The sequence below is a fragment of the Capricornis sumatraensis genome, chromosome 14 (assembly GCF_032405125.1).
Source record: "Capricornis sumatraensis isolate serow.1 chromosome 14, serow.2, whole genome shotgun sequence".
NCBI classification, from domain to species: Eukaryota; Metazoa; Chordata; class Mammalia; order Artiodactyla; family Bovidae; genus Capricornis; species Capricornis sumatraensis.
Genome location: NC_091082.1, coordinates 78279506 through 78567863, shown reverse-complemented (window position 1 = coordinate 78567863; position 288358 = coordinate 78279506). Strand labels below are relative to the sequence as shown.

The window sequence follows — 288358 nt, the reverse complement described above, 5'->3', positions numbered from 1 at the left end:
CACACTCGTCAGAATGACCTTCATAAAAAACTCTACACATAATAAAAGCTGGAGAGGGTGTAGAGAAAGGGGAACCCTCCTACACTGTCGGTGGGAAGGTAAATTGGTGCAGCCACTATGGAGAACATTATGGAAGTTCCTTAAAATACTAAGAGCTGCCATATGATCCAGTAATCCCACTCCTGGAAATTTATTTGGAGAAAACTCTAATTCTAAAAGATGCATGCTCCCCAGTGTTCATAGCAGCACTATTTATAATAAAATATGATACAAATTAACTTACTTAGAAAACAGAGACTCACAGACACAGAAAACAACTTTATGGTTACCAAAGGGGAAAGGGACTTCTCTGATGGCTCAACGGGTAAAGAATCTGCAGGAGACACAGGAGACACTGGTTTGATCCCCGGGTTGGGAAGATCCCCTGAAGGAGGAAATGATGACCCACTCCAGTGTTCTTGACTGAAAAACCCCATGGACAGAGGAACCTGGCGGGCTACAGTCTATGGGGTCGCAAAGAGTCAGATACAATTGAGCGACTAAGCGCACACAGCACACAACGTGGAAAGGGGTTAAGTGAAGGCTGCTCAGTCCTTTCCAACTCTTTACGACCCATGGACTATACAGTCCGTGGAATTCTCTAGGCCAGGATACTGGAGTGGGTAGCCTTTCCCTTCTCCAGGGAATCTTCCCAACCCAGGGATTGAACCCAGGTCTCCCTCATTGCACGCAGATTCTTTACCAGCTGAGCCACAAGGGAAGCCCAAGAATACTGGAGTGGGTAGCCTATCCCTTCTCCAGCCAATCTTCCCAACCCAGGAATCGAACCTGGGTCTCCTGCATTGCAGGCGGATTCTTTACCAACTGAGCTACCAGGGAAGCAGGGGAGGGATAAATTAGGAGTTTGGGATTGGCAGATGTAAGCTACTGCATATAAAGCAGATAAACAACAAGGACTTACTGTATAGCACAGGGAACTACATTCAATCTCTTATAATAAGCCACGGGAAAGAATATACATGTATTTATATATCAATCACTTTGCTATATACCAGAAACTAACACAACATTATGAATCAACTATACTTCCGTTAAAAATATTGAAATGTTCATTTATATTAAACAGGAGATTTCACATAAAATCCAAAGTTCCAACATCCCTTGAAATGTTAGAAGAGTTGGAAACACTGGCAGTAATTGGCAAGAGCAAAGTTGGGCTGCTCGTCTAAGTGGAGCAAGTGTTTTCTTGTTTTGCCACAGTCCCCACCACACTCTGTCACCTGACACCCTGCTCATATTCCTCATTCACTTCATATTCCAGCCTTCTGTAGGCATTTGAACTCGGCCACCCCAGCTACAGTTGCCAGACAGAAAAACAGAACTTCAGTTAAATTTGAACTTCAGACAATCAACAAATAAGATTTTAGTATTTGTCCCAAATAATGCTGGACATCTTGAATTTTTATTTGTTAAATCTATCAGCTCTAACCCCAGGTCCCTAGCACTTCATAACCTGGCCTCTTGATTCCAACTTTATCTCTCATTAATCTCTGCAGAGTACATCATGAGAAACACTGGACTGGAAGAGGCACAAGCTGGAATCAAGATTGCCGGGAGAAATATCAATAACCTCAGATATGCAGGTGACACCACCCTTATGGCAGAAAGTGAAGAGCCTTTTGATGAAAGTGAAAGTGGAGAGTGAAAAAGTTGGCTTAAAGCTCAACATTCAGAAAACGAAGATCATGGCATCTGGTCCCATCACTTCATAGAAAAAAAGATGGGGAAACAGTGGAAACAGTGTCAGACTTTATTTTTTTGGGCTCCAAAATCACTGCAGATGGTGATTGCAGCCATGAAATTAAAAGATGCTTACTCCTTGGAACGAAAGTTATGACCAACCTAGATAGCATATTCAAAAGCAGAGATATTACTTTGCCAACAAAGGTCCATCTAGTCAAGGCTATGGTTTTTCCAGTGGTCATGTATGGATTTGAGAGTTGGACTGTGGTTTTTCCAGCGGTCATGTATGGAAGTGAAAGTCGGACTGTGAAGAAAGTTGAGCGCAGAAGAATTGATGCTTTTGAACTGTGATGTTGGAGAAGACTCTTGAGAGTCCCTTGGACTGCAAGGAGATCCAACCAGTCCGTCCTAAAGGAGATCAGCCCTGGGTGTTCATTGGAAGGACTGATGCTAAAGCTGAAACTCCAATACTTTGGCCACCCCATGCAAAGAGTTGACTCACTGGAAGAGACTCTGATGCTAGGAGGGATTGGGGGCAGGAGGAGAAGGGGACGACAGAGGATGAGATGGCTGGATGGCATCACTGACTCAATGGACATGAGTTTGAGTGAACTCCGGGATTTGGTGATGGACAGGGAGGCCTGGTGTGCTGTGATTCATGGGGTCGCACAGAGTCGGACACGACTGAAGTGACTCAACAGCAAAGAGTTGGACATGACTGAGCGACTGAACTGAGCTGAACCTCCTTTACAGGCTTTAACTTCTGCCCACACCTGACTGCTCACCAGTTTCCTGAACATGTTATTTGCAATCTTCTCCTGTCTTGGAGATTCTACTTCCATTACTCTACAGTCATATAAGATTAAATGAACAGCCTTCTATATCAAGTGCATGTTTCCACCCCTGCAGAAAGTTTCTCTGCCTTGGGGATCACTTCTTTCTGCCAATGCTTGTAGAAGTATTGGTAGAACTCCCTCAGCATTTATCATTTTGAACTTCAGTGATACTTATTTTTTCTAGGTAGAACAGTTCTCCAACTACATGATAATCTTTGAGTTTTACTCATTATTGTATCCCCAAGGGCCTAACAAATCTTTGGAATTAGGGGGGAGTTGGTATAAGTGCATACATGTAAGACATAAGGATGATATATCACTTAGCTTTTCGTAACAAACTACCTCTAAACTTCATGACTTAAAATAACAAGTATTTATTGTAGCTCATGATTCTGTGGGTTGGTTGGATGGTTCCTCTGATCTGGGCTGGTTTGTTTGCGACTGGGTGGTCTGGCATGGCCTCACTTGTAGATCTGGAGCCTCAAGTGACTTTCAGGAGAACAGTGGGTATGGTCAGAGCCTCTTTGTTTGGTACCTGTCATCCCCGAGGGGACGTGGTCATGTGGTGGCAAAGGGTTCCCACCAGAGAGAGCCTCCACTGTGTCAAATTTGCTATCATCCACTTGCCAAAGGCTTCCCTGGTGGCTCAGACAGTGAAGAATCCACCTGCAGCACAGGAGACCCAGGCTTGGTCCCTGGGTTGGGAAGATCCCCTGGAGGACATCACAACCCACTCCAGGATATTCTTGCCTGGAGAACTCCATGGACAGAGGAACCTGGCAGACTACAGTCCGTGGGGCTGCAAAGAGTCAGACACGTCTAAGCTACTGACACACACATACTTGCAAGAGAAGGTTGTACAGATTCAACAGAAGCCCAGATTCATCAAATAGAGAAACAGACTGCTGCTTTTGGGGGAGAGGGACAAAATCACACGACAAGAATAAACTGGAGGCAATTACTGCAAAAGTCTACCTGAGATGATAACAAGAACCCAGCTTTCATCTCAGTTAAAGAGCTATGCTTCAATCTTGGTCTCCACGTATCAGTTAAAATGGACTTCTTGTGATATGCCACACTCCTTTCCCCAAGGATCTTTCCCTTACTGTTTGCTCTGCCTGGAATGTTCCTCCCCACCTCCTTGGCAGGATAATTGCATTTCCTTCGAGTCCTTTTCTGAAGTGACTTCATGTGGGGAGCCTTTCCCCACTCTGCAGACCACATCCAGTCTCCTGCTCTGCACACTCAGAGAATCGCGGGCGCTGCTTTTACAGGACTCGCAAACACTGTTATGAATTTCTTTGCTGTGCAGTTTTTTTTTCTTAATATATATTTTTAATTGAAGTATAGTTGACTTACAGTGTTTCAGGTGCACAGCAAGGCGACTCAGTTGTACATACACACATATATTATTTTTGAGATTATTTTCCATTATAGGTTATTACAAGATATTGACTATATTTACTTGCGCTAGAGAGTAAACCTTTGTTGCTTGTTGCATATCTATTTTTTTAAATTACAAATCTAGCATTCTGTTCACACTAAGTCAAACGAGTGGAATGAAAATGTCATAAATTTTTTAGTTAGGCAGAAATTTGTTTTCTAATGTGTACGTTTTGTGTTTAGTGTCACCTCTCCCTCTCAGCAGAAAGAGCTCTAGGACAGAGATTGGGTCTATCTTGTTTGAGGCTGAATCCTCAGCATCATGTCCGGCACGTTGTAGGTGCTCAGATTTGGAGGAATAAACATATGAACGAATGGCTGACATTATGCTCAGCCATTCTGTGCTCAGAATGGAATAAGACTGTTAAGAGTACTCTGACTCTGTCGGGGGGGGGAAGGCCATGGAAAACTGCAGTCTGTCGGGGACACAAGAATGGGTTGTACAAAATTAATCAAGAACTACCTAGGTGCGAATAGAAAACTAAACATAGATCAGTTCAGTTCAGTCACTCAGTCGTGTCCGACTCTGGGACTCCATGGACCGCAGCACACCAGGCTTCCCTGTCCATCACCAACTCCGGAGCTTGCTCACACTCAGGTCCATCAGGTCATCCTCCGTCTTACTCTTCTTCCAAGAAGGCACCCCCTTCTTCTCCTGCCTTCAGTCTTTCCCAGCGATTACACTCCAGCATCTGGTGCTTCATACCGAGAAACCCATGGACAGTATGAAGCACCAGATGCTGGACTGTAATTGCTGTGGGAGATGAGGGAGAATTCTGGATATGCCAAGTGGTCACCAGAGGCGTCACCTAGGAGGCAGCACTGAACTAGTCCAGAGAGGAAACAGGATTCCGATGCGATGAAATTAGGGAAGGAAGCTGATAAGTGGAGATTATGAGTTTGATCCGCTATAACACGTATTATACCGGTGTCCTCATAAGCGGCTGATCACACGAGGAACCAGGCAGGAGAGTAAGTGGAGCCATTCCCGAGACCACTGAAGCAGCTCAAGATTGCCTCAGGGGATACTGCCAAGTCCAGTCCCATCCACGTAAATAAATAACAGTTCACTCAGAGACCAGGCTCCTCCACCCCGTTAAAAGAGAGCAGCGTAAGCATCTGCTTCTACTCTTCTGGAAACCGTGTAGATCTAATGCTCTGTGTCTCCCACTCTGTTTGTCCCCTCTTTTGTGTTTATCTATTATGAAAACTTCCAAACATACACAAAGAAGAGTACAAGAAACCCCACATTAAGTTCAACAAGCATCAACATTTTGCCATACTTATTTCATCTCTCTCCCTCTCTATTTTCCCCCCAAAACATTTAAATTTTTATTTGATGTTACACTTTTGGCCGTGCTGGGTGGGTCTTCGTCGCTGCGCAGGCTTTTCTCTTGTTGTGCGGAGCGAGGGCTGCTCCTCGTTGACGTGTGTGGGCTTTTCCTTGCGGCGGCTTCTCTTGTTGCAGATCACAGGCTCTTGGGCGCACGAGCTTCAGTAGCTACAGCACATGGGCTTAACTGCCCAGCAGCATGAGGGATCTTCCTGGATCAGGGATCGAACTGGTGCCTCCTGCATTGCAAGGTGGATTCTTTCCCACTGAGCCACCGGGGAAGTCCCCTGCAAAGCATTTTAAAGCAAATCCTAGATACCATGTCCTAACATTCCAAACCACGTCAGTATGCATCTCTAAAGGAAATAAGATCATTTTCTTACATAGCCACAATACCTTTTTTCAATACCCAACAAAATGAAGCATTATTCCTCAATGTCACTTAATATCCAGTCCATATTTAACATTGCCAGAATATTTAAAACATCTTTTTGCAGTGGGTTTATTTGAATCAGGATCTAAACAAGATTCACGGATAGAGTTGACACATTTCTTGTACCTCTTTTAATCTAGACAACTGTTAAATTAATTCAACAGGGAAGTCATTAGGCAGAGGTGGCTCTAATTCTGTGGCAGACTATAAAAGCAAACCAAAATCTAAGCCTGTAAATGCCTCACGATTATGAAATAAAAACACTGAGGAGAACGAATGACGAGCAGCCAACGAGGCTTTAAACCAAAGCCAATCAAATAATTTCCTTTCTCTGCTTCCTCATTTTCTCTATATAATTCCTTCCCCTGACTCCTCTTGCAGAGTAGAGTGCTCCTAATCACTTCATTTGGCGCCACCCAGTCGGGAATTGATTTTTGCTCAAATAAACTTTTTAAATGTTTACTACGTCTCAGTTTATCTTTTAACACTGTGGATGTTCTCTTCTAGTTGGGGCTTCTCTTGGCCGCCAACCACCTCAGCCTCACAGGCTTGATCTGTTCCCTGAATGAGCAGGGAGTTGAGAGGTTAGAAGATTTCAATATGGGAAGAGGACAGGTGGATGGAGTGAGTATCAGAGTCCTCAGATCTTACAGAAAAAAAAAAAAAAAATCCTAATGGGCTTCAGGGCAAACGTTCAAATAAGAGACTCTTAAAACTAGAATTGACCTGCATAATCTTCTAGCACTTGAGAATGACAAGAATTTATTGAATTATAAGAGTCTGATTCCTACAAACAAGAGAGGGACGCTGAGAGAAAGGTAATCTGGATGAACTGATAGACAGTATACAAGCTCAGGCAGGACCAGTTACACAATTTGCACAGGCCCAATGCAAAAAAAAAAAATCCCAGAGCCCTGGTTAAAAAATTATTAGGAATATCAAGATACTATAAAGATAGATAACTAATGAGAAGATACTGTAAAGCACAGAGAACTCTGCTTAAGGCACTGTGATGACCTGAATGGGAGGAAGCCCAAAAGGGAGGGGATATATGTGTACATGTACAGGTATGGCTGATTCGTTTTGCTGTATAGTAGAAACTAACACATTATAACGGAGAAGGAAACGGCAACCCACTCCAGTATTCTTGCCTGTGGGTAGAGGAGCCTGGTGGGCTGCTGTCCACAGGGCCGCACAGAGTTGGACACGACTGAAGTGACTTAGCAGCAGCAGCAACACATTATAAAGGAACGATACTCCCCAAACATTAATTTTTAAAAGATGACAACAGAAGAGCATTAGAACAAAATGCAGGGCACTTCTGAGCACAGGAACCTAAGTGCCAGCACAATTTGCATGCCCACCCATGCTGATCCTTGCACCAGTGGCAGAGTTTAGAGGCCCCAAGGAGTTGTTTTACAAGACAAAGCTTTCTCGTCTGTCTCTCTCTTGGATTTCAGAGACATAGAAACACAGCGGGAACTGATTCCATGTTGGGTGGTCACTACCAGCGCCTCAGGGTGGTGAACGGCTTTAGGAGCATCACAGTGACGGGCATGAGATGGTTCTCAGATCACAAACAGCGCTGGTTCTGGCTACCCTAGCCTTTACACAAGTCTGTGTGAGCACGGGCCCTACAGCCAGAACGCCTGGCTTCGCGTGCAAGCTCTATCACTTCCTGGGTCAAGTTACTTGACCTGTCTGTGCTTATTTCCTCATCTATAATAAGGAGCTAATAAAAATACCTGCCTCATAGGGTTGTTTAAAGATTAAATTCGTTAGAATTTGCTGGCACATGGCAAGCACTATATGTGTTTATTAAATTCAGAGGCCAGAACCGGAAGGGCCCACACAGACCTCTGGTAACGTGGTTAACAGGACGAAGACCAACTCTGCTCTTCTAGTGGAAGGAGGCTGTGCCTGGCGTGTTTATTCTGCTCCCCAGCAACTTACACAATGGCCATTCACTCCGCAGGTGTTTATTGAGCATCTGCTATGTGGCAGACACTTACTGAGCAGAGAGTGTTCCAGGCATGGTCCTTGTCTTTCTGGGGCTGATTGTCCAGCAAAGAGAGAACTCTGCTGCAAAGTCAGCCCTGCCCATGTGTGGGACCAGGCCTGATGCCTGGAAGGAGGAAGTGGAGACGCCCTGGCCTGTTTCCCACCAAGCTCTGCAGCTAGTAACTTGGTTTGATTTCAGTATCCTGATTCCCTGTTATCAATCCTCTTTGTAAAGTTCTATTTTTACCCAGCCCCTGACTGATATTTCATCACCCTCCCCCCCCAAGATTCAACATTATTTCCTGCCCTGGAACCTAGACACTCCAATAACTGCTGTTAAACCCCGAGGTGCTATCAGCTGCCTGGCTGACCCCCTTGGAGAGGCTCCAAGGAACTTGGGCTAGGTGGAGTCCACCTTGATTAACAACAACTATGTCACACTAGCCTTTCCAGGGTGACCTGAACACATGTGTGTCCATCTCTCCATTAATTAGTCCCCACCCTTGCCCTCCTGTCCTTAACTCCTGGCCATCCCTGCCTCTGAGCAGCTGTGTAGATCTGAATCTCTATCCTACCAACAGTCAGGCCCAGCATCCAAAGGATACAGGCAGGAGGGGCTGTGGGAGCCCACTGGGGGAAGGCTCCTCCCCTTCAACTAACAAATTCTTGGCCCCCTGCCTTTGAGGGAAGTTTGTGGCAGGATGACGTGGGAGGGTAAGGTCGGGTCATAAAGGTAAAGAATGAGTGGTGCGGCAAGATGCCAGCTGATTTCCTTGGGACCATTTTAAGGCTGTTCTTGAGCATCCTACCGACACTGTCTAGTTCACCACCATCCTGGCTCAAGGCCTCGGGGCAGCTGGACTCTTCAGTAGCTGGTGATAAAAAGTGGCAGGTGGGAGCCAAAGATGAGATTTTCTGCATATCGTCCTCCTCCCCCAGATTTGCCTTTTAGAATTTCTGAAATGGTGAGGCTGAAAAAAGTTTCTCCAAAGTCACAAGGAAGCAGCGGCTGTGAATTTCCTCCCTTAGGGCCACAGAAACAAAGTAACTTAGAGAATTGCAGGGCCTGTCGGAGAAGTATAATCAGAACAGCAGAGAACCATGCCCCACAAGGGTAACCCTGAGAAAGTCGGAGGGGGACTTCAGTGTGTAAATCTAGGGTCGCCTCAGAACACTTTGGCCCTGGGAAGAGAGCACAGCGCCCAGCCTTCAGGAAGCCAGGCGGCAAGACAGACAGAAGGGACAGTGCCAGGGCCCGGGGCCAGGACCTTTCCCCCCCTACTAGCCCTTCACTTTCCTGCAGCTTCCAAATTCACAGCCTCCATCCTGCAGAAACCCTCGGATTCTGAATGGAGAACAGAGTCAGTCTTTAGGCTAAACTTTGTAAACTAAAAGATTTGAAAACAATTGATGTTGATGTCTTAAAGGACAAGCCAACAAAGCAATCAACAGTCTCTCCTAAACAAAACCGGAGGCTGGTTGGGGAAGGGAAGGAGTAAACAGTGTGACTTTCCTAAAGCCTATTCTAGTTGAGCAGAAGAAACTTTTTAAATTCTAGAAAATAGTAGCAAAATATTCAGGAAGAGAGAAGTAACAATTTACAGACCATATAGGACACAGAGTTCTGGGGGGGGTAGAAATCTTGCCTGTCAGGTGTCTGGGAAGACATGGAATTCAAGCCCTGGCCTCGCTGGAAAGAATCTGCCTGCAATGCAGGAGACCCGGGTTCGATCCTGGATCAGGAAGATCTCCTGAAGAAGGGCATGGCAACCCACTCCAGTATTCTTGCCTGGAGAATTCCACGGACAGAGGAACCTGGTGGGCTACAGTCCATGGGGTTGCAGAGTTGGACACGACTGAGCGACTAACACACTTAGCACACTGGCTGGCTGGGGAGAATCTAGATTCCTTCCACAGTATGAAAGACCTACTGGGTGCCAGGCACTGAAGAAAAAAGCCAGGAGCGTGAAGATGAGTGCTGGCTGGGCTCTGTCCTGATGTTAGTGCTTCCACCCCATGTAGGCAGCAGGTATGCGAACAGAGGGCAGGGCAGGGCCCTGGGAAGAGGTGTGATGGTTGAACAGCCAGGGAGATAAGCTGGGAGCCCGGGTGTGTGTGTGTGTGTGTCTGTGTGTGGTCTCTGGTGTGTAGAGGGAGAGAGAGTTTTCTGGAGGAGCTCAATGGGGATATGAGCTGAGTCTTAAAGCCTCAGTTTCGTCTGTGGACCCAGAGGAAGAAAGAAGAGCATCCTAGGAGGGAAACAGCTAGTGAGAAGGTATTGTGAGGAGCCACAGATTGGAGACAGGGAGAGAATTCAGAGAAATCTGTGTGACAGGGACAAAGTTTGCTTGGGAGCACACCCCTATCCCATCATATCAGGGGAAAGGAGGCTGAAGGAGTCTTGAAGTCCTAGGTGTCAGGTAAATAATGTGCATGTTTATCATGTAAGGCATCGGGAGCTAGCCACAACTTTTAAGCAGGAGAGGGTGGCTTCATGCTGACCTTTGCAAAAGTCATTGGGAGGAGAGAGTGATGGGGCTCAGAGAAGCCAGGGGAAGGGGACCAGTTCTGGCGATGAGCAGGTGAGGTTTGTGCAGCAGCTAATCAGATGCTTACAGCCATGGGGTGTTCAGGATGGATTAAGGACAGGAGTACTGTTTGAGGGGGAAATGTCCCGTAAAAGCTGTTTATTTTGACAAACGTTCTCCTATTGCCGCTTCCCTCCCTGGTGCACGTTTCACTCTGGGATTTTTAAAAGAACTGTCATTTCTGTAGCTTTCTGAAGTTTGGGTGATGGTTTCCTTTCCCACTGAGTTGAAATTCCTGCTTCTCAGGAATCATGAGAGTTGACTTCAACATTTTGATTTCTGAGGGCTGCTTGAGAGTCTATTGCCCCTGGTCTGGCTGAAGAAGGGTCTGTAACTGTCACAATGGAGTGAATTTTCTAGAAATATCTACTGAGGTCAGCTGGCATGATTGTGCTCCTTATGTACACCCGTGGCGGATTCATGTTGATGTATGGCACAACCAATACAGTATTGTAAAGTAAAAAAAATTAAAAATTTTAAAAATAAATAAATAAACAAACAAACTTGCCAGGGTGGTCCCTAGAGTCTGCACAAGGCAACCCTTTGCATCCCTGCACAAGTGGTGAATCCCGTTAATCAGCACATCCCACTAGATGGAGGTTTTATAAAGTAGTTCTGCCCTCACAGGGAAAGCTGGGCTATAAGAAAAGGGCACTGAAGGAAGCGACTTTTGTTCTAATGCCAAACCCCTGGGAGACTGGTGTCTGGAGTGTTTACATACTCCTGACTTTTTACATGATTTCCCCAACTCTTACATTTCATACACCGAGAGCAAAATAGAACTTGACCCTGGTTTATTACACAGTAGGTCTGCCAGGCTGGCTCTGGAACAGTGGCTTTGCCATGTGCATGGGCTGGTTAGTCATGAGACAGGAGCAGAGGGCGAATAAGTTGAAGTCGGGGTTGAAATTCCTATAGATGCAATTGCCCGGGCACACCCTGCCCTTAGCGTGCTCTGGCCCGGGTCACCAGGGGTTACAGGGTGGGGAATGGCAGCCCAGCCCCGCTCTCGTAAATCGTATTGTGTGTCCTGAATGGTGGGTCAGTGAATAGGAATTTCAGGCATAATGGGATCTTGATTAAGAAAGCCTTTGGGAAGAAGACACCATGATAGGTCTCAGCTGTGATTTCCAACCCGCCCCCGCCAAGCTTTCATTAGTGATGTGGAGCAGTGTTGATTGTAGCAAATTCTCTACTAAACAGAAACTACTTTGCTGCTCCAAAGAGAAATACCTGCCTTACAGCTTCCATTTGTCCCCAAATCGTTGTGGGTACACAAGGTAAGGCCACGTTTCCTTCCCAGCTTCCTCCTTCTCTGCCCTTCCCCGCTCACTGGTGGCCTCTCCTCCCCTGCAGCCCCTGGAGGCCTTTCTTCTCCTTATTAAAGCAGGACAAGCTCTTGTTTGGGCTCGCAGGCTGACAGATTGACCTTCTTGGAAATGATTTCTGTCACCCTCTCTTCAACTAAATGTTGCATTTCAAAGTGTTTCCTGAGGATTGTGGCTAGGAGCTCATGGACTAGAACCACATCAAAGCCAGACTGGGATCTGGTCCTGAGGGTTACCAGTGGTGGGAGGTGGGCTGAGGGCTTCCCCTGGCCGAGCCTCAGTGTCCTCTCTCTGTGAAGGAAAGCCCACACTGATGCAGGGCTGTTTTGAGGACTAAAGGAGAGAAAGCATGCTGGCTCTCAGAATTTCCCGGCACCTGGCAAGTCTCAGCTATGATTACTGGTTGGTGAACTGCTCCGTAAATGGCCTTATTCTGCTGGGAACTTAGTGTAACAGCTAGCAAGAGGAGAGAATGTTTTCAACTGATTGTATCAGGAAAAGTTTCAGACGGGTGGAAAAGCTGAAGGAATAGTACAATTGACACTGGAGTCCCTCTCCTTGATTCTACAATTGCTTACATTTTGCTGTATATAGACATTTTTTTTTTTTTCTGAACCATTTCAAAGTGAAATGTAGACGTGACCCTAAACACCTAAACACACACCTCTTGAGCAATAAGGACATTTTCCTACATATTCACAATAATCTTTATTACATTTAAGAACATTTATAATGATTACCTGAATTACCTAATTCCTAATCTATATAAAGGGGGCTTCCCTTGTGGCTCAGCTGGTAAAGAATCTACCTGCAGTGTGGGAGATCTAGGTTCGACCCCTGGATTGGGAAGGTCCCCTGGAGAAGGGAAAGGCTACCCACTCCAGTATTCTGGCCTGGAGAATTCCATGGACTGTATAGTCCATGGGGTTGCAAAGAGTCAGATGCGACTGAGCGACTTTCAATCTATATAAAGAGTTTCAAAATGTCCCCCATTAAGCCTTCTAATAGATTAAAAAATTTTTTTTCTCAAGGCCTTGCAGAGTTTAACCTTTATTATTTATTAATGGCTATGTGGTATGCAGGATCTTTAGTGCCCTGACCAGGGATCAGATCGTTCTCCCTTCAGTGGAAGCTCCGAATCTTAAACAATGGACCTTTAGGAAAGTTCTAATCAGTTGAGTCACTCAATCGTGTCCCACTCTTTGTGACCCCATGAATCGCAGCACGCCAGGCCTCCCTGTCCATCACCAACTCCCGGAGTTCACTCAAACTCACGTCCGTCGAGTCAGTGATGCCATCCAGCCATCTCATCCTGGGTCGTCCCCTTCTCCTCCTGCTCCTAATCCCTCCCAGCATCAGAGTCTTTTCCAATGACTCAACTCTTCGCATGAGGTGGCCAAAGTATTGGAGTTTCAGCTTTAGCATCAGTCCTTCCAATGAACACCCAGGACTGATCTCCTTTAGAATGGACTGATTGGATCTCCTTGCAGTCCAAGAAACTCTCAAGAGTCTTCTCCAACACCACAGTTCAAAAGCATCAATGCTTCTGCACTCAGCTTTCTTCACAGTCCAACTCTCACATCCATACATGACCACTGGAAAAATTATAGGCTTGACTAGACAAGACCTTTGTTGGCAAAGTAATGTCTCTGCTTTTGAATATGCTATCTAGGTTGGTCATAACTTTCCTTCCAAGGAGGAAGCGTCTTTTAATTTCATGGCTGCAGTCACCATCTGCAGTGATTTTGGAGCCCAAAAATATAAAGTCTGACACTGTTTCTACTGTTTCCCCATCTATTTCCCATGAAGTGATGGGACCAGATGCCATGATCTTCATTTTCTGAATGTTGAGCTTTAAGCCAACTTTTTCACTCTCCACTTTCACTTTCATCACGAGGCTTTTTAGTTCCTCTTCACTTTCTGCCATAAGGGTGGTGTCATCTGCATATCTGAGGTTATTGATATTTCTCCAGGCAATCTTGATTCCAGACTTCTTCCAGCCCAGCATTTCTCATGATGTACTCTGCATATAAGGTAAATAAGCAGGGTGACACTATACAGCCTTGACATACTCCTTTTCCTATTTGGAACCAGTCTGTTGTTCCATGTCCAGTTCTAACTGTTGCTTCCTGACCTGCATATAGGTTTCTCAAGAGGCAGGTCAGGTGGTCTGGTATTCCCATCTCTTTCAGAATTTTCCACAGTTTGTTGTGATCCACACAGTTAAAGGCTTTGGCATAGTCAATAAAACAGAAGTAGATGTTTTTCTGGAACTCTCTTGCTTTTTCCATGATCCAGCGGATATTGGCAATTTGGTCTCTGTTTCCTCTGCCTTTTCTAAAACCAGCTTGAACATCTGGAAGTTCACAGATCACGTATTGCTGAAGGGTGGCTTGGAGAATTTTGAGCATTACTTTGCTAGCGTGTGAGATGAGTGCAATTGTGCGGTGGTTTGAGCATTCTTTGGCATTGCCCAAATTCTAATAGATATTTTATTTTTTCCAAACAAAATCCAATCAAGAGTCTGACATTGAATTTAATTGTCTAATCTCTTTGTTCTTTTATATTTGGAGCAGTGGAGAAACACCGAGAATGACCTTGCTCCTGAAAGGCTGCAGGTAAAAATGGCCACGGTTCCCACTGAGGTCCCCTGGGTCTGGCACCTTTTCTCACACGGGCCCTACGATATACCTGCATTGTTTGCTTTGTGGAACACATTCACTACTGGTTTTACGGCTCGATAACTTGAGGTTAGGAACTCTTTTATTGACTTCATATTCCCACCACCCACACGGGACCGACACACAGAGGGTCAACAGAAACCAACGGAAGGAAAGCAGGCGGGGAGGGAAGGAGGAAGAAGCGGAGGGGACTGGGAAGGAGGCCGGCCTGGCCTTGTACCTGCTTCTTGGCCCGGTAGGTGCCTTGGGGGAGAGGGGACCTTCTGCTGTCCCGGAGGCGCTGCCCTCCTTGGATTTGGGGAGGACAACTCCCCTCTGTGGCCTGCGCCTTCTTCCTTCTCAGGCTCCTTTCCCCACTTCCGCCTGCCTGAGCACTAGCTGGGCTCCCCTTGGACCCTTTGTTAACTTTCATCTCTTCCTCTCCGGAGACACGATAAACATTTGACAGTATTTTTAGAAAGTAGTCTATCATAGATTATCTCTTCCTACCACCACATTCATTTATCCAGTACCCTGGGGAGTAACTGCCACATGATTTCCACCTTCAGGAAGGAAATTCCTGACACAAAGGGAATCCTGGGGAGTATGCACTCTTTGTCAGGAAGGTGTCAGGAGAGCAGGATCTGCTGAAGGGAAAGGACACATATGGATGGATGAGCCCCCAAGGCCAAGAGGAGCTGTCTCCAAACACAACTGAAACAGCTGGGCTCAGGCTTCAGGGTCAAAGTGTTACTCCCATTCAGTGTAGAGAGAACAAAGACTGAATTGGCTGGAACAGACCAAAGTTTGTAGACTGAACTTTCTCATGTATGCATGCATGCTAAGTCTCTTCAGTCGTGTCCAACTCTGTGCGACCCCATGGACTGTAGCCCACCAGGCTCCTCTGTCCATGGGCTTCTCCAGGCAAGAATACTGGAGTGGGTCGCCATGCCCTCCTCCAGGGGATCTTTATACCTAATCCCTCTGTAAAATGCTGAGCTGAACAAAGGCAGAGAAGATATAGGGGATGAAGGTAGGAAACTAGATTATCTGCATGGTGGGTTGGCTAATTTCCATTCCAGGCTCACCTCGTGGATATGGTTCTCCATCACCTCTCCTTGCTGAGAAGTTGGCTTCCAGTCAAAGTACATAGGCCATTTAATTATTAATCTGAGCAAAACATTGTTAGGAAAGTTAAACTGTTGAGTGTGTGCGTCTGTGTGTACACACGTGGATGCTTTCTGGGTTATCTGGCTGTTTTGTTTTTCCTGCTTACTTTTCTGGGCCCCTGCTCCTCACCACTGGTGGAGACACCTATAAGGTGATCATGACCAACAGTGAATCCCTACGAGCTGTTCCGTCCCCAGCTCCTTGGATGTGTGTGGAAATGTTTGTCAGCTGTAGAGGGCTCTGTACACCAAAAGTGACTGACCTTGACCTTTGATTGGACGGTGTATCTGTGACCAGGAAAAAGTTCAGTGTTCCTGTTTGATGATGGTTTTATGCCCTCCTGTCAGTAGAAAGTATTTTATAAAGCTTGCTGATGGCCCAGGGCTCCAGGAACTATCATCATTATTTAGCCAATGATTTTAATGAGTCTATATAAACTCATTCTATTTTTACATTAATAACAGGGAGAGAGAAGTTGGAAGATTAAACAGAGGGGAGGATGGGTTTTAGCTTCACTGCTCAGGGCCACTGGGAAGACTTTTACAGAATTAGATTTAGTCTGTTCTCATTATTTCCTTCTTCCTATGGCTGTTCTTTATTTTTCTGTCTTCTTTCCTCCTTCCCTTCTTTCTTTTCCTCTTTGTTTCTTTCTTCAATATTTACTGCATGCTTACAATGTGTTACACACAGTGCTAAGTGCTGGGTATACAGAGACGAACAACACATGGCCCCAGCCCTCCTGGAACGTGGTTTAGTGAGGAGGCGGAGACACAGTTCATTCCAACACAGTGGGAAAGGGTGGAGGTAAGCTTGGTGGAGAGGCCCTAAATCCAGCTTGGCTTGAGAGAGAAGGCAGAAAGCTTCCTAGAAGACATAACTGGATGATTGATTAGGAGTGGGCATTGGGGATAAAGGCACAGAGCCTTTACCTGGGAAACCAAGTCATTCATGTGGTTCAAGAGTGCTGGAGAAAGGAATTGGGATGAACTCTGGGGCTGTGAGTTTTCCACGGATGAATGACCACAGACTTTGATGTCACTTGGTGTAGTTAGGACCACATGGACAGGTGGAAATGAGGCCTCCTTCTACTCTGGGAAAGTACAGGTGACCTACCCAGGAAGTACTGAATATGATCCAAGGTGCCTGCTCAGATAGCTGACCCCAGGGAATCCTGGCAGACATGAGAGAGAAAGTGAGGAGAAGCTCACCATTGAAAACCAGTGCTCAGGGCTGAAGAGTTATGTTAAGGATAAGCAGGCAAGGTAACGAGGTATGGATAAAGATCAGTACGTACCAAGGTGGGGCAATGCGGGTTGGAGAGTCAGGAGAACTCCTGGCCTCCTACCAAACAAGGTCTAACTTGTGCTGCAAGTTTTATTGGGAGCTCAAGATCTCAGGAGTTCTTTGGTCAGTAGTCAGGCAAGTGGCCACAGTAGTTCTTCTGTTCCCCAAGAACAGAGCCCGCCATGAGCTGCTCCATGAGCTACAGGAAGCAGGAGAGCTTAGATAATCTCAAGAACATGAGAAGGAGTCAGTTACGGGAAATTGGATTCCTGCTTCTGGGAGGTCTCAGTCTGAGTAGAAAGTGCATATGAGCCAGGAAGATATACGGATCATGTTCTGTAATATCAACTGCAGCAATATTAATACCACCGTTGTAGTCAATGTCTCCTCTGTGGCAGAATGTTTCATGTATATTTCATTCAACCTTCACACAACTAAAGCATGATATATAATAGTAGAAGTCATTATGACTCACTCATTTCATAGGTGGGGAAATTAAAGTTTAGGTGGGTCATAGGTATGGAATCATAGAATCACTTTTTAACCCAAAACATTCTAATTCTTAAGCCTCTGATCTCCTTACTGTGAATATTCAGCGCCACCCGTCTTTGAGGACAACCGTCCAACAAAAATGGAGCAGTGGGGAGACCCTCGACACAGGTGAACTGCTTTTCTGTAGCACAACTGGCTGTTATGAAGATGTGTACATTTTTAAATTTCCATTGCTTTAATTACTGTAGCCTTAGTACAATAAAATATTAGCATTAGCCACAAATATAGGATTTATCGAGAAAAATATAGATCAGAGAATGGGCTCTCTGAAGTCAATTACCGTGATAGTTATATTGTGTCCCCACAGAATTCATCTCTTGAGGTCTGATCCCTGGTGTGATAGTATTTGAAGATGGGCCCTTGAAGAGATAATTAGATTTAGAGGAGGTCATGAGGGCGGGGCTTCCATAATGGGATTATCACCCTTAAAAGAAGAGTAAAGAGAGGCCAGAGTGCTTTCTTTGCCTTCTCTCTTTCCTAGCCCGGCATATCATGTGCGGGCACAGTGAGAAGGCGGCCGGCTATGTATAAGCTAGGAAGACTCACCGAGAACTGGATATACTTACACCTTGATCTTGAACTTTCCTCCCTCCAGAACTTTGGGAGAATAAACCTCTCTTAAATCACCCAATCTATAGTATTTTGCTAGAGCAGCCCCCAAAGACCAAATTAGTAGTTGATACCAGCAGCTGGGTAGACACATGTGTGTATGGCTGTGAGCTAGATCCCCTTGGTTGTTGCCCATATCTTGAGACTCTCTCACTCTCCACGTGACTTTGGATGTTCTTTGTCTCATTGATATTTATGAATAATTCTTAGCGCAATAGGCAGTGTGTCAGTCTCATAATCTGAAGGTCCTGAGTTCGGGCCTCAAAAAGGGCAGTTTGTTTGGTTTCCCTGATAGCTCATTTGGTAAAGAATCCGCCTGCAATGTGAGAGACCTGGGTTCGATCCCTGGGTTGGGAAGATCCCCTGGAGAAAAGAAAGACTACCCATTCCAGTATTCTGGCCTGAAGAATTCCGTGGACTATATAGTTCATGGGGTCACAAAGAGTCGGACACGACTGAGCGACTTTCACTTTCGTGCAGTAATGACATTTACAAAGCTTTCTAGGGAAAGTATGTGAGTTGCCTTGTGACTCTTCAGCAGACGAGATGTTGACCTTTGCCCGCCATCTGTGGGGCCCAGTGAATGAATGGTAGCTCATGCCGTAGTTCTCACCACTGAGGGGAGAGCTAGGGTCTGCACAAGCCGCTGGACTGCCTGCCGGGCTCCTCGCTCTGGGTGCCCGGCACACTTCAAGCGTCAAGTGTATTGCAGCTGCAGTCCTCTTGAACACCCACTGGACTCCCAAGCTATGTGTTCTCCCAGGAATTTGCCACAGGGAGTCTGGTGTGTGTTTAGAGGGACTGCAGCTGCGGGCCCCGTAAGGAGAAATGTGTCCTCTAAAAGCAGATGAGCAGAGAACTGTGGCTTGGGACGGGGAAAACAGCATGCCTCAGGCTTCCTTAGCAGCCTGGTACCCCGCGCAGAGGGACCACACTGCTTTTCAACATGGGCGGCCTATCAACTCCCTGACTATGCTGCTGCTAAGTCACGTCAGTCGTGTCCGACTCTGTGCAACACCATGAACAGCAGCCTACCAGGCTCCCGTCCCTGGGATTCTCCAGGCAAGAATACCAGAGTGGGTCGCCATTTCCCTCTCCAGTGCATGAAAGTGAAAAGTGAAAGTGAAGTCGCTCAGTCGTGTCCGACTCTTTGTGACCCCACGGACTGCAGCCTTCCAGGCTCCTCCGTCCATGGGACTTCCCAGGCAAGAGCACTGGAGTGGGATGCCATTGCCTTCTCCCCCTGACTGTGAGGAACCTGCAAAGGTCATTCAGCCCAGTGCTTCTCAGCCTCTTAGGTATGAGAGTTTCATCTGGAAATTTTGTCAAAGGGGAGATCCTTACTCAGTAGGTGGAAAGTGGGGCCTTGGTTTCCTGTATCCTTAACAACCTCCCAGGTGAGGCTGATGCTGCTGGTTTGCAGACTACTCTTGGAATAGTGAAGATATACTTGCTGTTTTTACTTTATGTCAATATAGGCTGAACTTTCGCAACCATCTCAGTCCAATAAGAATCTGTCCTGCTGTAAAGAAGGAAGTTCTCTTGTTCAGTTTTCTTACCTTGTGGGAGTTCTTACTTAGGAAGACCAAATCCCTTTAGTCAAGTCCACTGAGGCCCTTTGGCCAAGTTTTCCTCTCAGTGGAGATGGAGCTCTAAAGTAGCCCTCTCTCATATCATAATACTTGATTATTTAAAGGCTACTCAGATCTATTTTTTTAATATAATTGTATTTATTTATTTGGTAGTGCTGGGTCCTCATTCCTGTGCAGGCTTTCTCTAGTTGCAGCAAGCCAGGGCTACTGTCTAGATACAGTACAAGGGCTCCTCGTGGCAGCTTCTCTGGTTGGGGAGTACAGTTTCTAGGGTGCATGCACTCAGTAGTTGTGGCTCCCAGGGTCTAGGTTCAACAGTTGTAGTACATGGGTTTAGTTGCCCCTTGGCATGTGGGATCTTCCCGGACCAGGAATCGAACCTGAGTCTCCTGCATTGGCAGGCAGATTCTTTACCACTGAGCTACCAGGGAAACCTAACCTATTTTATTCATTTTTAAAAATATTTATTTATTTGGCTGCGTTGGGATCTTCCCTGCAGTGCTCAGGATCTTTAGTTATGACATTCAGGATCTATTAATGTTCCCTGATCAGGGACTGAACCTCACCCCCCTGCCTTGTGTTAGGGACCAAACGACGGTCTCTAGGACCTGAGTCATGTTTACCAGAAGGAGACAGGATATGCGCTCATCCTGCCTGGCCAATCATGTAACGCCAGCTACTCCTGTAACTGAGACAAAGAACTGCCTGTATATAAGCCGCCATACTTCTTTGTTCGCGGCTCTTGTCGGATTCCCTTGTGTGGGATGAGACTTGAGCCCTAGTGTGCTAGAGATAAACTCCCTTCTTGTTTTTGCATTACTGTGGTGGACTTGCTCTCTTGGTCTGTTCGGAGATACGGGCTTGGAGCATAACACCTTGGGAGTGCAGAGTTTTAGCCACTGGACCAGCAGGGCCCAGACCTATGTTTAAAAGCACTGGTTCTCTTTATGTTCTTACCCCTGCATTATCCAGTTTGGTCAAGAGGAATGAAATTATTGGGCTGCTTTTGGTGAAGGAATTAGCATTTGGAACGTTCATGTAGCAGCTCATCCAACTGGAACATCCTCATGCTCCATCCACTCTGTTTTCCCTAATAAAGGGGGTGGCAGATGTTATAAAAGTCAAAACCTGAAGGGAGAAGGAACATCTCCACTGAACATTTAGCATCATCACTATACTTATCAGAACCTGATCACAGCATTGATCTCAGGTGACAAGCACCTACTTTAGGTTTTCTCTTTTCTCCCTGACTTTATATTTCTCCCAGTTGAGAGACTTGGAAACAAGGATTCAGCCATCTACCTTGGCTGAGCAAAGGAATGTGAATTACCCACAATGTGAACAAAAGTCAGTAAATTGTATTTTAAGTACCCAGTCATCTGTGATGGGTGCCTCGTCACTTTCATCTCTGCTGTAAACTGTGTTTTCTTTCCGCCCCAGAAAGGTCTGGCATCTACTTTTTGCACCTTTGTGTGTTATTCTCTCAGTCGTGTCTGACTCTTTGGAACCCCAAGGACTATAGCCAGGCTCCTCTGTCCATGGAATTCTCCAGGCAAGTATCCTGGAGTGGGTAGCCTTTCCCTTCTCCAGGGGATCTTCCCGACCAGGGATCCAAACCCTGGTCTCCCACTTTGCAGGCAGATTCTTTACTGTTTGAACCAACAGGGAAGCCCAAGTTATATACAGCACTCTAAAGAGTGCCTGACACTTAACAGGCATTTAACTAAGGTAAACTGGTAGCTTCTGCCAAGAAACAACTGGTGTGGGACTAAGATTACTGATATGCTGATATGCCTGTTGTTGCCACAGTCAAATCTTCCCCTGCCCCCGGTGGGTTTAGGACCTCAGCAATGCCACAGCTGGGAACTTGGCCCCAGTGGGGATGGGAGCCACAGATGCTGAGCTCGGCATAAGCCTCCACCCCACTGGACAAACCTCATCCTCACTCATTTGATTCTAAATGGAGCTAGGTAATCAGTTAGTGCTTGATGGTCAAGATAACGATGATGATAAAGAATCTGTGTAAAGTATAACTTAGATATGTAGCCATTCATTTTATGAACTCAATTTTATAGTCATCATTCATTCCCACGTTAGTATGGGGAGTCACCCAGTCAGACAGCTGCACCATGAAGTAAAGTCTGGGAATGCCAAGGTGTGTCACTTGTCATAATCCCACTCTGGAAAGGGGAAAGTCAAATTGGAAAGTCAGTGATGCCTGCCTTCAGCTGATAAACTCTGCTGCCTCTAGGCCTGCAGTTTCTCTGGGCCGCAGATTCTTCTGTGGGTCTCTTCCTTAGTGAAGCTTGTGGACACCTGCAGGTCCTGGTAGTTTATGGTTGGAGAGCTCACATAAAACTCCTTACAGACATCTGTTACGACAGTCTCACAGTGTTATCATTACATGTAGGTGAGTTTCTCCATGGATCCTACTTCTTTCTATATTCCTAGTGACCCTTCTAAGGGCTCCTTCTGTTTAGAAAAAGGCAGAGTAGGTCCCCTGCCTTCCCCAGTGAGGACCTGGCTGCTGGTGGTATTAGGAGATTGACAGTGCCAGCATCGGCCTCCATCGTATGATTCCAGGTAAGTCCCTGAAATAGCTTCACCGCTAGTCAGTCACTGAGCCCCATTAATAAGGGGCAAGTCTTCTTCCTCGGGTCAAGGGGCAAAGCTTTAAACATACAATGAGAGGTAGAAGTTGCTTTAATTAGCCTTGACAAGGGACATTAGATAATCTCTAAGGTTCCTTCCAGTTCTGGGATTCTAGAATCAGAACAATCTTGAGCTGAAGAATAGTTTGAAGCTGGGCTGGAAAAATCCCAGTGGAAAGAAGGGAGAAGAAAAACTCCAAGATGGTTTAGAAAGAGAGTGAGAAATGCTTTGAGATTTTTCCATTTGGTGAGCTGGCTGCATTTAGAGTCATTTTTTCAGCTCTATTGGGTTCACCTTTCTAAAAGGCCTGCCACTCTGAGACTTAAATCAGCTCACCCGTGTCGCTAATTGGCGCAGCTTGAAAGTAGCCAAAGGGCAGGTAATTCAAGGTCTGGCTCCTTTGCGGTGCTTGTGCAACCTCCAGCAGACCCAGTTTGCACATCCCCGATCCTTGTGGTCCTGCAGTGGCCTCCTTCCTCTTACAAGGTCTTCTCTCTGTATCAAGATGGAGTCAGATAGGCCTGGCATGAACCCCACTGATCACTGTGGACTTGAACATATTTAAGCTCTCTAAGCTTCAGTTTTCTTATCCATAAGGTGGGATCACACTAACCTATAAGCTATTATGGAGTTACTATGAGAATCAAAAGTGGACATCCATACATGATCATACTTAGACATTAACTGAAAAGCTTTGGAGACTTCCCTGGTGGTTCACTGCCACCAAGTTAAGTATCTGCCTTCCAGTGTAGGGGTGGATTCAATCCCTGGTCCGGGAACTAAGATTCCAAGTGCTGGGCTAGGGGGCGGGCAACTAAGCCTGCATGCTGCAATTAGAGAGCCCACAAAAAGCTTGCACTCCACAATGAAGACCCAGTGCAATCAAAAAAGGGAAAGCTTTTGATATATGTCCAGGTGTGCCATTTAGTAGCTGTGGGACCTTAAGTGAGTTAGTTACTCAATGTCTCTATGGCTCGGTTTCCTCATTTGTAAGATGGAGATAATAACACTACCTACTCCATCGGTTTGGGGTAGTGATTAAGTGAATTGATATGCATAAAATGCTTGGAATCGTCATTTGCAGGTGGCAAGTGCTATGTGATGTTAATATTATTGTTATTATTATGCAGCATACCCAGCGTAATATCTGGCACAGGCTAACACTAAAAAAGTAATTTCTTGTTCCCCAATAACTTTAGTACTAAACCTGCTGCCAGGCCTCTGGGATGCCTTCCTCTCTGGTTGCCCTGCTCAGCCAAGCTTCTCTCCAGCTAACAGGAAGCTGGGGCTCAGGAGCCGCTTAGCAATCAGGCATTTGAGGCATGTGTTTGGTGCCGCAGATAAGTCAGCAGGTGTGTCCAGAGGAGACCGAAGGGGTGGTGGTGTTCAGTTGCTCAGTCATGTCTGATGCTTTGTGACCTCCACGGGCTGCAGCACGCCAGGCTTCCCTGTCCATCACCAACTCCCAGACTTACTCAAACTCATGTCCATCAAGTCGATGATGCCATCCAGCCATCTCATCCTCTGTCATCCCCTTCTCCTCCTGCCCTCAATCTTTCCCAACAAGGGTTGAGAAGGACAAACAAATTTCACTGTCTTTATTCCATTATTTGTCTGAGGCTCTAGCCTCAGTGGGGTTCGATCCTTGGGTTGGGAAGATCCCCTGGAAGAGGGCATGGCAACTCACTGCAGTATTCTTGCCTGGAGAATCCCATGGACAGAGGAGCCTGGCAGGCTACAGTCCAGGGGGTCGCAAAGAGTCGGACATGACTGAAGCAACTTAGCATGCACTCTAACCTCAGAGACAGAGGTTTTCCCCAGAAGGGGAAATCAGAGTGTGTGACTTGGAGCATCTTTCAGGAAGCAGGCAGATGTACTGTCTTCCTGCGGGGAGGAGTCCCCAAAACAGATTGTACCCCTACAATTTGACAGCTCTTGGCACAAGCCAAAGGAGGATCTCGGGGAGCCTTGGCGGGGATGTTTTTCTAAGCCTGCAGACTAGGATACAAGATTCTAGTCCCAAAATTTCAGCTCTGCACGCAGCACTAGGCTTCCACATGCCGGGAAAGGTTCCTGGCCCTGGGCCATCCAGGGAGAACAGCTTCAGGAAGGCTGTGGTGGGGGAGGGCAGCAGACCGCCGTCCACTGCACTGGTCCAAACTGGCTGTGCTGAGGCTGCGCAGAAAGTACTCTCTCACTGGAGAGCAGAATCAGTCATGAAATCAGATACTTACCTGGCAGGCCTAACCCATGCCCTCAAGGAGGTCACAAATCCAGTGGAAGAAACCGAAGTACTTAAAAAGTAAACGAGTAATAGCAAGATATCTGAAGTCATCTGCTTGTCCTTGCAGGTATCAGTGACCTGTAGGGCTCTTTAAATTCCTGAGATTCTAGGTAGTGCAAACCCTGCTAGCAGAGGCAGAATAGTAATATCTGCTAAATACTGGGTGCTCTTCCCAAGGCTTTTCTGTATTACTTCTTTTAGTTTTCACAGTAGCCTTTTGTCGTAGGCCTTGTTGTCCTTATTTTCACATGAGGAAACTCAGGAACAGGGAGGCTAAAAGACTAGCCTAAAGTCATACAGGAAGGAGCCAGGATCCAAACCGAGGCTCTCTGGCTCCAGAAAACACACTTCCACCCTCCCAATTAAACTACCTAGAGCTAGGGAGGGTGAACCCGGAGCCTCACACAGGAAGGGATCCTTTTCTCTGTCAGGTCATAGGGAACCCTCTGGTTACAGTTAATACTGTTAAAGGGAGTTAACACCCTGCCTGCCCCTTGTACAGAAGCTGCTTTCTCACTAAGTCCCTCAGTCGTGTCCAACTCTTTGTAACCCCGTGGTCTGTAGCCCACCAGGCTTCTCTGTCCATGGGCTTCTCTAGGCAAGAATACTAGAGCAGGTTGCAATTTCCTTCTCCAGGGGATCTTCCTGACCCAGAGATCAAACTTGAGTCTCCGGCCTTGGCAGGTGGATTCTTTACCACTGTGCCACCTGGCAACAGAGGTCACTAATTCAGTCACCATCCAGGAAAGGAATCCCTCTAAGGGCAGAGGTCTCCTGCCAGGCCCCACACAGCCCTTTGGCCAGCCTCCAGATGACTGCCTTCGTGGGGGAGAGGATACCAGTCCAACCAGCTGTGACCAGGATGGTGGGAGGTCATGTGGTACAGAGGAATCAGATGGTTCCCTGCAGCCTCAAAGAGCCTGACTCACACGTGTGGATGGGCTGCATCCCTAACTGCACTGAATTGCTACTGGCTGCTCACTTACAAGTCTTAAAATATATGTATATATATATATATACGTATATGTATATGTATATGTATGGGCTTCCCTCGTGGCTCAGACAGTAAAGAATCTGCCTGCAATCTGGGAGACTGGGTTCGATCCCTGGGTCAGGAAGATACCCTGCAGGAATGCATGGCAACCCACTCCAGGATTCTTGCCTGGAGAATCTGATGGACAGAGGAGTATGGCAGGCTACTATATATATATATAAAATGTATATATATATATATGTATATATATGCTCTGTGTGTGGGCTTAGTCACTCAGTCATGTCCGACTCTTTGCAACCCCATGGACTGTAGCCCACCAGTCCCCACTGTCCATGGGATTCTCCAGGCAAGAATACTGGAGTGGGGTCCAGAGGATTTTCCTGACCCAGGAAGTGTATTTACAAGATTGTTTATAATAATGAAAAATAATACTCTCCAGCTATCCAGCCATAGGAGATTGAGTAAATAAATTAAGGTGCACCCAAACAACTGATTCTTGCCTGGAGAATCCCCATGGACAGAGGATCCTGGAAGGTTACAGTCCATAGCATTGCATAGAGTCAGACATGACTGAGTGACTAAGCAGATAGAAACAACAGATTAACAATTAGCTGTTAAAATCAATGCTATACAAACATACTTATTAACATAGATGATTTTAGCATGCTGCTAAATGTGGCAACCCACCTGAGAAACAAAACGGATATTCTGATCCAGTTTTCATAGGAAAAAAAAGTACATATGTATATAGAAAAATATCTCATTTGTATACACAAAATATTAATAGATGCTATCTTTGATAGGAAGGATGACAGATTGTTTAATTTCTTTCCTGTTTGCTTATTTGTATGTATATTTTTATAGTGGACATTTATTTTTTCACTAGTAATTTCCATTTTTGAGAATTTATTCTGTGCCAGGCAGCACCAAGCTAAGTTATTGACCCTATTTCACAGATAAAGAGATAGGCTCAGAGAGTGGGAAGAATTTGCCCAAGATTAAGAGCTAGCAATATGGGGAGCTGGGGTTTGGACTCAGGCAAACTTTGGAGCTAATAGATTTGCATGACAGAATATTAGAAAAGGTACACAAGGGTATTCAATGGAAATCCACCCTTTGGCCCAAGTTCCCCAGCCTCACATTTCCCTCATCAGAGACATCCGCTTTTGCCATGCTGTGGACCCCTCCAGGGAAATATTTATATCCCAACATGTATCTATCACAGTTTACTGACTAATCTGTCCCACTGATTTGAAATGTAACTTTTATGGTATTAGTATAATACATTCTTATATGTATTTATATTACTACTTTCTGAGCAGATAGTAGACATTTTAAAGTATATATTTATTTATTTAGGCTACACAGGTCTTAGCTGAGGCACATGGGATCGTTCATCTCTGTTGCAGCACATGGGGTCTCTTTAGTTGCAGCATACAGACTCTTAGTTGCAGTTTGTAAAATCTAGTTCCCTAACCAGGGATCAATCCCGGGGCCCTTGCATTGGGAGTACACTGCCTGAGCCACTGGACCGCCAGGAAAGCCCCTAGACATTTATTTTTATGCAGTAAACTTATTTTTAAAATCTAATAGTATATTAGAAATAACCCTAATTTTATAAAAAGAATCATCTCACCTTAAATATGAGAAAGCAAAATGTTTGAACTTCTTCTCTCTTCCACTTTTGGTGGAAAGCAAATAGTATTCACTGTGAAGAATGATACTAGGCCAGTAACTTACCTTTGAGTTACAGAATATAAGAGCTGGAAGGGATCTTAGAGGTCATCTAGCCCAAACAGAGGAGCCTGGCGTGCAGTCCATGGGGTTACAGAGTCAGACATGACTTAGCGACTGAACAGCAACAACAGCTAGCCCAATTCCTTGTTCAGCAGATGAGGAAACTGGTCTTCTAAGTGCTTGGTAGCAAAACCTTGACTGAAATCCCAGTTCGGGGCATTTTCCACACCATCATGCCATGCCAGTCCACTTGCCCCATTGACACACAAAGAGGACTGGAGTCATTTAGTGTGGAGGCGACAACTCGAAGCAGAGGACAGGCTTTCTTCTGATGACGGTCTGTTGCGTTTTTCAAGTCTACTGAGAAGCAGACATGGAAACTGGGTTTCATTTACTGTAGATCTGATAGTGAGAGTTGATACCTTAATGGGAATCTCCAACTTCTTTGTGATTCCACGTGAAGGCAGGGGCCAGACCATGAGTCTTCTCCCCGTATTCCTTCGTCTTCTTCAGTCGTTGAGTTACCACTGCTGCTTGGGGTATTTTCAGTCATCTTCCCGCCATTTATCTCTCTGGGAAGTAGGGTAGTGACAGCAATTCAGTCAGCAAACTATAAATATTGCTCTTAACCCTTTGTGAAACTAACTTTGAGAAGCTGCATTGATAACATTTCTTTGTCAACTTCCCTAGAGAATTCTTGGCATCTAGCCATATTAGTCAAGGCTTTTCAGTTGCACACACCAGAAGCCTCACAGGAACAAGTTTAGACAAAAAAGGGAATATATTAGTTCATGGGATTCAGGGGAAGTTGAGTAACTAAGCAAAGCTTCAGTCAGTTCAGTCACTCAGTCGTGTCCGACTCTTTGCGACCCTATGGACTGCAGCACACCAGGCTTCCCTGCTGCTGCTGCTAAGTTACTTCAGTCGTGTCTGACTCTGTGTGACCCCATGGACGGCAGCCCACCAGGCTCCGCCATCCCTGGGATTCTCCAGGCAAGAACACTGGAGTGGGTTGACATTTCCTTCTCCAATGCATGAGAGTGAAAAGTGAAAGTGAAGTCCCTCAGTCGTGTCTGACTCTTCACGACCCCATGGACTGCAGCCCACCAGGCTCCTCCATCCATGGGATTTTCCAGGCAAGAGTACTGGAGTGGGGTGCCATCACCTTCTCCATGACCAACTTCCAGAGCTTGCTCAAATTCATGTCTGTCAAGACGGTGATGCCATCCAACCATCTCATCCTCTTCAAAGCTTAGGGATACATGGATTCAAGAACTGCTAGAACTAAGGACTTCAGGGCCAGGCCTTTGTCTCTGCCTCTTGTCTCTGGTTCTCTCTCCTGGTTGCTTCGTTCTCTTTCATGGCACAGGCTGGCTCCACTTTCCATGTCCATATTTCCTTGTGATAGCCTCTTTCACCAGAGATGAACTTTCCTGATAATTTTTCCTCGTCCCAGGTTAAGAAATCCCATAGGAGGGCCAGTGTAGGTGAGCCATGACCAGGGTGCTGGGTCATGTAAGAACATGATAGTGCCAGCAGGAACACATTGTTGTCTAGAAGGAAAAGCAGACGTCCAATAGTTAAGACTCCACTCTTCCATCGCAAGGGGGGCATGAGTTCGATTCCTGGGTCAGGGAACTAAAATCCTACATGCTGCATGATGGGGCCAAAAAGTAAAAACAAAACAAAACAAAAATAATAAAAGGAAAAGCAGGTCCCAGAAGACTGGGAGGTATTTAATGAGACAAGGATAACCTCCACCCTCTCCTTTGAGATAATGAGTTTGAAAAGAGACTGAAAAACTAGAAAGTGAGTGAGAATCTTAAAAACATCAAAATAAAAATCTGGAAAATGGTATGTGCCTCATCAGGGACATTCCTTTTTATAATGACTGACATCCAGTGGAAAAAAAGACTGTGGTGAATCTTCCTTGACAAGGCCCCCAAAGAGACACACCTGAGTATTTTAGGACTTAAGTTTCAAGAGCTGTGCCCTCTCCCTCTTCCCAACCTGCCTTTCAGAGACCTAAACCGTGGGGGTAACAATCCTGTAATTTTAACTGTATTTATAAATCCCGGATCCTTTGTGTAGTGCCTTTTTCTACTCGGCACTTAGTCTGAATGTTGCTATTTTCACAGAGGAAATCAGAGGAAAGAGGCTGTAATTACAGGTCCAACAACAGCTCCGGAAGCAGCAAAGGCAACAGAGAGCCAGTGGCTCCATGCCCTCTTCCGGGTTGCAGCCTGGACGTCTCCCCCCTCTTTTCCTTGGGCCTCGGTCAGCTCTTCACAGCTTTATCTCATATCTTTCTCCCTTTTGTTTGCCTGTCCAGCGTGTCACGAGACAAAAAGAGAAAGTTAGAACTAAAAGCCAAGGAATTAAAACTGCACGATATTGGGGCAGACCTGTCTCTTGGAGATGATTCAAATGGAAAAGAAAAGGGGGGAAAAACCCCCAAAAAACCATTTCAGGTCACTAGCCTTTTAAACAGACCGCCAGCAATATTTATTCCTCCTGAAATAGCACAGTCACATGAAATAAAACCGTGTTCTGTAAAGCCTGCAAAACAAAAGGACAATTTACAGGCTGGCATGCTCACTGAGTGCCCTCTGTTTGCCAGCGGATCTGGGCCTTTGCTTCCTGACTCTCCTGGCTACCTTCTGCCCAAGGCCTGCAGGAGGTCTGTGGGGGGTCAAGGTCAGATTGCCTTAGAGACCCTCCCAAACATTTTTTCCTCCTCAAAAAATTTGGAAAGGTAGCCAGAGAGTTGAGAGAAGGGTTGGGCGTGGCAAATGGGGCCTCCACGGCAGCCCCAGTGCCTGGGGAGCCCAGGACGTGGGATGTGGTCGTTACAGGAGCAGCTGCCAATGGGGCCCATCACCCTCCTGCACGATCCACTCAGTCCCCTCTCTTTCCTTTATCCCTACTTCTTCATCTGTTCCCTACCCACCTGTCCTCTCCCATCCACTTTCCCCCATTTTCCCCTCTCCTTTTTTTCTATTCCTCTTTTGCCTTCTCTCCCTATTCTTAATTCTGCTGGGGCTCCTCATGGACCTCTATATTTTTTCTTTCTTTTTTATTTTTTTTAATTATTAAAGAATGATAGCACATTTACAGGAGGCTTGGGAAATGCAGAACAAAGTTATGTATAGTTCCACTACATATTACAAATTAATTTTTAAGTAGATAAACTAAGATTTTTAGTTGGAGTTTCAATATCAAACTCTCAAAAACTAATAGAATGAATAGACAGAAAAGTAGAAGGCTATAGTAGATGTGAAAAACACTATGAACCAATTCAACGTAATTAAGATTTATACAATTTTCACCCAGTAGCAGGATATAAATTCTACTCAAGTTCCCATAGACTATAAACCAGGAGACACTAGGACATATCCAGGGACATAAAAGAAGGTGCAAAAATGTCATGGTCTAAATGTATTGAAATCACACAATCTGTTCTCTTTCCACTGTGGAATTATGTTAGAAATCAATATCAAAAGATATTTGAAAATAACCCACATATTTCCAAGTATAATTGGACATTTATCAAGAGAGATCTTTGACTTGGCCATTGAAAGCCTCAATAAAGTTAAAAAACTGATCGTAGAGAAGAAAGCATTTAAATGCAAAATTAATATCAAAATGATAAATTAACATGAAAGATACTTTAAAAACCCTATGTATTTGAAAATTGAATGTCCACTTTTAAATGACGGGTATATCTAAGAAACCATAATATGGAAAATTAGAAAATATCTGTAAGAATAAAAATTAAAAGAGAATTTGTCAGAATTGTTGCATGCAGCTGAAGCTGCTCAATACAATTTAAATGCAAAGGGGAATTGAGTAAGGAATGAAAACACATAATGGACATTAGCATAAAATTTTGTGAAATTTGAATAAAGTCTGTACTTTAGTTAATAATACTGTAACACATGTTAATTTCTCATGGAAATTTATGGATTAGCCCTGCTGGAAGGTATAAACAGGCTTCTGGTGGTGGGTTAATGAATGCATGGTCACGTGCCAGCTCTGGGGTCATGGTAAGATGCAGACCCCACTGAGGACTCAAGGGGACATTCTTGGCCTCATTCTTTGAGACATCCCCTCTTAGTTGCCCAAGATTCCCTTTTTTAAAAAAGTCAAAAGCTATTTTTTAAAATAATTTTTTATATTTGTGAGTATATTTCTTCAAAATCTTCTATATCCATTGATTTAGTCTTTATACCTTGGAAAAAAGGTAAGTGTTAGCTGCTCAGTTGTGTCTGACTCTCTGCAACGCCATGAACTATAGCCCTCCAGGCTCCTCTGTCCATGGGATTCTCCGGACAAGAATACTAGAGCGGGCTGCCATTCCTTCCTCCAGGGGATCCTCGGGATGTGAGCAAAGTAGCTGAGAAAATGGAAAAATAAAGATGTCTGGACTTGACATGCCCAAGTCAGTCAGAGAACTCTGTCTCTGTGGCCCGCCCCTGTTGGTTCCTGGTCGAGGACCGCTCCCCAGGTGTGTAGACTGCAGGCCCTTCAGCCTGCAGAGAGCCCAGGCCAAGGCCACCCTGAGGCCTGAGAGCAGCCCTTTGACATAGCAACGCAGGTGCTGACTCCTGGGAGTGAAAAAACACACAGGTTCTGCTATCTTCTCTTCTTTTTTATCCTCTTTTTCCACAAACATGTGTGTGTCCATGCTCAGTCAATATCTGACTCTTTGCAACCCCATGAGCTGTAGCCCACCAGGCTACTACGTCAATGGGATTCTCCAGGCAAGAATATTGGAATGGGATCCCATGCCCTCCTCCAGGGGATCTTCCCGACCCAGGGATTGAGCCTGCGTCTCCTACACTGCAAGTGGATTCTTTACCACTGAGCTACCGGGAAAGCTCTTCCACAAATGTATCAGAAGCTAGTACATATTATCACGCAGCATGGTGCTAAGACCCAGTATTTGTTGATAGAGAAATCACATATTGATTGACTGATTAATCGATCAATAGACAGACTTCACTGGAGTCCTAAAAGTAATTGTCTTTACAGCTACTCAGTTCCCTGTTTCTTTGGGTTCTGTGCTTCAAAAAAGATGAAAGAAGACCCATTGCAGTTGCCAGAGAGAGGCCCTTCCAGAATCCAGGGTGAAAAATGCGTTAGCCTGAACCCCTGGCTTATCAAACTTGGACACTGTGTTGATCATCAACTTTGTCACCTGGAACTTCATGAAATCAATTTCCCTAAGTGTATACATTTCTTTCCTTCACACCAACAATCCAGCAGGTACCACCTTCATTTTCTTTTGTACATACAGTAAGTGGGAAAGAGCCAGAGACGTGTATACAGGGTTCCATTTCCCCAAGTCTGAACAGGATATGGCTCCAGTTCTAAGAGGGCAGGACTGATGGGAACTGAATGCTATTTGATGTTTTAGGGGTTTCCAGTTCAAAGAACTGGAAGACAGACCCGAGGCATGGGAAACAGCATCCACACAGAGGGCAGAGGTAGCCGCTGCGAGGCCCATCTCCTAAGTGGCTGCTGGAGAGCAGGTGTTCGTGAGCACACAGGCACCACCGTCCAGCATGCCCAGAAGAGACTTAGAAAAGGAACAGGTACTGACGCGTGCTACAGCACGGATGAACCTCGACCGTGTGCTAAGTAGAGACACTGGACACAAAAGGCTACATACTGCATGACTACTTGACTTAAAATATCCAGGAGAGGCAAATCCATAGAGATGGAGAGAGTAGATTAGTGATTGACAGGAGCTGGGAGGAGACGGGAATGAAGAGTGACTACTTACTGGGTACGGGCTTCCCTGGCAGCTCAGTGATAAATAGTCCACCTGCAATGCAGGAGCTGCGGGAGATAAGGGTTCGATCCCTGGCCCAGGAAGATTCTCTGGAGGAGGGCATGGCAACCCACTCCAGTATTCTTGCTTGGAGAATGCCATGGACAGAGGAGCCTGGCAAGCTATAGTCCTCAGGGTCGCAAAGAGTCAGACATGACTGACATGACTCAACATGTGCTTACTGGGTACAGGGTTTCTTTTTCAGCAATGACAATTTTCTGGAATTAGATAGCGGTGATGGTTGCAAAACCTTGTGAATGTATTAAAAACCACCGAATTGTGTACTTTAAAGTGGTAGATTTTTGTGGTATGTAAATTATATCTCAATTTTTTTAAATGGAAGGAAAGAATTGGGAAACTTTGGGGTGATAGATGGATGGCCCAAGATCGTAATCCACCAGAGTTACAAACTAATAAAATTTTGGTTATTTATGTTAATACACCTTCTTCTGTTATCAGAATTGTTCCTCATTAGGCTGGTGATGATTGGGATCATGGCTTTCCATCAGCATTGAAGGAGGTGTGGTCTTGCAAACTATACAGAGGTTATGACCTCTGTGGTTGTCCTTGGTGGCCCCATATCTCTGTGAACCTCTTCAACACTTAGGATCTCCACTGCCCACGATGGAGGGATGGAGATTTTTTTCTAATTGTTTCCCGAGTGTCCACTTTATTTTCCTAGCTGCAGTGTAAACTTTTTGAGGGTAGAAACTGTGTCTTTTTAGAAAATTAGGAATTCTCTCTTCTTCTCTGCCTTACGCAGAGCACCCAGAGGTGGTCTTCGATCACGTGACCTTCTCACGCTGACTCTGAACTGGATCTAGGCCTGGAGTCTGGCTGCAGGGCCCACGCTGTGTGAGCCTTCGACTCTGGACAGGGCTGTATTCTATTTGCTGCTAATCTCTTCAGATTCTTCTCTGAAGGTCGGGGATAGTTCACGGAACCAGAGATTTTTCCTCATTTCTGCCCTAATGCTTGGCATCCTTTGTTCCCTTCAATGGGAAAGCTAGAATGATCTCCGCAGGTCTTGTGTCGCCTGCTTCTTCTGGGTCACAATGTACTCCGACATGGAGCAGGCTGATTACATTAATAGGTTTGATATTATTAATAAACTGCATCAAAACTGAGGCCTAAGCAACAAAGCCAGTTCAAAAGTCACTACAAGTTTTCACTTTTTTTATTATTGATATTTTTTTCACTGAAATAGAGTGGATCGTAAAATGTGCTAATTTCTGCTGTGCAGCAAAGTGATTCAGTTATATATATGTATATATTTGTTTAATATTATTTTCCATTATGGTTTATCATAGGCTATTGGATACAGTTCTCTGTGCTATACAGTAGGACCTTTTTGTTTATCCATCCTATATATAAAAACATGCATCTGCACATGCCCATTGCCCACTCCATCAAGTTTTCTCTTTCAGTGGAAGAAAAAGGAACTTCCAATTAATGTGTTGGCATTTATCTCCCTCCATACAGTTCCTCCTACGTTTCCTAAACTTTCGGGAATAAAAACAAATCATTTCTGACAGCGGTGAGTTCCCCTCTGCTCCAGGAAGCCCAGTCGGGAAGGTCGTCACGTCCCAGCCGTCCTTTGTGTGCTGTGCAGCCCCCTGCCTCTCTCTCCGCCAGCAGAGAAACAGACCAGCACAGCCGGGCCTCCCCTTCAGGGCCTGCACTTCAGAGTCTCCGGACACGCAGGTTGGATGTTGACTGGAAGGCTTGGATGAATAGGAATGTCACTTCCCTGCTGCAGAGCTGGCAGACTGCCCGCCGTTCCTGCTGGCTGAGAGCCAGAGATGGCCCGAGGTCCACCCATCCTCTCTGCAGCCACATTCTCAGCCTCCCTGTGGCTGGGGCACGTCTGAACTCAGCATTTCTTCCTCCCAAGGGGATACGCGTGCTTGTGTGCGTTATGTGGATGTTTGTGGAGTTTGTATATATTATGGGCTGGCGAGTTGGTGTGCATGGATGGGTGTGTGTATTTTGGGAGGTGAAGTTCTACATATATGTAAAACTCAGTATTTATTGCAGAACAGTCTAATAATAAGGAAAAAATATAAGTGAAATACTACTCATATAGTAGTTTTATAATATATTATATTATAGTTTTATATATTTATATATATACTCATATATATAAACTACTATATATATATATATTGTTGTTCAGTTGCTCCATTGTCTTTGACCCTTTGCAACCCCATGGACTGCAGCACACCAGGCTTCCCTATCCTTCTCAATCTCCTGGAGTTTGCTCAGACTCATGTTCATTGAGTTGATGATGCCACCCAACCATTTCAACCTCTGTTGTCCGCTTCTCCTTCCATCTTCAATCTTTCCCAGCATCAGGGTCTTTTCAAATGAGTCATTTTTGGCATCAGGTAGCCAAAGTATTGGAGCTTCAGCTTCAACATCAGTCCTTCCAATGAATATTCAGGGTTGATTTCCTTTAGGATGGACTAGTTGGATCTCCTTGCAGTCCAAAGGACTCTCAAGAGTCTTCTCCAGCACCACAGTTTGAAAGCATCAATTCTTTGGTGCATATATATATATATGAAGCCATTCTCTGAGGTAGGTACTATCAGTACCCCTCTTTTACAGATGAGGAGACTAAGTCATAGAGGTCAGCACTGTTAGCCTCCAGTCAATGGCCTCACAACTAGTAAGGGTGCAGAACCTGGACTTGGACTCAACTGATTCAGGAACTTGTTCTGCACCATAGGGCCCAGCAGCCATGGATTACAAAGCCAGCAAGGGAGTTCATTCATTCAACATTTACTGAGTGCCTAACATGGGTTATGTCATGAGGGTAAAAATATGAACAAGACCCAGATCTTTTTGAGACTCAAAGTCTTTTGAGGGAGAAAGATTTGTAAATAAATCATTGCAACTCAGAGTAATAAGACAGATTACAGATAGAACAAAAGGGAAGCCATTAATACTAGCTGGAGAATTTATGGAGGTGACATTTTAATTGTCTCAAAAGAAAGAACAAAGAGAAACTATTTACAAGAGAGTTAGAGTGGGGGACCTTAAAGGGTAAGGCCATTTCAGGCTGGGCAAATAGCATGTGCAAAGATACCGGAATCTCAAGTCCGTGGTATGACTGAAGGGAGAGTAGGCAAGCCAGAGCAGGTGTGTGTGTAGGGGGCAGGTTACAGATGGGAATGCAAGACTGTTGAGGGTCTGGATGCTCCACTGAGGAGTTTGGCCTTCATTATATAGGCAGGGGGGAGCTACAAGGGTGTTTGATCATGGTGATGCTTTAAAAGAACAGCTAGGTGGTGGCTCAGATGGTAAAGTGTCTGCCTACAATGCACAATACTTGCAGGAGTTGTGGGTTCAATCCCTGGGTCAGGAAGATCCCCTGGAGAAGGAAATGGCAACCCACTCCAGTATTTTTGCCTGGAGAATCCTGTGGACGGAGGAGCCTGGTGGGTTACAGTCCATGGGGTTGCAAAGAGTCGGACACGACTGAGCGACTAATACTTAGACAGTGTCCTGCAGGAAGGTTCAGGGTGGAGTGGGATAGGGAGCAGAAATGGTATTAATAGTTACATGTGAGGCAGAAAAGCAATGGTTCTCAGTCCTGACCGTCCAGGAGCACACCTGAGGAAGGAGCCTAGAACTCAAAAGAAAGATCTGGGCTGGAAAGATCTGGGGAGCTATGAACATATGGGTGCAAAGTTGGAAGTTGTAGAAGTAGATAATGAGGTGAACTCAGATGAGTGAAATTGCTCAGTGGTGTCTGACTGTTTGCAATCCCACGGACTGTAGCCCGCCAGGCTCCTCTATCCATGAAATTCTCCAGGCAAGAATACTGGAGTGGGTTGTGATTCCCTTCTCCAGGGATCTTCCCAACCCAGGAATTGAACCCAGGTCTCCTGCGTTGCAGGTGGATTCTTTACCTCTGAGCCACCAGGGAAGTAGATAATGTTTTGATGCAATTAGCCTAGGGTGGAGCTGAGATAACAGGAGGCTTTAAAAACTTCTCAGATGATTCTGCTATGCCCACAAGGTTGGAAGCATGTTAGCACAGGGTACTGGTTATGGCTACAGGCTCTTAGCTCCAAGGCTTACCAGCAAGCAAGGGATCTTGCACAAATTCCTTAATATCTTTAAGCTTTCAGAAGTCTTCTCATCTATAAAATGGAGATGGTAAGAACTACCTCATTAGCTTGAAATTGAATCAGGTAAGGTATCTAGGAATTTGAGCACTGTTCCTGGCACATAGTAAGCATTCAATACCTAGCAGTTATTTTCATATTGCTGTGATTCTTACAATTACAAGAGGATTGAAACTAAGTCAAAGGCAGGGAAGATAGCAAGAAGAATATGAATTATAAAGACATTTCAGGGGTGGAAAGATGGGGCTCAGTGAGCAGTTAGATAGACGGTGGGTGAGGAAAAGAGAAGTGAAGAGAATTCCTGATTTCAAGCTTGAACAACTCGAGTGGTGCTGATGCTATCACTGAATTTGGGAATGCAGGAGGAATAGGGTAGAAGGCAAGAGGAAAGAGAAGAGAAGTTTTGGGATGGAGGAAACAAGTCAGACTAGATATATTGAGCAGGGTACTTGAGGGCCATGCAGTAGAGGCATCTAGCAAGAAGTGGAGTTATGGTCTGGAGTCAAAAGAGAGGTCTAGGCTAGGTTTTTTTGGGAGCCATGAACATATAGGTGGAAGGTTGAAACTAAAGAAGTAGATGTATCTCTAGGGGAAATTATACGTAGTGAGAAGTGATGAGAAGCCAAGTCTAGAAATTCTAATGCCCACAGGTAAGGGGCAGGGGGTAGGGAGTCTGTCCCCCAAGAATGAGGTAGAGAGTAGAAGGAATAAAGTGACAGGAATTAACATAAGGAAAACCCTCAGAAATAACTGGCTGCAGGGAAAGAAACAAGCCCAGGATGGAACAAGGTCTGGTTAAGACTGTGAAGAAGGCTGAGCACCGAAGAATTGATGCTTTGGAACTGTGGTGTTGGAGAAGACTCTTGAGAGTCCTTTGGACTGCAAGGAGATCCAACTAGTCCATTCTGAAGGAGATCAACCCTGGGATTTCTTTGGAAGGAATGATGCCAAAGCTGAAGCTCCAGTACTTTGGCCACCTCATGCGAAGAGTTGACTCATTGGAAAAGACTCTGATGCTGGAAGGTATTGGGGGCAGGAGGAGAAGGGGACGACCCAGGATGAGATGGCTGGATGGCATCACGGACTCGATGGCCGTGAGTCTGAGTGAACTCCGGGAGCTGGTGATGGACAGGGAGGCCTGGCGTGCTGGATTCATGGGGTCGCAAAGAGTCGGACATGACTGAGCGACTGAACTGAACTGAACTAAGAGTGTTGAGCAAAATAACAGATTTTTAAAATTTGGTCCCTTTGATTCAAGGGTGCTCTTAAAAGACTTTCCAGTTCCCTCATTTTGCCCACTCCTTTCAAAGGGCATCTTTTCCTTCCAAATCTGGATGGCAGACCTGGGGGCAGGAGCTGTGGCACAAAGCCTCAGCCACACCCAGCCTGGCTGCTGTGAATCACTCTACAGAGCGTCACCGCGCCGCGTATGCGGAGAAGTGCCTGAAGCTCTCAGGAACCAGCCTGGGGAAAGCCCCTGCTGCCCAGCACTCCTCTCCAGCTTTCTGTGACTCACAGAACCTACCTGACCCCTTCCTCCTCATCTCTACCCTCCAGTCAGGCATCCTCACCTCCCCATTCTCCATCTGGAGGAGTGTTTTCAAAGTAGCTCCTCCCCAGGAAAGATTTAGAGGAACCAGCTCGCTCACTGAGCCCAGAGAGAGAGACCTCAGAAGTGGGCAGTGTTGGGAACTGGGTCTGTGCAAAGAGCCTGGCCACTGAGAACTGGTGGAAAACTTTCTGAAGCTCATGTCTGACTTTAGTGGTTCTCAAAGTTTGGACCAGCAGCATCACCTAGGGGCTTGTTAAAACTGCAGATTCTCTAGGCGGGTCCCAGACCTACGGCTTCAATAGCTCTGGACGTGGAATCCTGCAAGCCCCTCTGGGTGGTTCTGACCCATGTTCAAATTCCAGAGCTGCTGTCCTGCATCTTTAACAGAACCGGAAACACCAAGGTTGAGAATCTTTTCTGTCTCTCTCACCCTAGTACAAAATTCTGCAGACAGAAGAGTATAATAAATGCTAATCAGCAAGTATTTATTGAGAATCTTGGTATGTGAAAAAGTCTTCACAACACTGAAGCTAAACACACACACATTCACACACAGAATTTTATCTTTGAGAGCTCACAGCACATGCAAAAATTAGGTTGACGACTGGGTAACGCAAGGTGTAAGTGTTGAAATGAGTGGATTTAGACAATACTACAAGGAAATAATTGGCCAAATCCAGAATGCAGGACACTACAGGACCTTGCTTGATTTATTTATGGAGGTGATGGCATGGGGAGGGGTGGAAAACTGGACCACTCTAGTTTAGTCATGTCTGACTCTTAGTGACCCCATGGACTATAGCCCACCAGGCTCCTCTGTCCATGGGATTATCCAGGCAAGAATACTGGAGTGGGTTGCCATGCCCTCCTCCAGGGGATCTTCCCAACCCAGGGATCGAACCCAGGTCTCCTGCATTGCAGGCAGATTCTTTACCATCTGAGCCACCAGGAAAGATATTCTGCTTTAAAAGGAGTTAAAAGAGATCTCACAGAAAAAACCAATTATGATATTATTTATCATGACCTTGGATCCTGATTAAAAAACACAGCCAACTCTAAAAACAATTTTTTTTAAGAACAACTTGGGAAACTTGAATATAGACTGAATAATAGGTATTAAGAAGGAATTATGATCAGTTTTATTAGGTGTGATCGTGGCTTTGTGGCTATGTATAAAAACGTCCTTTGGGGGGATGCATGCTGAAGTGTTTGTGCATAAATTTGCACAATGTCTACAAAACATTGATTTAAAATGTTCTACCTCCTCCCCACACACACCCCCAAAAATGTGGAGACAGGATAGATGCAATAAATACGGCAAAATGTGATGGCTGGTGAGCTCATGAGGGTTTTATATGAGTTTGGAAATCTTCATACTCCAAGTTTTTGCTTGTATGTCAGTGAGTGATGTAGACCTGAGTGGTGGAGCAGTTCCGAGCTGGGTGCTAGAGGAAGGACTGGAGCCCCCAGAGAAAGATTTGTGAAGGGGATGTTGCCAAGTACTTCCTTCCTCCTTGCCTGCCTCTCTCCCTCCCTAGGAGTTAGCACCTCCCACATACCAAGCAGAGTACAGTATAGTCAATGCAGCCCAATGGGAGCAGCGGGTGTCCTCTGGGGAGAGGGGAGGTGGTTGCAGAAGTCAGCTGCCAGACTGCAGAGGAGTGTGGGAAACGCCAGGCTGCCTGTCTGGCTGGACTTTGTGTTGTAGGCAGTGATGAGGCTTCTGTGCAGAAAATGCAGTGATGAGATCTATGTTCTGAGTGGATTCATTTTGACACATTAGGCAGGATGGAATGAGCTGGAGAGATCTGGAAGGGGGCGGTTACCAAGGTACAGGCATGAAGACGTGATAAGGGCTTGGGCTTTACAGAGTGGCAGTGACGAGGGGCCAGTCGAGTGACATTTCAAGAAGCACCCAGAACTGCTGGTGACGATTTAGGAAGGTGGCAGGGGTGAGTCAAAGATTCGCTTGAAGGACTGGGTACATGGTCGCACGGCTTAATAGAAATGACGAAACTGGGCTGAAGGTGCAAATTTTGGAAGGTGCAAAATCTAAGGGAAGGATAGAACTGGGCTGAGCTATATCAAACGATGCATGCATGCTTAGTTGCTCAGTCGTGCCCAACTCTTTGGGACTCCATAGACTGTAGCCCGCCAGGCTCCTCTGTCCACAGGATTTTTCAGGCAAGAACACTGGAGTGGGTTGCATTTCCTTCTTTGGGATATCTTCCCAATCTAGGGATCGAATCCGCATCTCTGGTGTCTCCTGCATTGCAGGCAGATTCTTTACCCTCTGAGCCATCGGGGAATAGACTGATTTGAGGGGAAGTGACGAAACTCAGAGTCAAATAAATCGACTGGTTACATAAACAAAGCCTGATGAAAGTTTGGAGACTAGAGTCTGAAAAAGAATACGGAAAAGCAAGTAGCTGAGCAGAGATAAGAAGTGAAACTCTGGGGACAGTGGGAGAGGCAAGTGGGTGTTTCCAAGATGCTGAAGAAACCCTGATTTTGAAACCCTGCTCTCCTGTGGCGTTTGCTTCCCGTTTGAGATAGGAGAAGCTTCCTAAGCTTCCATCCATCGGGCATGGCTCTAGGGGGCATCAGTCTGCACCACACTGCATCTCGGTTGGATACTGATAGCTGAAGGACACAGGGCACCAGGCTAGAAGCTCCAGAGGGCGGGGATCACTCATTTCTCCAGAATGCAACGTGCTTTCTGGAGATGCCCTGGTAGCTGCTGCTGAGCTCCCAGCTTTGAGCCTCACAGAACTAGGTGACTAGTTCTTGCCCTGAGAACCCCATGAACAGTAGGAAAAGGCAAAAAGATAGGACACTGAAAGATGAACTCCCCAGTCGGTAGGTGCCCAATATGCTACTGGAGATCAGTGGAGAAATAACTCCAGAAAGAATGAAGAGACAGAGCCAAAGCAACAGCAACACCCAGGTGTGGAAGTGGCTGGTGATGGAAGCAAAATCTGATGCTGTAAAGAGCAATACTGAATAGGAACCTGGAATGTTAGGTCCATGAGTCAAGGCAAATTGGAAGTGGTCAAACAGGAGATGGCAAGAGTGAACATCGACATTTCAGGAATCAGCAAACTAAAATGGACTGGAATGGGTGAATTTAACTCAGATGACCATTATATCTACTACTGTGGGCAAGAATCCCTTAGAAGAAATGGAGTAGCCATCATAGTCAACAAAAGAGTCCAAAATGCCTTTCTTGGGTGCAATCTCAAAAACGACAGAATGATTTCTGTTTGTTTCCAAGGCAAACCATTCAATATTACAGTAATCCAAGTCTATGCCCCGACCAGGAATGCTGAAGAAGGTGAAATGGAATGGTTCTATGAAGACCTACAAAACCTTCTAGAACTAACACCCAAAAAAGATGTCCTTTTCATTATAGGGAACTGGAATGCAAAAGTAGGAAGTCAAGAAATACCTGGAGTAACAGGCAAATTTGGCCTTGGAGTACAGAATGAGGCAGGGCAAAAGCTAACAAACTTTTGCCAAGAGAATGCACTGGTCATAGCAAACACCCTCTTCTAACAACACAAGAGAAGACTCTACACATGGACATCACTAGATTGTCAATATCAAAATCAGATTGATTAAAATGTTTGTGGAAAAAGATGGATAAGCTCTATACAGTGAGCAAAAACAAGACCAGGAGCTGGCTGTTGCTCAGATCATGAACTCCTTATTGCTAAATTCAGACTTAAATTGAAGAAAGAAGGGAAAACCACTACACCATTCAGGTATGACCTAAATCAAATCCCTTATGATTATACAGTGGAAGTGACAAAAGATTCAAGGGATTAGGTTTGATAGACAGAGTGCCTGAAGAACTATGGATGGAGGTTCATGATATTGTACCAGAGGCAGGGATCAAGACCGTCCCCAAGGAAAAGAAAGGCAAAAAGGCAAAATAATTGTCTGAGGAGGCCTTACAAATAGCTGTGAAAAGAAGAGAAGCAAAAGGCACAGGAGAAAAGGAAAGATATAAGCATCTGAATGCAGAGCTCCAAAGAATAGCAAGAAGAGATAAGAAAGCCTTCCTCAGCGATCAATGCATAGAGAGGAAAACAACAGAATGGGAAGACTAGAGATCTCTTCAAGAAAATTAGAGATACCAAGGGTACACTTCATGCAAAGATGGGCACAATAAAGGACAGAAATTGTATCGACCTAACAGAAGCAGAAGATATTAAGAAGAGGTGGCAAAAATACACAGAAGAATGATACAAAAAAGATCTTCATGACCCAGATAATCACGATGGTGTGATCACTCACCTAGAGCCAGACATCCTGGAATGTAAAGTCAAGTGGGCCTTAGGAAGCATCACTATGAACAAAGCTACTGGAGGTGATGGATTTTCAGTTGAGCTATTTCAAATCCTAAAAGATGATGCTGTGAAAATGTTGCACTCAATATGCCAGCAAATTTTGAAAACTCAGCAGTGGCCACAGGACTAGAAAAGATCCGTTTTCATTCCACTCCTAAAGAAAGACAATGCCAAGAATGCTCAAACTACCACATAGTTGCACTCATCTCACATGCTAGCAAAGTAATGCTCAAAATTCTCCAAGCCAGCCTTCAACAGTATGTGAACCGTGAACTTCCAGATGTTTAAGGTGGGTTTAGAAAGGCAGACAAACCAAAGATCAAATTGTCAACATCCGTTAGATCATCAAAAAAACAAGAGAATTCCAGAGAAACATCTACTTCTGCTTTACTGACTATGCCAAAGCCTTGGACTGTGTGGATCACAATAAACTGTGGAAAATTCTGAAAGAGATGGGAATACCAGACCACCTGACCTGCCTCCTGAGAAATCTGTATACAGGTCAGAAAGCAACAGTTAGAACTGGACATGGAACAACAGTCTGGTTCCAAATGAGAAAAGGAGTATGTCAAGGCTGTATATTGTCACCCTGCTTATTTAACTTATATGCAGAGTAGGTCATGAGAATCGCTGGACTAGAAGAAACACAAGCTGGAATCAAGATTGCCAGGAGAAATATCAATAACCTCAGATAGGCAGATGACACCACCCTTATAGCAGAAAGGGAAGGAGAACTAAAGTTTTTTCAGCAGTCATGTATGGTTGTGAGAATTGGACTATAAATAAAGCTGAGCACCGAAGAATTGATGGTTTTGATCACTGGTGTTGGAGAAGACTCTTGAGAGTCCCTTGGACTGCAAGGAGATCCAACCAGTTCATCCTAAAGGAAATCAGTCCTGAATATTCATTGGAAGGACTGATGCTGAAGCTAAAACTCCAATACGCTGGCCTCCTGATGCAAAGAGCTGACTCATTGAATAAGACCCTGATGCTAGGAAAGATTGAAGACAGGAGGAGAAGGGGATGACAGAGGATGAGATGATTGGATGGCATCACCAACTCGATGGACATGAGTTTGAGTAAACTCCGGCAGTTGGGAGGGATAGGGAGGCCTGGCATGCTGCAGTCCATGGGGTTGCAAAGAGTCGGACCTGACTGAGCGACTGAACTGAGCTGAACTAGGGTACTGTTTGTCAATAATTACTGGGCTAACAAACAAGGGGAAAAAAATGTCACACGGGGCAAGATTTCAAGAGCAGAATTACTTCAGCTGCCTGTGGAAATAACACCAAGTTGTGCAACAAGGCTTTTGGGGTGAAAAGCACACATTTGATCTCAGTCGGGCAGTCTGACCATTTGTAAAGCACAGCCCATTTTTCGTTTTTTGGAGCTGCAGACAGGACAGTGGTGAGTTGCCCACCCATATATATCAAAGAGAGAAATGCCTGATATTTAGTAACACTCTAGAAGCTTTGTGTTGGGTTCTCTTTCTGATTCTTTGTTTCCGGAAAAGGACACCAAGAAGCCAGTAAGACACAAGGTGGGTCATTTTTTTCTCAACTGCTTTCCTTCCTGTGGAAAACCTCTCTAGCCCTGCCTATCCCCTCTTCTTTACCCCACCCTCACCCCACGGCAAAGCCACTTCCTCCCCAGAGTCTTGCTCGCCCACTGACACCCCATTTCTCCTCTGCTCCACACTCCTCCTTTCACAGCTGCCAGCCCAGGGCTCACGCCCAGGCAGCTCGATCCTGGCCGACATTCCACCCTCACTCAGCACCTGGACAGAGCTGTCATGGCCAACCGGGGTCACCTTGGGAGAAGGCAGGCAGCGGTGACTGGGGTGGTGGCCTGAGAGCACGGCCCATCTGGGCCCTGTCTTGCTGGAATCATTTTAAATATGACTTCCTATTATTACCACTCGTAATATTCTTTATATATGAAGAGAAGCTACCACTGAGTGAGTACCTGATGACATGCCAAGCGCCTTGCAAGACTTCTCATTTAATCTTCCAGGAAACTCATAAAGTGTGTGCTGTCACCGTCCCCTTTGTATCCATTCACCTGTTGATGGACACTTATGTCTCTTCCATGTCTTGACTTTGGTAAACAGTGCTGCTGTGAACACAGAGGTGCGTGTATTGGGTTGACCAAAGAGTTTGTTTGAGTTTTTCCGTAACATCTTATGGAAAAATCCAAACAGACATTTTGGCCAACCCAATATCTTTTTGAATGACAGTTTTTGTCTTTTCTAGATATTTGCCCAGAAGTGGGATTATTGGATCATATGCCAACTCTAATACCATCCCCTTCTAAAACATAAGGACATAGGGTCAGAGAGGTCAAGCAACCTGCCCAAGAGCAGACAGCAGCCAAGTGGCCACGCTGGGGTACAGACTCAAATATGCCTCATTCCTGATCTCCTGCTCTTAACCATCATGTTACACTGCTTAAAAGGCATTTAGTTCAACTTATTCCCACCCACTGAAGTAGGGAATACCATTTCAAACAAGAAGCTCTTTGGAAAATGAAGCTGGTCACCAGACGTCTGGGGTTATACTTAGCCCCAGAATCCACAGGGACCTGTAACTGGTCATCTGCAGGGAACCCTGCTCTTTCTCAAGCTTGTAGTCACCAAGCTCCTGCTTTGCCAGGCCTCTCGGACCACATCCTACTTGGGCAAGTGGTAATAGGGCCAAGGTCACAAATCTGATTCCTTCATGGTCCTGTTCACATCCATCTAACCTGCGGTCACAGACGGTACTCCTAACCTGGGCCAGTATTTCTCAAGTGTAGACCCCTGGATGGCAATGAAAGTGGCTTAATATGGTCCTCTATTTAAAAAGAAATAAACGATAAACTATGAAACTAGAGATCAGTTGTCAAAAGTTACAACTTTATATAAAGATAGTTTTCTATTTGCAATAGAGACCTGGCATCTCACTGAATCTTAATCCCTGGGATTAGGAAAGGCCAAGATCCCCAATTTACTGCTTTTTCCTTAAAAATATACTGAGAAATTTTAGAGATGTTCTAACACAGGTGAGGTGTCAAGTTTTGTTTAATTGTTCTGAGCTTGTTGAGGTCCTGGCATACCACCTCCTGACATCCCTGAGACAGCAGTGAAGCATCTATTGTGCAGTAACTCGGCACAGATCCGGTCTTGGCCCAGGTGTACAGCAGAAATGAACAGCTCCAGAGAAAATCATACAAGGTGGCCTCCTGCAACCATGGTTGAAGACTGTGGGGATTACGAATTGTCCAAAACAGGCTCAAGGCCAATGAGGGAGGTGAGCTCCTCTGTGTACACAGCACTGCAGAGGGCCTGGTGGAGAGCCAGGGCCATGTGCAGAATCTCAGCCTGAGTGAAGGTGGCAGGGAACACACTCACGCAGGTGAAAACAGGCATGGAAACACACACCCGAAAGCACGGAGCATACCGTGACGAGGGGGCAGAGACACGGAGGGAAAAGAGCCCAGTGGCTTCAGAAAGGGAGTAGATGTCCAAAAGAGGGAGAGCACGGAGCTCAGAGCTGAACAGTTTAAGCCTAGGTGGGGAGAATGTGTCCCTGTGTGTGGACACGGGGCCCGGGTCAGAGAGGGCTTGTGGAGCTCAAGGCTTATGCCCAGGAGAACACTGGAGATGAAACCAGCTGTTTTCTGTGGCACCATGCCATGCCAGATGGTTGAGATGGTTTTACCCCCAATCTATAGCCTAACTGATTAATTCATCAACGTTTATTGAGCTTCAGTAAAGTGACTAACATTGTGCAAGACAGCAGGAATATGATGACGGTTAAAAGATGGTCTTACCTTCCAAGAGCTTATGGTCCATAAGTCTGGTTAGGGAGATATTAAAGCAAAGAGATGATCACAGCATATGGTAATAGAGACAATGACAGAGACACGCTATCAGGAGCTCAGGGCTTCCGTGGTGGCACAGAGGTTAAAGTGTCTGCCTGCAATGTGGGAGACCTGGGTTCGATCCCTGGGTCGGGAAGATCCCCTGGAGAAGGAAATGGCAACCCACTCCAGTATTCTTGCCTGGAGAATCCCATGGACAGAGGAGCCTGGTAGGCTGCAGTCCATGGGGTCACAAAGACTGGGACACAACTGAGTGACTTCACTGACTTACTTACTTATCAGGAGCTCAGAGATAACCTAGGAGGGAGACCAAGCTCAGGCGGGGGGTATCAGGGATGGTGGCAAACGAGGCATCTTAAAGAACAAATAGAAAATGGAAGTGGTCCTGGTGGGAAAATGCATTCTCAGCGTTCAACATGGGCAATGGTATTGAAAGGAGAGAGCACATGGGGAATTAGAAGTATTTAGGTGTGGCAGGGAGTGTTAAGGAAGAAGCGACAGGCAGGACTAAATGTCAAACCAAGGTTGCAAAGGCAGGCATCTTGGGATTAAAGATCTTAAGGAGGGAAATAATGGTGTTAGATTTAATCCTTGATAGTCATGGGTGTAGAGTGAGAAGAGAGAATAGTTTTATGGAGAATAACCACAGCGCCTCTCCTGAATGCCCATCATCTCTCCCAGTATCTTCGCTCCCCTCCCTTAACTTTTCTGTCTTCTTTTTTCGCTCTGTACTATTCAGTGCCCACACCAAGAATGCTGTGAGGATATCTTGATTCTACTCCACTAAGGGACATGAGCAGGCCTGGGGTCAAGTTCAGAGGCCGTCATGTGAATTTCTAGATTTCATTCCAAGGTACCCTTTGAAAGTACCCAGGAGACTGCGAAGTAGTTTGGTAGGAAGATGCCTTGAAAAGTCTAGCAGATATCTCTTGCCTCTGCTCCAAAATCCCAGGGTAAAGGCAGGCTCTAGGGGATGTGAACATGAACACATGTTCATGATATTTCTGATATTAGTTCAGAACAATCTGAGAATAGATAGGGTAGATAGATGAATAGATAGATAAACAGATGGGCAAATACTAGTATTGGTATCAGAATCATATTCTGCTACCCAAGTTTCTTTTTTCGATAGCTACCTTCTCTGTTGTAAGAACTTTAACCTATTTACATATAATTATTTTCCCTTCTAAAATGGTTTAAAATGCCCATTTGATTTCTAAGACACAGTGCGTATTGGGGACACGGACTAGCTTTTTAAATGGGCTGGTTTCTTTCAAAACAGGAAGCAGTACCAGCCAAGTTCATTAAAAATCAGCATCAGAGAATACTTACTAAGTACTTAATTATGTAATCAGATTTTGGCTTGGGGGCTGGGTACAAAGTTAGAAAGAAAGAGAGAGAGAGAGAGACTGGTTGTACCTGGCTGGGTGAAAAGAGAGCAAGGGACTGAGACAACATCCCTCTCCAGGCATGCTGGCCTCTGGTGGCCCACGTCTCTGAGCCTGTAGGCCGAAGCCCCAGACCCGAGATGTCCTGCTTCTTCAAGACCAGTTAGTAGGGACCCTTTTCCGTGGGGAGGATCCACCCCCTTCTGGGAATGATTGTCATTGGTGCACTGTGCCTAATGACACAGTCTAACTTTAGAATAGCAGAATGTTTTTAAAGATGTAGATGTCCATTTAACTAGGAAGATATTCCAGGGGAAAACCCTGCCTTTTCCCGGCCCTTGCTCTGTACTCCTTTGGCTCTCCTTTGTAGGTTGATTTACCTCTCTGTCTCATTGTAGCAGTCAGCCTTTTAGAAAACATCTTCGTTATACTTTTCAGATATCATAGCATTATATCATTATACAGAATCATAGAATTTTGAGGAGGGAAGTCACCTCCTCAAACCCACGTGAGCTGCTACCCAAACTCACACTGAAAGTAGTGATAAAGCCTGAATCCTGTCTCTCTTGTCCCTACCGTGTTGCCTCCCTTTCTCCTTGCCAAGTCACCATCACCTTAGAGCCACAAAAATGCAAAACAAACCTGAACCTTGTGTTGAGAGCTAAGCCTATGAGTCATGGTTGAACAACAGCTTCTTTCTCTCCACATTAGCTGTGTTTCTTCCACTGTAGCCCAAACAAGAATCAACCATGCTACCATGAATGTCATTAAAACGACGTTGGTTCACTTAGTGGCAATGGAGTGGCATTCAGGGGCTTCTGTCGTGGAGCAGGCACTGTTTGGATCCTGCAGAATCCGGGTAGTAAGCTGTCTTATCCTGACGGAGTGAGCAGGGGGATTCCCGAGTGCAGAAGGCACCTGACCTCGTTCACTTTCAGATGGTCAGCAAAGCCTCTGGTGGAGAGGAGGATTTCCAAACATCTTAAATACCTGAGGGTAGGGAAGGCTCCCAGGGCAAGAGGAAGGAATTTCTGGGAATAAGCTGTCTGAAATCGGCAAAAGAACTGATTGGAATGAGACCTTGTGTCACTTTCTAAAATTGGACATGGCTAAAAATAGCTGTTGGAGGGACTTGGGAAAGAAGGAGCTTTGCCTTGAGTTCTAGGAATGTCCCGCAGGGTGGGTGTCCACTCTGCTTCCTGACCTCTGCTCTGTCCTTCGCCACCACCTCTGCCCCTCTCACTTCCCACATCAGCTCTGTTCTGCCTGTTCACGCTTATCTCAAACTTCTGCTAAAAACCCTCTCTCCAGTGATGCTCTTTGTTCTTCGTAGAGGATACTTGATTCTCCCGAGTCCAAACTCAAAAAAAGACCTTCCCTCTAATGTTTTCGAATGTTCCCCACTTGTGGACCAAATATTTTTTGAGCAATTATCGCGTGCTGTTGGAAAATTCACAATTTATAAAACATTCACCCTACATGATTACTTTAAAACAATACAAAGTAATATATGGTTAAATATCAAGGAAATGGCAACCCATTCCAGTATTCTTGCCTGGAAAATCCCACGAATAGAGGAGCCTGGTGGGCTACAGTCCATGGGGTCACCAAGGAGTTGGACACGACTTAGGGACAAGAACAGCAACATACACAATGGGTAGGAGGTGTTTCAGGAATTTAGAAGAGACAGAGAGATCATGCTGGGGCTGGAGTCCACACTGAAGGCACCACAGAAAAGCAAGCCTTCAGACTAGATGGTAAGAAGGTGAAACCAGGGCGATTCGAAATAAAGCCAAGCTTAGCGAACAAATATTTGCAGGAGGAATTTCATGGTAGAGAATAATAAAAATAATGTTTAACAGCTAAAGAGGACCTTATGGTTTGCAACTGCTTTCTCACACACACACACACACACACTATTTGAGGGGTACCTCACCATGCAGCTTGTGGGATCTCAGTTCCCTGACCGGGGTTTGAACCTGGGCAGTAAAAGAGCCAAGTTCTAACCACTGGACTGTCAGAGAAGTGCTTCCCCACCTCTACTATCCCTACACTATTGAATTTAAGAGCAGTGAGCTGAAACAAGGTCCTGCTGTACAGAGGGGAAATCATATCCAATCTCCTTAGGATACACCATAATGGAAAGGAATTTAAAAAAAAGAATGTATATATGTGTTAAAAAAAGAATCTGAAAGAGTGGATATGTATGTATGTTGTATATGTGTAACCAATTCACTTTGCTATACACCTGAAACTAATGAACACTGTAAACCAACTATTCTCCATTAAACAAACAAACAAAAAAAAGAGTCATGAGCTGAGCCAGATTACAGACACTTCTGAACACCAGGTAATATATGGAAGATTCAGCAAGTTTGTGGTGGGCACCTACCTCCTATCAAACAATTCTGCATCCCTTTATCTCATTAAACTTGTGAGAAACATGTTTTTATCACTGTTTTACAAATGAGTAAATTAACGGTTAAGAAATTTCTCAAGGCCACATAGTTAATAATAATAATAAAACAACAGCAATGGCTATTACACATAGTAATTCCAATGTGTTAGATACTATTTAAGAATTCTTATAACAACTCTTATAGTGAGGTAGGAACTATTGTTACTCCCCACGTATTAGATGGGGAAAACTGAAGCATGGAGATGTTTAGCAACTTGCCCAAGATATACAATTAAGAAGTATCAGAGTCTAGACTTGAACTTAAGCTATTTGAAGCCTAAATCTTAGTCTCTGAGGTCTCTACCCTAGAGTAGAGTTGCCAATAGAAATACAGTGCAAGATACAGATGTGAGCCACATATGTAAGTTTAAGTGTTCCGGTGAAAGTGAAAGTCGCTCAGTTGTGTCCGAGTCTTTGGGACCCCACTGACTATACAGTCCATGGAATTCTCCAGGCCAGAATACTGGAGTGGGTAACCTTTCCCTTCTCCAGGGCATCTTCCCAACCCAGGGATCAAATCCAGGTCTCCCGCATTGCAGGCAGACTCTTTACCAGCTGAGCCATAAGGGAAGCCCAAGAATCCTGAAGTGGGTAGCCTATCCTTTCTCCAGTGGATTTCCCAACCCAGGAATCAAACCAGGGTCTCCCGCATTACAGGCAGATTCTTTACCAACTGAGATATCAGGGAAAATAAAAAGAGGGAACTCCCTGGTGGCCCAGTGGTTAAAATTCCATCCTTCCACTGAAGGGGACACGGCCTCAAACCTTGCCCAGGAAACTTCCTGGAAGCCAGGTGGTACTGGCAAAAAAAAGTTTTTCTAATGCATAAAAAGTAAAAAAGGTAAAAATTAATTTTAATAACATATTTAATACCAAATATCTTCAAAATATTATCATCTCAATATATGATTATTATATGTTGCATTATTTATATGTTTGTATATTCAGTTCAGTTCAGTCGCTCAGTTGTGTCCAACTCTTTGCGACCACATGCACTGCCTCACGCCAGGCTTCCTTGTCCTCCACTGTCTCCCAGAGATTACTCAAACTCATGTTCTTTGAGTCAGTGATGCCATCCAACCATCTCATCCTCTGTCGTCCCCTTTTGCTGCCTTCAATCTTTCCCGGCATCAGCGTCTTTTCCACTGAGTCAGTTCTTCACATCAAGTGGCCATAGTTTTGGATGTCACATTTTTATTCTAAGTCCAGTGTGTATTTTTAGGCTTAGACCACATTTCAGTGCAAATGCTAAATTTTCATCAGAAATATTTATCTTCTATTTCATACAATTTATAGTTTAAAAAAGTAGAGTTTTTTCGAATTACTTCAAGCATACTGAAAAGTTTTCCAATGACTGAGTTGAGTTCCAAACATCACTCTTTCAATGTGGGCATCTGTATTGTCAAACTTGGTGTTTTTAATTTTAGAAGAAATGACCTGACTTTGAAGCAAATTGAAATCAGTGTCAATTCTATCTAAGTTAAGTAATTCACTAACTTTTCTGTAAACTCAGTATTATTAACGTTCAATTCAAAGAAGTATTGCACAAATTGAAAAGCAACTGTGAATTCATCGATATTCATATTTGTATAAAATATTCATATTTTTATTTTAGTTTTTGCAGCTGACTTACATAATGCTCTTGGTTACAATGAAAATCTATATATTAATTCATGTTTTAAAATATGAAAATGAATTGTTATTATTATTGTTATGAAAAATTTCAATTTCAATATAAATTCTTATACCTTCTTGATAGTACTGGTGCCTGTTGGGGATCCATGCTATAGAGTCTCTTCTAAAAGCCACAGGAGTTCAACAAGTTCTCTCCACTCTGCCTGGTTGGAACTTGAGTATTTCCCAGCTCTGCTAAGGAGCTCGGTTAACTTTTAGCAATCTGAGTTCTCTTTCCTGAGTGCCATAGAGTTAGTTGTACCTTATAAGTTTAGCATTCAGCTTAAGATTCAGGGCGACTCAGGATTTCTTTCTCCATATACCTCCCTGTTCTCTGCTATTCTGCCTCAAAAAATACAGCTACCTCAGTTCAGTTCAGTTCAGTTCAGTCGCTCAGTTGTGTCCAACTCTGCGACCCCATGAATCACAGCACGCCAGGCCTCCCTGTCCATCACCAACTCCCAGAGTTCACTCAGATTCACGTCCATCGAGTCAGTGATGCCATCCAGCCATCTCATCCTCTGTCGTCCCCTTCTTCTCCTGCCCCCAATCCCTCCCAGCATCAGAGTCTTTTTCAGTGAGTCAACCCTTCGCATGAGGTGGCCAAAATACTGGAGCTTCAGCTTTAGCATCATTCCTTCCAAAGAAATCCCAGGGCTGATCTCCTTCAGAATGGACTGGTTGGATCTCCTTGCAGTCCAAATCCTGCCCAAACTCTGATCTTTTTGCCCTCGTTTTAGCAAGACTGTTTTGTCTGCTTGGATCCCTCTTCTTTGTCATCTGGAAAGTGCCTCCAGGCAGAAAGCTAGTCTTATTGTTTCTCTACTCCCAGGAATCGCAGTCCTGCACTGTGTTTTGTACAACGAAAACAGTTATTTCAAGCATTTTTGCCTAAATTTCTTGTGTCCTGTGAGAGGGTTAATCCAGTTTCTGTTAATTTTCATGTCTGGAAGTGCAAGTTTTTTCATCGTGATTTCTTTTTTCACTACTAAAATAGCTCTTGCTTAAGTCAATAAAAATATTTTTCTGTACACGTCAAACACTGTCTTCTAACTTTCCTCCTTGATGTCACTGACAGGCTATTACTTCCTTTCTCCCCAGGAATCTAAATCAATGCATTTCCTTTGTTTTTGTTTTTGCAACCCATCTGTTCTGGCTTTTACTCTGCTGGTGCTACTCCGGTGTCACTTTTCCTGTAGGTGGACACTCTCTAAAGCGGTGCTCAAGCCTTCCTTTATTTAGCTCGCTTTGCGGAATCCTTACTCTGCTACCTGGAGGTTGGCAGTCTGTCTGCTGGCTGGATCTAATGCACATAGCAGAGAATTCTCTCCATGTCTGGATTTCCCCTTTCATAAATGCCCAAGTATCACCAGGAGGAGAAGGGGACGACAGAGGATGGGATGGTTGGTTGGCATTGCCGACTCGATGGGCATGAGTTTGAGCAAACTCTGGGAGCTGGTGATGGACAGGGAAGCCTGGTGTGCTGCAGTCCATGGGGTTACAAAGAGTCAGACATGACTGAGCGGCTGGACTGAACTGATCAGCTCAATGTCACCATTTTTAAAATACAGTGACCCCGACCAGGGAGTTAGCTGGTGCCACCCTGCATTGGAAGCACAGAGTCTTAACCACTGGACCACCTGGAAAGTCCCCGCTGAGCCCTATTTGTGAGCGGCGAGGGCCGCTTTGTTCTTCATCCCTGACTCTCCGCCACAGCGGCTGAGCCCTGCTTCTCCTACTGCAGCCCTTCTTCGTGTTTAGCCCTGGAGATCCCCGAGGCACACGGCAGACTGCACATCTTTTGCCCATTTGTTTCTGTCATTCTTTTTTTTTCCTTAAAGAAGAAAGAGAGGTTTGTGTTGTTGGTGTAATTTCCCTCTTTGCTCTGGCCTACTCCAGGCGGCCAGCCCAGTCTAGCCTTCATCTTTCCCTCTGTTAATATCTAGCATGTCATCGCCTCTTTTAAAAAATAAAGATCCAGCTCTCCGCCTCAATGACCTTAAGAAACTCTGTTAACTCGACTTGCCTAGCCTCAGATTCATCTTTGCGTCCCCTTTCCTTCCTTCCTCTGACACTCCTTTCGTTCCCCTGCCACAAGAGAAAACTGACTTAGCTTTTGAACATTTGGTTAAAGGCCTCCAGTTCACATGGTCCACCAATTCAAATTCTTGGCACTATTTGTAATTCTTCCCTCTGAGTTGCCACCCTCACATCCATCCAGTCTCTCTGGTATTTCCTTGTAATGTCTTTCGTACCTGTTCTCAGGGCCATTTTTAGTTAAAGCCTGTGGTCATCAAGGAAGGGGAAATGAGGCCAGGTGGGGGGCAGGGAGTCTGGATTGTCATTTGGGATTTTTTTTCAAAATACTGTAGAGCTTAAAAAAATCTCCACAGGGGGCTGATACACTCTGCTTAGCACCCCTCAGCCAAGTCATTATCCTGGATACCTATCCTCGCTTTCACCTAATCTCATTGGCTTCCAGTTTCCCCATCCACCGCTCTTAAAACACCTTCAGTTCAGTTCAGTCTCTCAGTCATGTCCGACTCTTTACAACTCCATGAATTGCAGCACATCAGGCCTCCCTGTCTATCACCAACTCCCGGAGTTTGCTCAAACTCATGTCCATTGAGTTGGTGATGCCATACAGCCATCTCATCCTCTGTTGTCCCCTTCTCCTCTTGCCCCCAATCCCTCCCAGCATCAGAGTCTTTTCCAATGAGTCAGCTCTTCGCATGAAGTACTGGAGTTTCAGCTTTAGCATCATTCCTTCCAAAGAACACCCAGGACTGATCTCCTTTAGGATGGACAGGTTGGATCTCCTTGCAGTCCAAGGGACTCTCAAGAGTCTTCTCCAACACCACAGTTCAAAAGCATTGGCTCTCATCAAATACTGTCCTGAGAGAGAAGTCATTAATATCTTTTCCTGGGCATATGCCTCATCTCTTCCCCTTGAGTTGGTGCTCCCTTAGGGTTGGGACCACAATATTTACCCACAGGCTGTGTTCATAACAGGCCTCATAAATCTGTGATGGTGCTTGTTTGGTCCATAGGATGACCAGCCCCCCTGGTTTGCCCAACTGTGTGTGCAATTATACCATCTTTCCTTTGGTGCATATTCCCTGCTTTGTTCTCTTAGTTGAATTTTTTTTTTTAATATTTGTTCATTTATTTATTTATTTGGCTGTGCTGTGTCTTAGTTGCAGCATGCAGGACCTTCCATCTTTGTTGGGGCATGTGGGATCTAGCTCCTTGACCATAGATCGAACCCCAGCTCCCTGCAATGCGAACTTGGAATCAGCCGCTGGATCACCAGGGAAGTCCTCATAACTGTAATTGATGTGAGCTCTCCCCACTGATGGTGAACTCCATGAAGTCATTCTTGTGTCACTCATAGCTATCCTCCGAGCACCTGGAATAAAGCAGGGACATTACAGATTAAGGGATATTTTTTGAGTGAATGAATAGGAAACATTGGAAAACATTATATCTCTTGATGAGCTCATTTTCCCTCTAGGTAACAGTACCTCAGAGCGCCACATTTACAAATAGTGCTAGGCATCTTATAGCAGTGAGATTTCAATCCAGTCAATTAAATTTCTTTGTGAATGTCTCTATACAGACTGAATAAACGAACTTGAATTTCCACCGATTTCTTTTTTTTTTTTTAACTTTTGGGTGTCACTGTGTACAAGTTTTGAAGCTTGAAATTCTTTAGATCATCTTACAGCTACAAGGAAGTAAGTAAGTGTTAGTCACTCAGTCTTGTCTGACTCTGTGTGACCCCATGGACTGTAGCCTGGCAGGCTCCTCTATCCATGGGATTCTCTAGACAAGAATACTGCAGTGAGTTTGCCATTCCCTTCTCCAGGCTCCACTGATTTCTACAAGAGAAGAATAGAGAACCCCAGAGATGCTAGAATATAAAAAAATTGTTCCTGGACATGACAGAAGTCACTGGAAACAAGGAGAATAGGAGAATCCTAGGACAGTAGAGATGAGTGTCACACAGATGAGAGAGAGACCTTAATAATCTTGTTTGATCTCTTTCTGCCATATTTGTTGTATGAATAATGCCTGGTATATGGTAGGTGTTAAATTTATGAAGGTGATTATATGTGCCTGCCCAGACACATACACAGTTTAAAAAGAAAAAAAATCAACTGTGTCCTTTGGCACAGAAGTCAAATCTTAGGATCTGGAAACACTGGAGAATTTCCAGTTCAATAATTCCTGAAAATCCTGTAATATTACTAATACTGCTTCTTCAAAGCATAGACATCACCTGATACTGAGGATATAAGGTTAATTTCTTAGATTTTCAGATTGACCATTTTTTGGAAGTTTGAGCCAAAGTAGCAAGCCAGTAAGAGAGAACACATTGCTGGCATGCAGCCACTAGGTATTTTAAGATAGGCATTGCTTCAAAACTTACTATTTGCTTCCTCCAGGCAGATGAAAGAAGATCAGTTACAGGTTTGCATAAAATCTGCATATGAGTGGAACAGTAAGTAGCCATATAGTGTTTTTATGGGCTTCCCAGGTAGTGCGGTAGTAAAAAAAAAAAAAAAAAAAAAATCCACCTGCCAATGCAGGAGACACTGGAGATAGAGACATGAGTTTCATCCCTGGGTCAGGAAGATCCCCTGGAGAAGGAAACTGCTACCCACTCCAGTATTCTTGCCTGGAAAATTCCATGGACAGAGCAGCCTGGAGGGCTACAGTCCATGGGGTCACAAAGACCCCATGAGGGGGTCACAAAGACAGGACTGAGCAAGAAAGATAACAGTACTTTTATAATGACTGTGCTGCAAAATATAGCCAGAGAGCAGTCCTGTTATGAATTTAATCTGCTTTTTTTTTTTTTTTCTTTTTGCCCATTCACCTCCAGGTCAAATTCTGACTCAAGGTGTGGTATAATATATTCTTCTGCTGAAATGGAATTTTTTTTTTTTTTTTTTGGTAAAATGTTGTGTGAAATAAGTAAATTCATTGACTGAAATATTGAAATCTTTTTTCACAGTTCCCTGACCAGGAATTGAACCCAGGCCCGTGGCAGTGAAAACTCAGAATCCTAAACCACCAGGGAACTCCCTGGAAATCTTTTTAGTAATGAAGAAAGGTGGGTAAATTAGTTTCTTGAACGGCAAGTATCCTTCTCTGTTGTTTTTGTCCTTATCCCTATAAAATTTTTGTTTTGTTTCAAGAATCACTTCAAACATTACTCTTTCTGTTACATTTTCTCTGACCCTCTTTGCAAACCAAATTTGCTCTTTTTTCCACTGTGTTTACACAGTGCTATAAGGAACACTTAGGATATACTCTTTGATCATTTGTTTGTGCTATCCCTCCACACTAAATTGAAAGATCCATGCTTCATTTATCTTTTCATTCCTAGTGTCTGGCATATTGCCTGGTACATGGATGGTGCTTGAAAAATACTTGCAGGGTTGATTTAAAGAGTAGAGAGTTCACCAATATCAATCTTTTAAACCCCACTCTGCTAGGACGAAAGGATATGGCATGAGCTGAGCTCCTTCAGCCTATTCTAGTTCCTCATCTAGTAAACAGGTAAAGCATTGCCCACATCAGGAGTTATCCAATATTTTCAACTCAGCCCACGTAGATGGGGCAAAAGACCTCACAGCTATGAGAAAAGGATTCAGAGATAATCACAGAGTGTAAGTGTGCCAGTAAATGCTTTGGGGGAATTAGTAATACCTCTGCTGTACCAACAGCTCACATTCACTCCTTCTGCAAGTCCTATGTAATCCTCCACTAAGATAAATCTCCAGTCTAACCATCTCTACAGCCACTGACCTTGTCTGAGTTCTTGGTTCACCAGCACAATAGCCTGTACAATAGCCCACAACAAACTTATTTAATAATGACAAGCTTAACTGAAAGCAATTTATAATTGAAAGCAAAAATGGCATCAACTGAAAACCATGACTACCAATCTTCCCCTGTTGACAAAGGATCCTTCCTGAAAATTGCCAAAATTCCAATTGTCTCAATGAGCACTTGTATTTGAACAGTGGCCAGAAAGACAACACAGAATCAGAGTTCTTGGAAAAAGTCTAAAAACTGCTGAATTTAGTTTATGAAAACCAAGTGCCAAAAATCTTTGACCACTTGGAGAGTAAGTTATTAGTCAGATCTCACTGTATACAGAAACAAAAGTCTCCTGTAAGTCCTGGGAAAAAAAAAGGACTTTCCAGTTTGGATCAGTTTGAGGTCTGTGAGGAGGACCTTCTTGGTCTACCTGAGGTCAGGTAACAACTTGACCTGATTAGCATTTAAGGTCTCTTCAAATTTCATATTTTGTTGATTCACAGCATGCATATATAATATCTGCAACATGAGTGAATTAATAAAGTAATGAAAGAATGAATGCATAGGTGTGAATAAGTCTGTAAGAGCTTTGGAAGTTTCACTGAAGTATAGAGCAGTGGTTTTCAAACTTCTTCAGTGATGCGTGCTCAGTTGCTCAGTCGTGTCCAGCTCTGCAAGTCCATGAACTATAGCCCACAGGGCTCCGCTGTCCATGGAATTTTCCTGGGAAGAATATTGGAGTAGATTGCCATTTCCTACTCCATCTTCAGTGATGAAATACCTATAAATCATGTAGCTTTTGGTGGAGCCTCTAAAAATGTTAATTTATTAAATCTTAAGAGAGTAAACTGATTCTATCTCTGCTGCGGCTGCTAAGTCACTTCAGTCGTGTCCGACTCTGTGCGACCCCACAGACGGCAGCCCACCAGGTTCCCCCGTCCCTGGGATTCTCCAGGCAAGAACACTGGAGTGGGTTGCCATTTCCTTCTCCAGATTCTATCTCTAGAAGCACATAAAAGAATCTGATAGCTTCGATTGCCTCCCAGGGAGGGAATTTTACCTAATTTAAATGTACTTAAATAAGAAGGAATGACATATTAAAAATTAATGTTTTACGATACTATCTTGATTTAGATTCAAGTTCAGTAGTGCAGTTGTAAGAATCAAAATTCTAAGAAAGATACAAGGAAAAAATCTTATTTTGTTTCTGTAAATTGGGAAAAGATCACTACTATTTGATTTTCAGATAAAGCATATTTGTTTGGTGTTCTATAGGAGTAGTACCGTTTGGGTATCATGGTTCTTATGGAAAGAGAAATGTTGGCAGCCAAAATTTTGCTTGGACATGCTTTAGAGAATTTCACAGTGATGTGGACATAATACTGTCTCTGATGCACTCTTTAAAAAAATTTCTTCTAGTATTCTTGAAATTTAAAGCACACATAATATGCTTAGCCATCAGAGTTGCTAGAATGTTTTTTCCTCTGATGCACACTATAAACCATTAAAAGACCTTGATTTTGCTATTGTAAGTATTGTCATCTCACTCAGTTCAGTCGCTCAGTCATGTCCGACTCTTTGCGACCCCATGAACCGCAGCACTCCAGGCTTTCCTGTCCATCATCAACTCCCAGAGCTTGCTCAAACTCATGTCCATCGAGTCAGTGATGCCAACCAACCATCTCATCCTCTGTCATCCCCTTCTCCTCCTGCCTTCAATCTTTTCCATCATCAAGGTCTTGTCCAGTGAGTCATTTCTTTGCATCAGGTGACCGAAGTATTGGAGCTTCAGCTTCAGCATCAGTCCTTCCAATGAATATTCAGGACTGATTTCCTTTAGGATGGACTGGTTTGATCTCCTTGCTTATTTTCTCCTGCAAGATAGTCATTGTGATTAAAACAATGAAATCAGTAAACAAATCAAGTCATGTGAGGATAAAGTAAAGCAAAGAATTTGCCAGTGATGAAGTCTTGGCCTCTGACTTATATATGGGTGTTCACATATGGAAAAAAACAGGAGTTCTACAGCATGGAATCGTCACTGACACTATTCCTTGTCAGGGGTACAAACAGGTCAGCACTGAGACTGTGGTTTTCTGTTAGATGATTCTTAGTGACCTAATCTGTTTATGACTCAGATACTTTATTTACTTAAGACCGTGCATGGAAAAGAAATGATTAATATCATGCACATGATAATTTTATGGACAAACATATGTGCATAAAATTATCAAGTGCATGATATTCACTTTTCCAAGTGTTTATGTATCATATTTAAAACTCATGCCAATATTGTAAATACTTTTTTTTCTGATATACAAATGTGGAAACCAAGCCTCTGAGAGGGTAAGTGACTTGATGGGACCATGCTATAATTAATGAAGTCAGGACTTTTGAGCCTTTGGCTATAGTTCTTTCCATCCCACCCAAAATGTTTGGTAACTTGAATCTAGAATGCCATCTTGCTCTCTTCTTTGGTTTTGACTCACATTTTCTTTAAAATTTTTCTCAAAATTCTTCTCCAAGAGGCTATTTCAGAAAACTCAGACAGTTTTGCTTGTTCCAAACCTCCCAAGAATTTGTTTCCAGTATCTATTTTCTACCTGTTCTATTCAGTCTCTTTTTTCCATTATTTATTATGTCATATTCCAGTAAGAATTTTACCTTTGTTGGTGTGCTTTCTGCTATTTATTTTCCCTTCTTAGCCTATGCAAATTCTCTTTATTACAAATTCTGGACATTTAAGATCTATTTTAAATAACATCCAGGTGACTAGAGTTTCAAACATTCATGTGCATAAGAATGACCTAGGAAACTTATTAAAAACAGATTTCTCAGGGGACTTCCTTGGCAGTCCAGTGGTTAAGACTCTGCTTCCAATGCAGGGCACGCAGGTTCAATCTCTGCTTGGGGAACTAAGATCCTACATGCTATGCCATTCGGCAAAAAAAAAAAAAAAAAAGATATCTTAGTGCTTTTCCCATTGGTTCTGATTCTGTGTGTGAGGGAGAATTCTGTGTGTCAGGCCCAGCAATCTGCATTTTAAATAAGCTCCCCAGAGGATTCTTATGCAGGTAATCCAATGACTATACTTTCAGAAACCCTGTTCTTGAGAATTAAAAATTAGATTGGTACATACTGCATATTTATACTTTGTTCAGTAAGAGATACAAAGGTATAAAATAACTGAGTCCTTACTCTTTTTTTTAATTAATTTCATTTATTAATTTCATTTCGGCTGTGCTGGGTCTTCATTGCTGCATGCAGTCTTGAGCTAGCTGCAGAAAGTGGGGGCTACTCTCTAGTTGCAGTGCTTGGATTTCTTATTGAGGTGGCTTCTCTTGTGGCAAAGCACAGGCTCTAGGCTCATGGGCTCAGTTATAGTGCTATCCAGGCTTAGTTGCTCTGTGGCATGTAGGATCTTCCTGGACCAGGGGTCAAACCTATGTCCCCTGCACTGGCAGGCAGATTGTTTACCAGTGGACCACCAGGAGGTCCCTTACTCTTTCGATGGTTACAAACAGCCGGGGAAGAAAGAGCATAGCACCTGCAATCTCTGACCTTATATGAAGACAGACTCTGTGAGTGGTGTAGGTGATAAATGCTCTGTGCTTAGTTGCTCAGTCACGTCGGACTCTTTGCGACCCCATGGACTGTAGCCCGCCAGGCTCCTCTGTTCTACGAGGAACAGAGGAGGAATCCTCTGCTTCTAGGCTATCAGTATGTGGAATGATGCGTCTAAACTGAAAAAAGAATTTGTGTAGAGACATGGCACAATTTATGCCTGGAAAGACATCCACGAGTTAGAATGAGAAGAACCTGGAATTGGGACTTTATTCCATAGGTACTGGATGGTTCTTCACACATGCCAATAAAATTAATGTAGCAGTAGTAAAAAGACTTATCTGGCAGAGAGTTTGAAAGCTCTGAACTATATTTGGGGATCGGTTAAGCAAATTGTAAGGAAAGCTTGGTTTGACCGTTTGTTAAGGTAGATTCAAGAGAGTCTGGAGCTTGATTGGATGAGAAAGAGAAAGATGTCTAAGACACTGCTGAAGTTTGAACCTCCTTGACTAGAACGCTTGTGTACAATTTCACTACTCAGTGAATATACTGCTACTGCTAAGTCACTTCACTTGTGTCCGACTCTGTGCGACCCCACGGCAGCCCACCAGGTTCCGCCGTTCCTGGGATTCTCCAGGCAAGAACACTGGAGTGGGTGGTTGCCATTTCCTTCTCCAGTGCGTGAAAGTGAAAAGTGAAAGTGAAGTCGCTCAGTTGTGTCTGACTCTTGGCGACCCCATGGACTGCAGCCTACCAGGCTCCTCCGTCCATGGGATTTTCCAGGCAAGAGTACTGGCGTGGGGTGCCATTGCCTTCTCCCGGTGAATATAAGGAAGGAAATATTTTAAGGTAGCATTCGATTCTAGATCTAGAATTCAACTTCCTACCACCTTCTTTACCTGTGCATCAGGTAGTGTTGCTTAAATATATGGCAGTATTTTTAGCACGTCGAAAAGAAAAGATCTGGGGCTCGTTGAAGAGAAATGGAGATTGGGGTCCACTAAGCCAAAGACAAGACAAGCTGTGCAGTTCACTTATTTTTATTAGGCATCATTATACAGAAAGCACCGGACAAAAAACTAAGATGACCAACATTTCTGGTCTTTAAGAAGTGGAAAATGTGGATGGAACCTGTAAGAGATCCTAGTAAGAGTAAACTGCCAGTCCTCAAATCTACAAACTTCTGATCAGCGAATTCATAGTCGTCCTGTTGAAGCAGTTCAAGGTCTCCGGCTGAAAAAGTGAAAATTAGTAAGATGTTAAATCGGGAATGAGAAACCTTTTCTTGGAGGATGTGGATTTGGGAAAGGCTTTCAAGTAGTAGGCACCGGACAGTCCGAACTCGCGCTAAAACAGCTCCCAGGAACTGTGTTGCCAGAACCTTGAGAGAGCTGTAAATTTATCCGGTAACTTCCAAGTGCGCGGCTTAGAGCCAGAGAGGCTCCAAGGCCCGCCCAAGAGTCCAGCATCTCGCTCCCATAGGACAAGTTCATTTCCTCGCCTTCCTCCGCGGGGCGACTTCAGCCATCAATCACACGGGTTGTTGCTCCACCCCTTTCCAGTGACGTAACACTTGGCACGCCTTCTCGCTCCAGCCCTCAAGCTCCCCACCAGTCGCTTCAGCTTCTTATTGGCTAGCAGAAAGGGGAGGGAAAGGTACGGGCCTTCTCTTTTGCTCTCTAAACTCCCTCCTCTAGTTTCCCGGTCTCCTCATAGGCTGTCTACGAAACCATAGCCTTGAGCGGTCGCGCAGGCGTGCACAGACCCTCGTTGCTGGAGCCGCCCCTCCCCTCAAGCCTTCGAGAGTTACGCGGTTGTGACGTGAGAGGGGCACTCCGCTAAGCCGTCTTCACTTACGATTGGCTGTGGTCGAGGTCCGTCACGTAACCACGCCCCTTCTCTCCGCCCAACCTCCCAGTTTGATAAGACCTTGAAAAAGGCCACGCCTCAGCCCGTTGGGCCGCTTCACCCTGCGATTGGCTGAGGGAGCTGGCATGCTTTCCCACCCCCCCACCCCGCAACTCTTTCCCGAGCTTCCGAGAGGCTGGCCGGACCCCGCGGAAGTTGTCAGTCAATCTCCTCCCTCCCCATCCCCCGCGAGGCCCCGCCCCCGGGCCGCGCGCCTCCAACGCGCGCGCGCACACGCGCTCGCACTTTCCCTGCCGCCGCCCGCCCCTCGCCTCTCCCAGCACCTTCTCAAGTTGTAGCGGCCGCTCGCCAGGGGTTCTCTGTCGGCGGCGGAAGGGCGCGTGGGGGAGGGGGTCCGGACCGCTGGGCGCTTCGAGGAGCGAGTGTGTGTGTGTGTGTGTGTGTGTGTGTGTGTGTGTGTGTGTGTGTGTGTACGCGCGCGCGCGCGCGCCCAGGGCCGGGGCGGCGGGTCACCGCCCCGGGAGATGAGGGGTCGGCGCTGACAGGGAAGAGCGCCGGCGGTGGAGACAGCGGCTCGGAGGGCCCCCGCGATGGCAGCGCCTCGGGAGGAGGCTCGAGACAGGGCAGGCTGCCCTGGCAGCGGCCACTGAGGTGCTGGCGGGCCGGCCGCCCGGGGACCCGGGCCGCCAGGGACGAGAGGCGCATTCGACGTCCGCGTCCTCGCCTCAGTTGTCTGAACTTAGGGCTCCCGTCCACCCGCCCTCGGAACTCGGGAGTCAACAACTTCTTCACACACCACCCCCCCTCGGCCCCCGCCAGCTCCGGGGAGCTCGCCGAGCGGCGGGGACCGGGAACCTCCGGCCCTGAGATGCGGCCGTGAGGCGTCGGCGGGCGGCGAGGAGAGAGCTTGGCGGGCGCCCGGGAGCGGGAGGGCGGTGCGGCTGGGGGGCACGGGGCGGAGGGGCGCGAGCTCCTCGGCGCCTCTCCCCCGCCTCCTCCTCCTCCTGCCGCTGCCCGTTCCGTGCTAGCCGCAGCCGGAGCTGCCAAGCGCCAGGGCCGCGGAGATGTCGTCGTCGTCGCCGGCGGCGGCGGCGGCGGCGGCGGGGGCTGCCAGCGCCGCCATCTCGGCCGCCGAAAAAGTGGACGGCTTCACCCGGAAATCGGTGCGCAAGGCGCAGAGGCAGAAGCGCTCGCAGGGCTCGTCGCAGTTCCGCAGCCAGTGCAGCCAGCCGGAGCTGCACCCCTTGCCCCAACTCAAAGGTAGGTAACCTCCGAGGGCGCAGCCCGGGGAGGAACGCGCGGGTTCTTCTCGGCGCTGCCGGAGCCTTTGCTTTCTCGGGCGCGGGGGTGGGGGGTTCCTTCTGCCCACCTGGGGCTTGCGTTCCCCAACCTTCCTTGGCGTCCTCCCACCGTCTTTATGATTCAGACAGGTTTGATGTTAAAAGAGTCTTGCTGTTTCTCCCCCCTCACTTATCTGGGTTCACTTTAACTCTTCCCTTCTTGGAGGAGGCCAGCACCCCTCCCTCCCCACCTGCGCGCTCGGGTTCCTGCCCTTGGGCTTGCAACTCTCCTCCTGAGTCTGGAGGGGTAGACTTTTTCTTATTTCAGTCTTCTTCCTCGAGTCTTGCCCTTCCCCATCTTGTTGTAACAACCTGTCTTACGTTCTCGACCTTCACTTTTCTGAGACCTGCCTCCTCTTTTCGGCCTCTCAGTTAATCTGTTGCTTTTCCAGTTATAAAGCGTCTTTGCGCACACTGTAACTTTTACTTTCCTCAAAGAGTCTTAGGACTAGGAATCCTAATGCGTACACCCGTTAAGAGTTACCTGCCTTTAGATTGATTTATAAAGAAAAAGCCTAAAAATCTAACCAGGGTAGTGTCTTACTGGGTCATTAGATTTAAATGTTACTCTTTAGCCCAAAGAATGGAAAGATTTAAAATATTGTCTGAGAAGATACACACGGTAGAGTTGGAAAAGTATTAAGGAGTAGGTCGTGGTGCTTTGCAATGAAATGGGAACTTAGTTCGCCAAGCAGTGATTCCAGGGATTCTGTAGATTTGTACAGTAATTCAAATTGGTGTCCATGCCTAACGCCTTACAGAACTTGGCACTCCTTCTGGCTCACTTACTTTTCCCACTAGGTTTAGAGGATTAAAAAAAAAAGAAATTGGTTCCTGACGTTCTAGTTTATTTTTTTTGTGGATTACTACCCTTTAATTTTATAATTTTAAGGTCTTTGCTTTTTATGAGATAGACATTGTCTTGGAACAAGATGATAATGGTCCTAAACATTTGAATTTTTTTTTTCTACAAAAGAAACCTGATAGAAATCTAGATCATCTGTTTTGCAAGACCAGGAAATGAAAGTTTCTGTACCGAAATAGATAATGTTCAGGAGGTTTTCGATCAGTTTCAAAGAGCTCCTGCATCCGGTTCAAGGCCAGCCTGGTTCTGATTTTTCTTTAGGCCTAGGAATCCAGTCTTAGTTTGGCCAGGAGTCTAAAGAAAACCCCAGATCAAATCACAGTTGACCTGCAGTAACTTTGGAGCCCCATTCACATCCTACACTACCCTGCTTCTTGGGGTGCTTCTAAGCATCCCACTGCCACAATCAAACTGGCTTTTGAAAGAAAGTTTTATTTAAGATGAGTAGCCTGTGGTACTGCATTTATCATTTGCTCTTTAGTATACAAAAATTGTTCAGACATTGGTATCATAGCCTACAGTAGACCACGAATGGTAGATGTTGCCAAGACTTTAATTCTTGAGTGATGTCATAGCTATAAAACAATATTCTATCTTGTTAGGACATTGAACTGCTATTCATGAATTTAAAATTTTAAACTTAACTAAAACATCATAGTTATTTTTACATTTTTGGTTTTTTTCCCCATTAAATTGGCAAATTATTTTTGCAGTTTGAAGGTTTGGTGCCAGGCTAGTGTTAGTGTTTTTCTTTCATATGTGTTTACTTTGCTTTTCAGTAAGATATTGTGGTTCTTTATATTGTCTTTTTCATTTTTTATCAATTTTTATTAGAGTGTAGTTGCTTTACAATATTGTTTCTACTGTACAACAAAGTGAATCAGTTCTACATATATGGTCTATTTTTTAGATTTCCTTCCCATTTAGATCACCACAAAGTACTGAGTAGAATTCCCTGTGGGTTCTCATTATCTATTTATTTTATACACAGTAGTGTATATATGTCATTTTCAATCTCCCAGTTCATCCCACCACCCTCTTCCCTGCTTGGTGTCCATGTTTTTTCTCTACATCTGTATCTCTGTTTCTGCTTTGCAAATAAGTTTATCTTATATTGTCCTTTTAAATATAATACTTATTTGTATTTAATAAAAATAATTGAATATTAAACATATATTGATAGTTACTTCAAGCCAAGAGATGCAACTTTATTTTGCTTTTAAAAGCCTAGCAAAAATATACAGTCAGTAATCATCTAAGTTATATGGTGTATAGTTCAACAAGTTGAAGGTGCTATTAAGTGTTTTATTTATAGTATTTTGCTCACTAGTAGAGAAAATTAAAATTTTAGATTTAATCTATGTGTTTCACATGAAAATATAGTATCTTTATAAGGAAATTTATGTATTCAGGATAAATTTATGTAAATTTAATTGAGGAATAAGATTCTTACTTAGATTACCCACCATTAGGAAAAATGACTTTTACTCCAGATGCCAAAATGCTTGAAAAGTGGTTTTTTAAAAATTCAGTTGCTCCACTTAGAACTTTGGCAGTGTCCTTGATACCACATGTTGTGTGCTTTTTCTGTCAGTAGTAGTTTTTTCCATTTGTGGCCTTACAAAAACCAGTGGAAAGCCCTGTAATATGTGTATGAAAGAGAATTTTTCTTCCTGCTCTGAAATACCATCTTACAGTGGAGTGATTCAGATATCTGTGGGCATCCAAGATCTTTCAGTGTTTATACCAACCTGCTTATGTTACACTTTGTCCACATGGATCTGAGCTGGAAAGGTGCCAGCTATTTTCCTCAAAGCATATTGTGGGTAATAAAAATAGTCCCACTTTTTCATCCAAAGAAGTTTATTTGTGCAAAATAACTTAGTAAGTGGGTTGCAAAATTTTAATGGTAAAAATGTTCAGAGAAAATTATGTAAAGTATTTTAAAAACAAGCCTTGTTAAAAGGAGTTTTTAAAAATGAGAAACTGTTACATAGGCCCTCAATCTGCCTTGTATAGCTTAAAAACAATTTTTTTTCCAAAACACTTGAAATTTGTTATGTTAGTTCTGTAAGTTCCTCTGAAAACTAAGTATGAGAAAATAAAAGTAGGGACAGTCTATCAATCATCTCTCTGTATTTATATTTACATTAGTATTGTACTTAATTTTTCTACCTTAAACTTTTCCTCTAGTAACCAACAGTTAGGAAACTTTTAACTTAAAAAAAAAAACCCTGTTAATGGGAAGTTTTTGTGTCTGTTTAACCTGTTTTGTGTCTCTGAAAGAATTGGTTTGGTAGAATAATAGATGTTACACAATTATATAACAACATTTATAAATTATTTTATACTTTTCTTTACATTTTAAAATTATAAGAACAGTATCGATCATAATAAGTGAAACAGTCCAAAAAGTTGTGTAATACCTAATCCCGGGTATCTGTTTCTTTTTCACACCTCCTGAGGTAATGTTGTGTGAGAATCCACTACCCTGTATTTTTACAAAAATTGCATATCATTGTGTTATCCCAGCAACTCTGTGCAAGACCAATATTATTCCCAGATGTGACGTTGAGACTTAAAGAGCTTAGTTTCAGGCCTGTGATTATTTCTCTGGATGGCAGTTGACACTGGTACGCAGGTTAAATGATTTCAGTATTTTTGCTGTTAACCTGCTTTATGAACATTTGAGCAGGATGATAATCGAGTTGGGTCATTGGGGTCAGCCCTGGGTCAAAGGTAAAAGTTTAATCTTTCTGAGTTGCTTTCCTTATCTGTAAAATGGGGATAAAACCTTCTATCTCCCTAGGATTGTAGGGCTTATGTGAAATAATGTAATTGGTTCCTAAAAATAGGCAAAGAATATTAGTTCCCATTCTCTTTGATATTTGAAAATCCAAATTAAAAGTATTTTTTAAATGAAGGGTTCACATAAATAGTAAAGCTTTGCTAGTGTAAAGTATAAATTATTTATAATCAGATCTCAGATATGATCTATGTGCACTGAGGTGAAGCCATACATCAGCATAAGTGTGGATATGGAAATAGGGTAAATGACTTTTTAAATGTTGAATGCTATAGTTAGAAGTTTTTTTTTAATCAAGCAAAGAAATTGAATTAACCAGTAGAATTATATAGGTGTGAGTCTCTCATAGGAGACAGACCGTAAATGGCAAGAACAGAAACTGGCGTTGAGATTAAAGTCCGCTTCAGATGAGGTAAAGAATTTCCCAAATTTCCTCAGTTTCTTGGTTGTTATATTCTTAGAAGTTGGGTCCTCCTGGAGGTATTGAGGCTTGTAGTAGTGGTGTTCATTTGAAGAGTTCCCTTATCTTTATGGAACACTTTTTGTTTGTTTGTTTTTCTTGATGTATGTGGTTGCAGAGTCGGACATGACTGAGCAACTGAACTGATGTGGTCTTTAAGGTATCTGGTACAAGAGCACTGACATGATTTGAAATTTCCTAACTAATGACTTTTTTTGTGCTGGTGAGGATCACTACTCACTCAACTTTTAAGGTTTATAGATTTTTTTCCCCAAAGTTAATTTCATTCATCTAAACCCAGAACCCATTTTAGTAATTGGGATAGCATTAAAGGAGAGTTGAAATTCACCTGAATATGTTAAAAGTGTGTTTACAAAGGAATATATAACATTTTAGTCATTTTACAGCTATCTTCTGGAAGTATTAATAATACCATATTTCTTCTAGTCAGCTTACATTTTAATTTTTAAAAACTTTTAGGATATACCTCTAGAGAAATTAATATAGTGTCATTGTTGGCCTTCACATGAAGGAAAAACTTTTCCATTTAAGTCTTAATTTAACATTTTCAGAATTCCTGTTTAGGGTCAGATTTCTTTTTCCCCCAGTTTTATTACCTCCTCTGATTCTCAGTTGAACTTTGCATCCTTTTATGAAGTGCCTGTAAAGTAAGACTCCAGTTAAATGTGTTTAAGTAAAATAGTGTGATCACTGGGACAGAGTACCATCCGGTAAATAGACTGAAGTTGTCTTCCTGCATTATTGATGAGTCACAATCACTTTGGGCTGGTTGGTTAACCCTTCTGAACTTCAGTTAATCATTTTTACTTGTAAGAATAGTATTTTCCCTTGATAGTCTTGAAGATGAGTTGGTCTTTAGTGAGTTAAAGACTTTGGATGACAAAGACAGGTTTATCAACAAAAATAATACATTTGGGAAATAATAGATTTTTGATAATCTTTGAATTTTAACTTTTTTAAAATTGTAAAAAGACAGGGATGAAGACTAGCTTATTTTTTTTTATATGTGTTTAGCAGGGTTGTCAACCCTGGCTGTGCTCTTAGTTTTAAAAAACATCAGTGCCTGGGTCTTACCCTCAAGTGACTCTAAATAAATTGGTCTAACTAGGTTGCAGGCATTTGTATTTTTGAAAGCTCTCAGAATGATTCTAATGTGCAGCCAGGGTTGAGAATCACTGGTTTGACATTATCTGTCTATTGATTTAATTCATTAATTGAGACTTTATGCTTTTCTCTAGATATTCATGGCTCATTACCCAGCCTGTTAACATTTCCTGCCCTCACTTCACCTGCTGCTATTTACTTTTCACTCTCTTAACTTTGCTGCCCCCTATGGCTAATCAGCTGCTTTCCTGAAGGGGGAGAATGCTGTTGGATTCTGGAGTTTTAGGCGTGATCTTTTGTAGTTTGTTGTAGTTAGCGTAATTAAAACTCCGCTGTTATCCTTTGATACAAGGTGATCAGGTTTGTTTTTTTCTGTGATTTTTGGAGCTGTGGCTGAGCTGTCAAGCAGAAGTGAGAACATAAGAAAGCAGTTTGCCTAGTTTTAATCCCGTCATCCAGGGTAACATAATCCCAACCAATCTGGAATGTAAAACTGTTTGCTGGATGTTCACAGCAGTGTTCCACCTCTTGAAGATTTAGGACTAATATAACTATTGTATAAATTGACTATTAGGTGTTGAACAAATGAGATATTGTTGATCATAACTGTGTTTTTGATAATGCCTTATATTTATTTAGCATCAAGAAATGTTTTTCTTGTGGTTGCCTTGGCAGCACATATACTAAAATTGGAACTATAGAAGATGAGCATGGCTTCTGCACAAGGATGACACACATTTGTGAAGCATTTCAGAATTTTGCAGAATAAACAGCATTTTGAGGCGGGGGGAGAGAGAGAGAAAGAAATTTTTTCTTCAGAGGGTTTTCACATCTGTCCTCTAAATCTTGACCATAGTCTTTAACTGAAGGTAGGGCAGCAGTGACCTGGGGCTGTTTACATTTTATAACCGTATCTTGTCTTTGGCCTTTCTGCCAGCCAGTTTGAATAATACCCGTGTTTTCTGATTTGCTGTTTTGAGTCAGTTTCAGTCATTACCTAGTGAAGTCCTCTCTCCAGAATGAGATGGTAAGATTTTTGTGAAAGCAGAAGTCACCTGTGTTTTCGTATCCTGTTATAGTACCAAAGTACAGTGTTCTGTGCATAACAAGTATGATCATGTAGGCCGTCACTGTTTTGATTAAGAAATTACCTGTTAGCCCTCCCTTTACACCTTTATTCAGGGTTTTTTTAAGTAAATTAATTTTGGGTTTTTAATACCATGATAAATAGTAGATATAGTTTTGGAACAGATGATTGTTTGCTCCTGTATTTGGGGCTTTGCCTGGAGAAGGAAATGGCAACCCACTCTAGTATTCTTGCCTGGAGAATCCCATGGACGGAGGAGCTTGGTGGGCTACAGTACACGGGTCACAAAGAGTCGGACAGGACAGAGCAACTTCACTTTTACTTTCACTTTGACTTCTGGGGCTTTGCCAGTGACGGGTGTGACATGTAACATTATTGCTGGGGAAGGTACTGTGTAAGATCTGTGTGGAAAAGTAATACTGGGTTGACTTCCAGATGTGGACAGCTGTATATAAATACCAGATAAACTGAAATAACTAATTTCCAGTAGTTTCTAAATTTAAGGTTCAGTATGTATTTATAAGGATGTCCTTGAAGGAGATGAAAGGAACAGATTTTAAATATATAATTACTTTTAGTGCAGTATTATGTAACAGGTAACCCTCGTGATGTGCCAAAAGAGTTTTACTGGACAGACTACATTTATATGAAATAAGTTGTACTTGTCTGAGCAGAATAAGCAGTTTCAGACCACTTTTTATGTATATATTTTTGAACTCTTCCCTGAAGAAATTTATTCATGTGGGTTTTCGTGTGAGTAATGGTGGATTTTAGAAATTGTGCAGTTTTGATCATATTTCTTAAAGAAACCTATTAGGGTTTTCTGGTAGTTTGCTGAGTATCATAGGTTCACATAAAATCCAGAGAACCTATTTCTAACTCGGATACTGAAGGCAAGGGATTTCTTGGGAACTCACTCCTCCTACTGGAATGGTGCTGCTAATTGCATTTACGGTTCCCTTACTGTGCTGTTGTGTCTAGTTGAGCCTCCCAGTGCTGAACGGGACCTCAGGAGTCATTCTGGTTTAGCTTTCATTGGGAAAGAGTTTCATTGTTCTTCAGCAAAAGAGACATAGATGTATAGAACAGTCTTTCGGACTCTGGGAGAGGGAGAGGGTGGGATGATTTGGGAGAATGGCATTGAAACGTGTAATATCATATAAGAAACGAATCGCCAGTCCAGGTTTGATGCAGGATACAGGATGCATGGGGCTGGTGTACTGGGATGACCCAAAGGGATGGTACGGGGAGGGAGGAGGGAGGAGGGTTCAGGATGGGGAACACATGTACACCCGTGGCGGATTCATGTTGATGTATGGCAAAACCAATACAATATTATGAAGTAACTAAGCTCCAATTAAAATAAATAAATTTATATTTTAAAAAAATCTGTGCAGGAGACCTGGGTTCGATCCCTGGGTTGGGAAGATCTCCTGGAGGAGGGCATGGCAACCCCCTCCAGTTTTCTTGCCTGGAGAATTCCCCATGGACAGAGGAGCCTGGCAAGCGACAGTTCACGGGGTCGCAAGAGTTGGACACGACTGAGTGACTAAGCACACACGCACACACATAAAATAAACATCTTATTTTCTCACCACAAGAGCCTTCTTTAAGGTAGGGAGAAAAAGTATAGGGTTTTTAAGCTCTTAGATGCTCCCTCAGAATCTGCTTAGTTAGTGAGTAAACTGCACAGACAATAACTAAAAAAATGTTAGCTCTATGAAACCAGAATTTTTTAAAGACTGGACTTAACTTGTAGTAAAGGAGTGTAAAATATTAACTCTAGCTTCAGAAATGATACATTTTCTCTGTTTGATTGGTCTTTGCCTTTGATTCACACTCACTGATAAAGGATGTTCTAGAATTATAATTATTATCAGAAGGTGATAATTATTTGAACTTATGGTTAATCCTATGCCTTTAAATTTATAAAGTAAAAATGATGAGACAGTTTTTGTCATAAGCTCTGAATTTTGATTTAGCAAAGAGGGGTGTCTTTAAAACAATTTTCTAAACAAACTTTTCTAAAGATAAACATTTGTTGAAGTCATAAGTAAAATAAAATATAACTTCTATAGGGATATATGTTTTTTTTTCACTTGCAGTACCATTCTTCTTTTAATTAGCCAGAGGAAAAATATTTTGTTTGCCTGCTGTGAAACTGGAAATATGCTTTGCTTTCAAAATCTAATACATGGATTCATGTCAATGTATGGCAAAACCAATACAGTATTGTAAAGTAAAATAAAGTAAAAATTTAAATTTAATAAAGAAAAAATCTAATACAGAAATATTTTCCTCTTTGATGTTCATAGTGCTTAAATTTTAGGTGAACCATTGTAGAGGTTAAAATTTTACTCAGTAAAGTTAATAAAATGATGAATGCTTTTTCTTTTGAAATGTCTTTAGGAGCCTGTGGTCTGGTGGGGTACATCTAGACATGTAAACTGGTGGTTTCAATTAGCGACAAGTGTTGTGATAAGAGTAAGCAGTAAAAGCCTAGGGGAGTGTGTAAGGGACTCAAGTCAATTTTGTGTAAGAGGAGAAAGATCAGGGAAGTCTCCCTGGAGAAAGTGACAGGTAAGCTGAGACCTGCAAGGCTAGACGTGTTAGACCAAGATAGGTGGGTTCTAAGAAGCCTGCCAAGGACAACGTGGGCATCCTTAGAGGTAAGTAAGTGGCTGTGATGTGCTTCGTCTCTTTGCATGCCCATGGGCTGTAGCCATGGGATTCTCCAGGCAAGAATACTGAAGGGGGGTTGCCATGCCCTCCTCCAGGGGATCTTCCTGACCCAGGGATTGAACCCTGGTCTCCTGAATTGCAGGGTTCTTTACCATCTGAGCCACCAGGGAAGCCTGTAAATGCTGGCACAGTAACACAAGCAAGAGCTAATGGTCTCCTTGTCTAAGTAGGAGTGAGTGATATCACAGCAGGGACTTGGAAAGAGGGAAAAATCAATGATGATACATTCCTGACTTGGGCAACTAGATGTATAGCAGCAGTTTACTGAAAGGGAAAAAGAGTAGAAGATCAGATGTGGGAAAAGATAGTGGTTCTACATGTGGGACGGGTTGAACTACCTGTGGAAATAGAAGTGAAGAGTCAAGTAGGAAATTAGATATTTGGGTCTGGAGCTAAGTAGAAAGAGCTGTGCTAGGAATCAGCATTTAGAAACTTTAGATTAAAGATGATTTTTGAAGAGATGCAAGTAGAAGCAGCTGCTTACTGGAAATGTACAGTACAAAAAAAGGGCAAAGAATATCATCATTTAGATGATGATCAGAGGAAAAGGAGCAACAGCTTGAGTGGAAGATAGGAGAGAGTAGGGACAGGAGAGGGTAGGGACAAGGTGGTCAAAGGAAGAAAATGTGTTTTTAAATAGGGATGAGGTGGGGCTAGTAGCAGTCAGAAGAGTGGCTGACAGGTCAAATATTTAAGAACTGAAAAGCTTCCATGGGTTTGGTAGTCTTCAGGCAACACTGGTGACTCGAGATGCATTTCAGAGGGTTGATGATCTTGAAACCAGAGTTCTCTAAGGTGGGGAGTGAATGGAAATGGAGAGCCAAGTCATTAAGTATGGACATCTCTTTCAAGAAGTTTGACAAAAAAAGTATCACTCGAGCTGCTGGGTGGAGAATGGATTGTAGCAGAACTAGGTTTTTAGAAGGAGGACCAGTCAAGAGTTTGTTTTAATAGGCTAGATGAGATATGATATGGCTAGGGCTGGGTGGTAGCAATAAAGATGGAGAAAAGAAATGTGTTCAAAGTACAGCTAAGCTGGGACCTGTCGACGAGTTATATGGAGGAGATGGACAGACAAAGGTAGGAATCAGAGATATTTCTCAGGTGTTTTAGCTTGGACAGCTGCTGCTGCTAAGTCGCTTCAGTCGTGTCCGACTCTGTGCGACCCCATAGACAGCAGCCCATCAGGCTGCCCTGTCCCTGGGATTCTCCAGGCAAGAACACTGGAGTGGCTTGCCATTTCCTTCTCCAGTGCATGAAAGTGAAAGGTGAAAGTGAAGTTGCTCAGTTGTGTCTGACTCTTCGCGACCCCATGGACTGCAGCCTACCAGGCTTCTCCGTCCATGGGATTTTCCAGGCAAGAGTACTGGAGTGGGGTGCCATCGCCTTCTCCAGCTAGCTGAGTGCTTAGATCTACCACCACTGAGAAGGAATACATTAGGAAAAGAACCAATAAAGAGGAAAAATTCAGAGTTATAATTTAGACATTCTAAGTTTGAGATGTCTTTCAGAAACCTGGGTATAAATATCAAATAGACTTTTGGATGTGTGAATCAGAGAGTGCCCATTGGTAATTTCTGTAACTTCTAAACATGAATTAAAAGATGTTGAGATTGTTTATTAGAAAATGTTAGTAGTTTGAGATGCTGACCACTATATCTTTTGGCCAAAATGGGATTATCTAGCCCCATTGAGTGCAGTGTCTGTACAAGACATCATATAGTGGTAAGATATCCTTGATATATGTGTGAGGTGATCACAAAATATGTTGGGACAGATGCGTGAATATGGTAAGTTATTTAATTGACTGTTTTCTGCCTTTAGACTAGAAGTTAAATACTTCAGGACCTAAGAGCCATAACTTCCTTCCCAGTATTTAGGCATTCAGTGCTTGGTTTTAATATTTATTGAGTGAAATAATGAAGCCAATGCTATTAAATTGATTTAAAGAAAAACACCATTTTGTGCCATGCAGTAATTTACAATTTTATAATGATTTATAATTGAGTGATAGTTTACGTACAGCTCCAAATTGAGCATTTTGTTGATGAAGAAACCAAAACATATAGGTTATATTCTTGTGCAAGTCATTTATAACTTCATCTTCTCAGTTAATTCCTCCTCTTTAATGTGAAACTGAAGATATGTATTGTCTGCAGTAAAGCAAAATTAGCACTTTATTTTTTATTTTTAGCTCTTTATGTTCTAAACAGTGCAAAGGAGAAATAATTGAGAGCCTTACAAGAAAGATACTGATTTCTTACAGGACCTGGGCAGGTAGGCCAGTACTGAACATAGGTTTTTCCAAGACCCTGTAAAGCAAAAGATCTTTACGTCTCAAATTCTCCTGGAATAAAAATGCTTTGTTGATCTTCTTTGCAGGTCTTCCTTTCAGCACAGTTCTTCCATTTTTTAAGTAACATAAAGTTTTTCTGTAGAAGAAATTGGAGAGTATCTGTTTTGTGAATGAGTACTGAGAAGCAAGATGAAGTGAACTTTTATCAGTTAGCACATTTGTGTCAGCTAGATTTATAATTTGGTGTCTCTACTCAGTTAAAAGTTATAATCTGTAATTAGCAGCTTTGAGGAATTATGGAATTATTATGGGATATCACAAACTGATTAAATTCTGTCCACTTATTTTTTTCCTCTCTGTTCCCCGCTACACGTGCTATGTACAAATAGTTTTGAAAAAAAATTTTTTAACTGTGACCACGTTAACATTGTACTTTCTAATCATTATTTCCCAATTCAAGGAAGGAAAATAAATTGCAGTCAGATAATTGAGACTTGAGTATAATAAAAGTCAACTGGGCCAATTCATCTTATCACTTGACTGCTAAATTCCACCCCCAAAACTGAAGTTAGACAATATGTCATCTCCTTAAGTAGTTATCTACATACATTTGTGCTCCCAGACTAAATTTGAATCCGAAGTGGAAATAAAGTAGCAAATGTGAGAATGAAATATTTTAAAGGTGCATTTAATTTTCACAGTATTCTCTTCACAGGAAATTTCTATGATTCATGTAAGAGAGGTTAAAAAAATAACCCAGCTTTTACATACCTACCAGATACCTAGGCACTGATTTTGGTACTTCATATAGTTTGATAATTCTGTTTTTAATTTGTACCACCTGGGTAAGCTTACACATAATATATTTTAATATTTTGAGAACTGCTTTAAAAAAAATCTAGAAAAGTAGTTTCTTCTGTGGAATAAGAATGACTATTTTAGGATACAATACTTGCAATGAGTCATGAGTAATCTCAGTTTTCATGGTTTTCTAAAATAAACTCATTTAAAGACTATGCAGTAAGAAATGTCATATTCTTAACTTCCCTATTTCTTGTATAATGGCTTTATTATTTTTGTATAAACTTACAGACTCACTCTTAAAAAACAAGCCAAAAGAGAATCTTAAAAGATAGAAAGTAAAAATCCCCAGCCAGAAGAAACTTCTAAAAATTTGAGCATCATCTTAGATTTTCCATTAGTGAGATCATATAATAATGTATGCTGTTTTATAATTCATTACTTTGACTTTAATAAAATATTATAAATAGCACATTTCTGAAACAAAAAATGAAATCTATTTAGAATTGTTTCTGACTATATTTTATTATTTTTGGAAATGCTGAGTCAAATAATTCTAAATCTTGATTATGAAAATTCCTTATATTATCCATAAAAGGAGATAAAATAATTTCTAAGAGTAGTGGTTCTTTATTTTAGGGAGATTATACATGGATCTTTTAGAAAATCTAATTGAATCCATCATCTTCTCAGAAAATATATACAGTATTTTATATATAATTCCAGGGTCCTTGAATTGCACCACCACCACCACCCTAAAGCCCATCTCTGGTCAGATAGAGGAGGGGAGTAGGTAGGGTATTTTGTGGACTATCATAGGACTTGCTCTAGAAACTTCAACAACCTTGTTAAAGTAAGTAATCCTTTTTCTTAACACAATAGCAGGTGTTTCTTATGGGATGCAGGTAGAGTTAGCTAAAAGACGAAACTCATCACAGCTATCAGAACCATCTATAAAAACACTTCATACTTCTTGTTCCCCAGAGGCCCCAAATGAAACAGTTTAGTTCAATTCAGTTCAGTCACTCAGTCTTGTCCGATTCTTTGCGACCCCATGGACTGCAGCACACCAGGCCTCCCAGTCCATCACCAACTCCCGGAGTTAACCCAAACCCATGTCCATTGAGTCGGTGATGCCATCCAACCATCTCATCCTCTGTTGTCCTCTTCTCCTCCTGCCCTCAATCTTTCCCAGCATCAGGGTCTTTTCCAGTGAGTCAGCTCTTCGCATCAGGTGGCCAAAGTATTGGAGTTTCAGCTTCAGCATGAGTCCTTCCAATGAGCACCCAGGGCTGATCTCCTTTAGGATGGACTGGTTGGATCTCCTTGCCATCCAAGGGACTCTCAAGAGTCTTCTCCAACACCACAGTTCAAAAGCATCAATTCTTTGGCACTCAGCTTTCTTTATGGTCCAACTCTCACATCCATACATGACCACTGGAAAAACCATAGCCTTGACTAGATGGACCTTTGTTGACAAAGTAATGTCTCTGCTTTTTAATATGTTGTCTAGGTTGGTCATAACTTTCCTTCCAAGGAGTAAGCATCTTCTAATTTCATGGCTGCAATCACCATCTGCAGTGATTTTGGAGCCCAGAAAAATAAAGTCAGCCACTGTTTCCTTTGTTTCCCCATCTATTTGCCATGAAGTGATGGGACCAGATGCCATGATCTTAGTTTTCTGAATGTTGAGCTTTAAGCCAACTTTTTCACTCTCCTCTTTCACTTTTATCAACAAGAGTGCTTCTAAAACCTTTACTGTATTTAACGAATAGTAGGCTTTATAATCAAATTAAGCAGATTGATAGAGATATTCCATTTATTCTCCTAGGAGCCTCTTTTCAGTATTCTGCTTCTCAAGGTTCTACATTCCGAGAGATCCATGTAACATGCTTATCTTCATTTAAGCTTATCTTCACTAGCTTATCTTCATTTCTTGTTCTTATCTACTTTAAAGTGGTTTTTTTAATTGGAAAAAAAAAGTAACATAGTGAACTTTTTGAGATAAAGATTGAGCAGTTACTTAAACCCTTCTGTAGTGTAGTAGTTCTGGACATACTCATATTTGAATGGTAGTTGAGTAAGACATGTTAATATTTATGTTTTAATATCTGTGTCTTTAAAGTTTTAGATGGTGTTCTAGGGGTTTTCTTAAAATGGTATATACAGTTGTATATTAGAATGTATTATCAGACTGGTAGGGTGCATATATTCAGATTTCTAAAATGTGATATCTACAATTTTTCCAGCATTTTCAATTTTAAGGAATTCATAGACCCTTAACTAAGTCATATTTAGTTACAATGCTATGAATCATTTGTTAATAAACATTTCCGTTGTTACTTTGTAATAGCTTGATCCTCTAAAGTTTCAAATAAAAGCTGATTTTAGACTCCTAGTTATTAATGTTCTAGGGGTATTGCCAAAAAAAGCTACATGTCCTATATTCTGTGCCAGTTTCTTAAATTAGAATCTTGGATTGCATCCTCAGCGTGTCACTGTAGTGGTATTGCTGGGTTGCTATGATACGGTGCTTGTTCTATAATTTGTAGCATGAATCTTATATGAGCGCCTACTTTAGATTTCAAATATGTGAGCAGCAGTATTTGGAAATATGTTACCTTTTTTCTTTTAAGAAAAATTATACCTATAAAACTGTTATTTCTGTTATGACTTCTGATACCTAGACCTTCAAACTGTTCTTAAATGTAAAATAATGAACAACTTGAAATAATTTAGTTATCTCTTTGAAGTTTAGTATATCATATTAACTTTTATGACAGTGGACAAGAAGAGGAAGATTTTTTGATAATGAATATTTTAAGATTTCAATGTTCTCGGTATTTGAGGTCTTGAAAGAAATGAATGTAGACTAGATTTTCTGATAATATTCATTTAAGACAGTACCAGTAAAACCATATGACAAGGGAAAACTCCAGGTTATATTGCTGTTCTGAATGTAATTATTTTATTCAGTGTACTGTTCTTAAAACCAGCCTTACATGGCCATATTAATAAGCTATTATTATCATCTCTTTTAAAAAAATGTTATTGAAGTATAATTTATTTGCAGTGTGTTAATTTCTGTTGTTTGGCAAAGTGATTTAGTTATACATGTATATATGTATATATTAACTTTAATATTAAGGACAGTATTATATATTATCATTAATATTATGGGCTGTGATCAACCTAGACAGCATATTAAAAAGCAGAGATATTGCTTTGCCAACAATGGTCCATCTAGTCAAAGCTATGGTTTTTCCAGTAGTCATGTATAGATGTGAGAGTTGGACTATAAAGAAAGCTGAGCACCAAAGAATTGATGCTTTTGAACTGTGATGTTGTAGAAGACCCTTGAGAGTCCGTTGGACGGCAAGGAGATCCAACCAGTCTATCCTAAAGGAAATTAGTCCTGAATATTCATTGGAAGGACTGATGCTAAAGCTGAAACTCCAATACTTTGGCCACCTGATGCAAAGAACTGACTCACTAGAAAAGACCCTGATGCTGGGAAAGATTGAAGGCGGGAGAAGAAGGGAATGACAGAGGATGAGAAGATTGTATGGCATCATTGACTCGATGGACATGAGTTTGAGTAAGCTCCAGGAGTTGGTGAAGGACAGGGAAGCTTGACATGCTGCATTCCATGAGGTCGCAAAGAGTCAGACTTGATTGAGCGACTGAACTGAAACTGTTCATAGTTTATCAGAATATTGATTATAGTTCTCTGTGCTATAAAATATGACCTTGTAGTTTATCCATCCTATATATAATAGTTTGCATCTGCTAATCTCAAGCTCTCAATCCTTCCCCTCTGCACTCTCCTCTTCCCCTTGGCAACTACAAGTCTGTTCTCTATATCTGTAGCCTGTTGGATTTAATATGTTTATTTGTGTTATATTCTAGATTCCACATGTGAGTGGTATCATATGATACTTGTCTTTCTCTTTCTAATATACTTCACTTATTATAATAATCTCTAGGTACATCCATGTTGCTTCAAATGACATTATTTCATTCTTTTTTATGGCTGAATAATAGTTCATTGTTTGTGTGTTTGTGTGTGCATGCATGTGTGTGTATATATAAAATACTACAGCTTCTTTACCCATTCATCTGTTGATGGGCATTTTGATTGTTTCTCTGTCTTGGCTATTGTAAATAATGCTGCTATGAACATAGGTGTGCACGTATCTTTTCAAATTATAGTTTTGTCTGGGTGTATACCCAGCAGGGAGATTGCTGGATCATTTGGCAATTCTAGTTTTTTGAGGAAACTCCAGACTGTTTTCCATAGCAGTCGCACAATTTACATTCCCATTAACAGTGTAAAAGTGAAAAGAGAAGTCGCTCGGTCTTGTCCGACTCTTTGCGACCCCATAGACTGTCGCCTTCCAGGCTCAGTCCATGGGATTTTCCAGGCAACAGTACTGGAGTATATTGCCATTTCCTTCTCCAGGGGATCTTCCCAACCCAGGGCTTGAACCCGGGTCTCCCACATTGTAGGCAGATGCTTTACCGTCTGAGCCACCAGGGAAGTACTTGTAGACTTTTTGATGGTGGCCATTCTGGCCTGTGTGAGGTGGTACCTCATTGTAGTTTTGATTTGCATTTCTCCAATAATTAGTGATGAGGAGCATCTTTGCATGTGCCTTTAGGCCATCTGTATGTCTTTGGGGAAAAGTCTGTTTAGGTCTTCTGCCCATTTTCCAGTTGGGTTGTTTGTTTGTTACTGAATTGTGGAAGCTGTTGGTTTAATATTTGTTTATTTTGGAAATTAAGCCCTTGTTGGTTGCATCATTTGCATATATTTTCTCCCACTCCATGGGCTGTCTTTTCATTTTGTTTATGGTTTCCTTTGCTGTGCAAAAGCTTATAAGCTTGACTAGGTCCTATTTGTTTTTGCTTTTATTTCGGTTGCTTTGGGAGACTGACCAATCACTGATATTATTTCTGTCAGAAAAGAAAAGAAAATTAGTCTCTCAGTCGTGTCCAACTCTTTGCCATCCTGTAGACTGTAGCCTGCTAGGCTCCTCTGTCCATGGAATTTTCCAGGCAAGAATACTGGAGTGGATTGCCATTTCTTTGTCCAGGGGATCTTCCCAACCCAGGGATCAAACCCCGGTCTCCTGCATTACAGGTAGATTCTTTACAGTTTGAGCCACCAGGGAAGCCCCAGTAAAATTTCTGTCAGAGAATTTTTTTAAACTTTTTATTTTGTATTGTGGTATAGCTGGTTAACAAAGAGTGTTGTGATAGTTTCAAGTGAACAAGGAAGGAACTCAGCCATACTTATGTATGTATCCATTCTCCCCCAAACTCCCCTCCCATCCAGGCTGCCACATAACTTTGAGCAGAGTTCCATGCACTGCACATAAGGTAGGTCCTTGTTGATTATCCGTTTTAAATGTAGCCGTATGTACTTGTCCTTCCCAAACTCCCTTACTATCCCATCCCTCCAGCAACCATAAGTTCATTCTCCAAGTCTGTAGGTCTCTCTTTCTGTTCTGTAAATTCAACTGTATCATTTTTTTTTAGATTCTACATATAAGGAATGTCATACAGTATTTCTCTTTGTCTGTGTCAGAGAATGTTTTGCCTGTGTTCTTATTATTAACTCTTACATGATGGTTTTTAATTTTCATTTACATGTTCCATGAAATATAAAGGCAATATAAAGACAAAGCAAGAATATTCTAAGCATCTGTTGTAAACATGTACATTTATGGTGGAATGAAGTTTGTGTGATTATTATGTGTATATGATCTTTAAACTGTAATTTATCCTTAAACTTTTACTCTCTTTGAATAATATCTTAGGTATTTGACATAAAAGTATTTTAGGGACTGGATTAAATTTTTTAAACATCTTTATTTAGATATGATTTATGTACTATAAAGTTCATCTTTTAAAGTATATAATTCAGTGGCTTTCGGTATATTCACAGATAAGTGCTACTGTCACTGTAGTCAATTTAGAACATTTTCATTATCTCAAAAAAAATGTTATACTCTTTAACTATTACCTCCATTATCCCTTCATCCCTGCCATCCCTACACTAAGCAGTCACTTATCTATGTTCTGTTTCTATAGATTTCCCTATTCTAAACATTTTGCATGAATGGAAGCATACAATTATGGCCTCCCTTTTTTTTTTTTTTTGGCGTGCTCAATTGTGTCCGACTCTTTGTGATCCCATGGACCATAGTCTGCCAGGCTCCTCTGTTCATGAGATTTCCCAAACAAGAATACTGGAGTGGGTTGCCATTTCCTTCTCCAGGGAAATGGCAGTAGTTGTGACAAGAAAAGAAAGTGAAAGTGAATGTCGCTCAGTCTGTCAGACTGTTTGCAACCCCATGGACTATACATGAATTCTCCAGGCCAGAATGCTGGAGTAGGGAACCTTTCCTTTCTCCAGGGGATCTTCCCAACCCAGGGATCCAACCCAGGTCTCCCGCATTGCAGGCAGATTCTTTGCCAGCTGAGCCATAAGGGAAGGTCAAGAATACTGGAGTGGGTAGTCTATCCCCCAGCAGATCTTCCCGACCCAAGAATTGAACTGGGTCTCCTGCATTGCAGGCAGATTCTTGACCAACTGACTAGGACTTTTTGTCTTTTCCTGACCACAGCCTCAACTTTAAATTCCAGTGACTTTCCACTAACTGCTATCTTGTTTTCAACAATGCAGTGGAGCATCATTGTTCAGCAATCCAATCAAATTCAGGCTCCTTTGAAGGGATAGTTCTTGATATTAGTGTTCGATATTTGTTCTGACACCAGGAGGGCTCCTCTAAGCTGCTCCTTTATCTGATATTATCTTGCAAACTCTCCAGTCTAGAGTTTAGCCTTATATCCTCATTGAATCTACAGATCTGTTACCTTTTACCACAACTGCCATTGTCTTGAGAGATTCAGCTTAAATTTAAGCTTGAACTTTTCATGCTCTGTTGAAAATGAAGCCAATTCCTTTGGGAAGAGACAAAACAGCCGATTTATGGCTTGTTTCTCCCTCTTCCCCAGGCAAAATCTTGTGAGCCAGAGCTCTGGAGCTAGGAGTGGGGAAAATGGCATGCTTCTCTCTGAGGAACAACCCATTTCAGGAGCTGAATGTGAGGTGGAGAGGGGGCAGGCGTCTGAGATTCTGTTGGCTTTCCTCTTCCAGTATGGAACTACAACCTTATAGTCCAAGACTAAGGTAATTGGAACCCCAGTGTTCTCAGTGGTTCTGCACCAAGAGTAGAGTCTTTGTCCCATGGATCGAGGTTGGGTAGAAGATCGGACTTCTACCCAGGTAGGAGAAGCACGTCTACCGTTCTTGACAACACTGGCCTGGGAGTTGACCTCAGCAACAGGTAGCTGTGGGCAGAATGAGAACTGCCAGCATTCTGCTCCATACCTAAAGAAAGCTGTCTGGGAGCTGGAGGTAGAGGTATCCTTGGGTGTACCTCTCTGGAGTGGAATTTCTGCCTAGCTGAGCTGACAGGAGAAAGGGAGAAAACTATCTTGGTTCAGATACTAAGATTGGCTTTTCGCTTCAGATATTCATAGATACTCTTGGATAGATGATTCCTCATTTACTTTTCGCCTTAGGATTATTTCCAGAGGCTTTAAAAAGTTATTTTTTAAATGATTTTCATCAGTTTCACTGGAGAGCAGGTCTGGAGCTCTTAAGCTTGTTTTGCTAAAAGTTGATCTCCCTGTGGACTAAAAGATTTAGCTTCTTTTATAGTAATAATTTGTACCTTACAATTATCTAGAAATTCATAGCTTGCAGGTATATAATAATGCCAATAAATTTGAAAACTTAGAGGAGAGGAGTGGGGAAAATCCCTTGAAATAAACAAACAGCTTTCTCAAACTGACACAGGAAGAAACAAAAGTCTGAGTAAGTCTTACATCTATTTAACTGAGTCCTAATTAAAAACCCTGGCAAGGACAGTACAAGGAAAAGTGATTACAGACCAAAATCCCTTATGAACATAGATGGAAAAATCTTATACACAAGATTAGTAAATTGAATTTAGCAGCACATAGATAATACCTCATGATTATTGGGATTTATGCCAGGAAGCTAAGGTTGGTTTACATTCAAAATGATTTGCTGAATATTGATAGAATAAAAATGTCCTACTGTTACTTCAGTACAAATAGAAAAGTAGAAAATTCCTTTTCTGTATAGTTAGCTTCTTTCTAGTACTTTTCCATGCAAATTCCAGCCATTCAGGAGCCTTGATCTGCAGTGTCTGTTTAGCTCAGTCTATTTGGCGTTTGCTATTTTGAACCTGTATTGTTTCTTCCTGTACTGCAGTTACAAATAGAGCTGTTGCAGTTGTGGAACTCACTCTCTTTTCCTTCTCTCAGAAATAGCAGTCCTGTACTACCTGTTTTCCAGCATCTGAAGACAATTACCTCATGTATTTTGTCCAGTTTTTAGTAGTTTACTATAGGAAGATTGGTCTGCCAGAAACAGAAGTCTTGCCCACAGTTTTTGTCAACCTTATGCAATAAGTATGAAATGATATATGGCATTTCATACATAAACTCATATATACAGTTTATATATATTTACATTTTTCTCCTTAACTAGTGTGGTTAAATGTCTTGTCTTTATTGGTGCTTTGTGTTTCACATGCCTTTCTGTAGGTTTATTTTCTTTATCTTACTGATTTATAAATTTTGTGTGTGTGTGTGTGCTGGATGCCATTCAGAGTTGTTTAGAAAACTCTAAATACTTCATAATTTTCCTATTCACATTTAATTTTTTAGTTCTCTTGGAATTAAATGTATAAATAAGTGAGGGAATCTAACTTTTTAATATGAATAGCAAGTAGTCTTTGCATAATTTATTTTGAAATTCCCCATTGACTTTTTTTTTAAAAAACACACCAATTCTGTTGTATATCTTCTATGTATGGCACGTATTTGTAGGTGCCTTATTTCCCTAGCCTGTGGTCTTTTTGTCTATTCCTGCACAATACCGTTTAGTTTTAATTACCTTGTGTAATAAGATCACTGTTCCCTTCTTTGTCTTGAAAATCATCTTGGCTATTCTTGGTTGTTTGGTTTCCCAGATGAATTGTGAGAGCAACTCTTCAAGTTCTAGCAAAATACCCTGTTGTAATCCAAAATGTATCTCTGTTAGTTATGTCTTTGATATATTTCTTCAGAGTTTTATAATTTTCCTCATAAAAGTCATGTTTTGTTCTTTGTTAGATCTTTCAAATCACTTGCCCCTGGAACCAAGTCACCATATGATGAGGAAGCTGAAGCCATATGGAGAGGTCACATATGGGGGTTCTGGCACTAGCCCTAACTAGTCGTTCAGCCAGAGGCCAGAATCAACTATAAGACATATGAGTGATTGAGCCTTCATATGTTTGCAGTCCCTAGTTTTCTAGTTTTTTTAGCTTGAGGACTTAGATACCATGAAGCAAAGATAAGTTGTCTGAATCTCTGACCCAATGAAATTGTGATAGATAATAATTCTTGTTTTAAGCCTCTAAAGTTTGGGATAATTTGTTATTAAGCAGTAGAAAATTGGGCTTCCCTGGTGGCTCAGAGGTTAAAGCATCTGCCTGTAATGTGGGAGACCTGGGTTTGATCCCTGGTTGTGAAGATCCCCTGGAGAAGGAAATGACAACCCACTCCAGTATTCTTGCCTGGAGAATCCCACGGACGGAGGAGTCTGGTGGGGTCCATGGGGTCTTAAAGAGTCGGACATGACTGAGCGACTTCACTTCTTTCACTTTCAGTAGAAAATACACTGGATACCATTCTGGTTATGATTTGGCTTCTCCTATAAGCAAGAGAGTTCCAGAAAAAGCATCTACTTCTGCTTTGTTTGACTATGCCAAAGCCTTTGACTGTGTGGCTCACAACAAACTGGAAAATTCTTCAAGAGGTGGGAATACCAGACCACCTGACCTGCCTCCTGAGAAATCTATATGCAGGTCAAGAAGCAACAGTTACAACTGGACATGAAACAACAGACTGGTTCAAAATTGGGAAAGGAGTCCATCAAGGCTGTATACTGTCACCCTGCTGATTTAACTTATATGCAGAGTACATCATGTGAAATGCCAGGCTGGATGAAGCACAAGCTGGAATCAGGATTGCTGGGAGAAATATCAGTAACCTCAGATATGCAGATGACACCACCCTTATGGCAGAAAGCAAAGAGGAACTAAAGAGCCTCTTAATGAAGGTGAAAGAGGAAAGTTAAAAAGCTGGCTTAAAATTCATTCAAAAAACTAAGATTAGTCCCATCACTTCATGGCAAATAGATGGGGAAACAATGGAAACAGTGACAGACTTTATTTTCTTGGGCTCCAAAATCACTGCAGATGGTGACTGCAGCCATGAAATTTGACACTTGCTTCTTAGAAGAAAAGTTATGACCAACCTAGACAGCATATTAAAAAGAAGAGACATTACTTTGCCAACAAAGGTCCACATAGTCAAAACTATTGTTTTTCCAGTACAGATGTGAGAGTTGGACCGTAAAGAAAGCTGAGCACTGAAGAATTGATGCTTTTGAAGTGTGGTCTTGAAGAAGACTCTTGAGAGTCCCTTGGACTGCAAGGAGATCCCACCAGTCCATCCAAAAGGAAATCAGTCCTGAATATTCATTGGAGGGACTGATGCTGAAGCTGAAGCTCCAATCCTTTAGCTACCTGATGCGAAGAACTGACTCATTAGAAAAAACCCTGATGCTGGGAAAGATTGAAGGCAGGAGGAGAAGGGCATGACAGAGGATGAGATGGTTGGATGGCATCCCGACTCTATGGACATGAGTTTGAGCAAGCTCTAGGAGTTGGTGATAGGGAATCCTGGTGTGCTGCAGTCCATGGGGTCACAAATAGACATAACTGAATGACTGAACTGATAGGTCTGCTTAAAGTTTAACTGGGCTTCCCTGGTGGCTCAGTGGTAAAGAATCTGCCTGCCAATGCAGGAGACGTGGGTTCAATCCCTGAGTTGGGAAGACCCCCTGGAGGAAGAAATTGCTACCCACTCCAGTATTCTTGCCTGGGAAATCCCATGGACAGATATAGTACTTGGAATAATTTATCATCCTAAATTAATAAACTAGCATTTGTGACTATGTCACGAGCTTGGCTAATTTATATTTGTATTTTATATGATAAGAAATCATGTATCTGCATGTATAAGACCGAGAAATAAACTCATTGAAAATTCACCATGAACATCATGTTTCTTGAGAAACTGACCTTCCTCTCTTGAGAATGAATTAACATACCAATGTGGTTGAGACTGAAAGTTTTCATGTATTCCATGATACTTATATAGTCAGATACAATTTGTACTGTTAAAAAACCTGAACTTGTCTTAAATACCTGTTAATTTGGTGGTACAGTCTTTCTAAATAGGTTTCATAAACTGACACCAAAGAGTACAGTGTAAAACTTCCTTACATTTTTCTAAAGACTCTAATTTACTTCAAAAACTTCTTACAAAGTTCGCTAATATCAAATGAGTCAGGGGATAAGCTAGGTTCTGTACTCAACTATATAGGTGTTACTTTTTTCTCAAATAGTTTATTCTGTGAACCTTGAGATCTCTTGTGACTCCAGCAGAAATCCACCTTGGAAGTCATGTTGCATCACTTCCGCAGTATTCACTCTGTTCCCTGGAAGCAAGTCACTTTAGTCCAGCCCACATTGACGGCAGAAGTAGACTCCACTTTCTGAAGAAAGGAGTATCAAATAATTTGTGGACAAATTTTAGAACTACTGCGCTTGCTAGTTTGCAGTAGCTCTGGGCTTCCCTGGTGGCTCAGACGGTAAAGAATCTGCCTGCACTGCAGGAGACTTGAATTCTATCCTGGGTCAGAAAGATCCCCTGGAGAAGGAAATGGCATCCCACTCCAGTATTCTTGCCTGGAGAATCCCATGGACAGAGGAGCCTGGTGGGCTATAGTCTGTGGGGTTGTAAGAGTCTAACACAACTCAGAGACTAACACTTAACACTGCACTTGATAAGCTTGAAATTAGTACAGAGGAAGTTTTATAAATTAATGATATTAGGCTTAACATATCCTGATTCTCTGTCTCACAGTACAAGGTATAGTTGTGTTTAGGTCCTGGTAGACTTCAAATCCTTTGACTAAAGTTTTCTCCTGCAAGAGGAGAGAGTGGGATGAATTGAGAAAGTAGTACTGACGTATATAAGTAACATGTTTAAAGTAGATAACTAGTAGGAAGCTACTGTTTAGCACAGGGAGCTCAGCTCAGTGCTCTGTGATGACCTAGAGGGGTGGGAGAGAGGCTCAAGACGGAGGGGATATATGTATACATAGAGCTGGTTCACGCTGTTTGTACAGCAGAAACTAACACAGCCTTGTAAAGCAGTTATCCTCCAATTAAAAATTTTAAAAAATAGTTTTTTACTCATTGAGTAGTGTTTGCATGGGCACTGTCTTTATTTGCTTCTAAAGAAAATGAAGAAATAATGATGGGAAAGTGCATTCCAGCCAGTACATGTGCAAACAGGCCACCTGGGGAACTTGGAACTGTCAGCATGAATGGAACTTAGGATGTAAAGGGGGAATGATGGGAAGTGAAGTTGGAAAGGTAGTGCCCCTCAGTTTCTCCTTCTCTCCTTTCACCCTCAGCTTTTGTCATCTTTACATTTTTAAGGTTAATATTTTCTATGGCCATAATTAAGTTTTATATAAATTGTTAAGTTAATTCTAAAAGTTGAAAGCCAGTGGGCAGGGTTTATGTGTGACTGCATAGGCTCCAGAGCTAAATAATATATATCCTTTCTTATTTAGTTTTTTTAAAGTATTTCCTGGAATTTCTAATTATCTGTTTTTTCCCACCTTTAACATACTCTCAGTTTTTTCCTCCCAATCTCCATGTGATAAGATACCCTAATGATTCTGCTTTAGATACCAGTTTCTTAGGGCCTTTCCTCCTGCTCTAAACTGATCCAGTTTTTCTCTAGGTCTGCTTCTCTTGAATTTCTGTAATTCCAGGATTCCATTCCTTTCCCTTTCTCCCTATTGCTGCATCATGTCCTCAGAATTTCCTATAAAAGGTTGTTAGAGGGTGCTAAGTTTTCCAAGTAGTTGCATGTCTGAAAGTACCTTTTTTGAACCTGTATCCTATTTCTGCTTTATTGATTATGCCAAAGCCTTTGACTGTGTGGATCACAACAAACTGTGGAAAATTCTGAAAGAGATGGGAATACCAGACCACCTGACCTGCCTTTTGAGAAACCTATATGCAGGTCAGGAAGCAACAGTTAGAACTGGACATGGAACAACAGACTAGTTCCAAATAGGAAAAGGAGTTCGTCAAGGCTGTATATTGTCACCTGCTTATTTAACTTAACATCACAAGAAATGCTGGGCTGGAAGAAGCACAATCTGGAATCAGGATTGCCGGGAGAAATATCAATAACCTCAGATATGCAGATGACACCACCCTTATGGCAGAAAGTGAAGAACTAAAAAGCCTCTTGATGAAAGTGAAGGAGGAGAGGGAAAAAGTTGGCTTAAAGCTCAACATTCAGAAAATGAAGATCATGGCATTTGGTCCCATCACTTCATGGGAAATAGATGGGGAAACAGTGTCAGACTTTATTTTTTTGGGCTCCAAAATCACTGCAGATGGTGATTGCAGCCATGAAATTAAAAGATGCTTACTCCTTGGAAGGAAAGTTATGACCAAACTAGATAGCATATTCAAAAGCAGAGACATTATTTTGCCAACAGAGGTTCGTCTAGTCATATGGTTTTTCCAGTGGTCATGTATGGATGTGAGAGTTGGACTGTGAAGAAAGCTGAGCGCAGAAGAATTGATGCTTTTGAACTGTGGTGTTGGAGAAGACTCTTGAAAGTCCCTTGGACTGTAAGGAGATCCAGCCGGTCCATCCTAAAGGAGATTAATCCTGGGTGTTCATTGGAAGGACTGATGCTAAAGCTGAAACTCCAATACTTTTGCCACCTCATGCAAAGAGTTGACTCATTTGAAAAGACCCTGATGGTGGGAGGGATTGGGGGCAGGAGGATAAGGGGATAACAGAGGATGAGATGGTTGGATGGCATGACTGACTCGATGGAGATGAGTTTGAGTGAAGTCCAGGACTTGGTGATGGACAGGGAGGCCTGGCGTGCTGAGATTCATGGGGTTGCAGAGTCAGACATGACTGAGAGACTGAACTGACTGAACCTTGTTATCAATATCAGAGGTATTTTGAAGCAATGATAATAAGTATGAATATAGTGGTATTTCAAGTCTATTATATTGGCCTAGTAAAAATAGCCAAGTGAAAACAATATGTGACCTTACCACCTGAAAGTGCTAAATTGCCATATTGAAACACCACTGAGTATACTTCATTTGCAAGCATGCTTGTAATGGGGAAACTGAAGTATAAAGTCATCAGTGTAGACACTGTCAGTACTTTTTACATTTAGTAAACAAAATTATTACACATTCTTTTTCTCACAAATTGCTTTTTATTCATATTTATGAAATACAGCCAAGCTATAGTCTTATTTTTTCAGGTAATTGAAATATATTTTTTGTCTGTTTTTCTTATGAGGAAATTCTGAAAATTGATGTTTCAGAAAGATCCTTAAGAGTTAGGCTATATTAAACATCTGTTTTATAATTTTTTAATGGTGAAACCATTGATCTTTTTTTACTAGGATAACCATTATAAAAATTGGACTGATATAAAAATGTTATGTGTCTTGAACCTAGAAGTAAGCCAACCAATAGTAGACGATAGGAGCATCCTCTCTTCTCTCATTTAACCTTTTCCAATCTGATCAACTCTTCCACCATTGTTTTACCTTAGCTTCCAAGAGACTCAATGCAGAGTGCTTAAAACAGTCAAATACCTTGTATAGCTTTCCTGCTTTTAATTAATCCTGATTTTATTTATAATTGTTCTGTTTATATTTAATCTTATAAGCACTCTCAAATTCTTTTTGACTCCAGGTTATATTTTTTAAGGTTTTGTATCTTGCCTTTTCAACTTGCTTCTAAGCCCTTGAAGACAGGAAATCATCTCTAACTTTCAAAACTAGCCTCAAAGAACTGTGTTAAAGTTAAATAAATAGACATAGGAAACACTTAGAATTGTATTTGGCATGAAGGAAATGCTAATGTTGCCAGTGTTATATTTTATTATGTTCAGATTACTCTATAGAACATGTACTTATAGGAGGTGTTTAGGTAAGAAAAGATTTTTCTGTTTCTCAATACTTAACAGAAATTTCAGGACTGGACATTTGTATTTTAACTCAGTGCCAAATGAGTTGAAATGTTAACTGCTTTCTAAATATATCTAATGTTTGGTAAAATCCGAAGATGACCTCTTGCATCCAAATATTAGGTAATGCTGAGACATAATTCTGGAGGAGAAAGCAACTTGAAAGAAGTCTTTAGGCTAAGTAGCACATTACTGAATTGAGAAGCTATGAAAAACATGAATTTATTCTCAAAGGAGGCTGAAGAGATAGGTGCCCAGAAAAAGAAACTTACTTTTTATATGTAACATGTTCCTGAATCTACTGTTTGCTAGTCTTGAAGATCATATTGTGTCTTCGAACATGTTAGCTGTAGGCTACTAGCCTGTCATGTAAGAGAACCCCATGGACTTTAGCTCACTAGGCTCCTCTGTCCATGGGACTTCCCAGACAAGAATACTGGAGTGTGTTGCTATTTCCTTCTCTAGGGGATCTTCCTGACCCAGGGATTCAACTTGCAACTCCTGCATTGGCCAGTGGATTCTTTAGCACTGGGAAAAAAATAACCTGGGAAACCCCCTGTATATCCCATGTTAGTAGTAAAAGAGATGAAAAGGAAAGCCTGCTCAGTGAATGATCCTTGCCCTTGAGGAACTGTCCCTGAGTTGGGAAGATCCCTTGGAGGAGGGCACTGGTAGGTGGTGGTGGTGGTGGTGGTGGTGGTTGTGTAGTCTCTAAATCATGTCTGACTCTCTTGCGACCCCATGGACTGTAGCCCGCCAGGCTCTTCTGTCCATGAAATTCTCCAGGCAAGAATACTGGAATGGGTTGCCATTTCCTACTCCAGGAGATCTTCCCAACCAGGGATTGAACCCATGTCTCTTGAGTCTCCTGTGTTAGCTGGCAGATTCTTTACCACCACGTCATGTGGGAAGCCCTAGGACGTCACGGCTGTAGTCTAAATGACGAATGTGTGAGTCATGAAAGCGGCAGAGGGGTGACAAGAAGAGGATAGATTCCAGATAAAAAGAATTGGATCAGTAATGCTTAATGATTGATTATGGGTAGTGAGAGAGGAGGAATGTAAAATTTCATTCCTGGCATGAATAATGGGATTATGTGGTAAATTTCACACTAGGCTTTTGAGAGAAATTTTACTTTATGTATGTGAATAGCTTCTACAAAATAGTAAACATATGAAGGTAACTTCTGAGTAGGTCATTTCTAAGTTTCTCTCTATTTTTATTTATAGATGCCACCTCAAATGAACAGCAAGAGCTTTTCTGTCAGAAGTTGCAGCAGTGTTGCATACTGTTTGATTTCATGGACTCTGTTTCAGACTTGAAGAGCAAAGAAATTAAGAGAGCAACATTGAATGAACTGGTTGAGTATGTTTCAACTAATCGTGGTGTAATTGTTGAATCAGCGTATTCTGATATAGTAAAAATGGTAAGCTTCTAGACTTAAGTTCCTCAGATTTATATAAATTCAAGTAAGATCTGAGGTGTAATTACAATTTAATGAGATTGGTTTTTAGTAAATGTACAATAGTTGATGTACTCAAGAGAATGTTTTTTAAAATAGTCCGTTTGAAAGATTATCCATTCCAGTGATGCTGTCATTGCTTTATGATCGTTTGGTACTTCAGTAGCCACAATGACTGATGGCTACCACATTGGAGAGTGTGGACCTAGAACTTAGGAGAAAGATGTAAACTCAAGATGATATGGGTTGGTAGGTAATTAATGTTGTGCAGCTGAATGGAGAAAGAATAGCTAAAGGGGGAAGGAAAGACTAATGAAAAAATATGGGGCTCTCCACATCTCAGAAGTAGGTAAGGGAGTCAAATATAGACCATTCTTATTTAGGACATTTTGATATCATATATGTAGCTTCTATAGCACTGAATTTTAATCAAAACTCAGGACCCTTAAATGATATGAACAAACATTTGAAATATCTGATGCGAAAAAAAAAAAAACTATTGAAGAAATGTTGTTCAGGGTACTGTTTATTAATTATTTAACCATATTCTTCAAACTGTAGAAATTTGTTTAGGATGTATGATTTTTGTATTTTAGTGCATAACAAAATATTTAAAAATTCATTTGGAATTATTAGAGTCACCAGGCACACAGTTTAAACTTGTGTTGGTTATGGAAGGTTTCACAGAGTCAGACATGACTGAGCTATTAACACATGGAACGTTATAGCAAGTATGATCTAAACTAAGTTATACTCTTTGCATTGGTCACTTAAGAAGGCTTTCTTATCTCTGCTTGCTATTCTCTGGAACTCTGCATTCAGTTGGGTATATCTTTCCCTTTCTCCTTTGCCTTTTGCTTCTCTTTTCTCAGCTATTTATTAGGCCTCCTCAGACAGCCACTTTGTCTTCTGGCATTTCTTTTTCTTGGGGATGGTTTTGGTCATCACCTCCTATACAACGTTACGAACTTTCATCCATAGTTCTTCGTGCAGTCTGTCTACGAGATTTAGTCCCTTGCATCTATTTGTTATCTCCACTGTATAATCACAAGGGATTTGATTTAGGTCATACCTGAATGGCCTAGTGGTTTTCCCTACTTTCTTCAATTTGAGCCTAAATTTTGCAATAAGGAGCTGAAGATCTGAGCCACAGTCAGCTCCAAGTCTTGCTTTTGCTGACCATATAGAACTTCTCTGTCTTTGGCTGCAAAGAATACAATCAGTCTGATTTTGATACTGGCTATCAGGTGATGTCCATGTGTAGTCATCTCTTATGTTGTTGGAAGAGGGTGTTTTGCCAACATATGCTGGGTCATAGAAAAAGTAAGGGAATTCCAAAAAAAAAAACACATCTACTTCTGCTTCATTGACTATGCTGAAGCCTTTGACTAGGTAGATCACAACAAACTGTGGAATATTTGTAATGAGATGGGAATCCCAGACCATATTACTTGTCTCCAGAGAAACCTGTATGCAGGTCAAGAAGCAGCAGTTAGAACTGGACATGGAACAACGAACTGGTTCAAAATCGAGAAAGGCTGTATGTTGTCACCCTGCTTATTTAACTTACGTGGAGGTACTTCATGTGAAATGCTGGGCTGGATGAATCACAAGCTGGAATCAACATTGCAGAGAGAAATATCAACAGCTTCAGATATGCAGATAATACCACTTTAATGGCAGAAAGTGAAGAGCAACTAATGAACCTCTTGATGAAGGTGAAAGAAGAAAGTGAAAAGGCTGGCTTAAAACTCAACATTCTGAAAACTAAGATTATGGCATCTGCTCCTATCACTTCATGGCAAATAGATGGGGAAACAATGCAAACAGTGACAGACTTTATTTCCTTGGGTTCCAAAATCACTGCAGATGGTGACTGCAGCCTGAAATTAAAGGACGCTTGCTCCTTGGAAGAAAAACTATGACAAACCTAGACAGCATATTGAAAAGCAGAGACATTACTTTGCCAACAAAGGTCCATCTAGTCAAAGCTATGGTTTTTCCAGTAGTCATGTATGGATGTGAGAGTTGGACCATAAAGAAGGCTGAGTTTTGAAGAATTGACACTTTTGAACTGTGGTGTTGGAGGAGACTCTTGAGAGTCCCTTGGACAGCAAGGAGATCAAACCAGTCAATGCTATAGGAAATCAGCCCTGAATCTTCATTGGAAGGACTGATGCTGAAGTTCCAATACTTTGGCCACCTGATGCAAAGAGCTGACTCACTGGAAAAGACCCTGATCCTGGGAAAGATTAAGGACAAGAGAAGAAGGGGGTGACAGAGGATGCGATGGTTGGATGGCATCACTAATGGACATGAGTTTGCGCAAGCTCCAGGAGATGCTGAAGGACAGAGAAGCCTGGCGTGCTGCAGTCCATGGGGTTGCAGAGAGTCAGACATGACTTAGCTACTGGGCAACAACAAAATAAGCTCTATGTACATATTTAAGTCAAATTATTCTGTAATTTGCCATATGTTAATAAATTTGGGGGTTTAATTCGTTTTCCCAAGCAAAAGGTGTGTTTTTTGTCTTAAAAAAAAATTTTTTTTTTAACTTTTGGGTACTTCATTTCTAGTTAAGAAGCCTACTCACTTAGTTCTTTAAAGCTTTTTGGTGTATTTGGGACCAACAATAATAAGTATGATTTCAAAGGCAAATTATGCCCTTCTGTGGGTTATATTCCCTTTTTGAGTTCTAGCTATGACTTTTGGCCACTTGTTGTGAAAATGATATCTGTTAAACTATCTATTGGTTCTTCCCCATTTATAGGTTTTGAGTTTTAGCAAATCAAATTTTAGATTTTTACTTTCTAAGTCTTAGGGTTGTGCGTGTGTGCATGCTAAGTCAGTTTAGTTGTGTCCAACTCTTTGCAACCCAGTGGACTGTAGCCTGCCAAGCTTCTCTATCCATGGGATTCTCCAGGCAAGAATACTGGAATGGTTTCCATGCCCCTCTCCAGGGTATCTTCCCAACACAGAGAGAGAACCCACATCCTCTGTGTCTACTGAATTGCAGGCATATTCTTTACTGCTGAGCCACTGGGGACAGTTAACAGTTATTTGGCATACCATAGATGCCACTTCATAAGAATGGTTGCGAATTTGCTTATACCACCAAACAACCATAGTTCATCAGATCTGGTCCCTTAAATCAAGACAGTCCCCATGGAAAAGAAATGCAAAAAAGCAAAATGGCTGTCTGAGGAGGCCTTACAAATAGCTGTGAAAAGAAGAGAAGCAAAAGGCACAGGAGAAAAGGAAAGATATAAGCATCTGAATGCAGAGCTCCAAAGAATAGCAGAGAGATAAGAAAGCCTTCCTCAGTGATCAGTGCAAAGAAATAGAGGAAAACAACAGAATGGGAAAGACTAGAGATCTCTTCAAGAAAATTAGAGATACCAAGGGAACATTTCATGCAAAGATGGGCACAATGAAGGACAGAAATGGTATGGACCTAACAGAAGCAGAAGGTATTGAGAAGAGGTGGCAAGAATACACAGAAGAACTGTACAAAAAACATCTTCATGACCAAGATAATCACGATGGTGTGATCACTCACCTAGAGCCAGAAATCCTGGAATGTAAAGTCAAGTGGGCCTTAGGAAGCATCACTATGAACAAAGCTAGTGGAGGTGATGGATTTTCAGTTGAGCTATTTCAAATCCTAAAAGATGATGCTGTGAAAATGTTGCACTCAGTATGCCAGCAAATTTGGAAAACTCAGCAGTGGCCACAGGACTAGAAAAGATCCGTTTTCATTCCACTCCTAAAGAAAGACAATGCCAAGAATGCTCAAACTACCACATAGTTGCACTCATCTCACATGCTAGCAAAGTAATGCTCAAAATTCTCCAAGCCAGCCTTCAACAGTATGTGAACCGTGAACTTCCAGATGTTTAAGGTGGGTTTAGAAAGGCAGACAAACCAAAGATCAAATTGTCAACATCCGTTAGATCATCAAAAAAACAAGAGAATTCCAGAGAAACATCTACTTCTGCTTTACTGACTATGCCAAAGCCTTGGACTGTGTGGATCACAATAAACTGTGGAAAATTCTGAAAGAGATGGGAATACCAGACCACCTGGCCTGCCTCTTGAGGAATCTGTGTGCAGGTCAGGAAGCAACAGTTAGAACTGGACATGGAACAACAGACTGGTTCCAAATAGGAAAAGGAGTACATTAAGGCTGTATATTGTCACCCTGCTTATTTAACTTATATGCAGAGTACATCATGAGAAATGCTGGGCTGGAAGAAGCACAAACTGGAATCAAGATTTCCAGGAGAAGTATCAATAACCTCAGATATGCAGATGATAGCACCCTTATGACAGAAAGTGAAGAGGAACTAAAAAGCCTCTTGATGAAAGTGAAAGAGGAGAGTGAAAAAGTTGGCTTAAAGCTCAACATTCAGAAAACTTAAGATCATGGCATCTGGCCCTGTCATTTCATGGGAAATAGATGGGGAAACAGGGGAAACAGTGTCAGACTATTTTCCTGGGCTCCAAAATCACTGCAGATGATTACAGCCATGAAATTAAAAGATGCTTACTCCTTGGAAGGAAAGTTATGACCAACCTAGATAGCATATTGAAAAGCAGAGATATTACTTTGCCAACAAAGGTCCGTCTAGTCAAGGCTATGGTTTTTCCAGTGGTCGTGTATGGATGTGAGAGTTGGACTGTGAAGAAAGCTGAGCGCCGAAGAATTGATGCTTTTGAACTGTGGTGCTGGAGAAGACTCTTGAGAGTCCCTTGGACTGCAAGGAGATCCAACCAGTCCATCCTAAAGGAGATCAGCCCTGGGATTTCTTTGGAAGGACTGATGCTGAAGCTGAAGCTCCAGTACTTTGGCCACCTCATGCGAAGAGATGACTCATTTGAAAAGACCCTGATGGTGGGAGGGATTGGGGGCAGGAGGAGAAGGGGACGACAGAGGATGAGATGGTTGGACGGCATCACTGACTCAATGGACACGAGTTTGAGTAAAGTCCAGGAGTTGGTGATGGACAGGGAAGCCTGGCGTGCTGCAATTGATGGGGTTGCAAAGAGTCGGACATGAATGAGCCACTGAACTGAACTGAACTGAACCAAACATTTGTCTCATCCTCTATTCCCCAAGTATTTTATCTTAAATGACCAATGCCTCAAATGTTAGGGTTTTACGTGTTTACTGAACCATTTGGTCTGTCAGTCTGTTTATCATTCTTCAAAGAATTTTGAGTTGGGCTCACAATCTGTTCTTTGCTAGAGAAGGACTGTAGCGTACTTTGGTACTAAGACAGTGTGAAAGATGAGTTAGAATCTAAAATAAAGAGTCTCAAAGCATACTTTTATTTCAGAGAGATTAATATTTTTTAAAAGGCTCAGAGTAAATGAAATCAAATCATCTAAATCAAATCATCATCAGTTCAGTTCTCAGTTGTGTCTGATTCTGCAACCCCATGAACCGCAGCACGCCAGGCATCCCTGTCTGTCACCAACTCCCGGAGTCCACCCAAACCCATATCCATTGAGTCGGTCATGCCAAATCATCATGAGGTATTATAAACTGTGTCTGTAATGGCTATATACCCCCATCCTCCTTCTCTTTATAAAATGTGGTGTGTGTGTAAGACTGGAGATATTTTACCAAACTCTTTTGGGTTATAAGGTAAGTAAAAGTCTGGGTTAAAGTATGGGAGAAGTTGTGGAAAGATGAAAAGAATAAGTTAGGGATAGGGAGAGTTAGGAACTTTATGCTCCCCTCCCCCAGTTTCCTCCCCTCCACTTTTTTTTTTAAGCAAAACTTTGAAAAAAAAATTTGTGATTTAAAGAGGAATCTGGAGGTAGTCTGTATGAAATTTGATGTCTTTAGAGGTCAGAGTTATGGGATAGAGAAAAGAAAGAAAGAAATGGCTGCCTTCGTATCTTGAAGAGGTTTATAGGTTTTGAGCTAGACTTATAGTCACAGCTTTTTCCTTAAAGTTATTTTTAAAATATTTCATTTTGCATTTTTAAATTTAACTGAACAACAGAGAATAGAAGTCTAAATTTATTTTTCTTTACAGATCAGTGCTAACATCTTCCGAACTCTTCCTCCAAGTGATAATCCAGATTTTGATCCAGAAGAAGATGAACCCACACTTGAGGCCTCTTGGCCTCACATACAAGTATGGAACATAATTTTATTTTTAAAATTTTTACATTTATGCTGTTTTGCTGAAATCATGGAACTCAGTTTTAGATTTGAGTGTCTATTTAAAGTACTAGATTTTTAATACATTTTCTTAACATTTCCTTTTCCCAAAATATTTTTTGATTGTAAATTTTTTTAATTGTAAATTACACTTATTTACCTTTTAAACAGTTTTAAAGTATATTCCATAACATTAAGTACATTCTTAATGCTATGCAGCCATCACTATTACCTAGTGTAATAGGCACCTTTTCATTACCTTTTCATCATCCACAATCTTTTCATCATCCCAGATGGAAACACCCTTGTCATTAACAGTCAGTTCCCATTCTTTACCTGCCCCCTACCTCCTAGCCACTGGCAGCTATTAATCTACTCTCTGTGTCTATGGATTTGCCTTAAATGCTTAACATAATATTTTCAGGGTTCATCAATATTGTAACATGTATCAATATGTCATTCCTTTTAATGGCTGAATAATATTCCAGTGTGTGGACATACCACATTTTGTTTATCCATTAATCAGTAGATGGACAGTTAGGTGGTTTCTGCTTTTTGGCCTTTGTGACTAGAACTGGTATGAATGTGTAAGTCTTTGTTTAACATGTTTCCCAGAAGTTTTGACATGTTGTGTTTTTATTTTCATTATTTCAAAGTGTTTTCTAACTTCCTCTGTGACTTACTTGGCCCATTAGTTATTTACTAATGTGTTTAATTTTGGGGCTTCCTTTGTGGCTCAGCTTATAAAGAGTCTGCCTGCAAGGCGGGAGACCTGGGTTTGATCCCTTGATTGGGAAGATCCCCTGGAAAAGGGAAGGCTACCTACTCCAGTATTCTGGCCTGGAGAATTCCATGGACTATCGTCCATGGAGTTGCAAAGAGTTGGGTACAACTGAGGGACTGGGCTTCCCTAGTAGCTCAGCTGGTAAAGAATCTGCCTGTAATGCAGGAGACCCTGGTTCAATTCCTGGGTCAGGAAGATCCACTGGAGAAGGGATAGGCTACCCATTCCAGTATTCTTGGGCTTCCTTGATGGGTCAGCTGGTAAAGAGTCCACCTGCAATGCCAGAGACCTGGGTTCAGTCTCTGTGTTGGGAAGATCCTTTGGAGAAGGGGGGATAGGGTACCCACTCCAGTATTCTGGCCTGGAGAATTCCATGGACTGTATAGTCCATGGGGTCACAAAGAGTCAGACAGGACTGAGCAACTTTCACCTTAATTTCTACATATTTGTGGCTCCCATATTTCTTTCTGTTACTGATTTATAATTTTATTCCATTATGTTTGGTGAATGTACTTTGAAGTTTTCAATCCTTTTAAATGTATTGGGCCTAGCATATAGTTTATCATGGAGAATGTTTCATGTGTGCTTGAGAAGAATGTGTATACTGTTGTTGCTGGATGGAGTGTTGTGTTAAAATCTCTTAGATCTAGTTGGTTGTTTAAGTTTTCAGTTTCCTTATTGACCTTCTGTCTAGTTCTCTCCACTATTGAAAATGAAATATTGAAATTTCCTACTGTTACAGTTGAATTGTCTGTTTCTCTCTTCTGTTATGTCAGTTTTTGATTCATGTATTTTGGGGTCTTATAAATCATGTTTATAATCATTTTACAGTTTTTTTGTTAAAATTCATTTTGTCTGATATAGTATTCTATAACCACTATTTAAATACTATATTTATATAAATACTAATAAATTTACATATATAAATACTACATAAATTTATAGCCACTATATAAATACTGTATTTATATAGTATTTTACAGCTACTGTCTAACTCTCTTTTGGTTACTGTTTGCATGATATATCTTTTCTGTACATTGACTTCTTCTCTATTTGTTTCTTTAAATCTAAATTGTGTCTCTTGGGAATTCCTTGGTGGTTCAGTGGTTAGGACTTTTCAGTTTCACTGCTGAAGGCCTAAGTTCAATCCATGGTCAGGGAACAAAGATCCTGCAAGCCACACAGTGTGGCTAAATAAATACTGTCTCTTGTAAACAGCATGTAGTTGAAACCTTTTTTTTTTAATCAGTTTTGACAGTCTCTGCTTTTGACTAATGTTTAACCCATTTATATTTAATGTAATTGCTGGTATGGTAGAATTTACGTTTGCTGTTTTGGCCTTCCCTGGTAGCTCAGTGGTAAAGAATCAGCCTGCAATGCAGGAGATGTGGGTTCTATCCTTGGATTGGGAAGAACCCCTGGAGAAGAAAATGGCAACCCATTCCCTTATTCTTGCCTGGGAAATTCCCATGGACAGAGGAGCCTGGTAGGCTCCATGGGGTCACAGAATCGAACACAGTCTAGCGACTGAACAACATTTTGCTGTTCTATGTCTTATGTCTTTCTCATTCCTCTACTCCGTTACTGTGTTTTGTATTAAATACGATTTTCTGGAGTGCCATTTTAATTCCCTTGTTTCTTTAACTATACTTTTTTGAGGTATTTTCTTAGTACTAACCCTAGGGATTACATTTTAAAATGAACTAGTTTGATTGAATAGTAGTAGTATTCAATTTTAATAATTTTAGTAGTATATAAAACTTTGGTCCAGTATACCTCCATTCCCTCCGCCTTCTTCTGTGCTGTTACTGTCATACAAATTGGATCTTTATGCAGGCATTTTATTGCACTTTATTTCATTGCACTTTGCAGATATTGCATTTTTTTACAAATTGAAGGTTTGTGGCAACCTTGTGTCAAGCAAGTCTATCAGCACCATTTTCTTACTTCATGTCTCAGTGTCACATTTTGATAATTCTTTTAATATTTTAAACTTCTACATTGTTATATTTTTATGATGATCTGTGATCAGTGATCTTTGATGTTATTATTGCAAAAAGTTTACAACCTGCTGAAGACTTAGATGATGGTTAGCATTTTTAGCAATAAAGTATTTTTAAATTAAGGTATGTACATTGTTTTTATAAAACATAATGTGATTGCATATTTAATAGACTATAATGTAAACATAACTTTTATATTCATTGGGAAGCCAGAAAAATTCATGTGACTTGCTTTAGTGCAAAATTCACTTTATTATGGTGGCCTGGAACCAAGCCTGCAATATCTCTGAAGTATGCCTGTACATTGTACATCCATCAACCCAGTTTTGTAATTATTGCTTTATGTGGTTGTCTTATAAAACAAAATGAAAGAGTTATAAATAAAAACACAGTATTTACCTATGTAGTTACCTTTACCCATGCTCTGTCTTTCTTCTTATGAACTCATATGGTGTCCTTTCTTCTCAGCCTGAAGGATTCCCTTTAACATTTCTTGTAAGGCAAGTCGATTAATCTGGGAATATCTTAATTGTCCCTTCATTTTTGAAGGACAGTTTGGCTGGATATAGAATTCTTGGCTAAGTGCTTTTTCCCCTTAACACTTTGAAGGTGTCCTCTCACTGATCCTCTGATGTCCATAGTTTTCTGTCCAAGTCAGTTATTAATCTTATGAGGATCTGATGTATGTGATACATTATCTCTTGCCGCTTTGAAAATTTTCCGTGTCTTTAACGTTTGTCAGTTTGATTATGATGTCTCTAGATATGGATCTCTTTGACTTTATTCTGGTTGGAGCTCCACTGAGCTCCAGTTGAGTTCATTGTATAAATTAATACTTTTCATCAAATTTGAATTGTTTTTAGCCATTTCTTCAACTATTATTCCTTCCTGTTTCTCCTCTCCTTCTGAGATTCCCATTATGTGTAGTACGTTGGTATGATTGATGGTATCCCACAGGTCTTTGAAACTCTGTTGTTTTGTATCCAGTCTTTCTTTTTGCACCTCAAACTAGATAATCTCTAGTGACCTGTCTCTCTGCCAGCTCAAAGTGTTTTTCATTGTTTTTTTTTGTGGGAAAGCAAATATACTGAAGTCCTCACTCTGCCATTGCAGAAGTCCTCTCTGAAGCACATCTTTTTAGTTGAGACTGAAGGAGGGACAGTCTTCCTGCCCTAATGCCACTGTGTGACAACTCCTCATAATTATTGGAAAACTGGTAATAAAAAACTTACTTTATGAGAAGGACCATTTCTTCCACTAAACCTTCTCCAGCCAATTCTTTCTAGCCCTAACTTCTTTATTCAGACATTCCCCTCAAATGCATGGCTTTAGTATAAGGTCATCTGAGGTTCACTCAGTTAACTGAATCACATTGGTGCTACCACACTTAATACTTAAAAAACCAGGGCTCTTTAGATAAGATTCAGAGCAGAATATATTGTAACTCTTATGCTGTATTTAAGAACTGTTACAAAGGTTCCATTATAGCTATGAAATATACTTATGTGTGCTTAGGGTTTCTTGTGCATGCATGCATGCCATGGGGGTGTGTGTGTGTGCTCAGGTGCTCAGTCATATCCAACTCTGCAGTCCCACGGACTGTAGCCCCCCAGGCTTCTTTGTCCGTGGTATTTTTCAGGTAAGAACACTGGAGTGGGTTGCCATTTCCTTCTCTAGGGGATCTTCCCAACCCAGGAATCGAACTGGGAAGCCCTTATAGGGTTTCTTTGCACATGTTTTTATATGGCTAGTCTTTATGATTGTTGGTTTTTTTATTGTATACATTAGGTTTTATTTTTGCTCTCCAGAATGTCTATAATTAAAATGCTCTGAGAAGACCCATATGATGCCTTCAGTTTACAGATATTTTCTTACTTTTAAAATAAGCAAAGCTATGAGGGAGAAAGTAAAAGGTACTCTTGCCTAATGCTTCAACTATAATGACGTTAATATTTTTTATTGGGGTATAGTTGATTTACAATATTGTATTAGTTCCAGGTATATAAACAGTGATTCAGTATTTTTTATAAATTATACTGCATTTGTAGTTATAAAATATTGGCTATATTTCCTGTGCTTTATAATATATTCTTGTAGCTTATTTCTATTATAAATAGTTGTTTGTACCTTGTAGTCCCCTACCCCTTTCTTGCCTCTTCCTTCTTTCCTTTCCCCAGTGGTAACCACCCATTTGTTCTTTATATCTGTGAGTCTGCTTCTTTTTTGTTATATTCACTAGTCTGCTTTATATTTTAGATTTCATGCTTAAGTGATATCATATGATATTTGTCTTTCTCTCATTTATTTCATGTAGCATAATACCCTCCAGTTTCATCCATGTAGTTGCAAATGGCAAAATTTCAATCTTTTTATAGCTGAGTAGTATTCCCTTGTATGTGTGTGTGTGTGTGTGTGTGTGTGTGTGTATACACAATATAACACTATATCTTTTTCATCTGTTCATCTGTTGATGGATACTTAAGTTGCATCCGTATCTTGCCTATTGTAGATACTGCTGCTGTGAACATTGGGATACATGTATCTTTTCAAGTTAGTGTTTCTGTTTTCTTTGGATATACACCGAGGAGTGAAATTGCTGGGTCGTATGATAATTCTGCTTTTAGTTTTTTGCAGAACCTCCATGTTATTCTGCACAGTGACTTTATCAGTTTACATTTCCACCAGTAGTGCACAAGTCTTCCTTTTTTTTCCATATCCTCACCAACATTTGTTGTTTGTGGTCTTTTTGATGATAGCCATTCTGAAAGGATGATTTGTGTATTTTTAAGATAGTGTTCAGTCAGTTCAGTTCAGTCGCTCAGTCATGTCCGACTCTTTGCAACCCCATGAATTACAGCACACCAGGCCTCCCTGTCCACAACCAACTCCTAGAGTTCACTCAAACTCACATCCATTGAGTCGGTGTTGCCATCCAGCCATCTCCTCTGTCGTCCCCTTCTCCTCCTGCCCCCAATCCCTCCCAGCATCAGAGTCTTTTCCAATGAGTCAGCTCTTTGCATGAGGTGGCCAAAGTACTGAAGTTTCAGCTTTAGCATCATTCCTTGCAAAGAACACCCAGGACTGATCTCCTTTAGAATGGACTGATTGGATCTCCTTGCAGTCCAAGGGACTCTCAGGAGTCTTCTCCAGCACCACAGTTCAAAAGCATCAATTCTTCAGCACTCAGCTTTCTTCACAGTCCAGCTCTCACATCCATACATGACCACTGGAAAAACCATAGCCTTGACTAGATGGACCTTTGTTGGCAAAGTCATGTCTCTGCTTTTCAATATGCTATCTAGGTTGGTCATAACTTTTCTTCCAAGGAGTAAGCATCTTTTAATTTCATGGCTACAATCACCATCTGCAGTGATTTTGGAGCCCAGAAAAATAAAGTCTGACACTGTTTCCACTGTTTCCCCATCTATTTCCCATGAAGTGATGGAACCAGATGCCATGATCTTATAGTTTTCTGAATGTTGAACTTTAAGCCAACTTTTTCACTCTCCTCTTTCACTTTCATCAGGAGGCTTTTTAATTCCTCTCCACTTTCTGCCGTAAGGGTGGTGTCATCTGCATATCTGAGGTTATTGATATTTCTCCCGGCAATCTTCATTCCAGCTTGTGCTGCTTCCAGCCAGCGTTTCTCATGATGTACTCTGTATATAAATTAAATAAGCAGGGTGACACTATACAGCCTTGACGAACTCCTTTTCCTATTTGGAACCAGTCTGTTGTTCCATGTCCAGTTCTAACTGTTGCTTCCTGACCTGCATGTAGGTTTCTCAAGAGGCAGGCCAGGTGGTCTGGTATTCCCACTTCTTTCAGAATTTTCCACAGATTATTGTGATCCACACAGTCCAAGGCTTTGGCATAGTCAATAAAGCAGAAATAGATGTTTTTCTGGAACTCTCTTGCTTCTTCGATGATCCAGCGGATGTTGGCAATTTGATCTCCGGTTCCTCTGACTTTCTAAAACCAGCTAAGATAGTGTTAGTGACCTAAAATCTGCAGGCAAGCACAACGAAGTGTTTTTCTAGAGAATTAAATTATTTGCCTATGTTAGTCGCTCAGTCTTGCCCGACTCTTTGCGACCCCATGGACTGCAATCCACCAGGTTCCTCTGTCCATGAGATTTTCCAGGCAAGGATACTGGAGTGGGTTGCCATTTCCTTCTCCAGGGGATCTTCCCAACCCAGGGATCGAACCCGGGTCTCCTGCACTGCAGGCAAATTCTTTACCGACTGAGCTACAGGGGAAGCCCGTACTTGGCCTACATACAACCAATAATATTAGTTTATCAGATGGCTTGCTGATCGTGTTTAGGTAATTATGTATGTCTCTGTGTGTGTGCTCAGTCGTGTCCAACTCTGCAACCCCATGGACTGTAACCTGCCAGTCTCCTCTGTCCATGGGATTTTTCAGAAAAGAATACTGGAGCAGGTTGTGTAATAACACTATAAAAAGTAGCTATTGTTCGTATTTTATGAATAAGCTTAAGATTAAGCTAAAATAGATCAAGAATCCTGCCCAAGATTATGCAAAAAGTAAGTGTTAGGATAAGGTTTATAGCAAAATATTGCTCCAGTGTCCTTGTTCTGCATTATTAAAAGCTTTACTGCTTCCCCTAGGTACCATCTATGGTCCAAGACAGATATATACAAATTGTTATGAAGTTTTAATTCATACCATTTTAGCTTCATTTAACACCATTAAATAAGGTCTCCTACTAGCTATCACTTTTTTTTTTTAGACCTCATAAGTGACTTTTTAAAGGTATAATTATACAGGTACAGATGTGCCTTAGTTAAATGGTACAGAAGTTTATATATACACATTCTAACAAGATACAAGAAAATTATTATTACAAAGTATGGTGAAGTGGAAATGATCCTGGTGACAGATCTCTACTCAAATCTCAGTTTTGAAAACTTACCTGTGGAAATGACCTTAATTAAGCTGCTAAATTTCTCTGCATCCTCCTTTACAAAGCTGGCATAAAACAGGGTTATATAAAAATTGAATGGGATAACACATGCACAAAACATAGCACAATTTTTTTTAAACTATAGTATCTGTTTTCTTTGCATTCCCCTTTTTAAAAAAGATATACTTTCGATATTTAGAAAGAGGTGTATATATACATAAATACACACAGATTATATGTATATATATGTATATAATGGTTGCCTTTATGCTGATACCTTTAAGAAATACCCTTGGTGCTTTCTTTTGTAGCTAGTTTATTGATTCTCTAGAGTGGACAGTATTGAAATTAGTAAGTAATCTTTTCTTCCTCTACTTCCTGCCTCTCTAGCATCTAGTATAAGTAATACACTTTTACTCTCTCAGTAAATACCTATATGCCCATCACTTGTCATTAGTTCTGTAGGAAACTTATTTAATATTTACTGTCAATCCTTATGAAAATTTTTTCTGATCATTTCTTGGTAATCTGAAGCTCATTCTTTAGTAGAAGGTCTCTGAGTTCTTGCATATTTCATAGCACTTTGTCTGTAGCCTTCACGTTTAAAGATCAGCTTGAATTGATATAAAATCCTTGGTTCAGCTTCTTTCCTTAAATTCCTTAAGTACCTTAAATATTCCATTGTCTTCAGTCTGATTTTTTTTTTTTCTCATATTCTTAGTGGTTTTGCTTGGATGCCCAAAAGATATTTTTCCTTTAACGGCCAGTTGCTTTTATTGAGCTATATGTAAGTGTTGACTTTTCACATCAGTTTTCCTAGTTGAATGGTGTTCTTTCACTGTAAAAGCCCACTTCTATTTCTGAAACGTTTTCTTCAGTATACTTTTTAGTATTTATTTCATTCTACCACGTTTTTCTTCTTCTTTCTGCTGTTCATGTTGATTCTGTTCTTCTGTCTCTGTATCTTTTCCCTTGAAATCTTTTTGTTTTTCTCATCTCTTTCTGTATTTTGTTGAACTGTTTCTGATTTCTCTTTTTTCTTTACTCTTTAATTTTTCCATTACTGTAGTTGAAAGGCAGACTGACAGAATGAATATTTAGTTTTTCCAACTTCAGTAGTAGAGACATACGGGGGGAAGGGAATGGGTGTTATACTGGCTTATCTATAATGCCTGCCACAGGCTTGAACCATTGGAGACAAGAGTCTGTCCTGAATAAAATGAAAAATGATAGCTTTGTTAATAGACAATAGGATAGATAACATCAGCTATTTTCTACATAGTCCCTGGGAGATAGAGAAGAACCGTGCTTCATATATGGGTGCTCGGTGTTGCTTCAGATTATATTGTTTGGTTTGGGGAAGGTTGGGTTTTTTCTGGCGGCATCATGTGGCTTGCATGTGGCTCTTAGTTCCTCCTAGGCCCTTGTCAGTGAAAGTGCAAAGTCCTAACCAGTGGACCGCCAGGGAATTCCCCCAGATTATATTGTTGATTTTTATTTTGCAAGGACTTGAATTTTTTTGTGACATTTCATTTTATATTTTATTATAAAAGACAAGAGAAAGAAATTAATATTCTAAACTACTTGGGACATTTTAAAGCAATAGTCTGCTTCATTATTTATTTGATCTGTCTAGCACCTATACATCCAAATAGAATGAAAGAGGAATTCTAGGATTAGTGTAAATTGATAAAACTTTTAAGATTTATCAGCACATTAGAGCTTATAGAATAGAAAATCTGAAGTGGTAAACTACTTTTTAGTAGCACTGCACACAGTTCATCTGAAATTATACCATGGTTTTTGTAAAATCAGCAATACTGGGTTTAATAATAAAGAGGTTTTAAAAGCATGAAATTCTCGTTAGCTGTTAAGTTGTACATATTTTTGATCACATGTAGTTGGATAATCTCAAAAGAATCTCTTCAGTCTTTGAATTTTGAAAAATAGTTTTTCCATTAAGACATTTTTATATGCCCTTGAGAATTAACTAAAATTTCAGCCATACATACAATGTGCTTTTGGTTTTTCACTGGTATGATCTGAGATTTCACTTAAATTTGCTGAAACTAGTGGTTCTTAAATTTTAGGGGATGGTGAGTTACTTTCAAAATATGATTTTTAAAAAGTGTGTGTTCGCTGAGATAAATTCACAGAGACATACAAGAAATATTACACATCCATAGTCTACTGATTAAAAGGCTCTGCTCTAAATATAAGTGTTTATAGTTTAAAATATTTCTAGTAATTAAATTTGATATACAGTTTTTAAATCTGGCGGTCAGATGGCCTGCTAAATACGAAGTGAACTGATTGGTAGGATTTGTTACTATTTAGTCATCGTATTTTCTTTACAGTAAAATGTTAAAGCTGTTCTGATGAGTGAAATTATAGTGTAGCACTGATGAAATTTGCTCAATTAAAATTTCTGTCCTGGTTGTTAATATTATTTGAATCCACCTGAAATTTTTTGTTTGGTACTAAGTTTGCATTTTATTAATACATTTAGCTTATTGGATCTTTGCTGCTAGAAATTAACTTGGTAGGGTGAAAAAAAACATTAAATTTAGTCAATGAGGGGAAAAATCTCAGATGATTTCAAAACCTTTCAAAATTTTGCTTCTTCAACCTTTTCATGAGTTTTCTTAAAATGTGCTAATTTACAATTTCTTTTTACTTTTTTTTTCACACTGTAATGGAAATACTAATGAACAATGGAATAAAGAAACACAGAAGAAAAGAACAAAAGAAAGGCCATTTCAGTACTAGGGGATTGGTGGATTGGTCATATCTTTTAATTTACTTAATATTATATGATAATTATTAATATAAAACAGTTAAGTTATTTTAAAATTTTCTTTCCTAAATATTATTGCTTTATATTTATTGAAGACCAAAAAGATACATAATTTTCTATGTAGCTAGTTATAGATAGAGAGGCATGACTGCTCTACTAGCCTGGAATACAGGCAGATTATATAGTATTTTTGTTTTCTTTTATCAGTTTTCTTTTTGGCACAGATAATTAAGATGCAATTATGTAGTATACTGAATAGAACATAGACCTTTTTAAGATAACTTGGCTTTAGGGACTAGAGGCTCTTCTTTATGATCTGTATAAGTAGAAATTTAAACTGGGGACATACATATTTTATAATGTACACCTTCATGTTCAAATACTTCTTGACCAGATACTATATTTTAAATATTTGCATGTTCCAAGAATCTAAAATTATAGGGACCATGGCTTAATGCACTAACACTTATACACAGAAATAGAAAAGAAACATCTTTTATCCTTATTTAAGATTGAGAAACATTTTTATTACTTTAACCTTTTTATCATAGTTATTTGTTATTAATTATCTTTTTAATTATTATAGTTAAAAGAGCAGGAGGGAAAACAGGTTGATCCTATATAAGCTATTCAGGCTTCACACAGAATATGTCTTATTTTTAAAAGGATTACAGAAGGGAGAAAAAGATTCTTACAGAACTAAGATTTTGTTACTGTTTGCTGTGTCCTAGGCAGCAGGTGGCACTAGTGGTAAAGAACCTGCCTGCCAGTGCAGGAGACGGAAGCGATGTGGGTTTGATCCCTGGGTCAGGAAGATCCCCTGGGTTGCATGGCACCCACTCCAGTATTCTTGCCTGGAGAATCCCATGGACAGAGGAGCCTGGTGGGCTACAGTCCATAGGGTCGCACATAATTGGACATGACTGAAGCAACTTAGCACACATGCAGGCAATGTTCTAGGCACTTACTATCTCTCATTTAGCTTAGTATATGTTAATTCTTATATAAATTCTTTCAAATAATAGATGAATTTTTAAAACTCCATTTGAGTTAGCTTCCTCTTAATAGAGGTTGGAAAACATTCAGTCAGCATATTCCTTGAAAAAGAGCCTTTTGTATATTTGTAAATCATTAAAGTTGCTTTTAAATCTTTGCCTTTCTAGGTCAAACATTTCTAGTTCCTTTAGCTTTTGGTATAGGTCTTATTTTCAAATACAGTAATATATTACAAATACATTAAGAATCTTTGCTGTTTTGTGTTGTACCTTCTAAACTCTTTTATTGGTAAAGACCAGAATTTTATTTATTTTACCTACCATAGGAAAGACACAGTCAGTACTGAGTAGAAAGGAAAGATTATCCTTCATTCCTTATAGTTTTTAGTTATGTTAGTTATCATTTTTTAGGGTGCTTTTTGGCTTATAGGAATAGGAAGACCAGCCATACACCGCTCATGCATGAAGTTTGCCATTTTATTAAAGAATTAAACTCATTGCTGAAAGTATCTGTTGTCCTTTGCAGCATGGTTTCTTAGGTTCTTGGGGCAAATCAGTTTTTCATGTGGACGAAGATAGAGAAACTTTAATACAGAAATACAGTTTCTCAACAACTGTGATGTTTCATTCAGCAAATATTTGTTGGTCATCTGTTGTTTTTAGGCATTATTCTAAATATTGGGGGTTAAGTATTGAACTAATAAGCAAACTGTCTTACATTCTTGGGGGAAAGAATAACTAATACTATGTCAGGGTGTGATAGATACAATTAAAAACAATAGTGCAGGATAGAGGGTATAGAGAGAGTGACTGGAGACAGGATGCAGTTTTATAGAAATGTGGTCTTAGTTGTGCCACATTGAAGATTTTTAGCTCTGTAGATCACTCGTGTTTATTCTGCCCCTGTTTGGGATTATTCAACATGTGTTTAACTTTTCGTCGTCATCTCTTCAGTGGTGCTAAGTTGGTAGCATAAAAGCGATTCGCTGCTAATCCTGACTGGTCACTTAATTAATGGTCACTGTGTCAGGTAAACAGTGCTGATGAAAGCTCTGTAAGAAATAACATGTCATATCTGTGATAGGTGCAGGTTTCAACTGGGTATGTGATTTAGAGGGTGCGTTTTGATCTGGAGCTTGAGTCAAATAAGTTTCCCAGAAGACATGCTATTGCTGTTAAAATTAATAAGCCTTAAGCCCTCCATTTCTGACTCAGGGTTGACTTGGTCCCACCTTACCACTGCTTTTAACTCGGGATCTGTGTAAATATTCCACGTCTCTGATTCTATACCCACCAGCTTCTACCCTACACTGTCTTCTTGAGACAGGTTCTACTTATCTTATAAAAAGCCCTCCTCTTTCTTCTTGTCCAAAATTAAATCTAATGCAGGGCTCAAATTGTGTGTCCTTAAAACTTTTCCTGTTGACCTTATCCCACAGTGATATAGCCCTTTTCTAAATGTCTCCCGCACTCATAGTTTTGCCGTATAGTTCTTGTGTATATACCATTTTATGTTTTTATTTCTGTCTTACTTCCCCAATATGTGAATGAGCTTTACAGTGCCTACTATCTGTTCATACTAAACATAGCTAAAGGAAAACTTGTCTTTTCTACCCCCATTTCTGATGCCAAATACATAGATTTTCTATACCAAGAAATTCTCCAATTCTCACTGCGTGTCCTACGGTTTACTCATTCTGACACTGACTACCCACAGTTAGCAGGGACCTCTAGGGTGAAGGGCTCAGTCCATCAAGACTGTTGCTCACTGCAGGTGACAGTCACGATTCTGGGCCTCCCATCCGTCTAACTAACTGGCTATAAATATGGGGTTACTATGACCCACTCTTCCAGTTCAGTAATTTGTTATAAGAGCTCACAGAACTCAAGGAATCACTTTACTTATTGTTACCAGTTTGTTATAAAGGATAAAATTCAGAAACAGCCAAACAGAAGTGAGGCATGTGGTAAGGTGCGGCAAAAGGCTCAGGTTTTCCATGTGCCACCCTCTTAGCACTTTGATGTGTTCACCAGCCCAGAAGTTCTTAGACTCCAGTGCTTAGGTTTCTGATGGTCCCAGGTGGTGGTGATTGTTGTTCAGTCGCTAAGTCGTGTCCAGCTCTACCTCTGTTACCAAGCTGATTGTCACAGCATTGCAACACTTGCCTTCAAGAAACCCTGATGTGGGGCTAAAGAATGCACCTGCCAATGCCGGAGTTTGATCCCTGACTTGGAAAGATTCCCTGGAGAAGGAAGCGGCATCCCACTCCAGTATTCTTGCCTGGGAAATCCCATGGACAGAGGAGCCTGGCAGGCTACAGTCCATGGGTTGCAAAAGAGTTGGACACGACTTAGCGACTAAACAACAACAACCTTTAGGGATGCCAGAGAGAAGTTGTGAAGTACTTTAAGGAAAAGGTAAAAGTTCTCAACTGGATAAGGAAAGAAAAAAAGCATATGCTGACGTTGCGATTTGTGGTAATAAATCTTCTATCTGTGAAATTCTGAGGAAGGAAAAAAAAAAATCACACTGGTTTTGCTGTTACACCTCAGACTACAAAAGCTATGGCCACAGTGCATGGTAAATGCTCAGTTAAGCTGGAAAAGGCATTAAATTTGTGGATGGAAACCACGAATAGAAAAGGGTCCAGTGCCATTCAGTCATGGGGAGGTGGTGCTTAGAACTTAGCACTTGAGGTTAAGAGGGCAGTACTGTATTTTTAAGATGCTTAGCACTTTTTAAGTAAAGGCTTATTAGGGCTTTTAGTTTATTCACTGTGGTGCACAGACATTTATTTCTGAGCCCTGCACGTAGATGATTTGGTTAATTATCTCTAAAGTGTGGATAAGATATCCTGGTTTCGATTTAGTTACTTCTTTCCCTCTGTAGTTTTATAGAAGGACTTGAAGTTTTTCTCTTTTTTAAAACTGATACTGATACACTGTCCCTTACAATTCAGTTTATTCTTATCTGGAGGTTTCTGATCCTGCATTTAAGTAACTCTGGAAATTAAGGTGAGGTAGTTTAGCAGACCACTGAAGAAAGGTTCCCAGTGACTATGGAGTGCAACGTCTTCTAACTTAAATATTTTATAGGCATCGTCTTTGTTTTCTGGCTCCTGTAAGTTAATATTTTCAATGAATGATGCAAAGCAATAAATCCAAAATGTACCAACTTGGGAGACAAATTGTGTGTATATATTTAGTTCTGAAAAAAATGTTACCAATTCATCACATTTTATAATGAGATCTGAAATCTCATTACTAAGTTGTTAAGGGAGGTATGTTTTTGATATGAATTTCACATACAGTAAAATTTTATAGGCTTCATCTTGGCTTTTATTTCATTTTGTCCTACAGTTGGTGTATGAATTCTTCTTGAGATTTTTGGAGAGCCCTGATTTCCAGCCTAGCATTGCAAAGCGATACATTGATCAGAAATTTGTACAACAGGTAAGGAATTCTTCTGTCTAAAATTTCCTTATATTCATTTCAGCAGTGATTTATTAACTTGTGATTAAAATAGTCTTTCAAAAGTTTGAGGATTTCTTTTTAACAGCACCTAATATTCTTGCCAGATGATGAGAACTAAAAGTAAAGTAGCTTTGAGAATACAGGAGTATTTTTAATCAAGGTTTGCCTTCTGTTATATCAATTAAATTATCCTGTCTAAATCCTAAATTTTCATAGTTGTTTTATAAAGACCAGAAAAGCAAGCCTTGTTGGAATGTGTAACTTAGAAAATTTGGTATAACTAAGGGGAAAACCATTTAAAAAATTTTTAAGTCTTTGAGCTTGAACTTGACATATAGTTCTAAGCGCTGTGACAGAGAGGGGGAAAATAAATATGAAATTATTTTCAGAAGTTTGGGCTTTATGTCACTACCTTTTCTCCCCTACTCCTTCCCACCTTACGAATTCTAGCCACCCAGTTCCTAAACCACAGATAAAATATTTAAGAAGGAAAGGAGCTAAATATATGTGATACCTTCTTTCTTTTTATAAGTTGATTGTTAGCTGGGGTTTTTTTATTTTGGAACCTAATACTTAAAATTCATTTCTTAGAATGTGTTCATTTTTATTTTCAGAATCTTTTCGGTAACTTGCAGGCATCTTTCAAATACAAAGGACTTCACTGGCCCTAGACAAAATTGTGAAGTAGAGCAAACTTCTCTGGGTCTATTTTGTCTTTTGAAGGACTTAGCTGTGAGTGAGGTCTCATTAGGAATTTGATATTCTCCTTTTCTAAAGTAATTAGCATTTTAAAGAAAGGCAGAGGACGAGTGGAAGGGTAGTAACGAAGTGCTGAAGTGCTGAGGCCAGGATTAAAGATCATTACAAGGACCTTTGCTGCCTTCTTCCCACCATTATGTGTCCCCTAGGATAAAGCTAATGAGCTCCACGTATTGGAGTTAATTTCTGATCATCTGCTACAGCTACCACGTAAAGTATTTTCACTAGTGCTGTGAAGTATTGATAAATGAAGAACATTGTCATTGTCCTTTAACCTTTCATGTAATTCTTCAGAAACTATGACGAAATACTAGATGTGTGTTAACTGTAAAATGTTGATTTCATTTCAATACCAAGTTAGAAACAGTCATTAAATGGAACTGTTATTTTGGTATTAGAGATGAATGCATGTTTCCTTCTGTAGCTCTCTTGTGCTATAGAAGAAATACAGTGTATTAAGGAACTTTATGGCACCACACTCCAGTACTCTTGCCTGGAAAATCCCATGGATGGAGGAGCCTGGTAGGCTGCAGTCCATGGGGTCGCTAAGTTGGACATGACTGAGTGACTTCACTTTCACCTTTTGCTTTCATGCATTGGAGAAGGAAATGACAACCCACTCCAGTGTTCTTGCCTGGAGAATCCCAGGGACGGGGGAGCCTGGTGGGCTGCTGTCTGTGGGGTCCCACAGAGTCGGACACGACTGAAGTGACTTAGCAATAGCAAAGGAACTTTAGTAATGCTGTGTTAAATTGTATTTAAGATAATAGGTTGAGTGGAACAATTGCTGTAGGGCTTCTTCACCCTGGAGTTTGAGGTATTTTGGCTGGTGGATTATTCAGTGGGTTTGGAGGGCAGCAGGAAGAAAACTGGTAGGATAGGACCCATTTTCTACCATCTACTCTAAATGCCTGAACTGTCCAAGAAGCCAAGGCCTCATTATTTGTTTCTAACAGTTTACATCACTGTGCTTTCACAGATCACTGCTCTGAGGTATTCTTAGTGTGTTGCTTCAATAAATACTACTGTGACATTTCTCAACTTTTATATTTTGAGATTATTTAATTAGGTGGTAAGTTTAAGATGTAGAGGTATAGGAGAAAAATCTGAAGTATAAATTTGGATGTTTGTTATTGCAAGAGAAGAAAACAAATATGTAATTCCAGGTTGTGCTCAAATCATTTCCTGAAGGAGGAAGCCAAGAATTATTTAGTGCTTTTTATGTGCCAGGCACTGCCCTTATCTGCTATTACATAAAGAGGTAGATCATGTCCAAATTTACAGAGCTGAAAGATGACACAATCAGGATTTGATTATATATAATAGGTTATAAATGTGATTATATAAAACAAATTATTTTATTTAGATTATAATATTTCAAAATATTTACTTAAATAGATTTTCTACTTAGCTAACAACTGTTTTCTAATATTTCACATTGACCCCGAGGATCGACTTGTATTACATTACATTTGTTCTTGAGTTAGACATAGTGACCTGAATAATTAAGGATTGCTTTTATTAATTTCAAAACATATCTTCCAAGTAAACTCAACATCAGAAACTTGTATTTGAGTGTCTTAAGTGAATAGTTTAGCCATTTTAATTAGAATAATTTGAAGTGACTTAATTAGGTATAATAATACAAATTCTCATGCTTTATGGATATTTTTAGCTGGAGCCTCATGCAGTACTTAATAATCTGGCAAACACCAAATGCAGACAATAAGCAAGACACTTTAGGATTATAACTGAAGTCATCGCTATTCTCAAAGAACACGCACTCTTGTAGAAGAGATACACAAATTAACAATTACATATAATTAAAGACAAAATGAAAAAAAACTTTAAGGTTCAGAGCTTCCTATCATGACAGTAATTATTAGATTGATGAAAAAGTAATTGCAGTTTTGGACCGTGAATTTTCAATCATTATAACTATACTTAAACACATCTTTATCAATAAAATAGGAACCATTACAATCAACACGTCTTTGCCAACGAGATATAAGTTTGTTTATTCCTGTAAAAATCCGTGCTTCAGGATTCAGCGAAGTCTTGAAAAGCATTTTCTGCCTCCTACTAGTTGTGGAAGCATTTTCCCTGAAAAAGTTGTCGAGATGCTTGAAGAAATGGTAGTGCATTGGCAGGAGGTCAGGTGAATATGGGGAATGAGGCAAAACTTTGTAACCCAGTTCATTCAGCTTTTGGGACTTGCAGTCAGGCATTGTCATGGAGCATTGGGCCCTTTTTCTTCCAAAGCTGACTGCAGATATTGCAGTTTTGGTGATCTCATTGATTTGCTGAGCATACTTTTCAGGTGTAATGGTTTCACTGGGAATCAGAAAGCTGTGGTGGGTCAGACTAAACAGTGGCCATGACCTTTTTGAGGTGCAAGTTTGGCTTTAGGAGATGCTTTGGAGCTTTTCCTCAGTCCACCCACTGAGCTGGTCATCAGCAGCTGTCGTTTAAAATCCACTTTTCATCACACATCAACAATCCAATCGAGAAATGGTTTGTTGACGAATTATAGAATAAGAGAAGACAACATTTCAAAATGGTGATCTTTTTGATTTATGGTCGGCTCACGAGGCATCCACTTACCGAGCTTTTTCACCTTTCCAATTTCCTTCAAATGCCAAGTGACTGTATGATGGTCAGTGTTGAGTTCTTCAGCAGCTTCTCATGTCCTTGTAAAAAGATCCATTTCAATATTGCTCTCAACTGGTTGCTGTCAGTTTCCAGTGGCCAGCTACTGTCTTTCTCATCTTCAAGGCTATCATCTCCTTTGTGAAACTTCTTAAACCACCACGGCCTGTACATTTGTTAGCAGTCCCTAGGCCAAATGCATTGTTGATGTTGTGAGTTGTCTCTGCTGCTTTACGACCCATTTTGAACTCAAATAGAAAAATCGTTCAAGTTTGCTTTTTGTCTAACATCATTTCCATAGTCTGAAAGTCATTGGGCTTTTATTAGCAAAAAAACATAAAGCAAGAAACACACATTAAAATGATGTATAGCATAACCACATTTACTTAAAAATGTATTCCAATATCAAACAGCGGGCTTCAACAGTGCAAAACAACAATTACTTTTGCACCAATCTAATAACAATCCCAAAGTACAGAACATGAAATTCCTTGATGACTTCATAGGTAATTGTATTTTATAAATAGATTTTTATTTTTTGCTAAGAAAATCCAACTTTTTATTTAAAACACAGTAATATAAACTTGTTTATGTAACAATTTGCAATCTACAAGCTTAAGATTCTAAAAGCATTTTTTAAAAATCTCAGATTTCAACAGTTTAAAATTATAAGCTATGTTTAGTAGCCAAGAGTAGGACAGAATTTTAAAATGAGTAGGAAGCCATCAGCAGATGAATGGATAAGAAAGCTGTGGTACATATACACAATGGAGTATTACTCAGCCATTAAAAAGAATTCATTTGAATCAGTTCTGATGAGATGGATGAAACTGGAGCCGATTATACAGAGTGAAGTAAGCCAGAAAGAAAAACACCAATACAGTATACTAACACATATATATGGAATTTAGAAAGATGGCAGTGATGACCCTGTATGCAAGACAGCAAAAAAGACACAGATGTATATAACGGACTTTTGGACTCAGAGGGAGAGGGAGAGGGTGGGATGATTTGGGAGAACGGCATTCTAACATGTATACTATCATGTAAGAATCGAATCACCAGTCTATGTCTGATGCAGGATACAGCATGCTTGCGGCTGGTGCATGGGGATGACCCAGAGAGATGTTATGGGGAGGGAGGTGGGAGGGGGGTTCATGTTTGGGAACGCATGTAAGAATTAAAGATTTTAAAATTAAAAAAATAAAAAAATAAAAATAAAATTAAAAATTAAAAAAAATAAAATGAGTAGGAAGGAAAAAAAAATTGCACTTTTTTTGGAAGTGTTTATTTGATTTATTGTGCATTCTTTTTCAAAATGAAATAAATACTCCATAAGCTTTAGTGCCATTCTTTAGTGCCACTTCTTTAGTGCCATTATTTAGCAATAATAAAGTCAATCTGATAGGGTGCAGAGTCTTTGTAAAAAATTTAAAGATTTTGTGGGAATCAAAATTAGAGTGAAGTGTTAGCTCAATTATTTTTAAAAAGTAATTTCTCAGATTTTTTTTAAAGCTCCTGGAGCTTTTTGATAGTGAAGATCCCAGAGAACGTGACTTCCTGAAGACTGTTCTACATCGAATTTATGGGAAATTTCTTGGATTAAGAGCATTCATCAGAAAACAAATTAACAACATTTTCCTCAGGTATATTATTTGTATATTCATGTATAGCACTTTTTTCCCTTCCATATTTTTTTATTCTAATTTCTTTAGGTTAGTTTTTAATGTCTGAAACTTATGAACTTAACTGATAGTAGTTGAGTCATTTCTAGCCTATTTTGTGGATATCATTTGATTGCATCTAACTTTTTCTTGTAACTTCTCATCTAAGTGGATAGTACTAATGACAGTTTTTAATAGATAATACAAATGTTATTCACGGTTAAATTTTACTGAGAGAAGAACTTGTCTGTTTGAGCACTTATTTTAAAAAATCCTGTATAAATACTGTTTAAATCAATAGCTCTTAAAGTATTTTCAGTTGATGTTCTGACAAAGCTAATTAAATATATGTGGGCCCTATCTTGACTACTTTATAAATGAAATCATTAAGTAGGTGCTTCAGATTAGGGGGTTTTGCTTTAATCTTTGTACCTTCCTGCATCTTTCATTCAGTTTAGTTTTCTGATATTTTTCTTTATATCTTTGTTTTAAATTCAGGTTTATATATGAAACAGAACATTTCAATGGTGTTGCTGAACTCCTTGAAATTTTAGGAAGGTAAGTCAGTTTTTTGTTCTTTTTAAGAATTAAGTAACTTTGAATTTTTTATGTATTAAAATAGTAGCTGGGATTAGAGAAATTATTTCACATTTTATAATTTGAATATACAGTATAAGGCATAATTTCTCAACTGAATTCTTACTGTAGCTTTTTAGGGGGTCAGCATATTAAAGTAGTGCCACACAGAGCATCTGTTTCAGAGTAGACTTCCCTGCTTTTGAAACTGTGGCATATTTTATGCCTAATCTTGCCAGACCGCCTCAGAAATTTCCAGAATCTGATTGGGAAGAGATGAAATAAGCTATAGTGAATTTTTGATGAAGTTACAGGAAGTTACATTCTTGTTCCAATGTTGATGGACCATTCCCGTACATCTGTTCTTTTTAGAAGAATCTATAGCCTTTGATTTTAGTTCTGTGAACTTTTTTGCCTTCTTGTTCACCACATAGCAGTATTAACCTGAGAGTTTAGACCCTCTATTTAAAGAATGGTTTTAGTCTCCTCTGTTAATATTTAGGGCATGATTATGGAGATAACTGTTCTTAATTTCAGAACTTTCAATAAAGTAAGAGAAACTACCCATTTACTTCAGAATATATTGAAAATTCTAACAATATTGTGATACTGACTCTCCTGTACTTTAGAGAAGAAAAATAAAGGCATCAATAAGTGATAGGCTTTATAGAAAATGTAAAATTTCTTACTGGGACATTAAATTGGCAGTTCTCATTTTCTTTAGGGATCATTGTGTGACTTAGAGGAACAGGCTTCCTAGTGATAGTCTGTCTAACTTAGGTTGCAGATAAGTAAGTCATTCAACACCAGGCCTGAAGCAAAGCAGTTCCTGTGTACTTGGGGATGTACTAACTTAGAAAGAAAGTAGTAACTATGTAACACTTCCCCTGCCTTTTTTTCCCTCCAGTATTATCAATGGCTTTGCATTGCCACTGAAAGCAGAACATAAACAATTTCTAATGAAGGTTCTTATTCCTATGCATACTGCAAAAGGATTAGCTTTGTTTCATGCTCAGGTAAGTAGCAGATTTCAGGTGAAATGAACATTGTTTCAAAAACTGATATAAAGGCAGAGAAACTGAGAAATACTGAGGTGGCAATTTTAAGTATACTTAAACAATTTGCTTTGTAAGTTGCCCAAAGCAAATTTTTAATTATATCATAATTTTTAAAGCATGATGATATTTAGTATTCTTAAATAAGCTCAATGCATTTTAAGTATAGATATAGGAAAAGTCAAGTTCTTTTCTAGTCCAGGCCCTGACCTAATTAACTGTGTGACTTTGAATACATCCCACATATTTGCAGAATGTTCTGTCTAGCCTCCATGACCTAGTTAGAGAATGATTTTGGTTTCTTCTATTAACACTCAGAGAATATCATATCAGTATAGGAATACATGTTAGAAACATGCTAAAAAACTAAAATGTTAGCGCTAGACTTATTTCACTCAGCTTTATTTATCTGTTTGTTTAGTGGGCTATGGTTACATTTTTGATTTATAAGACAAAGACAGTTACTTTTAATTCCCCAAAGAACTGCTCTACCACCTCAGTAATATGGAAAGATTGATATGCCCAACTACATTTTCTTTAATATTTCAGTTAACTTAATATTCAGAAGTTACTACTAAAAAAAGGACATCTTTTTTAAGTAGAACTTATTTACATAATTATGGGTATATTTATTTTTATATATTGCCATAAACTGAAGTTTATTAAAATGAAGTAGTTTTGTTAGCTAAATATAAAAATCCTGCATTACTAAATGTTATTTCATTCAGTAACATTTATAAACTGTCCCTTTCATTTTAGCTAGCCTACTGTGTTGTTCAGTTCCTGGAGAAAGATACAACACTAACAGAACCTGTAAGTGTTCTACTTATTTTTATGTTTTTGGTCTACATCATAGCATTTTATTTTAGCTTTCTTTATACTCTTATAGCTCTACCCAACAGTCGTAGTAATATATTTTAAATTAAAATCATTTGGAAGAAGAAAAGTGAGGTTAATCTGTATTTAAAGAATAAGAATGGGATGGCAAGTTCTCATGAATTATGTGTCTTAAATAACTTAAATATAGGTTAAAATTAATATATAGTAGTTAAGATGTGTGATGACAGGCTCAGATGACTACAGTGAAATCATTTATACATTTATTATCTTCAATGGTAATCTTTTCATCTTCATTCACCTTTTAAAATTAAAACATTAAAATATACTGTAAGGATTCCAAATTTCCTTGAATTTTCCTTATATTTCCTTGAATTTTGTTTTATCTTTAGAAATAGGATTTTCCCTCTCAGTTATGATAAACCATGTGTTTCCTTGTCTTTAGTGACTGAGCTATAATCTTGGAGTAAAGATTATTTACTTTATGAATCAGCATAGCAATTCAGTCTTAGAATTCTCCTGCTTACTAATTATCTATTAATACAAAGATTCAGGAGAGAATAAAAATTTTACCATGAAAATTGAAGATTGAAGAAAAACAAGAGATAAGTTTAGGGAGAAACAGAAAAGGATAAACACTTAGAAAACAACGTTTTAACCTTGGTGAATATAAGTATTCTGAGAGAGTGTTTTCTAGGTATTCTAAATCTAAATAGTTAGAGTTCTTGACGAATAGCACAGGGTTTGAAGGATTTAAATTATGTGATTTTCTTCATATTAGAACTTTGTGAGGCTAGGGGCACTTGCAAAAATTACATACTTGGTCCTCCTTTGACTTAAGTTTTGTGTGTGTAAAGGAACAAAAGGTATTTTTCCGCTCGCTGATATTTAGAGCTTTAGACTTTTTAGATTTGCAGTTCTTTCTGAAATAGCTAAAAACAGTTTCTAAAGACAAATAGAATTAGAAGCCCAATACTTACATGAAACCGCATTAACCTCTAAAGTGGATTAAAACTTAATAGAAATCCATGATAACATATTAGAATTTAGAAAAAGAAAGCCCATAATATGGTTTATGCTTGGTGGCTAATAAACAGATACGCATTAAATATGGTTAAGTTAATATGGAGTGGATTTCGGAGATTGCTGATTTCTTTTTAAAGAGTGAAAGGTTAGGGAGAGGGATGAGGGCCAGACATTTGAGTTAGGTGAGTTAATAGCAATAGGAGCAGCATGAGGAGGTAAAATGTCCAAGTTGACAAAGGAAAATATTTTTTAATACATTAAGATCTGCAGATAATAGAGATCTTGCAGTTACTATTCTGGGCCATCCTAGCACCAAAATTATGGCCATAGTACTTGGGTTTGAGCCCTAATAATCATTTTCTAGAAGCTGGCATTCATATCAAAGCTTCCTACAAATTGTAAATAAGTCAGAGGTTTGGTTGGTTTGTTACATTCTTCGTGTTCCTAGATCTTGTATTGAAATTATTTTATTTTCCAGAATGGAAATGACTTTATTGTTACATCCATTTATCAAAATAATGTGTTAATTTGATTTACATAAGACAAAACCATAAAGCATAATGTGAAGGAATTCCTTAAAATTCCCCTAAAGATAACCATACAAATTGGTGAATACATTGCTATAAATTTTTTCTGCATGTATGTTTGTGTGTAGTTAAAACAGTGGGAAATGCTGACTGGGTTTTTTCACCTCTCAGTATAACATGGATATCTTGCCATATTAGTCTGCTTCATATTTTCGTTGGTAGCATCAAATTCCATTGTGTGGATTGACATATTTAATTCATCCTCAATTCATGGACACTTGAGTTATTGGCATTTTTGTTGCTATTAACATGTCGCTGGGTATGGAGATGTTTTAGTGTGTTGAAATTATTCTTTGTCCTGTCTATAGTGTTGGCTTACAAAAAAAATCTTAATGTGTGTGTTAAATTATCCTCAGAACTGCACACCAAAAAAAGATAAGGTTTACTGTATGTAACATTTTTAATAAACCAAGTTATTGAAATTAAAACCTGTTTCTGGGTCAGAGTACAGTGTGTGATGGTGCCTGTTTCCCCACATCAGCCGGTACTGAATACTGTTTTAAATTTTTGCTAGTCCAATAAGCATGAAATATTTTAATTGGATTTTAAAAATTATCACAGCCATACTCTTATAAAGTTATTGGTCATTTATATTTCTGTGTCCTTTCCCTACTTTTAAGCCTTTGCCTATTGTGTTTTGCAAGTATTTTTTTTTAACCATTTGGAGTTTTCCTTTTAACTTGAATATACTGTTCTTAATATTTGCCTTTTTAAAGAACTAAAGAAAATTTTTAATGTTGGGAAATTTATTCATCATTATAGCTTCTGGCTTTGGTGTCATGCTAAGTAAAATCCTTCTACCTTTTGAGATTATAAAAACACTCTCTAGTATTATGTTCTAGTTATTTAACGGATTTAGTTTTTACATGTAAAAACTATTCCGTCTATAGTGTTTTTCTAGGGCTGCCGTGACAAATTACCACTGTCTTGGTGGTTTAAAATGACAGAAATGTGTTCTCTCACAGTTCTGAAGGCCAGAGTCCAAAATCAAGGTGTCAGCAGGGCTGCCAGGAGCTCTAGGGGTGGTTCGGTTCCTTGCCTCTTCCAGTTTCTGGTGTCTCCAGGCATTCCTGGTTTGTGGCCGCATCTCTCCAATATCACATTGCTGCCCGTTCTTCTGTCTCTCCTCCAACGTTATCTCTTATAAGGATACTTGTCATTTTGGATTTAGGGCCCATCCAGATAACCCAGAATGATTTCACCTTGAGATCCTTAACTTAATTATATCTGTAAAGACCCATTTTCCAAATAAGTCACATTCATAGATTTCATAGAAATTAGGACATGAACATATCTGATTGCAGGCCACCATTCAACCCACCACACTATTGGAAACTGAAATTTTCATGTGACAAGGGTAAGAAATTGTATTCATTTTCTATTGCTGTGTAACAAATTGTCACAAAGTTTAGTGGCTTGAAACAACAAGCATTTATTATTGGATAGTTTCTGTGAGTCAGGAATCCAGGCACAACTTAGCTGGGTCCTCTGCCTCAGGGTCTCTCGTAAGACTGCAGTCAAGGCATTGGCCGGGTAAAATCTCAGATGAGGGAGGAGCTGCTTCTGAGTTCACGTGATGGTTGGTGGTAGCATCCAGTTCTTCACATACTGTTGGACTGCTGCTCCTAACTGGGAGTTGGCGAGCAGCCACCCTCCGTTCCTTGGTACTTGGGCCTGTCTGGCTTCCCAGGTGCCATTAGTGGTAAAGAACCTGCCTGCCAGTGCAGCCGATGTAAGAGACATGGGTTTGATTTCTGGGTTGGGAAGATCCCCTGGAGAAGGTCAGCACAACCCACTCCAGTATCCTTGCCTGGAGAATCCTGTGGACAGAGGAGCCTGGCTGGCTACAGTCCATGGGGTCACACAGTCAGACATGACTGAAGCAACTTAGCATGATGGGCCTCTCCAGCATAGCAACTTGCTCTATCAAAGTTTGCAAGACAAGAACGCCCAGGAGAATCTGTTCATAAGGTGGAAGTCACATCTTTTCTAACTTTCCCATCGAAATAACATTCTGTCCCTTTTGCCACATTCTGTTGGTTAGAAGCAAGTCCCCAGGCCAGTGCACACTTAAGGGAAGGGCTCAACTACACAAGAAGATGAGTTCAGGAAATCAGGACCATAGGAGATTCTTTCAGGCATCTGCCTCCCACAGGAGCGACATTTTTTTTTCTAACTGGTTCAAGTTACCACCAATTCACTGACTAATTTAGCTGTTTTCCAGAACTGAAATGCCACCTTTGTCATATATTAAGTCTTGTATATACTTGAGTCTGTCTAGACACTCCTCTATGTCATATCTTTTCTGTCAGTTTCCGTGGTAATACCTTGTTTTAATTATTATCTGATTATTATAACTGATATTTTGTTTTAAAAGGTATTGATTTTTATATATTTATCTTTTATCTAACCACATACTGAATTTTCCTACTCATTTTAGTACTTTTTCAGTTCTTTTAATATTTATACACTTAGGCAAGTAAGTATAATTCTGGTATTCCTTTCCAGCATTATTTATCAAATTCTTCTTACTGGATCGGCTCCAGAACAGTGTTCTTCCCCAGTTTTAATTTGAATGAGTGTTCATTATTGGATGAGACCAATAACTATAAACTTACTTAAAAGGCTGTCAAAGATTTACCTCTACCAAAGCACCCAAATGTTTTACTGCCTATTTCCAGGAATCAGTATATAAGTTGATTACTGATGGTTTCTGATAAATTCTTAGTTCAAGCTTACAAAATTGTTATCAAAATATATAGTCAATCAAACAACTGTTCAAAATCTTTTGAGATGATCATATAGTTTTTGAGGTTTTTTTTCACCCCTTTTAACCTATAATGAGTTGAATCATTCTGGAATTTCTGGAATAACTTATGGGGTAGATAGTATTATTCTGTTAATATACTGTTCAGTCACTGAGTCATGTCTGACTCTTTGCAACCCCATGAACAGCAGCACGCCAGGCCTCCCTGTCCATCACCAACTCCCGGAGTCTACCCAAACTCATGGCCATTGAGTCGGTGATGCCATCCAACCATCTCATCCTCTGTCGCCCCTTCTCTTCCTGCCCTCAATCTTTCCCAGCATCAGGGTCTTTTCAAATGAGTCAGCTCTTCACATCAGGTGGCCAAAATATTGGAGTTTCACCTTCAATATTAGTCCTTCCAATGAACGCCCAGGACTGATCTCCTTTAGGATGGACTGGTTAGATCTCCTTGCAGTCCAAGGTACTCTCAAGAGTCTTCTCCAACACCACAGTTCAAAAGCATCAATTTTTTATAGACCAACTCTCACATCCGTACATGACTGCTAGAAAAACCATAGCCTTGACTAGATGGACCTTTGTTGACAAATTAATGTCTCTACTTTTTAATATGCTGTCTAGGTTGGTCATAACTTTCCTTCCAAGGAGTAAGCGTCTTTTAATTTCATAGCTGCAATCACCAGCTGCAGTGATTTTGGAGTCCCCCAAAATTAAAGTCAGCTACAGTTTCCACTGTTTACCCATCTGTTTGCCATGAAGTGATGCGACTGGATGCCATGATCTTAGTTTTCTGAATGTTGAGCTTTAAGCCAACTTTTTCACTCTCCTCTTTCACTTTCATCAAGGGGCTCTTTAGTTCTTCTTCACTTTCTGCCATAAGGGTGGTAAGTTAAGTCACTCAGTCGTGTCCGACTCTTTGCGACCGCGTGGACTGTAGCCCACCAGGCTCCTCCATCCATGGGATTTGTCATCTGCATATCTGAGATTACTGATAGTTCTCCCAGCAATCTTGATTCCAGCTTGTGCTTCCTCCAGCCCAGCATTCCTCATGATGTACTCTGCATATAGCAGGGTGACAGTACATACTCCTTTTCCTATATACTGTTACATTCAGTTTAATACAGATTTTTACAACTGTGTTTACTTGAATTCATGACTTCTTGTCTCACTGTATTTGGCTTATCAAAACTGTGCTAGCCATGAAACAAATTTGGAAGCTTTCTGGCTTTGGGGGGATGCTTCATGATAGTTTAAAAAATAGGAATTATCTGTTCCTTAATTTTTCCATAAAATAACCTCCTTTCCTCACCCCACCAAGTCATTAGCTCATACTTAGTAGGAAGTAGCCCTTACTACTCTTAAAATTATTTATAAGTTTAATTGCTAACTATGTCAGTCTTCCTGCTTCATGAAAATCAGGGACCATCTTGGTCTTGTCCATCAGTGTGTCCCTGATCTAGAGCAGTATCTGGTACAGAGGCGCTCAGCAGGCATCTGTTGAAAGGATAAAAGCCTAAATAAAGCTGAGCAGAGTGAGGGGAGATGCAGAGGTACTGAATAATACTCTGCTACTTCAGAATGAATATTGATATTATCACAGTTACTTAAAATTTCCTGAGGTTAGCCAGCTTCATTGCTTAATTCATGCCAAATTTTTCCCTTTTTTGAAGGTGATCAGAGGATTGCTGAAATTTTGGCCAAAAACATGCAGTCAGAAAGAGGTGAGTTTTGTTTAACAAAAACAGTGCATTTTATTAGAACTTTTCAATCTGAGGGCTATACACCGTGCTTCCTTGGGTTGCGGGTATCACCACCACTACCTACCTAGCGGGCACTGTTCTGTGGGATTTAGAGAAACTTGGTGGAAGAGCTGTCCATTATGGTAAGTTGCATATACTGTCATGGTATTTTTTGTCCACTGTTAACCTTCTCATTTGTGTTTTCTATATTAACATCATATAATTTGTCATATTATGTTTCTTAAAAGAAAATTTTTTTAACCTAGGTGATGTTTTTAGGAGAAATTGAAGAAATCTTAGATGTCATTGAACCAACACAATTCAAAAAAATTGAAGAGCCCCTTTTTAAGCAGATATCCAAGTGTGTATCCAGTTCTCATTTTCAGGTATGGTGTTTTCAGTGAAGCCATTTTTATTTTACACTATTACTTTTCTTAGTTTTGATGTTTCTGAATGTCTTTTTTAGGTTGCAGAAAGGGCACTGTACTTCTGGAACAATGAATATATTCTTAGTTTGATTGAGGAGAATATTGATAAAATTCTGCCGATTATGTTTGGCAGTTTGTACAAAATCTCCAAAGAACACTGGAATCCGTAAGTGTCTTTTATGTTGATTGTGTCATTTTTGTTTTTCTAACGTCTTTGTCATTTGATCTCATAACCCATACATAGGAAACCTATACAGATTTGGAACTCCCAAGGTTAACATCACATGGTTCTATTGTGCAGTGAGTTTTATGAAGTTGTACATATATGTGGGTCTGTATGTTTGTTTGTTTGTAGCAGAGAAAGGTTTATTGCAGGGCCAAATGAAAAGAATGGGGTGGCTTATCCTTAAAAACTCTGAACTCCTGCATGTTCTTAATTTTTGTTTAGAATTGCAAATCTAAGGACTGTCTGATAGGACATTCTGCCAGTATCCAGGCTCACATCTCAGCTGGCTTAGCCCAGGGAGAAGCGTCAGTGCTCAGGGTCGTCAGTGATGTTTAGATTGCGTATGTTCTAAATTCTGTAACATCCTTATCCTGTTGTCTACTTTTCTTCTTACAAGTCATAGTAATTGCATCTTTTCCAGCTGCTTTTAATGCTGTTATTCAGGATTTGTGATAGTAGACTCTAGAGTAGTCCCTGTGTTCCCTCATAGCTCAGTTGGTAAAGAATCTGCCTGCAGTGCAGGAGACCTGCATTCGATTCCTGGTTGGGAAGATCCTCTGGAGAAGGAAATGGCAACCCACTCCAGTACTCTTGCCTGGAGAATCCCATGGATAGAGGAGCCTAGCAGGCTACAGTCCATGGGGTCGCAAGAGTCGGACACGACCTGGTGACTAAATCATCAAATCAGACTCTAGAGCAGACAGGAAGCTGGCCATAACATTTTTAGGGTTTAACCCAAGCATGACACAGTGGGAAGGACATGAGTTTTGGAATCAGATAGACTATCTCTGCTACCACTGGCTGGGTGACCTTCAACAAATTACTGAACTTCTTGAGCTTCAGTTTATCCTCACTAGTGGATTGACTGAGTCAGTCAGTGTCAGACCCATTTCAGAGATGATGGTGATACATTTCCCATCTGTTAGTAGCATCAGTAACCCAGCACTGGCTTGTTTCCTTTTAGGACCATTGTAGCACTGGTGTACAATGTGCTAAAAACCCTCATGGAGATGAACGGCAAGCTTTTCGATGACCTTACTAGCTCATACAAAGCTGAAAGACAAAGGTATTTGACATTTTTAATTACAAAGTTAACTGTACATTTTAGATTACTTGAATGTGATTCAGTCCAATAAGGTATTCTAAGTTAAAATTATGTTTAAAAAGCCAATTACATCAGCCATTACAATTTGAACATCTCAGGTGGTGTTATGGTTTAGAACCTGCCCACCGATGCAGGAGACGCAAGAGACACGGGTTCAAGCCCTGGGTCAGGAAGATCCCTTGGAGGAGGAAATGGCAACCCACTCCAGTATTCTTGCCTGAAGAGAATCCCATGGACAGAGGAGCCTGGTGGACTACAGTTCATAGGGTCACAGAGTCAGACATGACTGAAGCAGCTTAGCATAATAAACACTTGATGGGCTTCCCCAGTGGCTCAGGGGAAAGATTCCGCCTGCCAGTGCATATGAACAGAGGAGCCTGGCAGTCCAGGGCATTGCAGAGTTGGACTCAGAGATTAAACAATAACAACAATAATAAATACTTTAAAGTCATATGCAGGTAAACTCCTAATGGTTAGATTATGATTTTAATGTGGATCATAAATTCTGATCTCATTGTGAGCCTTAGACTTCATCAGTCTTGGTAATATCTACATTGTGAAATACATTTTATATTAAATTTTAAATACTATTTTAATCAGTTTTATTTTTACATTTATGAGAATTGATTTTGTCCACATGGGCTTCCATAGTGAGCTTATTCTTTAACTGTTCCTTGCACAATATTTAAACTTAAGGTGGACAATAACTGATGTACCTGAGCCCATTTATTTCTAATAATTGTATCACCTATTATGTTTGGAAAAACTGATCTACTTTGATTTTAAGTTCTTAGTCCTGGTTTTCTGGTGTCAAGCAGGGAAAGGATCTCTCTTCTTCAAAGTCATCCTAGTCCATCAATAACTAACTCAATGGGTTATTTATTTTAAATAGCACCTTTCAGGCAGGAAAACAAAGTAGGTAGTTAAGAGCCCTGGAAGTAATAGGAAGAAGGAAGAGATGACTGGGATCATATGAAACTTACATTGAAAAATGCGTATTTCACATAACTAAGACTGATCCTGTATCTCACTATCTGCGTGAATCAGCACTTTTGTCCCCTTAAAGCATATGTAACTGTGGAACTGTAAGCCTGAGGGTTTTTCACACATTTATATAGCCCTTCAGAATAGTAGTGTCCACATTATTCAAAAATGTTCTCTTTAGAACTGAAATTAAGTATTAATAATTGAAGCAACATGTTTTGAGTTTTGTGGGGTTAAGAGATTATTCACACTTTAAAGTTTCCATCTGACATGCAAGAGACAAGAAATAGTAAGACACAGACTGGTCGGTAGCTTAGAGATGGGATGCAGAAGGATGCGGGTCCACCAGGAAACGACCCCAGACCGACTCGTGGCAAAAGAGCGATCGTGACGACTACAGCCACTGCATGGGGTTTACGTGACTGAGTCCACGTTGAGTGGTTTGTCAGCCATGAAGCACTTATAGTGGCCGTGGAGATGGCGATACATTTCAGTTGGTGCGGGAGACACACAGACATGGTTAATTACGCTGAGGAGAGTAATGGCAAATAACGCAGTGCCCTAGGTAGACCTGACTCTCAAATGCTTTAGGTGGGGGGGTTTAAATGAAATGTGAGTCAGCAAGTCTGTTTTCCAGCAAACTGCCAAACAGCATGTTTCTTCAAGCTATGAAATAAATTTCTAACTACAAAATTCTTGCTTTGTTTAAAGGGAGAAAAAGAAGGAATTGGAACGAGAAGAATTATGGAAAAAATTGGAGGAGCTAAAGCTAAAGAAAGCTCTAGAAAAGCAGAACAGTGCTTACAACATGCACAGTATTCTCAGCAATACAAATGATGGATAAAAAAAAGCCTGCCACCTCTGTTGGCTAGGCAGTTTTGTACACTTTTTTGAAATATGTAAAAATTATGAAACCTCATCAGTATAATTAAAAGGCCAATTTTTTTTCTGGCAACTGTAAATGAAAAAATATATGGACTAAACATAGCCCTATGCTGTATCATGGCCACAGTATATTGTAACCCTTGTCTAATCATTGATTTGTGTCACTTCTGAAGTTTCACAGAAATGAATGAACTTTCTCATCAATGTGATGAGTGAAATAATTACGGGATTGGTAGGAATCATGACTTGAATCCTGGTTTTGGTTGTGTTGCACATAGGCGTAGTAGTCTGCTCTGTATATTTTTCCCTTTGATAATGTGCTTTTCACATCGCTGCAGACCTTAGTTACATCCTAGGAAAAAGACTATTTCCTAAAACTAAAACTAAGGTGTAATTCTTATCCTTCCCTTCATCTCTTCCAGAAGTATGATGGAGGGAACTGCCTGCCCTAAGCCTTCCTTTTGATACATTACTGTACTCTGGAATTTGAGCAAAAACTTAATTCCAGGCTTTAAAAAGCACAAATTATAAATAAAAGCTGGGAAAGTAAACCAGATTTCAGATCAGTCCTTATGCATCTCCCCCTTCATCTGCAACTCCCCAGGGTGATGAGCACAGACTAGTGGAGGCAGCACAGTGAACACAGCCTGCCTCTCTGTTCATTCCTCCTCTTCCTCCCAAAGGCTGAAGGCAGGGCCTTCCCAGGCCTCACAGCCTGCCCTTCTCCGGCCCCTCCTGACAGGGACGGAGGCTTTGAGTCCCACGGTGTGGTGGTGCAGAGTGCGCGTTGTCACTGCCTGGCTTTACTTAAAGGAAATGCAGTAGGCTTCCTCTGTAGGGTTCTGAAAAGGTGGCCTGTAGGAAGTCATGTATGTTTTTACTTGGTCAAGTATTTCTCACATTTTATTATCAGAGTACCATTCCAATCTCTTAACTTGCAGTTGTGTGGAAAACTGTTTTGTAATGAAAGATCTTTATTGGGGGATTGAGCAGCATTTAATAAAGTCTATGTTTGTATTTTGCCTTACGTCACCTTTGCTTTTTTCAGCACTGAATTGAGACATCCAGAAGCCCACCCCCTCCATTCATTCATATACATGTACATACATGTATACACAGAAAACTTGTAAGGCAAACTGCAGGTTGTATGCCAGTTAAAGAACAGAAAGACTGTGTGCTAGAGACGAGTGTTCCAGCCATTTCCCAAAGTTTTCTATGTTACAGAATTTGTACATAAAATTCTAAATTTGAGGGTATCTCTCCATCTTCCTTTATGTCCCTTTATGTTCACAGGATGGGTTTAACTTACCTTAAATGTGTCTACATACATAGACAGTGTTAACTAAAACAGACCCAGGAGCAAAACCTCAAAATCTGTAAGTAATGGCACTGTTTTTTATGGGGGGCAGGGAGATTGTGGCAGAATCAGAAACTGTTACCAGGCTTTCAACTACTGATACCTGCTTCTGCTCTTTCACAACCATAAAAAACTCTAGCAGAAATTCTAGCACATTCTTCCTAGGTCACTGCGAAGGCAGCTCATTCCACTCACTGTGGCCCCAGGAGAAACTTCCTTTCGGGAATTGGCTCATATTTTACACTGTTTCCAAGTGGCAGCCTTACCACAACCATCCAGACCCAGTGTTCTTGCCCAGTGCTCCACGCTAACCCAAGGCCCGCTAGGATTACTGACAGCTGGGGGCAGCACAGGCAGAAGAAAAGGGATCCTACTGCTGAACACCACGAAAGGCAAACCCAGCCCCCCTAGAAGAGAAGGCTGGGTCTTAATGTCTTATTTTGCCGGTCTAAGCATATATCCTTTACTAAGAGCAGCTAGAGCAGGTTTTGACAGGCTGCAGTTAACAGCTGTTAAAGAGCTAGAAACGTTCACTTCCGACCTAGGTACTCACTCTAAAGCATATTCAAGAGGTCTCTCAGCTTCCTAAAATAACAGGAAGTGCAGTTTCAGTATGTTCATTGGAGCCAATTTTGTGAGATACTTAGTATGAAAATGGTGTGTCAACTTTCGAAATACTTTAAAAATACACACACTTGTTTTTCAATACTGTTGTTAATGTAAGCTTCTATGCCAGGCTTTGCATTTGCCTTACAGAAAAGTGTTAACAAGACCTTGGTTAAAGTTGGTATGCCTGCTTCAGTGCCACAGAAAAACAGCAGAGTATTTCCTTACACAAGTTCACTTTTAATAATTCAACCAAAAACCATAGTTTCTTGCTAAGTTAGACATGAGATTAAAATTGGCCCCCTCATGCATTGGAGTTTTTCTCTTTGAATTACCTAAAACCAAATTATGAAATTGAAGAAATACTACCCAAGTCCTCTCTGGATGCAAAGGTCATGTAAACAGTTTAGAACTCCCAAAAATAATTTCCAAAACCTTAAATCAGTCAGTGGCTACCATGTGAAAAATACCCAGATGGTACTCCTTTCAGGCTAGGCTGAAAGCTCTGAGGGCCCATGCTGAGGGTGCCTTTCTCAGATGGGTGGGCTGCAGGACAGAAGAGTTAACACAGCTTATTCACAGAGCTTCACTGCCACTTCCTGCCCTTCCCTGCACGTGCTTGTGATGTACCGTGGGAGTCCAGGTTCACCCCCCCTTTTATTTGGAGGTCACGGGATAAAAGCATACCAGTGCCTACTGATGGAGCAGATGAGCACACTGGCTCACTGATTCCTTCGGTATCAACCTAACTTTTACTCACCTGTTAATGAAATCATCAAATCACTGAGGAGGGACCTACTCTGCACACATTGTCCTAGCGCTTCTGCATGTTAATCACGCCAAACTCATACATGCATCAGTCAGTATTCCAGCCAGACAGGTAGGTAGGTGGCTGCTCAGTCCACAAGTGATCTAATTACTATAGTTTCCACAGTAGTTTTAAAAAACAGTCTCATTTAATACTTAACACATGAGTGAGTGTGTCAGAGACTCGCACATGGCACCAGAGATATGAGGGGTTTTGTGTTTCTCATGAATAGCACACTGGTTGGTTCCACACTGTGATCTCTGCCGCCAGAGAGTCACCAGTGGGGCAGAAGAAAGTCACACACTTTTCTGTTCATTTAAAAAAAATCTGAAGGAGAAAACCTACGATCAGAACCTTAATCATCCTGTTGGACCTTAACTATACACCAAACCAAGGAAGAAGGAAGACGGCTTCCACAAACTTTCAGAAAACTGGATTCTGAGTCCATCTTCCATTTGACATTCATGTCATATGTCACAAAATGTTCATTAATAATTTAAATACTTAAATAGCGTTTAGGTCATCCACTGGATCTGTTCCACTGGGCTCTAAGAGTCTCGCTGGGGGGCCAGGTTAGAAGCTGCAGTGTGACAGGCTAGCCCCTGGCAAAGCCCATTTTCTTCAAGTGAGGACTGGATCGTTGGCAACCTGGTTTACCAAAGGGGAAGTGATGAAAACTTCCATCAACTCGGGCAGTTTCTGCGAAGAACATCGGCAGCTTCAGCTTATGTGGTTTGTTGCCTGACCTCTTTTCTTAAGGTATCGTCTCCGAATTTTGATCATCCATTTCACACTCAGTTTGGCAAATTCTGCAGCTTTAAATAATGCCAAGAAGGCCCCACAGAGAAGAGCAATTGTGTTCCAAGGATTGGCGGTGATTATCTGTGAAATGGAAACAAACACAAGTTTCTCAGTTGGCTTCCATTTTTGATTCTCAGTGTTACTGTCAAAGAGCCCCCCAGATTACTGGCACAACGAGAAAAACAACCGGTTTTTAAGACTGCCATAACTTGGGACTTCCTGGCTGTCCAGTGGTTAGGACTCCGGTTCGATCTCTGGTCAGGAAACAGATTCGGCATGCCACTTGGTGCAGCCAAGAAATTATTAAATTGCCATAACTCTATACTTTGTTCACAGCTCCAGTTTGAGGAGAAAAATACTAGCCCCTCTTGATAAAGTGATCCTGAAAGAAGAAGAAAAAATTTTTTTTCAAAAAAGCTCTGCACAAATAAGATAATCAGTGCTGAGTTTTACATTTCTGGCCTAATTCACAATGCGACCTTGCTTCCAAACAACACTGATGGCCTGCAGGCCAGGACCCCCCAACTCACCTGCCCTGGCCGCTTCCCCGAGTCACTGATGCTTCCAGGCCCTTCACAGCTCCCGCTGACTACTAAGCCAAACCCTCTCAATGTGAGCAGAGCGATTTCTCCCACAGTCTGCCCGGGCAGTTCCTCGCGGTCTGCAATTACTTCCTTTATGGCTTAGGTGGTCCTCCGACCCACTGAAACTCCTTCAAGGCCAAGGTCACGGCTTGTACGTCTGAGTTCCCCGCTTGGTCAACACACAGCACTTCTAAGTCCCAGTTCAGCAGGGGGACCTCGGGCTCATCTATGAAAGGGGTTACTCCACCACCACCATTCAGGATGCCTGTGGACCTGACGGACGACTTAAGTCAAGGGACCTTGAGCTCAGGGCTTTATGTGGCCTGCAATAGGACTTAAAACACTGAGCACAGCAGGTTAGAATGCGCTTGATCACACACTTCCCCTGTGGAACTAAAGGCATTCATTCTTCTATGCAGTGTCTTTTATTCAGGGGGTCCGCACACACTTAATGTGTGCATGGCCCAGCCAGGCCCACAGCTAACAGCGTGGTGGGATCACGCACCACGTCAGAGAGACCCTCCGGGTTTGAGCCTCTGAGCTCTGCGATGTCTTCCTCCAGCCCACAACCGCATGAAGATACTTTATGATGATTTTAAAACAAAAACTGCTTATCAGATACGGGACTAGCTCTGGGGGATGGCGTCTCAGGAATGTTCTGGCAAAGCTGTCCCATTACTCCCCCCCTTCTGAGACGGTGAGTCTAGAATCTGACATTAATTGATGCTCTCTTTAATTTCTGATTAGTTTAATTTCTTTTTTCTTTCTGGCCCCACGCCACAGGGCAGGTGGGATCGTAGTTCCCCAACAAGGGATCAAACCGTCGCCCCCTGCATTGGAAGCATGGAGTCTTAACCACACTGGACTGCCAGGGAAGTCCCCTGAGGAGTACCTTTCTACTTTGACTAATGACAAATAAAAGATTCTTATTCTACAGAGAAGCAATGAAACAAACAACAACGGCTTCCAGCAGCAGTGACTAGACGACTGACTTCATGCTCTCTACTCCAGTCACTCATTACCACTGCTGAGTGGCTACTCCAGACTAAGCACCGTGCTGCACACTTAAACGGTGAACAAAGACGAAGCCCCCGTGTGCACGGGGAAGACGGTCCAGCGCTGAAGACGAGATTAAACGCAAATGAAAGAGAACGTGCATGTCACAAATACAAGCGGCAGATCAGCGCTACGGAAGGAGATGAGGACGGCCCGCGAGGATGAGCCTAAACAGCTCAGGTAGGAAGCTCACGGTCAAGACCTTAGGCGATACTCACATCCTGGACTTTCTGGATGAAAGGATCTTTCCATTCAAAGACCACAAAAAACAACTGAGCGCTTTTCTCGGCCACGGGTCTCTGGTCAATGTAGTTAACCACACTGGTCTAGGTACAGAGGATAGAAAGCAGTGTTAGGGCCTTTGTGCCGCCCTGGCCGGGGCTCCAGGGAAGGTCAGGGCAGTTTAGGGGATCTGACACCCTGGCTCCCCTCGCTCCATCTTTTGGAGGCAAAGAGACAAAAACCTCCTCTACACCATGTCCTGAGACTGGTCCCAGAGCCCAGGCTTCAGCTTGGTTCCCATAGAATCTGGAGTACACAGTGGGTGTTTTGGACTGTCACTGAAATCTGTCACTAGATACCTGTGCATGCTAAGTCACTTCCATCGTGTCCGACTCTGCGACCCCAGGGACCATAGCCCACCCAGGCTCCTCTGTCCACGGGATTCTCCAGGCAAGAATACTGGAGTGGGTTGCCATGCTCTCCTCTAGGGGATCTTCCCCACCCAGGGATCGAACCTGTGTCTCTTAAGTCTCTGGCACTGGCAGGTGGGTTTCTTTACCACTAGCGCCTCCTGGGAAGCTAGACATCTGTACTCCTGATTAAATCATTTTCAAAGTACTGTGTAAGGCTCAACTCACAACATAAAAATCTCACATTCCAAAATACTTGACCTGAAGAGCTGAGTGTTACAACCCTTCCAGTCTTGCAGGACAAAGTGCAGCCTCACAGACTGGCCCAGCTGAGCACTCCCTGTAAACAGTTAGCAGGCGTGCTTGGTGAGGCCTGGTTACAGCAACTGCAGAGGCTGGGAGGTGAGATGGAGAGCAGACAGGTCCCAGGGGCAGAAGCCTGGCTGGGCCATCGTCTGCTCTGAGCCTCTCCTTTACACTCATCAGTTCAGTTCAGTTCAGTCGCTCAGTCGTATCTGACTCTTTGTGACCCCATGGACTGCAACACGCCAGGCTTCCCTGTCCACCACCAACTCCCGGAGTTTACTCAAACTCATGTCCACTGAGTCGGTGATGCTACCCAACTATCTCATCCTCTGCCGTTCCCTTCTCCTCTCGCCTTCAATCTTTCCCAGCATCAGGATCTTTTCAAATGAGTCAGCTCTCCTCTGCACTCATAAACAGGACAAAACGCCCATCTCACTGAGCTGTAGCAAGGCTCTCGTAAAACAACACATAGGAAAAGCATTTTGAACTTTACAACATGATATAAAAACATAAAGAAAATAATTTTAAAAACATTTTTGTTCCAAGGAGTGTTCACATCCCTTGCCAAAGACTTCCCATGCAGCCAATGCTGAAAGGCACGCACCCCTTCCATAGCGCACAGGCTTGCGGGGTGAGGGGGCTGGCTCCCTGGTTTCAGATCACAGCTGGAGCTCCCAGGGGAGCCAGGGAGGCCTGTGAAGATCTAACCATAAGGTGGACATGCCGAGTCTCCTTTCTCAGCTGATTTGGGGGCCAGATAAGAAAGAACTTGTAGAGTTCTTGGCCGAAAAGTGTGGTGTAAAAATCTAGGCGATGACAACCATCTTGCAAAAGAGAAATATTTTAAGGACCTACTGCCAGGGGGTCGTCACCACCTATGGCAGGAAAAAAAAAAAAATCCTGTCTCTTAAAGGAAACTGGCTTTAAGCCTTTCCCAAAGGCCTCCCACCTGGAGAAGTCCTAGGACCGTGGTGCGGGCAGGGGCAGACCCAGAGGAGGCCCTGAGTGCCTGGCTTCTGTTGGCCCGTCCGTCAGCTGGAGTGGGTCCTCCTACTTCAACCTGGCCCCTTCCTAACGCTGCCCCTCGGAGCCCAGCCCAAATGGAACTCCTCCACGGGGGAACAGAGGATGCGAGAACAGAGCCTTCTCCACACCCCTGCAGACCCCCAGCCACCGATACACAACACACAGGGTGGTCGGGCCCTGGGCGTGCATGCCGGCGGGAGGACTGAGCCCCTGCAGGGGCAGAAGCCGAGGCAACCCCAGGGTCCCCTCCCTCCACCCCAGCTCCACGCCTTTTCCCAAGAGCCTCTCACTCTCCTGCCTGGATCATGGCATGCTTTCTGGCTGCAGGTCAGAGGGCTGAAAGCTTTCCTATCACACTTCCCCATTAGCAGAGCGTTCTGAGCATGTACCCAACACATTTATCACTCTTACAAGTGACATTACTATCACTATCATAACGGTACCTGTGTTTTAAAACACTCAGAAAGACAAAAAGAATGAGATTTTTTTTAAAACCAAACAGATTAGAATGAGATTTTAAAAATATAAAAAGAAATTTTCCTCCTGTGTCCCAATGGGTCACCACGCACCTAACACTTCAGAGCCCCTCCCTGCATCTGACCTCTGCCCTGCGAATAGTCTTTTTTTTTTTTTTTAATGCAGCTGCCAGCTATGGGGGAGGGAGTGGAGCAGAGCTACAAACCAGCTCAGATCCAGCTGGACCAGGCACCGCTCTGTGAAATGCTCCACCATGTGCCCTCTGGGAGCCACTGGGACAAAAGCAAAGGGTCTGGGACAGGTCAGGCCTGCACAAGAAAACACGCAGCAAATCCCCTGGCGGCGAGCCCACTCACTTCCTGTCGAACATCCACTCACCCTTAAGACCCTGGGGTGAAGCTGACCCCTCCGAGAGGCTTCCCCGCATGCAGGACTCAAGGATGGACCCAGGGACGGTGCAAGGTGAGCCCAGCGCCACCTACCTCCTGCCGGAACTCCACCGCCTCCCGCCCGTCCTCCTCCTTGGTCTCCACCAGGGACATCTTAACCCAGGTGCGGAAGCCCCCGGAGAACTTCCAGCTGGAATAGGCACTCTCGCAGGCCTGCATGAAGCCGGCCCTGTCTGGGCTTGGAGAGCAGAGAAGGAAGGTCTGCGTTAATCAGGCAGGGCTCGAACTTAGCCAGACTCCAGCCCCTACCGGCAGCCAGCTCCTCTGCTGGTACTGGCAGGGTGCGGCCCACCCCCTCCTTCTTCACGGCTGGAGGGGAAGCTGCCGCCTGCCTCAAGGCCGAAGCGTGGTCCCTGGAGCTCCCAGCAGAAGCCCCCCACCCTACCCCCTCCCTGTCTTCCCCACCACCTGCTCCCAGCAGAGGCCTGCAGACTGGGCTGGGCCCCCCAGCACCCTGGAGAACTCAGCTTCAGCAGCCCTAGGGTGCCCTCCCTGGCCATCAGCCTCCCTAAAGGCCCGGAGAGGGGAGGAGGGTTCCCTTGGGAGCTCTCAGCCAGAGGAGGCATCTGCAGCGCCCACCCAAAGGTCACAGAGCGCCCACGGCCAAGAGGAAACCGCAGCACAGCGCTGAGAACGCTCAGAGGGGTACAGGGAGGCGCTGGGCAAGGAGGGGACGCGGCCCGCGTCTGCAGGGAAGGGAGGGGAGCTCCAGCTAGAAGAAGGGGCAGAAGAGGCCCCGAGCCCCAGGACAGGGCCACAGTGTGACCAGCAGAGGCAGCTCATGGCCACGTCAGCTCGGGGGTGGAGGGGCAGCCTTCTTTCAGCCACGGCTCCTTGAAACGGAGCCACCGCACCTGGAGGACCCAAGTCACCAGCCCCTCAGGACCCCCTGCAGGACACGCTCCCGCCGCCCACGACCACTCTGGGCCCCAGAGATGGTGCAACAGGGGTGTCCCAAGATGTACAAGAACTTGCACCCTCCCGCTAGAAATGGGTGGCAAGGGGGCACTGGGCCCTCCCTTAGGGCCAGCCCCCCCGTCCCAGGACACAGGGGAAACGCAGCCCAGGGCGGAGGCTGGCCGCCTGGGGCCTTACAGAAACCGGGCAGCTCCGGCCTATCCTCTGCAGCGCCGTCAGGGAGTGGGGGACCCAAGTGCCCACCCTCTGGGGCACATCCAGCTCTGCATGTGGGGTCAGAACACCCTCCCAGGCTCCCAGGACTTTCTCAGGGGGCTCTCCATCTGCCCGGCGGCCGCCTAGTGTCCCAATTCCCCGCACCTGCCCCCCACCCCCAGCCCAGGGATGCACACGGCTAGAGTGAGATCCCGGGGGTCAAGCGGGCTCTGAAGGGCACCTGTGCAGGAACTCCTGGAAGGACGAGAATAGCAGGTAATCGATGGCGCTGAAGTCCTCGCTGCTCTGGTTCAGGCGGAACTGGAGGAAGACCAGCTCCCGCTTCTGCACCTCCCGCGGCCCCCGCACAATCAGGGCGGATTTCTGCAGAGACAGAGACCAGAGTGCCAGCCTGGGGAGCCGGGCACACATGCCCACCCACCGAGGCGGGCTCTCCAGTGGACCAGGCCCGGGCAACCCAGGACGCAGGAGTCTCCTCCCGGGGCCAAGGCAGGACACACCTCACAGGTCCCACCCCAGGGGCGTCACCAGGCCTCGGCAGGTGGCCATGCCTCTCGGGGGAGCTCCATCGCGGCCTCTGCTCCTTCACCGCTCTGCCTGGTGCGGGAAGGGACGCGGGGCCCGGGGGCCAGGTGCCTCCTCTCTAGTCCACGGCTATGGATGGCAAGGAGCCACCTGGGGCTGGAGGCAGTAACTGCAGTCAGCTTCCGTCTGCACGGAAACAACTCTCCTTTTGAGCCCTCATTTCATGAATTTCTATGATATTCAGTTGAACTCTAACTATTATAACAAATCCAACCAGCCTGGACGGGTGTGGGCCACGATGACTCCTGGTAAGCGTCCCACTCAGAGGGGAGCCAAGAGGAAGGAAGGCCAGGGAGCCGGTATCCACAGAGCCATCTAAGTGGGCACAGGCTGGTACCCAGGGAACTAAGACAGCGGGGCATCCGGATGGTGTCTGCACTGTACTATCCAGCTCCTCGTTCAAATTTCTTACAGTTCTTTTCACTTAAATTAGCTCCCATTTCCTGGAGTCAATTCTGTCAGTTCCTCTCCAGCCTCTTCTGCTGTTGGTCTCCCGGCGACCCTGAATTCTCCATTCTGAGTGTAGGGTCGGGCTGACTAGTGCAGGTCTGGGGTGTGGGCTTCCTCCTAAGCGGGGCTCTTGCAGGCTGGCCCTGGCCTGGGGCTCACGGGGAGGACACCCCGAGGCAGTGGGCTGTGCGGGCCGGCGGGCCAGGCACTCCACGTCCTCATCTCCCATAAAGAGTCCTTTATCCCAGCACTCTCCTCCTCCTGCTGCGGACATCCCGTCTGAGTTCTGCTGTTTCTCTCTGCTGACCCAGTGCCCAGGCAGGAACCTCCACCCCGAGCTTATGCAGAGAAGGGCCCCGGGGCCTTCGCCCAGAGCACTGTCCCCAGAAGCCCTGCGAGGGCTGCAAGCCGGGCCGCCGGGCCCAGAGCCAGGATCCCAACTTGCCCAATGGGCAGCCTGGCTCTTCGTGATGAAAGAGAGCTGGGAGTGGGAGGAAAGCCTTCACCATGACAGCAGGGACTCCGTGGCCCCTGCTTTCGCGCATGGGCTTTCCCTGGCCCTGCTCCATAGATCTGATCCAATGGGCTGTTTATACCTTACACCAGTTCCTCAAAATCTCTGGTCCTCCTATCCGTTCTTGGTTGGCAGGGTTATTATCGATATTGTACCTTACTCTATCCTGTGCAGGAACGGGAATCATTTCAGCAGGATTTCAGGAGGAGGTCTAGAATACATATTAACAAAAAGTCTCAGAGGAATTCTTTCATCTCAGGTCCACCTGGGGCCTCTGTATCACCCAAGGGGCAGGTCCTGCTCCGTATTCAACACGCGAGCTGCCTCATCCAGCCAGGCCTTCTGTCCACAGCTTCGCCATCTGCTACCCTTTGGGGGCCCCTGGCTCTCCAGAGACACCTACCTGTGGAATTTTGCTCAGAGGAACAAACAAGCATGCTGCTAACTCGCTTTATGTTTTGGTGCAGAGCTCCTCTGCCTAGAAACCCTTTCCTTCCTCGTTTTGAGCTGGAAAACTTAACGCAGCCCTGTCCTTTTGGAAACAAGGATACGGGATGCAAAGGAGAGGATGTAAATATACACAGAATTCCTTCTTTGCCTCCAGAACCCTTGTCATCCACTCTCCTGCTGAGCTGAGCTTCCGTGATGGCCGGGCCAGGGTCCTTGTTCCCGGACCAGCGCTCCTTCTCACAGGGGGCCCCGTTATTCCAGAACACGGATTCCCAGGCCCCGACCCCAGGAACCACGATTCCAGTGGGCCCAAGTGGAACCTGGAATCTGTATTATCAGAAACGATCCTGGCAGTTCTGTTGAGCACTCGGGAACGGGGCCCGCCTGGCGACATCACACCAGCTTCACTCTGCAGCCCTGCCTCCTTCCATCCACACTGAGGGAATCGCAGAGGGTCACTCAGAGAAGGATGAGGCCCCACGGCCGCCCTGGATGCAGGCGAGCCAGCCACGGCCAGACCCCAGAGGACAGCCTCATGTTTGCTGTGGGTGAGGGCCCACACCAAGGGCAAGGGAGGCTAGCTGGCAGAAAGAAGATGGGGACCCTCGGGGTACGCACTGCCCAGGAGACGAGCGTTACCAGGGTCTGATTGGAGAAGGGGTCCGTGTAGTTGATCCTCTGGGTGGTGCAGTTCACGTCTCCGGGCTGCCCGGGGCTCCTCAGAGGCGGGATGACCTCGTAATAGTGCTTACAGCTGAGCAGCTGGGCCTGACCGGGGTACAGGGCGATGCCTGGAGGCGGGACAGGGAGAAGTGAACACACGCCTAAAACCATGTCATGCGTATTTTTTCACACTCATCAATCACCTAAGTCCAGGACTCCTGGGGTGACTGCAGACGAGGAAGAAAAAAAAGGGCTGTTTACAGAGGGTGGGGAGCCCCATGCCCTGCCCTCAGAAAGCCCCGCTCTCATGGAGGCAGCCAGGGCCTTCTCAGTTAGCCCTTCTCCTGGCTGGGGATGCAGCCAGCCCGGTGCCTATAGCAACACCCACCCCATTCAGAGCCCTCCTCCACGTGCTCCCAGGAGGTCCCCAGAGACCAAGCTGGGAGGCCAGGCCCCCCGGACCGCTGCCCGCCTGCAGGCTCACCGGGTGACCCTCAGCGGTGGGACTCCCCAGGTCCCCCGTCTCTCATCTCCTGCTCCGACTGGGAGCTCCACGTGTGCAAGTCACATCTCCAAAGTCCCTCCCCTTCCCCAGCCAAGGCGCCGCACTTCAAGCTGCAAGGATGGCAGGTGTTCTAACCACACTGAGAGCTGCACATGGACCCCGGACACCGGCAACGTCAGAGAGACAAAGGGACCAGATACAGAGTAAAACCCACAGAGAGAAAGACCACAGCGGACAGAGAGAGGAGGGACAATCACGAAGCGGGCGAAGAGGCTAGGACCGGCACACGTTGTCAAGAAGCCCCCGGGAGAGGGGACTCGAGACTCCGGCTCTGCACTGTGAGCAGTCCGTCCTGAGGGTCACTCGGGGGCGTCCCGTGGACAGAGTGGCGGGGGCACAGGCTGGGCGGGCAGAGCCCGAGCCCCCAGACCTCACGCCACGCCCCCCTCCACCGTTCACACCACGCTACCAGAACCCAGCACCAGCACCGCCACCCTGAAGCGGACAGCCCCCTCTTCGATAGAGATGGCTCCCAGTGGGTGATGTGGCCCGGGGGTCCCCTCTCCAGGCAGGCCCCAGCCATCTCTGGATGGCCGCGCCTCCCCTGCCTCCCGGAACTCCCACTTCCCCTGGTCACTGGGGCCCGGCTCCAGCCAGACTAGACTCATCTCCCCAGAGAAGCCCTGTCTCCCTAAGTTCATCTCTGCTCCTATGGACCCGCCTCCCAGAGAAACTCTTCCATCTGCCAAAGCCCAGCTCAAATCCTGCTGTGAACGAAGTCTTCGGTGCCCACTCCAGCCCTGCAGCCAGCACTCCAGGCTTGGTCCACGTCGCTCCTCGGCACACGACCCTCTGGCTGGGTACCAACAGCAGCTCATGGGGTGGGGCAACCCACACCCAGACTGTCTCAGACTCCCCTGCCCTTCCCATGGTGGCCGGCACCGTGCCAGGAATGCAATGGAGGCTTGGGGGGTATTTAGAAGTCGCTGCCTGGGACCCAATGCCTGTCCTGGGGCAGGCGCTACCTGGGGCGTCGTAGCGATCCACCTCCTTGTAAGACACCGACATGACAGGGTGCTTGAGCTTCTCGCGGAAGTCCGTGATGGTCTGGTAGACCAGGAAGACGGCCACGGCCATGAGCAGCAGGTAGATGAAGATGAGCAGGACTGAGAAGACGTTCTTCAGGCAGGCCTTGCTGAAACGGATGCTGCTGGAGGCCGACTCACTGTCCAGGGCTGAGCAACAACAACACACACATGACCCAGAGGGCGTCTCCAGGCCCTTGACCTGCTTCACCCCAGAGGCGAGGCTGTCTGCACACCCAAACCCCCCACCCCAAAGCCCAACACCTGGCACCCGTCAACATACACCACACTCCTGCTCTGCCAGGATGGGGACCCAAGCTGGAGGAGACACCCCAGGAGACGCTTTCAACCCAGCATGGGCGCTGCCCACCCCTGAGCAGCCGAATCAGTGTGCCCTCCTCTGCCCTGAAGCCCCTCTCACCCGAAGCCTGGCCTGAAGCACTGTTCTCCCAATGGCTGCCTCCTAACTCACCTTTCAGGTTTCAGTTTAGAAAGGCATGTCCTCAAGGAAGCCCCCTCGACCCCGTAACTTGATTGGCACCCGTTTCTCAGTGCTCCCAGGACACCCTATGGCCCTTGTTATCACTCTGCAATGTCACCGTCTACATGTCTTTTTATCCCCCAGGCTGTGAGCTCCACGTGGGTGGATACGGGGCCATTCTTGTCCACACTGCACCCCGAGCCCTTCATGCGATGCCTGGAATATGGCAGGCCTTCTGTAACTAAATGGTGAATGACTGCATGTGTCCTGAGGCCATCCCCTCCCCAAAAGCCCTAAGGTGAAGACTTAAGACAGGATGACAGTGTTTGGAGCAGGGCCGTCAAGGAGCTAAGGCAGTTAAAGAAGGTCATAAGGATGGGCCCTAATCCAATAGCATGAATGACTATAAAGAAGAGGAAGAGCCCAGTGGCATTTTTCACTGAAACAGAACAAAACATTTTCAATTTGTATGGACACACACAACACCCTGAACAGTCAAAACAATCTTGAGAAAGAAGAACAGAGCTGAAGGAGTCACACCCCTTGACTTGAGACCATCAGTTCAGTTCAGTTCAGTTCAGTCGCTCAGTCGTGTCTGACTCTTTGTGACCCCATGGACTGTAGCACGCCAGGCCTCCCTGTCCATCACCAACTCCTGGAGTTTACTCAGACTCATGACCATCGAGTCGGTGATGCCATCCAACCATCTCATCCTCTGCCGTCCCCTTCTCCTCCCTTTTTCCACCTTTCCTAGCAACTTGAGACTATGCTACAAGGTAATCAAAACAGTATGATATGGGCATAAATACAGAAACACAGGTCAAAAGAACAGAATATCAAGCCCAGAAATAAACCCACACACTCGTGGCTAATTAATCCATGACAAAGGAGGCAAGAATATACACAAGAAAAAAGAAAATCTCTTCAGTAAGCAGTGTTGGGAAAACGGGACAGCTACGCGGAAAAGAATAAAATTAGAACATTCTCTAACAACATACACAAAAATAAACTCAGAATGGATAAAAGACCTAAATGTAAGACCAAACACTATAAAACTTCCAGAGGAAAACGTAGGCAGAACACTCTTTGACATAAATCGCAGCAATATTTTTTTAAATCCACCTTCTAAAGTAATGAAAATAAAAACAAAAGTAAACAACTGGGACTGAATTAAACTTAAAAGCTTAAAAACGAAAAGACAATCTCATGGTCTAGGAGAAAATATTTCCAAACTACAAGACTGACAAGGGATTAATTTCCAAAACATACAAATAGCTCATATAGTTTAATAAAAAAAAAAAATCCAATCAAAAAATGGGCAAAAGACCTAAACAGACATTTTTCCAAAGAAGACATACAGATGGCCAGAAGGCACGTGAAAAGACGTTCAATATCGCTAACTATTAGAGTGAAGTGAAGTGAAGTCACTCAGTCATGTCTGACTCTTTGCAACCCCATGGACTGTAGCCTACCAGGCTCCTCTGTCCATGGAATTTTCCAGGCAAGAATACTGGAGTGGGGCGCCATTTCCTTCTCCAGGGGATATTAGAGTAACACAGATCAAACCACAACAACATAATCACCTCTCACCTGTACAGAATGACCATCACTGTAAGAGGTCTACAAATAATAAATGCTGGAGAGGGTGTGGAGAAAAGGGAGGGCCTATGGGTAATGGCAACCCACTCCAGTACTCTTGCCTGGAAAATCCGATGGACGGAGGAGCCTGGGTAGGCTGCACTCCATGGGGTCGCTAAGAGTCGGACACGACTGAGCGACTTCACTTTCTTTTTTCACTTTCATGCATTGGAGAAGGCAATGGCAACCCACTCCAGCACTCTTGCCTGGAGAATCCCAGGGACGGCAGAGCCTGGTGGGCTGCCGTCTATGGGTTCGCACAGAGTTGGACATGACTGAAGCGACTTAGCAGCATACTACTGGTAGGAATGTAAACTGGTACAGCCACCATGGAGAACACTACGGAGGGTCCTCAGAAAACTAAAAACAGAATTCTATACGATCCTGCAATCCTACTCCTGGGCCCGCATCTGGAGAAAACTCTGATTCGAAAAGATAACATGGAGCCCAGTACTCACTGCAATGCTGTTTGTAACAGCCAAGACATGGAAGCAACCTGAGTCTACCAACAGGTGAATGCACAGGGAAGATGAGGCACACGCGCACAGTGGAACACGGCTCATCCATTAAAAAGGAGGAAACAATGCCATTTCCAGCAACGTGGATGGACACACAGATGATCATATTAAGTGAAATCAGTCAGACAGAGAAAGACAATCATCATTAATATGCGGAATCTAAAAAAAAAAATGATACAAATGAACTTACTCACAAAACAGAAATAGACTCACACACTTAGAGAACAAATGTATACCAAAGGAGAGAGCAGGAGGCGGTGTGGAGAGAGAGAAATCAGGGATGTGGGATTAACATATACACACTACTGTAAAAAAACTAGGTGAACAGCAAGGACCTGCTGCATAGCACAGGGACCTGTCTCGGCATCAGGGAACAACCTGGTGGGCTGGAAAAGAATCTGAAAGAGAACATATATGCATAGCTGATTCACTTTGCTGTATGCTTAAAACTAACAAAACACGGTAAATTAACCATACTTTGAAGAGGGAGAGACAAGAAGGTGCAGACACTCAGAGAAAAAGTCACACATGAGAACGCACCGACTGAAAGCCAAAGGAAAGGGGCCTTGGGAGACTCCAAACCTGCCGACACCAGGGCCCTGAATTTCCAGCCTCCGTAACCGGGAAAAACATTTCTGTTGCTTCAGCCACCAGCCTGAGGTACTTGCTGAGGACAGGCCGAGCTGAGACACTCCCACAGTGCTCCTGGAGGGTCTCTGCTCCTGAAACCGTGGGCTCCCTGAGGAAAAGCCTGTCTCCTCCCCAGCAGCTGAGCACCAGGCTGAGGAGGAAGCCGGGTTGGAATGGAAGCCCCAGAAGGCACGTGCTTGGCTTCTGGCTTCCAACAGTGACAAGGCTGCGCGGTCACACCACCCTTCTAACAGAACACAATTACAAACTTGGACGAAATAATTTAAAATTATTTGAAGGCGCTGGAAAATGATCAAAAGCAAGCTGAAACCAAAAGAGAATCTACCCCTTTTGAAAAAACAAAACCGCGTCTGGTGAGATTTGTAAACTTGCAGCTTTTTGCCTGAGGGCTCTGAACAGTCTCTATAAGGTGTGGTGCAGGGAGACAGTGGACAAAGTCCAAGGCTGGGGAAGCAGCCAGAAAGTTAGGGGAAAACTCTGAAAGGGAGGAAGCTACAAGGGCGAATGAACTCCCAAATCTGCAAACAAAACATGCTCCAGTTCTCACTGAAGACCCCAGGAGGGCCAGGAAAAAGCAGCAGCTGGAAACCGCAAGATTGAGAATAGAGTTCAGCTGCTCTTCATGCAAGAATATAGGCGATTAGAACTTGAGTCTTGCTATTTTATCTACTTGCTAAAAAAAAATTCTTCAGAGGCTCTCTCACCTCAGTGCTTCCAAGATGACCAAGAAAAGAAGGAACAATGGTCGTGCCAAAAAGGGCCGCTGCCACATGCAGCCTACTCACTGTACCAACTGTGCCCATGCGTGCCCAAGGAGAAGGCCATTAAGAAGTTCGTTGTTCGGAACATCGTACAGGCCACAGCCATCAGGGACATTTCTGAAGCGAGTGTTTTCGACGCCCATGTGCCTCCCAATCTGTATGTGAAACTACATTACTGCGTGAGTTGTGTGATTCACAGCAAGGTAGTCAGGAATCACTCTCAGGAAGCCCGGAAGGACCGAACACCTCCACCCCGATTTAGACCTGCGGGTGCTGCCCCACGTCCTCCACCAAAGCCCATGCAAGGATCCAAGTCCTTAAAGACTGAAGAAATATTGGTTTCTCTGAAAAGACAATAAAATGGAAGTTATACTTGAAAAAAATTTTTTTTTCCCACAGGACCATAAGAGAATTCAGAACCTCTATAATGTGTCACTGAAAATGTCTAGTGTTCAATAAAATAAATCATTAGACATGCAAATAAACAAGAAAATGTGACCCACACTTGAAAAAAGTAGTACATACAAACCAGCACCAAGATGACCCCAAATGTTGCAATTCACAGACAGGAATTTTACAGCACCTAAAGGACTTAAAAGAAAATGTATGGATAAGGAATGAACAGAGGAGAAGTATAGAAACTATAAAAAAAGAACCAATGGGGATTCTAGAGCTGAAAAGAAAAATAAATAAAATGAAAAACTCACTATGTAGTCTTTAACAGCAAAAGATGGCAGAAAAAAAAAAAAAAACAGTGTAGTTGAAGTTAAATGAACAGAAATCATCCAATCTGAAACAAGAAAGATTGAAGAAAAATCTAACAGAGCCTAGATAACTGTGGGACGACATCTAGCAGTCTAACAAAAGGTAACTGAAGAGAGAAAATAGATCGCACAAAATATCTGAAAAAAGAATGGCCCAAACTTCCCAAAACCTGGAGAAAAAAATATCAATTTATAGATTCAAGAAGCTCAATACATGCCAAGCAAGATAAGTAATAAACCAATTCTGGGCAAATCATCCTGAAACTGCCAATGCAAAGAGAAAAAAAATCTTGAAGGCACCCAGGAAAAAATGGAGGCGGTGAGGGGGGAGCATATTACATACAGGAAATTAAATCTAACAACAGGTTAATGTTTAATCAGAAGTAATGAAGGCCGAAAGACAATGGGGGCTTTCCTGTAGCTCAGATGGTAAAGAATCTGCCTGCAATGCAGGGGACCCAGGTTCAATCCCCAGGCTAGGAAGATCCCCTGGACAAGGGAATGGCAACCCACTCCAGTCTTCTTGCCTGGAGAATCCCATGGACAGAGGAGCCTGGTGGACTACAGTCCACGGGGTTGCAGAGTCAGACACGACTGAGCAACTGACACCACTACTACAAGACAATGGAACATCTTTAACGTATTGAAAGAAAAAAAAAAATTCCATCAACTCAAGAATGTTTAAATTCCAGCAAACTAACCTTTAAAAATGAAGGGGACATAAAGGTATTTTCAAACACAAAAGCAGAGAGCATTCATTACCAACAGATCTGCACTAGAATGCATGCTAAAGAAAACTCTGAAATGACACTAGATGGTAACTCCCAGATGTATACGAAGCAAGAAAGATCCCTGGAAATGTTAACTATGTGGGTAAATATAAAAAACCAGTTATATAATTTTAAAAATTTAAGGCTATCTAATGCAAAAATTATACAACAATACTGCAAACTTTCTAACTTTCAGGAAAGAAGCGACAGAGAAACAACAAACCTATGAGACAAACAGAGAACAATAAAACGGTGGAGCCACAGGCGACCGTACCAGCACCTGCAGTAAACAGACTAGATACCAGTGGAAAGGCAGAGACTACCACCAGTCTGGACTAAACCCAAGACCCAACCAAATGCCGTAATTAAGAGATGGACTTTAAATACAAAGACACAAGAGTATTTGCTCGTATCTCATTTTCTTTTATTTAGAAAGCACAAAAGCAAGAGGAGCACAGAACTACAAAGGGCCCTAGGTGGTCAGAAAGAAGGAAATCATTCACTCTACGCCCACAATCCAACATCGAGCACCAGCTCTACGTGCAACACTTTGTGCTGCGGGCTTCAGGGAGATACCGAGAGAGGACCCAAGGGAGAAGGATCGATGGTTTGTGCTACAAGCGCAACAGAACTCCGAAGTCCCTGAAGGTGGAAACTGTGAGATTTCCTTTCCTCAGAGGGACGAAGGGGAGTCAGGGAGCGGGGCAGAGGTCAGCAGAGGCTTTGTGGAGGAGGCTGTGTTAGCTCTGGGACTAAAGCCCCGGGAGGATTCTGAGGAAGGCATCATCTGCTGTTCACTATTCACGTGTTTGGTGAACTGAAGACCAGCTCTCTAGCCCAGAGGCACAGCGGCAGCATGGGCTGCAAACCCAGCTCTGCTGCTGACTATGACCACTCTGTGGCCCACAGCAAGCCATCTGGCGCTCCTAGGGCTCACCTGCTGCCTGTGAAAAGGAAATCATTTCAGTGTTCTAGCATTTCTGAGAGAAGCAAATGACAAATTTGCTTCAAATGCCTGGCAGAGTACCTGCTCCATGAATTACTGTCACTGTGAGAGAGAATGTACCCTCTACCCCTCAAAAAATGAAGCCCTCAGCGATGAAGATAACAAAGATGAAGACCATGAAACAACCATCTCATAATAATTAATGAGAAAAAAATACAAGAAGATAAAATGGAGGTGGGACAGGATACAGTGTTTCACATAATAGGCATGTAATGTTTTCATGTCTGTTAAATGGATGAACAGCCCAAAAAACAGATGAATTAAGTTGTGCAATGCCAACTTAGCTACCTCTCAACTGGTCAGTACATTTCAGGCACACAGAACTAGAAACCAATTGATGCGCCTTACTATTAATGGCAGAAAGTTTAAAAAATTCTTCCTTCACAGGAATGCCAATTCGCAGAAGGGTTTGTGTGGTTCCTTCAGGTCGTGAAGAGCAGGTTACTCTAGCCAATGGATGTTTTAAGAGGAAGCAGGAAGCCCCAAGGAAACCCCTTGGGTAGCTGAGAGTGAAGCCAAGGCACAGAGCAGCTCCAGTTCTCCGAAAGGAATTAACGCAACTCCTGCTCTCAACTTCTGTTGCCTCTGAGTCTACTGCTGCTGCCTCCTGTTACGAGGGACTGTGTCAGTTCTCCTCCCTCACAGCTTTGCAACCTGCCTTCTAGCCGTGCCTCTCTCGTAACTCTGCTCCATTTCACTCTCAAAAGTCTTTCTCTCAGTCTCGCATCCAGACCTTCTCCTGAAGAGTATTGTGTATAGGAAAGGGTTCCCCACTGGGCATGTCACAGACACGGCCCTTCTTCCCACTCAACTGCAGACAGCTTCCTTTGGCTCAGGTGCTGGTCCCTGATCGGTCACCGGAAGTACGGTGGTCTGTGCACAGGGGCCTGCCCACAGCCGTTTTGCTTGGAAGGCACCCCCAGCCCCTACGGTCCATGTGGGACCACAGGTTCACTTCAGAGCAAGGCAGCTAAAAGCACACTCACTGTCTGAGTGGCTCATAACTGCGGTGGCAACAGGCAATCAGGGTGCTATATCCTAAGATCACAAGATGAGAGGGAAGGAACTCTGAATGACTGAATTGGTGCATAATAACATCTGAACAAAATCTTCTAAGAGTTGTTAGGGACCTAAAAGGCCATCTGGTCCAACTCCATACCTTGTGCAGCGATCCTGGCCCCGCAGTCATCAATGGACATCGGATGAGGGTCCTGGAATACTGACTCCTAGACTTCAAATTTAACTTCTTTACAGGGCTTTCATTGATCTACAAATTGGCATGTAATGTAAATAAAAAACCGTGGAACTGTTTCTCATCCACACATGCTATGTGTGACACTCCAATGCCTCCTGAGAAATCTGTATGCTGGTCAGGAAGCAACAGTTAGAACCAGACATGGAACAAAGGACTGGTTCCAAACTGGGAAAGGAGTACGTCAAGGCTGTATACTGTCACTCTGCTTATTTAACTTATATGCAGAGTATTTCATACAAAATGCCAGGCTGGATGAAGAACAAGCTGGAATCAAGATTGCCAGGAAAAATAACAACCTCAGATATGCAGATAACACCACCCTTATGGCAGAAAGCGAAGAGGAACTAAAGTTCATCCTGATGAAAGTGATAAAGTGAAAGTGATTAAGTCATTCTTGATGAAAGTGAAAAAGAAGAGTGAAAAAGCTGGCTTAAAACTCAATATTCAAAAAACTAAGATGGTAGCGTCCAATCTCACCACTTCATGGCAAACAGATGGGGAAACAATGGAAACAGTGACAGACTATTTTCTTGGGCTCCAAATCACCGCAGATGGTGACTGTAGCCATGAAATTAAAAGACGCTTGCTCCTTGGAAGAAAAGTTATGACCCATCTAGACAGCATATTAAAAAGCAGAGACATTACTTTGCCAGCAAAGGTCCGCATAGTCAAAGCTATTTTCATGGATATGAGAGTTGGACCATAAAGAAAGCTGAGCGCCAAAGAATTGATGCTTTCGAACTGTGGTCTTGGAGAAGACTCTTGAGAGTCTCTTGGACTGTGAGGAGATCAAACCAGTCCATCCTAAAGGAGATCAGTTCTGAATGTTCATTGGAAGGACTGATGCTGAAGCTCCAATACTTAGGCCACCTGATGCGAAGAGCTGACTCATTAGAACAGAGCCTGATGCTGGGAAAGATTGAAGGCACGTGAAGGGGACAACAGAGAATGAGGTGGTTGGATGGCATCACCGACTCAATGGACAAGAACCTGAGCAAGCTCTGGGAGTTGGTGATGGACAGGGAAGCTTGGTGTGCTCCAGTCCATGGGGTTGCAAAGAGTCGGACACAACTGGGTGAGTGAACTCACTGAATGCTAGAAGTAGACACTGTTACATTTTACCATTATTTTAAAAAGGTGCTAGATATTTGATAAAATGTCCCATGTACTCTTCAGTCAGAAAAACCAAACACTGGCTATTCTGTGGCAAATTGGATGAATGCTTTTCAAAAGTATGTGTGCCTGTGGTAAGTCGCTTCAGTCATGCCCAACTCTGTGACACTATGGACTGTAGCCTGTCTGGCTCCTCTTGCCTGGATTCTCCAGGCAAGAGTACTGGAGTGGGTTGCCATGCCCTCCTCCATGGGATCTTCCTGACCCAGGGATTGAACCCATGCCTCTTAGGTCTCCTGCACTGACAGGTGGGTTCTTTACCACTAGCACCACCTGGGGAGCCCATGCATCCTTCATATATATGCAAACTCACAGTAGGAGAAAGACAAAAAGAATGTACGAGACTTCCTTGAGAAAATTAATTTATGAGTTTTGTAAAACCCATAACAGAACTGTTTCAAAAACCAAACGTGCCCCAGAATGTATTGGTAAGTCAGTCCATTAAGATGTGTGATGAGCAACTCAACTTCTGAAAACATCGTTGAGACCTTTATTCACAGGAAAGGAAACTGGCTGACTACCATAACCCTGCAAAACTCTACCTTGCAGACAGCACTGGGCTAAGATGCATTCAGATTGAGACGAAGAAATGAATTCTTTGTTTATCCTTTTCTTTTTTTTTAGTGATGTGATGGGTTTGTTGTTTTAATTTCATTTTGGTTTTTTTTGAGATATAATTTATATTCCATAAAACAGACCTTTATAAAGTGAATATAGTAGTTTTTAAAATATTCACAAAGCGTACAGTCACAACCACTATCTAATTACAGAACATTGTCATTACCCAAAAAGAAACTCTATACCCATTAGCAGTCACTCCATCTTTATCTTAGTCCCTGGCAACCAACGGTCTACTTTCCGTTGCTATGGACTTACCTATTCCAGGCAAGTCTCATAAATGGAATCATACTGTATGTGACCTTTTGTGTCTGACTTCTTTCACGTGACAATGTTTTGAAGATTCATCCATGTCGTAACATGTATCAGTCCTTCACTCCTATTTATGGCACAATAATATTCCATTGTGTGAACACGGCATTTATCCATTCATCAGTGTACGGACAATCGTGTTGCTTCTACTTTTTGTCTATTATGATCCTGCTATAAGCATTCATTACAAGTTTTTGTGTGGACATACAGTTTTCATTTCCCTTGGATATATAACTAAGAGTGGAACCACTGGGTCATATGGTAACTCTATATTTAAACCTTTTGAGGAACTGCCAGACTATTTTCCACAGTAGCTGCACCATTTTATTAATACATTTTCATTAGCAACATCTGGGGTTTCTAATTTCTCTACATCCTCACCAAAACTTGCTTATCATCATCTTTTTGATTGCAGTCATCCTGGTAGGTATGAAATTACACCTCACTGTGGTTTAGATTTGCATTTCCCTAAAGACTAACAATGTTGAGAATCTATTCATGTATTTATCTGTCATTTGTATACCTTCTTTAGAGAAACATTATTCACATTCTTTGTCCACTTTTAACTGGGTTGTCTTTTATTACTGAGTTATAAGAGTTCTTTATAATTGCTAAATACAAGTCCTTTATCAGATATATGATTTGAAAATTTCTCCCATCCTGTGGGCTATCTTTTCACTTTCCTGATAATATCCTTTGGTGTGCAAGTTTTTCATTTTAATGGGGTTCAATTTACTTTATTTTTTCTTTGGTTGCTTATCTTTGTCTATTCTATTAATATACAGTTGTTTCCGTGGAGAACTAACTAACCAAATGTTCTCAATTTGATTACATCCCTAATACAATAAACTGCTTATTCAATTAGCATGTCGGTCTCATCTCTCCCTTTGAAAAGAATAATAAGCGGTTGTGCTTCCCCTGATAGAGAGGAAATGAACAGACTGAGGCTTTAACCACATTATGGCATCAAATTGCTTCCCTCAGAGAGTAACACTGGGAATACAATCCTGAAAGCCGGGTGCTTAACTCGAACCTCGGCTGCTAAACACTCAGCATCCCTGTACTGTCTTCCTGTCTTGCTACCCCAAGCTCCAGCCCACCTCCTCTTCTGGCCTCCAAATGAGGACGCTTCCCAAGCTCATGGCCCTTCCCTGCTTATTCCACATTCTGTGTCCCTGGCTTTCTTCCAGGCCCCTAAACCTCCCGCTACGGGTCCAGTCCTCAACTCTCTCCTGTCAGTCCTGTAGCTCTCACTGCCTCTGGGCCAGCACCACCCAGACACCACACCCACTGAAGCTTGTCTTCTCATCCAGCCACTTGCCCCTCTGTATGTTATTCTCCTCACCTGGCTTCAAACCTCAGAATCTTCTTTCTTCCTTCTCCCTCTCCCCCACATCAAAACAGGCTATCATATCAGCCTCCTGCCTCTGACATGGCACAGTTGCCTTCAGTTCAGTTCAGTTGCTCAGTCAAGTCTGACCCCATGAACTGCAGCACGCCAGGCTTCCCTATCCATCATCAACTCCCTCAGCTTGCTCAAACTCATGTCCATTGAGTCAGTGATGCCATCCAATCATCTCACCCTCTGTCATCCCCTTCTCCTGCCTTCAGTCTTTCCCAGCATCAGACTCTTTTCCAAGGAGTCAGTTCTTCACATCAGGTGGCCAAAGTATTGGAGTTTCAGCTTCAGCATCAGTCTTTCCAATGAAAATTCAAGGACTGATTTCCTTTAGGATTGACTGGTTTGATATCCTTGAGGCCCAAGTGATTCTTAAGAGTCTTCTTCAACACCACAGTTCAAAAGCATCAATTCTTTGGCACTCACCTTTCTTTATAGTCCAACTCTCACACCCATACATGACCACAGGAAAAACCATAGCTTTGACTAGATGGACCTTTGTTGGCAAAGTAATGTCTTGCTTTTTAATATGCTGTCTAGGTTGGTCATAACTTTTCTTCCAAGAAGCAAGCGTCTTTTAATTTCATGGCTACAGTTATCATCTGCAGTGATTTTGGAGCCCCAAAAATAAAGTCTCTCACTATTTCCATTGTTTCCCCATCTATTTGCCATGAAGTGATGGGACCAGATGCCATGATCTTCGTTTTCTGAATATTGAGTTTTAAGCCAACTTTTTCACTCTCCTCTTTCACTTTCATCAAAGGCTCTTTAGTTCCTCTTCACTTTCCACCCTAAGGGTGGTGTCATCTGCATATCTGAGGTTACTGATATTTCTTCCAGCAATCTTGATTCTAGCTGTGCTTCATGCAGCCCAGCATTTCCCATGATATACTCTGCATATAAGTTAAATAAGGAGGGTGAAAATATATAGCCTTGATGGACTCCTTCCCCGATTTTGAGCCAGTCTGTTGTTCCATGTCCAGTTCTAACTGTTGCTTTTTGACCTGCATATAGATTTCTCAGGAGGCAGGTAATGTGGTCTGGTATTCCCATCTCCTTAAGAATTTTCCACAGTTGGACTGCTTCAACTTAATCCAGCCCCACACCCTGCCACACTCACCTTCCTTAAATGCCCACTTCATTCCTTACTGTTCTGTTCTAATTCCTTTAAATACTGCCGCTCCCTAGAGAAAGGCCAAACCGCCAATGCTGAAACCGCACCCCCAGCCTGGCCCAGCCTGGCTTTCCTACCTCAACTCCCTCTGCTTCTCTCACCAACCCTCTGTTGCAACCGCCGTGCTTCCCACTGATTCTGAAATGTCCTATTTTCATTCCCACCTCTATGTGTTCGCACATGCCACCCCTCCTCCCTGGCCAGCCCTTCTTTTCCACCCATACATCACCCTTCCTTTGGATTAATCACACTTCCTTCACCAACTAGCCCTTGCTCATTCATTCCTGAAGTCCCTGTCTCTACCATTTCTTTGGCCTTTGTTCACTCATTCATTCAAGTTGGCTTAGATATGGTGCTCTCCTGCTCTAAAGCCCCACCTCCCTCTCCCAGAGCACTGATATACACGGGGCTCCTAGACAGGGCCAGGCTACTAACCACTGGAATTACAGCGGGAGTAGAGACGAGACAGACCTTCATGCCTCACAGAACTCCGGGGCAGGCCCAAGGGGTTGACACAACTGAAGAATTGCAGTCGATAGACGTGCCCTCTCAGCTGTGCTAAATGCTACAAAAGAAGAGTAATGAACGCTAGGAACGCAGGCGACAGGGAGAAACAGACCCCATTCAGCTGTTCAGGGCAGGCTCTGCAGGAGGGTTAAGTCCTTCTCAGGGTAGCCTGCCTTCTCTCTCCACGTGGCCTGAGCTCCGGGAAGCAGGCCATGTCTCACTCCCCTTCTTTGCGGTTTTGGCATTTGGCACAAAGATGAAGGAGTCCGTGAGTGACTCTGGTGGATGTCAGGCAGGAGTTTGGGACAAGAAAGCCCCTCATCCAGGAACAACTGAGCCAGAGTCAGAATACATTCAGAGAGACAGGCCTGGGTTCATTGGGAGCCCTGCCATTCATTCAGTCGGGGTACAGAGAAGTACTGTGTACTAAACATCTCCCTCAGAACGTGGCTAGGAGGATTATAAAGCAGTGGTAGAGTCTATACAGAAAGCCCCGCCCAGGCCTGGAACAGGAAAGCACCTAGCAGGCGTGGCTGCTATCATCAGTACCATCAGTTTTATTACCGTGAGGGGACTCAGAGGCACAGCACGGGCTTGGAAAGTTGTACCCCACATCGTCAAAGTCACTGCTGAGACCGGCTGAAGGGACTTCTGAGCACCGGGCTGTCTACAGTCTAAACAGGACACGCATCCAGCCGAGTTTCCCAAAATCAGGGAAGGCTCTTGCTGGCCAACAAACTACCCAAAATCCGCTCTGCCTGGGGGCTGGCTTCCTGCTCTGCCTCGTCTCAGGCTTTGAGGCCCCAGGAATCTGAAGCAGAAAGAGAGGCTGCTAAGGTTGAAGGTCATCATGGCCATGTCCTCATTTGCCTGGCATTTATCTCTGAAAGGAAACACAACAGGAAACTTCGCCTTCCAAGTCTGGCCTCCATCCTCTTCCTGCTGCCTCCATCCATCCTCTTCAGCCTCGGGGCAAGAGGGCCGTGCAGGGTGCAGCAGGCAAAATAATGACCCACCACAGGTGTCCACGTCCTCAAGCTCGGAACCTATAATTACGGCAAGTTACAGGGCAAAGATGCGATTATACTTGCTGATTATCTGACCTTAAAACGGGGAAATGGGACTTTCCATTCAGTGGCTAAGAGTCCACCTGCCAATGCAGGGAACATGGGTTCAATCCCTGGTCCAGGAAGAACCCACATGCCTTGGGGCAACTGAGCCTGTGCGCCACAACTACTGAAGCCCATGTGCTCTGGGCTCCGCAAGCCGCCAACTACGAAAGCTCATGCACCTAGAGCCCACGCTCAAACACGAGAGAAGCCGCCGCGTAAGCCTGTCAGTGCAGTGAACAGTAGCCCCTACTCGCCACAACTAGACAAAGTCCACACGCAGCAACAAACACCCAGCACAACCAAAAAACGCACAGATAACTAATTAAAAAAACAACAACAGGGAAATGATTCTGGATTACCTGGATGAGCCCAGTATAATCACAAGGGCTCTTTAAACATGGAAGAGGGAGGCAGAAGTCAGTGTCAGAATGAGCAGATCTGAGAAAGACCTGAAGGTGGAAGAAGGGACATGAGCTGAGAAAGGCAGGCAGCCCTGAGACGCTGGAAAAGGCACTAAGACAGATTCTTCTCTGGAGCCTCCAGAAAGGCATTGCAGCCTGCTGACACCTTAACTTTAGCCTAGGGAGACTCATTTTGGACTTCTGACCTCCAGGACTGTCAGATAATAAATCTGAGCTGTTTCAAGTCACTAAGTTTGTGGTAATTTGTTATAGAAAAGATAGAAACTAATACACAAGGCTTTCAAAACCTTCTCCCTAGGACCTCAGGGCATTGTCTCCCTCGGAGGCAATGTCCAGAGTCAGAGTCGGGGCAGTCCTGCTACAAGCTTTAGCACACTGGAATTTAACAGAAGGATGCGTAAGTTATTTTTTTTTAAATCACAGGTGCAGTAGAAAGCATCTGGGGTCAGACAGCACCTGATGCAGTCAGTCTGCAGGCCAGCGTTAAGATTCTCCCACAATGCACTTAATCTCCCTGAGCCTTAGGGCCTCAAGTGGAATCAAGAGGATGACCGCCTCACAGGGCTGTCATGAGAATTAGATGGGCCATGGGGATGACAGAGCCTGGCCCAGGGGAAGCAGTCAGTAAATGTTAGCCGCCCTTCCTGCCTCTTTCCTTCTATAAAGTCTTCTCTAAGGATTAGGCACAATCACAGAATTTCCAATCCCATCCCCACCCCTCCAAATATGGGAATCCAGAGGAGCAGAGCCCCACCCCCCTCAATCCACCCAAGAAGCTGGAGTCAGGCAGGACTCCACTCACTCACTCAGGCATTCATTCGACAAATCCTTATTGCACGGCCAGAGCTGAATGGGGAAGCAAAAGGGACTGGTCTCCACCTTGGTGGGGTTTATAGTCTAGTAGACTACACAGACATTAACCCAACAGTCAGGCAAACTCCTATACCATTCCATCAGCCACAGTTCCAAGCCAGAGATGCAGAGGTTACCAGTCACAGTGGATGTGATCTAGCCAGGCAGTCAGACAAGGCTTTGCAGGAAAATAAAAGAGTGAGCTGACAGCTGAAAGATGATTATGCATTAACTAAATGACAGACAGAAGAGAACTCCAGGCAGAGGAATAAAACAACCAAAAAGCCCGGAGCGAGGCCTGAAGAAAAACGCCAGCAGGGTCAAGGGGCAGTGAAAGCGGGGAAGCGGGGAAGGAAGGAAAAAAGAATGACTCTCAGGTCCCACTGGGTGGTGATGGCATTGTCCCTGGAAACAGGAAACACTGGGAGAGGGTCAAGCTGGCAGTGGGGAAACCATGAGGTCAATTTTGGACATGTGGAGTTCAGGGGAACTTTGGGACATCTCGGCAGAGCCATCTCCTGGGAATCAGGGTACACAGCATATGTAAAAAGGTACCTCTGGGCCAGAGATAAAACCAAGGCAGACACGTGTGTGCAAACAGTGACTGAGGCAGGGGAGGGGGCCTGGGCGAGGCCACCCACCAGAGACTGCGAGAAGGAGGCCTCTGACGAATATTTAACACCCAAGAGCGGGAGGGTGACTGCAAAAGAGGCTGCAAGGAGTGGTCTGAGAAGCACAGTGCCACATTATGGAAGCTAAGGGAGCAGAGTGTAGGCAGGAGGAAGAGGTGGTGAAGGTACCAGAGGTTGTCACTGCCAGGCTCTGCAGGATGCTACCTTACTGATGGGACCAGCTAGCTGGGCGACGAAACTGAAGAGGCCTCTTGTCAGAGACATGAGCCTACCAGATAATCTCCCAGAGGGCCCTGGGAAGTGACCCAGGTATCAGAGGCTCAACTGCCGACAGCTTCCCAGGGAAAAAGAAACAGAAAAGCAAAGAACCAAAGTCCCTGCCATTGTATCCAATATGCATGGCTGCAAAACGACGGTGATACTGGAGATCCAACACCAGGCAGGACCACTCCTCTGACACAGGTGTCTGGCTGGACTGGGGCCTGCAGCTGCAGCAATGGCTCAGCACCGGGCACGTCCACCCCCAGCGCTGAGTCCACTCACCTGGTAAGATCCCTGGACCCTGGACCTTGACCGTCTCCTTGTCCCGCTCGTCCGCTTGCTCTGAGTTCTCAACCACCTGATCCAACTCCTCACTCAGCTAAAAGGAGGAACAAAGAGCACAAAGAAGTCAGCTACATCAGCTTTGCCTCTCTAGACTAAAACAAGAAAGCAGAGGCTGCTTCTCACTTAATTATCAAAAAAAAAAAATCACACATTGCAGGGTATGTGCATGTGTGCACGTGAAGTCGCTTCAGTCCTATCTGACTCTTTGCAACCCCATGGATGACCTCCTCTGTCCATGGGATTTTCCAGGCAAGAATACTGCAGTAGGTTGCCAGGCCCTCCGCTAGGGGACCTTCCCATCCCAAAGATCGAACCGTGTCTCTTTAGGTCTCCTGAATACCCAGGAATAGAACCATGTCTCTTTACGTCTCCTGATCGGGCAGGTGGGTTCTTTACCACTAACACCACCGGGGAAGCCCATGATGCAGGGTATGTTATACCAGCTCTACAGATGAACACAATGAAGTTCAGGAATTTCAAATAACTTCTTATATGTTAGTCTTCCAGGGCTACCACAACAAAGCACCACAAACTAGCTGGCTGAAAACAACAGGAATTAATTTATCCCCTCATCGTTATGGAGGCTAGCAAGCTGAAGTCAAGGTGGTCGCAGGGCTGGTTCCTTCTGAAGGCTGAGGCGGAGAACCTCTCCCACGCCTCTCTTCCAGCTCCAGGTGATGCCAGCAACTCCGCGTGCGCCTTGGCTTTTAGGTGCACCCGCTCTCCAGGCCATCTCCACCTTTACATGGAGTCTGTGTCTCCACACAGTCATGCTTCTAATAAGAACACCGAGCAGGCTGATGAAGGGCCATTCTCCTCCAGTACAACCTCGTCTTAACTAAGTACATCTGCAATAACCCTCTTTCCAAATAAGGTCACTCTCTGAGGTGCTGGGGGTGAGGACGTCAATGTATCTTTTCAGGAAACACAATTCAACTCACAAGACTTTCCATGGCCACAGAGACAGGAGCCAAATCCAAGTTAGTCTAGTTCCAAAACCCATGCTCTTAGTCACTTTCCGGAAGAGGAGGAAATGCAAGCTTAGCGTCTGCTCAGGCAGACGATGGAACAGTGAAGTTGGCGTCAGAGCTAAAGTCCACCAACTGAGGCTGCAAATGCAGAACAAAGTGGGGAGGGCAGGCCACCCCAGAGACAGGTGCTAATTAGCAGCCTAATAGCAGGCAACCTCCACCTCACTTCCTCAGTGTTCTCATCTGTCAAATGGGGACAATGAACAGTGGTAACCAACAAGGCTCCACAGTATTAAGAAGAGCAAGAAACACCAGGACCAGAGTGTCTCACTCCAGGTGGCAGCCAGCAGTCCCCTGGATTGGAAGGGTGGGGGCAGGGATAGATTTTCCCAGTATTTTCTTAGGTTCCCAGTGTCAACACTCAAGGTCTCAAGATTTTTTCCGCTTTTTTAATATTTTTCTCATTTTTTCAAAAATAATTTTACTTATTTATTTCTGGCTGCGCTGGGACTTCACTGCTGCTCAGGCTTTTTCTCTAGTTGAAACAAGTGGGGGCTCCTCATCGCAGCGGCTTTGCTTGTTCCAGATCACAGGCTCCAGGCGCGCTGGCTCAGTACTTGCCGTGCGTGGGCTTAGCTGCTTCCTGGCATGTGAGATCCTCCCAGACCAAGGACTGAACCTGTGTCTCCTGCATTGGCACGTGGATTCTTAAACTCTGGACCACCAGGAAAGTCCCTCAAGACATTTTCATTAAAAATTCATCTCTAGGAGACTTGAGCTAAAATAAAGCTTCTACGTACCTAATACTCTTCCATCTCCTCCTCCACGCCTGACCTTTTAGAATCAGGGAAAACTTCTAGTTTAAAGTCTTCCAAGCCCAAAAGAAAAGGAAAACCAACACGTGAAAGAGGGCTAGGAGCTTAAAGAACATACCACAAGAGCCAGGACCCCAGTGGGAACACAGACCAAGAGGGCCCCAGGGCTCTCGCTGGCCAAAGGGAAAGGGAGGTACAAGTCCTGGAAAGGCCCAGCACTCTCGGATCCAAGCTTCACACAGGTTCAGCCTATAACCCTAACAGCCTCCTAACCCAGCTCCCCTCCTGACTACCTGAAGCCATAATAAACCCACCTCCTTGCCTGGCCCTGGCCAAGTTCTCCAGCATGACGCCTGCAAGAAAGAGTCAAGAGGCCGCCGTCTTCTGAAGGTGAGAGACAGGACCTTCAGAATGGGCTACTGAGGAAGGCAAGGGGAGGGGTCCTTCCAGTATCTCCCACCATGGGGAAACAGAAACTGAATCCACCCTTGGCCTTGACCCTGCAAGCAGGATAACTGCCTATGTTTTAGCAAACGTGTTAGGAGCCCTGCTTGAGAAGAGGACGGTAGAGTTTATGTGCAGATGAGGGACAGGGTCCTGTAAACCAGGACCCCAATGCTTTCCAGAAGCAGGAGCTGCCACACCCTGTTAACAAGAACTAGCATTCACTGAGGGGCCACTACTGCCAGGCACTGAGCTAAGCACCCTACATACCAACTCAGCTAATCCTCACAGCCCCATGAGATAAGGACTACCACTAGCTTCATTTTACAGATGAACCGGAGGCTCAGAGAAGTGACTTGACAAAAGCCACACAAATGGCAAGAGGTGAGGCAAGGATAGGAACTCGGGCTTTTTGACTTAAAAGTCCTAGTATTTGGGGATTCCCTGGTGGCTCAGTGGTGAAGTATATATCTGCCCATGCACGGGTACGACCCCTGGTTGGAGAAGATTCCACAGGCCAAGAACAATTAAGCCCGTGCACAGGTGCTGAGCCTGTGTTCTAGAGCGCAGGAGCCGCAACTACTGCGCCTACACAGCCTAGAGCCTGTGCTCAGCAGCAAGAGAAGCCCCAGCATGAGAAGCCTGCGCACCGCAACGAGCAGTAGCCCCCACTCACCGCAACTAGCGAAAGCCCGCGCATCCACAACCCGGCAGAGCCAAAAATAAATAAATCAAAAAATTTTGAAGTCGTAGTATTTATCCATTACGCTCTATTCCCTATAAACCTGAAAACTTGCAGAGTCAGAGTCCTCATTCCCCAGGATTCCTCTACTGTCTTGGGTACAGAATCTAGGGGCCACAAAATCCCAAGCCCTGGCTAAAACCCAACAGGCTCCTCTGGGATAAAGGAAATGGTAGGAGAAACACAGAAATTTGTCCCAAAGTCAGATTCTAGCTCAGATCCTGCAATAAAAAATGGCAAACCTCAGGCAAATATATCATCTGTTTTCAACTTGACTTCCCTTTTTACTATAGGGCAAAGCCATCTGCTTTACAGACTCCACACAGTATCATTTACAAAGGGTGAAATGTACATGAGTATTGATCAGTATTGCTCAAGGCAGCAGCAGCTCACATGAGAGGGACTGACAGAAACTTCAGACTAGTCTGGAAAGTCAGACTGCATGGAACAAGTGAGATTTGAGATCCCTCCTTGTAAAATAAGGGAATTTTAACCAAAGGACTTGAAGCAGCAGTGTGAGCACAAGCATAGCAGGAGCACAGTTTGAAATGGTGAGTTTCCAGTGTGGTCAGAACCTAGGTGGGTGAGGAGATGATGACGGGATAGGGCTGCAGGGCTGTCAGAGCTTGTGAAGAAGTCTGGACTGTTCTGGACAGACCAGTGGCAGCTTCGGGTGTATGTATAAAGGGATGCTCTGGAATCAAGGTAGTGAAGTGAAAGCCGCCCAGTTGTATCAGACTCTCTGCGACCACATGGACCATACAGTCCATGGAATTCTCCAGGCCAGAATACTGGAGTGGGTAGTCATTCCCTCCTCCAGGGTATCTTCCCAACCCACGGATAGAACCCAGGTCTCCCACACTGCAGGCAGATTCTTTACCGGCTGAGCCACAAGGGAAGCCCAGGATTAAGGTAGAACCCTGAGCAAATGTGCACAGTATGGGAGACACCAAACAGGGAGAGGTGAGCAGGGCAGAATCAGGGACTCAAACCTGAGGATGGAAGATGTAAGCTGCCTGAACTTGCCAAGGGAGGGGGGCACGGTGAGGGGCACAGGGGAGGGGAGAGCACCGGAGATGACCAGGGTTTGGGACCCTCGAGGAGGAACAGGAGAGCTGGAGCCAGGAGGAGAAGCTGGTCTGGGGGAAGAGATGGAACCGCTCGTCGGTAGCTCAGGACAGGCAAGAAAAGAGACAAAGAATTGGAAAGTGAGAGTTACAGTCGTGAGAGGAGGTGAGACAGGAGAGAGAAACGGAGCGGAGCGAGAAGCAGCTCTGTGGGAGAAAGCACATTTTCAAAGCTTGCTGGCCATCCGGACGGGCTGTGATGATCGCTACCGCTAGCAGCTGAGGGGCCACGAGGCCCTGGGCATGGAGGTGAGCTGCCGCCCAGCGCGCCTCTACTCCGGCCGGGGAGAAAGAAGGGCGTGGGTTCTTCCACTTGTTGCAAAGAACCCCACCGTCCTCGAGGCGACCCGGAGTGCTGCCCGGCGGGCCGCGCTGCCGCCCGGTCCGGACGAGGCTTTTAATCAGTCACCGGCTGGTTACGGGTCGCGGCTCCGGGGCCCCCGGGCTCCATCCTTCGGCCCAGCCACGGCCGCGTCCGGAGGAGGCTCCGCGCCCCGCTTCCTTCCTGCTCCGCCGCAGCTCAGCACGCCGAGGGACCCCTCCCCCGACCGCTCCTCGGCGGCGCGCTCTGCCCACCCGGAAGCCCCCCACCCCGGGCACCCCAGAAAACGCCCGGACCCTCGAGACCCGCTCCGCCTCGCAGCAAACTGTGCTGCAGCGCCCTCCCCGCCACTGCCGTGCGTGTACCTCTTGGTAGGATGTGGAGAGCTCCTGGCGGATCATGGCCCTGACCGGAGCTAAGGCACAGCTAAGCCCGCTCGAGTTCGCGACAGGCAGCTCCCACAGAACCGCCACCGCAGCCCGGAGATCCGCCGGCTCTCGGCGGCGACGCGAAACCTGTTCGGAGGGAGGAGCGGCTTCGGGACCAAGGCGGAGCCGCACTCGGCGCATGCGCCTCGCGCCCCACGGGAGCCGGAGCCGCGAAAGGCCTGCTGGAAAGTGTAGTTCTGGGCGGGGGACGGTTCTGTTCAGTCGCTCAGTGGTGTCCGACTCTGCGACCCCATCGACCGCAGCACACCAGGCCTCCCTGTCCATCATCAACTCCCAGAATTTATCCAAACTCTTGTCCATTGAGTTGGTGATGCCATCCAACCATCTCATCCTCTGTTGTCCCCTTCTCCTCCTGCCTTCAATCTTTCCCAGCATCAGGCTCTTTCCTAATGAGCCAGCTCTTCGCATCAGGTGGCCAATGTATTGGAGTTTCAGCCTCAGCATCAGTCCTTCCAATGAATATTCAGGACTGATTTCCTTTAGGATGGACTGGTTGGATCTCCTTGCAGTCCAAGGGACTCTCAAGAGTCTTCTCCAACACCACAGTTCAAAACCCTCAGTTCTTCGGCTCTTAGCTTTCTTTATAATCCAACTCTCACATCCATACATGACTACTGGAAAAACTATAAATTTGACTAGACGAACCTTTGTTGGCATAGTAATGTCTCTGCTTTTTAATAAAGCAGGTTGATCATAACTGTTTTTCCCAAGGAGCAAGCGTCTTTTAATTTCCTGGCTACAGTCACTATCTGGAGTGATTTGGAGCCCCCCAAAATAAGATCTGTCACCGTTTCCATTGTTTCCCCATCTATTTGCCATGAAGTGATGGAACCAGATGCAGGGGACAGCGCTCCGCTTTCCTGGGACAGCGATGCCTGCGGGTTACCCAGAGCCACGCACATGCTTTCCTCCTCTCTTACTTCCTCTCTTTATTGGAGGGGGAAGGACGGAGAAGATGAGTGGAAAGTGGAACAAAGGGGCCAAGTCAGACGGGTAGGAGATCCTAATCTATAATTGCAAGAGGAAGCCTAGCCTGGTGGTTTATAACTGTTGTAAATATCTGCAGAGCAATTTGTTACCGAGCAAGTTCACGGCCATTATGCCTTTTATCCCAGGAGGAACCCGGTAAGGAGGGCATTTTTCTTTCTGTTTTACAGATGAGGAAACTGAGGTACTTAGTTTCAGAAAGGATTAGAGAAAGCCATGAACAAATGAAGATCATTTAACCCAGAGACAAGTGACAGAACCCAGTTCTTTCATTATTGCTGGGCCAGACCCTTGGAGTCAGGACCTCTAGCTCCTCATCCTGGCTCTCTGCCCCTATCCCGCAGGTCTGAGCTGTCCTCTGTTCGCCTTAGAATGCAACTGCTAAACGCCACCTGCTTCCTAGATCCTTCTTTGAATCAAAATAGGTCATGCAGCAAAACCCAAAGGTGCTGTTTGCAGCAGAAAAAGCCTCCTGCCCTGAATGTGGTGGAAAATTGGGTATTTGCCCTGTAGCCGGGCAGACTCACATCTTCCCCTCCTCCCACTGCCGGAACAGCTGTTCTGTGTGGTGCCCTGGGCTGCTCAGTAGTGCAGCAGATAGAGGTTGCTTATGCCTTGGTGAATGCTTGCTCTGTGTTCCATGCAGCTGCAACTCTACAGACCCCTGCACGTGGCCACTCAGGGCCTCTTCCCTCCTCAGTGGCAACCACCGTAGCACCAGCCACATCAGAGCACCCTGAATCTCCAGAGTATTCCTAGCGGGAGGCCTCCACCACCTCTTCTGACCACTCCATCCCAGCCTAGGCCCTCTCAGTTCAGTTCAGTTGCTTAGTTGTGTCTGACTCTTTGAGACCCCATGGACTGCAGCACGCCCTGCTTCCCTGTCCATCACTAACTCCCCTCTCACATTATTAAATGGGACAATATATATAGCACCTAACACATAATAGGCAATCAGCAAAAAAGTGTTAAGTTTATGAATGGAACACTTATTCCAGCCTTTTCATTTAACAGTTGCTTACCAAAACAAATAGACAATAATAAACAACTCATTAAATGCCTTACTACATTACTACAAGGGGGGTTGATAGAACAAGTCATGCAACCATAGAAATTTAGAACTAGAAGGAACCAGAGAAGTCTAGTTCAGCCTTATCATTTCTCTCTACTCTGTTGGTATGACCAAATTGGAAAATGATGGGTTCCTGCATTTGAAGGAGATACTGATGAATACAATATTTGACATGGTTTAAATAACAGTGTGGTCAGCACTGGGATATAGACATGAATAGGGTACTCCAAAGTCCTTGCTCTCGTGGCTCTTCCATGCTAGAGTCAAGAAACAGACCATGTGCATGTAAATGGAATTTTCTATAGTTGATGTCCCTGAGCGCCGGGGTCCTGCCCCGGTGGAGCCAGGGAATTTGAAGCGTGAACAGCATAGGCGAGGAAAGCTTATTTATTTAGAAATATAAGATTAGATTAAGAAGAAATAGTGTAGCAGGAAAATTTAGTGGAGAAAAGATGCTGAATAACTTGGTTTACGTGGAAAGCCAATAAAGTTCCAGACAAGAAACTTGCACCATCTATGTTAGGCCACCGGCGTCCTCTTGAATAGCAGGGGGTGCCCCACCTTGGGCTCCCTCTCGTGTGGATCTTAGAAGCCAGGGCAAGTAAGTATACATGGCGAGCCTCCGTGCCCCAGATGGGAATTCAGCCAGAAAATAGAGTTAAGAGAAGACACGGGGGAAACCAGTCCAGCAACTGGCCCATCCCCTATTGTCCAGAAAGGCCTTTTATACCTTTTTTTGTACATAGACATCAATGGATAAAATAAAATTATGTAGCATCAGCAGCCCTGACTCTTATCAAAACCAGGCTTTCTTTCTGCATACCTAGTTGTATACACAAGTCTTAGGTGATTTACATCATCTTCTGGCCAGAGGGCCAATTAACATTTTACAGCCCTTTTCTAATAAGGGTTTGTCAACCAGAAGACTTATTTGTCTTGCTCTTCCCAAAGTCTGGTGCCACTCTCAGAAAGTACTAAATAAAATTGCATTCTTATATAGCAAGGACATAAGAGAAGTGCAGTGATATATAACAAAGAAAAGTAATTAACTCAAAAGTCTAGTGTTGCTGACATCAAAGCTACTACATTCCTATTTCTATATCCCTATTACATTGATTAATATCCTTCAGGTGTCTAAAAGATAAAGAATATGGAGGCCTGGCAGCAGTCATTGAGTCAACAGTGAAAACCCATCACCAATATGATTTTTAGCTCTTAGAAAAGGCTCTGCATCTTAAGATGCTTTAAGCTTTGTGCCTCTTGTGGTTGGGGGGCTGTAAACAATCGACAAATTGTAAAAGTCTCTAACTGTCAGGCAAGTTAGAGAGCCATCAGAGGGGTTTGAGCTGAGACACTCCTTTTGCAGGAGACTGTTACCTGAAGCCCTGAGTTAACTCTTTCCAGAGAGTGTCAGAAGAGTGGAAAGCACAGAACAATAAAATCAGGCCGACTCTGGTTTTTGGGGTACATGCTCAGGAAAACTCAGGGGCAACCCCTGAAGCTAGATCACTTCTTTGCGTTTTGTCTGGCTTCCTTCCTCAATACCACTGCCACGGGCAGGATTCCTCCCGCTGGCTCCCAGCACCTGAGTCCTCTCCTCCCATTTCCACATGAGCACACACCAATCAGGCTTTTATGTTCTCCACTCTGCTGAAAGGGTGCTGATTAAGGTTTGACCTCTGAGTTGTCAAATCAGACGGCCATTTTCCCATCCTCCTCTCTCTTGATCTATCGACTACATTGGCCTAGCTCTTCCACCCTCCTCCTTGTACACTTTCTTCCTCTGGCTTCAGGACACCACGTATTCCCATTTTGCCTCTCACCTCACTTGCTGCTCCTTCTCAAGACTTCTTTTTGCTGATTTCTCCTTATCCCCTCAACTCTACAGGATGGCCTTCCTCAAGCTAGGTCTTTGATCTTCCTTCTCACTCCCAAGGAACTAATAAAGTGGTCTCTTGTAGTCTCATGGCTTGAATTACCACCTATACCCTGCAAATTCCTGTTATGGAAGTCGGGTTCTCCCAAAAGGTACGTGGAAGTCCTAACCCCTGGTATCCCAGAATGTAACCTTACTTGGAAATAGGATTGTGGCAGATGTCATTAGTCAAGACAAGGTCGTGCTAAGCAAGGCAATCCCTTCATCTATTGTAACTCGTGACCTTACAAGGTGATGGAAGAGGATATTAAGATACACACACCGGGAGAATGCCCGATGCAGCTGTAGATGGAGGCCAGGCTCCATCCTTAGCCTGGCAATGGGCAGCATCCCAACGATTGTCAGCCACCACCAGAGGCTGCTGCTGCTGCTGCTAAGTCACTTCAGTCATGTCCGACTCTGTGCGACCCCATAGACGGCAGCCTACCGTCCCTGGGCTCCTCCGTCCCTGGGATTCTCCAGGCAAGAACACTGGAGTGGGTTGCCATTTCCTTCTCCACCACCAGAGGCTAAGAAGAGACAATTAAGGATTCTATCTAAAGTCTTGGAGGGAGCATGATCTAGCTGACACCTTGATTTCGGACTTCTAGCCTCCAGAAGGAGAAGGCAATGGCAACCCACTCTAGTACTCTTACCTGGAAAATCCCAAGGACGGAGGAGCCTGGTAGACTGCAGTCCATGGGGTCGCGAAGAGTTGGACATGACTGAGCGACTTCACTTTCACTTTTCACTTTCATGCATTGGAGAAGGAAATGGCAACCCACTCCAATGTTCTTGCCTGGAGAATCCCAGGGACGGGGAAGCCTGGTGGGCTGCCGTCTATGGGGTCACACAGGATCAGACACAACTGAAGTGACTTACCAGCAGCAGCAGCAGCAGCAGCAGCCTCCAGAATCGTGATAGGATACATTTCTGTTATTTTAAGCAACCAAGTCTGTGGCATTTTGATATAGCAGCCTTAGGAACAGAGCACAACTCTAGTGTGAATTTTTTATTCCAAGTGAATTCAAATGCGTATCTCCAACCTCCAGCTATCCCCTGAGCCCAGGCTCACCCGTCTGGGTGCCTAAGCAACTTCTTCACTGGATGTCCACCTGGCAACAGCAGAGGGTAGCTGTGACCAAACTGCCTGGTTCTAAGTCTTGGTTCTGCCACTTACTGAATGGGAACTTTATTTAATCTTTCTGTGCATCCACTACCTGCCATGAAAACTAGGAATATTAATACCTATCCCTACAGCTCTGAGAGGATTAACTGAGTCATCAGTTGGAAAGTACTTGGAATGCCACCAGGCACACTGTAAGGATATGGTGTGTTAGTGTCAGTGGTTACTGCAAGCTTTAAGTGGAACTATTGATCTTCCTATCCCAAACCCACTCCCCTCTCAGGCTTCCTCAGTGTCATAAACTCCATCTTCCCATTTCCTTTGGTCAAACTCTGGAGTCATCCTTGGTTCTTTTCTTCCTCTTACACTCCACATCTAAATCAGCAAATCCTGCTGGCTCTACTGTATTCAGAATGTGGCCCCTTTTCATCACCTCTGTCATCACCATCGTGGTACACACCACTAGCATTTCTCGTAGGTTATTTTCAGTTGCCTCCTAGCTGGCCCTCTCTATTCCCACCCTGGCTACAACCATGGCCAGTTCCCAACACAGCAGTCAGGGAGAGCCTGCTAGACAAAGGCAGATCATGTCACTCCTCTGCGTCGCCTCCTCCAAAGCCAGAGTCCTGACAGGGACCTATCAGGCGCTATAGGATCTGTCCTGCAATGCCTACCTCGTCTGTTTTTCCTCCCCTCTCTCTCTCTCTCTCCTCATCTTAACATGCTGAGCACTAGAGACTGGCAGTGGCTGCTCCCTGTTCTGGGACTGCTCTAATCCTGGGAGCTCTATGACCCACTTCCTCACTGCCTTCAGGTCTTTCTCCCAATATCTCCTTATCTATATCAGTATCACCTCCTCTGAGCACCCTGTTAAAACAGCGAACCCCACTGCCAGCTCATCCCCCTATGCAGCTTTACTTTTTGCCCTAGTATGTACCACCTTCTGAGTTTCTTATATTGGGTTTGAAAATTTGAATATTTCCTGCTATATCAGTAAACAAGAATGCAAGGATGTCATAGTCATCAGCCATTCCAGCTCTCCCAAATGAGCCAGTAAGCTCTAAGGGAACTCAGGAAAGAGAAGAATGTCTGCCATCTAGGAGCCATCATACTGCAGCCTCTTCCTACGGTAAACCTTGAGGAAAGAAAGCATAGGACATGAAAATACCGAAAATGGCCCCAAATAGCTGAGGTGCATATGAAAGGAATGATTTCAGTGAGCCCAGATCTTGCATCTTCCCATACATAGAAAAGAGCTATATTCCTTAATTGGGTTATCTGCCTTTCTTTAATTAACAATCATCTTTTGATGTTCAGACTACCTGCCCTTTGTTGCAAAACTTCCATATAACCTGGCTCCTCCCCTCGCCTCCTCAAAGCAGCTGTCCCAGGGTCACTTGAGATGCTATCTCCTGGGCTGGAAGTCCTAAAAAGTCCCACCAAATAAAACATAACTCAACTTTTAGGTTGTGAGTACTTTTAAGTCAACAGGATTTTTCTGTACCAGCTTCCGGAAAAACCCGTACGAACTTTTAGGCCACCAATATTTTCAGCCTCCTTGTACTGTTTCAGCTCCTTGAATATGAGGTGCTTACGTGTTTGGCTCATTTCTGTGTCCCAGGGCCTCCAACAAGGATATGATTGGCAGTTGCTGGTACCCAGAGTACTTGAATAAAGAAATGAACAAAGTAATTGCACATAGTGACCAGAGGTCTAAATAAAGGAAAAGAGAATATGGGATGGCATAGTGAGTGCCAGGGTGGCTGTGGGAGGAGGTGCTGATCATGGGGAGTCCAGAAAGGCCTCAAGATGGTAGATTCCTGTGAGTTGAGACCTGAGTGACAAGAGGGTCATGATGACCTGCGCCCCTAGCCCATGAGGACTTGTACCCCAGTACAGAGGCCCAGGTTGGGACCCAAACAGAAGGCGGTGTGGCTGGAGGGGGCTGATGGAGGGGCCCTTAGGAGACAGTCAGATGGCTGCAGGAAGGAAGCTGATTCTGACTCCTGTGTTGGAAACTGTTTCTTTGACTTGCTTTTGTTGTTATACTTCCTGGCTTTCCTGGAGGACACTGCCCCCTCTGCCTGACTATAAACTAAAGTGCTTTTGTTCAGCTCCTGGAGTGATGGTTTGTCCCTGCCCATCTGAGAACAGAAGAGATTAACACACCTGTTCCAAAGGCTGGCCACTCCCTTGGAGATGTTTTGCAATACTGTAGACCCAGTAGAACTATACAAAAAAGATCTTCATGACCAAGATAATCACAATGGTGTGATCACTCACCTAGAGCCAGGCATCCTGGAATGTGAAGTCAAGTGGGCCTTAGAAAGCATCACTACGAACAAAGCTAGTGGAGGTGATGGAATTCCAGTTGAGCTGTTTCAAATCCTGAAAGATGATGCTGTGAAAGTGCTGCACTCAATATGCCAGCAAATTTGGAAAACTCAGCAGTGGCCACAGGACTGGAAAAGGCCAGTTTTCATTCCATTCCCAAAGAAAGGCAATGCCAAAGAATGCTCAAACTACCGCACAATTGCACTCATCTCACATGCTAGTAAAGTAATGCTCAAAATTCTCCAAGCCAGGTTTCATCAGTACGTGAACTGTGAACTTCCAGATATTCAAGCTGGTTTTAGAAAAGGCAGGGGAACCAGAGATCAAATTGCCAATATCCGCTGGATCATGGAAAAAGCAAGAGAGTTCCAGAAAAACATCTATTTCTGCTTTATTGACTATGCCAAAGCCTTTGACTGTGTGGATCGCAATAAACTGTGGAAAATTCTGAAAGAGATGGGAATGCCAGACCACCTGACCTGCCTCTTGAGAAACCTAAATGCAGGTCAGGAAGCAACAGTTAGAACTGGACATGGAGCAACAGACTGGTTCCAAATAGGAAAAGGAGTACGTCAAGGCTGTATATTGTCACCCTGCTTATTTAACTTCTATGCAGAGTACATCATGAGAAACACTGGGCTGGAAGAAGCACAAGCTGGAATCAAGATTGCCGGGAGAAATATCAATAACCTCAGATATGCAGATGACACCACCCTTATGGCAGAAAGTGAAGAGGAACTAAAAAGCCTCTTGAAAGTGAAAGAAGAGAGTGAAAAAGTTGTCTTAAAGCTCAACATTCAGAAAACGAAGATCATGGCATCTGGTCCCATCAGTTCATGGGAAATAGATGGGGAAACAGTGGAAACAGTGGCAGACTTTATTTTGGGGGGCTCCAAAATCACTGCAGATGGTGACTGTAGCCATGAAATTAAGAGATGCTTATTCCTTGGAAGAAAAGTTATGACCAACCTAGATAGCATAGCATATTGAAAAGCAGAGCCATTAGTTTTCCAACAAAGGTGTCTAGTCAAGGCTATGGTTTTTCCAGTGGTCATGTATGGATGTGAGAGTTGGACTGTGAAGAAAGCTGAGAGCCCAAGAATTGATGGTTTTGAACTGTGGTGTTGGAGAAGACTCTTGGGAGTCCCTTGGACTGCAAGGAGATCTAACCAGTCCATTCTGAAGGAGATCAGCCCTGGGATTTCTTTGGAGGAAATGATGCTGAAGCTGAAACTCCAGTACTTTGGCCACCTCATGGGAAGAGTTGACTCATTGGAAAAGACTCTGATGCTGGGAGGGATTGGGGGCAGGAGGAGAAGGGGACGACAGAGGATGAGATGGCTGGATGGCGTCACTGACTCAATGGACGTGAGTGTGAGTGAACTCCAGGAGTTGGTGATGGACAGGGAGGCCTGGCGTGCTGCGATTCATGGGGTCGCAAACAGTTGGACACGACTGAGCGACTGAACTGAACTGAGACCCTTTCACTTTACTTCCCCATTGCCTCTCCCTCTCTGTTCTGCCTTTGACTTTAGTTCCTCATTGCTTCTTTCTGTTAGGTAGTTAGAATAGGAGGAGTCCAAAATGGCGGTGGCTAAAAGACAAGGAAGGGAAAAGCCTGCAAAAATAGAACAAAGGAAAGTCAAAGGAAGGTCCGAGGACCGGACAGGCAGAACAGCAGTCCTGGCTAAGCCCAATTTGCATAGGGCAGGCCCAGGGGGAAGAAAAAAACATATAAAAAGAGGAGCCAAAGGGCTCTCTCTCCCCCCACTCCCACCCCGTCCCCGCGTGCATACACTTTTTGTTTCTCTCTCTCCTGCGCACTGGAGCGTTCTTCTCTTTGCATCTTTGGATCGACGTGCCATCACGCCTCGAAGATGGATTTTCCTGCTATTATCTAAATAAAATAGAGCTGTAACACTGATTTGTCTAAGAGCCATAACATGGTCCGTGTGAGACCCGAGAGCTATAACACAGTCTGTCCAAGACCCGAGAGCTGTGACACGCCGAGGGGGGCTTTAATTTCCGTCACTCCAAATCTTTGTTGTGACGAGACAGAACTGAGGAGCGTACACCCACCTGACACTTCTCTCTGATCTACAAAAGAACCTGGCATCCAGACCCCAATAAGATGGTTATCTTGAGGTGCTAGCCTGCCATCTTCTCGGTCTGCTGGCTCCGACTAAAGTCTCTTCCATGCCTCAATCTCTGGTCTCTCAGATTCATTGGCCTGTTGTGCAGTGAGCCAAGAGAGCTTGGACTTGGTAACAAGATGAGCGGGTAGAAGCCAGGTCGGTGGAGGCTGGGTTGGGCTGATCCTGGGCTTATTTGCTCTCAGATCCCATTCTTGCCTCTCCTGCTCTGGGTTACAGGGACTGGTCCTGAAGGCTGGGTTTCCACTGGGCTCAGCCAAGAGGAAGCTCTGCTGGAAGCCTGGAGCAGAACTGGGCCAATGGGAAGCCGCGGTTTTTCTCTCCCTTGTGCTCTGCCCTAGCAGCTTCCCTTCCACAGCTCTAGCCCCGAGGCAAACGCTGTGTGTGTGTGTGTGTGTGTGTGTGTGTGTGTGTGTGCACGCGTGGTTCTAGCTTCAGTCAGGTGACGCAGGCTCCTAAGCTCTAAGACACTCCCGGATGTTACCAATCTTCCTGTTTTGCTAATCTCTGGGCTCCCTCAGGGTTGCTTCTTAGCCTCTTCCATTACCTATATAACCAACTCCCTACAGCACAGCCATAGAGTAGTTTCTGTTTTCCTTGAAGGTAACTGATTCATTTGGGAAAACAAATCTGGGTTCAAGTAGAAATCTCTCGAATTTCAAGTAGAAATCTCTTCAATCTGGGAAGAGCCATCAGGAGGAGGCCTGGAGAAATCCAAGGGCATGTGAACATGCTATTCCATTATAGACTCACACTCAGCGTCTCTGGGACGGGGAAGCTAGATCTGATCAGTAGAAATTATAGGGAGTTTCCTTGGGCCCAAAGCAGTTCTTAATAACACAATTGTAGGGAGAGAAAAGGGCTCAAGTAGAGATGCTGCACCCTGTATGCCAAGGAACAGGATGCATCAGGAAAAGGGTGATATTCTAAGGGCTTAGCAGGGCCTCTTCCTACCTGGAGACCTGGTGACACGGTGTAACGTGGATATTGCACAGCTTACGCAGCTTTTCACACCTGCATCACTTTTAGTTTCAGCACAGTCCTATCTAGGAGGTGGGCTGATATGTTACTGATGTGGAAATTAAGATTCAGATGGTTTGTGGACAGGTCTTGTTTAGGCTGCTCTGTAATCAAAGTCCACTCTGTTGAAGAAGTACAGGGCTGAGAACTTGGTACAATCAGGGAAGGGAAGTATAGACGGGTGGTCAGGGGCAGACTCTGGGACATAGGGCCAGTGCTTGAATCTTAGCTCTTCCACCTACTGTGTGATGTTGAGCAAGGCACTTAAGGTCTGTGCAGTTAAATTTCATCATTTGTAAAATGGGTGATAATAACAGCTCTTACTTACTACATGGAATAGGATTCCCTCATAGCTCAGTCAGTAAAGAATCTGCCTGCAATGCAGGAAACCCTGGTTTGATTCCTGGGTCTGGAAGATGCCCTGGAGAAGAAAACGGCAACTCACTCTAGTATTTTTGCCTGAGAAATCCCATGGACAGAGGAGCTTCATAGAGTTACAGTGAGGATTAAATGAGCTAATACACGTAAAAGTGCTTAGTACACAGCACGCCCGTCTTTGGTGGCTGGTTCTCCCAACCACAAAATGTTGGCAAGCCTCAAGAACTCAGTCCTTGTTCCTGCCTCTTTTCAATCTACATGCCCTTCCTGATGATCTCATCCATTCCGTGGCTTTAAATACAAACTAAATGCCAAGGGTTCCAAATTTTCTCTCTCTTGCCTGAGCTCTCCCTCTAATTCCAGATTCATACAGCCAACGGTCTATTTGATACTTCCACCTGGCTGTCTAAGTGTTCTCAGAGTGAACAAGCCTGATCTTGATCTTCACCCAAACCTGCTCCTCCTACTGTCTCTCCTTATCTCAATAAGTGGAGACTCCATCCTTCAGCTGCCCAGGCCAAAAACCCTTGGGGTCATCCTTGGCTCCTCTCTGTCTCTCAGACCCCATGTCTCATCTGTCAGCAAATCTTGTGAGCCACACATGCAAAACAAATCCGTGACCCACCCACTTCTCATCACCTCCCTTGATGGGCCAAAGCACCAACATCTCTCGCCTGGATTATAACAGTAGCTTCCACTTCTGTCTTTTCTCCCCACAGGAGTCAAAGTCATTCCATAAACATTTTAACTCATTCCTCTGTTCCATTCACTCAACCTAAAAGCCAAAGTCATTAAAAAAAAAAAAGCTGGGAGGTCCCACAAGATCTGCCCCTTGCCTCCAGCTCCCTGTACCCCCTTACCCCACAACCTCACTGTCTACCCTTCTTCCCTCCTTGCTGTACCTCCAACAAGCAGGACACTCTCCTTCCTCAGCATTTCTGTAGTTTCCCCTTTGTAAGGATTGCTCCCCGCGCCCCCGAGCTACCTCCCTCATTTCCCATAGTGCGCATGTGTGTTCCTCAGTCTTGTCCGACTCTTTGCGACCCCATGGACTGTAGCCTGCTAGGCTCCTCTGTCCATGGAATTCTCCAGGTAAGAATACTGGAGGGGGTTGCCATTTCCTTGCCAGGGGATTTTCCCCACCCGGGGATCAAACCCAGGTCTCCTGCACTGCAGGTGGATTCTTTACCATCTGGGCATATGTCCTCTAGACGTTTATACAAATACCGTCTTCCCTGGGGCTTTCCCCCCTCAGCCTATTTAAAATCCCAATTCCCAACGCTCCCTATTCAGTTGCCCATGTTTTCCCCCCTCTCTAGCATCCATCACCACCTCACACTACTTTTGTCTATTTCACCCATAGAACGTAGACTCCATTGGGCGTGGATCTGCCTTCTTCAGCAATGTGTCTCCAGTGACCTGGTATGTGGAAACCCTCAAAAAGCATTTGCTGAATAAATTAATGAAGACATCCTTGCACAAATGTTCAGTTTAGTTCAGTTCAGTTCAGTCACTCAGTCGTGTCCGACTCTGCAACCCCATGAACTACAGCACACCAAGGCCTCCCTGTCCATCACCGACTCCCAGAGTTCACTCAGACTCACGTCCATCGAGTCAGTAATGACATCCAGCCATCTCATCCTTTGTTGTCCCCTTCTCCTCCTGCCCCCAATCCTTCCCAGCATCAGAGTCTTTTCCAATGAGTCAACTCTTCACATGAGGTGGCCAAAGTATTGGAGTTTCAGCTTCAGCATGAGTCCTTCCAAAGAACATCCAGGACTGATCTCCTTCAGGATGGATTGGCTGGATCTCCTTGCAGTCCAAGGGACTCTCAAGAGTCTTCTCCAACACCACAGTTCAAAAGCATCAATTCTTCGGCACTCAGCTTTCTTCACAGTCCAACTCTCACATCCATACATGACCACGGGAAAAACCATAGCCTTGACTAGACAGACCTTTGTTGGCAAGGTAATGTCTCTGCTTTTGAATATGCTATCTAGGTTGGTCATAACTTTTCTTCCAAGGAGTATGCGTCTTTTAATTTCATGGCTGCAATCACCATCAACAATGATTTTGGAGCCCAAAAAACAAAGTCAGCCACTGTTTCCACTGTTTCCCCATCTATTTCCCATGTTAGCTATTATTATTTCAGGGTATGTCTTTGATGTGCCCCACCTTTGCAAAAATCCTTTGGAGACCCGAAATTTAAACACAACTGGGAAGAAAAAAGTCAGCCCAAAGTAAAAATGAATTAAGAAAGTTGGGGTCCTAGGTTATAAATACATCTTCCTCGGTGCTGGAATGCTGGGCTGAGTCAACCCTGTAATCTTAACACAAGGGACTGCTGCGACACGTGCCACTCTTTGGCGAAATTTTCAGTCTGTAGTTTGTAGACCCCAGCACCCCAGCTCCAAGTATCCGGTCTCGGGGTTCGGGTGGCCGAGCGCGGGACGCCGCCCGCGGGAGGCACGGAGTCCGGCTGTCGGCTCCAGGCTCGCGGGCCTCCCGGCCACTGGGCCGGCGCGCGCGGGGGCGGAGCTCCGGGGCCGCGGGGCGGGCGCGCTCGGGCTCCGCCGCCTAGGCCGCCCCTGGCCGGGCTCGGCGCGCTCACCATGGCGGGCCCCGCGCCCGGGCGGCGGCTGGTCGCGCTGGCCCTGATCGTGGCGCTGGCCGCGGGGTTCCCCGCAGCCCGGGCCGGGCAGGCGCCGCGTCCCGCCGAGCGAGGTCCCCCGGTGCGGCTCTTCACGGAGGAGGAGCTGGCCCGCTACGGCGGGGAGGAGGTGAGCGCGGGCCGGGAGACTGGGCCGAGTCTAGCCAAGCGGAGACGGGGGCAGAGACCCCCCGGGAGGCCGCGGAGCGCGGGAGAGATCTCGGGGTGCGGGGGGGCCAGGCGCAGGCCTCGGGGAGCGCCTCCTCCCGGAGTCCCGTCCCCGAGCGGGGCGCGAGGCCTGCCCGGACCCCTCTGTCCAGGCCTGATCGCCGCCTGGGGGCACGGGGAGGTCCCCAGCCGTCGGGGCGCCTGGCTCCTGGCTTCCCGGGCCGGAACAGCCACCCCGCGCCTCTCACTCTCTCTCTTTCCTGGAGCTGTTTCCTTGAGACGCATTTTGACTCAGTCAGTACAGGAAACGGAGAAACTTTTTTGTTTTCAGTGTGAGCATCAGTTGGGGACAGACAGTTTTGCCTCCTCCCGGGGAGGGAGAGAGGGCAGCAAGGCCTGCCCCTGGGCTAGGCGGGCGTGGGGGCAGGCCCAGGGGTGCTCCAGGCTCTCCCTGCTCTTCTGTCTTCCAGCCTCCGTATTCCCGGACTCCGCAAACTGGCTTTTAGTACTGGTGCTGTTGGGGCTAGACCAGAGCTGTGGGAGCCGGCAGAGGGGGAGATCCAAGGTTAGAAACAGAGATATCCCACCCCGTCAGCCGGTCAGCACTCCAGGATACCGCTCACAGTCACCTGACCATTCTGGTTGGTGGGGCCCAGTGTGATGGCTGTGGAGCCTGCGAACAGGGTGCTGCCCAGGAGAAGGACCATGGGGGCTGGAATTAGGTCAGGAGATGGGGAAGAGTTAGGTGGGGAAATCAGGGAAGGATAGCGTTTCAGAGCAGATAGGAATCAACCTCCTGCTTTTATACTGTGAGCAAAGGGAGGCGTGCCACCGGATAGTGGTAGAAGAAGGAAGCAACCTAATATTCTGTCATTAAAACCCTCTGCTGTGGGCTCCCTAACCCCCAAGTTTAGTAGCCTTAGCGGGCCTAGGTTCACAAGAGGGACTTAGAAACCTGGGCCCTAGGCAATGGTGCTACTGAGAATGCGAAAGGAGGGTGACGAAGATGTGGCAGGATGTTAAAGGACCCCCGTTTGGAGCAACAGGGAATCTGTGCAGGGAAGAGTTAACATTGCAGGCCTGCCATCCTTAGATAGGCCCGCTTGCAAGAGTGGCTCTTGGTGTCTGGATTTCCAGGGTGTTCTGCACTTCCCTAACAGATAAAGGGGGCTCAGTCTGGGCTCTTTGTACAAACTGTGCGTTCATGTTGAACAGTGCTGGGCAGACAGGGCTTGCATGGCAGACCCCCAGTAAAGACCTTGGGCTCTGAAGCTCTCCAGGGCTTCCCTGGGCAGAAACATACATGAGTTACTGCATTTTGTTGCAGGGAAAGAACATGCTCTGTTGACCCCCTCTTGGGAGGGCCAGCCTAAGAAAGTCCACAGGTAGATTCCTCTAGGCTCCTTCTGTGTCCTTTCCCCTTAAGATCCAGCTGTGTATCCTTGCTACATTGCTGTAATAAACTAGCTCTGAGTCCAACTCTGCCAAATTCTCTGAGTCCTTCTCATGAATCTCCAAATCTAGGGGTGATCCTAGGGACCCCCAGCACAGAACCCAAGGGAAGAAAGAGTTCTAAGTTAATAGCATCGCCTTTCACTCTCAGGAGTGTTAACTGTTTGTATAATGCTCATTAGAGCATTAGACGTTTGAATCATATCTGGATTTGAGTCCCTTTGAGCAGCAAATAGCTAAAGTCTCAATTTTTTTTTTTAATCTGTGATACTTGTTATCAGTCAGGGTTCCATCAGAAACAGAACCAGTTAAAAAAATTATCTACGTATGTATGTGTGTGTATCTATTGTATATATATATATACTGGCTGCACCACATGGCATGCACGATCTTAGTTCCCCAACCAGGGAGCAAATCCATGCCCCCTGCAGTGGAAGCTTGGATTCTTAACCACTGGACCACCAGGGAAGTCCCTATATATATATATATATATATATATATATATATATATATATATATTTTTTTTTTTTTTTTTAATTGCAAGAATTGGTTTATGTGATCATGCAGGCTGGCTAGGTAAGTCTGAATTGAATAGGTCAGGGTGTCAGAAAGGGCTGGCGAGAAACCTCTGGGCAGGAACAGATCCTGCAGTCCACTGGTGGTATATTTCTTCCTCCTCAGGGAAGCCTCAAAGGCTCTTAAGGCCTTTCAACTGATAGTATCAGGCTCACCTAGATTATCCAGGATAATCTTCTGTACACAGAGTCAACAGTTGTATATATTAATCGCGTCTACATTAATACCTCTGTACAATACGTAGATAAGTACTGAATAAGGATACTGTCACCGATCCAAATTGACACATAAAACTGGCCATCATATTGGCTATAATAAGAGTTCCTATTCTGTGTGGGGGTTTTGTGAGAATTAAATGAGATGGTGGTGTGCAAAGTGCTTAGCTGAGGCCTGGAGTAGTCTTAGCACAGTAAACCTTAGGCAATCTTAGCTGGTATTAATATTATTATTAGTTTATTACTAAAGATACAAACAAGAGGCTGTATAACAGACCCGTAATCCTCTTATGCAGTTCAGAAATCGAAGAAAAGGAGCTTTGGAAAGCAGAAGGTTTTTTTTAATATCATTTGACAGCGAAACCCTGCCTGATCTGAATGCTTTTCGTAATGGAACCTTGCTGGAGCTACGCAAGTCTATTTATAGACTTTATTTATCCTACTTAGTGTGACTATTCACCTTTATGCTTTACTGTGAAATGCTGATATCCTTGATGACAGGGTGCTTCCTCAGACCCCCGTAGGTGTTCTGGTATGTGCCTCATGACACCTTTCTAAATCTGACAAATTCTGAATTGCAAAACACATCTGACCCCCAAGAGTTTCTGCTGTGGGATGGTGGACCTTGTAAACAAGTCTCTCCGAAACATCTAGCGATGAGTCTCATTTGTATGATAATCATTTTGGATGAGAGCCAGGGCAGACTCTGCTGTCCCAGACTCTGCGGTGCACTTTGTGCTGAGAGCCCGGACTCCCGGCAGGGAGCTGCACAGAATCTTCGGTGGACGCTTCAGATTGGAGATCTCGAAAGACAGGGGTCCCAGCTGCTGGGGTCTTTCACAGAACCTACTGTGTCCTGGGGGGCTTCCCAAGTGGCACTAGTGGTAAAGAACTGGCCTGCCAGCGCAAGAAACACAAGAGATGCGGGTTCGATCCCTGGGTCAGGAAGATCCCCTGGAGGAGGGCATACAACCTACTCCAGTATTCTTGCCTGCAGAATCCTCATGGACAGAGGAGCCTGGCGGGCTACAGTCCAAAGGGACGCATAGTCTGACACGACTGAAGAGACTTAGCATGTTCTGTTTTTCTAGATTCCACATATATGTGTTAATATACAATATCTGTTTTTAACTTAAAATTCCTCCAGAGTCCTTACCTGTCACTTAGGAACTACATTTTATTTTCTGTCCTTCCTTCTGAATACCCACAAATACAGCAAAAAGTAAAATGTAAAACCCATGGTTACAGCTGCAAGGAAACGGCATTGCTTGTATATTTCTAGCACCATAGATGACTTTTTGAAGGACAAACTGGTAAAATATAAAAAGTGATTATGTTGGTCATCTACTTGGGCCCCAGAATTCGATATATTGAAATAGGCCTCAAGGAAATAGCTCAACACATAAGAAAGTAACTTGAAAGGTGTTCATAATGCTGCCGTTATGGTTCTAAGGAATTGGAAACCATCCAGATAAGCCAAAATAGAAGAATAGTAAACAGGTATAGCATAACTAAAATACGATAGAGCTGTTTAAGTGACAGCTGTTTTGGTTATTTCAACACATGACAATGTTTGTATGAACTAATATTACCTATAAGAAGCAAAACATATCGTAGCTCATTTGCACTGATTACATCCACGTGTGGTGAAAATGAGAGGCAATTTAAACCGATTTAAGTAACTTCAATATTCTTTTGAATTTTTATCTGAATAGAGCTGCTTCAGCTCCTGATTTTTCTTTAAAAGAAAGGTATTGCCATAGACTTGTCATGAAGCTTCGTAACTTTTCCCAGGTTTTGTGAGTGGGCGTGCTTCTGCAGGTAGGGTCATATGCTGGCTGAGGACTGGCTGACAACAGCTGCTTTGTAACTTCACCCACCGCCCCTTGCACTGCCCATGATGGGAAAAGACTTTACTAACTTGAGCCAAAAGAGCAGGGCTCTCTGCTTCCTCCTCATACCTTCCCGCTTGCTTTCTAGGAAGATCAGCCCATCTACATGGCAGTCAAGGGGGTGGTGTTCGATGTCACTTCTGGAAAGGGTAAGTGGCTTGCTTTCATGAACCCTTACCTCTGGGGGGCATGATGCCCAAAGTGGGTGCTCTAGGGGTGAGGGAGCAGAGGGAATACGGGCAAGTCCTTTCCCTCCAGAGTGGGTTCATAATTTTTTTTTTTTTTTTTTCTTTTTGGCTGTGTTGTGTGGCCTGCAAAATCTCAATTCCCCGACCAGGGATCAAACCCTCACTAGACTGCCCGGGAAGTCCCTGAGCGCTTTGCCTTTGTCAGTGTGCTTCAGCAGTGTTTCTCTAACAGTATCATGCTCCTGCTCAAAAGTCTTCTGTGGCTCCCTGTTGCCTCTAGAGTCAGAGTCAAACTGAATGATTTGCCTTAGCAAAAACCCTTTACTTAGCAAAGGGTTGAGATCACGGAACATTGTAGAGCTCTTTAATGCCCTTTCGTGTTTTCTGTAATGGAAACTATAGCTGATATCACGGAAGCTGTCTTGTAATGGTTTGTTGTTTATTTGATACCAAGCCAAAGACGTATGGAAATAGACTTGGCTTCCATGAGCATTTAGGCAGACAGAACATTCCTCTTGTTTACATTTTAGATATTTTTAAGAGATTGTTTTCATCTTATATTTTTAAAAAAGTTACCTGTCGGCCCAGCATGTATGATTTATTTCATATTCTGAACTGTGGGACTCAAGCAGATGGCTGGGGTGGCTTGTTGGACTTCCTCTCCTCACTGCCGACCCTCCTCTCAGGCCGGGGTCTCTCTAGGATTGGGGGGGTTATTGAAAGCCCCCGCCCACCCCCTCCTAGCTGCTCTGTGCACACCTGCTCATATCCTCTTCTGTCCTCCCCACTGCAGAGTTTTATGGACGAGGAGCTCCCTACAACGCCTTGACCGGGAAGGACTCCACCAGAGGGGTGGCCAAGATGTCCCTGGACCCTGCAGACCTCACCCATGACACTGTGAGCCAGATTCTGAGCCTCTGTCAGAGTGCCCCACCTCCTTGGCCATGGCCTTCCCCCTGACACACGTGCCCCTGGGCAACAGCAAAGCTTCCTAACTAGTCGGTTCACAGTCCAGTCCATTCCCTCTGATAGCCGGTTGTTAGCCGGTTGTTTTCTTAAAGTAGAGATCTCGCTGTTAACGTTTCTGCTCAAGAATCCTCCATGGCTCCCCACTGCCTGCAGAGTCAAGGCCAGACTCTTGGGCACTTGTGATCAAGCTCAGTGATCCTCACAGTCTGGCTCCCGCCTGCCTTGGCAGTGCCACCCCCCTTACAGTCTGCCCCCGCCACCCCTAGCCCCTGGGTGCTTTGCTCTTCATCTCTGAGACCCACTTCCCAAGCCACTCCTGGTCGCTCAGGGGATGAAGCAGAGGCTCCCGCATGCTCATATTTCTGTGAAGGAGACAACAGCCTTAGCAAAGACCACTTCAGGGTCATCTCAATCATCCTAACAGAAAGGCTGGCATTCACTCCAGTGTCGCTCAGATGAGTCAAACTCTTGAGTGACAACATTACAGAAACAAATTAAGAAATTGTGGAGCGGAGAGGGTGTGCAGATCTATCATGGGGGGAGGGTAGAGAGCGGTGAGAGTCATTCCAGAGAGGAGGTGGCTGCAGACCACACAGGGCGCCCCCCGCACCGCCTGGGAGCTCTCTGGACCCTATCATTCCCATGTCAATCAAACCCCGAAACCTGATGTGGCCCCTGCTTCCCCCATCTCCTCTCCGCCAACACTCATGAGCACACAAAAAAAGTCAGCTGTCCGCGATTTGATTTTCAAGAGGTTTTTCTTTTTTTCTTGCCTGAAGGATATGGGGAGAATAAAGCAGGGAGGAGGTGTGAGAGGCCGGGGCCAAGTCCAATTCATTCATTCCCAACCCTGTGTTTCTCGGGCTTTTCTCCCCAAGACGGGCCTCACGGCCGAGGAGCTGGAATCACTGGATGACGTCTTCACCAGAGTGTACAAAGCCAAATACCCGATCGTTGGCTATACAGCCCGAAGAATCCTCAATGAGGATGGCAGCCCAAACCTGGACTTCAAGCCTGAAGACCAGCCCCACTTCGACATAAAGGATGAGTTCTGATTGGCAGGAGCTTGGCCCTGGGAAGGCGAGGCGGGGAGACCCTCCAACGCAAGATCTCCTGCAAAACAGGCGTTCGCACCCTCTGGTCACCACCGGCTCTGAATAGAGCACGTGTGTCACCTGGAACGCTGAATGGCTCTCATCACCCTTGGTCAAGTGTTCTGTTCACCCAGGTGTCCTGCCTGCACACCAACGGGGAGGTCATGGTGGCCGAGGGGAACGCCTCCTAGGTGTCAGCGGGGGCTTCGTGGGCAGTGGAATTACAAGTGGCCTTGATTTCTTTATATTGTTCTATACTTGTCAGATTTTCTACTGTGGCCCTGTGTACTTTAAGCACCAAAATAAACTTCCTGTTTTCGCAAAAGGAGAATTCTTCCCCGCAGGGCATTTCTTGGAGCCTCATTAGCACCACTTGTCTCTGCTGGCCTGCTTTCTGTCTCCCTGGCAAGCGAGGGGGCCAGGCGGCAGAGGCATCCATGAGATGTGGCAGGAAGGAGGTGCATCAGGAGGAAGGGTGGAGAAGGGGAAGCTGAAACTGTTAGTCGCTCAGTAGTGTCCAGCTCTTTGTGACCCCATGGACTTATCCTGCCAAGTTCCTCTGTCCATGGAGTATTCCAGGCAAGAACATTGGAGTGGATTGCCACGCCTTTCTCCAGGGGATCTTCCCGACCCAGGGATCGAACCCAGGTCTCTCACATTGCACTTTATCATCTGAGCCACCAGGGAACAAGCCACAAAGGAGAAGGGGAAAGGGAGCTATTAAAGGGCCTGGCTCTTCACCACAACCAGGAGAACGACAATGTGAACTGGCCTCAGCTCCACCTGCAGCTGGAAAGTGGTGAGGAGGGCGGGGGTTCCATGTGCGCAGGGCCTGGCCTGGAGGTCATTCCAATGACGGTGAAGAACAGGCAGCACACTGAACTCAGCTCAGATTTCATAAGGAAAGACTCTTTTGAGGGTAGGATTTTTCCCTTAAGGGACTTCTGGCAGTGTCTGGAGCTGTTTTGAAAGGTTGGTTGTTACAGCTGTAGGATGCTATTGGTATCTAGTGTGGGGGGATGTTTTTAAACATCCTACAATGCACAGGACAGTGCCCAGAACAAAGAATTGTCTGGTCCAAAATGCCAGTTGTGCCAAGGTTGAGAAATTCTGCGTTAGACTCATCCTGGAAATTTTATAGCAGAGATTTTTTTTTTTTTTTGAGACAAATTTCTTTGACACAAAACTTCGTCTTTTATTAAAACAAATAGCACTTACCCCTCAAGAGAGAATTTTATACTAAGCAGAAGACTCTCCTAGGGTGACTGTTGAAGATGCTGATTCCCATATCCCACCCCCAAGGCTTAGTATTTAGTATTCCTGGGATGCCACATGGGAATTGCATTTGCAATGAGCTCCCTTAGAGACTGTGATACACTTGGGCTCAGATGGACTTTCAGGAGCACTACCTTACCAGTCACCTCCAGGAGGACTCATACCCATCCTTACCAAGGTCCAGGTTTGACCTTTGCTTTACTCTTTGGTGTGTCCAGACTAATGGCGGACTCCTGGGTCCCAGCCAAGAAGCTGGGAGCTTACTGGCCATCCATGAGGAGTGGGTCTAAAACTTTTCAGGCAGGACTCTGTGGCCTGGAATTCAAGAAGTTGTTCATGTTGCCAAGGCGGTCTGTACTGGGACATTTTGCCCTGAAACAGATGATGTGTGAATGAATAATAATGGTTACAAGTCCTTGGGGACCCCTGAGAGATGACTTTCCTTTAATTACGTGCCACCAACTGCCAACATCACCAAGCAATGGAAGGATTAGGATTCCATTCCTTAGAGCCCCATCTCTGCAGGGTGAGCGAGGTCTCCAAGCCCAGTCCCTGGGGACTTTTCAGGACTCCTGTTTCCCCCACTTCTCTCTTCCCCCCTCGCCTCCATCACAGCACAGTTTCCCATCAGGGTCTTAGGATCCCCACTGCTGGGGCAATTCTGCCTCTTGCCCTACTCTGCACTTCAAAGACCGCCTCCCACACCCCAGCAAGGGTCTTCTCTGAATAAGACTGTGTCTCATCACCAGATTCCAGGTAAGCCTCTGTCAGGGCTGAGCACACAGAAGTCTGGGCACCCCAGACGGGCCCTAGTGGTGGGGTTAGGGAGAGGTGCAGCTGGGGGAGGGGATACAGCCTGGCCTGAGGATTTGCATCACTGGCATCTACAGGACACACACATCCCTGGGGCCCAAAGCCTGCTGCCCCATTTATCCCTTCTCCCACATTTGCTTGTCATGTCTTCTTCACTTTAAAGGTTTATATCCTCTTACAAGACTCAGCCGGGATGCACTTCTGCCAAGAAGCCTTCGCTTCTGGGGTCCCGTAGAGCTTAGCGCACACCTTGTAACTGCTGGGTTTTTAAAAACATTTTTATGTACTTACTGGCTGCACTAAGGCTTAGTTGGGGCATGCAGGATCTTTGATCTCCGTTGCGGCACTAAGGATCCTTCATCTGTGGTATGTAGCATCTAGTTGCTGGAGCAGGGATTGAACCTGCAACTCTCTCCCCACCCCACCCCCGCCCCCCGCCCCCACTGTGCTCTGGGAACTCAGTCTTAGTCTTCCACTGGACCATCAGGGAAGCCCCTGTAATTGCCTTTTGATGAGATTGTCTCCTCCAAACATGAAAGCGTCTAGGGTGGCCAAACTTGCCGGACTTTCTGGGTTTTACACTGAAACTCGCATCCCAGGAAACCCCTGAGTCCTAAGCAGACCTGGGGGACAGAGCTGCACCAGCCTCCGAGGTGAGGACCCCTCCCAGTGGAGGACCCCGGGTCTAGTGGGGAGGTCATGCATCACCCTGGAATGAAGCAGGAGGGAAGGAGCCATGATCTATACCCAGGAGTGTGAAAGTGAAAAACGAGCCGCTCGGTCGCCCCTGATTCTTTGTGACCCTGTGGACGGTAGCCCTCCAGGCTCCTCTGTCCGTGGGATTCTTCAGGCAATGATACTGGCGTGGGTGGCCATTCCCTTCTCCAGGGGATCTTCCCAACCCAGGAGCTGAAACGGGGTCTCCCATATTGCTGGTGGATTTTTACTGTCTGAGCCACCAGGGAAGCAAGCCTTAGGAGAAGTGAAGGTAAAGGAAAGGTGATGGGAGAGTGGATGGGGGCTGGGCTCTTAAGCACACAGGTTCAAGTTCAACCTCTCAGAGGGGACACTCAGTTCCTGGCCTATGCTAGGTGGTGGTGGTGTAATTCGTGACGTCCTTCCCCAAATCTAAGTTCCTCCAGCAAGCGGCAGCCCCTCCACACTCCCCCAGGGGGAGCACAGTCAGGTCCTCCTCCCTCTGTGCTCCCGCCCACCCAGGCCTCCCCTGCAGGTGGTGCGGAGCCGGCTCCTGGCCTGTAACCGGGATGAAGAGGCTTAACGCTGGACAAGCCGGAAGCAAGGCCCTGGAGCAGGGAACCTCATTCTCCATTTGGAAGACCATTAAGTATTGAATGTCCCATAACGGAGATCAGTGGAGCTGACCGGCCCACAGAGGAGCTGGCGGAGGGGTGTGACAAGCAAGCCAGCTTCCAGAGGTGGGATCGTGCAGAGGGCACCCTGGCCCGGTCCCAGCTTGGACAGATGACCCCCAGAATCACACACCCCAGGTCCTTCAGGCGTCTGCTCACCACCTCATAAGCTTCCTGGAGAAAAACTTAAGGGTCTGAATAAAGTGGCCTCACCCTCTACACTGACTTCCTTCAAAAGGCCACTCCTCAAAGCCCCAGGCTCTGGCAAGCATGGCCTGCCGGGGCTCTGTCAGCAGAGAGAGGCTTCTGGGGGACAGTGGCTTCCAGGCCTCACGCAGGCCTGCAGCTGCACAGGCGAGCAGGCTGTCCCACGGCCGGTGGGGAAGCCGTCCAGGCAGAGGTTGGTCCTGCTGGCCTCTGTCCGGAGCAGTGGATGTAGTCGCTGCCTTGAGGCTGTAGCGTGCTGTTCACTTCTTATGCTTCGCTTCACAGTCTGTCAGCCCAGCACATGCGGTGTCAGCTCTCAGTGTGGATTCAGCTCTCCCCTCGGCTCTCGGCCAGGCAAGCTGCTCCGAGCCATTCCCAACAGCAAGTGCAAGGACTTAACATCTGGGTGGCAGCCCTTCACCAACAGGGCTGAAACCAGTAGACCAATTCTGCCCGCTGAGGCCCAGTCTTCAAGGGTCCTAGGAGATGCTGAGCCCCAGCTGTGCACAGTGGGAATCCACTCCATAGCACTTTTTTTTTTCTGCCGCACTGTGAAGCACTCTGGACCTTAGTTCCCTGACTAGGGATCAAACCCATACTTCCACTACTGGAAGTCCAGTCTTAACCACTGGACTGCTATGAAAGTCCCCCATAACACATCCTTGAACTGTCCAAACCCATGGATCATTTCCAAAACGTGGGTCCCTGCACACAAGCCCCTGCTCCATTTTTGCTTTCGGGGGAGAGCCCTGGTTAAGACAAAATTTACTTCCAAAGACGTTGACACAGTCCCCTTATGCCAAACTTAGGTTTACTAACTACATCTGACCGTTGTACAGCACTTTACAGTTTATGAACCTCTCATCCCAGTGACCATGGCTTACAAATCACTCCCAGAACTTAGTGGCATGAACCGGCTATTTTTGGTGCTCAGAGATTGTGTGTGAGGAACTCTGACAGAGCGCAGTGGGAACCACAGGGTCTGTGGTGTGAACCGGCTATTCTTAGAGCTCAGAGATTGAGTGTGAGGAACTCTGAGAGGGCGCAGTGGGAACCGCAGGGCCCATAGTGAGCCTGGCTGCCGGCAGGAGCTCCAGTCCTCTCCACATGTAACTTCTCACAGCATGGTGGCCGGGTTGTGCCTCCTTTTATTACCCAGCCTCAGCACCAGATGGTGTGACTTCTACTTGCCAAGGCAGATACAGAGTTCCACCCTGGCTCCAGGGGGCAATGGGCCATTTTGGGAAAATACAATCTGCGATCATTCCTCCATGTAATCTATCTCATTAGATTCTTGGAGATGAGATGGTATCTTGTGTTTTGGTTTGCAGTACTTAGCTTGGTGCCTGGCAAGCAGCTGTAAGTTACATTGCAGAGTAAATCATCTTGTGGAGAGATAGGGTCTAGCATCAGACTGACCTGGTTTGAATCCTGATTTCATGACTTCCTACCTGGATGATCCTGGAGGAGTTATTCAGCTTCTCTGAGCCTCAGTTTCCTAACCTTTAAAATGGGGGGGGAGGTGGTCCAAAATACCCGTTTCACAAGGCTTCTAGGATTAGGCTCGGTTGCATGTGTACATGAGGTGTGCACGTATGTGAGAGTGGACTCCTGACACTGGGTGGTGTCACTTTATCTCCCCGTGTCCATCCCCTTCTACCCCCACATTAAGGACGATGGCCTCTTGAACTTTCTGGAAGGATCATGGACCGAGGTGAGAGCAACCTTTAACTGTGTGTCTGGGGTCTTGGGAACAGGCTGGGGTTGAAGAAATCAGGGTGGCCAGCTATGGCACTTTCTGTCTCTCTGTCTCCCCTTTCCTGGGACACTCGTTTGCTCAGCCCAGAACTATGAGCAGTAACCCAGCTCCACTGATGGAATCTGCCTCCAAGAGCTCAGACTCTCTGGTTCCTTGGAAGCCCTGGAGATTCCCCAGAGTCCCAAGGGCAATGGGGAGTCGTGCCCCTCCCCCCCTCCTGCCAGGGCACTTGCTGCCAGAGGCCTAATGTCAGGTGTGCCTGGGGGTACCTCTGTGATGCAGCTGTCCCACCCCACCTCCGCCTAATGCTTTGGGGCCCTGCCCAGCTTCCACCCTCGCCCACACTGCAGAAGTGACTTCAGTTCTTGAAGGTGCCTCACTCATAGTCTCCCCTGGCCCCTTGCCCAGGCTGGTCCCTCTGCCTGGAATGCTTTTACCCCTTGTCCGCATCACCTGCAAAGCCCCATCCTGGCTGAGATGTCCTCTCATCAACGGAGTTTTCCTGGATCCCTCTCTGCCAAGATGGTACCCATGGCACCCTGTGGGAACATTTGTGTTTAGTTTGTCCATCTCTCCACCAGGCTGAGATGCACTCGCCCCGATCTCAGCTCTCTCCCCCGTCTGGCCCACCACACAGCACCTTCTGTGTTAGATGAACGGGTGAGAGAATGGATTGGTGTTCGCACACCTGGGGCACCCCTCCCCTTGGCATGCCCCTCCCCCAGGGATGTAGAGCTGAATCCTAGACCCACTCCTGAGGCCTCGTGGCAGCTCCTACCTCCCATCAAGGTTTCCAGAGCCCACTGGGCATCATTGCTTCCCAGGTCCCTCCTCAGCCCACCACATCTGCGCCTGTCCACAGGCTTGTCATGTGGGGACATGTAAAAATAGTAAGTGGTTCCCCTGGCAACCACCGCAGCAGATGGAAACCAGTGTGGACAGTCTCAGAAAGCCTGAGGGTGAAGGGAAGAAGCCGGGCCCTGAGTATTGGTGTCCAGCGTGGGCTGGGCAGGGCCCATTGAGCTGCCCCTCCTCACAGGGCTTCCCGGGGACCACCTGCTCTGATGCCCAAAGGGAAAAAATGCATAAAGGAGCTGCCCCTCTGACCAAACTACCCACCTCTGTTCGTCCCCACGCGGCTGCCCTGTCCCTGCCCCTTGGGTCACTGGGGGTCCTCCATCGGCCGCCCTCCCACCCCCGTCCAGGACCTCACATGGGAGACTGCCAGCGGGAGACCCAGTCCTGAGGCCTAAGATCACACGTGTCCATCATGTGCTGAGCTCACCCCAGGCCTCACCCGCACTGTTCGGGTCTCCGCTCAGGACTTCAAAGCCCACCCTCCAGCCAGGTCCGCGACCTTGTTCCTGCCAAGACCTCCTCCCGGCTCTGTCTAGGTCCTGCCTGTGGCCCCACTGCTCTCGGGTGGCCCCTCCAGGGGGACTAGAGGACTTGGGGCTCCTGCAGACTTGAGGTTCTGGAAGCCCCCGGGGTGTGGGAGGCAGAGGCAGGAGCTGCAGAGGGTGCCGGGAAAGACCTGGAAAAGCACGGCCGAAGGGTGAAGCAGCGTGTGCAGCAGACCGACCCAGGGAAGCTGGGCTGCGGTGGAACCAAGAGACGGAAGAGGGGCAGCTGAGAGGGGAGGGTGAGAGGCAGAGCCTGGAGTGTGGCTGGAGGTGGGAAAGCGGACGCTCTCAGCCCAGGAGGTGCGCTGGGGTGTGTGGCCTGTCAATCACGCTGCTGCCCCTTCTCCCCACTCCTGAGCATGACCCCCCCACCCCCTTTTCCCCTCCCTCCTGGGGTACCGAGTTTGCTGCATCTTCTGGGCTTCGGTCACCTCCACACAGACAAGCCCACCCTGTGCGCGCCCCTCCCGGCTGGACCCGGCCTCCAGCCTCCTCTGCACACTCACGCCGTTGGTCACTGATGCTGGGGCCCCACGCGCCTCTTGTTTACTGCTGTGTCGGGGACAACTGTGAGTGGCACTTCACTGAGCCAGGTGTGAGCTATACGCTGACACTGGGTATTTGCCTCTTTGTCTGATCCTCTGCAAGGAGGTAGTAACATGTCCTGGGTGATGAACTGGGTCTCAGGAAGGCTAAGGAAACTGTCAGGGAAACCACACCTCTGATAGGCAACTAACGTGTGGAGAACTGGGATTCCAAGGGAAGTCTGATTTCCATCCTACGTTCTTTCCATGCAGCCTCATTCTACCTGAAAATCAAGTCTTCCAGAGGAGGCTGACCTTTGGGCAGGTAGAATTAGGATGCAAAATGCTAGGCTGGGGGATTCCCCAGTGGGTAAAGAATACGCTTGCAATGCAGGAGATGATGGTTCATCTCTGGGTCAAGAAGCTCCCATGGAGGAGGGCATGGCAACCCACTCCAGTATTCTTACCTGGAGAATCCCATGGACAGAGAAGCCTGGCAGGCTACCGTCCATAGGGTCACAAAGAGTCGGACACGACTGAATGACTTAGCATGCACACACATGATAGGCTACAGGCAGAGATTCTCAAATCCTTGAGGGTCTTTGAGTGAGACTTGTGGACTACTGACATGCGTTACAGGTTCAGGGTGCTGAGGCTTGGAGCTTCACCCACAGGGAGGCAGCGGGGGCCAGGCCACCTGTGGGAGCTCCCAGCCTGAATGGTGGCCGCTGCAAACCACTCCAAAGACAGGAGAGGCTGACGATGGTCATGGGGCCAGTGGTGCACACCTGGAGTTCAGCTAAGTGGTGCTGGGCTGCTTGAGTTCATCACCCCCGAATCCTGATGCCGCCGCCCGGGGCTCTGAGGTAAGGATTCGAGCTGGGCAGTGAGCAGTCTCTCATTATCGGATCTCTGAGCTACCTCTGTTGACTCCTTGCCTAAGCCTTCCACCCTGTTTTGCCAAATAGCCATGACCCTCCCCCTAACCATCAGCCGTAACCCTCTCTCTGATCCATATCACTCCACACTCTCACCATTCCCACAGGGCATAGGCAGTTTCCTTTCCACAATTTATTAATGACACTGGACTTCACACATCCGTCTACCAACCAACAGTTCAGTTCAGTTCAGTCGCTCAGTCATGTCCGACTCTTTGTGACCCCATGGACTGCAGCACACCAGGCCTCCCTGTCCCATCACCAACTCCTGGAGTTCACCCAAACTCATGTCCATCGATGGAGAAGGCAATGGCAACCCACTCTAGTACTCTTGCCTGGGAAATCCCATGGACTGAGGAGCCTGGTAGGCTATAGTCCATGGGGTCGTGAAGAGTCAGACAAGACTGAGCGACTTCACTTTCACTTTTCACTTTCATGCACTGGAGAAGAAAATGGCAACCCACTCCAGTATTGTTGCCTGGAGAATCCCAGGGGCGGGAGCCTGGTGGGCTGCCGTCTGTGGGGTCGCACAGAGTCGGACACGACTTAGCAGCAGTAGCAGCATGTCCATCGAGTCTGTGATGCCATCCAACCATCTCATCCTCTGTCGTCCCCTTCTCCTCCCGCCTTCAGTCTTTCCCAGCATCAGGGTCTTTTCAAATGAGTCCGTTCTTCACATCAGGTGGCTAAACACACGCCTGCTATGTGTCCAGCGCTATGCTGTGCCTGGGGATAGGCTGGGGGCGGGATGAGGTGAAGGGAAGAAGCCAGGAAAACAGAGGCAAGACCCTGCCCTTACAGGTCCCAGAGGAGGAGAGGGGTGGGCTGAGTTGCAAAGAGGACCAGGGATGCGTGATCTTCCGGGACCCTAGCCATAGCGTCCTGAACAGGACAGGCTGGGGCATGAGGTTGTGCAGAGGTGTTGGGCTTTTTATGCACCAGTTCTGGCCCAACCGCCCACCACTTGCATGGGATGGTAGTGCCCCCTGGCGGTTGATTCATGAAACTCTCCAGCAGCTGTTTTGCAAAGCCCTGAGGATTAAGCTCCCATCAAGAACATCTATTTTTGGTTCCCAATTTTTCCATAATGAAATGCTAACAGGAGCAGCCAAAGGGCTTCCCAAAGGACTCAGAGGCTGCCTGCTGAAGCCCCACATTCTCCAACTGCCTGCTCCCTGGGGGGTCAGAGCTGTCCTTCATCCTCAGGACCAGTTTCTCCCTTCCATTCAGTTTGACTTAAGGGACCTGGGGCAGCGGCCATATGTCCACTTTGCCGAGTGTGAGCCTGGCCTCAGAGGGAAGACCGTGTGCACATTCAGAGTGACGTGTTGGAAAGAACACTGGATCCGGCATCAGGAGGCTTGGATGCTTGCCCCACGTCAGTCGCTAACTAGTGATGAGATCATCAAGACAATAATAGCCACATTTATCCAGTATTTACTGAGTCAGGTGTCGCACCAAGAGCTTTACGTACATTGCTGACTGATCCGTACAGCAAACCTCTGAGGTTGGGATTATTATTATTTCCACTTTACAAGTGAATAAATCAAGGCACAGAGAGGTTAATTAACTTCCCCAAGCTCGCAGAGTGTGTGGCAGAGTCAGGACGTAAGCTCTTGGCAGGATCCACAAATTGGTCTTTTTATTTTATTTACTTTTTTTTAACCGATATTTTTGATGTGGGCCATTTTTTAAGTCTTTATTGGATTTGCTATAATACTGCTTCTGTTTTATGTCCTGGTTTTTTGGCCATGAGGCATGTGGGATCTTAGTTCCCTGACCAGGGATTGAACCTGCAGCCCCTGCATTGGAAGGTGACGTCTTAACTTCAGGACCAGCAGGGCAGGTCCCAGAGTGGTATTCTTAAATGTCCCCCAGGTAGCTGTGTTGTGGAGCCGTCTTCAGAATCTATGGGGTCCCATCAGTTCTCACACTCAAGGAGTCCGGTGCCTTTGGAGGGTCAGGAGGTGAGGCGGTGATGAGGAAGAAGCCTAGGCTAGGCCCTCATCCCCGTGGGCGTACAGGTGTACCACAAGCCTGGCAGAAATGCCGCAGAGGGCAGGACAGTCCTCGGTCCACCGTCCTCTCAATCTGGAAATGGTCTGTGGGAGAGGAGAGGAACTGCCTCTCACGACATTCTTGGAACTGGCGATGCCACCCATGCCACAAATTCATACATCGCGGCTCATCTAGAACCATTTGATATTGTGAAGTCGAGTCATTTGACAGACACTTACAGAGACCTACTATGTGCCAGGCCCTGGGCCAGATCCTGAGTCTGCAGAGGTGAAGGGGCTGACATGACCCTGCCCTTGGGGGGTCTGCTGTCTAGAGGAGAAGACCAGCAACACACCTCAAAAAACAGAACCCCCCCATGACAGGTGCTCCTAAGGGGATGGAGAGCACTAGGGTGGCAGAGGGACCCAATTAGACGGAACAGGCTGGGGAGGCCTCCACGAGGAGGTGATGTTTAAACGGAGTACAGAGGAACACTTTTAGCCCATACTTCCTGTTGGTAGGGGCTTCCCTGATAACTCAGTTGGTAAAGAATCTGCCTCCAAGGCAGGAGACCCCGGTTCGATTCCTGGGTAGGGGAATTCACTGGAGAAGGGATAGGCTACCCACTCCAGTATTTTTGGGCTTCCCTTGTTCAGCTGGTAAAGAATCCACCTGCAATGCAGGAGACCTGGGTTCGATCCCTGGGTTGGGAAGATCCCCTGGAGAAGGGAAAGGCTCCCCAATTCAGTATTCTGGCCTGGAGAATTTCATGGACAGTATAGTCCATGGGGTTGCAAAGAATCAGACATGACTGAGTGCTTTCACTTTCTGTTGGTAGAGGAGTCTCACTGTGTTTCCTGTGTAATGATCAATTTAAATGCAGAAGACTCTCTCCCAGGACAGGGGTGGTCATTTCCCCACCATCGGCCAAGATGTCCCTCCGGAGACAGAAATATTGAGCTTCCTTTTAATACAGGATCTCAAACCAGGGGGCTCTTTGGGGCTGGGGAGGTAATGGGTCCAGGGGCAGACAGTTCGGAATCAGAAAAGTACCCCCCACCCCAGTCAAGGCCATGAGATTGGCTGACTTGGTTCTGACACTCAAGGGGCATGACCCACAATCCAGCCTGCAGGGAGGGAGCTTGCAGTTTCAGTGTGTGTGTGCCTGTGTGGTGTGTACCTATATGTATGTATTTGTGTATCTGTGTGTGTTTCTGTTTCTGTATATGTACACAGCTCTGTGTGTGATGTGTATCTGTGTTTGTGGTGAGTGTATATGTGTGTGTGTATCTGTGTGTCTGTGTATGTGTACATCTGTGTGTGTGGTGTGTCTGTGTGTATGTGTACATCTGTGTGTGTGTGACATGAGTGCCTGTCTGTGTGTACCTGTCTGTATCTGTGTGTATGTATATATCTCTGTGTATACTGTGTGCATATCTGTGTGTATCTGTGTGTTGTGTGTGCACATCTGTGTGCCTGTGTGTACCTGCCTGTATCTATGTGTATGTATATATCTCTGTGTATAGTGTGTGCATATCAATGTGTGTAGTGTGTGTGTATATCTATGTATGTATCTCTGTGGTGTGTGTATATGTGCATATCTGTGTATATCTCTGTGTATATCTACATGTGTAGCTGTGTGCATGTATATCTATGCGTGTATATCGATGTGTGCACACACACACGTGCAGGAGAACAAGTTTCCCCTCTTGGTGCGCTGGTTTTCTCTCTGTCCCCCTTCTGAGGCGCGGGGGCTGGGACTGGCACGCAGCTTCTGGCTTTGGCGGCGGCTCGCGATTCGCCTCTCTGCGGGTAGGAGGCGCTGGAAGCGGCCTGGCGCGCTGGAGGGAGCTCGGCTCGCCTGGCTCCCCGTCCTAGCTGCGGAAGCCGGGCTCCTCCCCGCTGCCGCAGCGAGTCCAGGCTGCAGGACCAGCGTTGTCGTCCTGCCCGCCACCGCAGAGAAGGCCCACCAGCCGACCCGCCCCCACCTCAGACGTCTGGGCCCAACCCTGCTCAGGCACCCCTGCTACTGGGTTCTAACGATTCCGTACGCTGCCCTTCCGGGGCTTCCCGCGGCCGCCACCTCCCTGATACACGGTTAGGTGCTCCTCACCGGGCTCAGGTGGCCCAGGCCCTGTCCTGGCCTCTGGGGGCCTTTCGGGCCCTGGAAAGATCAAAAGCAGGTGCCCCTGCAGGTGGTTATTTGCTCCCTGTTGAGAAAGAGGGGCCGGGTTGTCCGGGAGAGGTCAGCGGGTCTGTTCTCGGCTCCTCCCTGCGAGGACCTCCACGTGTCAGGAGGAAAGACAGGGAGGAGAGGGGGCCACGTGCGACCCCCGCTCCAGCCTCTCGCACACCCACTCCATCCCACCCTCCTGCCGGCTGGCCTGTTCTGCACACAGAGCGCTCTGGGGGGCAGGGCTCCTCCCGAAGGTCCCCGTGTCTCTCCACCTGGGTGGAAGGACCTTTGCAGGTGACCGGCCACCGCGCGGTCACCCACCCCTGTGGCTCACCCATAGGGCTGGCCAGCCAGCAACTGTGTCCGGACCAGGTAGAGACCCATCTGTTCCTGCCTTGGAAAATTCCAGAAACTGAGCTAGCTGAGGGCGCCGCGGGGAGCACTTCTGAGATAACCTCCAAGTGTGAGGGAACGAGGTGAAAGCTGCAGTGGGAGGACGGGGGCAGGACGCTCCGATGCCTTTGGGGGAGGGACAGAGACTGGCTCCTGGGATCTTGGGCCTTTCTGTTTCCTTTTCCAGGAAAGCCTTTCTTTCCCAGAAAACCTCTTTTGCTGCAGTTACCTGGGTGAGTCTTTGTTTCTTGCTCCCAGAAAAGCCCAGGAGGTGGAACCTAAGGGGAAGAGAAGAGGAACTTCCCTGGGGGTCCAGTGGCTAAGACTCCACACTCCCCATGCAGGGGGTTTGGGTTCAATCCCTGGTTGGGGAACTAATCTCACATGCTGTGACTGAAGCTCCTGCACGTGGAGATGAAGGCCAAATATCCTACATTAAAAAAAAAAGGCCCGGAGCAGCCAACTAAATGAACAAAAATAAGTACTAAACAAGACAAGACACCCAGCATGTACGGAGGACCTCTATGTGACAGGCACCGTGCTGGGGGCCTGGGCCCACGTGTGACAACTGAGGTCTGGTTAGTATCTTCAGCTGATGGTGGGGAGGGGAGCACAGTCTCAGAAGAAAGGGTGGCCCAGAGCCAGACGCCAGAACCTCACAGAACGGGCGGGACCAGTGGCAGTATGCTGGGCCGCAGGCAGGAGCAGCCGTCTGCCCTCATATATCTTCTCCTTTGGTCTAGCTCTTCTGGTTTTGAAGCCGGGGGAAATGCAGTTTCTCAACCAAAAGTAAATGAAGAAGCACTGCTTGAAATATAACTGTGGACAGAAAGACCAGGTGGCTGGCATCAGGCTTCTGAGAGGGTGGGGACGTTCGTGCACGCCGCTCCTGCCAGGCCCGGAACCTTTGCCACTACAAGAAATACAGGCAGCAATCTAACTGGCACCTGACCAAGCTTGTCTGAAAGTGAAAGTCGCTCAGTCATGCCCGACTCTTTGCAACCCCATGGACTGTACAGTCCATGGGATTCTCCAGGCCAGAATACTGCAGTGGGTAGCCTTTCCCCTTCTCAAAGGGGATCTTCCCAACCCAGGGATCGCACCCAGGTCTCTCGCGTTGCAGGTGGATTCTTTACCAACTGAGCTATCAGGGAAGCAAGCTTGTCTGGTGCCCATCTTTCCTCTGTAAAGCCCATCACAGCCCTCTTATGCTTAGGAACACCCACTGGCACATCAGTAGCATCCTTGAGAAATCATCAACACAAAAGCACGATAACTCTGAAAACATGACACTCACAAGACACTAAAAGGATGCTTGTTTCCAGTCTTGGGGGTGAAATGAGAAGGCAGAGCGTCTCCTTGTGATGTCACCTGGGAATGTCCCCATCGGGCGGTTCCAATTTTCACCACTTTGTATGTGTTCGTGAAGGACCACAAAAGAGCCCTGAGTATTGATTTGGGGGGAAACATGTTTTAGAGAGTAGGTGAATTTGCAAGTGATCAATCTATAAGTAGTGAGGATTGATCGTGTTTTCAAAGTTCTGTTGGCCTTGCTAGGTGCAGGATCTCTTGGTGACCTGCAGTGGAAGTTGGGAGTGGCGGGAGGCACAGAGCATACAGACTGAGGGTGAGGGTGCAGCCGTGGGAGTCGGGAGAGCGGCATGGGCTGGTGCCCATGGAGGGCAGGTGCCCTGGGCCTGGGCTGTGGCTTTTGCCCTCCGCTCGGCACCTAAGTCACCGTGAAGCCTGAACTTTTGTGCCCCCGCACGGTGGCTCAGTATTCAGAACTGGCTTCCCTACAAGAATCACTTTTGCCGGGCTGCTCCCCAGCCTGGGTCACGGAGGCCTACTTCACACCTAATTAGACAAAGTGGTGGCTTTGCGGGCCTGGGCCAGGCCCAGGCCTTCACCCCAGCCCCTAGACACCCCAAGAAGCCTTCCCACAGGGCTCAGGGCTTTGGGCTGTAAGAACAGGGGGGCCCTGAAATGGAGGGGGTCTTCAAGGGTGGTCTCAGGCGGAGGGCCAGGACAGTGCACTGGGCAGGCAGTGGAGACGTCTGCCTTGTGTGAGGTGGGGTAACAGCCGGGGATGGTGTTTTCAGAGGGGAAGGGGGGCAGGTATCTGGGGGTGGGCAGGGGGACAGGCCAGGGAAGGGGCGTTCCACAGCCACCAGCTCCCCTCCACTGTCATGGGCATGCTCCCAGGTCACGGGCCCGGCGGTTCTGCAGAAGGTGCCCGGTGTTCCAAGAGGGAGCTGTGTGGTCGGGCCCGTGGTGGGCCTGAGGCTGAGCTCTCAGTGCAGGTTCCGTGGGGCCCCCCACCTCCCACCTGAGGCCGACACATGACAGAACACGCACGCCTGCCTCAGACACTCTGGGTGGCCGCGTCCCCCAGGTCCAGCTGAAGCGGGGGTGGATGTGAGCAGAAGGCACACAGGCACGGGGCGGGCCCAGGAGATATCGATAAACACACCATCTTGTTCTCGGTGAGGACGAAGCTCATCTCGCGCACGTATTCTTTCCACAAGGCACATCACAGCCCTCGTGTGCTCAGGCCACCCATCTGCCCTGCCCCTTGCTCACCGCCTGACAAGAACAGGGTGGAGGCCTGACCAGCCGGTTCAGGAAGAGTTCACGCTTGAACCTGCTCACTCCCAGGAGCTCTGAGTCCAGGCTCCAAGGAGGACGTGGGTCCCGGCCAGGCAGTGCTGAGGAGTGGCCTCAGGTGGCTCTAGGGGCCAAGGGGATGAGCAGGATGTGAGGGCTGGTGGATCTCAGAGCCAAGGTTGGGTTCTGAGATGAGGTGTGAGAGTCAGGCCTGCCCCACAGACCCCTGGGCCCGAGCTGGGCCTTGGCAGGAGGCTCAGGCTCCCAACCACCTCTTGGTGAGGGGCAGTGGGGTGCCCTTCTGGGAAGCCCTTGTCACTGGGTTACTGCAGCTCCTGGGGGTTGAGGGGATCTCAGGGGTGGAATTCTTACTCAAAACCTCTCAGGAAACTCCTTGATTTCATCTCTCTTGGAGTTCGTGTCACACTGCTTCTTTTCAGAGGGTTTTAATGTTTACATTCTATGACCAACCTAGACAGCATATTAAAAAGCAGACATTACTTTGCTGACAAAGGTCTGTCTAGTCAAAGCTATGGTTTTTCCAGTAGTCATGTATGGATGTGAGAGTTGGACTATAAAGAAAGATGAGCGCCGAAGAATTGAGGCTTTTGAACTGTGGTGTTGGAGAAGACTCTTGAGAGTCCCTTGGATTGCAAGGAGATCCAACCAGTCCATCCTAAAGGAGATCAGTCCTGGGTGTTCATTGGAAGGACTGATGCTGAAGCTGAAGTTTCAATACTGTGGCCACCTGATGTGAAGAACTGACTCATTGGGAAAGACCCTGATGCTAGGAAAGATTAAAGGCAGGAGGAGAAGGGGACGACAGAGCATGAGATGGCTGGATGGCATCACCGACTTGATGGACATGAGTTTGAGTAAACTCTGAGAGTTGGTGATGCACAGGGAAGCCTGGTGTGCTGCAGTCCATGGGGTCGCAGAGTTGGACACGACTGAGTGACTGAACTAAACTGAATGTTTACAAGCTTGAAACCAATTCTTCAGTAAAAAATAATTCTCACTGATGACTGTCTTATTTCTTATCCTTCCTCAGTAACAAGAATGATCCAGCTAAATGGATCCATTCCTTCTGTCTCCTCCTTCCCTCTTCTCTCCTTCCGTACCAGGGCTGAGTACAAGCCGGTTCCTCCCCCAACTGATGCCTTTGCTGTGGGTCCCCTCGGACTGGCTGTCCCACCCCCACTGTGCCTCTCACTCACCCCAACCGAACCCCCAGCTCAGGGGACACCTAGGAGAAGTGTCCCCCTCTCACCTCGGGCGCCAAGCACAGGCTGCCTGCCATTCTCCTTCTGGCTGAGGAGTGTGACCCCGCTGGCCTCAGGGCTCTCCCTTTCTCCCCCCAAGGCCTCCTGTAGGAGGACTTTCCATTGCCTCGCGGGGTCTCTGCCCTGCCTTCACTCCAGCAGCCCCTCACTGACATGTGTGACTGCACGCCCAGAGGAGCCTGGGTTTGCTTTTGTGGGATTTCCCTTTTGGACTTCTGCACCGATGTGTGTTTGTACCCTGTACACACTCCCCTGCAGACTGGGAGCTCCCCTACCCAAGGGCAGAATCCTCTCTCTCCTTCCTTCCTCTGGACCTTAGTGCTCCAGGTAGCATTTCTAGGGGAGAAGAATCCCAAAGCTGTCCCTTCCTCCTCGTGACCCTCCCCTGCAGCCTGGCACACCCAGGGAGGTCATCCCGGATGGGTTTCTGGGACTCTGGTGGGCAGAGAGGTGGGTTTCGTTGAACCAGAACAGGCAAGGCTTCCCCAAGGCAGGGAGCATGCAACCAGGAGGGCTCTGGGCTGGTGTTTAAACCTGTGCGATATGAGCTACATGTTCCTGGCAGATGGCCCCAGGGCCTGAGGAGCAAGAGGAGGCCTGGGTGAGGTGGGGGAGGCAGGACCCAGCCTCCTGGCAGTCAGTGTAGGTCCTTTGGTTTTAATGGGCTTGCGCTTGAACAACATGCTTCTGCAGTCTCAAAACCTGGCAAACTTTCCACCTATCCTAAGCTCACAGCCCTCCTCTGTTCAAATGACCTTCGAGGTCCTCAACCAGGGCTGTAGGCTGGAGGCAGGTGCCCACAGCGGCCACGTCACAGCGTGACTGCAGCCCCGAGCCTACCACGTGTGGTCAGCTGGAGAGGGCAGTGCCCAGGGAGCTCAGAGCTGCATGCACAGTGTCCCGAGTGCCAGATCAGAAGGGTGAGGAGACGTAGATCAGGCTTCCCTGGCCGTCAGACTCTGGGGGTGTTGGGGGTCCCAGGAGCACCCCATACCCCGGGAAGTGCCACTTTCTGAGGGAAAGAGCCTTTGCTGAGGAGTCCAGTGGTATGGGCTCCGGTCCAACTCAGCAGCCTGGGACCCTGGGGCCCCAGGTAAGTGACTCAGCCCCCTCACCTGTGCAGATAGAAATGGTGCCTCTGAACGTTCTTTCTTGTGGGGTTACATGTGGAGCTCAGGGTGTTTTGAACATTGTCTGGTGTTGTTCACATACAAGGTGCTTCTGTGGCTCTGGGTGCTGTCCCCAGGTGAGAATGAAGGCTAGGGGTGTCCTGGGACGTTAGGGTCACCCCCCACTCCAGGCTGGTCTTCCTGAGCTGAGTTTGTCAGTAACCGGAGAGTCACCAGCTCAGTTGTGGGCAGGGGTTTATTTAGGAGGTCACAGCCAGACCCACCATGCTTGTTACAGTGTGGGTTTCAGGGCTTTTGTCAGAGAGTGGGTGTCCCTGGCCACCCTGAGGGGCTTTGGGAACAGCTGGGTTTTTCTGCTGGGCATAACACTGGGTCTTCCAGAGTCAGCCCCAGGACATGGATCCCTTTATCTCCACCCTTCAACCTGTAGCGCTAACCTACCTGCCTGTCCTAATCCAGGGTGGGTATGAGACCCAGCCTTCATCCCAGGGGACGTGGGGCAGGACGTGGGCTGCCTGGCCAGCACTGACAGCTGAGCGGGAGGCTGGAAATGGGGGGGAAGCTTGGACACAGGAGAGGTGGTGGGGTGAGAAAGACGTGGGTGTGGGTCCAGGAGCCGCATAGGGCAGTTTGAGTGGCTGCCGAAAGAATGCAAGATAACAGGTTTGCAGCCCAGAAAGGGAGCTGCGGACGTGCCAGTCCTTTTGTAGCCTGTTTCTCTGGCCATGCCAGCTCGCATCCTCACCTGCCCACTCAGAGAAGGCCTGTCAACCTTACACAGAACCAGGGAGGCAGGAGAGCAGAGAGTCCCGAGCTGCACGTGTCCCCAGGGCTGCCTGGACTTCCAGGCGTCTTGGAAACATTTTTGTGTTACAGAGGTCATTGGTGCTTGCACGAAAAAACCATGCAAGAGATAAACAAATAGATGAAGAAAAAGAAGCTTTTCCTCCCTGCCTGCCAAAGGCTCCTGGCCCCCTTTGAAGCTAGGCCCAATAAAATAATTGCTAACTTGGCAAAACCAAGTATACGCATTGACCTGTCTACATTCCTGTGGGTGTGTCCATTGACATGTCCCCAGTTCTAACTCCAAGCACGTGTCACAACAAACTTGGAACGTGGTTTTTCACTCAAGTGGGCATCAATGACTGAAGCAACCCAAAGCAACGGGTCATCTCAAGCCAGTTCTCTTCAGTGTGGGCTGCATATTTGGCTTTATAAATTTGTGCTTGCTACAGAGTTTGCTTTCTAGAATTGCCTAGTTCCGGTGACATGGAGTCCACTTGGGAATAACTGAGCCCAAATCAATCAGTGGAGTTGGGCGGATGACCTGAACCCAGAAGTGTTTTCTGAGGGGTGGGAGGAATTAGCAGAGTAGTTGGAGTGGAGACTCAGAAGTATGAAATGATTTGAAAGTCAAAAGGCCAAACTCTCCCCAGGTGTCTCTGCTGCTACCAGATACCTCCTCCTTGGAGTCAACAAGAACCAGCGTAGAGCCAGCTCTGGGCTTCCCAGGTGGTTCAGCGGTAAAGAATCTGCCTGCAATGCAGGAGACACGGGTTTGATCCCTGGGTCGGGAAGATCCCCTGGAGAAGGAAAGGGCAACCTGCTGCAGTATTCTTGCCTGGATAATCCCATGGACAGAGGAGCCCAGCGGGCTATAGTCCATGCGGTTGCAAAAGAATTGAATGTGACTTAGCAACTAAGCAACAACAACAGAGCCAGTTCTGCACAGACTGTATGACCTCGGGGAAGATGCTGGGCTGTTCCCCACTGGCTCTTCCAGCTCTGTGCCCCGGAAGCTGGCCTAAAGCTGCACTGGTGGGCTCTCTCACCCTCTGGCTTCAGCTGGACGAGAGGAGAATGTGGCCTGGATGCCCTCCCTGCTGGACTGGGGCTTGGCAGTGGCAGATGTCTCTCCCAGAGGCTCCTCGTGGGCAGCCATCTCCTCTGGTTACAGCACACACCAGATCCCAGACACCTAGAGCGGCAACAGCCCCCTGCTTTGCAGGCTCTGGGTGCCCATCGGCCCTTGTGGGTCCCCCAACTCTGCTCATACTTTTGTACATTGTCTTTCATCAAGCCCTTCAGCCCCTGTTCTACATGTGTCTTCTGCCTCTGAACTACCTGCAATATCACTGAACCCTCTGAGCTTGTTTCCCCATCCTTATGTTGGGGACCATGATGACATCTGCCTCCAGAATCTGGAAGAGACAAGGAAATGGATTCTCTCCTGGAGCGACGCAAAGAAACGCTGCTTTGTAGACACCTTGGTTTAGCCCAGACACTGATTTTGGAGATCTGACCTCCGGGCTTTAAGATGATAAACTTCTGTTGTTTTAACCCACTACGTTTGTGGTTATTTGTTACAGCGGCCACAGGATACTGCTACATGGGTCCAGGCCCCAGATAAGCAGTGACTGTAATAAATTCTGGGCTCTTCCCCAGCTCCAGCTGAACATTTCAGGAGCAGCTGCTCAGGGGCAACCTGACCGTGACCTCCCAGCACCTCAGTGTCTTCATTTTGGCCTAGGAGGCACACGTATTTTTTTTTTCCGCCTGGGTGAAATGCTGACAACAAATTATGTCTCAAGGGTTTCAGACTCCAGTGTAACATGGCAACTTGCCTGAGTGAGTGGGATGGTGTGAAGCAATGGGGAGTGGTGGGGCCTGTGGCTAACTGGAGGACTCACACCTTGCTTAAAGGCATCAGCTTTAGGACCTCCCCAGCTTCCCTGGTGGCTCAGATGGTAAAGTGTCTGCCTGCAATGCGGGAGACCTGGGTTCAATCCCTGGGTGGAGAAGATCCCCTGGAGAAGGAAATGGCAAACCACTCCAGTACTCTTGCCTGGAAAATTCCATGGACGGAGGCACCCGGTAGGCTCCAGTTCATGGGGTCACGAAGAGTCAGACATGACTGAGCGACTTCACTTTCACTTTTGGACCTCCCTGGTGGTCCAGCGGTTGAGAATCCACCTGCCAGTGGAGTGGAGATGGGTTCGATCCCTGGTCAGGGAAGACCCACGAGGCAGCTGGGCCTGAGCGCCACAACTACTGACCCCATGCTCTGGAGCCTGAGAGTTTCAATGACTGAGGTCTGCTCGCTCTAGAGCCCACGCACAAAAATTACAGAAAGCCCAGGCACAACCACAAAGACCCAGCATGGCCAGATAAATAATTAATTAAAAAAAAAGATATCCACTTTAAGTGACAGGAAGAGAAATAAATCCAGCCGAACAAAATCACCATCTTATCTGTCCACGTGGCTCATGGACTAGGACTTTGGGATCCCATATTCACCTTCTGGTTTCATGGGGACTCCTGGGGAGGTGCTTCACAGGGCAGGGAAAGGCCCTGAATGTGAGGAGGGTGAGCCCGGGCTGCCCCTTGGAGTCACCCTTCCCCTACCCCAGACCTCTACCACATCTAGCCTCTGTTTCCTAGAAGGGGATTTTGATAGTCTGGTGAGAGCCACTGGGCCCGCTGGCTCGCTGGCATCGCCGCACCTCCATCATCCTTCCCCACCCCCACAAAACTCTCACAGTGTCCCCTGGCGAAGTCGGTCCATTAGCCCTGGGGCACCACCTCTCTCCTTCCTCTCCAACATGGGAGGACCTTGTGTGGAATAACCAAGCTCTAACCAACCCAAACCACAGGTCGGGGAGTAGGAGACACAGAAAAGAGCGGCACTGTCCCCCCAGAATGGTGAGAACAGAGATGTCCTGGTAGAGACCATGAGTTTTGGAGTCAGACAGACCTGGGTGTGTCCCCACTTCACACATACCAGCTGTGTGGCTTCAGGAAACATATTTGACCACTCTGAGCCTCACTTGTCACATCTTTAAAACTGGAATAACATTAATAATACCTCTTTGCATTGTTGCTGTGAGAATTAAATCAGATAATGTATGTGAGGGGTGGTCCCTGGCCTGTAGGAGGGACTCTGCTCAGACTCTGGACCCAGACAGCTTGGGCTATAGCTCCCTTTAGTGGCTGCGAGACCTTGGCAAGTTACTTCATGTCCAGTGTGGCGTTCTCATTTCCCACGTGGGTTCCCTGGTGTCCTCACAGGGCTGTCGGGAGGATGAGGTCAAGGACTTGAGACCTTCCTGGACTTCGTAAGGACTCCGTGAGTCCACGAATTATTTGCTAGGTGTGTTCTGACATTGGTGGGTGTGTGTCTCCCGTACCTGGTGGGCCCTGGCGTGTGTTTCTGGAATGTGAAGTGGAGAAGTCAGAGCCTGTTTCCTGGTTGTCAGGAGAGGCTGACCACATTCTACCTACACCTGCCTGTCTAGTTCCTTCCCCCAATCCTCACCCCACCTCCAAGTCTCCCACCCTCTTCATCTCCTGTCCCCCAGCTGCTGTCTGTGACTTTCCCCAGACACCTCTCTGGTAGCTCCCGAGCTGGGGGGTTGCAGGGCTACTGGGCTCCGTGGTGTGCCTGGGCGGGGCCTGGGGCTGCCCTCTGAGTAGCCCTGTTGTCACCGGAGAAGGCAAGCATTGCACTGCCTTCGCTCCAACACGTGTGCACATGCCAGGCAGTCTCGGATGAATCATGTCCACACCGTGCTGTTACTAGGCTTGTAACAGAGGCCCTGTGTGCTGGCTTGGTGTATAGTGTTTCTTTCCATTCCATGATTCAGAAAACATCAGTCACTCAGCCATGTGATTCCCTCATCTTCCGCCAAGGAGCTGAGCACAGAGGTTTGCTGGGAAACCCTCAAAGGACAGGGGAGGGCAGCTGTGGTTGCCAGAAAGGGGACTGAGCTGAGAGAACTGGAAACGGGAACTGGACAGACCGTCATCAGGAAAAGAGCCTCAGGGGACTCAGGTGTAATGAGGCCCACAAGAGCAGCTGCTGGTAGGTGAAGGGACCTCACTCAGCTATACACTACCCCAGCCCCAGACAAATAATGATTCTTGGGCCTGATTATAAATGTACAGTTTCCTTATGCAAAAGTTCTGATCAGCACAGAAAGCTGTAAAAAAGAAAGGACATACCTCTCACATGTTGCTACCAGACACAGTTTTAATCCACTGGCATGCATCTTTGTGCTTGGAACTGCCAGGTTCTGGCCCTTCAAGCTACTGGTCAGCTGGGGTCTGATATGGGCTCCTGCCCCAGTCCTGGGACACTGAGCTCCAAATGGCCTGGGAGATGGGCTGGGTCTGGGCTCTGGCATCTGGGTTCTAGTCCCAACTTGGTTGTGTGCCCTTAGCCAAATCACTCTGAGTCTTATTTGTGCTGTTGCAAATGGAATAATAGGGACTTCCCAGTTGGCCCACTGGTTGAGAGTCCAGGCTCCCAAGGCAGGGGGGCCTGGTTTCAGTCCCTGATCAGGGCACTGAGACCCCACATGCCACAACTAAGATCCAGGAAAGTGAAAAAGTGAAAGTCACTCAGTTGTGTCTGACTCTTTGCGATCCCATGGACTTTACTGTCCATGGAATTCTCCAGGCCAGAATACTGGAGTGGGTAGCCTTTCCCTTCTCCAGGGGATCTTTCCAACCCTGGGATTGAACCCAGGTCTCCCGCATTGCAGGCAGAGTCTAGACCCAGGGCAGCCAAGTAAATAAATAAAACAAACATTTTAAAAAAATAGGATAAGAATTGGGCTGGTGTGTCCAGAGGATGAAGTGTATGAGGGGATATGAAAACTGTAAACCTGCAGAATCTCTTCAAACAGAAGGGAAGGGCCTGCATGATGCCCATTCTCTTGGGGAGGCTCCTTAATCCAGGAGCAGCCTTGAGCCAGCTCTCCAGCTCCACAGAAGAAACTGGTCTGCCCATGTTGACCAAAGGCCTTCCCCCCAACCCCGGACTGGCTCAGAGCAGGGAAGCCTCAGTTTGGGATCCCCAGTCATGACAGTACCACCTCTGGACACCAGGTGAGCACCAGAGCGGGCAGGCACCTGGTTCAGAAAGCTTCAAAGCCTTGCTGTGTCGCCAGTTTTGCACCCAGGTAACTCTCTTCCTTTATCTCCCTCACTGCTGTCACCCCAGCCAGGCCCATTCTCCGAGCCATTGCTGCTCAGAACCCTCGTTTGATTTCAGGGAACTTTGTGAATGCCCCATGTGTTGTATCAGTTTACAGTGTAGTGATTTGTAGTAAATCCTTGTGTTCTTATGGAGGGACAGTAATGACAATATAAGACCATTAGATCGCCTATTTCCAAACTACTTTTTTTTTTTTTTTAAGATGTTTGTTTATTTATCTGGCTGCGCTGGGTCTTTCTTCATTGCTATACTTGGGCTTTCTCTATTTGCGGTGAGTGGGGACCACACTTCATTGCTGTGTGGGGGCTTATCATTGCAGTGACTTCTCTTGTTGTGGAGAGCAGGCTCAGTGGTTATGGCACACACACTTAGTTGCTCCGCAGAATATGGGATCTTCCTGGACCAGGGATCGAACCCATGTCCCTTGCACTGCAAGGTGGATTCTCAACCACGGACCCCCCAGGGAACCCCCTCCAAACGACTTCTTACATTCACCTCTGTAACACACTAAAAGGGCTTAGGTTATTGGGATTATCACCATTCTCATCTCACAGAACTGAGCGAAAGGAGGCTCAGGGGACACGTGCTCTGAATAACACAATATTTCCTTGTGACGCTGTTTCCCCAGGCCTCTGCCTCCCTCCTCCCCTGGAGCCAAACCAGCTCTGACCCTGTCCCTCCTGGTTCACACCCATCTAGTCCAGAGGCAGGAAGCCCCGGGGCCAGCGAGGCCCTCTCCGCATGGCTCCCCAAAGCGGGGCCCAGCGCAGACCGCTACAGCCAATCAGTCCCACGTCCCTAGGCACCTCTGCTCACAGACGGTCCCCAAGTGGATTCTGGAGATGGTGACCCTCGGTGTACATCCAAGTTTTCCCACAAAAACAAGACCTTCCCAGTTCATGTGTCTGGGCGTTGACCTCAGTTCCCCTACGGAGGTCCTGTTCCCACGGTGGGTCCCCTGACCCTTTCAAGCTCCCTTGAGCCCTGTCCAGGAGGCGGCAGGGACTGACCACCTGCCTCCAGTCCACTCCCTCCCTGAGGCAGGGTTCCTTCTGTCTGCTGGATGCCCTGCAGCTGGGAGCCCTCGTCACACATAGTCGGCCCTGGGCCTTGCCTGACCAGCGGGGCCCTCCCTATTGGCAGAGTCTCAGACTCAAGACCCCTCTCCAGCCCATTCTGACTTACTTGAACCAAACAGCCATGCTTCCTGACTGGAAGTAGCAAAGCAAGGACTCGAACCCAGGGCCTCTCACAACCACACCCCACAACCACAGAAAGACAGAGGAGCCAGCATCTCTCAAAGCTGGGCTGGGTGCAGAGGGAGGGGAGCTGGGAGGCGGGTGTGGCCGCCAAGAGGTGAGAAAGCAATGGAGGACAAGGGGCCCTGTGGAAATCGAGAGGTTTATAGTGGGAAAGTCAGTGGGTGACTGAGTAACAGATATTGGGAATTAACCAGGAGGGGCCTGTGTGGCTCTCAGATCCACAGCTGCCCTGAGGCTGCCTGGAAGACTACTGTAGCAATCATAACCATTACGGTAATGGCAGGCAGCACACAGTGAGCACTGACTGTTTGCTAAGTGTGGTGTGGGGCTCAAATGCCTTACCTGTGTGACGTCATCTTACCCTCCCAGCAACATGATGAAACAGGTGCTATTAGCAGCCTCTGTCTCACAGGTGTGGCGGCTGAACATTGGTTTGGTTGAACTACGTGCCCAAAGGCATTATCTTGTCAGTGGAAGATCTGAGAGGAGCATCCCAGCTGTCTGATTTCATGTTCTAACTTTGATACCGATCCACCCTGCCCAGAAGGTGGGCCAGGACTGTCAGTTTGTTGAGAGAAGGTGAATGCATGACAGACGTGTGAGCACTTACCTGGCTTCAGCACAGGGAATCCCAGTGACCCCAGGGTCTGGGCGCCCTATAGGAGAAGGCTGTCTTCCCTGAATAAAGACCCAGTTTCAGGGCCCCACAGTGCAGCGGGGTGGGGGCTTAGCAGGGTGGGGCAGGGGCAGGGGCAGGGGAGGGGCCTCCGAGAAGCAGCCAAAGCAGGCCTGCTGCACCCAGGCTGGCTGGACCACTCTTCCATCCACTCATCTGTGGGGGTCTGTGCCTGCCTGGGACGCAAGGAGGAAGTCCTACAAATGGGTCAGGACTGGTTGATGAGAAGCAGGGAAGACTAAATGATAAATTCATACACTGGATTTTTAAAATATGGATCTTATAGAAGGATTTTAGGACTCCCCTGTAGCTCAGGGAAGGTATAGAATCTGCCTGCGATGCAGGAGACCCAGCTTCTGTCCCTGGGTTGGGAAGATCCTCTGGAGAAAGGAATGGCAATCCACTCCAGGATTTCAACGACAAATATGCACTAGGAAAATATAGCTTAAGTTTGGCTCCAAACAAGCTGTGTTAATTCAAACAATTACCGGGCTCACAGGCCTCAGAGTTTTGATGAGGCTCTGGTGAGTGAAGTTAAGCAGGTGAGGTGCTGGGTTGTCATCTGAGGGGCACTTCTGGAGGCTGAGGGGCGCAACCCAGCTCTGTGGCCAACAGTTTCCCTCCACAGGCTCGTTAGCAACACCCCCACCCCGCCTCCCATCTATTATGTGGTGTAGACTGGCTGATGGGAACTACTTTCATATTAACTCGAGCAAAACATGGGTTGTAAAACTCTTGTAAACAAGCATTGTGAAACCAGAGGAGAAAAATGTTTGGTAATATATACATGGTGCTTAAACGTTTTTGACTGAACTCACAGTAAGAAACACATTTTAGGAATTTCCCTCACCTTTCAAAGTAGGGGGTGTGGGTTCAATCCCTGGTCAGAGAGCTAAGATCCCACATGCCTCAGGGCAAAAAAAAAAAAAAAAGCAGAACATGAACAACAGAAGCGATATTATAACAAATTCAATAAAGACTTTAAAAATGGTCCACATCAAAAAATCTTTTAAAAGAAAGAATACATTTTATATCGTAGTCAAGTGTGTGCATGCCTTCATACAGATACACACAACTGAAACAAAATTTCCCAAGACAATACTTAACCATATCACGTGACATGCACGTGGCACTGTAAACTGTAATTTCAGTTCAGTTCAGTCTCTCAGTCGTGTCCAACTCTTTGCAACCCCGTGGACTGCAGCACGCTAGGCCTCCCTGTTAATTTCATTTAAATATAGCATGACCGGAGACGCACTAACATGTCATGATTCACTAATGTGCAACCACTCATGCTTTAAAAAACACTAGCTCACCACGCTGATAGTGAGCAAAGCACCAAACTGAATAATTCATGTACCTCGACTCCCTTTGAACATAAATTTCCCTGAGTCAGAGGCTGTGTCCTCCCATTAATACCCCTGGGGAGTCAGCACCCATGAGCCTTCTGCAAACCCTGGGACTCGGAGCAGAAGGGAAGGGTTCAGGGGAGAAGGTACAGGTGTTTCTCATCTAGTTAATATTTCATTAGGATTCACTTAGCCATTAAATAACCTCCAGGGAGTGGGAAACAGTTTGAATGAAGGTGGAGAACAGGAAAGAAGACAGTTAAAGGCAAAACACTCCTCAGAGTGGTTCTGCTTGTCCCTGAGCGACCAACACAAGGATGGTTAAAGGGCAAGTGGTTCAGAGCAGAGCCTCAGGAGCCAGACTCCCACTTCTGGCCCTGTCGCCTCAGCTGTTTGACTGTGGCTGTCCCTCCGCCGCTCTGTGCCTTGATTTCCTCATCTGTAAAATGAGAACGTATTTAGTCGTTAGGGTTGTGACCTAATCAATACACCAGTTGTTGATGCTACACAGGAAGGCAGCTGCCTTGGCCTCCCAAATTAGGCTCCAACTCCAGCCAGCTTCTCTGGTGGTTCAGTGTGGAAGAATCTGCTCGCCAAGCAGGAGATGCAGGTTCAAGCCCTGGGTCAGGAAGATCCCCTGGAGGAGGAAATGGCAGCCCACTCCCGTATTCTTGCCTGGGAAATCCCATGGACAGAGGAGCGTGGCGGGCTATATCCATGGGGTCACCAAAGAGTCAGACACAACTTAGGGACTAAACAGCAACAAGTAAACAATGACAGCAGCCATCAGCTGGCAACAGGCAGTAGAAAGCAGAGAGCAACTATGAAGTGGAGTATAACGGAAGGCGAGTGTTAAATCCCTAGCGATCCACATGGCAACAGAGAGCTCTGCACCAAGAAAGATCAAAGCGGGGATTCAAAATGCTCCCACCCAGAGTCAGCAGGCTGGTCCTCAGGCTCAACCGCACTCAACAGATTAATATAAGACCTGTCATTGTCCAGAGCAGGGGTGCCCAACTCCGGGACCTAATGCCTGATGATCTGAGGAGGAGCTGATGTAATAATTACAGAAATAAAGGGCACAATAAATGTACTGCGCTTGAATCATCCCAAAACCACTTCCCCCAAAGCCCCCTCTTAGGAGGATGTATTCCAGGGCGCCCACCACCCCCTGCCCCGGGTCTGCGGAATAACTGTCTTCCCGGAAATTGGCCCCTGGTGCCAAAATAGCAGGCAGCAAAACGTGCTGCTCTAGAGCGCGTTTCTGCTGGGTCACCAGTTTCCGTGCTTATCTTCACAAGTTAACTGTCTTTCAGTTCCCTGTCGCTTTTCCACGTCTCCAGTCCTGTAAGCCCCTAGGAGAGAGCACAGGGGGTGAAGGGGTGGACTGCAAAGAGCTTCAGATGGAGGGTTCTCAAGCCTCGGTGTGCGTTCCGTCCTCCGCTAACTCCACTACAATCATCCCAGATTCCACACCTTTGCTAGAATGATGGTCTAAGGGGCAGACTTGAAGATGTTCCCTCCCTTCGTCCCTGGATCACACCCCTGCTCAAACCCTTGCACACCTTGCCGTCTCATCTTCTACCACCCTTTTCTCCTTTTGCCTTCAATCTTTCCCAGCATCAGGGTCTTTTTCAATGAGTTGGCTGTATATAAATACATACATACACTGTGTATGATGCGTTTCAAGCCCTCCTGGAGGCACAGCCTTGGCTCCCCTCCCCAGCCTTACTTTTCCCCATCCTGAAGGAGCCTGCTCGTCACCCTACCAAATGTTTTGCGTTCCCAAATGATGCGATACAGGCTCAAGCCATACCCTTCCTCATCCCCTGTCAGGGCCCTAACAGCTGGACTGGCCCCCTTATAAAGAATCACCAGGCTCAGTGGAAGCATCGTGTCCTCTGGGAGGCTTTCCCTGGCACCGGAGCGCCGGAGGGTTCCTTCCTTATGCTCTGACCCTAACCTTGTCTAGGAGGCAGTTCGGAAAGGCTTGACTGGCTTCCCGGATTTGGCCACTAGAGGGCAGTCGAGTGTAGCGAGCGTCTGCTCCCTTAAAGCACAGGACTGCCCGGGCTCCTTTCTTTAACCATTCGTTTTATCACCCTTTCTCGTCCCCCAACCACCCCACCCTTCCTTAAGAACACTCAGTAGCTCATTAACTCTATATTAACCCCAAATTGGTCATCTTGGGTTTCTTTTGTTTCTTAAAGTGTTGAAACTTCAATAACAACAACAAAAAAAAGACAAAAAATTCCTAAGTCTATCCCTCAATTTTCTTATTTTTGGTCTCTTTTTCTCTGTATTATATAAATACAAGTTGCTCTTACCGTTCAGTCACTAAGTTGTATCCGACTCTTTGTGACCCCATGGACAGCAGCACCCTGTCCCTCACTATCTCCTGGAGTTTGGCCAAGTTCGTGTTCACTGAATCAGTGATGCTATCCAACCATCTCATCTTCTACCGCCCCTTTCTCCTTTTGCCTTCAATTTTTCCCAGCGTCAGGGTCTTTTCCAATGAGTTGGCTGTCTATAAATATATATACAAATACAAATGGGCCTCCCAGGTGGCGTTAGTAGTAAAGAACTTGCCTCCCAATGCTGGAGAAGTAAGAGGCCTGAGTTCGATCTCTGGGTCAGGAAGATCCCCTGGAAGAGGGCATAGCAACTCATTCCAGTATTCTTGCCTGGAGAATCCCATAGAGAGAGGAGCCTGGCGGGCTACAGTCAAAAGGGTCACAAAGAGTTGGACACAACTGAAGTGACTTAGCACACCTTATACAAATATATATATGTGTGTGTGTGTGTGTGTGTGTGTGTGTGTGTATACACACGATATATATATTTGTGGTTGTGGTCAGGGAAAAGATACAATTTTGAATTTAACTATTTTGGCTTATTTTTAAATCAGAGACACTTTTTCAAATTACCATTCTGGCTTTATAAACGTTGCTATGAAGGAATGGCAGCTTGGGTTTCCAGGCCAAGTCTGCCAGCCCTCCTGTTCCATTCAGGATCCCCAGCACAGCCTGGGCTGCTCCTCTGTGCTGGAGAACCTGCCAGTTCCCCATCCTGGGGTCCTCACCTTTCCCAGTCCCTTTCTGAACCCCACCTCGTCTCTACTAAGCTGCATGGCAGATCCCCCCAGACCTCTGCTCAAACCTGCCCTCCACCAGAGCTCGTTTCCCAAGCAGTCAGCCCAGCTCTGTCAGCCTTGCTCCTGTTGCCCGGCCCTGTCTGGTGCGGCCCCATTTTCCCTTGGGAGACGGGAAGCTCCCTGAGGATTCGAGGGCACTGTCTGTCTGCAGACAGCTGTAACAAAGTGCCACAGACTCGCTGGCTTGAAACACTAGACATGCATTCTCTCACTGTTCTGGAAGCCAGAAGTCCAAAGTCACTGTGTCCCCGGGGCCACATCCTCCTCCGAAGTTCTAGAGGAGAATCATTCCTCGCTTGTCTTGCTTCTGGTGGCAGCTGGCATTCCTTGGCTGTAGCCACAACATGGCACTCTCTGCCTGTCTCACAGGACCTTCTCTCTCCTTATCCTGCCTCCCCCTCATAAGGACACTTGTCCTACTTGTTGGCTAATCTTCTCTTTGAAGATTCTTAACTACATCTACAAAGATGTTTCTTTGAAATAATGTAACCTTCACAGGTTCCAGGGATTAGAATGTAGCAATATATTAGGGGGCTGCCACTCAAGTCACTACAGTTCAGAGCTGTGCACTGGGGGTCAGTGTGGAGTGAAGTGGGGGTCCCCAAACCTGGCTGATCTCCAAAATCTGCCTGTGAGTGGGACTTGGAAAAATGTCTCAGTGTGGGCTCCCTTGGTGATTGAGATTCGGGAGGTTTGGGACACTGCCTGGCCATCAGTCAGGATGGGAGAGGCTACGCTACAGTAACAAACACCCCCAACCTCTCAGTGGCTTGATGCAACAAACATTTCTTTCGTGTTTGCTCCAAAAGGTCACCTAGAGTTATTTGGGCCTCGTCTCTGAGTGGGCCTCCTCTCTGAGTGGTCCTCATGCCAGGACCCAGGCTGATGGAGTGGCTACCATCTGGAAAGCTGCTGGCTCCTGTGACAGAAGGGGGAAGCGTGGTGAATTAGGAACTGGATTTTAATGCCATTTCCACCCAGAAGTGACGCTCATGACTTCTGCCCCCATTTTCACCCGTGTCTCTATTTTCAGAAAGCACTGCGTGTTTGGGAATCATGGGGCCAAAGAGCTGCAGAGGGACATCCGGTGATGCCCTAAACGGTGCTAAAGCATCACTTCTAACTGTCCTTCTCTCCCTTGAGGGTTAAGGCCCCAAGGCAGAGCGTCCCATGGGCCGAGTCTGGGTCACACCGGGGCTGGAGGACTGTCTGCCCCGCACCAAGGCCACTCGCTGGACTAGCTACCCGAGAAGAGGGCTCAAGGTGGGCAGGCAAAATTCAGCAGGCGGCATCCACTGAGGTCCTCCTATTCCCTCTCCAGGTCCTCCTATTCCCTCTCCAGGGCGAGCTAGTTCTGGAAGTCATTCAGGAGTTCACGTGACTCTACAGGAGCCCCTTCACTCTGTTTTTTTTTTTTTTTTTCAGGAAAGGGGGGTGCTGAAGAGAGGGAGATGCACCATTCCCCTGATCAGCTCTGCTCTGGGCTCCCAGAGGCCACCAGTGTCCACCTGGCAGAGCCGGGGAGACGGGTTTGGACGTGGTGGCCCCTCTGTTCACCCAGGAAGGAGCTGGCCGGGGGCAAGAATCGGGAAGTGGAACCACCCCAGCTCCATCCCGTGCCTTCCCAGAACAGGTGGCAGGGTCTCAGGGCAAGTCAGGTTCTGGATGAAAACCAGGTGTGCAGAAATCTATGTTGGGCTCGGAACTGTCGTGTGAACAGGCTTCGCCGTTTGTCACCAGCATTGTCTGCCTCTCCGATGATTCTGACAGCACTCTGACGCTTCAGGAAACCGAGTCCATTCTTAGAGCAGTCTTTTGTCACAGCCCAGGGCCATGGACACTCCTGGAGTGCAGGCAGAGGGGCTGGGAAGGAGACGTCTGCCCTGCTCAGAGGGAGAGGAGCTCCGGATGCAGGAGAAGGACAGTAGCGCAGGAGAAAGACCGTGTTTCCTAACACAGGGGTCCTCAACCTGCCTGTACAGCCCCAGGGCGCCCTTGAGTATGCACGGGCCTGAGTGGAGGACCACCAGTCACAACCAGGGCACCCTGTTAAGCCTGAACATCAGACAAACAACAAACGAAAAAAGATTTTTTTAGTGTAAGTATGCCTCATGCAATATTTGGGATATACTTAACCTTTTGAAGTTATTTATTTTTCTGAAATTCAATCTTAACTGTATATCTGTCATTTCTATTTGTTAGACCCGGAAAAGTTATTTGGGTGTCCTGCTTTGCTTTTATTTGGGGGGGCTTGTGTTAGATTTTTTTTTTGGAATCAAAGTATTCAATGCTAAAAAATAAGTTTAGAAAGCCACAGCTAACTCTTTAATTTTTTTTCCACATCATTAAACTAAGCTGTAATGAATGTTTAATGCATTCTTTCACCCCAGACATATTTCATGGAGAATTTTGCAAACTCTGGTACAGTCAGTGGGGACAACATGAGGTGAATAAGACAGAGCTGTGCTCTCAAATTATTGAGGGAGAGCGTCAACCACTGACCACCTGAGGTTGGAAGTGCAGGACATGGAGAGGGAGTTAGCACCACGGGGACCATGGCAGAGCAGTGAAGAATAATGAGACACAGTAAAGGGATGCTTATTAAAGAGCAGAAATGGTACTTTGCCAACAAAGGCCCATCTAGTCAAAGCTATGGTTTTTCCAGTAGTCATGTATGGATATGAGTGTTAGACCATAAAGAAAGCTGAGCACTGAAGATCTGATGCTTTTGAGCTGTGGTGTTGGAGAAGACTCTTGAGAGTCCCTTGGACTGCAAGGAGATCCACCCAGTCCATCCTAAAGGAGATCAGTCCTGGTTGTTCATTGGAAGGACTGATGCTGAAGCTGAAGCTCCAGTACTTTGGCCACCTCATGCGAAGAGCTGACTCATTGGAAAAGACTCTGATGCTGGGAGGGATTGGGGGCAGGAGGAGAAGGGGATGACAGAGGATGAGATGGTTGGATAGCCTCACCGACTCAGTGGACATGAGTTTGAGCAAGCTCCGGGAGTTGGTGATGGACACGGAAGCCTGGCGTGCCGCAGTCCATGGGGTTGCAAAGAGTCGAACATGACTGAGGGACTGAACTGAACTGAAAGGGATGCTAATCAGGCATTGCCACTGGCCCGCTGCTTTCCACAGGTCATGGTCCAAACTGACCAGCATCATGTTGGGAAAACCCTGATCCTCTTGGACTTTCCTTCCTTTTCCTCTAACTTATGGAGAAGGCAATGGCACCCCACTCCAGTACTCTTGCCTGGAAAATCCCATGGGTGGAGGAGCCTGGTGGGCTGCAGTCCATGGGGTCGCTAAGAGTCGGACACGACTGAGCGTCTTCACTTTAGCTTTTCACTTTCATGGATTGGAGAAGGAAATGGCAACCCACTCCAATGTTCTTGCCTGGAGAATCCCAGGGACGGGGGAGCGTGGTGGGGTGCCATCTATGGGGTCTCACAGAGTCGGACACGACTGCAGCGACTCAGCAGCATGGTTAATAATGACTCGGTTAGGACTGATGAAATACTCAAGCAACCACTTTCTGTTTGGTTGACTTAAAAGGATGACATTGGCAAGCCATTTCCTTGGGGAGGTGCTTTCAGGATCTCACACCAGGGTCTGACCCAAGATCCCGCTGGTTTGGGCAGGCACCACCTTCACTGTGTTCTTGAGACTCCCGTCCAACCTTGACCGGTACCAGGAATGCGGCTGAGGGAAATGAAATTCTGAAGGAGGACTGTTCAAAGGGCAAAATGCTCTCTACCTTATTAACTCTCAAGTAAACACCTTAGCTCCATGTGTTGATGAGTAAGCCGGGAGGGACCCAGGTCTGGGAAGGCAGAGTGGCTTTCTATTGCCTAAGGAAACAGCAAGGCCGAGGTGAGAGTTCTCTGTTATTATAGACAGTGTTGTCATTAAAAAAAAAAATCATTAGAGGAAACTGTTTTCTTTCCAGAAGAGTCTGTCTTCTGGGAACCAGGTACCCAAAGGTAGGTGTCAGGCGGGCTCCTGGAGGATGGGCCAGGAGTCAGGAGACTCAGCCTTGGAGTCCGGTCACACTTGGTGATGACGGCGTGAAGTCCCCAGCATGTGACCCCACATGTGGATTGGCGTGTGACACCCCCAGCAGTGTGGCCAGTGGAAAGGAGGCTCAGAGGCGGTTTTGTGTGAGTCCAGAACAACCACACGGAGCTGAGGAGCAGCGAGCCGCCCGCAGGCCTGTGGAAAGCAAGACGACCATTGTCTCCTGTTCCCACGGGAGCCAGAAATAGAACTCTGCCCTTTGGCCTTGAGGGGCTGAGGCCACTGCCGGGCGTGGGTGTCCCAACCACAGGGCCCTCTGTTCCTCTCTCCCCACCATTCCTCTAGCCTGCCCTTCCTCGCCCGTGACCTTTGCCCCAGACTGCGGACGCTGTGCTCAGCCCCACTGCTGGGCATCTCCAACCTGGCACTTTGGGGGGTGGAGGGCAGGTGTGGTCCCAGCTGCAGGGAAGAACAGGGCAACCCCTTCCTCATGGGTCTTAGCTGCCACCCAGAGCCCGGACCCGGGGCTATGCAGAAACCTTTCACCTCTTCCTGGAAGTGATGGTTCCAGGTTCTTTAAGACTTCATTCCCTGAGACTCACAGTCAGACGTGCATTTTACACTGCACCCCATGCACGCCCTGTGTCCTGGTCTCTTCCGCTCGTGGGCCGGGCCCGTGGCTGCTGGCCCTCAGGCTTTGCTGGGTCCAGCTGGTGGACTGCCTAGCAGGAGCTGGGGAAGAGGCAGGGCAGTGACGCTAAGTATGCATTCCCTATCGACTGCCGCAGGCTGGCTGGCCTCCTCCCTGGGCCAGTGACCGCAGCTCCTGTCTGAGCCTTCACCGCACCACTCTCTCTGTCTCCAAGTCCTGGAACCACCTCTGCCTTCAAGTCTGAGGGTGATAACCAAGCCCCACAACTCTTAGATCTGGCCCTACATTAGCTTTTGTGACTTCCCTACATCCTACCCATGTCTTTATAAATTGTTCCTTTATTAAATGCCCACAAGTGACCCAGTCAGAATGTGCCATCTTCCTGTTGCTGTATCCCTGTAGCACATGTGTGTTCATACATACAACACACAAACACATAATATGCATTTAATAACACTCACCCTGACTCCCCGTGAGGCATTCTGACACATGTGACCCGATTCTGGCTAATTATTAAGGATGCTCACCTCACCCACTCAATTCATTCCATGACTCATTTATGGTCTTGCTCCCCAGTTTGGAAAGCCTTGCGTAGGGCCAGCCTGGGGGAGGCAGCTGTCAGCTGGCCTGGCTGTGGCACCTGGCAGAGGTCAGCGTGGAATATGCCAAGGAAGAGGGGGGCTGTCAGATGACTCTGCAGAGTGGGTGTCTTATGGGACTCCCCGGGGGGAAGGCTGCATGCCTCTTGGGTGGTAGTTCCTTTCTGTGGTCATCCCATTCCAAAGGCTGAATTTCCACTTTGTAAGCTAGAAATCTGTGCTGGTGAGACATTGTGAGGTGACGGGGCTCAGGGCTGACCTGCGTGCCATGGCGAGCATAAATAAATACGACCGATGTCCTGATTCAGCCACTCCCAGTGAGGACACAACCATCCAGGGGGGCCCGAGAGCCATGTTCACCCATCGACACCTTTTCTCTGGAGGGAAATTCTATCCAGAAGGCCAGGCTGTCATCAGAAGGCTCCTGGCCAGCATGGCCTCAGAGCGAGGGCATTCTTCGAAGACCGGAGCAGGTCTGGGTGGCCAGAGCACCGTCTCTCTGGGGTGCTTGCCTCCTGGCTCTTCCTTTGTCCCCACATGCTTGCTGACCCATCCCCTCTGGCTCACCTGCTCACTTTCTTGCTGTTTCCTTCTAGGTCTAAGCTAGTGAAGCCGCTCATTCCAGTCCTTGGTGGGGGTGAATGGAGGCGGCTGCACCCATGGCTGCCTGACGAGGGGGGCTGGTACCTGTTTTCAGGGAGTCGGGGTGCTTCCTCTGCCTCGCCCTCCGGGTGGTCCCGAGATGTGCGGCCAGCATCTGGCCGATCAGCAGTAGGAAAAATGCACGTTTCTTGATTCCTTTGTGGAAACTAGCAGGATCTGGAGGGCTTTGAAAGTGAAAGTGAAGTCACTCGGTCGTGACTGACTCTTTGCGACCCCATGGACTGCAGCCCACCAGGCTCCTTCGTTCATGGGATTCTCCAGGCAAGAATACTGCAGTGGGTTGCCATTGCCTTCTCCAGGGGATCTTCTAGACACAGGGATCGAACCTGGGTCTCCCGCACTGCAGGCAGACTCCTTACCACCTGAGCCACCAGGGGCTCCTTCCTAGAGGACTTTAAAGTCCTGGAGGACTTGAAGGTGTCTCATTTCTCTCCCCTATCAACCCATGAGCAAGAACCTGCTTCCCCATCTGGTACATAAGGAGACTGAGGCATGGAGCAACCAGGCAACTTGGCTAAGGTTGTGATGTACATCAACTCCTAGGTGGCCCTCAAAGCTGTAAATACACGTGTGCTCTATAAGAACAGGGAATGTGTCCCCAGCCCCACGAGCTCTCACCTCGGAGGGCAGGACTCTTCCTTATTCGGTAAATTCCCTCTCTCTACCCCTGCTAGTCACCGCGGTGCCCAAGGCAGGACTCAGCACGCCAGGGTGCCCAGTTACCCACGCTTGCTGACACATGCAGATGAGAGACCAGCCTCTTGCCAAAGCCAGAAGGCCAGCGGGCGCCTCAGACCACAGGGAGGTGACTCTGTGGACTCACCAGACCATGGTAGTGACTCAGCTGCCTGGCTGATGGACGGCACACCGACGTCAGACCTCGCTGTGGCCCTTCCCTTTTTTTCTCTTGGAACAATAACAAATCCGGGTTGTGTGGATTCAGTTGCCATAGGAACCAGAAAACATTTGCTAATACAAGAGACTCTGGGACAGGTGGGCTGAGCGGGTCTGGATGAGAACAACCCTTCCCTGTCCCTTCACCTCGAACCCACCCCCGGGGAATCTCATCTGTTTGGAGCAGATTAGGTAAACAGGCAGCAGGGACCTGCAGGGCTGCCTGGACCAACCAGGAAAGCGTCCAACCAGGAAGTCTGTGGCAGTCACAGGTCTGCGTGACCGTGAGGTTGAGCCTCAGTTTGTTCCTGCCGGGAAGAAATGGGATCTGGGACACCCCCTGCCTGCCGGAGAGACGGAGTGCCATGTGGCCTGCCCGCCTGCCACCCTGGCATACATGGGCCTGTCCCAGACAGGGAACAGGAAGAGGGGAGACATAGGTCCCCTTTGCTCAGAGACCTCCCGGCCTGCGGGCGGCAGGACATGCACCTGGAAGTCCTGCCAGGTCCCAGCCTGCATTATTCCTGGTTATTTCCAGGAATCACCAGGAAACAGTGAGCGAGGCTCGTGGGAAAGGGGCTTCCGTGGTGGGGGGTGGGGTTCGGTAATGAGAACCAGAGTCCTGCGTCCCCAGCAGGACCCTCACTCACTCGCTCATACACGGGGTCATGGTGACAGCGGGGGCAGGGGGCTGGGTGCCCCCAGAGGCTCAGCCTCCCCGCCCTTCCTCTGTGCCCTTTCGTGCCCCACTTAGCATGGGGCGCTGGCTCAGAAATCCTGCCCACAATGTCCCTCCCCCACCCCAAACTCAACAGTATCCACACCCACCCCTCCTCACGTCTCTGACACTAAAACACCGGCATTATTCCAGGTTCAGTGACATTCTGTGTCGTCACCAATGACCCTCCTTCCTCCTGAGTCTCTCCCCAGGACATCGCCTTTCCTGCCCCAGGGTCACCCCGCACATGACCGCTGTAGAAACCTCTAGAGGTTTTCTTCGTCCCATTTGGGCTTGGAGTCTGTGTTCCTCAGGGGCTTGACCTCTGCCCTAATTTCCAGCGTTTTCTGCCTCTTGTTGGCCGTCGCCCCGCAAAATTCAGACTCAAAATGGCTGAGACAGAACTCGAACCCTGCCCTCCCCACAGACCTTCTTATATTTCTATTTTAAAATGTATTTGTCTTTGGTTGCCCCGGGACTTCATTGCTGCATGCAGGCTTTCTCTAGTCGGAATGAGCAGGGGCTGCTCTCTAGTCATGGCGAAAGGGCTTCTCACTGCACTGGTTTCCCTTACTGCGGAGCGCGGGCTCCAGGGCGAGCGGGCTGCAGTAGTTGCAGCTCGTACGCTTTAGTTGCTCTGAGGCATCTTCCCGGACCAGGGATCGAACCTGTGTCCCCTGGGTGGGCAGGCAGATTCTTATCCACTGTGCCACCAGGGAAGTCTCCTTCTCTTAGCTGGGAGTGCCCCAGCCTCCTCACGTCTTCCGGCCTCCTGGCTCTGTCTCCCTCCATTCTCCTCCAGGCAGAGTCCACTTTCTAACACACAGCTCTTCGTGCGCTGCGGGTCTCCTCACTGCCTAAGAGTGATGCCTGGGTCCCCTGGGAGGGTGGGTGAAGGCCTCCCAGTGGCCCCCAGTCTCTTTTTGTCCTCACCTCCAAGCTCGCTGTCTTTCCCTGCCTCTTCCCCTCCCTTCCTCTCTGTTTCTGCCTGTGGTCTCTGTATCTCTGTCTGTCTGTCTGTCTCTCTCACACACAGCCCACAGCTCCGGCTACACCACCCTGCTGTTCCCCGTGCCTGGCTCTTTTCCAGCTTCGACCCCTGTCTCATGCTGACTCCTCAGCCTGAAAGCCCCTCTTCCTCAACCTAGGAAACCTGCACACCTCCCCAAGGCACCCAGCCCAGCGCACATAACTTTCCAGACCCCCTGCACCCCAGGTCTGGGGCAGAGTTCACCACGCCCTTCCCCATGCACCCACAGAATTGGAGCATGTTCCACACTGGGAGCAGAGGTTCCTGTCTGCAGCCTCGTCGGCGGGCCTGAGGCTCCCCTTCATGCCCTGACATCTGGAGCCGGGTGCCCGCCGCCCTTCTTTCCCCCGTCCTGGCCCAGCATCTGCCTCGACCCTCTGTCCCATCCCCAGCCGCCCTCACAAGGCCGCCGGACCCTCCTGTGGGAAGGTCGGAGGGTCCGCACCCCCTTGCCTGACCGCCCTTTGCTCTCTGACCGGAATCTCTCCCTCCCTGTCTGTCCCCTTGCCTGTCTCCTCCACCAGGCAGTGAACGCCTCTTATTCGCTCTCTGAGGTGTGCACAGCCCAGCCCTCCTTGAGATGACTTCTCCAGTCAGGACTGGACTCCCTGCTTCCCCCACAGCCCTGAACGCAGCCCACCCGGCCTCCCTTCACTGCTGTTCACCGCGTCCTGTTTTCTTCCCCTGCACGGGGTCCCTGGAGGGCAGGAAGCCCACCTCACTTGTCTCTGTTCCCCGGAGGCGCCCTGCACCTAGCAGCTATCCTCAGCATGCTTGTGGAAGTGCTGCAACTTGCCATTCCCTGCGCACAGCCCTGCAGTGGCTCCCAGGGGCCTGTGACAGGCTGGCCACCTTGGGCACACAGGGCAGCAGGTGACCTGTCTGCCTCCCAGATCAGCAGGGCTGCTGGGGTGCCTGCCACCACAGCAGGATGCGGGCCCAGAGGGACGAGCTCTCCCTCAGGCTTCCAGTCAGCCTCCCACGCCTGCTGGTGGCCAGAGATGGCTGGAAATTTCCTCAGCTCTTTCCCGGCCCCTCAGTCCTCTGCCTCCCTCGCCGTGCCTTCTTTCCATCATTTCCATCAGCCCAAATTCCTGGAGCTGGGGCACACAGGTGCCTCCTAACTGCCCCCACTTCTGCCTCCTGATACACACACCCCTGACCCTGTCTTGAATCTTATATTCCTGTCTTTAAAGTATAGTCTCTGGTTGATCCAGGCCTCCTCTCTTGCGTACTCGACAGGCAATTACGGCTGCAATTCCCCTTCCCCGAGCACCTTCCTACTCTTTTCCACTGACCCGAATCCTCCCCACTGCAGGCCCGGCTCTGGTCTGCCTACTCCGTGAAGTCTCTGACGAAGAACTGTCTCTGTGAGCTACATTACAGTCCTGTTGCAATCAGCACGCACCACTCCAGTTAATGTTTAATTGAACTCCACAATTTTATTTAATGCACATCCATTTTCTTTGCCCACCTAGACGATAAGCTCTCAACAGTAATACTAGTTCTTAAGTTGCTGGAAAAGGCAGGTGATGTAGGCTGTCTCTAAACTCTGGTAGCTTCTTGTATACCCAACTTCAGTAGAATCATCTATTAAAGTCCTAACGTCTAACCGATAAAATATCTTTCTTGGGCAGCCCTGAGAATTGATCACAGATTACACGGAAGCCTCACACCATAGACTTCCTGGGCTGGGAGTTTAATGGGCCAGCGACCCAACTTCAGCATTCAGTCCAGCTGGTTGGGAGCGCTTCCCCAGGGGTTAGAGAGACTAGGGTTTCCACACTGTGGGAGAAATTGTAGCCTGCCTTTGCGGTCACTGGGGAATGACGTCTGTGACTGGAGCAACGCTGTGATGGGACCTGTGCCCAAGGGAGGTGAGCCACCGGGCCCTCTGGCTAGCCTCACAGAGGAGCCTGCCTGGAGCCAGGGGGCGAAGCCAAGGGCCTTGTGACGTCCTGCCCGGCACTGGGCAACGTGACCATTCCCTCTCCAGGGCCTTCAAGCGGGGCTGGCTTTAGAGAGGGGCTTTAGCAAGCTGAGCTGAGAAGTGAGGTACAAGTCACTCAGTCATGTCTGACTCTTTGTGACCCCATGGATTATTGCCCGCCAGGCTCCTCTGTCCATGGGATTCTCCAGGCAAGAATACTGGAATAAGTAGCCATTCCATTCTGCAGGGGACATTCCCAATCCACGGATCAAACCCACATCTCCTTCACTGTAGGTGGACTCTACTGTCTGAGCCACCAAGAAGTCCAAGGTGGAGTTAGTGGTAAAGAGCCTGCCTGCCAATGCTGGAGATGTAAGGAACACAGGTTTGATCCCTGGTCGGGAAGATTCCCTGGAGGAAGAAATGGCAACCTACTCCAGTATTCTTGCCTGGAAAATTCCATGGACAGAATTTTCAGCCTGGCGGGTTACAGTCCATAGGGTGGCACAGAGTCGGATATGACTGAAGTGACTTAGCGCACACGCAGCATACGTAGCAGGCCGAGTAGGGCAAGGGAGCCCCTAGAGAACTGTATTTGCAGCAGCTTGCCAGCAGCTCCCTTTAGGTTAGGTTACAGGGGCCTTCCTTCAGGTTAGACACATGTGTCCATCCTGTGGTGGAGCCACCAGCAAGTCCGCGAGCGCTGGGGCCCGAGCCTCCAGGGAGCACTCACGGTGTGAGCCCAGGGTCTACGAAGGGGAGTCCAGGGCCCAGGGCTCGAGTTCCTCTGTCCCCTGCAGATGCTGCGCTTCCAGCCTCTACTCTTCACATTGTCTCCTCTCCGCCGACTTCCTTTTCTGCAACCTGCGGCTTCTCTTCCAGGAGAGAGAGCTCTCTATCTGATCGCCTTACAAGCAGATCCCTCAGTGGCCTCTGCCTGGCCCATTTCAGGGCTGCCTTCCCCTCTTCCTCTGCTCTCCTCCCCTCTGGAAAAGTTGCTTTTCTGGAGGGTCGCCACGGACGACGGTGATGGCCCCCGAGTTTCTGGAGCCCACTTTTCTCAGGTCACCACATGAACTGAAATACCTGCTGAGCACATATAGTGTGGAAGCTGGGGACACGGGGGGGCCAGCCCCTGGCCTCTGCACTTGGGAACTCGCGGGATGGCGGAGGAGGTGGGCACACCAGCAGGACATTGCGAGGGCTGTGATGCTAGGGAGGTGAACAAGGCTGAGCGGTCCAGGGCAGGGTAGGCAGACAAGGTCGCACTGGGGAGAGATGGCCCAGGGGAAGCGACATCAGAGGGGCAGGGGGCTTGAAGAACAGTCGGTAGTTGGCTGTAGCCTTGGGGAAATTGTTTTATGCAGAGGGAAGTCAGAGAGAGCATGAGGGTCTTAGGGAACTGCCAGTGGGTCTTGTCACTCAGCGTCCAGGAGTGAGAGCGGAGGTGGCACTGGGAGACGCAGGCAGTGGCTCCAGGGCAGGAAAGGCGGCTGGACGAGCCCCGGAAGGTGCTGAAGGGTCTTAAGCAGGGGATGAGTAGGTGATTTGACTGACTAGGTGATGCTGGGAATATTCATTTCTATTCACACAATGGGGAAAATGCAGAAGGAGGCTTGCTCCCGCCCAGGTTCACATGGAATGAATAGGTGGAAGAAGAGAGGCCTTGAGTTCTACCCAGGGCCGGCGGTGGGCAGGGCCGAGCTGGCGCTGGGCCCCATGCCTGTGCTGGGGCAGGTGTGAGCAGTGAGGGCAGTGAGGGGAGAAGTTGGGACTCTCAGGTTCAACTAGCAGAAGCCACTTTGATCTGATTTAAGCTACAGTGGACCCTGGCTGAGAGGATACAGGACCATGGACCTTAGCTTAGAGGATACAGGCTCGGGGCAAGGTGAGAGAATGTGCAGAGCAGCCCTGGTTCAGAAGCGGGCGTCCCCAGCACTCTTTCCCCACCTCACTCCCGTGACTGCCTCCTCCCACTTGCTCCGCCCTCCTCTCTGCGGCCCTTCCTCGGCCCTCTGGCTGCAGGCACAGCCTGCTTGCCCCACTGACCTTGAGGTGGTGAGTTATGGGCCAGCTCTGGGTTCCAGATCCAAGTTCCCAGGAAAGAGCGCGTCTGTCGTAAGCAGCTGTGGCCCAGGGTGTTGCATGCACAAAGCCAGGGGCTGGGTGGGGCTCACTGTGTGCAGTTGGGGGGGTCCCCAGAGAAGGAGGACCATGTGCAGCAGGCCACAAGTCTGTGAAGTCCCGAATGGCATGGTTTCCACCTCTCCTAGGTGTACAGTTACATAGAACTTTATAATCTTGTAGGGACAAAGGACAGATTCCCTATAATCCAAAGGATTGTAACAATAATAATAGCTAATGTTTTTGAGCACTTACTCTGTGCTGAGTACTTTGCTAAATGATTCATAGTTATTTTCTTGCTTCATTCTTATGACCCAGTGAGAGAGATGCTGTTATTTCCAATTTACAGAAAATGAAAGGGAGGCACAAAGAATTCTAATTGAGTTCTCCTGTCCTGTTCCTGAGTCACAGCATGCCAGTCTTGGAGCAAAGAGGAGGAGAAAGACTGCCCTCGGTTTACCCAGCAGTGCCCCGGTAAACGTTTATTAACCACATCCCTGTCAAAAAAAAAAAAAAGCTCTGGTCTGTAGCATTCATTGATTTTCGAGGTGTGAATACTCCCACCATGGCTGCTTTCAAGCTGCCAGCTTCCTCGGCCAGTTTGAGAGGCTCCCACACATATGTGTGTTACTCAGCTGTTTCCAACTCTTTGCCATCCCACGCAAAGAGGAGTCTACCAGGCTCCTCTGTCCATGGGATTTCCCAGGCAAGAATACTGGAGTGGGCTGCCATTTCCTTCTCCAGGGAATCTTCCCGACCCAGGGACTGCACTCGGATCTCCTGCCTTGCAGGCAGATTCTTTACTGTCTGAACCACCAGGGAAGCTCCTCCACACATACGGCCTCTCTTTTGGGTGAGTTCTGGAGATTTAGAGCAGTGCTTTTCAAAGTGTGGTCCCTGAACCAGCTGCATCGGCTTTGCCTAAAAAGGTGCAAATTTTCTGATCTCATCCCAGACCTACGTACTGACTCAGAATCCCTGGGGTAGAGGGGAGGAACAGCTCTCTGTTTTCAAGCCCTCTGGGGGTTCAGGTGAACATTCAAGTTTGAGAACTTCTGGGGCGATGGGGTAACATGCCCTCTTGCAAACCCAGCTCGTCCGGGTCATTTTCTGGTTGGAAGAATGGGTCTTGTTTCCCACTCCTCAGCAGATAGGCAAACTGAGGCCAGTGAGGTGAAAGTTGCTGGAAATGGGTGGGTGAGAAAAATGGATTAAGAAACCCTCCAGCCTGGGTCTCCTCCCCCATAAGGTAACGAGGGGAGGTGGTCTCTGCAGAGTCCCTCAGCCCTGGCCCTCCACTGGTCTGAAGGGATTGCCCATGGATTGCCCAAGGTTAGTGGGAGGGGGATTCCAGGTAAAAGGCCTTGAGCAGAGAGGAGAGAAACCCAGAGGGAAGTGAGGAAAGAGCCATGGAAAAGCCTAGGGCTCAGAAAAGCCTGGCTCTGGGTCTTGGATGCTGGTGCACAGAGGTCCCCAAACTGCAGTAAGTCCCAGGACGGTGCCTCAGTGTCCTGATCACAATCTCTGGGCCTCAGGCAGGGCCAGGAAGACCCGTGATGACTCCCGGCGTGGGGGAGGGGCAGGGGGGCCGGAGGTCCCGGTGCCGCCAGGCTTTTGTGAGACGTGTTTACCGTCTGGTCGTCTCAACAACTTCCCTCGACCCCAATCCAGATTTACCATTAACCAAAGACAAACAAATCGGGAGCCAAGCATCAGAAGTGATGCAAATTCCGTGTCAGCCCCGGGAGGCCCTGAAACACCTGGGCAATCAGCAAGGCCATGATGTCACCTGGAGAAATGTTTGGCTCGCGGGGCAGCCACGGTCACGTGACATGGCCATGTGCGCCCGGGTCACACAGCGGGGTGGTGTGGGGCGGGGTGGGGAGGGGCTCCCCTCTGAGCACAGAGCCACCGCCAGAGAACCAAAACACAAACAGAAAGTGTGCTGTCACGGCGAAATCCGTAAGTCATGTGATGGGGCTGTTTTTCCACCTCCAAGTTCGAGTCACAGAAGCGAAGATTCAGAGCCAGCATTACTTAGCAAAATCAGGCCCTGCTGGGGTCCTGGCCTGGTTTGCTTGGGCTGGAAAACTGGGTCCCCTGGAATTCCACTCATTCTCCTTTCAGGAAAGAAGCTGTGTAAGAAGGAGTTTCCTCAGAGGCACCTGCTCTAGAATTTCTTTAGCAGAAACCCTGGACCCAACACCTGCCTTCCCTACTGGATGGCCCCCTCCTGGTAGGGTCTCACCCCAGCTCAGCCTCCATGTCGTCAGTCGGTCCGTTCCCAGGGAGATGCCAGCCGCCTGGGCAGCCTCTCCTCCCTCCCACCCTAGAGTGGCCCACAGACGCTGAGTGAATGCCGGGGGCAAGTTGAATTTCTTAGGCCGTAGGGAGGTATGAGAGGTTGGGTGCCAAGGGGCAACAGCCTGCTTCCTTCTCTTATCCCCTGTCTTCCGGGCTCCTGCTCTTTGCAAAGCAACTGTTGACCACCTGGATCCTGACACTAGGCAATGGTATGGGCAGTATGTAAGTGGGCAGCCAGGTCACTGCCCTCAAGGGGCTCACGTTCTACTTAGGAAGACAAGGCTCTCATAGCCCAACAAAGGCAACAGCATGCGACTTACCACAGACGTTGTGCCGTGATGCTCGGCAGGAACTGTCTGGATGGTCCCTGTGTCGGACACACTGCATCTGAATTCTAACCTGGCCACTCACCAGCCGCTGTGTGACCTTGGGCAAGTTGCTTACATTCTCTGAGCCCCAGTCCACACATCTATAAAAAGGAGATTAAAATGTCCAACTCACAGGGCTGTTGTGAAAAATGAAATAATGGCTGCAAAACAGCTGGTAAAACGCTCAGCACGTCATGCTCAGTCACTAGGTCGTGTTCAACTTGTTGCGACCAGGCTCCTCTGTCCATGGCATTTTCCAGGCAAGAATATTGGAGTGGGTGGCCCTCCTCCAGGGGGTCTTCTTGACCCAGGGATTGAACCTGCCTCTCCTGTGTCTCCTGCACTGGTCGATTCTTTACCACTAAGCCACCTGGGTGGCTATCCAAGCCCCATAGTAGGTGTTTGATAAATTGTAATAATTCCCATACCTGGACTGAGATGAGCTGTGAAAGATGAACCATTTGTGCCTGGTCTCCAAACTTAGAGGAGATTAAAAGCAATAAAGTGAAAGCATTAGGGGGAGGCTCAAAAAGAGAAGGGAAAACCAACACATGAAAGCCTGACAGTGACAGAATGGCTAGAAAAAGCATAAATGCAGGTGTGAAAATACAGTGGAGCCCAGGAACCATAAGGGCGAAATCAACAGCCACCCTTACTCCACAGTCTCCAGTTCAGTTCAGTTCCGTCCAGTTGCTCAATGACTCTTTGCAGTCCCATGGACTGTGGCACGCCAGGCCTCTCTGTCCATCACCAACTCCTAGAGCTTGTTCAAACTCACGTCCATCGAGTCGGTGATGCCATCCAACCATCTCATCCTTCTGTTGTCCCCTTCTTCCCCTCCCTTCAATCTTTCTCAACATCAGGGTCTTTTCTAGGGAGTCACTTCTTCGGATCAGGTTGGCAAAGTATTGGGGCTTCAGCATCAGTCTTTCCAATGAATATTCAGGGCTGATTTGATCTCCTTGCAGTCCGAGGGACTCTCAAGAGTCTTTTCCAACACCACAGTTCAAAAACATCAATTCTTCAGTGCTCAGCTTTCTTTATGGTCCGACTCTCACATCCATACATGACTACTGGAAAAACCATAATTTTGACTAGACAGACCTTTGTGGGCAAAGTAATGTCTCTGCTTTTTAATATGCTGTCTAGGTTGGTCATAACTGTTCTTCCAAGGAGCAAGCATCTTTTAATTTCATGGCTGCGGTCACCGTCAGCAGTGATTTTGGAGCCCAAGAAAATAAAGCCTGTCACTCTTTGCAATGCTTCCCCATCTATTTACCATGAAGTGATGGGACCAGATGCCATGATCTTAGTTGTTTGAATGTTGAGTTGTAAGCCAAGTTTTTCACTCTCCTCTTTCACTTTCATCAAGAGGCTCTTTAGTTCCTCTTCACTTTCTGCCATAAGGGTGGTGTCATCTGCATATCTAAGGTTAATGATATTTCTCCTGGCAATCTCGATTCCAGCCTGGCATTTCGCATGATGTCCTCTGCATATAAGTTAACTAAACAGGGTGACAATATACAGCCTTGATGTACTCCTTTCCCAATCTGGAACCAGTCCATTGTTCCATGTATGGTTCTAACTTTTGCTTCTTGACCTGCATACAGATTTTTCAGGATGCAGGTAAGGTGGTCTGGTATTCCCATCTCTTGAAAAATTGTCCACAGTTTGTTGTGGTCCACACAGTCAAAGGCTTTGGCATAGTTAATAAAGCAGAAGTAGATGTTTTTCTGGAACTCTCTTGCTTTTTCTATGATCCAGTGGATCCAGGGCCATCATCATATCACAGGACAAGGGAACACACAATGTATTCAATACTCTCTAGGAAGCCAGAGATGAGCATAGTGTGCTTAAAAAATATTCTAATCAAAAGTATTTAACATTTTTTTTTATAAAAGTGCTTAAAGTGTGTGGGGCTGGTAAATTTTCAGGTGTTCAGAAAATTCACCTGCCACAACTTCTCGATGACTGGATTAGCAGAGTTTTCACTCTACTTTTTATACATTTGTCAGAGAGCTTAGAATTATGCTGAGCGCATCATGGGGGCTTACCAGGCCCCTGTTTACTGATTAATTCATATAGTGTTGGACTATGTTTCCCCCTCCGCCCCCCTCCCCCTGCCCTTTCCAGCCCTTCTATGCATTCACTGAGGCAAGTGACAGGAATTATCTTCTCTTTGAAAGGGCAGTAACTGATCATCTCCAGCCTCCCCTGCCACCCCCATCAACCTGTCCCTCTTTCTGTATTTCAGGTTTTAGGCACCAATAATAACAATTACATTAATGAAATTAGTAGGTTACATGTGTGCTGATACAAGGCTATGTATTGATACAACACCTTGTCTTTTTCCCAAGTCCCACTGCTGCTGCTAAGTCACTTCAGTCGTGTCCGACCCTGTGCGAACCCATAGACAGCAGCCTACCAGGCTCCCCCGTCCCTGGGATTCTCCAGGCAAGAACACTGGAGTGGGTTGCCATTTCCTTCTCCAATGCAGGAAAGTGAGAAGTGAAAGGGAAGTCGTTCAGTTGTGTCCCACTCTTAGCGACCCCGTCCCTGGGATTCTCCAGGCAAGAACACTGGAGTGGGTTGCCATTTCCTTCTCCAATGCATGAAAGTGAAAAGTGAAAGGGAAGTCGCTCAGTCGTGTCTGACCCTTAGCATGGACTGCAGCCTACCAGGCTCCTCCATCCATGGGATTTTCCAGGCAAGAGTACTGGAGTCCCACAAGGTAGGATTATTTTGGCTCTCAGATGCAGAAGGTGAGAGTCAGAGAAGTCAAGTAATTTGCTTCAGGCCACCCAGCTCCTAAGGAGCCCCAGACATATCTGACCGCTTCACCCTGCATGCAGTCCCAGGTCCTGTCCAGAGGGGGCGCTCGAGCACAGCCACTGCCTGGCCCCTGGCAGGCTCTAATACCAGGGGCCCAAATCTAGGGTGAAACCCAAGGCCCTAGGCTTTCCCTGATCTAGACACACCTCTGTGGAAGAGGAGGGAGTGGAGTTCCCTTTCCATTTATCGAGCCTCGCAGGGGGCTGGGGGGACAGGAACGAGGCCCCAGGAGGAGGGCACCCTGTGTGTCACTGCTGGCCGCCAGCCCCAGGAGAGAACGTTGCCAGGACTCGCCTCCCCAGGTCCTGGCAGGTGGCAGGAGGGACTTGGAGAGAGCATAGAGAACCCCCTGCCCTGCTGGTCCTCCCACCCTCTCCCTGACCCTGTCTCTGGGCCCATCGAAAGGCGCTCTCATCTCCCACGTGTCTCCTCAGTTTTCCATCTGATTTTCAATTTTTATTTCATGCGAATGCTTTTTTTTTGTTAATGTAAAACAGATTCAATTATTCTGGCAATTAGCCGATAGATAAGTAAGATAACCCCGATGTTTGGAAATACCCACTTGGAGCAAACTGGGCCTCTCCACTCCCTTTTCCTCCTAACCCTGTCAGAGTTCTGTTCTGGAAAAACACCGAGAGCCTCCCCATCCCTGAACCCTCTTCTTTCCTTCCTCTCACATAGACACAGAGCCTGGCAGGGACAACGGAGGCAGGCAGATTCTGGATTTTGAATCTGAACTGCCATTTCCATGACCCTGGGTGAGCTATTGAACAGCTTTAGCTTTCATTTTCCTTATCTCTAAAAAGGAAACTGGAACTGCTCCCTCCCACGGGAAGATAACAGAAGCCTCCCCTCCCCCACCTGTACTTGAAGTGCCTGGCATGAGGTAAGTTCTTATTGGATCCTACTGTGGCTCATTTTCTTCCAGGAAGTCTTCCTTGACTGTCCCAATTTTGGCAGAGAGAGCTAACTCCCAACCCCATCTCTACTCCCCCCTTTTTCATTACTAACAAAACCCCAAGTTTATTTGGGGGAGCAAAGTGCTGAGCTAAGAAACTACGTTTCCCAGCTAATAAACTACGTTTTGAAGTGATGGTGTGCATGGGACACAGGTATGGCCAAGGAGAGGTCTTGGGTTGGCCAAAAACTTCCTTCAGTTTTAAAGTAAAAAGACACATTTTTTTTTTCTTTTTCACCAAGAACTTTATTGAACAATGTATTCACCATTTTGTTCCACCACCTTCTGCCATTTTTCAGGCAGTTTCATAATTCCATCTTCCCAAAACGTTTTATCTTTTTTTGAGCAACGAACTGTTCCTAGGTGTCTTTTACAATCTTCCAGGGTTTTGAAATTTTTTCCATTAAAAGAATTTTGTAAAGACCAAAATAAATGTAATATCCGAGGGTGCAATGGCTGGTAAATACAGGGGATGAATCAGAAATTCCCAGCCAAGTTGTGACAGTTTGTGCCTGGTCATCAAAGAAACATGCAGCCTTGTATTATCCTGGTGGAAAATTGTTTTCTGTTGACTAATTCTGGACGCTTGTCATTGAGTGCTGCTTTCAGTTGGTCTGATCGGGAGTGGTACTTGTTGGAATCAATCATTTGGTTTTCCAGAAGGACCTCATAATAGAGGACTCCCTTCCAATCCCACCATATACACAACATTACCTTCACTAGATGAAGACCGGACTTTGGTGTGGTCGGTAGTGATTCATTTCACTTGCCTCATGATCTCTTCTATTCCACATTATTATACAGTATCCACTTTTCATCGCCCATCACAATTTGTTTTAAAAATGGAATGTTTTTGTTACGTTTAAGTAGAGAATTGTGTATAGAGACACAATCAAGAAGCTTTTTTTTCGCTTATGTTGACTCCAAATATTAAAGCAATTAACATAACCAAGCTGGTGTAAATGATTTGCATATTCTGAGTATGTTGGCTATCTCCCTCATGGTGTATTGCGGTTGACTGTTTGCAACTAATGCCTCAGTTTGATCACTATCAACTCCAGCAGGTCTACCAGACTGTGGAGCATCATCCAGCAAGAAAACTTCAGCACGAAACTTTGCAAATCACTTCTGACACTTTTGATGAGTTACAGTACGTTCTCCATACACTGAACACATTTTTTGCATTTCCATTGCATTTTTACCTTTCTTGAAGTAATGAAGATAATATGCCAAAAAGGTTGTTTTTCTTCCATCTTCAGTATTAAAATGGCTACACAAAAACTGACCAATGTTGATTTTGTTTAAATGCATGCTAATATGAAAGCTATCACCATATAGTGTAACAAAATTGTTCCGAATGAAGTAAAGACAACTAAATGCTACTAGAGCCATCTTACCAAAAAAGAAAAAAGAGCTTTTTGGGCAGTCCAATAAGTGAAAGTTGCTCTGAGAAGGCTCTTTAAAGGAAGTTGACTCAACTGTGCCACTTTGCCTCTTGCCCTCTTTCTCCTTTCTCTTGCCTGGAGTGAGTATGACATCTGGAGCCACAGTGATCATGCTATGACCATACGGCAACCTTGAAGATGGAAGTCACATCTCATGGCAGAGCAGAAGAGCAGGAAGAGCCTGGGGCATGGAGGGCATGGTCCACAAGACTTCAGGATTTATGTTACATGAGGGCAGAAGAAGCCAGCTATTTAGGATTTCTATTACCTGTAACCCAGCATGGTCTCCATAGATATGTGGCTTGGTGACCTTGCTCTCTTTGAGCTCCAGTCACACACACATTCACAACTGTATTCAGAGGGATTTTTGGTTATAAGCAAAGTAGCCTACCAATCTAGATTTTTTGGAGCCCCATTATGTGAGGAGTAGAAAGTTTCTGATTCATGTCGGGTATCTGCACCCCAAAGCTAATGAGATCCTGGACGCAGCTTGGTTCTCTTTCACCTGGTCCTTATCCTATGGGAGGAATGAAAGACAGTTGGATGCTGATTGCAAAGCAAACACTGTTCGAAGGACTGTTTAGTTGCTGTTGGTCAGTTACTAAGTCGTGTCCCACTCTTTTGTGACCCCATAGACAATAGTCCGGCCAGGCTCAGCTCTGTCCATGGGATTTCCCAGGCAGGAATACTGGAGTAGGTTGCCATTTCCTCCTTCAGGGGATCTTCCAGAAATTAAACCCGCATCTCCAGCATTGGCAGGCAGATTCTTTACCACTGAGCCACCAGGAAAGCTCTTGCAGGAGTGTAGGATCTGTTGAATCAAAGGCAGAATGACAGGGAATGAGTGAGCAGAAGCCTACAGGTCTCCAACCTGCCTGTGGGGTTTGGGGAAAACTTGGTGCCTACTGATTATATGAATGTGATCTCTAGACCATGGAGAAGTAATGAGTCCTACCTTGGGCAGCATAAGTATTTCTTCATATGTTCACATTCAAGTTTGCAATTAAATTTAAAGGCATTTATGTACTCCCACATGCAAGTTTCTGTGCTAAGTGCTACAGGGAACTCAGAGATGAATAAGATCCTAACTTTGCCCTCAGGCAGTTGGCAGTCGAGTTTGAAGGATGGCAAAAGCATATACAATTCTCATACGAATGCAGGAGGCTGTGGAAAGGCAATCATACAAGTTGAGAAGGAAGGGGAAATACAAGAGAGGAGGAGACCGAGGCCTTGAAAGGAAAATGCCTCTGAGCTGGGCTTTGGAAAATGGATAGCATTTCAATGGGGAGCAGGGTGGGAAGGGCTTGCCAGCCTGAAGGAGCAGCAGGGATAAAATGCAGAAAGGTCACGGGGCATGGGGTGAGTTCAAAATGGCCACAATCTAGTAGGGCTACAGAGCCAGGAGCCTGAGGAGGTGAAATGTGGGTGCTGAGTGTGGGAGAGAAAGCTATGATTGAGCTTAAAAATAAGACAGCAACACAGCACACACTGCTTGTAATATGTGCCAGCCATGGTCCTAAGTGCTCTCTGTGGATTAATTCACAACCACCCTCAAAGGTGAGGACTATTGCTCTGCCCATTTCACTGGTCAGAAAACTGAGCTTTCACCAAGGACAAGTTTGTTTGCTCAAAGTCAGACCTCTGAGCAGAGCCAGGATTGAGCCTGGTTTGGCTCCAAGGTCTACTCTCTTAGGCGCTAAGCTGTTGTGTGGTGCGGCGCTTAGTCGCTCAGTCGTGTCTGACTCTTTGCAACCCCATGGACTGAAGCCCTCTGGGCTCCTCTGCCCTTGGGGATTCTCCAGGCAAGAATACTGAAGTGGATTGCCATGCCCTTCTCCAGGGGATCTTCCCAACCCAGGTCTCCTGCGTTTCAGGCAGATTCTTTACCATTTGAGCCACTAGGAAAGCTGTCATAGGAAGGGTCAGACCATGGGTGGGGTGGCCAGACCATAGGTGCCCCTCTAAGGATTGTGGCTTTTCTTGCACAGTAAACACTGGCCTCCCTTGGAGAAGCCAACGAGAAGTCATTAGAAATAGACTGGTGACTTTGATGCATCCCCCGGGGCCTCCCTGAGGAAGGGCTGGAGCAGTGACAGAGTCAAGTCAGGATCCCACTAGGAGTCCAAAGTTCAGGTGAGAACTACGTCAGGGACTGGCCTGGGGCAGGTGCCAAGTGGTTAGAGCATCACTGCAGAAATATGCCAGGGTTCGAGCTTGTGAAGCTCTGAGTATATGTGATGTTAACTGATTAGTACTCAGGAAGCAAGATGAAGACTTTAAAGAGAGGAGGAAAGAGGTGGAGGTGCCTGGGAGGAGTAGAAAGCCTGTTCAGATTTGATCAAACTTGTCCCCAGATGTATCCTACAGAGACATCACCTGTATGTGGCATGATGTATGGGCAGGTGTCTACACTGCAGTATTTTCTGTAATAGCAAAGGCCTGGAACTAGGCTGAAAGTCCACCAACAGGATAGCGTTTGAATATGTTATGGTTTATCTGAACATTGAAATACTACATCTTTGCATTGCATGTGAGGTAATGTGGTTTACACGTTTCTAAATGTTTGGGAAAAATGGAGAATAATATTTTGTGATATGTGAAAATTACACGATATTCAAATTTCAGGGCCCATAAATGAAGCTTCATGGGAACACAGCCACGTTTACTCATTTCTGTGTCATCTGTCTCTGCTTTCCCACCGATGGCAGGGTGGAAAGAGGCCCTTTGACCTGCAAAGCAAAAGGTATTTTACTATCTGATCTTTTAGAGAAAAAGTTTGTTAACCTGACAAAGGTCTCTGGAAAGTTGCACAAGAGACAGACCACAGTGACTGCCCCGGGGAGGGGAAGTCCAAAGGGCAGAGTTGGAAAGGAGATTTCTTGCAGTTTGATGTTTATAGTTTTTGAATTTTGAGTCCTGTGAATGTTTAACCTATCTTAAAGCTTTTAATTTGAAATTTAAAAGAGGGGAAAAGGATGCTTCTCATCCTGAAGGAAGAGAAGGGAGGGAAGGAAGAAATGGTACCCAGATTCTAGCCCTTAGGCGATGGGTCTGGGTGAGGTCATGGGCCTCCAACCAGGAGAGATTGCCAAGTGAGTTTGGCCTTGACTTACTAAACCACCCAGGACAGCTCCCCTTCCCTCCAGCCTGAAGGAGCAGCAGGGATAAAATGCAGAAAGGTCACGGGCCGTGGGGTGATTCTCATCTGCCAAGAGGCCCTGCCACAGAAGGGCCTGGAAGACTGGTCTCTATCTCTTTGCCTGCCGTGATAAGAAGGAAATGGACAAGGAAACCCAGGCTGTGGCCTCATCAGTCATCGATAAACAAGAAACCAGTGGATTGGGAATGTGCAGCGGTGAGAAGGACAAGAGGATTCCGGACACTGTGTCCTGGTCCTGCCTAGCCACCCACTGCTCCTGTGACCTTAGATAAACCATTTCCCTTTGGGGCCCAGCTCCATTTCTGTCAACAGGGGCCTGGACCAGACTGATGGAAATCCAACTGCCACTCCCCCCTCACCCTTCGCCCGTTCCCACCTACTTTACCTATTGGGCATCCCCGCAAGACTTTACCGAGGCCCTGGGTTGAAAAAAATAACAGCAGACCAGTCCAAACAATAGCCAGTCTTGCTTAGATGGTCTCCAGGCCGAGGGGTTTCATCACTCCGTAGCTCTGAGGGTCAAGCCACCTCCCCAGATACAATCCCTTCAGGCAGGGTGGTCAAAGGAACAACCTTCAGTCACGGGCTGAGTAGTGGGGACCCCCAGAGCTCTGGGTGACGGCTTTTCTGACAAAGCAGTGTTGGGCAGGAAGTGGCTGCTGGGAGGGTGGTGTCAGTGTGCACGGTGGACGGCTCCCCTGGAGCAGATCCAGGCAGATGCCTTAACAGCCCAAGAGCTGCAGCCCACTGGTTGGTCCCTGGGGAGGTCCTGCTAGAGGCAGGGCACCTTCAGTGGAGGTCGATTCCCCTGAGCAAGGCATGTGGCTGCATCTTCCTGGCCCTCATGGTCAGGAGCAGCCAGCCCGGAGGCTGGCCAGCATCCTCAGAGAGGACTGGGTGTAGAGCCCACGGTTGCCCTCCAGGCTGGGAAGCCGCTCTTCTCCCTTCTCCCTCTCCCTCCCCGTCATAACTTTGTCCTAAGTTTTGCTCCAAAATTTTCCTCTTTAACACAGAAGCCAACTTGGAGGGGCTCCTGACTCCCAAACTTGAGATTGAGCAACAACAACAAAAATGATCACAATAGATTGTAACTTATAGAACAAGAGGAAAAAATAGGAAATAATATGTCCATAATGATATAGTAAATATTTGAGTAAGCAAATAAGGGAAAAGGGACAGCCTTCTTACAGAAAAAATTCTGACTGTTGAACATTTGAAGGCGTGAAGGAAATAGAAAACCACCCCTTGGCAGACACCCACAGTCATGATTGTTTTAAGCAAGACTCATCAGCGGAAACAAACATTTGCGGGTGAAAATAAGATGAGAAACAGGATGTTTACATCATCTCAAAGTAGTTCCCCATGAGATGCCTATTAACTCAACGGGGAAAAGAATAACTTTACAGTGGAAAAACCTGCAGACCCCACCTGACTTGGGGGATCAGAATCAACAAGTAACAGCTTATTGGCCTAGTGTGCTGCCTGATATGATGTACTGAGAAGTGCACAGCATCACTTCTGCAGTGTTCTTGTCAAAATGCACAACCCGAGGCTTCGCTGGTGGCTCAGTGGTAAAGAATTTTGCCTGCTAAGGCAGGAGACGCGGGTTTGGTCCCTGGTCTGGGAAGATCCCAAGTGCCTTGCAGCTAGTGAGCTCACGTGCCACAACTACTGAGCCTGAATACTGCAACTCCTGAAGTCTGTGAACCTGAAGGCAAACAAGAGAAGCCCCTGCAACGAGAAGCCTGCATGTCGCAACTAGAGAGTAGACCCCACTCGCCACAACCAGAGAAAAAGCCCGTGCAGCAAAAAGATCCAGTGCAACCAAAAGTAAAAAATAAATTTGGAAAAAAAAATGCACAACCTGAGGACACAGCAGACCAACTCCCATGGGAGCACATTCTACAAAACCACTGGCTAGCACTCTTCAAGAGCATGAGGGCCATGACCGAGTAGGACGAAGGTGCTCTCCTAGCTGGACAGACTAAGGAAATGTGGCAACTGAGTGCTACGGTGATCCTGGATTGGCTCTGGACCAGATGCGGAACTTGATGAAATCTGAATGAGGTTTGTAGCTAATGCTAATTTCCTGGTTTGGATGACTGTACCGTAAATTTGTACAGTGTTAACATGTGTGGAAACTAGGTGAAGGGTATTTGGGAATTCTCTGTACTGTTTTGGCAATGTTTATAGAAGTCTGAAGTTATTCTGAAAAAGTAAAACAGAAACCTTTTCCTGAAAAAGTAAAACAGAAACCTTTTCCTCCTTTGGCCGACTTCCCCGGTCACTCCTAGCTGTGTGTAGCCAGCTGCTGGACGTGGTGTATGCGTATTATTTATTTATGTGTCTGCCTCCTTCAAGCCCTGAGTTGTGGGAGGGGGTCCATGTCTCATTAATCTTTCCTTGGGCCTCATCTTATAAATCTTATTTGGGTGGGAGCTGACTGGTTATTTCTCATCAAGAAACTCCGTCCTCTAGCCACTCCTACTGTAAAAAGCGCCATGGTCCTTTTAGCTGCTTAGATGCCAAAGTCCTAGGGGTCGTCTTCCATATGTCCCTGTTTCTCTCGCCCCAGGACTAGCAAGTCCTGTTGGAATTCTCCAAAGTTCATCACGAACCAGAGCACTCTCCCCTCTCCTCTGCCAGTGCTCTCAGCCAGGGGTTCTCATTTCTCCTCTGACCGTGAACCTCGCTCTCCTAACTGGTCCCCCCTTACCTGATCCTCAAGCTTGCTTTTCACAGAGCAGCTGTAGGGATCTTTTAAAGGGAAAAGTCGGGTCCCACATCACTCCATTGAGTGGTTTCCCGTTGCAGTTGGCGTAAAACCCCGATTTCCAGCTCGTTCCATGAAGGTTCTTTTCTCTCTGCCCCGCTCGCCCTGCTCCAGCCACACGGGCCTTTCCATAGATATGCCAAGTTAGTTCCCGTGTCTGAGGTATGGATCTTCTGCCGCTTTTTCTTCTCAACATTCAGGCTTCAGCTCAGTTGTCACCTCCTCAGATAGACCTAAACCGATCTGTTAGCTAAATTAATCCTCTTTGTGTGTTAAGCTTGTTGAAAGTGAAAAGTGTTAGTTGCTCAGTTCCATCCAATTCTTTGAGACCCCATGGACTGTAGCCCACCAGGCTCCTCTGTCCATGGAATTCTCCAGGCAAGAATACTGGAGTGGGTTGCCATTTTCCTCCTCCAGGGGATCTTCCGGACCCGGGGATCAAACCCAGGTCTCCAATTTCATTATCTTGTTTTATTGCAGGTGGTAATTATTGCACTCTTTACCATCTGAGCCACCAGGGAAGCCCATTACTTTGTTAGAACTTCCATTACAAAGCACCACAGACCGGTGGCTTAAGGCTAGAAATTTCTAAGATCAAGGTGCCGGCAGGGTCGGTTCCTTCTGAGGGCTCTCGGGAGAACTTGCTCCATGCTTTCTCCGAGCTTCTGGAAGATGGAGCCATCTTTGGTGTTCTCTACTCTGAGCTCTCTTCCTCTTCGCGTGGCATGCTCCCAGTGTGCCTGTCTCCACATTTTCCCTTTTATAAGGATACCAGTCATATTGGATTAGAGCCCACCCTAATGTATCTCTTTTTAACGCAATTACCTCCATAACGACTCTACCTCCAAATAAGGTCATACTCTGGGGCTTAGGACTTCAACAGCTTTTGGGGGAACACAGCTCAACCCATAACCCTTCCCATTCCCTTGTTTTATTTTGGTTAGCCCCTTTATAACCATCTTAGTGATTGCATTTGTTTGTGGTCATTGTCTGTGTCCCTCCATTACAACATAAGCCACATGAGGGCAAGGATATACCCCAACTTTGGTGTTTGGTCCTTTTCCAGCTTTGCAGAGGGGCACTAGCCCCTATTTCCAAACCATGTCACCCTGTCGAGTGGTTTCCCGTTACAGCTACTGTAAAACCTCAGTTTCCAGCATGTTCCATGAAGGTTCTGGATCCGTCCCTCGGCTTCTCCCAGATAAAAGGAACAGACTTACCCTCACTCTTTTTCATAAGCAACTGATGTGCTTGCTTCACGTTCATCACTTAGCTCAAAGACCCATCAAAGACCTGCAGCATCAATACCTAGATCCAGCCACGGATCTCAAAGCCCCAGACGTGCTCCCCTCCAGCCAGCACAGCTTAGCCTGAGGACTGTGGACCTAGATGGCTCAGCTGCACCACTTAAACTGAGACCTGGGTGATACATCACTTACCCACACTTTGCCTCAGTTTCTCCAACTATAAAATGGAGAGAATTCTTTTTTTTAAACTGGAGACAATTTTACCAGTACCTCCCTAGTAAGTTGTTGTATAAAATGAGATCCATATGTGACTAAGAGAATGTTTGACCATTAGGAAGTGCTTTATGCTAACCCAGTTCTCATCTTTTAGATCTGGTCTGAGGTCTCAGGAAGTCCTGGTGGACAAACGGACCAGAGCCCAGGAGGCCTCTGTGGTCAACTGGGCACACAGAGGCTCCAGGTTACTGCTCAGTCTCCCCCTTTGACTCCCCATCTGCCCCCAAGATAGCAAGCCAGCACTGGGGAGACTTTGACCTTAAGATGCCGGGTGGGCCTTGGAGTTTCACTGGTAACTTCTGGCTAATTGAGGAGAAGAAAAAGGAGGATCTGACGCCTCAGAGTCTTTCTGAGCACCCCATGTGAGGTATGCAGCTTCCAGATGACTCAGCAGGCTCAGTTTCCTTGGAATCGGCCACTCTTGCTGGAAACTGATCGTGTGGCAACAGCCTCACTCAGCCACCCCCAGAAAAGCTGACCCACCACTCAACTGACTTCCTGATTTGGCCACTATATATAGCCACGTGGGTAGACCTTTCTATATGTGTGGACTTAGAAACCAACGAGCCTAAAAATACCCCTGCCCTATAGCTCATTTCTTTGTTTTCTGTAGGTTCCTTGTTCTAATTTTACCGCTCAGGAGACTGGAAATTGCTGTCAGAATGGAGTGACCTCCGTGGGTGGCAGGAGGGCCGGAGGACAGGCTCTGTTTGAGAGCTGAGGGTATCCATTCCCAGCCCAGCTCTAAAGCAAGTGTGCTGTGATGCTTGGAATATCCACCTCCTTGCTAGAGCTCAGTGTCCTTCAACTGGAGGAAGGCCTGAACTTGACTGTCTAAAAGCTGACACAGACACATTAGAACAATTGATTCCATTCATTCGCTCAGTTGACAAGGATTTGTTGAGCATTAACTGTGTGTCTGGTAAAAATCTCTAGCCTTAGGGACCTAAATTCCCATTCGTTCTCAGTCACGCTCAGTCTCCTCCGACTCTTTGAGATCCCCCAGACTATAGTCCTCCAGGCTCCTCTGTCCACAGGATTCTCCAGGCAAGAATACTGGAGTGCGTTGCCATTTCTTTCTCCAGGGGATCTTCCCGACACAGGGATCAAACCCTTGTCTACTGCATTGCAGGTGGATTCTTTAACACTGATTACCCAGTAGGGGTGACAAATAGTAAACCAAATAAATAAAGATTATACGGCTTTCCCGGTGGTCCAGTGGTTAAGACTCCACCTTCTAATGCAGGAGGTGAGAGTTCGATCCCTGGTTGGGGAGCTAAGACACCACATACCTTGGGACCAAAAGCGTAGACCAGAAATAACATTGTAACAAATTCAATAAAGACTTTATTAAAAAAATAAAGATGTGAAAATATTTAAAAGTTAATAAAAAATTAAACATAAATATTATAGTATGTTTGGTGATAGGTATCATGCAGAAAAAGAAAGTAAACACAGGACAGAAATTGGAGGAGGGTAGTGCAAGGAGGCTGAGGAAGACCTCACTGAAAAGGAAGTTTTGTACAAAGACAGGAATGAGGCTGTGCCCAGGAGGAGAGGCAGTGAGCACGTGGAAACCCGGAAAGGTGTCCAGGCCGAGGAGCTGCAAACGCCAAGCCCTCAGGTTGGGAGCGTGCCTGGTGAGTTTGAGGCCCCTGTGGCTGAAGGGGTGTGAGAGGGGAAGCGAACCCTAGGAGTGCAGGCAGAGAGGTGGCATGGACCACTGCTCCAGACAGCATGGGGCCCCGCTGAAGGGCACTGCCCTGACCCCTGTCTTCACAGGATAGTCTACCTCCTGGGATGTTCACAGCAGACTACAGGGCAAAGAGTGGAGGCAGGGAGACCACTGAGGAGACTACTGCAAACCAGGCCAGGGCTGACGGGGGCTTGGAGCAGGGTGAGGGAGACACGGGGAGAAGCAGTCAGAATCTGCACGTGTGAGGAAGGCTTTGCTGATGGAGTGTGTGCAAGTATGAGAGACAGAAGTCAGGAGTGACTCCAAGGTTTTCAGCCTGAACAATGATGGAACTGTCATGAGTTCAAGTGAAGAAGACTATGGGAGGAGAAAAGATCAAGGACTTACTAGTTTTGGACCCGTGAGGAGAAAGATGCCTATTACACAGCCCAGTAGAGGAGCTGAATGGGCAACTGAGTATGTGTCTGGAGGTCGATTTATTGTTGCTTAGTTGCTCAGTCATGTCCGACTCTTTTGCGAGCCCATGGACTGTAGCTAGCCAGGCTCCTCTGTCCATGGGATTCTCCAGGTAAAGAATACTGGAGTGGGTTGCCATTTCCTTTTCCAGGGGATCTTTCCAACCCAGGGGTAGAGCTGCATCCCCTGCCTGGCAAGTGGATTCTTTACCACTGAGCCACCTGGGAAGCCCTCCACTCTGATACCTGTGCTTATAAGATGCAGAATGGAGCTGTGCTCGGATCGCAGCAGGAAACCCTTCCCCAGCTCTTGTCCGGGACACACATGGAATCCAGGCTCCTACCTGGCCTGCCATTGCCGTGAGGTCTTCTGCAGGGGGCCTGAGGCAGCTGGTCCCAGTACGGGGTGGGGCTGGGGGGGCTGTCAGCCCTGCCCCAGCAAGCCTTCTGCAGGCCCTGCCCAGGGAAGGAGGAGGCCCAGAGGTCCTTACTGGGCTGGAGAGGTGGTGGCTGACTTTATTCTTCCACTGGTTTTCCTTCTGTGGGCAAAGAGAAGCTTGACCTTTCTCTGTGATAGATACTAACAGGGGAATAAGTGCTTGGAATACTAATGACATACATGATTTTGAGAAAAGGGAGCGTGGTTCGTAATTGACATCTATGTTGTCATCTAGTTATCTCTTGGGAACTTGAAAACCTTTTCTTTCTTGCCTGCCCAGAGGTAATGGCCAAGTCTGCATTTTTCTTGGGATCTCTAGGATCTAACAGAACCAGCTCTGGAAGCAGCTGGGGCGTGGGGATCCCTGGCCTCGAGGAGTGTAGGTTCAGCATCCTAGACACACTCTGACCTTCACACACCTCCAGCCAGCCCCCGGGTCCTTTTTCAGTGAGCCTGCACATAGCCCAGCGGAGGAGCTCTTGTTTTACTACTGCTAGGCACTTCCACTGCACACTACTTTGTTTAGCATTTTATATATATTAACATGGGCTTCCCAGGTGGCTCATGGTAAAGAATATGCCTGCCTATACAGGAGACATAAGAGATGAGATGCTGGTTCCATCCCTGGATCAGGAAGATCCCCTGGAAGAGAAAAAGGCAAACTGCTCCAGTATTCTTGCCTGGAAAAGCTCATGGACAGAGAACCTGGGGTCTCTGAATGGTGGGATTTGAAGTGATTTTCATTTCTTCTTGCTTATCTATATGTTTCAAATTTGGTAAAAAGCTCATACATTCCCTTTGTAGTTTTAATTAATAATGATAATAAAGAATGAGGTGATGAATCCCTGAAAGCCCCTGGCCTGCCATGGTCCTGGGCTCAGAGCCCCCAGTCCCTACAGTTTATGGGGTCACAAAGTGTTGGATGCAACTGAGTGACTGAGTGTGCGTACACGCGCACACACAGACATACACACACATACATATACACACACACATACACACACACACACATTAAGGCATTTAGGAAGAGTAAAGAACTTGAAAGAAGGCATGGAGACAAAATTCCAAGGAAGTGGAAACTTTGGGTCATGTATGGGAGACAGAAAATCATGCTGTTTGGCTGGAGAAACTAAGCTTGGGTGACAAGCAGCCCTCCCTCATGAGGTCTCTCTGGGGATTCAGTGAGTTCCAGCATAGACAGCACCTGGCACAGACTGCAGCTTACTGGAGCTTTAGCTGTTTTCTGCCACCCCAGCCCCCGCCCCGACATCGGCACCCCTGCCAAGTGGGGGTCTCTGAATTCTTGGAACACTGACTGGCAGAGGACCGGCATTTCCTCCACCTGAAGACCCTCGGTCCCTAGTTTTAGGGGCCATGGAATTTCCCTCCTCGTGTACCCACTCCCTTTCAGGGATTCATTGCCTCCTTTTTTATTATCATCATTATTAATTAAAACTACAAAGGGAACGTATGATCTTTTTTTTACCAAAGTTGAAACTTATAGAGAAGCAAGAAGAAATGAAAATCACCTCAAATCACCATTCAGAGAGAACTCTGGTTAACATGTTAGGGTACCTGTCTCCTCTGGACTTTGCCCCATTCATATGCTTGTTTAAATAAGTGTGTGTATATATTTGGGCCCGGGAGTCAGCATCCTCATCCCCAGGCCCTCGTTGGAGGCTCCCTTAGTGGGGCAGGGCCCCAGATCGCTGTGGGGGCTCTGAGCCTGGGACCCTGGCAGGCCAGGGGCTGGACTTTCTGCTTGATGCAGTGTGTTCCCCGCCCCTAGCCGAGCCTGGCACTGCCTTCTCCCTGCCCTGCACCAATGCCCCATCCTGGAGCTGCTTTGTGACCCCTCCCACGGAGACAGCTTGTGTGGGATGATTGCATCAGAAGGAAAGCCTGCAAGCAGGCCCCTGGAAATGAATTGGGCCTTTATGTGAAAAGCCACTCTCTGCAGCATGTCCAGCGCCTCCTAAGTCACTCTGCAAGGTAGACTGCTGCTGCTGCTGCTAAGTCGCTTCTAGGATATCGCTAATGACCAAGACAGGGAGGGGGTGGGGTGGGAGCGACTTTACAACAGCTGGAGAACTTACTGGCAAATGCAAGGGTGATACTGTTCAGGCTTTCTCAATTCCTCCCATATCTGGGGCAGCGGAGTTTGCTTTCACTCTATCATGGAATTTCTCAGCAGTCTTCAAAATCATACTGGCTGTGATTTATTGAGCACATGTCCTGTACCACCCTTTGCAGAAAGTATGTTTAACCCTTACCTCAATTTTACAAAGTAGATAAGGAAACAAGAAGGCCAGTGGCTCGAACCAGGCCCTGCCACCAGTAAGAAAGTAAACAGAGGTCTGAACCTGGGTAATCGGACTATAGAGCCCAAGCTGTTTATCTTTGCGTAAAAAGTGATTTTTATTAAAGTGACTTATTCCCATAGTTAAAAAAATCAAATAGAGCTAAAAGGTATAGTGGAATCCAGGGGCCCACAGCTCACCCCTCTCTATTGCTCTGCCCTGCTCCCCGACTCGGTGCCCAGCGCCTTCGTGCTCAGTCGTGTCCGACTCCTTGTGATCCCATGGACTGTAGGCTTCTCTGTCTGTGGAATTCTCCAGCCAAGAATACTGGAGTGGGTAGCCATTTCCTTCTCCAGGAAATCGTCCTGACCCAGGGATTGAACCTGCGTCTCTGGCATCTCCTGCATTGGCAAATGGATTCTTTATCGCTGAGCCACCTGGGAAGCACCCTCCCCCCAACTCAGTAGCTGCTTTTTTCCCTTCTTTTCACTCTAGATTAAAATGTTCGCCTACATGCCTTTTATAAAACTTTTTTTTTTTCAAGAACAAATAATCTAGGCCTTCCCTGGTGGTCCAGTGGCTAAGACTCCATGCTCCTAAAGCAGAAGGCCCAGGTTCCTTTCCTGGTCAGGGAACTAGGTCCCACATGCTGAAACTAAGACCCAACGCAGCCAGATAAGTAAGAATATTTTTTAAAGAAAGGATAAATAACCCCCCCTTTCCCATTTCTCTGTTTCTTCTCCTTATACCAACTTCCCCCACTTCCTTCAGTGGCTCCGTCAGTCCCTGGCAGCAATCCGCCTGCTGCCCAGCTGTGCTGAATAGCCAGTCCTTGCCCTGTGTCCCTCACTCTGGAAACTTCCTTTCCCTGTGCGTTTTCCGCTGCTCAGTCTGGGCTGGCTCCTTGCTCTTGGTGCGGAGACTTCCCTCTGTCTTTTCCTGTGCTGGAGCCTTGGGCTTCGCTGGTGGCTTAGCAGTAAAGGACCCCACTGCCAATGCGGGTTTGATTCCTGGGTTGGGAAGATCCCCTGGAGAAGGGAACGGCGACCCACTCCAATATTCTTGCCTGGAGAATCCCATGGACAGAGGAGCCTGGTGGGCTACAGTCCACGGGGTCGGGAAGAGTCAGCCATGACTTAGCATGCATGCATGCCTGTTCCGGGTGCCACGGCTCTCTCTTTTAATTTCATGGCTGCAATCACCATCTGCAGTGATTTTGGAGCCCCCAAAAATAAAGTGAGCCACTGTTTCCCCATCTATGTGCTGTGAAGTTTCAAAGGGTTTAGAAATGGAGAAACTTGGATCAGATCCCAGTTCCACTGCTTACAGCCCTGTTATCTCGGGCATATCACTTAGTCTCTCTGAACCTGAATTTCCTCATTTGTAAAGTGTGGTTTGTGTAAAGTAAATGAAGACATGGGAAACCCATTCTTAGCACAATGTTTGACACAAAGCAAGTGTTCAATAGTACCAGTGAGTGTTTTCTTTCTGTCTGACCACTGGAGAGGGAATTTGAGAAACATCTTCCAGGGCTTTTGCAAGGATTCAATGTATTAAAGCACCAGAAGAGTGCCTGCCACATCATTTCTAAACCCTTTGATAGCAGTTACTGTGCTCAACCAGTGTTTACGTGCATCCCTGCTTGCTTAGGTGGACATGTCAAGCATACCTGGGCTCTGACACGGCCGCTGGGAGGACCATCCCCACCTGTCAGGGACAGGGGTGTTTGTTCCATCAGGTTTAACTTGCCGGCAGCAGGTTAAAGTTGCTGCGTCTGCTCTCCAAGGTCCGAGAGGTCAGCTCACAGATCTGCCCAGTCTCTCTGGCAAGGGTTCTTAATCTGGGTGTTGTGGTTGAGCCTCAGGGGCTAAGAGCCACCTGATACGGTACAGAATGCACGGGGTGTGAAAGCTTCTTTCTGGGGCCAGCGTTCACAGGTTAGATCCTCAGAGAGGTCACTCACCCTCAAAATACTGAACATCTCAGCTCTAGAGGCTCTTCTGTCCTTCCAGTTTATCTCCTCCTCGTGTGGTTAGGACTTAGAGATGAAGGTGTTTACCATGTTAGCATTATGATTAAAGTAGGAGTCAACAGTACCTGAAAAGGCCTGCTGGGCTCTCCTTCTGCAGAGGGGGTGAGCTTCACGATGAACAACCCTATGGACTCCACTTTTTGCTGCCCAGTGGTCTGCTTTCCCATCCTGGCCTTTAGCTGTTTGCAAAATGTGGATGACGACACAAGTGACCACCCATGAAGTGAGCTGGTTTCCACCGGGTCCACGCTGGGTCTGCAGACCATGGATCCTGGGCCCTGTGTGCGTGCTCTATCCTAACCTGTGGGTTTGGGTGCATCAGAGAAGTTCTCACGCTGCACCCAGGAGCAGACAGGGGAGCGTCAGCCTTGTCTGGTGACCTCCAGTGACATCTGCCTAAAGAGATCACCTGCTGTTCCTCGACAGACGTTTTCCCATGCTGGTCCTTCTAACAGTCACATGTATGACCAAAAACATCGACGTTTAAGGGTGGGACTTCCCTCATGAAAATGGGTGTGTGTAGTCTTTAAAGGAAAAAAAAAAATCCCAACAGAACTGCAATCACTAAGCTAAATCTTCCTCTCAGGTTTAATTTTTTAATCACCTTCCTCTCTTAGAATTCAAAGGCAGAGAAGAGGATTCACTCAAACTGTGAAATATTCCCTGGCTGATCCAGTTCTAGAAGGGTTATGCAAGACCCTTGGAAAGGACTCCAAGTGACCTGGAGCCTGACTTGACTAGGAAATTCGATGGCAGGCCGAAAGTGAATTCTGGAACCCTTTGGGGCGTGTACAGATTCACCACGGGGCATCGACTTTACCCCGCTGAAGGCGGTCTCCCTCTGCCCCCTGATCACAAGCTCACCGGACAGCACTCAGCCTCTGGCTGGGGCCCGGGGAGGCCGCCAAGCCCAGGGCAGCTGGGACCAGAGTGAGTTAGCCTGTGTCTGCAGATGGCCCCTTCCCCCGTGCCTCTCACCGCAGTGATTCGGTGACTCACTCTGAATAAGGCATCATAAATTTCTTCCTAAGAACACACTTGTCACTGAACCATTCCAACAATTTGGCAGGACCGGAGATCTGGCTCAGGGCAGCGGGGCCAATAGGTAATCCCCTGTTTATAGAGTGTTTCCCTCTCAGGGCTGGAGAGGGGCGAGGACCCTCCAGTCAATGTCACACATTCCATTTAGAGCTGGAATGCTCACACCCACTTCACAGATGAGGGCTGGAGTGACTCAGGCCCTCAGGCAGCACTGGGGAGGCCCTGCAGGTGAAGGACCACAGTGGAGGGGGGTGAACACCTCTGTCTGTTCCAAGCTGGGCAATGACCTTAGGCAGCTTCCTTAATCGCTCTGGCCTCTTTTTTCCTCATCTGTGAAATGGGATACTACTTGACTCATGAGGCTTTTGTGAAGGTACAGTGAGGCATGTTGGGTTCAGAGATTTAAGAACAGCCAGCAGGCAGTAAGGGCTGCGGCTGTTAGGATTTTGTGCTGACCTCAGCCAGGTGCCACGTGCCTCCCTCAGCCCACACCTCCGCCTGGCTTCCTGCCGTTCTCTTCTTTGGCGCTCCGTTCTCTCATTCTTTTCTTTTTAAATTTCTCCCCCTGCCTCCCCGTATTTATATTTATTTATTTGACTGTGCCGGCTTTAGTTGCAGCTCACGGGATCTTCTATCTTCACCGTGACCTGAGGACTCTTTAGTCGCAGCATGAGGGATCTTGTTTCCTGATCAGGGATTGAGTCTGGGGCCCTGCTGTGTTGGAAGTGCAGAGTCAGCCTCTGGATCACCAGGGAAGTCCCTCATTCTTTCTTTAGAATGAAGAAAGGTGGCCACTCCTCCCTTAATACTCGCAACTGGTATTCGAGGGAGGTTTTATCCGCAGTTAACAGAGGTTGGAAACAGGCTGGGCGAGTTCAGGTGACTTCTCCCCAAGCCCGCCACTAGGGGCGCGGCAGAGCGGGCAACACAGGGCACAGCCGCTCCTGGGGGAGGGCGGCCCAGGACCCGAGAGCAGCTGCCAGCAGGGACGCTCCAACGCGGCAGAGTATTTCTGTCACTGCATTCTTCCCAGGCAGCTCACTCTTGGGACAGTCGCCAAGGAGGAGAGCGCGAGAGGGCAGAAGGAAGACTTCCTGCGGAGGCGGCAGGGGGCAACGGAGCTGCCGTTTACCGAGCCCTTGCACGTGTGCCCTCCGCGCTGACAGGGTGCGTCTTTGACCCACACCCGCTCCTGTGAGCCAGGCCCGGTGCAGTGGCTACTCCACAGCCTGCTCCTGGGTGTCCTGCTGTGCGGCTCATCTCTCCACCCCAGGCCTCCCATCAGTGTGGCACCGAGTTTGGCCAGAGCAGTCCATTTTGGAAACCACATCCAGGCTCAAAGACCTCCACCCGCCACCAGGGGCAGAAATGGTGGGCCCTGTGTCCGGCCCCCAGGCCTCTCACTAAGCATCCTTGAGTGTGTATGTGTGTGTGAGTATGGATCTGTGTGTGTATGGATGTGTGTGTGTGTGAATGTGTGCGTGTATGTGTGTGTATGGATGGATGTGTATGGATGTGTGTGTAAGGATGGATGTGTGTGTGTATATGTGCATGGATGTGTGTGTGCATGAGTGTGTATGGATGTATGTGTGGATGTGTGTGTGGATGTGTGTGCATGAGTGTGTATGGATGTGTGAGTATATATATGGATGTGTGTATGGATGTGTGTGGATGTGTGTGTATGGTTGTGTGAGTGTATATGTGGATGTGTGGATGGATGTGTGTGGATGGATGTGTGCATATGGATGTGTGTGTGGATGGTTGTGTGAGTGTGTATGTGTGGAGGGATGGAGTGTGGATGGATGGAGTGTGGATGGATGTGTGAGTGTGAGTGAGGGGCAACTCCTGCTGTTTCCATGCCTCCTGGGGGGCAGCAGGGGCCAGAGCGGGCACTGGCCAGGCAGCCTCCTCAAGACTGCCCCCTTGAAGCTGGACTGCGGTGGGGTATCTGCGGTGGAGCTGGACTTGATTAAACAGCGAGGCACCCATGGAGCCCATGGGTCCTCTGCCTCTTTCTGCAGTCAACTGCCCAGGCCTTCCCATGAGGACGGGAGCGAGCCCCCCGAGAGCAGAACCCTGCCTCCTTCACCTCTGCATCTCTAGCACCGGAACAGTGCCCAGCCCCCGACAGGCCTTTGCTGACGGACTGATGATGGGCTGATCGATGATGATCTGATGGATGAAAACCAGCCAGCCCCAGTGGAAACAGGAGCCAGCATGACAGGAACTTGCTGGGCCACTGAAGGCTGACGGGGTTCACAGGGCTCCCTGGGCAGCCGCAGGGTGGAGAGCTGAGGCAGGCTGGACGGAAGGAGCGTGAGGGGGACTCCAGAAAGCATGGCTTCAAACTGGCCGAGGCCGCTGTCAACGGGAGGGGTCGACAGCCTGGCCAGGGGCGGCAGTCTGGGAGCCAAGGGCTACCTGGCCACGCACTGGGCCTGTGTCATGAGACATCAGGCTGCTAAAGGACTCCTGTCCCCAGCACTGCCTCCTCTGTCTCTGACCCAGGAGAAGGGGCTGTGGGGTCCCAGAAGCCCTCCAGACTGGGAGTTACACAGCGAGCCTGTCCCTCCGTCTGTCCATCGTAGCTCCCCAGGACGGCAGTGGATCCAAGAGGCTTGAATCTGAGAAGGCCCTGGACCCCGCTTTGCCCCCGTCCGTCACAGGTGAAGGCAGTTACCCCGCCAAGGCACCACGTCCCTCGGGTGCCTCCTCTAGTGTGAACTGTCCTCATCCCAGCCCAGAGCACCGAGCCTCTCCAAGCCTGGTACCCGCTCCTCCGCATCCTGCACCTGGCCTGGCCCACCCTCCTGTCCTAGAAGCCCGGCCTCCCCATGGAGCAGTCCTGACACAGAAAAGGAAATCGTTAGAATAATCACCAGTTAGATTCTGTCTCCTCACTTCTCAGTGAAAACCATTTGCTGGTGCCCGGAGGCAGGGCTTCTCCCGCAGCCAGCAGGCCCAGCGGTGGTGAGGTCTGGGAATTGTGGAATCCCGCGCTAATTAAGTGGAAGTGATACTCCCAGGCTCACGTTCCTGCCACTCTGAACACAGCACATCAAACGCAAAAGCGGCCCCTGGAAATCACGGGGAAGGCCCCGAGGAATGTGAACGACAAAGATGATTAGAGGGCTGGGAAATGAGATGGATGTGGGATGAAAGGTTAAGGCAATTGAAGTATTTAGCCTGAAGGGAAGAGGAATGAAGGGCAGGCCACTTAATCATTCCCACCTCTGTTGCAGAAACACGATTCCCCCTTGATTCTGTCCCTCCTCCAAGCCAGTGTTCTCTTGTGCGCGCTCTGAATCTCATCCATCTCTGTGCTCTGTTGACTTGTCCATTCGTTTTGCCGTCTATGGAGCATAGACTCTGTATCAGACACTTTGCTAGGTTCTGGAGATGAAAACACAGAGTCTCTGCCTTGAATGTCAAGTGGGAGAAATGGGCCCATAACCCCAAACTACCGACACTATAGGACTGGTTGGGCCAGAGGGCTTCAGGTCCCGTCTCTGCTCTCAGAGGAGGGAAGGCCCAAGTGTCAGGTGCAAAGGGAGCTCATGATCAAAGTGGGTCCTCAGTCCTGTCTGGACATCAGGGAAGGCTTCCTGCAGGGGGTGACCCCCAAGTGCAGTCTTTACCATCTGAGCGACCAGGGAAGCCCCTCCAAACGCACCTTGAAGGACTCAGTGAGCCAGGTGCTGAATCCGGGAAGGGTTCATTTTCAATTTACACTGGATCTGCTTCTGTGCCTTTCACCCTTTTTTGTTTTTATAAACATACCTAACGGCCCGCCTCAGGGAGATAACCTGAGCCGCCCACCTGTGAAGGACTATAAAGAGGGGAAACTGATACATCCCCCTGCCTGAGGCTCGCCCTTCTAAGGGACACTTGCAAGGACTGAATAGTCTTTGTAGTTGATTTCCTCACCTTCCCCCGCACCCGACTCCATCTCGGATCCATGCAAGAACCTGGCAACCAGGCCCTGACAAGGTGGTTATTTTGAGGCACTAGCCTGCCATCTTCTCCATCTGCCAGCTCCTGAATAAAGTCCCTTCCTGATCCCAGTACCTCGGATTCATTGACTTGTCTTGTGGCAAGCAGAGTGAGCTTGGACTCAGTAACAGCGAGGACAGTGGGGAGGGCATTCCAGACAGTTGGAGTAGCGCAAGCAAAGGCCCAGGACATTCATTGCAGAGTGGATATAGGCTGGTGCAAACTGTTGGGCTTGACTGAAGTGAAAGGTAGAGACTGCGGTGGTATGGAGTATGGCCGGAGGGCCATACAGGGCCCAGATCCCGAGACCCTGGCCCTGTAGTAGGGAAAGTGGGCTTCAGCTGGATGCACCACTTTCCGGAGTGTTCGAAATAACCCACAAATAATTTTGTGTGGTGTTCAGAGTCCTCCCCAGATAAAAGGTGCTTCTAGGTCCACTAAGTTGAGTGACGTCGAGTTAAGCTAGTGGTTCTCAAGTGAAGGGCGATTGGCAAGAGGGAACATTTCTTTCCTTTTCTGGAGCTATTTCTGAGGCCTGGGACGCTGCTGGCCATGCTATAACACACAGGACAGCCCTTTACAGAAAGCTCTGCCCTGGCCCTGCCTAGGCTGGATCTGCGGCTCTCTAGATGGCTGTGCTCTGTTTGTTAGCAATAGTCTCTCCATTAGTTCCTGTACGAGATCTCCTCTAGGTTACGCATATCTGAATGGCTGTGTTCAGAGAGCCGGTATCTGTGTTACCGAGTCGAAGCTCGCTCTGCTCACCAGGTTACATTTGGGGGAGGGAAGAGGAAAAATTCCAGAAGAGGACATCCTGGCTGGGGTGGGTGGAGAGGGCCGCACTGGGTGGAGTCTGGCTCCTGGGGGATACTCCTGCCAGCAGGAGGTCATTCTAGGAGGTTCTTCCATCCTAGCAGCCCCCATCGACTGCTGCTAGAGGCTGTGGGAGTCAGACCCAGCCCAGCAGAGCTGGGTGGATCAGTCAGGGACCCACTGCGTGCTGAACGCACTATGGGAGCTGACAAGAGCATCCCCTGTGGCCAGGTTCTTCTTGGCTGTTTTAATTTTCTTCTAGCATCCTTTAACAGCTATTTTTGGGTTTGTTTGCCTGGCTCTCCTGTTCACTCCCCTTCCCAACCCAGAATGTTGGCCCCATAAGGCAGGGACTTTCATCTGTATTGTTCACTGCTTTATTCCCAGGGTCTAGAACAGTGCTAGAATTGATGCTTTTGAACTATGGTGTTGGAGAAGACTCTTGAGAGTCCCTTGGACTGCAAGGAAATCAAACCTGTCCATCCTAAAGGAAATCAGTCCTGGGTGTTCATTGGAAGGACTGATGCTGAAGCTCAAACTCCAATGCTTTATCCACCTGATGCGAAGAACTGACTCATTGGAAAAGACCCTGATGCTGGGAAAGATTGAAGGCAGGAGGAGAAGAAGATGACAGAGGATGAGATGGTTGGATGGCATCACCAACTCAATGGAGATGAGTCTGAGCAAGCTCTAGGAGTTGGTGATGGACAGGGAAGCCTGGTGTGCTGCAGTCCATGGGGTCACAAAGAGTCAGGCACAACTAAGTGACTGAACTGAACTGAGAACAGTGCAGGCGTGTAATATGTGTTTCATTATAATGCGCTGAAACAACAAATGCTGAAACCTACCCCCCACCCCAAATACAACATTTTCTGGGACAGACCCAAGTGCCTGGGTGCTAGGCCAAATTTTGCCACACTTGGTCCTTCTCCTCTGCACCAACTAACAGGAGAGGTTCCCCCAGGAGCCGCCCTCCTAAACCATGCAGCATTTGTTCATTGTCTAGGTAGTGCCAGAGCTGCTTTAGGAAAAGACACAGCAACTTGACCCACACACCCCGAATCTTCCCTGAACAATCTGGGATGATGGACTAACCACTAGCTGAGGGAGGAGGGAGTGGGGATGATGCAAAAAGCCAAGCAGGCTGGCAGCCAAATGAACTGTAGCCAGCTGACATGATGGTGGCGTGAACAAAGGCCCTCCCTCGCTGCCTCCTGGAACCGTTGCCAAGCACTGTGACACTTGGGCTAATCGCATCTGAGTGTGCTGTTGCAGACGAGGGCCCACAGGATGGCAGGCTTTCAGTCACTGCCCGCTTGCCGGAGGAAGCCCATTCATCACGGCGTGAGGCCAATAGGGTGCTACCAATTCCACGGGGCGAGGGACCAAAGAGGGGAGTGCAAGTGCCTACTGGTCCCCTTGGAAACAAATGCAAGAACATAAAAACCCGTGGGTCGAAATAGGTGCTCAGGTCTAGCCGGGGTTGCCAAGGAGTTTTGTGTCAATGCAGGGGAGGAGGGTCTGTGTACTCACAAGACTGCAGCCCAGAGGGCTTTCGTTAAGCTTGGGCTCATGGCCCGGGCTGTGGGCAGCAAGGATGTCAGAAACCTGGATTCAAATCCCAGCTGACCCTTCAGGCTGGTGGTTCCAGGCCGCAGAGGAACAGCCTGAGCTGTTCTGAGCTTTGTGGCCTCAGGCAGTTCAGTTCAGTTCAGTTCAGTTCAGTTCAGTTCAGTTGCTCAGTCGTGTCCGACTCTTTTCAACCTCATGAATCGCAGCACGCCAGGCCTCCCTGTCCAACACCAACTCCCGGAGTTCACTCAAACTCATGTCCATTGAATCGGTGATGCCATCCAGCCATCTCAGCCTCCGTTGTCCCCTTCTCCTCCTGCCCCCAATCCCTCCCAGCATCCGGGTCTTTTCCAATGAATCAACTCTTCTCATGAGGTGGCCAAAGTATTGGAGTTTCAGCTTTAGCATCAGTCCTTCCAAAGAACACCTAGGACAGATCTCCTTTAGAATGGACTGATTGGATCTCCTTGCAGTCCAAGGGACTCTCAAGAGTCTTCTCCAACACCACAGTTCAAAAGCATCAATTCTTTGGTGCTCAGCTTTCTCCTCCAACACCACAGTTCAAAAGCATCAATTCTTTGGTGCTCAGCTTTCTTCACAGTCCAACTCACATCCATACGTGACCACTGGAAAAACCATAGCCTTGACTAGACCTCAGGCAAGTCATCCATAAAAAGCGAACAGGTTTACTGGGAGAAGAAATGAGAAGAAGGGCCTTGGGAACCATAAAGCCTGGAGTGCATCTAGGCGTGGGGGATGCCACTGGGCCCTCTCAGGGACGGGGGGACATAGGGAACCAAGGCGGGGGTAGGTGGCTTTTGGGTACCTGTGGAAACCAACTGCTGTTCATATGGCACACCCCTCACCTGCAAGAGATGCCTTCTCACACCTTGAGGTGATTCTTGGAATCGCTTTTAAAGTTTCTTAATGGACAACCCCATGGAGGTCTAGAGATGTACGATTCATCTAGGCTATTATGAATAATTCTTTTAGACAGATACATTTACGGTTGGCTCATAGTCACATGGCACTCTCCTTTTGGTAAAGTTCGTATAAACTTAATCCTTAAATAACACCAAAAGACAGACGTTACTATACTCATTTTACAGGATGTAATTTTAGAGACTCAGAGAGGTTGGGTGAATTTCTCCAGGTCACACAGCCCGTTTGTAGCAAAGACAGGCTTTGAATCAAGGGCTCTGATTTCTGGGCTTCCCAGGTGGCACAGTGATAAAGAACCTGCCTGCTAATGCAGGAAATGTAAGAGACGTGGGTTTGATCCTTGGGTCAGGAAGATCCTCTAGAGGAGGGCACAGCAACCCACTCCAGTATTCTTGCCTGGAGAATCCCATGGGCAGAGGAGCCTGCCAGGCTACGGTCCACAGAGTCACAGATTTGGACACAACCGAAGCGACTTAGCATAGAACTAACACCCAAAAAGATGTCCTTTTCATTATAGGGGACTGGAATGCAGAAGTAGGAAGTCAAGAAACACCTGGAGTAACAGGCCAATTTGGCCCTGGAGTACAGAATGAGGCAGGGCAAAGGCTAATAGAGTTTTGCCAAGAGAACGCACTGGTCATAGCAAACACCTTCTTCCAACAACACAAGAGAAGACTCTACACATGGACATCACCAGATGGCCAACACCCATATCAGATTGATTATATTCTTTGCAGCCAAAGATGGAGAAGCTCTATTCAGTCAGCAAAAACAAGACTGGGAGCTGACTGTTGCTCAGATCTTGAACTCCTTATTGCAAAATTCAGACTTAAAATGAAGACAGAAGAAAGTAGGGAAAACCACTAGACCATTCAGGTATGACCTAAATCAAATCTCTTATGATTATACAGTGGAAGTGAAAAATAGATTTAAGGGACTAGATCTGATAGACTAGATTTGATAGATCTGATGAACTAAGGACAGAGGTTCGTGACATTGTACAGGAGACAGGGAGCAAGACCATCTCCAAGAAAAAGAAATGCAAAAAAACAAAATGGCTGTCTGAGGAGGCCTTACAAATAGCTGTGAAAAGGACAGGAGAAAAGGAAAGATATACCTATTTGAATGCAGAGTTCCAAAGAATAGCAAAGAGAGATAAGAAAGCCTTCCTCAGTGATCAGTGCAAAAAGAAATAGAGGAAAATATTAGAATGGGAAAGACTAGAGATCTCTTCAAGAAAATTACAGATATCAAGGGAACATTTCATGCAGAGATGGGCTCAATAAAGGACAGAAATGGTATGGACCTAACAGAAGCAGAAGACATTAAGAACAGGTGGCAGAATACTCAGAACTGTACAAAAAAGATCTTCATGACCCAGATAATCACAATGGTGTGATCACTAATCTAGAGCCAGACATCCTGGAATGTAAAGTCAAGTGGGCCTTAGAAAGCATCACTACGAACAAAGCTAGTGGAGGTGATGGAATTCCAGTTGAGCTATTTCAAATCCTGAAAGATGATGCTGTGAAAGTGCTGCACTCAATATGCCAGCAAATTTGGAAAACTCAGCAGTGGCCACAGGACTGGAAAAGGTCAGTTTTCATTCCAATCCCAAAGAAAGGCAATGCCAAAGAATGCTCAAACTACCACACAGTTGCACTCATCTCACATGCTAGCAAAGTAATGCTCAAAATTCTCCAAGCCAGGCTTCAGCAATACGTGAACCATGAACTTCCCAATGTTCAAGCTGGTTTTAGAAAAGGCAGAGGAACCAGAGATCAAATTGCCAACATCCGCTGGATCATCGAGAAAGCAAGAGTTCCAGAAAAACATCTATTTCTGCTTTATTGACTATGCCAAAGCCTTTGCCTGTGTGGATCATGACAAACCATGGAAAATTCTGAAAGAGATGTGAATACCAGACCACCTGACTTGCCTCTTAAGAAACCTATATGCAGGTCAGGAAGTAACAGTTAGAACTGGACATGGAACAACAGACTGGTTCCAAATAGGAAAAGGAGTATGTCAAGGCTGTATATTGTCACCCTGCTTATTTAACTTCTATGCCGAGTACATCATGAGAAATGCTGGGCTAGAAGAAGCACAAGCTGGAATGAAGATTTCTGGGAGAAATATCAATAACCTCAGATATGCAGATGACACCACCCTTATGGCAGAAAGTGAGGAAGAACTAAAGAGCCTCTTGATGAAAGTGAAAGAGGAGAGTTTAAAAGCTGGCTTAAAGCTCAACATTCAGAAAACGAAGATCATAGCATCTGGTCCCATCACTTCATGGCAAATAGATGGGGAAACAGTGGAAACAGTGGCTGACTTTATATTTTGGGGCTCCAAAATCACTGCAGATGGTGACTGCAGCCATGAAATTAAAAGACGCTTACTCCTTGGAAGGAAAGTTATGACCAACCTAGGCAGCATATTAAAAAGCAGAGACATTACTTTGCTACCAAAGGTCCATCTAGTCAAGGCTGTGGTTTTCCAGTAGTCATGTATGGATGTGAGAGTTGGACTGTAAAGGAAGCCTTGTGCCGAAGAACTGATGCTTTTGAACTGTGGTGTTGGAGAAGACTCTTGAGAGTCCCTTGGACTGCAAGGAGATCCAACCAGTCCATCCTAAAGGAGATCAGTCCTGGGTGTTCACTGGAAGGACTGATGTTGAAGCTGAAACACCAATACTTCGGCCACCTGATGTGAAGAGCTGACTCATTTTAAAAGACCCTGATGCTGGGAAAGATTGAAGGCAGGAGGAGAAGGGGACGACAGAGCATGAGATGGTTAGATGGCATCACCCACTCAGTGGACATGAGTTTTTGAGTGAACTCCAGGAGTTGGTGATGGACAGGGAGGCCTGGCATGCTGTGGTTCATGGGGTTGCAAAGAGTCAGACATGACTGAGTGACTAAACAGAACTGAACTGAGCACGCATGGACGCTGATAACTGGTTGGATTCTTTCCGGTTGTGTAGACATGACTGTCTCTCCTTCCAGAGTCCCCTTCTCCCTTTCTCTTTTAGGATCTTAGGTTTGGGGCCCGCTTTTGTTGTTTGCATTTTGTATCCACATTCGCTGACAAATCTAAGCAGAGCTCTCTGAAGAGGACAGCTGGCAATAGGGAATTCTCCCCGGAAAGAGCTAGTGTTTCAGAAGTCTGAGCATGGTGGGGCAGCTCCCATGGTTGCAGCATGCCTGCCTGAGGACCTGCAGTTCTGAGGGAGGTAGACACAACTACCCCAACATCTACGGGGGTCTGAGAAGGTGGTTGGAGTAGATCTCCCAGATAGGAGATGAAGGACACTCTCTCTCCTAAAAATCAGTACAGTTCACCTCCCTGTGGAGAGCTTGTGTCTGGATTGCAAATGCTGAGAATGAAACAGAGGGGCGAGAACTTTCATCTGTAATAAAGTTAAAAGTGCTCTCTGAGTTTTAAGTGACACTTCACATATTACCAATCAAGTTCACATTCATGACCCCCTTTAATCCTTATAATAGCCCTTTGAGAGCAGCTGTGATCCTGTGAGGTATTATCATTCCCATTTTAAAGATGCGGAAACTGAGGTTTAAAAAATGTGTAGGTGACTTGTCCAATGTCATAAGGCTGATACATGGTAGAGATGGAACAAAGACCCGCTTCTTCTATCTGCAAGTTCAGGGGGCTTCACAGATGACATTTTTTACTTTCCATGGGTGAGATGTTAATTAACAGTAAATTCAAAGGTTGATTAGAACTAGAGACTTCTAATGGGAATCCCCTTACATTCCTGGTAGCATCATTATTTACTTCTTCTCTGAGAATCATAAACCCAGGCTAACGGCATCTAATCTGTTCTCAGCACAAGACTGTAAGCTGATATCATAGCAGATGATGAATGAAGATGGAAGAGATATATTAAGAGGCTCACTGGGGATGATTTGAGGTTAGGGATATGGGCACTGCCTTTCCAGGCCTCCAGGGTGGCTTCAACCAGCATTCATGGAGCAGCCCCAGGTCTCTTGCCCAGATACGCAGAGAAATTTCAAAGTAAGCGTAAATCATAGTCCCTGTCTTCTAGAACTTTACAATTTGGTAGGAAGCTGAGATCTGTTATGGAATCTTTGAATGGCAATGTACAAAAACAGAAGGGAATTAAGTGCCTGTCTGTTCAGTGTATAATCCCGGAAGGCTTTGTGAAGGAAGCAGGTCTCGAGTGGGTTGAGAATGGGGAGGACTCAGAGAAGGAGGAAGGGGAAAGCGTGTACTTCTGGTGGAGGAGGAGGTACAAGCAGCAGGCAGGACGTGGGGTGCGTGTTTCCCAGCACGCTGGTCATTCTGGGCACATTCCCTGAGTCCTGGTATAGCCAGGTTTTAGTGACCCTCAAAGCCTTGTATGCACTATTTCCTCTTCCGGAAAGAACCTCCCTTTCCTGCTTCCGTGTCCCCTGATCTCTGGTGCCCCGTCTACCTGTCAACACCTGTCGGTTCAGCCTCACTTCTGCTGTGAGCCTGTCTTTGATTCCCAGCAGGGCAGACTGTCCTCCTCAGGGCACAGGCCATGTGACATGACGATGTGTTCGTCAGTCTATCTTCTCCGCCCCATCACGACCCTTGAGGACAGGGCTTCCCTTCTGTTCATTGTTTCATGGCCATCCGTTGAGTAAAGACAAATGAGAGATGGGAATGCAGACTGACTGCCCGAACCAATCTGCAGAAAGAGACACATGCTGGCACCTAGACATATCCTGACACCTAGAACCGGGGCTGCCCTGGGCCTCTAGGTGTGCTGTGTCTCATAAATCTGAGCAGAATGAATGACTCTTCGATGGATGAATGTTTGATGGAGTGACCAGGTCACTATGTACATGACGAGGAAAACCCAGGATCATTATATAGCTAACTAGGTTGACTTTTTACATCTTAACCTTATTTGTTGAACACTGGTGAGGCTGAGACCTGAAGGAATCAGTGCAGGGGAGGGCACCTGGAGTCCAGAAGAGCCCTGTGAGACCTGGAGGGCGGGCGCGGGAGGTGAGGGGCTCAGGAACAGCTCGTGGGTGATGGGCAGTGTCTGCAAAGGTGAGCGAGGGGCTGCAGAGCAACCAGAGCCGGGCTGAGAAGGGGATTCAACAACTTCCTGAGAATAATGGAACACAAGTGGACCTGTAAGCGGGGTATGTTGCAAGACTGTTTGTTGTCTTGTTTTTTTTTTTCCTTTTTTAAAGCAAAAGGACCCTGACTGAAATTTAGAGAATGAATTAAGGTAGAGTGAGACTGAGAAGGCAGGAGCCTGTTTGTAAGGATCTTACCAAAATTGGGGCATGAGCTGTGCAGCGGAATGCGGTAAGTCACTTCAGTCGTGTCTGACTCCGTGCGACTCTATGGACTGTAGCCCACCAGGCTCCTCTGTCTGTGGGATTCTTCAGGCAAGGATACTGGAGTGAGTATTCTGGACCCTGTCGTCAAGGGTCGTGATGGGGTGGAGAACATAGACTCACAAACACATCATCATGTCACATGGCCAGTTCCATGAAGAGGAAGCACTGCCCTGCCAGGGATCAAAGACGGGCGCACGTGCCCTCCTCCAGGGGCTCTTCCAGACCCAGGGATCGAATCCAGGTCTCCTAGGTCTCTCCTGCAAGTGGGTTCTTTACCACTAGCGCCACCTGGGTATGAGACGGTGGGGGCTAAACCAGGGAGGTGGCTGAGGGAATGGAGAAAAGCAAGGAGATGTGAGAGAGCTAAAGAGAAGAATAGACGGGATTCACCGAGAGCTGGGATTGACAGGCAGCCAGCTGTGTTGGTGGTGGGGCTGGAGCAAAACGAGTGGAGGAACCTGGCTTGGGAAACTGGCGTATCCGAACTGCGATGAAGAAACCTTGGGGGAGAGGTGCAATTGAGCTAAGAGAGAAAGGAAATAATGAGTTATTTCCAGAAATTGCTCTATACATAGATTTTGTAATGAGTCTTAATTATATGGTACACATAGGTGTAGGTATACATAGATATAGATATGTTTTTCCAATGAATATGATATCTTGCCTTTATATTACAGACTCTTTGTAGGCAAAACTTTTAGTAAGGGACAAACTATAAATAGATATGCAAACCATCAGATAAAATGAGTCAAATGTGCTGGTTGAAGAGGGTATTTCATAGGCCACACATGTGCAAGAATAGGTTGGCCAGCCTGTGGGCCCATCAACAGCATCTTCAGAGCATCTTTCTGGGAGAGACTTGTTCCTGGTGCAGCGAGTGATACAAAGAATATATGAAGAGCCTATGGTTGTACCCAGGAGGACTCAAGAGACCAGCCAGGGTGTGAGGGACCCAGAGGGAAGTCTTGGCCTCTGGGAAAGGGGAAGGGCGTGGGTAGGGTTGAGGGCATGAGGAGGAAGTAAGATCTGCCGAAAGCTGTGACTCTGAACGGAATCTAAAGAAAACTCCCCCAATCAGCTGGAAAGAAAAAGAGAGAGAGAGACTGTGCCTTTGAAAGCATTTTGTAATTTCTAAAGCTGAATACAAATTTAAGGGGCTATTCATTATGGTCCACATTGAAAACCATCAATTTAAAACTGATGGAAGCTTTTCTAATATTCATCTATAAAGCAACAGGGGTGGAAAGGAGATTTATTACGACATTCCCCTTTGTACCTTTTGAATCATTAATTAATCATTAATCAACAATAATTTAAACAACATCTTTTAATCTATGTGAACCAATTCTCTCTTATCCATTAACAGTAGTGATGGAGAAATAAGTCAAATCGCCAGGATTTTTTGACTTGTCCAGAAAGAAACCATAAAGAGAAGGCAAGGCTGTATCTCACAGTGACTTCATTCATTCGAAGAGTGTTGCCCACTCCTGAATAACATTACATGACCACAAATTGAGTTAAAAGAAAATGAGCTAGAGTGGCTATGGGGGAGAAGGGAATATGACATTGATGTACAGGACGTGGATTCCAGTCGGGCTAAACTTCTTGGTGTTAGTTGTGTCCGTTGCTCAGTCGTGTCCAACTCTTTGCAACCCCATTGACTCTAGCCTGCCAGGCTCCTCTGTCCATGGGATTTTCCAGGCAAGAATACTGCAGTGGGTTGCCAGTTCCTTCTCCAGGGGATCTTCCAAACCCAGGGATCAAACCCGGGTCTCCTGCATTGCAGGCAGACAGTTTACCATCTGAGCTACCAGGTGCCTCAGTTTTTTCATCTGTAAAATGGGTATAACAAAACCTACCATGAAAGATCATTGTAAAACTCAATTGAGATAAGTTCTGTGAAGGCAGGTAGTGTTGCCCGTGAATTTGAGGTTTTTTCCTTCAATGCAAAAAAATTCGGAGACAAAGCAGAGAGGTTAAGAAAATAAAGTGAACGTTTATTTAAGCAAGGACACACTCTCAGAGGGAGGGAGAGCGGGCGGCAGACAGGTGAAGAATTGCCCTGCTGAGCTTCTTTGGCTAGCCGGGTATGAGGGATATGCATCGCTGATTCAATGGACATGAGTTTGAGCAAACTATGGGAGATGGTGAAGGACAGGGAAGCTGATGTGCTGCAGTCCACAGGGTCACAAAGACTGGGACATGACTGAGCGACTGAATAACAAATGAAGGGCTGGAATATTCACTGGGGAAGGAGGAGTCTGGGGGTCGACTTTCCTGATTTTCATCCCAGCTGCATTTTCCCAAGGGGAGGAGGGATTTCTGTCCCCATTTAGCTTAGATCAGAAGTGTCTCGGCATCTGAGCATGGTGGAGTACTTCTTATCTGTAAGACTAATCTTATCTAAGGAGAGCACAGTGAGCAAAAGGTTACTTTGGACACAGGAGATTGCCTCCTTCCCCCAACTTTCTTTGTCTGCTACTCTGACTCTTATCACTCAGAATGTGTAGTTTCCTGCTGGTCTGAAGGTGCCTGCTTTCCTTTGTCTGCTATGGACCCCTGCTGTTTACAAGATGCCTGATTTCCTGCCATCTGGTCCTTGCCCCATTTCTCTGCTCATGCCTAGCTACCCGCCTGCTGTAACACTAGCACTCAATGACCTGCAACTCTGTATGTCTGCTTGCTGAATCTTAGAAATACCAACTTTTACGTGCATCCACAGGAATGCTTTCAGCTACAAATGGTGGCCACAGTAAAGAGTCTGCCCACAATTCGTGAGACCCAGGTTCAATCCCTGGGTCAGGAAGATTCCCTGGAGAAGGAAATGGCAACCCACTCCAGTATGCTTGCCTGGAAAATCTCACGGACGGAGAAGCCTGGAGGGCTACAGTCCGTGGGGTCGTAAAGAGTCAGACATGACCAAGTGACTAACACACTCAAATGAAGAAAAACTTGACTACAATGTCTGAGGTAAATAGGACTTATTTTTCTCACTGTATAATAAGAAATCTCTGGAAATAAGCAGTTCAGGGTGTCAGGCAAGTGTATGTTCCTCGGTTCTTTGTCTCGTCACAACAAAGCTTTGGAGTGATGGACATTAAAGCCCCATTGGCGTGTCACAGCTCTCGAGTCTTGGACAGACTGTGTTATAGCTCTCAGGTCTCGAACGGACCATGTTATAGCTCTTAGACAAATCAGTGTTACAGCTCTATTTTATTTAGAAGATAGCAGGAAAATCCATCTTTGAGGCATGAGGGCACGTTGATCCACAGACGGGAAGAGAAGAGCGCCCCAGCGCTCGGGAGAGAGCGAGCGAGAGAGACCTTTGGCTCCTCTTTTTATACGTTTTTTTTCTTCCCCCTAGGCCTGCCCTACGCATGTTGGGCCTAGTCAGGAGTGCTGTTCTACCTGAAGTCCTCACTCCGGTCCTCGGACCTTCCTTTGACCTTCCTCTGCTCTATTTTGCGGGCTTTTCCCTTCCTTGTCTTTTGGCCATCGCCATATTGGACTCCTTTTCCCTATTCTATCTACCTAACAAGGGCTCAGATAGCCTAGGATAGGTGACCAAAGTCCCTACTTGTCCTGGACCATTTCTGTTCCGGCGTCAAAAGTCCTGCATTTCTAGATACCTCTCGGTCCCAAACAAGCCATGACGTTGGTCCGCCTAGGAATGATGGTCATCAGTGAAGCTGCTGTTGCAGGAAAGGGGACCCCTTTCAAGACCCAAGGATGGGCTTTTGTCGAACACGTGGAAATGAATTGTACAAGGAGACACATGTGCTGACAAAGCAAGAGACTTTATTGAGAAGGGGCACCCAAGTGGAGAGCAGGAGGGTAAGGGAACCCAGGAGAACTGCTCTGCCACGTGGCTTGCAGTCTCAGGTTTTATGGTGATGGGATTAGTTTCTGGGTTGTCTTTGGCCAATCCTTCTGACTCAGGGTCCTTCCTGGTGGTGGTGCACGCATTGCTCAGCCAAGATGAATGCCAGTGAGGAGGATTTTGGGAGGTGGAAGGACACCTGGCATCTCCTTTTTGATGTTTCCTAAACTCTCCTAGTTAGTGGTGGCTTCGTAGTTCCATGTTCCTTCTCAGGACCTCCTGTTGTAAAATAACTCATGCAAATGGTTACAATGGTGCCTGGCCAGGGTGGGTGGTTTCAGTCAATGTGTTTCCCATAACAATACCCTCAAGAACCACACAGTACTTTATTCTTTGTCACTTGGCTATTCTGACTGTTACTTGTTGCATCATGGTTGCAAGATGGCTACTGAGCCTCCAAGCATCATGTCTTCATTCCAGGTAGGAAGAAAACGGAAGGGCAAAAGGATCAAAGACTTTCTCTGAGAGAAGTGTGCCTCTTATCCGGGAAAGTCTTCCTTGAAGACTTGCCCTGATACCTCATTGAACTGTTTCACTTGGCCACCCCTAGCTGTCAGAGTATCTGGGAAAATTGAGTATGTATTTTATTTCCAACTCCTCAGTACACGAACACAAGGGGAGGAGATCACGAAGGGCATGTGGGCGGCCAATCCACAGTGTCTGCTACGCCCCCTCCCTCCTTATTTTCACCCAGCAGCTATCAAGCGCCCATGCTAGGGTCTGCAGAGGGCAGATGGATGGTGAGACGCAATCCCCACGCCAGGTAAGCTCATGGGGTGCCCTGGGCTGACATGACACAGAGGCGATTATGTCAGAGGCACTTAGGAGAGGGCGGAGAGTGCTTTGCCAGCAAATCTTGCCCAAGACGCTGGTGGGAATGACAGGGTGGTGGGTTATCCACGTAACAGTGAGTATGGTGTGCTTTCCAAGTAAAGGTAAACCCAGAGACGTGAGGGCAGGGCTTGGCCACAGAAGGCTCCAGGAAGAAGAGCCAGAAGATATGAGAAGGAGGCATGCCTGTGCAGGGGTAAGGGCCTCTCATCTCTGAAGATGAGTTGCCTCAGGTCATTGTGACGCCATTAGGAAGCCATTCTGAAAACAGTGTGTGTGAAGGAGGAGGTCTGAGAAGCCTTTGAGCGCACCCAGCAAAGAGCTGCACCAACTCCTCACCGAGACGGGTCACCTCAAGTAAATGAGATCCCGAAGCCGCCCTTGAGAAGGAGAACCCCAAATTTATATCCTCTGCCTTGAGGATCCTGTTGGGTGGCCACACCCTAACCTGACTCCAGCTTCCTAACCCTTGGGCCAGCTTCTGTCTCCCTAGATTCTGTCTCCCCCAGCCCATCGCTGGATCCTTCTCCAGACTGCACTGACCAGCCTCTGAGCCAGGCAGTGCAGAGGCTGTGGCCTCTGCTGCCAATCAGAGCTGATGCCGGTGCCGGAGACCTACCTCAGTTCCGGGGCGAGTGGCAGCATGCCCTGCCCGGCCGGCGCTAGCCTGGGTCCCAGCTCCCGCTTTAATCTGTGTTCAGGGTACCACCAGGCACGGGAGCAGACCTGTAACTGTCTTTCACAGGCTTTCCATCATCTCATGGAAACATCTAAAAACAGCCCTTCAAGGTGCAGGAGTCCTCCCCAGGGTGCCAGGGATGAAGTGAGGCCAGGAAGGTTAGGCAAACTCCCCTGGCTCACCTCGTCACTTAGTGATGGAGGTGGTATTCAAACCTGGGTTGGACTCCAAGGCTTCTGCCTTCCCCACTGACCCCATTTCTCTGCACGCAGCTGAGCTCTCTCCCCAAGCCCCTCTCCCTGCAACTCTTCTGTGCCTGGACCCCAGGCCCTGAAGGCATCCTCTGATGGAGGGTATTGATCTCCAGAGACCATGATGAAGTTTCATTTATTCCTCCACTCAACAGACATTTACTGAGTATCCCGTATCTGCCAGGCATTCCACTGGGTTGTGGTGTTATTTTCTGGTTTCCTGAATCTGCCCACAGCCCACAGCCAGACCTCCAAGGATCACTGGCCGCCAGAGCCCGCTCTGTCCTCAGGGCACCATGGCAGACCAGCCCCAGTGCACAGCTGAACCTGTCTCCATTTCTCCTGCACGTTAATGGCCCCTCATGCCCTGCTTCTTGTCCTCTTCTGCCAGATCTGTTTGCAGTTTGAGACTGGCCTGGTCACCTCTGAGCTTGTTCCGGTTATGACATCTTAGTCACTGCTGTGCCCAAAGTCAGGCTGTCAGAGGATGGGAAAGAAATGAAACAGCGCTTAGCTCCTTCTGATTCGTGATAAACAATGTGGTGAAAGTGGAGATCACAGGAGAATATATTTTGTCGGGGAGGATCTGCCAACGATCGCACTCTCTCCACTGGGCTTGGAGGAAGGGGGCCTACGCAGGTGCCATTGGAGGTACAAGAAATGGAGACTTGGAGAAGTAAAGTGACCAACCAAGTTCTCATACTGTCATTACGTTTTTTGTTTTTTTTTTCTTTTTGTGAAAGTAATACATGTTCATTGTGGAAAATTTGAAAATACCAAATAGTACAAAGAAAAATAAAAAATAAAAACACTCTCCAGTACTATTACCCAGAGATGATAACCACTGCTAACATTTTGTGTTTCCTTCTAGATTTTTTTTCTATGCACACATATGGGTTTAATCTGTACGTACTGTTTTATATTCATCTTTTATCGCATAACATTATTTGGTACCATTTCCCCCTTGACACCGAGTGTTTTATTAAAATGTCATTTTCTGTGGCTGTATAATATTTCATTATATGGATATACCATAATTTGCTCAACCTATACTCTTGGCTATTTGGGTTGTTCCACTCTTCTGTTTTGTCCTATATAAATAATACTGAGATGAGCATCTTTGTAATAATACATAAATATTTGTGCCCATACTCGATCTTTCATTGGGCTGAATTCTGAGGGACAAACCACGCATGAGAATGCTGATGTCTGGGAAGCCCATCCCCCGGATTCTGACTGAGTAGATCTGGGGTGGGACCGAGAGCTTGCATTCCTCCTGTGTTCCCAGGTGATGCTGATCCAGGGACCACGCTGTGAGACCCTCTGCTGGAGTACAATGGGCGGGTGGGGGCAGGGCAGACACCCTCTAAAATGGCTACCACGCCCCGGTTTCTGGGTGAATTCTCTCCTCTCATTGTAATCCTGCATGGTGGCGCCAGGGCAAGAATGTTACCACTTCCTGTAAAAAGAAGAGGCCTCCCCAAGAAAGGTCCAAGATGCGAACAAGGTTGTGTTGGCCTTTCCCTGAGGCTCTCTCCCCCTCAGGGCCTTTTTTCTGAAAATTGACTCAGTTCTGAGGAAGTTCTCTCACAGCCCAACTGTCTTCCCTCTGGCTGATACCTGCATGCCAAGCTGTGGCTGAGGTATTCTCTCCCTCTCAGGCCACTCATTCCAAAGGCTCCTCGGTTCCGGTACTGGTCAGGCAGAGATTGCGAGGGGTGTCTGGGGCCAGAGCCTGCTGCAGGGTGTGGCTGCACTGAGGCGGGGCCAGGGCCTGGTGCTGGGTTGTTGGGAGGCTCACCAGACAGTGACTCCAAGAGGCAGCTAACCGGGCCAACTTATCATCCGCTCTGATGCCACAGGGGAGCTCACGCTCTGTGAAAACAGTGAAGTGACGTTCGTGGCAGGTCCTATGAGATTATAATGGATGAAGAACCAACATGGATTGTGCTCCTACTTGTGCAGGCAGCAAGGGCCTCCTGCGGATCACCTGACTGAATCCTCCCTAAAACCCTACAGCTGCAGCAATCGGTACCGCTATTTCCAAAACACTGTGAAGAAGTGGAGGCACAGAGCGCCAAGATTACTTAGTGCTCAAGCTCTTAACACTGCTCTATCGCTGCTTCTGGGAGAAGCTTGATAACCGAAAAAGGGCAGAGGGCAGGAAACTGACACATACACTCTTATATTGGGTCATTATCTTAACACTCCATAAAGTTATTCTCATTTTATAGGTGAGGAGACTGAAGCTTAGTTAACAAGCTTCCCAAGGTCACACGACTGGTAAGCAGTACTGGGTCATAGCCCACGGATGGAGCCCAGGCTGGCAGTCCCCAAAGCCCAAACTCTTCCCACCCTGCCACTCTGCCTCCCTGGGAGGGAGTGAGGATAGGCGGGGAAAGGGGCTGGCTTCAGCATAGGTGGTATCGGAACTAAACAGTAATGTGAGGGCTCAGGGCACATCGATGGGCAGGCTGCATACACCCGCAGGAACTAAGACTTGAGAGTACATGACCCATCTGTCAATAGAGCAATGACTGAGGGGTAGAGTGGAGCGGGGGTGGAAGGAAAGCTCAACAGGGAGAGGGTATATGTATCAGTTCAGTTCAGTTCAGTCACTCAGTCGTGTCCGACTCTTTGCGACCCCATGAATCTCAGCACGCCAGGCCTCCCTGTCCATCACCAACTCCCGGAGTTCACTCAGACTCATGCCCATCGAGTCAGTGATGCCATCCAGCCATCTCATCCTCTGTCGTCCCCTTCTCTTCCTGCCCCCAATCCCTCCCAGCATCAGAGTCTTTTCCAATGAGTCAACTCTTCGCATGAGGTGGCCAAGGTACTGGAGTTTCAGCTTCAGTATCATTCTTTCGTACACATATAGCTAATTCACATTGTTGCACAGCAGAAATGAATACAACATTGTAAAGCAATTACACTCCAATAAAAAAAAATCAAATTAAAAAATAGAAGAATGGCACATACTTTGAACAGATTTCTAACAGAACAATTAGAGAAGGAAATGACAGCCCACTCCAGTGTTCTTGCCTGGAGAATCCCATGGACTGGGGAGACTGGTGGGCTACAGTCCGCGGGGTCGCAAAGAAAAGAGCCAGATATGACTGAGCAACTAAACAACAGAACAAGAAGATACCACATTTGGAAATTCTGACAAGTGAAAATGATTACAAACCAAACATACACTGAAAACTCAGGATGTGAAACGCTTTACAGTAAGATTCCAACATGCTGTATCTTTACGTCTATATCTAGAGAGATATAACACCCCAGAAGAAAATACTCCATCTTGTTAAACGGACACTTTAGGATGGCAGGATTATGGATGATTTTTATTTTCTTATTTTTTACTTTGTGTGCTTTACAATGATGTGGTGCTAATTTCACGACCATTAAAATAAATATTTTTTTCTTTACACGGATGCAAGGGCGCAGCTTCTCTCCTGACACCATCACCAGGGAGTGGAGGAAACTCCTTATCCCATTCTGATCCTCTCCCTCTCCTGCCTTCCTACTTCACAGGTTGATTTTCCAAGACTTTTCCTTTGTGAGCGCTTGATGTCTCATTCACCTATGAGTGAGGGTGGGCAAGATGGTATTCAATGGGCTCTGCTTTGAAGACGTCAGTTCAGTTCAGTTCAGTCGCTCAGTCATGTCCAACTGTTTGCGACCCCATGAATTGCAGCACACCAGGCCTCCCTGTCCATCACCAACTCCCGGAGTTCACCCAAACTCATGTACATCGAGTCGGTGAGGCCATCTAGCCATCTCATCCTCTGTCGTCCCCTTCTCCTCCTATCCCCAATCCCTCCCAGAGTCAGGGTCTTTTCCAATGAGTCAACTCTTCTCATCAGGTGGCCAAAGTACTGGAGCTTCAGCTTCAGCATCATTCCTTCCAAAGAACACCCAGGACTGATCTCCTTTAGAATGGACTGGTTGGATCTCCTTGCAGTCCAAGGGACTCTCAAGAGTCTTCTCCAACACCACAGTTCAAAAGCATCAATTCTTTGGCACTCAGCTTTCTTCACAGTCCAACTCTCACATCCATACATGACTACTGGGAAAACCATAGCCTTGACTAGATGGACCTTTGTTGGCAAAGTATGTCTCTGCTTTTGAATATGCTATCTAGGTTGATCATAACTTTTCTTCCAAGGAGTAAGCGTCTTTTAATTTCATGGCTGCAGTCACCATCTGCAGTGATTTTGGAGCCCAAAAAAATAAAGTCTGACACTGTTTCCACTGTTCCCCCATCTATTTCCCAAGAAGTGATAGCAACAGACTGGTTCCAAATAGGAAAAGGAGTACGTCAAGGCTTTATATTGTCACCCTGCTTATTTAACTTATATGCAGAGTACATCATGAAAAATGCTGGGCTGGAAGAAGCACAAGCTGGAATCAAGATTGCCGGGAGAAATATCAATAACCTCAGATATGCAGATGACACCACCCTTATGGCAGAAAGTGAGGAGGAGCTAAAAAGCCTCTTGATGAAAGTGAAAGAGGAGAGTGAAAAAGTTGGCTTAAAGCTCAACATTCAGAAAATGAAGATTATGGCATCTGGCTCTAATCTAGCCACACCTGGAAGCCCTGCTTTTCTTAGAGCATTTCTCATCTAACCAGACTGTGTTATGGTTCCCCTGAAATCCTCAGCAGACTTGTGAGCACATAACCTTTAAGACTCCTCTTGCTGTCTCTGCACCTTTACACTTCTGCCTTTACACCATTGCCTGTGTAAAAAGCAAATCCTCAAACTGAAGTTAAGTTTCTATGATTCTTAAAACTGTTTTAAAATCAAAACAACCTGGAACTTAGTGATGTGTAAGGATAAAGTTGACTCCACTTATTTTTCTTTTTATGATTTCATTTTCATACATTTCAATTTGTATTTGAGTTTAACACATATGGGAAAGAATTATTTTCAGAATTCTATATCTAAGTATAAAGAAACTGTATACACAGAATGGTAACCCAAAAAAGTAGCTTCAACTCAAAAACCAGTCCTTAGTTCGACTTATAAGAAAATTCAAGCATTTCCCCCACGCAGATTTGAGAAGTACCTCTCTGCCTTCTCTCTGTATAATTTCTTAAAGGTCTAGGGTTCCATTTTCAAAATAAGTTCTATATTTTTAAGGGTGACACATACGAAGTAACCAGAAACTGGTCTTGGCTTGGGAAACCTCCCAGTTCTCATAAACACACAATCACTAGTTCCTTTCGGGAGGATTGACACTATTGATTGGCTCAGACCAGCTTGTGACCCAGCAGTGGGATCAGACATTGGCTATAAAACATCTCCTCATGAATTTTTCATTGGCTTGAGTGTCTGGGCAGCTGCCTCCCCGAGAGCTCACTCTCCCTGCTCGTCCTCCTCCCCCATCCCCATGCCCCAGGGCTGATGATGCCATTCTTTAGGGCAGCATTATTGGATCAGCGCGATTAGCTGTACGGCCTGATTTTCTGAGTCAAATCCAATTTCTTTTTCAGGTAGCACGGGCTTACGAGTAGTCATGTGCTTTTTGTTTTGCGATGGCATCACAGCATTACTAGAAGATGCAGTGAACTGAAGTCATTTCCCATTAATCGTGTTCCTCATGATACTAGGAGAATGTGTCACTCTAACTTGTATCCTCGGGCACTTTTCTGGAGAAAGAGTGCTTTCAGCAGCTCAAAGGAAAGCTGACAAAAGCCAAACTCTTGAGAAGCACTGTGTCAGGCACTTTCCAATATCTTAGCTCGAGATTCTCATAACAACCCTAAGAGAAGAGGAGCATTATTCCCTGGTCTCACTCTGGTAGTAACTGAATACCTGAGACACACGGTCATCTCTCAGAATTCATGCAGATTTATCAAGCTCACGCTGAAATAGATGGCAAGGTGAAACCCTGGGACTCCAGACTTGATCAGTTGGCTGGAGAAAAGTCGGGAGTTGCTAGGGAAAGCTCAGTCAGAGCAAAGCAAAGTCCTCATGTTCTAGATCTGGATGGAGGGAAAGACCCACATCCTCAAGTCCAGAAACAGGGCTTTAGTCCCACTGATGCTTGTATCCAGGTGAAACTGAATTAAAATAAGCTTCACACACCAATTTGGAGGAGAAAATAAACAACACAAAGGCCAGCAGGAAGTCTGGAAAGGGAGGGGTGATGTCTGCAGCGGTGACTGCTTGCTCTGTAAGGCATGGATGGAGAGCTGGTGAGAAGCCTGTAACGCGTGGTGAGGGAGAGCTCTGAGTCTCTACACTGTGGCTTTGCTGTTCTTGCTGTTCACTCTCTAAGTCGTGTCCGACTCTTTGCGACCCCGTGGACTGCAGCACTCCTGGCTTCCCTGTCCTTCACCATCGCCTGGAGTTTGCTCAGACTCATGTCCAGTGAGTCGATGATGCCATCCAACCTTCTCATCCGCTATCACCTCCTTCTCCCCTTGCCCCCCATCTTTCCCAGCATCAGGGTTTTTTCCCAGTGAGTCGGCTCTTCACATCAGGTGGCCAAAGGACACAAAAGAAGAAAGAAAAAAAAGTAAAGGAATCAGGAAATGCCCCGCTGTAAATGAAAGTGAGAGTTCTTCCTGGCTTCAGCCTCTGCTAAGGGAATCTAGATGCTACTCAGAAACAGAGCCTGCTTTTCACAAAATGTACGGTTTTGGTTAATCTCGTTGACAACAACCTGAATACCTGAGCCATGAGCCCAGAGCTGCCAGAAACAGCAATGTCAAAAGAAATCTCTCCCTGTGTCTGTCTCTGGGGTGCTCATCACCATAGCACAAGGGCACCATTTGCTTTTGAGTCTTTGATACAAAGTTTTAGGTAAACCTTGAAGACCAGAAACATACGCTCACCTAGCTGGTCCCTTCTCCAGAGTTGAAATGATTAAGCTCAGATGCCTAAGAAGACTGTGTTGTTTTTGCTCCTGGGCAGTAGGTCTTTTCCTAAATTCACCCCCTTGAGTTTATATACTAAAAGCCCCAGGTGACCCCAAAGAAATTCTAAAAGTTAGTTATCTGATCCATATTGAATAGAAATGTCATACCGTGGATTCTTCCAAACTCATTAACCCAGTACCTTTGTGGGGATGGCTGTGATTTTCTTGACAACAGTTGTTAGTACATCCATGATATTAAAGACTCATTGGATGACAGGATTCTTGGCCACTCTTCACTGAGTATCTCATACTAATTCCACAGTTTGCAAGCCTTCAGAACTTTCCAGAATATATGGGTTTATTGGTAAACTTTTAACCAAAGAAGATGTGTACAATATTGCATTAAGCTCAAGGATGTCATTCTGGAGTACCAGAGATGGAAGAACTCCCATGAATCCACTCTATTACTGCTTAAACCCGCAGTCTTAAGTCTTCAGTGGACATCTCTGTTTCCCATTTATCCTGAGGAAACAGGGGCCTGTGGTCGAACATTATACAGTCACTTCCTTACAACCATGTTCTCCTGAATTTTGGAAGCCCCATGTCCCTGTATTTGAGACTTTCCTTAGTGAAATAAACGAGCTAATAGTGCCCCCCACCCCCAAGAGAGTTTACCGGCTAACTCCCACCCTATACTGTCTTTTAAACTTAGAAGGGATCTTAAGGGTTAGTTTGCTTAATTAACCCTGATATGAAAAATGAAATGGCTTTTAAGAAAAAGGCCAGATATCAAGTGGTATTAAGCAGGGTAAAGTTCAACCAGCTTTTTTGAATCACATGGATTCTTCCAGAAGCACAGTCTTGGTCTCATGACAAAGATGACAAGATGACAGGGCATCTGGGGAGGCTGCTGTGTCCTCCTTGCCGTCTGTGGGTAAAGAGTGGGTTGGTTCTGATGACTACGGTGAGCTCTTCCTCCTTCCTGTTCCAGAAAGGTGAGTAGCCAGTCATTGCCTGGTCTTGAGAGGGACTTTCATGTGAAAATCAGAGATCGGGAACATGTATTTATTTTTTATTTTGGCAGAAAATGTTTTTCCTAATCAGTGGTGTGATCATGACACAGAAGAATAGTTCTGCTTTCAACTCAGAGAAATCGTGGTGGAGGGACCTAGTCAAGGCTATGGTTTTTCCAATGGTAATGTATGGATGTGAGAGTTGGAGTGTGAAGAAGGCTGAGTGCTGAAGAATTGATGCTTTTGAACTGTGGTGTTGGAGAAGACTCTTGAGTGTCCCTTGGACTGCAAGGAGATCCAACCAGTCCATTCTGAAGGAGATCAGCCCTGGGTGTTCTTTGGAAGGAATGATGCTAAAGCTGAAAGTCCAGTACTTTGGCCACCTCATGCGAAGAGTTGACTCATTGGAAAAGACTCTGATGCTGGGAGGGATTGGGGGCAGGAGGAGAAGGGGACGACAGAGGCTGAGATGGCTGGATGGCATCACTGACTCGATGGGCATGAGTCTGAGTGAACTCCGGGAGTTGGTGATGGACAGGGAGGCCTGGCGTGCTGCGATTCATGGGTTTGCAAAGAGTCGGACATGACTGAGAGACTGAACCGAACTGACCGAAAATCAAGCAGGAAAAAAAAAAAGCTTTTTTTTTTCCTTCAGGTTTTAAGGAGGGGTAGCTACCTCCAAGATTTATGAATAGCTTTCAGGATCACCTTTGTGATCTTATTCGCCCTTAAACCCTCCACATCCACTGTAGTTAGGAGGGAATTATGCTGGCTCACAGGGAGGCTTCCCAGGTGATGCTAGTGGTAAAGAAGCTGCCTGCTAATGCGGGAGACATAAGAGACACAGGTTCAATCCCTGGGTGGGGAAGATCCCCTGGAGGAGGGCATGGCAACCCACTCCAGTCTTCTTGCCTGGAGAATCCCATGCACAGACAAGGATACAGCCCATAGGATCGCCAAGAGTCGGACACAACTGAGCCAACTTGGCACACACACACAGGCAGGCAATCCTTGTGCTGGTGCCACACAGGTTGAAGGTTGCCTTCTCTTCCCCCTCTGACTCATAAAAGCCAGCCATTTGGGGACACCTCTCCTGCTGTTCCAGCCCCACAATATTCCAGGTTGGAAGCTATTAGTAGACATCTCACCATGAAGCAGAGGCCATACTCACCCTCCACAGTCATCCCTCTACCAGATCCCAGTGGCTGGCACAGAACAGGGGGTCATTGATGTCAAGGAACCAAGCTGATTACTTCCAGCTCTGCACTTTGTGTGGTTCTTTGCTGCTTCACAGTAGTTTCTCTCAACCTGTCTCTTGCTGCCCTTATATTTACACTTCTGCATATTCTTCCACAGAACCCAGTCCATGCTGCTCCACAAGGTCAGCAGGGACTAATTGTTGGCAATGTAATATATCGCGAGTCTTTATAGACAGACCCTAAATAGCACCGGTGTGTAATTTGAAAATTTGGACAAGTTATCCACTTAGCGGTGAGACATCTACAAAGAAACTAGTCAGACACCTCTGTCTTTTCTCTTTCCTCCCTCCCAGTTCAGTTCAGTTCAGTTCAGTCACCCGGTCATGTCCGACTCTTTGCGACCCCATGGACTGTAGCACACCAGGCTTCCCTGTCCATCACCAACTCCTGGAGCTTGCTCATACTCATGTCATCAAGTCGGTGATGCCATCCAACCATCTCATCCTCTGTCGTCCCCTTCTCCTCCTGCCTTCAATCTTTTCCAGGATCATGGTCTTTTCCAAGGAGTCAGTTCTTCGCATCAGGTGGCCAAACTACTGAAGTTTCAGCTTCGGCATCAGTCCTTCCAATGAATATTCAGGACTGATTTCCTTCAGGATGGAGTGGTTGGATCTCCTTGCAGTCCAAGGGACTTTCAAGCATCTTCTCCAACACCACAGTTCAAAAGCATCAATTCTTTGGTGCTCAGCTTTCTTTATAGTCCAACTCTCACATCCATTCATGACTACTGGAAAAACTATAGCTTTGACTAGACGGACCTTTGTTGGCAAAGTAACGTCTCTGCTTCTTAATATGCTGTCTAGGTTGGTCCTCCCTCCCTTTCCCACTGAATTTCTTGGGAGAATAACCTTTATTTCCTTTATCTCATACCTTGTCCATTCAAATCTGACTTCCCTTCCTACACTCCCTCCACACATATGCAAACTGAAATGCTCACTCTAACTGCCAGATGCTTTGGGTTGGCCAGTAAGTTCGATCAGTTTTTTTTCCATAAGATGGCTCTAGTAGCACTTTATTGTCTTTAACTTCATTTGAAACAATTTTTGTTAGACCATATTGTGACAATTTTCACATTGCATTTTTTAAAAACTCAAAAGGGGTGAATTTTTGTGTAGCCATTTGGATGTTGACGATAGAAGAAAAAAGCAAACTTTTTGGCATATTATGCTTTATTATTCAGGAAAGGTAACAACTCAACTGAAATGCAAAAAATGTTTTGTGCAGTGTATAGAGAAGGTGCTATGACTGATCGAATGTGTCAAAAGTGGTTTATGAAGTTTCAGGCTGAAGGTTTCTAAATGGACGATGCTCCACAGCTGGGTAGACTTGTTGAAGTTGACAGCAATCAAATCAAGACATGAATAGAGAACGACCAATGTTATACCACACGGGAGATAACCAACATACTCAGAATATCCAAATCAAACACTGACAATCACTTGCACCAGCTTGGTTATGTTAATCACTTTGACATTTGGGTTCCACAGAAGTGAAAAAAAAACCTGCTTCACTGTATTTCTGCGGGTGATTCTCTACTTAAACATAACAAAAATATTCTGTTTTTAAAACAAATTGTGACAAGCAATGAAAACTGGATACTGTAGAGTAATGTGGAATGGAAGAGATCACTGGGCAAATGAAATGAACCACCACCAACCACACCAAAGGCCGGTCTTCATCCAAAGAAGGTGAGATTGTGCATATGGTGCGATTGGAAGGGAGTCCTCTATTATGAGGTCCTTTTAGAACACCAAACGATTAATTCCAATAGTATTACTTTCAGTTAGACCAACTAAAAGTACCACTTGACAAAAAGCATCCAGAATTAGTCAATGGAAAACAGAAAAATCAGTCAACAGAAATATCTTCCATCAGAATGATGCAAGACTGCATGTTTCTTTGATGACTAGGCAAAAATTGTCACAGTTTGGCTGGGAAGTTCTGATTCATCCCCCATATTTACCAGACATTTCAGCTTCAGATTTCCATTTACTTGGGTCTTTACAAAATTCTCTTAATGGAAAACATTTCAATTCCATGGAAGACTATTAAAAACACCTGAAACAGACTTTTGCTCAAAAAGATAAAAAGTTTTAGGAATAAATTATGAGGTTGCCTGAAAAATTGCAGAAGGTAGCAGAACAAAATGATGAATACACTGTTCAATAAAGTTCTTGGTGAAAATTTTAAAAATGCATCTTTTATTTTTACTTAATAAGAAGGAACTCATTGGTGAACCCAGTAATAGCTTCTCTTGAATTCTAGCCTCGCTTATCTTCCTAATGAATATGATGCAGCTGTGCACGACTTCCTTGCAAATTCTCTTCCCTTCCCTTTGGAGTGACTGGAATATTTTGCCTCCCAACTCTAACTTACTTCTGTCTCCTCAGTTGGCTCCTCTTTTGTCTCAAAGTATGTCCCAAAATTTCTCCTCAATTCAGTTTGTCTTCATTTTCTATTCTTCCTTTCTGGTGGCCTCAAATTATCCTAGTGTTTCAACTAACATCTCTATGCAGATAGTCCCAGATCTTCACCCCTAGTCCAACTTCCCTAAGAGCTCTATCTTCATATTTTCAACCATCTTCTGGGGCTCATCATGCAGATAATTCTCCTAGTCTTTCAAATGTATTGGTTCAGTTCAGTTCAGTTCAGTCACTCAGTCATATCTGACTCCTTGCGACCCCGTGGACCGCAGCACGCCAGGCCTCCCTGTCCATCACCACCTCCCAGAGTTCACTCAGACTCATGGCCATTGAGTCAGTGATGCCATCCAGCCATCTCATCCTCTGTTATCCCCTTCTCCTCCCTCCTTCAATCCTTCCCAGCATCAGGGCCTTTTCAAATGAGTCAGTTCTTCACATCAGATGGCCAAAGTATTGGAGTTTTGGCTTCAAAGTCAGTCCTTCCAATGAATATTCAGGACTGATTTCCTTTAGGATAGACTGGTTGGTTACATCTCCTTGCAGTCCAAGGGACTCTCAAGAGTCTTCTCCAACACCACAGTTCAAAAACATTAATTCTGCAGTGCTCAGCTTTCTGTATAGTCCAATTCTCACTACCGTACGTGACTACTGGAAAAACCATAGCTTTGACTAGACGGACCTTTGTCAGCAAATTAATGTCTCTGCTTTTTAGCATACTGTCTAGCTTGGTCATAGCTTTTCTTCCAAGGAGCAAACATCTTTTAATTTCATGGCTGCAGTCACCATCTGCAGTGATTTTTGGAGCCCCAAAAATGAAGTTTCTCACTGTTTCCATTGCTTTCCCATCTATTTGTCATGAAGTGATGGGACCAGATGCCATGATCTTCGTTTTCTGAATGTTGAGTTTAAAGCCACCTTTTTCACTCTCCTCTTTCAATGTCATCAAGAGGCTCTTTAGTTCTTCTTCACTTTCTGCCATAAGGGTGGTGTCATCTGCATATCTGAGGTTATTGATGTTTCTCCCACCAATCTTGATTCCAGCTTGTGCTTTATCCACCCCAGCGTTTCTCATGATGTACTCTGCATATAAGCTAAATAAGCAGGGTGACAATATACAGCCTTGGCGTACTCCTTTCCCGATTTGGAACCAGTCTGTTGTTCCATGTCCAGTCCTAACTTTTGCTTCTTGACCTGCATACAGATTTCTCAAGAGGCAGGTCAGGTGGTCTGGTATTCCATCTCTTGAAGATCCATATAGTCAAAGGCTTTGGCATAGTCAACAAAGCAGAAATAGATGTTTTTCTGGAACTCTCTTGCTTTTTCGATGATCTAACAGATGTTGGCAATTTATTCTCTGGTTCCTCTGCCTTTTCTAAATCCAGCTTGAACATCAGGAAGTTCATGGTTTATGTACTGTTGCAGCCTGTCCTGGAGAATTTTGAGCATTACTTTGCTAGCGTGTAAGATGAGTACAATTGTGCGGTAGCTTGAGCATTCTTTAGCATTGCCTTTCTTTGGGATTGGAATGAAAACTGACCTTTTCCAGTCATGAGTCCAGCAGAGTCCTGGCCACTAATGAGTTTTCCAGATTTGCTGGCATATTGAGCACTTTGACAGCATCATGTTTTAGGATTTGAAATAGCTCAACTGGAATTCCATCTCCTCCACTAGCTTTGTTCATAGTGATGCTTCCTAAGGCCCACTTGACTTCACATTCCAGGATGTCTGGCTCTAGAGGAGTTATCGCACCATCGTACTTCAGTTCAAAAGTGAATCATCTCCCCCAAACCAGCTCTGTCTCCTAACTTCCCTATGAATATCTGTGGAAGAAAACATGCCTCTTACACTGGAAAAAGTTCAAACGTGAATAATTCTGCACTCCTCTCTTTCTCTCAATCCCACACCCAATGAAGTGACTTTCACTGAGGAAAGTCTTTTCAAATGAGTCAGCTGTTCACATCAGGTGGCCAAAATATTGGAGTTTCAGCTTCAACATCAGTCCTTCCAATGAATACCCAGGACTGATTTCCTTTAGGATGGACTGGTTGCCTAACTTAAATCATATGACTAACTTTCCCTTCATATGTGAACATTTAGTTTGTTCTTTTATTTTTCCAAAGCTTCCTAACAGACCCTCCATCTTCTGTCTGTTCATGCTTTGACTCAACCCATATGCTGCCATCAGACAAATATTGCTAAAACTAAGCTATAAGGTCCTTTCTCATTTTTAAAATGTTTCTTTATGTATCAGGTCTTAGTTGCAGCATGCAGGATCTTCGTTGTGGAGCACAGACTCTCTAGCTGTGGCATGCAGGCTCTATAGCTGTGATGCGCAGGCTTCAGAGTGAATGGGCTTCAGTAGCTGCAACACATGGGCTTCAGACTATGCGGTCTCAGAAGCTGCACCTCATGGATGTAGTTGCTCCATGAACTGTGAGATCTCACTTCCCTGACCAGGAGCTGAACCTGCGTCCCCTGTATTGCATGGTGGATTCTTAACCACTGGACCACCAGGGAAGTCCCAATCCTCCCTTATTTTGAAATGTTTGAAGGCTCAAAAATTATAATCTAAACTCTGCAGTTGTGAATGCAAGACCCCCTTGGCCCCCATCCTGAAACCCAGGCTCCAATCTCTCCTTCTGGTCTTACCTTCCAGTCCCTTTCTTGTATATATGTCTTCCAGTCAAGCAGGACTACTCAGCATTCACAAACATGTCCTAAACGTTCTCTTCTTACCCAAAGTCATGCCCTCCACTTGGAATGCCACCCATTCTATCTCTATTCACTGAAAGCCTTCCTTTCTCTTTCCAGGTTCAGCTTAATTGCTTTATCAATATAAAGATTTATGCCTTATTCCCCCTAATGGCTTGCAAGATGGCAATGATTGAGTTCTAATCATATTTATGATAAGTCTTCCCACTATTCCACATACAACTTGCAAAAAGATCTTTTCATTATAGATGCTGAATGAGTATTTACTAAATAAATGTTATCAGAAGCAATTTTCTAATAATTTCACATGCATACATTATTTCTTTCCAACATGATTATAAAGTCTTCAATAGCAGGGACCATATTTTCTTCCTTTTCTTTTGTTTTCTACAGAGTTCTTAAACTCTTATTTACAAAATTATAAATAGAGTAGGAGTATAAATATTAGCAGTATGAAAGGACAAAATGATAGGATACCAAAAGAGGAACTCCCCAGGTCATTAGGTGCCCAATATGCTACTGGAGATCAGTGGAGAAATAACTCCAGAAAGAATGAAGGGATGGAGCCAAAGCAAAAACAATACCCAGTTGTGGATGTGACTGGTGATAGAAGCAAGGTCCGATGCTGTAAAGAGCAATATTGCATAGGAACCTGGAATGTCAGGTCCATGAATCAAGGCAAATTGGAAGTGGTCAAACAAGAGATGGCAAGGGTGAACGTCGACATTCTAGGAAACAGCAAACTAAAATGGACTGGAATGGGTGAATTTAACTCAGATGACCATCATATCTACTACTGTGGGCAGGAATCCCTCAGAAGAAATGGAGTAGCCATCATGGTCAGCAAAAGAGTCCTAAATGCAGTACTTGGATGCAATCTCAAAAACAACAGAATGATCTCTGTTCATCTCCAAGGCAAACCATTCAATATCACAGTTATCCAAGTCTATGCCCCAATCAGTAACGCTGAAGAAGCTGAAGTTGAATGGTTTTATGATGACCTACAAGACCTTTTAGAACTAACACCCAAAAAAGATGTCCTTTTCATTATAGGGGACTGAAATGCAAAAGTAGGAAGTCAAGAAACACCTGGAGTAACAGGCAAATTTGGCCTTGGAATGCGGAATGAAGCAGGGCAAAGGCCAATAAAGTTTTGCCAAGAAAATGCACTGGTCATAGCAAACACCCTCTTCCAACAACACAAGAGAAGACTCTACACATGGACATCACCAGATGGTCAACGCCGAAATCAGATTGATTATATTCTTTGCAGCCAAAGATGGAGAAGCTCTATACAGTCAACAAAAACAAGACTAGGAGCTGACTGTGGCTCAGATCATGAACTCCTTATTAACAAATTCAGACTGAAATTGAAGAAAGTAGGGAAAACCGCTAGACCATTCAGGTATGACCTAAATCAAATCCCTTATGATTATACAGTGGAAGTGAGAAATAGGTTTAAGGGCCTAGATCTGATAGATAGAGTGCCTGATGAGCTATGGAATGAGGTTCGTGACATTGCACAGGAGACAGGGATCAAGACCATCCCCATGGAAAAGAAATGCAAAAAAGCAAAATGGCTGTCTGGGGAGGCCTTACAAATAGCTGTGGAAAGAAGAGAGGTGAAAAGCAAAGGAGAAAAGGAAAGATATAAGAGTCTGAATGCAGAGTTCCAAAGAATAGCAAGGAGAGATAAGAAAGCCTTCTTCAGCGATCAATGCAAAGAAATAGAGGAAAAGAACAGAATGGGAAAGACTAGAGATCTCTTCAAGAAAATTAGAGATACCAAGGGAACATTTCATGCAAGGATGGGCTCGATAAAGGACAGAAATGGTATGGACTTAA

The 288358-nt window shown here is 45.9% G+C and overlaps 3 protein-coding genes and 1 pseudogene across 6 annotated transcripts; 3 read left to right on the top strand and 1 right to left on the bottom strand.

The window, feature by feature from the left end:
* Positions 1-57525: 57525 nt before the first annotated feature.
* Positions 57526-133429, top strand: PPP2R5A (protein phosphatase 2 regulatory subunit B'alpha). Of its 2 annotated transcripts, none has more exons than XM_068986483.1 (13): positions 57526-57612; positions 93762-93958; positions 100042-100143; positions 115036-115128; positions 120073-120203; positions 120720-120779; positions 121705-121813; positions 122612-122665; positions 128740-128790; positions 129075-129194; positions 129275-129402; positions 130427-130528; positions 132263-133429. In XM_068986483.1, the coding sequence occupies exons 1-13, from the start codon at positions 57603-57605 to the stop codon at positions 132393-132395; spliced, it is 1290 nt and encodes a 429-aa protein (XP_068842584.1). In that variant the 5' UTR covers positions 57526-57602; the 3' UTR covers positions 132396-133429. The 2 variants fall into 2 exon arrangements, with proteins under 2 accessions (XP_068842584.1, XP_068842582.1); XM_068986481.1 differs by lacking the exon at positions 57526-57612 and adding an exon at positions 64823-65018.
* LOC138090939 (U6 spliceosomal RNA) lies at positions 71014-71114 on the top strand (annotated as a pseudogene).
* A 1281-nt stretch (positions 133430-134710) lies between the features above and the next one.
* On the bottom strand, positions 134711-167478 carry PACC1 (proton activated chloride channel 1). Of its 3 annotated transcripts, XM_068985952.1 has the most exons (8): positions 167362-167478; positions 162513-162609; positions 145865-146074; positions 144311-144462; positions 141893-142035; positions 140572-140716; positions 137867-137974; positions 134711-136089 (listed from the first exon to the last, which is right to left on the bottom strand). In XM_068985952.1, the coding sequence occupies exons 1-8, from the start codon at positions 167395-167397 to the stop codon at positions 135928-135930; spliced, it is 1053 nt and encodes a 350-aa protein (XP_068842053.1). In that variant the 5' UTR covers positions 167398-167478; the 3' UTR covers positions 134711-135927. The 3 variants fall into 3 exon arrangements, with proteins under 3 accessions (XP_068842053.1, XP_068842054.1, XP_068842055.1); XM_068985953.1 differs by lacking the exon at positions 145865-146074; XM_068985954.1 differs by lacking the exons at positions 134711-136089; positions 140572-140716 and having other exon boundaries at positions 137863-137974.
* A 13564-nt stretch (positions 167479-181042) lies between these two features.
* On the top strand, positions 181043-187919 carry NENF (neudesin neurotrophic factor). The gene is made up of 4 exons (XM_068986464.1): positions 181043-181210; positions 185472-185532; positions 186365-186468; positions 187419-187919. Exons 1-4 carry the CDS (start codon positions 181043-181045, stop codon positions 187593-187595), a joined length of 510 nt encoding a protein of 169 aa, XP_068842565.1. The 3' UTR covers positions 187596-187919.
* Positions 187920-288358: the final 100439 nt, after the last annotated feature.

Bases quoted from the DNA above. Each gene is read 5' to 3' on its own strand.
- NENF (XM_068986464.1), top strand. From the start codon at position 181,043: ATGGCGGGCCCCGCGCCCGGGCGGCGGCTGGTCGCGCTGGCCCTGATC. The intron at 181,211-185,471 runs GTGAGCGCGGGC...CTTGCTTTCTAG, and splicing joins CCCGCTACGGCGGGGAGGAG to GAAGATCAGCCCATCTACAT. The intron at 186,469-187,418 runs GTGAGCCAGATT...TTTCTCCCCAAG, and splicing joins CAGACCTCACCCATGACACT to ACGGGCCTCACGGCCGAGGA.
- PPP2R5A (XM_068986481.1), top strand. From the start codon at position 64,823: ATGTCGTCGTCGTCGCCGGCGGCGGCGGCGGCGGCGGCGGGGGCTGCC. The intron at 121,814-122,611 runs GTAAGTAGCAGA...CTTTCATTTTAG, and splicing joins TAGCTTTGTTTCATGCTCAG to CTAGCCTACTGTGTTGTTCA. The intron at 130,529-132,262 runs GTATTTGACATT...CTTTGTTTAAAG, and splicing joins TACAAAGCTGAAAGACAAAG to GGAGAAAAAGAAGGAATTGG.
- PACC1 (XM_068985952.1), bottom strand. From the start codon at position 167,397: ATGATCCGCCAGGAGCTCTCCACATCCTACCAAGAG. The intron at 162,610-167,361 runs GTACACGCACGG...TCCTCCTTTTAG, and splicing joins TCTCCACATCCTACCAAGAG to CTGAGTGAGGAGTTGGATCA. The intron at 142,036-144,310 runs GTAACGCTCGTC...CTGTCTCTGCAG, and splicing joins CCTTCTCCAATCAGACCCTG to AAATCCGCCCTGATTGTGCG.